This window comes from Cryptomeria japonica, chromosome 8, assembly GCF_030272615.1.
Source record: "Cryptomeria japonica chromosome 8, Sugi_1.0, whole genome shotgun sequence".
In the NCBI taxonomy this organism is placed as follows: Eukaryota; Viridiplantae; Streptophyta; class Pinopsida; order Cupressales; family Cupressaceae; genus Cryptomeria; species Cryptomeria japonica.
This window is the reverse complement of record NC_081412.1, coordinates 139,731,884-140,020,241: the sequence shown is the minus strand read 5'-3', so window position 1 is coordinate 140,020,241 and position 288,358 is coordinate 139,731,884. Positions and strand designations below refer to the sequence as shown.

At 37.9% G+C, this 288,358-nt stretch overlaps 1 protein-coding gene across 2 annotated transcripts; it reads right to left on the bottom strand.

The window, feature by feature from the left end:
- Positions 1 to 59,079: 59,079 nt before the first annotated feature.
- LOC131032298 (F-box/WD-40 repeat-containing protein At3g52030) lies at positions 59,080 to 268,762 on the bottom strand. Of its 2 annotated transcripts, XM_057963231.2 has the most exons (9): positions 268,453 to 268,762; positions 246,871 to 247,071; positions 245,327 to 245,381; positions 230,871 to 230,969; positions 206,123 to 206,217; positions 164,009 to 164,098; positions 138,724 to 138,866; positions 117,689 to 117,773; positions 59,080 to 59,825 (listed from the first exon to the last, which is right to left on the bottom strand). In XM_057963231.2, the coding sequence occupies exons 1-9, from the start codon at positions 268,593 to 268,595 to the stop codon at positions 59,468 to 59,470; spliced, it is 1,269 nt and encodes a 422-aa protein (XP_057819214.1). In that variant the 5' UTR covers positions 268,596 to 268,762; the 3' UTR covers positions 59,080 to 59,467. The 2 variants fall into 2 exon arrangements, with proteins under 2 accessions (XP_057819214.1, XP_057819215.1); XM_057963232.2 differs by lacking the exon at positions 230,871 to 230,969.
- Positions 268,763 to 288,358: the final 19,596 nt, after the last annotated feature.

Genomic DNA, 288,358 nt, shown 5'->3' with positions numbered 1-288,358 from the left:
TTGGTGCACAAGAATGATGTCCTTTGGAAGGGTCATCACTCTTTGAAGAGATGCCTCTCTTCATAGAGGCTTGAGGTTATAAAAAAGAGATCAAGAGGAGAAGGTAAAGGAAGAAAAACATAGAGGGGAAGATGAGAAAGAGGAGTAGAAAGAAATCACCAATCATCCTTAGAGAATCATCCTAGAGTGATTATTGATTATCTAGTTGGAGGTGCGATAAACATAAGTCAAAATGTGTGATTTTAATCATTTGTCAAAAGACTATTGATGCAGCTATAACCGGTAAAACCTTCAAGGAGAATCAATCGGCTTATGCAGCAAGAGCAACACAACAAAAACAACAAGAAAACACAAGAAGATTGTATAAATGAATCATATTAATGCCTTAGAACTTCCGACAATCATCCTAAAATCATCATATAATCATCAGAGAACATCTGAAAATTAACCGGTTACATGCAGGCTATCAGCCAGATACAATCCAATCCGGGACTCTAAGAGTCAGCCAGATCACAAAATGCGAATCTTAATCCTTATTCTCAAATCTACTTCCTCTGCCCCTACAAATGATTACATAATAACATATTTATACCCATTGAAACATATCAGGTCCAGCCTCATAAGATTACATTTACCAATGCAGGAAATGAAATGTGTAATTAGGTCGGCCCTAAGAATTAAATAAATCTTTCTGAAAAATAACAACCAAGTGATGCGGTTCAGCAGGAAGGTCAGCCACATGCCAAAGAACATTGGACAAGACCCAAGATAGATCCACACACCAAGAATCATGTCGATAATGAAGGAAAACCAATCGGTAAGCGCAAGAACTGTCTAGGAACCCAGAAATAGTCAACTGGAAGCGATAACTTACCAGAAAAGAATCCAAATGAACTAAAAATATAGAATTAAGCACACAAACCAGCCTAGAAACCAAAAATAAGATTTTCCACTAAGAACAAGAAACTACCAGTACCAACCAGTAAGAATACACAAAACTGCACAAAGAACTAAACAAGAAAAAAACTGAAAGGAAATATTTTTGGATGGTGCAAGATTGCTCATCGATCGAGGATGCTCGTGCATCAACTATTCATGATGGGATACAACTCTTCTTGTCATGAGCTATGTCTCATTCAAAAGAAGATATATTAAGGCATCAAGTAAGGAGAAAATAGGAAAGTAAACAAACCTTCTCTCAAACTGCCCATCAAACTATTAAAGGAGACAAAAAAATCGTAGAGGGGAAATAGGATGTTTGCAAGATACCTATTCCCTAGTATGTTGCAACATACATTTCTCTATACTGTTTGCAAGAAATATTATATTAAAACTCCATACTAAATCATACAGAGAAATTGCCATATTATTTACTAGATATGTATACATGTTATCCTAGTTTTTATGACTATGAACAAAATATACTAGGGATGTTTTGCCATTAGAGATACATTATTTAGTTGTATCACTCTATTCTATCCTTATCATGGCTACTAAATTGTTATGATATACTTAGAAGAAATTATATTTGTAAGTCATGATTAATTCATTAACTTATGCCACATGCATTATAATAAGAAATATGTTTCTCTAGATAATGTGTATATGTTTATAACTTAAGTGCAACCTTGTGGAGGTAGGATTTGGATGCAATGAAGGGGTAATGAGGGGTAAGTAAGCCATCCTTGGATGACTAAAGTGGCATTGAATCTTGGATGTCCCTTGCACAGAGGAATCAAGGAACTTGGTTGCATTCCCTACCCATTCCCTCACAAGAGTTAATAAATAAGAGAAGCAAAGCTGATAGGTGAGCCGATGAGCCACCAGGTGAAGCAAGAAGGTTTTAGAAGGCAACATTTCTTAGGCTTGGTGTAGAAATGGATCCAAGAAATCCTTCATCTCTCCCTCTCTCTAAAATTCTATATATTTTAATCTTATTATTTGATCTAACCCTAACTATGAGATGAGTATGTATTGTATTTGATTTTTATGTTTTATATGCAGGATCCACATGCAAGAGTTCATTTTTTAGCAACTTATTATTTGGTAAGTTCAAATCCTAACCTTAATTTTGTTGACATTTTGATTTTGTTGGAATTTTGCATAAGAGATTGCATTAATGATATGTTGTCATTGATGTCAATTGAATTGGAATAAGGTATTCATGTTATTGCTGATATTGTTGTTTTTGATATTGGCTTGTAACCGGTAAGAAGAGAGTTGTACAAGATGTTGTAACTATTGTATGTAAAGTTTGTGAGTTAAACCGGTGAACCATTGTGAAGGGTTAAACCTTTCCATGTAATGCAACCAGTAAACCCTATCAGTTGTTAAACCCTAACCGATCAAGTTTGTTGGTTTGTTATCTAATGAGCGGTAATGATGGAGACACGTGTGATCACTGTATGAGGAGAAATTCAAATTGGTTTGGCGTGTTTTCTTATTGTCTAGGGAAGGAGAAAAGTGGATTGCATTTAATGCACAACGTATGATGGGTTACAAATCCAATGGAGCGGTGATCATGAAGCAGTTGGAATTTTCTTGTAGAATGTGAAGAGATTGTTATGATTTCTAACGGTCAAGATTGAACCAACTTGTTTGTAATCTTAATGATGAGAATTAGGTTTTTGTTGTGTTACCGACCTAATTGATTTGTATTTAAGGTCGATGAAGTTGTTTGTAAAGGTTGTTGGCAAGGTTGATAGAAAACCCGTTGAGTGTGTGGTTGCCCAACCAGTGAATGGATCTGCACTTTGAGTGAAGGCAGATTTAAGCTTAGAAGGATCTGATCAAGCAAAGATAGTGCTACTCAGACAGATCAAGAAAACCTGTTGTTTTCTAACAATTACAACAGAAGTAAAATCCCTTAATCGGGTAAGCTCTAACAAGCTTGGTTACTCATTAAATCCTCTAACAAGGTGGTCCATTAGCTTGGATTCTTAAATCCTCCAGTGAGGTTACTCCTAACAGGGTATTGTGCTTCTAACAAGGCATATTTGTAAATCCCTTAACCAGGTGATTCCTAACCGGAATTAGTTCTTAACAGGACTTATTGTAAAGCTCTAATAGGCTTTGGCTCCTAACAGGGCAAACTTAGAAAGAGTTGAGATAGCTATCCTTGTGAGTCCCATCTCACCGTGGTTTTTACCTATTTGGGTTTTCCACATATAAACATTTGTGTCAAGTGGTGAATGCTTTTGTGGTTGTGATATTATTTGTTGATTTGATTAACTTCTGATAAGGCATGCTAAGTATAAGCATTGAGAGATGAATATGTTGAGTTATGATTAAGCATTGTTGATGTTTACAAGATTGAAGGTGTTTACTATTAAAGTTGTCACCCCCCTCTCAGTATTCTACCGGATACTTATTCTTTCATCATACCATCAATTGGTATCAGAGAATCTCAGGTCCTCTTAATCTAAAAGCCTAACAGCTTGAGGAAAAGATCGTGTAGATCATGATGAAGAAAGAAGGTCCAAAGTTTAACACAGATAACTATAGAATATGGAGTGATGGAATTAAGATTTACATCAAGAGTCTTGGTAGTCAGTATTGGGATCATATAAAACATAAGTATACTACACCTACTGGACCCCTGGTTGATGATTAGAAGAAAGAACAACAAGAAAATCACCAGGCATTAGAATCTATTATCAGTTCCCTATCTGATGCTGAATATGTAGATGTTCATGGTCTTGAAACTGCATATGAAGTATGAAAGAAACTTGAAGATATCTATAGCAATGATGAGCATGTCAAGATTGCTAAAGAAGAGAGTTTAAGATGCAAGTTTGACGACATGAGAATGTCTGAAGGTGAGAACATCTAGTAGTATGGTCAAATGATCAAAGAGATAGTTGGAGAGATAAAGAGTGCAAGAGGGAAAGTGGAAGATGCCACAGTAATTAGTAAGGTACTAAGAACCCTACTACCAGTCTATGCTATCCGAGTTGCAGCTATTCAGGAGCTGAAATCCATTAACAAGACAAAGGTAACTCTTGACTCTATTATTGGAAAACTTATTGCTTTTGAACTAAATGGCTATGATGGTAGTGTATAGAAATCAAAATCTGCATTTAGAGCTTTTGTCTCTAACCCATCTGTGAGAAGAAGTAGAGATACCGGCCATAGTTATGAATCTAGATCCAGTAGAGATGTTGATGATGAAGACAACTTAGTGGAACTTGAAGCATTGTTGGCAAAACATGAGGCACTAGTAAATATAGAGGTAAGCTACCTTTAAATTATTTTGCATGCAACAAGATTGGTCATATAGCAACAAACTGCCATAATGGTGAAAATGATTACAAGAGAGACAAATTTAAGTACAAGGGTAAAGGCAAGAGGGATTCTCTTGTAGCTATTGATAGTGGTATTACTGATGATGAATCTAATGATGATGCTAGTGAAGATATTGTGTTTGTAGCAATTAAGGAAGAAGTATCAAATTCGAAGGCACTAGTATCCAAAATGGATAACTCTAATGATTGGATCATTGATAGTGGTTGTTCACATCACATGACCAGTGATCGGAGCAAATTTATTTTCCTGAAGGAATTTGATGGTGGTGTTGTCAAATTTGGCAATGACTCACCTTGTATGGTAAAAGGTACTTGGGAGTTATTTCTCTTTACATGGGAAGAGCAGTGCTGATGATGTCTATTGGGTTGAAGGTCTAAAGCACAATCTGTTAAGTGTGGCACAACTTAATGACATAGGTTACCCACTGGAGTTTAGAAATGGTATATGAAAAATCTTTGACAACAAAGGTGAATTGATTGCAATTGGCAAATAGACCAGAGGTAATCTATTTCATCTCAATCCTAAAGTAAGCAATTGTCTGATTGCAAAAATAGATGATAACTGGCTTTGGCATGGGAGATTTTGTCATATAAATTTTGACAATATTATTAAAGCAAGCAAGTCTAAGACAGTAAGAGGTCTGCCTCAGCTAGACAAACCGATTAATGCTCTTTGTAAAGAATGTCAACTAGGAAAGATGACTTCTTCAACTTTCAAGAGAAAGACCTTCTCAGCAGAACACTTGTTAGATTTGGTTCATACAAACCTATGTGGACCAATAAGAACAAGAAGCATTCAAGGTGACAAATACTTTATGATCTTCACTAATGATTGTTCAAGGATGATGTGGGTCACATTCCTGAAGGATAAGAATGAAGCTTTTGGAAATTCAAGGCATTCAGAGCCTTAGCTGAGAAAGAGAGTGGCAAAAAGATAAAATGTCTAAGAACAGATCAAGGCGGTGAATTCACTTATGCAAAGTTCATTAAATATTGTGATGATAATGGTATCAAGCGGCAACTTTTTGCACCAAGGACACCACAACAGAATGGTATAGCAGAGAGAAACAACAGGTTAGTGGTTGAAGCTGATAGAACTATGTTGATACAAGGAGATGTATCAAAAACCTTTTGGAAAGAAGTTGTAAGTACAACTATCTACACAATGAACTGAGTTCTGGTAAAAAGAGGTAAGGACAAAACCCCATATGAGTACTTGTATGGGAGATCACCTGATGTAAGCTATTTAAAAATATTTGGTAGCAAATGTTTTATTAAAAGAGGTGACTACATAAGAAATTTTGAAGGTAAGAGCGATGAAGGCATATTTCTTGGCTATTCCACCAAGAGTAAGGCCTATAAATGCTTCAACAATCGGACATAGAAAATTGTTGAGAATGTTGATGTTTGTGTAGATGAATGTCCTGAAATATCAGAAGGAACCAATTCTGAGAAGAAGGATGAAAATCCTTGCATTTTGCTTTTAGAACCTGAAACTGTTAAATCAGAAACCGGTAAAGCAAATCCTGATGTACTTGTTCAACCAGAACAAATAAATTCAGAGGAAGATGACAATGAAGAAAATGAACTCGAAGAGAATGATCATGTTATTTCTAAGTATGTGAGACCGAATCATAGTCCTGAATAGATAATTAGGGATAAGGATGTTGGAGTACTAACTAGAAGGAGAATAAGAGAGAACTATTGAATGATATCCACCTTTGAACCCAGAAATGCTAAAGAGGCATTTGGTGATGATCATTGGGTGAAAGCTATGGAGGAGGAGTTGGAACAAATTGAGAAGAACAACACTTGGACCCTGGTACCCCGACCGGTAAACAAGAATGATATAGGTACTAAATGGGTATTCAGAAATAAGTTAAATGAAGATGGTGTTGTAGTTTGCAATAAGGCAAGATTAGTATGCAAAGGTTATGCAAAAGAAGAAGGAGAAGACTATGGAGAAACTTTTACACCAGTAGCAAGACTGGAAGGTGTCAGAAAACTACTTGCATTTGCAGCTCATAAGAAGTTCAAGGTATACCAAATGGATGTCAAGTCTGCATTCTTGAATGAGATATTGGAAGAAGAGGTTTATATAGAGAAGCCTGATGGTTATGCATTGACAGATAAGGAAGACATGGTATGCAAACTGCATAAAGCATTGTATGGACTAAAGCAGGCACCCAGAGCATGGTATGAATGAATTCATACTCATCTAATGAAGATAGGCTTTGCTAGAACCAATGATGACAACAACATTTATCTCAAGTCTGAAGGAGATGATATACTGGTCAGTGAAGTATTTGTAGATGACATTATGTTTGGAGGAAATGATGACATGAGTAATTGTTCTATAGATGAAATGAATAATGAATTTAAGATGTCATTAGTAGGGGAAATAAAAAATTTCATAGGCTTATAGATACAGCAAATGAAGAATGGTATTTTCATTACTCAATCCAAGTATGTGAAGGAGGTTTTGAAGACTTTTGGTATGAGTGACTGTAAACCAGTTGGAACCCCAATGGTTATAGGTTGTAAATTGTCCAAGGAAGATGCATCTAAGTCTGTAGATGAAAAGGAATTCAGGTCAATGATTGGCAAACTACACTATGTTGTTCACAGTCGACCAAATATTGCCCATGCAGTTGGTATTGTGGCTAGATTTCAGAAGAATCCAAAGGAGGCACATCTTATGGAAACTAAGAGAATATTTAGATATTTGAAAGGTACTATTGATTATGGATTATGGTATCCATATGGTGGAGATTTTGACTTGGAGGCATACACAGATGTTGATTGGGCAAGAAATATTGATGATCGGAAGAGTACTACCAGTGGAGCATTCTTTCTAGGAGGAAGGCTAGTCTCTTGGAGTAGTAAAAAGAAGAGTTGCACTTCACAATCTACTGTTGAAGCTAGATATGTAGCATCTTATATGAATTGCACACAAGCTACGTGGATGAGACACATTTTGGAAGGTTTGAAGATGAAAATATCAGAACGTATAAAGATGTTGTGTGATAATACAAGTGCAATAAACATTTCTAAAAATCTTGTTTTGCATGCAAGGACTAAGCACATTGAATTGAAATATCACTTCTTGAGGGAAAAAGTTCAAAGTAAAGATGTTATCTTGGAGCATGTCTCTACCAAGGAGCAGCTTGCAGATATCTTTACCGAATCTCTACCTAAGATGAATTTTGAGTATCTTAGAAGTCAATTGGGGGTTGTCCCTCTTCATGAAGTCAGTTGAACATGATGTTGATTTCATCAGTCCCTGAATCACTTGTAGAATCTTATATGGATTGATGAAGGAGTGGATTTATTCCATAGGGGGAGCATCTAGTTGTAGAATGATGCTGATACACAGTGAGAGCATAATTACATGTTTTAATTTCACTTTGGCATTGCTGTCAAAGGGGGAGAAGAATTATGTGATTGAGGAGAAGAATTATGTGTTTGACAAGGTGAATACTTGGTAATGTAAACCAGGATTCCTATTCACTAGTGACAGGCTAAAGACACATAGAGCAAGGTGAATACTTGGTAATGTAAACCAAGATTCCTATTCACCAATCTTAGCAACAATCAAAGGCATTGATATTTGTATTGCCATCAATGCCAAAGGGGGAGATTGTTTGCATTTTGAGTTTTTTGGCATTTTGCATAAGAGATTTCATTAATGATATGTTGTCATTGATGTCAATTGAATTGGTATAAGGTATTCATGTTATTGTTGATATTGTTGTTTTTGATATTGGCTTGTAACTGGTAAGAAGAGAGTTGTACAAGATGTTGTAACCGATGTATGTAAAGTTTGCGAGTTGAACTGGTGAACTGGTGTGAAGGGTTAAACCTTTCCATGTAATGCAACCGGTAAACCCTATCAACTGTTAAACCCTAACCGGTCAAGTTTGTTGGTTTATTATCTGATGAGCAGTAATGATGGAGACACGTGTGATCACTATATGAGGAGAAATTAAAATTAGTTTGGTGCATTTGCTTATTGTCTAGGGAAGGAGCAAAGTGGATTGCATTTAATGCACATCGTGTGATGGGTTACAAAATCCAATGGAGCAGTGATCATGTAGCGGTTGGAATTATCTTGAAGAATGTGAAGAGATTGTTATGATTTCTAACGGTCAAGATTGAACCGACTTGTTTGTAATCTCAATGATGAGAATTAGGTTTTTGTTGTGTTATCGACCTAATTGATTTGTATTTAAGGTCGATGAAGTTGTTTGTAAAGGTTGTTGGCAAGGTTGATAGAAAACCCGTTGAGTGTGTGGTTGCCCAACCAGTGAATGGATCTGCACTTTGAGTGAAGGCAAATTGAAGTTTAGAAGGATTTGATCAAGCAAAGATAGTGCTACTCAGAGAGATCAAGAAAACCTATTATTTTCTAACAATTACAACAGAAGTAAAATCCCTTAACCGGGTAAGCTCTAACAATCTTGGTTAATCATTAAATCCTCTAACAAGGTGGTCCATTAGCTTGGATTCTTAAATCCTTCGGTGAGGTTACTCCTAACAGGGTATTGTGCTTCTAACAAGGCATATTTGTAAATCCCTTAACCGGGTGATTCCTAACCGGAATTAGTTCTTAATAGGACTTATTGTAAAGCTCTAACATGATTTGGCTCCTAACAGGGCAAACTTTGAAAGAGTTTAGATAGCTATCCTTGTGAGTCCCATCTCACCATGGTTTTTACCTATTTGGGTTTTCCACGTATAAAAATTTGTGTCAAGTGGTGAATTATTTTGTGGCTGTGATCATATTTGTTGATTTGATTAACTTCTGATAAGGCATGTTAAGTATTTAAGCATTGAGAGATGAATATGTTGAGTTATGATTAAGCATTGTTGACATTTACAAGATTGAAGGTGTTTACTATTAAAGTTGTCATAACAGTTAAACTGGTTAATGTCGAGTATTCCTATGAATATTGATCTTGACTGAGATATGCTTACTTTGTTTGACTGAGTTTGAGTTTGGGAACTTTATATCAATTTTTCAATATACTGATTTAGCCCCCCTCTTAGTATTCTATTGGATACTTATTCTTTCATCATACCATCAAATTTGTAATTCATGTTTTCTTTAGGTAAAAATAATTCAATATGGGAAGGGGAATGCATAAACTATAATTATGTTTGGTGGCTAGCTTAATAGTGTAAGGAAGTTAAGTAGCGAAACAACTTCCTACAATATTGAAAGGCCAATTACTCCAAGGTCTCTATAGTTGAGTCACGACGATGTTGGGTAACTCGATGTTATACCCACCCTAGCGACTTTTCTTGGCATGGACATTATTTGTTATATTTGGTGATGTTGGACTTTATATTTCCTTGTTAGAGTAGATGATGAGACATATTTAGTTATATTTGCACCTTTATGGTTCAGTATGTTATCTGATGCATTAGTGAGTTAGGGGTTTCGTTGGTTTATATACATGATTTCATTATGATAATCTTTTCATATGGCTGCTATATTTTATATTTATTATCTCGAGCTAACAATGCTAACCCAACCATGCTTGGAATAGATTACTATATGAGATATCTGTAGGATGAGGGGAGGTAGTCGTAGTTACTCTACGGAGACCCACATGATGTCGCACTCCCCCTCCTTGTTTATCATTTGTATATGGATATGTATTTCGGCGATGCAGGATTGTAGGTACTGGGCATCAACTCCACTTGGCTACACAGGTCTAAGCGTGCCTCTAAATCCTTGAATTTTGTTGTTGCGGAGATAACACCAAGGTTCCCACAAGTAAACCTATTGGACGTAGGTCTCCTGTTTACAAAGATCACCCTATCTTGAGGGTTGGGCAATGTCATGTTTATGATGGGTATTGGGTTGAGTATTTTGATTGGTTCAAATTTATATTGTTCGTATTTTTTTTTTATTTCTTTGATAGGATACCTACACATTAAATGATTTAAGTGGTTTATGTTATGTTGCATTAAAAAGATGAAACAAAAGTAATATATATATATATATATATATATATATATATATATATATATATATATATATATATATATATATATATATATATATATATATGGGTGCACACATATATGCCTATATATATATATTGTATGTATGTGTAAAATAAGATTTGTTTTTATTAATTCTATATATATATATATATATAAAAGGATAAAATAGAAAGATTGAGGTTTAAAATAATGTTATATTAGTCAATGAGTTTTGAACCTATGACTTCTCTTGTATGAGTCTTGATAGTTACCGTTGAGCTATATGTGTTATTTGAGATTTTTGTTAGCTATCTAAGTGTTATTCTTGAAATACTTTCTTCTGCTTCTTTCTTTGTTTGTGTAAGGGATATGCTTGGCTAGGAAATTCAACCTAGAGAAAATGAGTGTCATGTTGGGAGTAATAACTCTTGTATTTGTTTTAGTTTTATTTTTATAATTTTTAATTGTCCCAGTTTTGCTAGTTTTGATTCTGTTATTCATAACTTTCACTATAGATATTATTTGTCAAATCACTTTAGTGAAAAACATAGAAATCTAGGCTTACTAAAACATATTCAAAATTTAGGAAAATCCAACGGTTAGTTTGAAAGTTATGTTCCCTGTCCCGAGACTAATTTTCTGTCAATCAAAACTAAAAATCATTCATTGTTTGTGTCACTAGGGCATCAAATATCTTCCTCAAACTAAAACCAAAGGATTATAAAATAAATGGATATGAAATAAAACTCCAAATGTTATAATAATCCATTATATTTTAATGATTTAAAATTAATTTATGAACATACTCTTTTACTCAACTCTATCAAAGAGGGTTTTAAATAGTTTTAATAAAATTTATTTAAACTTTTATTATAATCTTTGGTTGAGGCTAAAATTAAATATAAATCATTATACTATTTTCTCAAATATATTTCAGTCTTCACTCAAACCATTTATCAAGATAAATATCTATTAAACAACAAGAAACATGGTTCAATTTTAATAGGTTTTTGACTTGTTCTTTGGGTTGATTTTCCTTCTTAGGGGTTTGGGTGCTTTTTATAGTAGGTGCCTCTATTTTAACGACTCTAATTCATGTATGTGAGGTGTTCATGATAAAAATAAAATAAAATGTTTTATATATGTTATGTATTGGCCACCTCATTCTCATGCTTGACTGTGGCTTAGGGATATGGGTCAAACTCATCCTTATGGTTGGAGTACATGGGAGAGTACTTGAACTTATATGCTTATTGTGTGAGATGAATTATTATTATTTTTATTTGATAAATGTTTTGAGTAGGGTAACTAGATACCCTAGGTGGGTGGCTCACTATAGGTTGCCAGGACCCAAAGTGGTTTCTAGGAGATCCTATGAGTGGGTTTAATTCAAGTGATGACCTTTTTAAAAATGAACTTGGGTTGGGTTGGGATATAACACACTAATACAAGATAAATGATTATTTTAGTCCATATAGGCCTGTTGGAGTACCGCGAACATTGTTACAGGCTGGGTGGATCCTTTTGAGAGGGGACCACGATACATGGTAGGCAGGGTGGATCCCAACATTAAGGTTGTATGATGACACCCACCTGGTAGGTGTTTTGGTTCTCTCTTTCTCTCTTGTGATGTTATTTGATGTTGTTATGTGATATGTGGTTCTTGTTTATTTTTTTGGGGAAACATGTCTCATGGCCTTAGTATTGCCCTAGTACTTGCGTGGACCTTGGTTTTATCTCCTAGCACGGGGGAGTGGACCTTTGTGGTTCCACGTGGTTGGGTGGTAAATATTTTTTTTGAGGTGTGTTCGTGATCTCTTTTGATGATGCTTCTTGATCCTTGATTGAAGATGTTGAAGACCTTTCTTTTGAGCTAGTACATTCAAATATTGTAAATATCATTTGTAAGCCATGAATGGCCTTATAATAAACATGTAATTTTATGAAAAGCATTGTAAAAGGGAGGGTAGTTTATAGGAACTATGATAAGGGATGATTACTTTGTATTTGAAACAATGTTTTTAAAAGTTATGTTACCCTTCCTAATCTATCCCTTTATGATCTTATTGTGTTATTATGAAAATTGAGTAGAAGGCATTAATATAAATTGCAATTGCATTATTATATATGTTGTTATCAAATGAAAAGTATTAATTGTATGGATGTTGTAAATAATAATCAAGGGGAAAATGATGCAAAGGATAGTATTCAATCTATAGTGGGAATGGGATTATGGGAAATGGGATTGTTATGTACTTTTACTTTGATCTCAAGTGAAATGATAAAAGCTTTGTAGCATATTCAATAGGTAGTAAAGTTAATGTGTTGTGAATTATTATATCATGCTCATAATTAAGAAGATCATTGTATGTTTATTTTATGCACATTATGTTATGTGTTAAGCGGTTATATCTTTCAATTATGTTGATGAACATTAAAGGGAACCTGTAAGGGCATTAAGTATGTTTACTTTCTAGACGTGGTAGATGTATGTTATATTAAAAAAAAAAATATTGTAGCATATTTTGGAACTTTTGTTCTTGTCCTACCAGGTTCCTTGGCGGGGCATAACAAACTCGGTGGTTGAGGTAGTTGTACCTGTTAAGGGGCCTATTGATCGTAACTACAAGAAAAGTTATTTATCTCTTTTGGGGTTAGGTATTTCAGAATTCTTGAATCTAATTCAAAGAAATGTCAAAAGATAGGCTAAGGTAACAAGAGAAGATAAAGAGATCAATACACAACAACTGGGTGAACTACGAAATTAGTTTATCACAAGAAGGTATTGCCAATAACACTTGATCAACATTCAACGTAATGTTCCAACAAATATGGAAAGCTAGATAACTCACATATGAATAGAAATGAGTATCACAGGATCATATAAATCTTATACCGCTTCACTCCTCATATACCATTAAAATGCCTAATATGATTCACAAAACGATAAAATTGGAAGGACAAAGTGCCGATACAAATGGAAGAAGATACCAAACTATGAAGAACTGTAACCAAGAGAACGCATACTATAGATCGAGCAATCGACAAATTGCTTTGCATTAAACTTTGTAAAATGAATAACAACATTTCAAGAGTTTGTGAGAGAAAACTTCTTAAAATCTACTAACTAACTGGCTTTGAATCATCAATTCGCGAACCCTCAAAATGGCCCAAATTCTACAATTTATAGAGTTTAACCCTACACTCTAGGAAGGCACCATGCTTACTATAATGTCGTAAATTGTACACCCTTGCTAGGGTGGTACAATTCTATGCTTAGTTTAGCACTCGCCTTAGTGTATTTGCATCTTGCATTGTAATTTCCCTTTAAGCATTTAATTAATTAATTTAATTAAATCTAAAGTTATATTTCATCCCTCTCCACATCATAAAATTGGGCCCTTTACCTTAAGTGTGCCCCTTTTTAATTTATTCCTCCAATAAGTCATTAAATCATAAATCCTAATTATGTCTTATTTCGAGCTTTAATGCCTGATTTCGCATATCAAAACATCTCGAAATCAGTTGTAACTTTGGGATTCCCTCTAAAATCATCATATCTAACGACATTGAAAATTTGGTGGAAATTTGGTCAAACCGTGTGTAAGTTACACACGATCATTGACATTTTTCCCGAAATTTTGGGAACATAATTTGATGATATTATAATTATTAACCCCAATAAACTGGCAGGAAATTCAAATCCTAGGTCGGCCTAAAGATGAAATTAGGATCTAGGGTTTCATACATAAGATCTCTCTTTCTTCATTTGAAGGCTAAGAAGTTTTTTGGCTAAGGAGCCTTCTATGCAGTGAAAGAAAAGGTCTTTTGGAGTCTTCAACAACATTCAACAGCATCTATCAAGCATTCACTAAGCATTCTTTCATCAATTGGGGGATTTTGAAGATGTAGGAAAGCAATAGGAGATCACCGGCTGAAGATTGGCTTGTAACCCTCCCTTGGGGTTGGGTATGATTTCATGTTGTTTTGATGTCTTTGTATGAGCTTCATTACATCAATTTGTAGATTTAAATTTATGCTTTAGATCACTTAGCATCATTGATTTAGAGTATTTACTTTGTCAATTAAAAGCATTTAGGGTTTACTCTTTAAAGCATAAGGTTACTCTAGATTGTTTACATACATCATTTTAGGGTCTTCCACACACAAGATTCCTGCACACACTATTTTACTATAAAAATGGACTATTTGTTGAGGTGGAAATCACCAAAACAGGGGTTTCGCCTTCATATAGCCACCCAAAACCCTATTTTAAGTTGCAAGTGCAGGTAGAGGTACCCTGAAGACTTTCAAGACTACTAAAAGGCACAGGGAATGTCTTAAGGATTTGGATCTATCCCAGAATCATTAGGGACAAGGGCGTGGCACCCCAGTCCCCCCAATTTCAGGTGAAATTTAGCAGGGTGGAAGCTCAGAACATCAAGTTAGCAGACCTTTAGTTGTAACTTCCTGTTTGCAGAATCAAGACAGGGGCATGGCACCCTTGTCCCAGTCAGTTTAGCTCATTTTTCAACACCAGGTACACATTCAAATTTCTCCCCCTTCCCTGATTTTAGTATCTCGATTTCAATCCTACAAGTTTCTGTAATTTCAGTTCATATATGCCTCACTGTTCATTTCCTAGTCTAGTTGATAAATCAAGCCTATTTTCCACACCTTCTCTTCATATACAACAAGAGGACTAGAAACCCTAAGAGATAATACTTGGATCTCTCTTTCTTACAAGTAGCCAAAGTGAGTTATCTCCCTAGGCTCTTTCATATTCACAATGTGTTGGCAAAAGTGGGATTAGGTCCTAGTCACCTGGTCTTGCTTTTCCCCTCCACACCTACAAACTAGGATTATAGAAGGGGGAGTTCTAGTCGACATGCAAGTCACTGCCTATGAACTCCAGTTAAGTACTACTAAACTAGTACTCAATGTTCAGTTCCAAAATGGTGCCCCAACAACAAGAACTTTGAATAATGCAAAAGGAATACTCAAAAAGTAAGTATTAAATGTAGCTCCAGTTGAAGGCTCAGTTGTAGCAGCGGTGATTGTGCTGACAGTACTCCAGTGCTTTTTACAACTACAAGTTCATTATTTACTTCTTCTTGTAGTTTTAGTAGTTGTTGATGAAGCAGTCCAGGGAAGCAGTAGGTGGGTCAACAATGTAACTTATCCTCAATTTAGATACTCTAAGTATCTCCTTTATACTGCCAGACTTGCTAACCATTTGGTCCATTATTGTCTCAGCTCCTTGACACATGAAAATTACATACATATATCAATTCATTTTGTCAATAGCAACCTTCACAGTATCTACAAAATAATCATCAACTTAAGAGTCCCACTTGCTGAGTATAACCTCTTGATGTAACACTCCATTCTATTTGAGGCTATGGCCATACTTTCCTAACAATTTGATCAAGAATTGCTCATATTTCTCAAGTGCATCAAGGAGTGGACAATGTTATTTCAACACCTTGATGTGGCTCTACTCCATTATTTCTATCTTCAAGTATAGAATGTCCATACATGATTGTAATTTATCAATAGTCCCTCCTCCCAATTAATCCTCTTTTGCAATCACATCTTCTTCTTCTAATCCTATGATTTTCTTCATGATCTTGTGTTGTTTTGAGAATTGAAGAAGCTATTGTTCCCATTGTGCAGAACAGTAAATAAGGGCATTTTCATTAAAATAGGCTTCTTCAACTATCTCCATTGTATTTTATAGGAACATTTTAACTTTGTTCAATTGATCTTTTGCCCAAGGCTTAACCATTGTGGGCACTTTCCTCATTTCATACAATGCCTTGATATCACCCTGCGGGAGCCATGAAGTAGATAGAAAAGTATCGTCATTTCTAGAATCAAGAGGCTTGGATATCTCCATGATTAGTTGTCTATATTGCCTCAATTGTGCCTTGACCTCTGCTTTTGTTTTATATTCCTTCTCCATTCTTGTTCGGACAGTGGAAGTCGTAGCAAGTAGAGTATCAATCTCCCCCCACTCGGTATGTCTACCCAAATTGACTTCTGATACTTGATACCTAGGGGTGGCTTGAGAGGTTTCCTCAGAATCTCAAACAGGTGTTGCTATGCTATTAATTACATCTCCCAAGTATGTCCTTGATAGATGATGAATTGTTCTTTCTCTCTTTTCTCTCCTTGGAGACTCGGTAATTGCATCCTGCAAAGTTATATTTGGGAGGGCGGCCTTTTCCTTCTTCTTGAAGGTAAAATTAACCGTTGAGGCACATTGTCATCTTGTTCCCCTCCTTGCATCGTTACATTTGCATTAATCCTACAAGCTTCTATATTCTGTTCCTGCTCCTCTTCTCAGTGCTCTTGTTGTTCTTCTTGCTGATCTGGAGGGGTTGGTGGCCTTTTTTCGAATTGAGAAACTTGTTGAGCAAGATTAGCTTGCAGTACCTCTATGGGTTGTTGTTTCTTTGCTATCTCCTCTAACTTTTTTGAAATTTCTTCTTCAAATACCTTTTCTGTTTCTTCTACCTGCCTTTGCCTATCTCCTCCTAACTATTCAAGTAATATTTTTGTTCATCAGGAGTAAGGACCATCCTTTCATGTTGCTCATCATGTTCAACATGTTCACTGCGTTCTTGTCCTTCATCATATCCCTCTTCTCCCATAACTTGTACATGAATTTTCATCGGTTGCACTTGTATTGATGGCTCTTCTGTAACCCCCAATTATTTTTTTGGTTGAGTTGTTGCAAGCTACTCTTGTGGTTCCTTTTGTTTCTTTTCAACTCTCCTCTTCTTTGCTACAACTGCAATTGGTTCATCATCTTCATTAGAATTTGTCTCAATATTATGGATGATGACTTGTTCTTGGGTTGGTACTGGAGGGGGTGTGGTATTTCGTGTTGAAGGAGCAAGAGGAGGCTGTGTTTCAGTACTCTCTATTTGAAAAGTGCCCTCTCCTGGAACCATCCCAATAGTAGGAACAATGGGAGTAATGGAAGCTTGTGGAATGACTTGTAACCCTGTAGTAATCTTGTGTTCAACGGTGGTTTTCAAGAATTGAGATTCTCTCATTTTGGTGTCCAACTACCTCTTCAACTCTTGATTATCAATTGGTACTGTTGTCTCCTCAGGATTGGTGGAAGTATTCTTCCTTGAATCAGACCTCATTCTTCTTACATATTCTTTGTGGACTTTGGTCTAAGGGTTATCAGTAGCTTTGCCCTTTTTCTTCCCCCTGGAAACACTTGGTCGGATCCTTACGTTTAACCATTGCATTGTTCTCTCTAGAACCTTTGCGGTAACAATATCAATATCTAGCTCTTCTTGGTTGGACCAACTAATAGGAGTAAGGGGTGTTTTATCAATTCCCTTTTCTTTGAATACAAGATCAAGCAACCCACCATCATCCCTTAACTCCTTTGGAATATTTATTTCAATTTCAAAATCTCTAATTCGTGGGACAATCAACATGTAAATCCTTTTTCTCTGGCCTCAAATCTATCTTGTAAATTAGCCCGATAATCTTCTAAGGATGGCTTGTGACCCTTGTAAGAAATAGGCATCATTTGTTTCAATTTTCCATATGGGTCATATCTTTCTCTTGAATAATTGAACTCTTATAGGCTCAAATCTTGAAGTTCTTGTTCTATTGCCTTAGCTGCCTATATATTAGGACATGTATAATGTTCTAGAGAAATAGGAAAAGTACTTCCATTCTTGTGCTTAAATGTCAACAATGCTTGTAGACCAATCAATTGTCTGACATATTCCAAAATGATTATTCTATTGCTACAATACCTTGGTAGAAGGAATGGGTTCACTGTAAAGCCACTGACATGAAGGTAGGTAGATTGTTGGTTTTGCAAGAACCAACACCCCCATTCTTTAACCATTTGCATTGCCTCTGGGGTCAGTCTGTACCCAAGATCACCTATTAGTTTTATTATTACACATTAAATGAAAGAATCATTTAGTCTTTTAAAATGGAGTTTGGCCTGAGAGATAGGCAATTGAGTGTAATATTCCCACACTCTTTTCTATCCAGGCTCTTCCCCTATTTTCCCTTCAGTTTTTAGCTCTGGAAAATTACTAGCACGAGCTACCACCCATATGACATAAACAGTCATGAAGAACTTCTTTGTTTGGAGGACCTTGGTTAGCTGATTATGAATGTTATCTGAAATAACCCGTGGCCAATCAAAATTGTATGCATGTAATGAAACATCCATGTCTAAAAATGCTTGTATTCTGGCTTTCCAAATACTCTTCTTAACATGATGATGAGGTCTCTTTAAGGTTCCTAAAAATATTCTCTCAAAATCTTTGTAGCCTTTAGCCTTGCCTTCCTTGGCTCTTTTAGCCAGGCTTCATTGATATATTTTTTGTAGTTAGAAGCATTCTTCACAAACATAGAGATGGATTACTCCTCAGTTGTTACTAGAACCTCTTTCTCACTGGTATTCCAAAAGTCATTCCTATCATATATGGCAAAAGATCTACGATCACTTTTCCATCTGCATTAACACATTGTCTTGTACTTAGCTGGTAGTATTGGGAAATTTTCATTATCAACTACAGTGATTGCATAGCTTGGGGGAATATAGTTGCCTCCACTAGCCATGATCTCTTAATTCTCCTGTAGCGTGCTTCAAGGGTATGAGGTGTAGATGTTAGTTGGGTTTTTATATCTTCAATTTCTATGTGTTTGATCTCAATGTCGGTTACCCATTGAACTTTATCTTCAAGCTTTGAGGTGAGTGTCTGCCCTTGATACTAATACTTCATTAGTATTGGCTTCTTAGCAATATTTTCTTCTTCCTTTGTCCTTTTCTTTCTTGGGGATGGGTCCATCAATCTACTTTATCCTGCAAGAAAATATCAATAATTATCTATTACTTCTTATTATACAATCTCCACATATTTCGGAACTCTGAGGTTTCAGGGTATAAAACCCTTCAAATGAGATAATTTCAGGGTTTTGGGATCTTGAGTTATAAAATGCAAAATAGGAAGGAACTTCAGGTGTCCAGGTTCTGGGATCCCGAGTTAAAGAAAGGGCAATAACAACCAAATTCAAAACTTTGGGATTCCGAGTTTGGAAAAGACCTCAAAAGGTAGATTTCAGAACTTCGAGGTCCCGAGGTTTTGAGGTGAGAAAAACAGTTTCAAAAATAGACTCCGAGATTCCAGAATTCCGAAATCCTCATGTGAGTAAAATTTCTCAAGTAAGGGACTACTCCAGGGTTCCGAGGTTCTGAGGTGAGTAAAACATGAAACTTTATAAGGTGTAAGGATTTTGGGATTCCAGAATCCCGAGATGGATAAAACTCTTGTCAAATGATGACTTCGAAACTCTGGGGTTCCGAGTTGTTGAATTGGGTAAAACTTAGGCACTTCGGAATTTCGGGATTCTGAGATCCCGAGGTGCCAAAACTAGGGTTCCGTGAGGTAGGAAAAATGAATTGGAAAATTTATTGAAAGCATAAAAATCTAATCTAACCCTAGCTAAACAACATGAAAAATGCGAAAACAAAAACAAACAAACCAACCAACTTGACGAGGTGGCGAGGAAAACATGAACGAGTGAAGAAGAAAATCGTGTGGAGGGAGAGCTCAAGTTTTGGAGATGAAGAATGCACAAATGAATGAAAATCATCCATTTTTCCCTATTTATACCCTCCTCTTCGGTGATCGTACTATCTCACTAAACACGACCTTGGGATTCCAGGGTTTCAGGGTCCGGAGACAAAACAAAGGGAAGCTTGGAACTCCATGGTTTTGGGGTTCCAAGGCCCTGACACGCACAAAAAAATACCTCAGGGCTTTGGGGTTCCAGAGTTCTAGGGTGAAATACAAAGCGAGTCCAGGATTTTGGAGTTCCGAAATTCTGAAACTCAAACCAAAACACAGCAAAACATGAAGAACTCAGGATTCCGAGATTTTTAAATTCCAAGGCTTCCACAAGACAAAGAAGACAAGACTTCATAACTTTAGGGCTCCGAGGTTCTGAGGTCTTGAACCAAAACAAAACAAACAAGACTTTGGGACTTCGGGGTTCTGAGGTCTTGAGGTCTCGACAAAAGCACAAAGGTATAGAGAGCACTTCAGAACTTCGGGGTTCCAAGGTTCCAAAGAAGACCAAAAACAAACCAAAAGGGCACCTCGAAACTTTGGGGCTCTAGGGTTCTGAAGTGTCCAAAGAAAAAACACAAAGGCAAAAGAAAGCAAAAGACATAAAAAGGGGACCCGCATTTTCATGCCAAATAAAATGATGGGGGTATATGTGCAAGGCATAACAAATGGTGACTTTCTAGGAAAAAAAACTCTAGGCATTTTAGAAGTTCAGAATCTCTGGTTTCGTAGACCTCCAAGACTACTATCATTCAGGGTAGTATATAAAAGAAAAAGTATGAATGAACTAATGATCATACAATCAAATTAGGAACAAAACAAGATTAGCCTTAAGTGTGTGCTTTTGATTAATTACCCCATCTTTCTAATCATGAAGATAAACAATAGAACATGGGCCCAAACTACGTGACTGAACTCAACCATGTGTTATGTGCAAGGTTATCATGGGCATAGCTCTGCTCCCAGCCGGGCGTCTATAGCCCCGATAAAGATACCTTTGGACCTCGTCAACCTATGCTCCACTACTAGTCAGGTGTCTATAGCCTTGGTGGAGATTACTTGAAACACCCTAATAAGTTGCATCAGATTAATATTTTCATTCTTTTTATTTTTTTGAGAATATACCTTCACTTCATCGAATATAAAGCCTTGACTGCTTGAAACTTAAAGTAACTTTCAAAGCAATGAAGCTCTAAACCTGGGTAGGGGACCATAACGGACAATGATAAACAACCCGACTTTAGATTTTTCACTTGGAAATAAGCTCTATTGACATCTTTGGGTATTTTATGATGTATCTTAATGCGATGATGGTGCTGGATGATCAAGTTAGTCTTCACCAATTGAATATCAAAAAATTAAATCATCATTAACCTTTTATATTCCACCTTTGATGAATGTAGGCAAGGATTTCAAAACTATCCCAGGGATAATGAAGTTATAAAGAGCTAAGAGTCGAAGTCTCTCTAAATGCAACCATATCAAAACTTTGAGAATAAATACTTTCCCCAAATAAAACAAAGAAATGAACAAAGACAACAAAACAAAACGAAACAAAACACAAACAAACAAAGCAAACATACAAAACAAAAGAAAACAAAGTGAACAAAACAACTAAACTACTATAGTACAAAGGATCAAGCTCAATTGTGGATTAATCAAAATAATGCTTCAGGAACTGACCATTGACAAACAATGGTACAGGTTTTCCAGTTAACGAGCTCAATCAAAAGGTGTTCTCCCCTAGGATTTCTTCAATTTGGTAACGACCTAACCACAATCTTTCAAATTTGTGGTGATTGCCCTTCTTTTCTTTAGCCTTGTCCAAACAAGAACAAGGTCAGAGATTCAAAAAGATTTCACTTTGGCTCTTTTACCAAACCATCGTTTAACAACGGTTTGGTGTTTGGAAAAAATGTTGCAAAGCGTTAATGGTTCGTTCATCAAGTTTTAACAAATTTCAAAGGCAAACTTCAACCTGATCCCCAATTTCTAAGTCCTTCATGAGTTGGAGTATGAGAATTTGGATATTGATTGGAAAAAATGGCTCTTGACCATACACCAGATAGTACGGGTAGGTACCAACGACATCTTTAACATGGGTTTGATCATCCCAGAGGGCGTATTTTAACTGATTATGCTAGTCCCTAGGATTCCTTTCTAATAATTTCTTGATTACATCAAGAAGGTTCTTATTTGTTGATTATTCCACCCCATTCCCTTGTGGATAATAATTAGAAGAAAACTTAAGATTCACATTGCATTCATATGGCCATTGCATTAGTTGTTCTGAAGTAAAAGCATGGACATTATCACATACCAGAGAAAATGGCATTCCAAACTTGGTGACGATTTTATCTTCAAGGAACTTAATGACAACCTCCACAGTACAATTCTTGCAAGAGTGTGCCTCAATCCACCTAGTGCAATAGTCGGTAGCAGTGAGGATAAACTTGTGTCCAACAAAGGAATTAGGATTTATCACTCCAATGAAATCCAAAGCCCGCTGCACGAATGGTCACACTTCATATACTGGTTGTAGAGGCATAGCTATATTATGTTCCCTGAGGGTGGTGGTTTGACAAGTGTGAAAATGTCAAACATGATGGTGAACATCGTTCAATATGGTGGGCCAATAATAACCAGCCTTCGTGATATGATGAGTTGTTGCATCGAACAATCCATGGCCAGTGCCATTTTTGCCATGGAACTCATCTACCATTTTCTAAGCTTGCTGTCAGTCGACACATCTGAGATAGATTCCCTCATAATTTTTGCGATATAGAATGAAATATTTAATAATGTAATTAGCACATTTGAGTCTCAGTGCTCTTCGTTGAGGAGCAGTCAATCCTTCAGAGCACTTGTTGTTCAGAAGAAGATAAATTAAATCAGAATACCAGGGATCTTGAGTGAAATAATTAATAATGTATTGTTGACACTGGATGTGGGGATAATTTGATGCCAGCACTGGGGATAATCCCTGTCCTCAAACCAGCTTCATGGATAGCATACACTTTTCTCCTGAGGATGCAATGTCTAAACTTCTTGATAGCTCGCACCAAAGCGAAGGCTTGCTTAGATCTAATGTAGTATATCCTTCTTCTGCATTCTTAAAGAGCTCATGAATGCAATGGGTTTTTCATCCCCGTCCTTCTTTTGGGTAAGCACTGCAACACATGAATGCAAGGAAGCAAATGAATATATATGAGGTGGTAGAGAGTAATCAGGGCTAGTTAAAATAGGTGCTTCAAAAATTGATTTCTTGGTTTGATTGAAAGAATCCTTGGGTTGTTGGTTCCACTCAATTTTGACATCCTTCTTCATCATCTCATTCAATGGTTTAACAATCTTTGCAAAGCCGGTGATGAACTTTCAAACAAAATTTATCTTTCCAAAGAAGGACCACATCTCTTTTTTGCTGCCAGGCATCTGGAGTTTCAATAGTGCTTCTACCTGATCAGGGTAAATAGATATACCTCTCTCAGAAATCACATGACCAAGTAATTTCCCTTCAGACACTCCGAATATACATTTTTTGGGATTTAGAGATATTTGGTGCTTTCGGCATCTTTCAAATATCTTATGAAGATGATTAGGGTGGTCTTCACACCTCTTTGAAATAATTGTTAGATCATCCATATATATGATGATATACTTCCCTATCAGCTCTTTGAAGTTCACATCCATAACACGCTGAAAGATTGCTCCTGCATTTATTAACCCAAATGGCATATGCCAGTATGTAAAAGCTCCCCATTTAGTAGTAAATGTCATCTTCAAATGGTCTTCATAACTGACCATCACTTGATTATACTCCAAGTATCCATCGAGGAAAGAAATCATCTGCGACCCGTTGACAATCTGCAAGACTTCGTCAAGGGAAGGTAATGGGTAGTTGTCCTTTTCGAATGCCTTGTTTAAGTTACGAAAATCCACACACAACTGGATTTCACCATTCTTCTTCCTAACAAAGACAAAATTAGCAACCCAAGTAGAATGCCTGACAGGAAAAATAATATTTGCGGTGAGAAGTTTCTGCACTTCTTTAAAAATGAGAGGCTCAATAAGAGGATTCACAAGACGTTGTTTCTGCCTAAAAAGTTTTGCATTAGGCTTCACAAGAATTGTATGTGCGATTATAGAAGTATCAAATGTCTTCAGATACTCATACCCCCAGGCTATGACATCAATGTATTCTTTCAAAATCTTAATAATCTCCTCTTTTTCAGCTTGAGTGCAAGTCTTACCAATAGACACTAACTTTTCCTATCCTTCAAGGCCAATATTGTGGGGTTCATATTTGTCAGCTTCAAACTCGGTAGTCAATTTTTCTTTTACCCTTGAGTCTGAATCAAAAAGGCATTCCAAAGTCACCATTCCTTTGGGGATGACGTTGGAGGGAAGGATCATAATGGGGTCATTGTCTAACTCATTAAATCCTTCCTCTCTGTCATCTTCATCAACAATTTGGTCCTCAAATGCTCCCGAATTTGCAAGAAAAGCCAAGATATGTCTATCATCTTCAAACACTTGAAAGTGCTTGATATTGTCGGGAACTGCTAGGGTGGGAACCAACTCAACGAAAAACTTCTTAAGAGGTGACTTATTGACTAGTTCAAGAGTGTTGGATGCCACTGCTAATGCATCAGGTATAGATTTTTGAACACGTGGTACCAGTTGAATATTGAAGGCATCAAAATATTCAATAAGATTCCATACTCGGTTTCTATAAGCAACCAATCTTTTGTCATGACAAGCATACTGGCTACACACTTGTTTTATTATGAGCTCAGAATCACCTTGAACCCTAATAACCTTAGCTCATTTCTTAAGATCTAGGAGTAGTCCTTTGATCAAGGCTTTGTATTCAACAACATTGTTGGTGCAAGTGAATTGCAGATGATACGAATCAAGGAATACCCTACCTTTAGGACTCCTTAATTAGACACCTGCGCTACTACCTTGTTTGGATTTGGAACCATCAAACTTCAAGAGCCAAATATCACTTTTCAAACTATTTCTCTTTACTTTAATATTTGTTGCAGGAGGAGAAGTTACGGCTTCTGGTTGTGGCTTGGTTGGAGGGGGAATTCTGATGATGAGAATATTACAGCTATCTCCATAGGCTGTATCTAGGCCTCATTATCCAAATTATCATCTTCACTTGAAGGTTGATGAAGCTTTATAGGATGGGCTGCTAAATCTGAGACAGACACCGTCTCCCACTCCTCTAGAGCCATGTCATAATCAGTTTCATTGGGAGGCTCTAAACCCATCAACTTAGTGATTTCATTCCTGCAAGGAATCTAGGATACTGTTGAATGTTCTTCGAGATGGATCCTACACCATTTAGGTAACAATAGGTATTCAAGGTGTATATCATTCCCCAAGTGTCTCACTCCTCATTACATTGCTGCAATGAACTTCTTAATTCTCTTCTACTATTCTGGATTCTCCTCGAGAGTCAAGTTAGCAATAGGTGCTATGGTCAATGTCATGATTTTGTTAACCTTATAAACCACTGGAATCACTTGAAGGTAAGATAACTCATTAGTATCCCCATAGTCTGTAATCATCTTTTTGAACCTGGGTTTGCTATCAATACGAATTTGATTGTTGACCCCCTTTCGTGGCGACCACAAGAAGGTAAAACATGTGGAGAAGTAATTACCTAGTGTTTTAGACCAGTCTCTACTTAACAACATACTGTAAACCTTAGAGATATCTACTACTTGAATGCCAATATGTTGCAAAATGCGGGGATCAACAACCAACTAAATGTACACATCTTTGAGCTCTCCAATCACATTGACCTTTGTCTTATCCAACTGGATGATCTTGTTGTTAGCACAAGCAGGATTAAGTCCTAACTTCTGGCATATAGAATAAGGAATGACATTTCCTGAAGCACCAGAGTCCACTAAATATTTTTGTAAGTTCTTACCATATATCTTGACACTAAGGAGAAATTGAGTGTTCTTAACAGTGTCGGGGTGATAAGCTGTGTTAACATCCTTGATTTAAGCCATGTTCACTTCATTGGTATGGTGGTCTATTTCTTCCAGCTTATTTAGGAGTGCCTTTTTTTTCTTGGGACAATATAACAACACGTCCATAAGGGAGATAATACTTGTATTTCTTTCCATCTCCTTGGTTACGTCATAGAAGCGTCTAATTGTAGGTTCCCTATTCACTTCAACTCTAGATGTCATCTGAGGGCCCTTAAGGGGTGATGGGTTATTGCTTGCACTCAAATCAGGGGGAGGATGCCCATCCTTGGGCGGAGAAGGTTCATTCAGAGGTCCCTTTTCTTGGCTTGTCAAATTATAAGGACCCCTTGTGTTCTAGAATGCTTGTGCATCATAGATTGGTGCCTTAGGGTACTCTGATGCCTCTTCCCTGAAAAGAAAGGTGTCTACGAGCATCACAGTGTTGATCTTGTCAGGTTCTGACATCTCTCCTTGTCCCCTTGGTTGTGCATCAACCTAAGCTATGTGAATGACCTTCTCCATTTGTGGCACAATTTACATCGGAGTACAATGTTGTATCATGTAGCCTACACCAAGGTTGACACTTTGTACAAAATTTGTACCATCCCTTGTTTCTGGGTGGTCATGAGGAACTCCACCATTGTTAGGGCCAGTATTCCACAGTCGATTATAGGTATTTTGATTGTACCTTTAGTTTTGACTTTGATTCTGGTAGTTACACTAATTGTTGTATGGCCTGGATTGATTTTGTGTTGTTGGAGGACTAACTTTGAGGTGCCTCAACTTTGCAGTGACCTGGGATATCATATTTTTAAGAGCTTGAACCTCAGTGGAGATGTGATTGGTTTGACCAATAGTGGTGCCTCTTGTTGCAAGGTTGGCAATTGCAACATTTTTTATCACTGGCTGGTAAGATGTTCCGTAAGTTTGTTTAGGGATATGTGTGGGCGTATTGTTTAGCCATGGCAGAGAGGGTGCAACTTGTGGTTGTGCTGCAGGTTGTTGGGGTGCATATAATGGAACTGGGTTCATAGTTGGAGCTCCTACAACTATAGCTGGATTCGGTGGAGGCAACTGAGCATACCCACCCTATGCGAAGCCTAGAGGTAGGATATGACCAATCCCACCAGGATTTTGATTCAATTTCAAGATGAGGGTGTATGCTTTGGCCAAGGCATCCCTGGCTTGCTCCTGAATAGTCTATTTGATTAACATTGCAATCCATGGGTCAATGGCATGTAAGTATGCTTCATTGGCAACATTCTGAGCAACATTGTAAGGATCATGCAACCTTTTCTATGCTCTTTAGAACTTAGTATTGAAGATGGTCAAAGGTTCATTGGATAGTTTCCTTAATGAGGCAAATTGATGGTATAGGGTTGCGGGGTCTACATACACCCTGAATTGCAAAAGAAACACATCTTCAAGCATGTTCGAACTAGATATGGAGTTTGCAGGCATGGAGAGGTACCAATGAAACTCATTATCTCCCTAGGAGTAAGAGAAAAGACAACAAGAAACATCTTCATGCTGGATATTATTTCATACTAAGGCATCTTTGAAAGCTTCGATATGCTCTTCAGCAGTCTTGATTCACCCAAACTCAAATTTAGAACAAAACTTATTAGGGTTTTTGGGAAGTTCATGCAACTGAATAGGGATATTTCCGAAAGGAGATTGAGCCTGATTAAAAAATGCCATTGGTGGTGGAGCTTGGTTAAAAAAAGGAGTTGCAACAGGTTGAGGACTAGGGATAAGTTTGGAAGAGTGAACTATATGGTGTTGCTGAGTACATGGGTCCTCAAGCTTCTCCTTCCCTTTTTCTTTCTTCTGCCTAATTGAGGGTCCAAGTTCAACAAAATTCTTTGGACTTGCAATAGTACAAAGGACTCTTTCGAACCTCTCAAATGAGAAGCAAGAGATTTTCTCCAACTTGATGCTTCTTAATTCTGATGTGGCTGAGGGTTGGGTGCCTGAGGTGCTTGAGGTAGTTGGGGTTGTAAAGGTTGTTTGGGTTGAGCTCTTTATTCCGTAAACTGTCTTTGAGGTTGAGCCTCCAAACATCTCTCCCTTTGCCGCTCCTTGTTGAGTACCCTACACATGCACAAACAATCTACATAGTTTTTCTTATTGTCCCAAGAAAGAAGATACAATTCTGATATGTTCTCTTCTTGTTCAAACCCAAGGTTAGGTTGTGTAAATGGAAAGAGACGATTGCCTACAAGTACCATGTTATATCACGTTGTTGTAGTTATTGGTAATTTAATGTAATCTACTGATGACCCACCCTCTAGCGCCAGTTTTTGTTGACAGGTCTTTTGACACACTCACCAATAGTTATGTAGAATATGAATTGTATACCACCTCTCCTAAAAATTAATCAATCTTGAAATACTAATTACTCCAAGGTCTCTAAAGTTGGGTCACAATGAATTTGGGTAACTCAGTGGTTGACATAGTTGTACCTATTAAGGGGCTTGCTGATCGTAACTACAAGTAGAGTTCTTTATCTCTTTTGGGGTTAGGTATTTCAAAATTCTTGACTCCAATTCAAAGAAATATCAAAAGATAGGCTAAGGTAACAATAGAAGATAAAGAGATCAATACATAACAACTGGGTGAACTACGAAGTTAGTTTATCACATGAAGGTACTATCAATAACACTTGATCAACATTCAACGTAAAGTTCCAACAAATATGCAAAGTCAAACAACTCACATATAAACGGAAATGAATATCACAAGATCATATAACTCTTATACCGCTTCACTCCTCATATACCATTAACATGCATAATATGATTCACAAAACAATATAATTGGAAGGACAAAGTGCTGATACAAATGGAAGACGATACCAAACTATGAAGAATTGTAACCAAGAGAACACGTACTGTAGATCAAGCAATCCAAAAGTTGCTTTGCATTAAACTTTGTAAAATGAATAACAATATTTCAAGAGTTTGTGAGAGAAAACTTCTTTGAATTTACTAACTAACTAGCCTTGAATCATCAATTCGCAGACCCTCAAAATGGCCCAAATTCTACAATTTATAGAGTTTAACCCTACATTCTAGGAAGGCACCATGCCTACAAAATAGGATTACAAAAGGAGGAGTTGTAGTCGACATGCAAGTCGTTGTCTGTGAACTCTAGTTAAGTGCTACTAAACTAGTACACAATGTTCACTTCCAAAACGATGCCCCAATAACAAGAACTTCGAATCATGCAAAAGGAATACTCAAAAAGTAAGTATTAAATGCAGCTCCAGTTGAAGGCTCATTTGTAGTGGCTTTTATTGTGGTGACAGTGCTCCAGTGCTTTTTACAACTACAAGTTCATCATTTACTTCTTCTTCTAGTACCGGTAGTTGTTGATGAAGCAGTCCAGGGAAGCGGTAGGTGGGTCAACAATGTAACTTATCCTAAATTTAGATACTCTAAGTATCTCCTTTATACTCTCAGAATTTTTGACCATTTGGTCCATTATTGTCTCAACTCCTTGACACTAGAAGATTACATACATATATCTATTCATCGTGTCAACGGTAACCTCCACAGTACCTATAAAATGATAAGCAACATAAGAGTCCCACTTACTGAGTACAACCTCTTGATGTAACACTTCATTCTATTTGAGGTTGTGGCCATGCTTTCCTAACAATTTGATTAAGAATTGCTCATATTTCTCAAGTGCATCAAGGAATGGAGGATGTTCTTTCAGGACCTTGAAGCGGCTCTGCTCCATTATTTCTATCTTCAAATCTAGAATGTCCATACATGATTGTAATTTATCAATAGTCTCTCCTCCCAATAAATCCTCTTTTGAAATCACATCTTCTTCTAATCTTATGATTTTCTTCAAGATATTGTCTTGTTTTGAGAATTGAAGAAGTTGTTGTTCCCATTGTACAGAATAGTAAATAAGGGCATTTTCACTAAAATAGGCTTCTTCAACTATCTTGATTGTATTTTGTAGGAACATTTTAACTTTGTTCAACTGAATTTTTCCCAAGTCTCAACTGTTGTGGCCACTTTCCTTATTTCATACAATGCCTTGATATCACCCCGCGGGAGCAATGAAGTAGATGGAAAACCATCTTCAATTCTAGAATAAAGAGGCTTGGCTATCTCCATGATTAATTGCTTATATTGCTTAAATTGTTTCTTGACCTCTGCTTTTGTTATATATACCTTCTTCATTCTTGTTCGAACAATGGAAGTCGCAACAATTAGAGTATCAATCTCCCCCCACTTATTTTGTCTACCCAAATTGATGTTTGATACTTGGTACCTAGGGGTGGCTTGAGAGGTTTCCTCATAATCATGAACTAGTGCTTCTATGATAGCAATTACATCTCCTGAGTCTGTACTTGATAGATGATGAATTGTTCTTTCTCTCTTTGCTCTCCTTGGAGACTCGGTAATTGCATCCTGCAAAGTTATATTCGGGAGGACAACCTTTTCCTTCTTCTAGAAGGTAAAATTTAACCATTGAGGCACAATGTCATCTTGTTCCCCTCCATGCACCATTACATCTGTAGTAATCATGTGAGCTTCTATATTTTGTTCCTGCTCCTCTTCTCAGTGCTCTTGTTGTTCTTCTTGCTGATCTAGAGGGGTTGGTGGCCTTTGTTGGAATTGAGCAACTTGTTGAGCAAAATTAGCTTGCAGTACCTTTGTGGGTTGTTGTTTCTTTGCTATATCCTCTAACTTTTTTGAAATTTCTTCTTCAAATACCTTTTCTGTTTCTTCTGCCTGCCTTTTCCCATCTCCTCCTAACTATTCAAGTAATATTTTTGTTCATCAGGAGTAAGGACAATCCTTTCATGTTGCTCATCATGTTCAACATGTTCACCGTGTTCTTGTCCTTCATCATATCCTTCTTCTCCCACAACTTGTACATTAATTTCCATTGGTTGCACTTGTACTACTGACTCTTCTATAACCCCCATTTGTTTTTCTAGTTGAGCTATTGCAAGCTCCTCCTGTGGTTCCTTTTGTTTATTTTCAACTCTCCTCTTCTTTGCTACAACAAAAATCGGTTCATCATCTTCATCAGAATTTGTCTCAGTATTATGGATGATGACTTGTTCTTGGGTTGGGATTGGAGGGGGTGTAGTATTTCATTTTGAAGGAGGACGAGGAGGTTGTGTTTCAGTACTCTTAATTTGAGAAGTTCCCTCTCCTGGAACCATCCCAATAGTAGGAACAATGAGAGTAATGGAAGCTTGTGGAATGATTTGTAACCCTGTGGTAATCCCGTGTTCAATAGTAGTTTTCAAGAATTGAGACTCTCTCATTTTGGCATCCAATTGCCTCTTCAACTCCTGATTATCAATTGGTACGGTTGTCTCCTCAGGATCGATGGAATTATTCTTCCTCGAATCAGACCTCATTATTCTTACATATTCTTTGTGGACTTTGGTCTGAGGGTTATCAACAGCTTTGCCCTTTTTCTTCTCCCTAGAAACACTTGGTCAGATCCTTGATTTTAGCCATTGCATTGTTCTCTCTAGAACCTTTGTAGTAACAGTATCAATATCTATCTCTTCTTAGTTGGACCATCTAATAGGAGTAAGGGGTCTTTTATCAATTCCTTTTTCTTTGAATATAGGATCAAGCAACCCACCATCATCCCTTAACTCCTTTGGAATATTTGTTTCAATTTCAAAATCTCTAATGCGTGGGACAATCAAATTGTAATATCCTTTTTCTTTGGCCTCAAAGCTATCTTGTAAATTAGCCCAATAATCTTCTAAGGCTGGCTTGTGACCCTTGTAAGAAATAGGCATCATTTGTTTTAGTTTTCCATATGGGTCATATCTTTCTCTTGAATAATTGAACTCTTCTAGGCTCAAATCTTGAAGTTCTTGTTCTATCACCTTAGCTACCTGTATATTAGGACATGTATAATGTTCTAGAGAAACAGGAAAAGTACTTCCATTCTTTTTCTTCAATGTCAGCAATGCCTGTAGACTAGCCAATTGCCTCGCATATTCTAAAATAATTATTCTGTTGCTACAATACCTTGGTAGAAGGAATGGGTTGCCTGTAAAGCCACTGACCTGAAGGTAGGTAGATTGTTGGTTTTGAAACAACCAACACCCCCATTCTTTAACCATTTGCATTTCCTCAGGGTTCAATCAGTACCCAAGATCACCTACTAGTTTTATTATTACAACATAAATGAAAGATCCGTTCAATCTTTTAAAATGGAGTTTGGTTTGAGAGATAGGCAATTGAGTGTAATATTCCCACACTCTTTTCTGTTTGGGATCTTCCCCTAGTTTCCCTTTAGTTTTTAGCTCTGGAAAATTACCAGCATGAGCTACCACCCATATGACATAAGAAGTCATGAAGAACTTCTTTGTTTGGAGGACCATGGTTAGTTGATTATGAATGTTATCTGAAATAACTTGCGACCAATCAAAATATTATTTGCCAATCAAAATTGTTTGCATGTAATGAAACATCCATGTATGAAAATGCTTGTAGTCTGGCTTTCCAAATGCTCTACTCAACATGATGATGAGGTCTCTTTGAGGTTCCTAAAAAAATTCTCTCAAAATCTTTGTAGTCTTTAGTCATGTCTTCCTTGGCTCTTCTAGCCAAGATTCATTGATATGTCTTTTGTAGTTAGAAGAATTCTTCACAAATATAGAGATGGACTTCTCCTCAGTCGTTACTAGGACCTCTTCCCTCACTGGTGTTCCAAAATTCATTCCTATCATATCTGGCAAAAGATCTACAATCACATTTCCAACTACATCAACACATTGTCTTGTACCCGGCTGGTAGTATTGGGCAATTATCATTATCAACTCCAGTGATTGCATAGCTTGGAGGAATTTAGTCACTTCCACCAGCCTTGATCTCTTAATTCTCCTGTAGGGTGCTTCAAGGGTATGAGGTGCATATGTCAATTGGTTTTTGATATCTTCAATATATGTCCCTGATCTCAGTATTGATTACCCACTGAACTTCATCTTCCAGCTTTGAGGTGAGTGTCTGCCCCTGATATTGATACTTCATTATTATTGGCTTCTTATCAAGGTTTGCTTCTTCCTTTTTCCCTTTGTTTCTTGGGGATGGGTCCATCACTCTAGTTTATCTTGCAAGAAAAGATCAATAATTAGCTATTACTTCATATTATCAAATCATCACATGTTTTGGAACTTCGGGGTATAAAACCCTTCAAAGCAGCTAATTTTGGGATTTCGAGGTTCCGAGATCCTGAGTTATAAAATGAAAAGTAGGAAGGAACTTCGGGACTCTTGGGTTTTGGGATCCCGAGTTAAGGAAAGGGCAACAACAACCAACTTTGGAACTTCGGGGTTTCGGTTTTGGCAAAGACATCAAAAGGCATATTTCAAAACTTCGAGGTCCCAAGGTGAGAAAAACAATTTCAAAAATAGACTTCAGGATTCTGGAATTCTAGAATCCCGAGGTGAGTAAAATGTCTCAAGAAAGGGACTTCAAAACTCCAGGTTTCTGGGGTTCCGAGGTGAGTAAAACGTCAAACTTTATAAGGTGCAAGGATTTCGGGATTCTAGGATTCCAAAATCCCGAGATGGATAAAACTCTTGTCAAATGAGGACTTTAGGATTTCGGGGTTTCGAGTCGCTGAATTGGGTAAAACTTAGGCACTTTGGGATTTCGGGGTTTCGAGATCCCGAGGTGCTGAAACTAGGGTTCTGCGAGGCAAGAAAAATGAATTGGCCAATTTTATTGAAAGCATAAAAATCTAATCTAACCCTAACTAAATGACACGAAAAAAAGAAAACAAAAACAAACAAACAAACAAACCAACCTAACGAGGTGGCGAGGAAAACACGAACAAGCGAGGAAGCAAATCATGTGAAGGGAGAGCTCAAGTTTCAAAGATGAAGAATACACAAATGAATGACCGTACTATCTCACTAAACACGACCTCAGGATTTCAGGGTTTCAGGGTTTCAGGGTCCTGAGACAAAACAAAGGGAAGGTCAGAACTCCAGGGTTTCAGGGTTCTGTGGTCCTGACACGCACAAAAAAAGACACCTCAGGACTTTAGGGTTCCAGAGTTTCGGGGTGAAACACAAAGTGAGTCCGTGATTTTGGAGTTCCGAAATTCCAAAACTCAAACCAAAGCATAACAAAACACAAAGAACTCGGGATTCCAAGATTCCAAAATTATAAGGCTTCCATAAGACAAAGAAGACAAGACTTCGGAACTTCAGGGCTCCAGGGTTTCGAGGTCTTGAACCAAAACAAAACAAACAAGACTTCTGAACTTCAAGGTTTCAAGGTCTTCACAAAAACACAAAGGCATAGAGAGTACTTCGGAACTTTGGGGTTCTGGGGTTTCGAAGCAGACCAAAAACAAACCAAAAGGGTATCTCAAAACTCCGGGGTTCTGAAGTGTCCAAATTTAAAACACAAAGGCAAAAGAAAACAAAAGACAACAAAAGGGGACCTGCATTTTCATGCCAAAGAAAATGATGGGGGTAGATGTGCAAGGCATAAAAGGTATTGAGTTTTGAAGCATGTTCTTGTTAATGAGTGATGCAACACTTATCTATCCCTCTATTCATGGAATATCAACATTCACAATATTCCTAGAATTCTCAACATCAGCAATAGGCCTCATAGCATTCTTAACTTTAACTAGTTTGTCCTAGTAGCGTGTTCTCAAAATTGTCATCATCCATAGTTTCAATAGTAGCCCTCCTAGTACACTCTAAAATGGCTTTGCTAGCCTTTTCCATTCTCTTGAGGTATTCATATCTTTCTTGGACTTATCTCACTCTCTTTTCCTCATGTTTATTTTCATAGCCAACTCAATCACTTCCATAATATATCTCTCAACTTTTTATTCCCTCATTTTGCCATAAGTTTTTTTGTTTGGTAATTTCCTTAAGCCTTTTATTCATTCACAATAGTTCAATTATACCATTTATTCATCCATAACAAAACAATCAAACCATTTCCTTAGTGGTTGCATCTCTTCCCTTTCATTTATCATCCCCTAGGTGCCTAACCCCTCTCATGGGATAGGACCTAACTAAGTATAACTAAGTATATTACCACAAAACAACAAGTGAGTGTCCTTTCTATTTGCAATATTTATATATTCTTATTACAAAAGTTTTCTCTATATTTTTGTCCTTCCTTTATTACTCACTAGGGTCATAACAACAAAAATAAATGTTAGTGAAAGAGGGAGTACAAATAAATATTGGGTTGTATTCTCTCTAATATTGTATTTATACCCAAGTGTTAAGGGATAAGAAGAAGGTTAGAAATTTTTCAATTGATTATATATTAGTGCAATGGAAGATAGACCATGTAAATAAAATTATGTAGACATTCATCACAATCACAATAATTTATGATAAATTATCAAATATGTATTATATCACTTTATAATGTGCAATCATTAATACTTCAAGATCTTTCTCTCTTATATAATATCCTCTAAAATACACATCTCTCATATTCACTTATATTTCCTTCTATATTTATTGTACATTCACAATTCAGTTGTAAATATCACATTTGGCTTGTCATGACCTTATCTACATCAAACCTACTTGGTGTGTCTTTCTTATGCTCCCAACCTCTAGATCCCTTGCAAGTTTTCACCATTGGCCTCCATTAGTTAAATAATGTGGTAAGACAAGTTAGGATTATACTATTGCAAATATTATTTCATGTCTATCTCTAAAGGTCATGAAATGGGATGCGCATCTAAGAGATGGAGGCACACGTGGAATGGAATATTCTTCTAAACACTTGGTAATATTGGTTGTAAGAGGCATAGTGTGGGAGACAATATCGTAAGGCACCATTACACTTGACACGAAGTGGAAGGGAATCTATGACACATTGACATTGTAAGAGGTGTAAGAAAGAATCTATGATGATGCAGAAGAAGTTTGTTATCTTTTAGTACTCGGGTAGTTTCTATGCCATGCTCTACTAGGCTATTTTATCCTTCAACAAAGCTATATGACCAATTTCATGAGTAGTATCTTGAAACTTTTTGAAAGATGCTTGTAACTACTAGCCATAATTTGTTGGGTCTCTTTTCATGTCAAATACTTAGCTCATGGTTTTAAATAATGGTTTTGAGAAACCTTTATTCTTTTCTAGTTGCTTTTGCCTATGGATTGGAGCTTTGGGACAATTGTTTAAGAGAGTAGGTGTGGGTTTGTGCAAGGTTACTCTAATATAATGTGATTGAGATTCTGACATGCATGAGAAATGATATACTCTTTATTATTTGTTCTTCACTGTAATATGTAATATGGTTGTATGTGTGAGATGTGACAAGTTTCCAAGTTGGATGATATCATTTGTTGAGTTATAGGTTGAATAATGCATGTTAGAGTTGGGTGCTAATCTTCATATTGAAATAGATGTTTTGTATTGTAAATGTTTATTTGTTGAATAACACAAGGTTTTTATGGTGTTTTAAGGGTTGGGTTTTTTTAATTCAAATGAGTTTCCCCATGTTCATCATGTGCTATTTCTCTCTATGGTGGATGATGTATCTTCTTCTAATCTTTTTATCTCTTTTTATTATTCTTTGTAAGTGGATTTTACAAGTTGTTATGCTATTAATTTTTAATATATTTACAAATTACACAACTTTCCTCTCATGGTTGATGATGGAAATGAACTATTTTCCCCAACATAAAGATTTTTTTTATAATTAAATTATCATGTATGATAAGGTTTTTATTCAAAACAATGAGCTTGTGTAACTTGTAAGACAATTCACATTAAAACTGATATGATTGAGATTGTGTTTTATAGGTGAAGTGGGAGAAAGAAACCTGATTGATGCCTTGATCATGATCAAGTGAAGGACATTGATCTTCAAACAATATGATAAATAAATGCAAAATCTTAATGTTTACCAACAGTGTAAAGTCAAGAACAAGGAAATAGGTTATCATCCATACATAAGATTCACTATACATATGCCAAACACACTATCAATTTACTACAACATCAAAGCTATAACACACTTGAATGACCCATAAACAAACACCAACTTTGCTTGTAGTATGATAAACAAAATCCTAAAGAAAAGATTCATAGAGGTTTTATAATATTTGAGTTGATTAGTTGATCATGTTGTCTTGATGATGATTGCAATATATTCATCACTTGTTGTCATTGATGAAACACTCTCACACACACATATGATTACATTGACTATCGATGTAACTTCAATTGGTTTATCTCTAACTGATACTCTGTGTCAACTAGTATGTGCTTAAGAGATATCATGTGGCTACACAAAGTCGACATCAAAATGAAGATGAAGATGAAGATGGAGATCAAGCGGAAGATTCCAGGATAACGGTTCACATGTTTTGTTCCAACCGATATTGACTATTCTAACCGGTATCTAATTTTGTGATGAGTTACCAGCACCGTTTTCTTGGCGGTCATTTTTGTAATGAGTTATGATTACTTGTCTAGATACACTACACCTAGGAAATTGTGTTTTGATTTCCTTAGGCTGACATAAGATTTGAATGTCTATATTAAGACATCTTAGTGAATCATTTGAAACTGATAGAGATAGAGATGATGTTATGCAAATACTGATATGCATCAAGAGTGAAAGTTTTTGTTGAAGAGTGATAAGTGTTAAGAAGAAGAGCAGTGTTGAATGTACTTAGAATGATCTGATCAAGCAAATATTGTGCTACTCAAAATAGATCAAACCATTCTTGTTTTTTTCTAATCATTACAACAAATTCAAATCCCCTAATTGGGTAATCTCTAACAAGCTTCATTGTACAAATCCTCTAACAAGGTGATCCATTAGTTTGGATTCTCAAATCCTCCAACGAGGTTACTCCTAATAGGGTAGTACTCTTAACATGGTATAAGCTTCTAATCAAGCTTTGGGATCTCTAACAAGATTCGCTCCTAGCATAGCACTTTGTAAGACCTTAACCAGTCAGTTATCTATTACTGTAGATAGTTAACTTGTGAGTTTCATCTCACTGTGGTTTTTACCTATTTGGGTTTTCCACGTATAAACACTTGTGTTATGGTGGATGTTGTTATATCATTTTGGATAGCATGTATTTTTTTAAAATTCTTAATTAAGTTCATCTACCGGTTAGTGTTTGAAGTAGTGTTTTATTTGGTGTCACTGATTCACACCCCCCCCTCTTAGTGTTTTTCAAGTCCATCAATTGGTATCAGAGCCTAACTTCTTTGAAGCCTAACCACTTAGAAGGGAGTCTTGAAACTACCATGGGGGACAGGAGCTACTTCGAGATGGCTAGAGAGCTAGAAGCTAGCAGAAATGAAGTTGAATCCCTTAGGGGCAAACTGAAAGCTTCTCAAGTCAAAAGGAGAGAGCTATCTAAAAAGTTGTTAGAAATATCTGATAATAGTTCTTCAGATGAAGACAATATTAAAGCTTTAGCAGATGAAGTTGAAAAGGTGAACAATGAGAAACTGAATCTAAGAAGAGAGCTAGAAGGTCTCACTATCCGCATGAGTTAGGAACTGGAAGCCAAAAGAGTTGTTGAAGATCTTATCAAGGTAAGAGATCAAGAGATTATAAAGATCAAATGGGAAAAAGACATGAGAACTTGATTGTTGAAACATAAGAAAAGGAGAACCTAAAGCTAGATCTTGAGCTAGCATCATCTCTGAGAGAGAACTTGTCTAAGCATAATGAAGATCTTGTCAAAAAGCTTGCTGAAACCAATGAGAAATTGGAGAAGTTCGTCAAAAGTTCTACCATGCTGGAAGAACAAATTCAATCACAGAGAATGAAGGGTGATATCTCCGGACTTGGTTTTCATACAATTGAAAAAAGGTGAATCCTCTGGTACAAAGAACAAAACTGCTCCTAAAGTCAATAAGACTACCGGTAAGAAGGTTTTTAAACCTGTCTGCTTTGTTATAAGCCTGGTCATACTGCAAATGTTTGTAGAGACAAAACTAACATAAATGCAAATTACAGTACTAATGCTAGGTATGTGTCTAGAAAGTTTGAAGGTCATTGCTTCACACGTGGAATGTATGGGCATATACATATTGAGTGCAGATATGGAGCAAACAATCATGTACCACACATGCATCCTAGACCAAATGGTGATCAGATAAGGAACTTTGACAACTGGGTAAACCTGAACTGGCAAAGAATGTATGGCAACCGGTTTAGTCCATTCGAGTTAGAAAAGGTAACAAATGTTACTTGTACCTTCTATAATAACTTTGGTCATGTGGCTATGAACCGCAGAAGAAGAACTGGAAGAGGAAATGAAGGACCTTGGATATCATCTGGTATGGTCTATTACCACTGCAACAAACCGGGGCACTTAGCAAAATTTTGTAGATCAAAAATAGCAAACCGGTCAACTCTTTCAAGGATCAGAAAGGCAAGCAGAAAGTTGATGTTGAGGAAACCAGAGAATATATGAATTAGATTTGGAAAAAGAAAGGTGATGACTCGCCTGGAGAAGAAAATGTTCCTTCACCCAGTGAAGAGAACCCAACACCGATGACTTAAGCCTATTTTAACATGGCTAAGGGGAGCTGAACAGTAAAACATCTTTGGACCCCTTGTAAAATGAGCGGGAAAGAATTTTTGAATCTTAAATTTTGGTGACTTTTTGTTGACGTGTTATCAACCGGTATTTCACTTAAGCAGTTAAATTAGGGTTTGTAACTTAAAGTGCAAGCATTTATTGCAGTTGGTAAAAAGGGATAAAAACAAGTTTTACTTTATCATTTTTACCCTAACTCTTTTCAAGAAAGAAATTTGAAGCGATTGCAGAACCGAACAAGATTGTCTTGTTGTCAATTGGCAAATTGATTTGTTTTTAGAGAAATCAAGTTGAATCAAAAGTCGCAGAGAGGTGAACGGATGTGCATTTGGGCATTTCAATCGAGAAACGGAGCGACATGCAAGAAACAAGGTATTTGTTTGTATACCGATTTGAAACTTGCTTATCTAGAATGGCATCTACTTCTAAGTCTATACAGAGGTTCATGATCACTGCTGAGCCTAAGGAAGCTCTAAAGCAAACCAAATTATGTCTTATAATGCATTGTTGCAAGTCCCGAGCAGTGTTGTGGTCAAAGGTGACTTGTCCATCTATATAGATTGCAAGATAGAAGATTTAGGAACTCTACACATTTATACACAGTTGAAATCACTCTGTGATAAGAACGGAAATATTGAAACACAATATGCTAGGGTTTTTAAAAAAGGTTTTCATAATGCCACCCACTTTCTTGAATATTTTGAGAAAGAACACATAAGAATCATTTTGAGTCGAGTCCACAGAGAGAACATGTATTTAGAAAGGACTCATACAATAACCAAGGAAGCTATTCAGGTTGTAACGGTCTATTTCTCAATCGGTGAAATTCATGTGCTAAGAAGAATTTCAAAGGATATTGTCTTCAAGTTAACCGGTTCTACATCTGATAAGCGTTCTTTTTCTATCAACAATATCATAGTGCATTGAAACTAGCAACAATGGTGATAGGCTACCGAGTATTTTACTCCAGTAGACTTAACAGTGTTCCATCTGTAGAAATTCATTGTATTAGAAATTCATACAACACATAGAATGATTGTTGATAATGCAGATTATGATCTTTGTGAAGCCATCAGAGTGCAATTATTTCAAATTTTGCAATCCATTAAGAAGGACAACACACAAAAGTTCAAATATGGTCAACTATTAGCTGGGTTATTTTTCTATTTTCAGAACTTCCTACCGGATATTGGACACATTTAATGGTGAAAAGACCTACCGGTCAATGCACAGATCAAGAAAAACATTAAGGTTGTGAAGAATACTTTTTCAGCTATCGTGAATAAGTATTTTAATGAATTTCAGAAAAAGATGAGCATGAGAATGAGATTACCTGAAGATGTGGTAGAACACTTTGCAAAAGACATAGTCTTCACTGTTACCGCTGACTTTTGCTTGATGCAAGCAATTGAACCTAGAGAGGAAGAGATGGAAGATATGAGCTACGAGGTTAATCATGATTTATTGGTCGGCTATGCTAATACCTTGTTAGCATCGCCTAAAGATAAACAATAGGAAAAATTGGACATTGTGGCAGTCCAAGTTGCACCAATAGAAACCGGTACTGTACCTGTAGCTGATGTGAAAGGAAAGAAAAATAAGTCTGATGAAAAGTCTCCTGTGAAAAAGACCACAAGGGTGACTTGGAGTGTCCTAACCAAAAAGGAACCGATACCTAAAGTATATGTAAAGAAGGAGAGTGCACCAAAGAAGAGAAATCAGAAATTGATTTTGCAACTAGAGTCTGAGGGTACAGATTTTGAAGAACCAAAGAAGGAAAAAGCAACCGACAGAACACCCAAGAAGGTAAAGGTAGTGTCGAAGGCAACTACACTTATAGATATTCCTACCTACAAACTTGACACGTTTTTTGAGAGAACAATGAAGACATTAGGAAGAAATAGGTTTGACAATGTCAAAGAATATTTTGATTCTTTCACTGAAGATGAGCAAAAGAAAGTCATTCAACAGGTAATAACTTATTTGAGTCATTACAATAGATTTTTGCATGACTTGGAAAAATATATTTTTATCTCTTTATATGATACTCTTTTAGATAAATGGGAGGAAGCAATTCAATTGGAAAAGAAGATTATTGATGAAATATTTGTACAATATTTTCCCAATTTATCATCGGATGGAATAGTGCTTTAGTTGAGAAATACAATGTATATTTTGATTTCAAAATGAGAAGATTGAAGCTTCTTAATGCAAAAAGGGCAGTCATTGAGTCTGAGACACATCAGCTAGCTTGTGTAATAAAAAAGAGGGAAGAAGTCGTCCACTCTAGCAATAAGGATAATACTACAGATGATGTTCCTTGACCGGAAATGGATGAAGAGGAGATTGTTCAACCTGACATAGTCTATCTAATCAAGAAGAAGGATGATTTCATTATTCTTGTTGATGAAGATGTTCAGAACATAGTAGACCTATTTGGAGACATCACTGCACCAGATATGGAGCCTCCTACAATCATTGAAGTACAGGTTACATTAATTGATCAACCGGTTGTTCAACTAAAAGTGGACAATGAACCGGCAACAGAACAACTGGAGAAACCCCAATCTCCACCGGTCATTGAAAATACTCAAAAGGAGTTTACTGAGAAAGTTGTCACTCAGTTACCTGAAGAGACAATAGAGCAGAACACAGACAGAGCTATCATTAAGAGTGTACCCCCTAAACCGGCGAAGCAGAAACTACTTGAGGATGATGATGATGATTCTTTAAGTATTTCAGGACCCATTGATATGAACACTTTGAGCGCCTCAGAAATGATGAAGATTGCTAATGTTATGCAATCTAGAGCACACAAGAAGAGACTGAAAGAGCAAAGGATTGAAGCAGAGACAATCTAGAATGCAGTAGAAATTTTGTCTGGTTTACTACCGGAAACAACTGTTGCACATCTTCCTACACCCATTAGAAAACTTGGTCAATTAGTTGCAGATGTATTTGATCAAATCAAGTCGCTTGAAGATGCTACTCAAATGTTTGCTGAGAAGAGTCACAAGAAGAAATATGGAGATAAAATGGGAAAGAACATTGAAAAAGGCAAAATGGCTCTATCTCATAATGGAAGTCTGTTGAGAAAAGCTATTGAATCTAGAGGAAAGTATCTTGCCTTTACATCCAATGTTTCTTTCTTTCATTCTGACATTTCTAAGAGAGTCAAGTTGAAACGGAGCAAGAAATGGAAAGGATATGCAAGGCATATGTCCCACTCTAGGACTCCATTCATGCCTTTAACCGGTCTGTAGATGATTTGCATGACAGATTGAACAGGAATGATAATGAGAAGGCTAAGAGACTCTGATCTCTAAAAGAGCTCAAGAGTCTGCTCACCTCACAAGTCGTGTAGGGTCCACCCTTGACTTGACTTGTTTGACTAGAGTTGACCTTTAATTCATGCGTGATAAACATTATTGGGCATAGGCTATTTCAGATGATTTATAGGATGTTGATACTATCATTAATGATCGTGTGATTTATTAGACACTATATGCTTATTATGTGATTGACTATCGAAAGATTATATTGATCATGTGATTTGATGAGCATAATTGTTGATGGATTTTACATGCCTTACTATAATTGTGAATTATACTAATCATGCACTTGATGATGTTTTTATGTACTAACCATATTTAATGATTATCTATGATGAGTTGATTTGATGGTGTGTTTGATTGTTGTATGATTGTCTTTGGGATAGAGACAATTCCACATCACTCATTGTGAGCGGGATGTGTTGTCGCAATTCTCTAACCCTTGTCTGTTATAATATATATATGCATATGTTGTATCGTTGCTTTATGGATGCAGGATATGCAGGTACCAGACATCGACTCCACCTGGCTCCACAGGTCTGAGTGTGTCTTTAAATCCCAATGTTATGTGGTTCGGAGTTGGCACAATTTCCCCTCACATACTCTAGGTCTAAGTTGTTCACTGTGAGTCATCAGTGTCTTGGCGCAAGTCGTCATGATAGTTAGTAAGATGGGTTTCTTTTGTGTTGTGAGTATGTTAGTATTGGTTGATTATTCATTTTATGTTGAAATTGACTATTTGATTATTGATGCGAGATTAAATAATTAATGATATTTATTTTAATTATTTTGATTAACAACAATTTGATTATTTGGTTATCTAATGTTTAATTTAATTTATTGGATTCTTGCCTTTTTGGTTATTTGATTATTTGATATTTAAATGTTTATTTATTTTAATGATGATTTAATATTTATTTAATATTTATTTGTTTAGCTTATGATGTGTTTTATATTTATTTATGATTTGACCTTTATTGGAATTTATTTATTTATTTAATTGCCTATGGTTTAATATTTATTTGGCTTTTAATGTTTATCTGGTTCATTAATTCATTTATGAGCCTTTGGTTTATTTAATTTAATTTCCCCAATTGATTTATTTAATTGTGGCTCATGTTTTATTTATTAGTTTGACTTTTATATTAAGTGGGTTGCATAAATAATAAAATGATAAAACATTCCCACCAAATTGTAAAAGCATGATTTATATTTACCTTACCTACCCTCTTCTCTTATTGGTTGAATTTAAAAAGGGAGGTAAAATTATATTATATGGTGAGGTTGGTAAAATATATTATAGATTGGAATATTTTGATTGGCTGAGATTGAGGCTAGGGTTTTTGGTTAATGTTTGTCTTTTTATTTTCTTTTCCGTGAAGTTTTCGGGGGTTGGTTCCTCTCTAGAAAATTTTCTTCTTGGTTTTGGTTTTTCTTCTCTCTTAGATTTTGGCTGGAGCTTGAGTTGGATTTGGTTTGGCTGGTAGAATCTCTTCTTTAGCTTCTTCCATAACACGGGTTGCAGGTTGGAGATGTATTCTACCTTTTTATATTTTATTTTACAGTTTTTCTGTATGCTCCGTGTTTGCAGATTCAATGTGTGAGCTTGGAGAAATGAATCTAAAATTTGTATAGTGAGAAAGGAAATATATGAAGGCATAAATTTGTTGTAAGGTTTTATTCTATAGTTTGTGGAAAATATTTGTATTTTTGGGTTTGCTGAAAGCCTTCTGTGTCTTTCTGAGTCTGTGTCGTGCGTGGAGTTTTGATTTAATATTAGCCTTCAAGTGTTTATTATTTATTTAATGTTGAAGTGAATTTTATTTATTGGGTAATATTATTTTACCCATTAAGTAATTTAAAAGGGGGGGTAATTTGTTTCTTTTATTCAGAAGTCATTTTCACCCTAGGTCAATGGTTTAATTTATTTTACCTACCCTTGGAATTGATTGGCTGGCAGTTTATGGTATGTTTAAAATATATTTTATTTTCTTGAACTTTGGGAAGGTAGGTATGGAATATAATATTTTTGAAATATTTTGATTGGAGCATGGTTTTGTTTGGTTTTGTTTTGTTTTGTTTTGTTTTGATAAATAGGCCTTCCTGTGCATTCACGGGGGTTGGCATCTTTGGTGAATGAATTTCTGAGATTAATTTGGAGATTTCTGGTGGTTGGATTTAAATTGGTTTAAAGGCTTGGACTGGTGTTTTTTTTGGATTTTCAGAAATCAGATTTGGAAAGGATTATTCTATTCTTCTTATTTTTGAGAAATCAAGTTAGAATGTGAGAAATGGTTTCCTGTGGTTTTTCCCTGTAATTTTTCCTGTAGTTTTTCCTGTAGGTTAATTTGCTATTTGTTTTCTTGTGTGGTACTTTCCGGATTAATTTTTGTACCAGAGGCTTTATTTGAGGGCTGTTATATTTTCTAGATTTGGCTTTTATCAGTTTCGATGTATTTGGATGGTCTCATGTATATTTTCTCCTCTGCACCATTGTGGACATTATAGACTCTCTTCCATGTGAATAGGTCATGGATGATTGAGGTGAATATATATGCTATTTTGGACCGGCAAGTGAGTAGGCCTTGTTGTGATGTTATCTTCTATTTGATGGCAACATATGATGTCTTGATATGCCTTTGTTTATTGCTAGCCAAGAGGCTCATTTTGTTATATTGATGTTGTTGTAGCCTTGCATATGTTGTGAGAGTATGTGTGGAAGTTATTGGGAGCATTGAGTATTATTTCCATGTATTTATTTTGGTAGAGCCTCTTGTGATGTGTTGTTGGGTCATGTTAAGAGGAGTGGGCTTCCTTGTGATGATCGGGGTCACGAGAGATAGGCTTGCATGAGGTTCCTTGTAAGGATGCATGAAGTCTAGACCACTAGGGCACATTGGAGTTTTCCATGATTTGTAAGCAAGTGATAACATTGATAATGAATTAATTGGGATGGAAAAATTATAACTCATTTAAACAAGATAATGAATAGTTTTGAGCCTCATGGCTTAGTCCTAGGGAGGATGTTTTAGGATAAGCATGAGAAGGCCGTGAAGACGGTAGGCTAATCTCCCTTGGTCTCTCATAGGTTGAGATGGCTCCACATGTCCATCAGGCTAGTGCCTTATGTTATTATGTTATGAGGATGGCATGTGATGACACTCCACTCCTACATGTGTTCCCCCTTTATGATTTATGATTATGCTTATTGGATGCATTTATGTCCTGATGAGTTTTACGCCTCTGGGAGTTTATTCTTGTGGCTCTATGTGAGTTCTTGCTTGAGAGTCCTTGTTGGTTAGTCTCTTTGGTTTTGAGTGTCAGCCTAGATGTAGAGTGTGTGTTGGGACCTTGTGTCATCTCCTAGCACGGGGGGTGGTTCCTTTGGTTCCACATGGTCGGGTGGTTGGTGCTTTTAAACCATTGGGATGTTCTTGTCTTTGGATTCTTCTTGCATGGATAAGGATGCTTCTTCATATTGTTCATGGATAATAATTGTAGCAAGAATGTAAATGGTTATATGATTTATGTAATGAAATTCTTATGTAACGGTTGTAAAAGAAGTCATGTATATGAGAAATGACTATGTTTGTTCTAGTTATAGCGATGTCTTTTGATTATTGTAGATGATTGTAATGATGAACCTTGAGTTGTATTGTAACACATTTATATTAAATGAAATGGATGCATGAGATGTGGATAAGTATGGTGGTTTAGAATTTAATGATGCATTTCGTGTTCTTGATAAGCCATGTTAAAAGAAAATGGTGTAAATGTTATGACAATGGTATTAGGTCTGAAATGATGTCTTTAACTAATGATTTAAGTAGAAGAAATGTTATGTCTTGATAGGATGTATGAGTTTGAGTAATGTTGGAAGATATCTTAGCACATGTTTATGAGTTATGATTAAAGAATTTGAAATTATAGTATCATACTTCGTAGACAGTGATCTAATGATTGAATCGAAATCCTATAATGCTTGGGATGTAATTGAAGGTTCCTTATGAAATATTGTATGGATGTTCTTAGTGAATGAATTGCTAATCTTTTTAATGGAAATTACTAGTAAGTGTATGGGAAGACGATTAAATGAATGCTTGTCTTTTAGAAAAGGATTATAATATATCGTGTGTTATGGTTTAATATTATATCTCCATTTGGTGGATGCTATTAGTGGTTATGGAATTAGGATATTGTATCATAGTTTGTGTTGAGATGAATTCGTGTAGTTACCTGATTTGTAATAAGATGATTGTTGGTTAATTGATATAGTGTAAGAGATTTTATGAGTATTAAACGAGCTATGGATTAAATGTTTAAGGAGACCTTGTGAGTATTGCATTATGTGCTTTTGGAATCATGATGCAGTAATAAGTATGCTAGGAGAATAGAATTATAAGTGACTATGTAGAAGTTAATTGTAAATGGAAATCATGTTAATGAAATGTAAGGGATTAATCTTGGTATGTGTATGGTGATGTTTATAGTCAGAGGTTGGTTAATGGTAATAGGAACATTTGGACTTGGTGTATAAAATGAATCTAAGTGAAAAAGGAAATAGTGGTGCATTGAAAGATAGAATCTCATATTAAATAAAAGATTAAGTAGATTGCATATCATGAGTGTTAGGTATTGCTATGATGCACCTATGTGTGTATAATGATTAATATTATGAGGTATTGATCTAGAAGAAAGTAAATGTTTATTTCTTATGTAGGTAGATTAAGTAATGTTGTTGAGATACCCTAGGGAGGTAGTAGTAATGATTTATTGTTTTCTGCTTGTGTAATTGTTTGAATAGTTTGAGTGAATTATTCTATGTTCATAAAACTTAAATGTTGTTGTGTTCTCCCTGCATTGCTTAAGTGATGTTATGTGTTGTATTGTTAAAAAAAAAAAATTAGCATGTTTTTAGCTATATTTCTCTGGGGTATTTTGGCGGGCATTATAGGTTGACATTCTTCAGAGAGCCTACTCCAATGTAGAAGCTATTCTTGCTACTCCTAAAACTTGCACACTAGACTCAATGGAAGAATTCCATTCCCAGCTGATGTCTACATTTGAGTATACTGCTAACATACTGAAATCATGGGAAAATGCTTTATCACAGATGAAGCAGAACTTCAATGATATTTTTATGAGATTAACCAATGCATGAACTTTTTTAAGTTGTAATATATGTTGAACACTTTGATACAGATTTTCTATATATATGTATATATTTTACTTTATCATTTTGGCATTGTTGTCAAAGGGGGAGTAATAATATGTATGCGTGTTTTTGAAAATTTTGTATTTATGCATGCATTAAGGGGGAGTATTGCATTAAAGGGGAGTATGAGCACATGTGTAAATATGTTGTGTATGCACACTTAGTGGTATTGTATTACTCTAAAATTTTCTAAGTGTTGCCATCAATGCCAAAGGGGGAGATTGTTGACTTGATGATGATTGTAATATATTCATCACTTGTTGTCATTGATGAAAGACTCTCACACACACATATGATTACATTGACTACCGGTGTAACTTCAATTGGTTTACACTGTCAACCGGTATGTTTAAGGTTTATCTCTAACCGGTACTCTGTGTCAATTGGTATGTGCTTAAGAGATAACCTGTGACTACACTAAGTCGACATCAAAATGAATATGAAGATGAAGATGGAGATCAAGCGGAAGATTCCAGGACAACGGTTCACATGTTTTGTTCCAACTGGTATTGACTGTTCTAACCAGTATCTGATTTTGTGATGAGTTACCAACACCATTTTCTTGGTGGTCATTTTTGTGATGAGTTATGATTACTTGTCTAGATACACTACACCTAGGAAATTGTGTTTTGATTTCCTTAGGCTGACATAAGATTTGAATGTCTATATTAAGACATCTTAGTGAATCATTTGAAACTAATAGAGATAGAGATGATGTTATGCGAATACTGATATGCATCAAGAGTGAAAGTTTTTGTTGAAGAGCGATAAGTGTTAAGATGAAGAGTAGTGTTGAATGTACTTAGAATGATCCGATCAAGCAAATATTGTGCTACTCAGAACAGATCAAACCATTCTTGTTGTTTTCTAATCATTACAACAGAATCAAATCCCCTAACCGGGTAATCCCTAACAAGCTTCATTGTACAAATCCTCTAACAAGGTGATCCATTAGTTTGGATTCTCAAATCCTCCAACAAGGTTACTCCTAACAGGGTAGTACTCTTAACATGGTATAGGCTTCTAATCAAGCTTTGAGATCTCTAACAAGATTCACTTCTAGCAGAGCACTTTGTAAGACCTTAACCGGTCAGTTATCTATTACTGTAGATAGTTAACTTGTGAGTTCCATCTCACCGTGGTTTTTACCTATTTGGGTTTTCCACGTATAAACACTTGTGTTATGGTGGATGCTTTACTTTTTGTGGATGTTGTTATATCATTTTGGATAGCATGTATTTTTTTTAAATGCTTGGTCAAGTTCATCTACCGATTAGTGTTTGAAGTAGTGTTTTATTTGGTGTCACTGAGAAGCAAGATCTTATAAGTCATGGACCAGAAACTAGCAAAACTCTTAGATTTAATTTGTTTGGTCAACTAAGATTGATAAGTAGTCTTGGATTTAAAACTTAAAACACATCAACCACAATCAAGCTTAGGAAACAACATTTTGAAAAAACAGATATTGGTTTAGGAAAAATATACAGAAACCATAATGAATACTTCTTAGGAGCATAAACAACTATTAGGAAGACAAAAATGTACAGAAAGTCAAATATACAATTGTAGAGCACATAATTTTTAATGGGGCCCATTGAAAATAAATCTTGAATCGATTATCAATCATGAGCTATATCGAGAACTAGATAAAACAAGAAATAATAGATTTTGTAATTTTGGATGAAAGTCACATTTGGCTTTAGTTGGGAATGCATGTTTCCTATAGGCAAAACAAGAAGCCAAGGTATCTCCAAGTTGCAAACTTAATAACACTACAGGAACAAAACAAGATAAAACAAGGGACAACAATAAATAGGATAGAGACAAAATTGAATGGAAACACGATACTCTTCATTATAACCTAATAACATCAATAATTGCACAAGAAAATACAAATAGAGACTATTGGCAACTTTGAGCCCATATCACATTAAGCAAAATAACGCTTCAAGCATAGCCCATAAAAATGCCGTTTCAAGAGATTCTCATCCATACTCCCATATTACTTTTCAATGACATATGGGATCAACTATAGAGCCTCAAACTTGCCGTGTTTTTCTTTTCCCTCTAACCTAACATTCCATAAGAGAACGATATCGCCCGATGAAAAACACCTTTGAGCAACCTTTTTATCAAACAAGTCTTTCTTCTTTCAATAGGTTCATGTCATGTGTAGCCTTTATTGTCTCATCAAATTTTGTAACTTCACTTATCCTTTATGAAAGACCATTCTTTTCATGTCATATATCTCTTGTAGTAGTTTGTACACTAGTAAATCAAGTTTATTAGCAAGCTAGCACTTGCTCTATTAACTAGCTCAAAGGGATTCCTTCTTATGGACTTCTTGCAAGCCACTATATCTACTCACACAACAAACCTTTGTTTGTATCCCACATATTTTTTTATATCACATGTCCTTTTTATAATCTTCATAAGGTTCTTATTCTTGGACTTAGCTTGTTTATTACCTTATGGGTGATAAGGACAAGAATAGGTAATGTTTGTGTAATGCTTGTGCAATCAATGAATTCACATGCTCTAAAGCACATGTCATTATTAGCAATCAATTTTTTTGTCACTCCAAATCTTGCAATGACATTGTATGATATGATATCAACAAGAACCTTAGAGGTAGCATTCTTAGCTTCACCATATTTAGTGTAGTAGTTAGTGGCAACAACACTTGTAACCATTGCTTGACTTCTCAATTATTTCTCCAATGAAATCTATGTCCCATTAATTGAAAAAGGCTTTAGTAAGTTCCAATTAAACCAGTCCTTACCTATTGGAGAGCAGTTATGGGAAATGGGTTGACCTTGCACAATAAAATGAAATAACATGAAAATCCCCTTCAATTAAATTGTTGTTTCTCTTCAAGCCACTAGCAATTGCAATCCCATGATAACAAAGCAGAATTTTGGCCATACTATACATGGCTTTCAATCCCTTAATTATAAGCAAATAACATATAACTCCTTAATTACAAGCAATTCATCCTATTTTGGCTTGTCCAAGATTGTTGTGTTTCGAGGCTCCATCAAAATTGAGTTTAACTCAGTTGTCAATAGTCTAGTTTACAAGAGATTTGATGAACTACAAAGTTTCATAATAAAAAAAGATTTGCCAAAATTTTGCTATCTAACAATCTAGATTAGCTTAACATATCAGTTGATACTAAGGAGAGTGCACTATTATATAGATATTCAACCATCCTATTTATTTTACAAATGACCCAATGCCTACGACCAATTGAACCTGATCATTTAACTATCTCATTTACTTTTGCAAACAATAAATTGTTGAAACTTGAGGGGACAAATAGTCTTTTGAGAGTTAGATTAGTCCCCGAATTACTAAGCTAAATTCATCTGCCCATTTCGATCTCCATTCATTGTATTATGTAACCACCCATAGTTTAATACATTCACATTAAGCATAAGAAAATGCAATACAATATCAATTATAATGAGTAAGTAACAGAACTGAGATGTAGCGAGTTCGTAAGAGTATATTATATGGAATTTCTCGTTTACAACCTTTCACAATCTCCTGCAATAATGATGCAACTTTCTTTAATATAAAATTAAAAATATACCACATGCAAAAGGTCCATCCTCAATTGAACTCAAGTAAAGAAACTACTAAAGATCTAACTTTCTTACAGGTAATTAAAATAGACAAAACAACAAGTGCATAAGGTCTTCACTCAATTAAACTCCAAACAGAATTCTTCCATCATATTGTAGTAATTCTTCCATCATATTGTAGTAATAGGAGTGTGGTGTAGACTCCCCCAAAGACAGCTGGTTAAAAATGAAATGAATTTTGATGGAGCTTCAAAAAGAAATCCAGACGTTTCTGGTTTAGGATGTGTGATCAGGGACCATAGAAGATCTTTCAAAGGAAAGATGGCTTCTTCCGAATACTAATAACATAGCAGAGTTTAAGGCGCCATTGTTAGGTCTCAAAGACTGTTCTAACGTGGAATTAAGAATCTATTTATCGAGGGAGATTCAGCCATAGCAATTAATGCTATCCAAACAAGGAACGCTCCAAATTGGACGTTGCAAGCACTTTTGGACAAAATTTTGGAGACTTTGTCCCTGTTTGACAATTTCTGCTCAAGGCATATTTATAGAGAAGCAAATTTTGAAGCAGACGTCCTCTCCAAAACGGCAGCACAAGGAACCATTATCAATTGGTGGGTGGTTGAGTTTGAGACCTTATTACCATTACCAGGGACGGAGATTGATTTCCAAGCTCACTCCATTATCAATTGGTGGGTGGTTGAGTTTGAGACCTTATTACCATTACCAGGGACGGAGATTGATTTCCAAGCTCACTCTAACTGAGTGAAAAAGCAAGCTCCGAACTTTGCCTCCCGCCAAATCGAGACATGATGGAATAGGATGAGTGGGCTTTCTCTGTCCTTTCTTCTTATGAAGAAAGGATCTTTTAAGGGCAATCTGCCCTGCATCTAAGAACATTGGGGAAATTTTATCTCTGAAATGTATATTTTGATAAAATTTTCATATAAATTTCCTGGCTTAGCCGTTTACTGACCAAAAACATAGTTGGTGTTATGCTTGAAATTGCTTATAATCCACGGAGGTGCAAGAATTCATGAGCAAGATTCCAAATAGACCAATCAATAAATCAATACCTGTTGGAGGTCAGTTACGTAAAATGGAGTAGCCTTAATGTATAAGACAAATCGCCAACTTGTAAACCTCCTCCAATTGAAATGTTGTTGCTTTTCAACCTGTTTGCAATGGCAATCCCATGATTAATTAGGCAAAAAATTGGCCATATCATTTGTGCGATTTTCAATCCCCTGGAAATCTCTTTCATTTTAAATGTTGATGCTTTTCAACCTGCTGCGAATGGCATTCCCATGATTAATTAAGCAAAAATTTTGCCATCTTATTTGTCTGATCTGCTGGCTAGAAGCAAAGAGCATAAAACCCTTTTGATTACACGCAATTCTTCGTATTTTGACAAGACTTGTATTTCAAGGCTGCATCAAAAGCAAGCTTAACTCGGTTACTAAAAAGTGTCCAGGTTAAAAGAGGTTTCATGGATAACCAGGAACTTCTATAATGAAAAATGATTTGCCCAAATTCTGCTATCTAACAATTACAACATTAACCAAAGTAAATATATCAGTGTTGGTACTAAAGAAATTACTATTCTAGGCATTCCACAATCCTATTTCCTTAAATGATCTAATAGTTCAAAACTGAAAGGATAAATGTAGTCTTCTGAGAGTTATATTGATCCCCAAACTACTGAGTGAAATTTGTATGCCCTTTCTGAATTCCAGTCATTTTACTATGTAAATATCTCCATAGTTCAATACATTTACCTAAACCATAAAAAGAAAATTTTATCCACAAAGTAGATTTGTTGAAAAGGCTCTAGAAAATTTCAAGAAAATGTGATTTGTAGGCATAAATTTACACTCCTCAACCTTTGCCAACATCCTCAAGCACTGGAATAGGCTACGCGCACCCATCGCAGGATAAACCATAGAGCAATTTTGTCAGATGCTATAGTTGCAACTGCACAGGTAGGCATGTATGCAAAATATGGAAGCATACAGAATACACGTAAACTGTTTGACAATATGCCTCAATGAAATGTGTTCTCAAGGAACGCGCTGATTCACAAAATGGACTCGTTGAAAAGGCTTCAAAAACTTTCATCCAAATGCAATTGGCGGGTGTTCCACGACTCTAGAAAGAATTGAGATGGTTGGATCAGCTCCGAGACCATTTGGTCGTCCCAGCTCGTGTCAGGCTCCCACTAGAACATATCTGACCATGTCATAATCTCTGGGTATGCCTTGGCCCACAAAAATGTATGACCTCAAATGATTATAATATTACAACTACTTCACAACTTCCACTGAATCTATGCAAAAATGATAAACGTAACGATTTCCTTTAAGAAAACTTAAAATTTAAACTCGATTATACAAGATTGTAGTGAGAGATTATCTATGGTTTGCAGATGCCCATCAGTTTAGATGATTGATAGTTCATTAATGTTTTTGTTGTGCAAGTCTTAGGTTTAAAATTAAGATGAGTAAAAACTGCATGTTGAGAAAAAGGTATAAAGATTATCCAAATCTAGGATGATTCAAAATTGATAAGCAAATGGAGATCATAATGTGTGGCAAAGAACTCTTAATGAAAGCATATAAGCATCATGTGCCAAATCTGTTATATTTGTTTTATGCAACAAAAATAGAATATAAAAGTAGACAGGAATGTCTTAATTGGCTCACAAATTTACCCACTGAAAAATATGTTTAAAAAATAAGGACACCATCAACCTAATCATTGGACAAATAGAGACAAACAATGAATCTCACTAGATGGTATTTTAATAATGCAAAAATTATTTAATTCATCCAGCTATCTAATGATAATATGTAATTATTGGCCTTAAAATTAAGAAACATATGGAGATCAAATTTTACAATTAAAGGAAAATAATTTTTCAATAGAAATTATAATTCTAGAAGACATATTAAACTTATATGATTCTTGTAAAGAGAGAAGAAAGATAGCAACATGCAAAAATGATTAAAGAAATTTATAGAACTCCCAAGAAAAATTATAAAATCAACCAAGTTATGTACTGAAAAGGAAATGTAACATGTATAATTAACATTTGTGTCATGATAAATGACCAAGTCGTGGCCTATGATTATGAGGAATTGAAAGGATAAAATAGGGATATAACACAATTAACTCTTATCTTAAGAAAAAATAGTGAACTAGTAATATAAAGCATTCAATCCAAATGTGGAACCAATAATGAATTTTGGAAGAGTATCCTAGGGTGTATGAGCAATCTTGCATCACCCTAAAATGTCTTCCTCCACTTGTTTTCTTTGTTTGTATATTTTCATCTACTTTCCAATCATTAGCTAGTTAAATGTTGCAAATCTCACTAAATTTCAATACACTTGTTCATCTCATGTTTTGGTTGGGCAACACATGTCCTACGTTGATCCAATATCATGTTCTATTTTTGAAACTTTAATCACTAGAAAGGTATATATAAATTTCTAACCTATTTCTAGGCAATACATTGGTCATCAAGTGAACTTGTGGCATCAACGTGCAACTGCCTCTTTTCATTGTCTACTGATATAGTATCGCCTAGCCTTATAAACCTAGAAGAACTTATGGTATGAAATAAATTGAGATTCATTGATCCATCTTCACCATAGTCGTTCTCAAAGATTCTTTCATGCACTTGGCTAACTACACAATATTTGATAACCCATCAATTTGTGCATCACCTTGTGATTGATCAATATCATTCATAAGGCTAGGCGATACTATATAAACATTACTCTCAACTATTTGAAAGAAGTGAAAATAAATATTTGAGCCAAGATTCAAGTTTGAGCATTGTACTATAATATCATTTGAATCATGCAATTTTCATATTTATAATTAAATAGCTAAATGCGAGAATGTTATAAGCCCATGATAGAAAATTGTAACTCATTCATGATTGAGAATTAATAAAGTTTATAATATTATTTATAGTTTCATTGTGTAATTATGTGTTGTTTCATTTCACTACATGGTCAAATAATTTTATACTTCCAATATTATGTACTGTATATTTATTTATATTTATTGTTTAATTATATATTTATTTTATATATACTTAATATTATGATTATATTTATTATTTCATATTATGTAATATATTATTTAACTTAATCTTATATAGCTAGAGAGAGATTAATTATTATATTATTTTAAATTAATCTATATAAAGTTAGAAGAATCAATTAGAGAGGGAGTTAAGACACTCTCTCTATGTGTGTGTGTGTGAGACAAAGAGAGATAAGGAAAATAGAGAATGAAATATAGATTGAGAGACAGAGAAATAGAGAAAAACAAAGAGGTATAGATAAGAGGGATATACATATAGATCTAGAGAGGGAGAGACATCAAGTGACATAGAGAGGTGGGTATAGACATATCCTGATGGAGATGTATTTGTATCAAATTTTGAACTTTAATTTGGATTTCCCTCTCTCTATGTCTTTCTATATATCACTTCTTATATATTACTATCTCCCCCTCTATCACTCTTTCTATCTCTATTTTTCCCTCCCACTTTTCCTCTCTCCTTGCATCTCTCTCATCCCATCTATCCTTCCCAAGCGCTCTCTCTCTCTCTCTCTCTCTCTCTCTCTCTCTCTCTCAGACACACACACACACAAACGCATATACACTCCTTATTTCTCCTTGTTCCAAATCTCATTCTCTATCTCCTACTCCCTCCTTTCTCTTTCTCTTTCTCTTTCTATCCACATCTCTCTACCTCTATCTCATCATCCCTCTCTACCTCTCTATATCTCCTTCTATCTTGATCACACCCTCTCCCTCCTCTTTCTCTCCATCTCTCCCTCTTAATCTCTCTCTATTTCTATCTCATTATCTCTCTTTCTACCAATTGATCTCATACACAACAAAATTGTATGCAAAAAATGACCAATTTTTTTTCCTATTTGACCTTCCACATCTCCTCGGTGTACCCATTGCACACCAAGGTGCGATTGCTAGTTAAGTTAATGAATTGTCAAAATGCATGAAATCATGAGTTGTGACTCTCCCAAATATAAGGTATAAAAGGGAGAAGAGAACTCATTTGAAGGGGTGGGTGGGGATAATTTGGGAATCAGAAATGCAGATCTGATTTAAATAAGAAATGCAAATCTGATTTAAATAAGAAATGTAGATCTGATTGTGAAAGGTTGTGTCCCTTCCAAAGGGCACATTAAAGAAGAGTTGCACTCTTTAAAAGGGTGCTAATGGTGAAAGGGTGTGTCTCCTGCCAAAAAGGCATACATGATGAGGAGATGAGGAGATATGACCTCTCCCTCACATTAAGAGATATAAAGGAAAGGAATCAAAGTATCTAGGTGACATCACCATCGATCAAATTATAACAAATCAGAACTGTTATTAAGTTGCAGGCAGTAACATCCTTGTTCTTGGTGGTATGCATGGGGACTGTCATAGCCCTATCAAGATAGACTGTAGCTTGTTTATCAATTAGATCCCAACCTTTATCTCAGAAAGACTGTCATGCCCCGTTCCTAACCTTCATATTTCCTCTAATCAAATATAATATATGTTTGACACTATAGTATTAATAATATGACTTTATTAATAATCATGACCGAACCGAACCATCCAATCAATAGTGAAATGAATGTATTTTAAGAGGATAGAAAATACGGGAAACGAATCGCGGTTATCAGAGGAAAAAGGCAGACATCGTGGACGTGGTTGGCATGCACAGTCAGGTAAGTAGTGAATACATCTTCCTACAAATGTTTATACATACAACTCAGTTATATTTGAATCGATGTTCTACAACATAGAAACACAAAATGTGCAGGAGTCTGGATCAATCATCCAATAATAGTAACAAGGGAAATCTATAACATTGTTTTGCATTAAAATGTTAACAATTGCATCATACAACGAATATGGTCATTGATGAATAAAGGATAAAGCTGCTAGCATACTTCTATATATTGGTCTATGTACACAATAATTTGGATATGTAACTTAATTCATAAAGTTTGAGCACTATAAACCAATTTATGTTGATTACAATCTAATACTGTAAGATGGGGGAATGGTTTACTAAGACAACCTATCGTATATAGAAAGATAGGGGGAACGGTTCAATAAGACACCCTATCACGCATGGTATGATAGGGGGAACGGTTTGATAAGACACCCTATCTGGTTTGGTTTGATAGGGGGAACGGTTGATTAAGACACCCAATCCGATTGGATTTGATAAGGGGGAACGGTTGATCAAGACCCCTGTCAAGCATCCTTAATAGCTTACTGTGCTTGAGGCTTCATTAGCAGCCAAATAGCCAAGTGAATTATGATTCATGTTTCTAACTTCTGTTTTTAAAATTTTATGTGTGCTTACTTGTTCTCTCTTTATTTTGTACGTCAATCATTCTTTGCTTGGTTATAGTTGTTATGATTACTTCTTTATGTAGCATAATTTGGTAGAATGTTTGCAGGTCTTTACTCCTAAAGAGATAAAGGTACCCCCTTCTTCCCTCTAACCCTCTTTCTATTGGCTGTAAATCATATCTAGGTCAAAATTAGGGTTTCTTACCAAAAGGGGACATTACATGAATTGACTCCAAAGTTCAGAACCAATGCCATGTCTAAAGGATCATATCTAGGTCAAAATTAGGGTTTCTTACAAAAAGGGGACATTACATGAATTGACTCCAAAGTTCAGAACCAATGCCATGTCAAAAGGAATCTCCCGAAGTCCTTAATATAGAACTAAATTTTGATGGTGTCTTTAGGGAAAGCCCAAGGGTCATAGGATGTGTCCTGATCATTAGTAATGCTAATAAGTGCAAGTGACAGCTGATATTAAGGAAACCATAAGAGTATACTTTACTATATGGAATTTGTAGTTTACAACCTCATGCAATCTCTCATAATAACGATTCAAATTTCTTATAGCCAATATATTTTTTTAAGTTCCGCATGCAGAAGGTCCAACTTCAATTTAACTCCAAAGTCTTTCATCATATTCTTACAGATAACTAGAGTACAAGATTCTATAATCAGAACTTTATCATTAAATTCAGCGCCAGTGCAAACCTCCTTATTTAGGACAATAATTTTTGGTCAGAAATTGTCTAAAGCAAAGTATTTTATTTTTAAATTTTTAAACTCAATTGTAAGCTGATTTCAGAAACATCCAAATTCTTTGTCAATTTTATGAGAAATCATGAAACCTTTATAGAACTTACTAAAAGAACCTTGTGCAGAATCCAATTAAATTTTCCTGGATTTGTTACAAGTTTTTAAGTGATAAAATCAATGAATCCAGTGCAAAAATACGTATAACATGGTGGTGCTACATTTTTAAAATGACAATAATCATGTTAAACTAACCCAAGAGAAAATTTATTAACAAAGTTACAATTAGCATCAATAAAATTGCAATCGTAATAGTGTATAAATGAGCATAAAGTAATGAATTACTTCAATAACCATTTACAACATTCACTGCTAGCAACATATATTTATGCTGAGCAGTGCAAAATTTACATATCAAACTGGGTAAATGAACAAACCCAACAAGATGATATTGGTCCAGTATGGATTTGTATATATATTGAATTACAAATCCAATAAAAGCTCCGATAGTGCATTAATTCAAATGCTCCCCTTAGCCATACATTTCATATGGTTTACAGATTCATTATTTGGTACCAGGATTTTCATACATAAAATTCTTGACATAAGTTGGAACTACTCTCTAGCCTTTGCCAAGTTTATAAAAATTAAGTGCTACATTAGTAGATCCCATTCTACCAAGACATTGGTATAAGAACTGCTATTTGACTTTTGTCCTTTGGAAGGTCCATAACATGATATTCTTATCATTATGTGTGGTCACTATCTTGTTCAATCCCACAGCAACACATGTAATAGGACGCCGTATACTCTTTGGTATCCTATCTATTGGGGAACTTACTTTACTGGCAGAACACTTGGCAACTAACCCACCAGAAATATTGGTCATTTTGGCAGCTGGCACGTAGCTGGAAAGGATCTCACCACTTTTAGCATCAATTATTCGTAAAATGCCATCAATGCCCCCCAATGCAAGAGTTTTTAAATCAATCGCTAGAGAATGAATAGAATATATCTCATTGGAACTAACTCTCATCTCCCAAAGTTGCTTGTGGGTCCTGAACCAAAACAAATCAACTTCAATAATCATAACTATATACAACAAACAAAAAACATCTTTTACATTACAAGCATCACAAGTAAAATACCTCCAGATGGAGATATAGACTGATTTTTTGGATTAGTTTACTTTAAACTCTATTTTATGGAGACTAAACTTACATAAAACAAAGTTGCATGGATACGGATACGGATACGGCCATTTTTTAGGACCCCCAATATGGATATGGCTGGATACAACATTCATAAAAAACAAATACACATATATTTAACACAATTTTCTAAGTTATTAGAGGAGATTTTAATTACTTCAAAAGCAATATAGACACATAATTGCTACATAAATAATTATAAGTTAATTTAACAATTTAAAAGATGCAAAAAAAGTAGAGTTGCGTTGAAAGATAGCCCAAAAAATAGGTCATTGAAATAGAAAAAATTTCATTTGTCTTTCTCATTTGGTGTAGGTTTTGTTTAACCAATTCTTGTTTTTTTAAATGCATTAAGGTTTTTAAGATTAAATTTAGGAAGATTTACACCAAATTTTAAAAAAATCAAATCACATAGATTGCAGCACGATTGGAAAATCAAGGTTTTTTAGGCAAACGTGGGTATAGCATCTGATGTGTATCTGGGCTGTTTCGGATACAGGGATACACGTATGCAGGGAGGTACAAAGGAGTTTCTGGCTAATCTGACATAAAATGAGATGTGAAGTCCAATTACAAATTTTTTGTTAACTGTGCAGTTGATGAATCTGAAAGTTGACTTGTTCAAGAACTAAGAGATTTTCAGTAAGTAATGTTACTCAAGCCATCTTCTAGTACGAGACATTTTCTAGGGTGATTCATATTTGCTATGCGATCAAGTCCATTTAATATAATTTTCACTAGGAAGGTTATAATTCCCCAAGATCATCCCTATCAGTTTTTTATTATTTTATTAACTAAAAAATTCTGTATATCCATCTGCAATTTCACTCTCTAAATGATTTTATTGAACACAGTGTATAAAAAATTATGCTGCAATTATTAAATACATACAAGCAAAATGGAAAATGTTCCTTGAACGGTGCTCTCATTCATTTAAACGTCACTGAATGGTAGAAAAACAGTGTGTGGACTTGTCTGCACTCTGCACTTTGGATACTCAAGGCTGGATTTTAACAAAGAGGCAAGGGGCAATCCAGACCCAGCAGGAGTAAGGGTGGTGGCACTTCTAATTCAACTAATTTTCTACAAGGAGGATCTTTCTCTGTAGGTATAAAAACAAAGAAAATGAAGCAAAGGTGGTGGCTGTTGTGACCCTTTCACACATCATCTCATCCCAAATGGGGACCCCCTCTTTTGCCAGTAGCTTTTAAGATCTCAGGTGGTTTAGCAGCGGTATAGTCTCTCTTTTGGTTAGAATGAAGTCATAGCAGCTCTCAAAAGTTTGAGTGATGAATAGAAATCAAAGTTAATCATCGGATGATGTCTCATAAGATAGCCTTAAATCAGTTCAAGATGTCAAGCAAGTGGATACCCTTAGGCCAGAACTTGGAAGTCAAGAATAATCAAGGAGAAGAGAATAATCATCTAAAGATGAAGCATTGAACATGCTCAAATTTTGACTTGGAATGATTGAATGAGGAGCAATATTTTATTGAGGGCAAAATGATACGCTACATTCAAATTTGTAAATCTGGCCAAAGTGGGAAATATGCCTGACTGCTCCAAATCTATGACATTCCTCATGCCTCCAAATCCACGATGTTCCTAGGCAAGACATTCCTCGTGCACCCAAATCCACGCCAAGGTAGGAAGATAATCATTTTGTCCTTATGATCCATGACTTGAAAGGGAAGGAACAATATCGATGTTTGCTCAAGCAGGTGAGGAAGTTGGTGAAAGAGTAAAGGTGATTGAAGAAAACATGATTTGGAGGAGTACAAGTGAAAGACATTCCTTACTACCTGTTGTGACCATTTCACACATCGCCCCATTAAAATGGGGACCCCCTCTTTTTGCTCGGTTTTGCCTGTTTCTCTCTCTGCTTTTAGGGTTTTGAGTAGGTGAGTCAGTCGTCTGGATTAGGGTTAAGCCTTAGGGTTTCCGTTTTGATGTTTTCAAGCCAGAATCCAGTCCAATTTTTTGAAGAGACTATTGAGCTTCCTCTTGTAAGATGCAATTTTGAAGTAAGGTGAATTGTCAAGGGGTCAAGTAAGTCTGTCTAGGTTCAGTCGGAATTTTGAATGCAAGTCCGAATTTTTGCCTAAGTGTTGATGATGGAATTGTGAATTTTGTTTGAGTGATTTTGACCAAATTTTGGAAATTTTGATAATTGATCCCAGGCATTGGAAATGGCCTAATCTTGCCTTGTGAAGTGACTGAAGTCCTAAAATCTTGGTATTTTAGCCTATAGAAGTAAAATCGCTCCTGTCCCTCAGCCAGGGACCAGGGCGAAAATGATATTTTAGGCATCTTGGTTATTAATTTATTTCATTTATCTTGTACAGGGTCGCTAGGAGATACAGTTGAACACGAATTGGAGGTTTTGAAAGAGTTTGAGATTCGAAAATGGCAAATTTTTGGAGTTTTAGGCCAAATCGCTCCTGTCCTTCAGTCAAGGACCAAGGCGAAATGACTCACTTAGACCATTTTGACCTCATTTTGATCAAATTGAAGCGTCAAGGACGTAATGGAAGGTGAAATCAACATGATAGAGCGCCAGGATTGAGTCGTTTGCAATAAAAAGTTGAACTTTTGCCCTCAAGGACAAAAATCGCTCCTGTCCCTCACTGAAGGACAGGAGCTTGTTTCTTAAAATTCAACTGTCCTTGCAGGACTAAGGCGATTTTTGGATTGGAAGAGGTAAAGGAGGACATCTTTTGTCCATTGAATATAATTTGAAGAAATTTGCAAACAAGGAAACATGCTATGAAGACAAATCGCTCCTGTCCCTCACTGAAGGACCGGAGCTTGAAATCCAAAATTGCCTTGTCCTTGAAAGATTTGAACGATTTCGTGATTTGAAAGGTACAAGGGGGCAATGATGTTTGGAACGCCTCGAAGAGAAAGTAAAGTGTCAAAGACCGCAAAAGTGATGGAAATGCCCAAGTTCGCTCCTGTCCCTCTCCCAGGGACCAGAGAGATTTCTTCCTTAGACAAGTTTCTCGCCAAGATGAAGCAAATTCCATGTCAAGGATGAGTGAAGGGGAGCATGGCGGATCCGTTGAAGATAGTTTTAAGTATTGGCAAAGAATGATTGAGCCTACAAATGCAAGTTCGCTCCTGTCCTTCAGTCAAGGACCAGGGCGAAATCTTAGTTATTTTGCCTTCCCTTCCGATTTTTTATGAATCCAGACCAAGGGACCAGGGCGATAATGATCTTAAGAGGCATTCATCTACAAAATTGAATAGATCAAGCTCGAGATTCCCAATGAAGATGCCAGTTTCAATGTAGGGGAAGTGGTTTTGAACGTAAAAGGCGACAAATTTAAGCTAAAATGCTAGATCGCTCCTGTCCCTCTCCCAGGGACCAAAGCGATGTGGTTTGTACCCCTTACATCTCCCATGTTTTGGCGCTAACATCATTTTCAAATTATTTCAAATGCTAAATTTCGATAAAATGGGCATTTAATAAGTGCGCACAAGAAATTTAATTAATTAATTTTGCCTTTAAAAATCGAAACTATTAAATACGAAGGCATTAAATTAATTAATTATTATTTTAAATAAATAAATTGGGGCGCTTGGGTTTTATTTTCCATATTTTAAAAAAGTCGGCCTTGATTTTTATTTAAAATTTGTTTTTATTTTGCCTTATTTCCAAAAGTCGGCCTTGAGGTAATTAAGGAGGTAAGTGCTTATATAAAGGGGGTATGATATCTCATTTCAAATCATCATTCAATAATTGTTGCATGCGATTTTGGAGAGCAATAGGAGAAAGTGCGAAATATCATCAAGAAAGGAGTGCGAATTTTGTTGCAAGTGGAGCGAATTTGCCATCAAGACGTTGAAGACCCCAAAAGTTGGCGAAGTTGACAAGGAAGGCGCCTTTGCTAGAGGAGGATCGCATTGAGACTTCAAATTTCCTTTTTGCCTAGGCGAATTTCATATTTTTTGCATCTTTTTAGAGTTAGCTCTCAAGTGAGGTATGGCGAAGTCTTTTTTTGTCTAATTTTGAATTTTGATCGTCATAGTCTTAATCTAAATTTTGAATTTTGAAATTTTGAATTTCCTGTAGCTCAATCGAATTTAGGAAATGATAACTCAAAGACTTATCATGAAGTTTCCTAAATTCAATCTCTAATCTAATCTATATTTATACATTGCAAAATCTATTTCTTATTATGAAATGTTGTGTAGGTGTTACAATGGCGACCCCAAAGGTGGGAGCATCCACCAGTCGTCCAGCTCTCATGAAGGAAGATCAGAAGAACGAAGAATTGGAGACCAAGATCGTGTCGAAGTGGAGCAACATTGGAGATACCAACTTGGGAAACTTCAGTGTGAAGAAGTTTCGAGAGGTCCCTTACATTGGCAAGCCATCACCTGTCGCAAGGAGGATAATTGAAAGTGGCATTATCAAGGCGGCCGGCTTCCCTCCAGCAATCCAGTGCCATGAGTTGATGATCGAGTGTGCTCGCCATTATGATCCACAGTCCAAATCGATAGTGTCCAAGGAAGGAGACACTTTTGCTTATCTTTCAGAGGAAGCCATCGGTGAAGCTCTTCACTTGCCAGAACATAAAGATATGATTTATAAAAGCTTAGAAGGAGCCAGGTCCATGTACGAAGATGATCCAAACACTTGCCTAAGCATCATCAACAAGAATTGGTTACTCAAGAGTCGTCCTCGCCTGAGCAAAATTCCGAACACACCACATAGGATCGACTTCCAGGAGGAGTACAGAGATTTGATAACATTACTCAACCGAGTTACAGGGGCTCCTCAAGCCTTCTATTTTGAGAAGTGGATGTTCTACTTCATCCAAGTGATAGTTCAGGGAAAAGGAACAATCCATTGGGCTAGAATGATTAGCCATTGTTTGGATGTACAGTTAAGGAGATTGAAGGCTACCAAGTCTTTCCACATGAGTTCATACATCATATATGCCTTGATCAGGAGCTTTGAGTATGCAGGGCTACCTCACCGAGGAGTGATTGGAAGAGGACCTGGCGAGGTCAGAGTTTGTGATTCCTATGTTCACTTGCATCATCCGCCAGGAAGCAACTACAAGTTAGTCAATGATACATTCACGATGAACATCACCAGGATATTGCAAGGCGGGATTCACAATCGGCTATCTCAGGATGCGCAAGAGCTTGTGAAGAGGTACGGTGCATGGTTTATCCAATTCCAGAAGTTTACATATATTAGAGTTCATGGATGTCCTTCACCTCCCTACATGTTGCCAAGATATCCGACAGACAGAATAGTGTTACTTGAGGTAACAAGACAGTTGGCAGCTTATGTGAAAGCATTCAGACACAGACATGGAAATGGAGTTCCTGTGCCTATCATATTGGGGAATTCAATTGAGGTATGTCCTAATGCTCTAGCCATGGATGATGCAGAGAAGGAGTTAGCTTTATATTCATTTTCATTCTTTGCCTTGAGAGAGAGCTTTGATCCATATGGGTATATAGAGGAGACAGTTGGAAGAAAGTATAAGCATGAGTTTCAGATAGAGGACTTTGTGATGAATCTCTTGGATGACCTTGAAGTGAAAAGAAAGATGCATTCTAGATTGCCTTTAGACTTCATCAGGAAATGCAAGATTTACAGAGTGGCCGACCAAGCTCAGGACAGTGGCAGACATCTCCAATCATCTTATGATCGAGAAAGCAAATCAGTGAGGCTAGATTGGAATGAACCCGAGGTTGTGGATCTAGATGCTTTGATGGCTCCAGTCTTGTCTTGTACTCGCAGATGGGTTGATGTGCAGCATCAGAAGTTGAGAGAGCAAGGCATATCTATGACTTTCACTTTGGAAGAGAAACCAGTTGAAGGAGGAGCAAGTGTAAGTGAGGGTAATCCTAATCCCAGAAATGCAAGCGAAGGCAACCTTCGAAGCGTAAGTGAGGGCAATCCCCATCCAAGAGGCTCGAAGAGGAAAGAGAGATCTGAGAAAAGAGAATCTTCCAAGAAGAAGCAAGAGGCCAACCGAGATTGTTCATCCGGCACATCTTCTCGACCTGAGAAGAGGACACTTGAGATAGAGGAGTCTATGGAATCAATGGTACAGAACGATAAAGAAGGACAGGCACCTCGAAGGTCACCAAGTGGGTCTCTCCAAGCTAATGAACTACATGAAGATAAGGAAGATAATGAAGTAACATCTCCTCTCAGAGAAGAAGAAACATTGCCTAATGAGATACAGGTTAGAGAAACAAGATCTGCCATTCCAGATTGGTTAAATGAAAGACTTACAAGGGTGATTGTGATCGAGGACGAAGACAGTGTGATTGATTTAGAGAGCCTTGTTGGAAATTCTCAAAAGATGACAGAGAAGAGGAAGGCTACTAAGATGTCCAAGATAATCAGAGATGAGACAGGATCTAGGAAATTGCAGATAGCTACACCGGCAGTAGACAAGTATGAAGGTGAGATCCTCCCAGAGGAATATGATGTAGAGACATTTGAGCTTGGTCCACCCACAGCCGAGCAGACGTTGGATGATGCCACTGATTCATTTGAGGCACTTAAGGACAAGCTTAGAGAAGAAATGGAGAAGAATAGAAAGCTTGAGCGGGAGGTCAGTGCTTGGAGAGGCTACTTTAGCCATCTCAATCAGCCTTTGAGACGTCAGGATCCAGCAGTATCCCCTACACAGGCACTTCCCCTTGAATCAGTTGGCGAGGCAGAGAGAGTAAGGAGTTTGGTTCAGCTTATGAGCTCGTGGATTGACAAATCCCATACAGTTGCTATTGAATTTGCAACAAGGATGATGCAGACCATTCACCGAGCTATTCAAGTTCTTGAGGTCATCCACAACTTGATGATAACTGTAGCTGCTTTTGCTCATACTAAGGATGTTATCATTCCTGTCTTGCAAGTAATCAGACAAACATCAAGGAAGGTCCTAGTGCAAGAAAAGATAATGGATGGAGGACCTCATAGTTTACTTCAGTGGTCGACTTTACTCCAGATGAAGGAAGTTCTCTTCGAGGACATCAGTACCAGATGCAATCATGTTGAGGAGGTTATCCACCCGATCCAGGACAAAGTGTTTGAGGTACTACATACTATTCTTGGCAGGAGGATCGAAGTTGAGACAGATGTGGATTTGCAAGAATTAGAGGATAGAGTCAAGGTCATCTTTTGCAAAGATGAGAATGTTATTACAAATGAGCAACGAGATCAGATGTTTGCCACCATGCTCCTGATTGAGAAGACCAAGGAACTTGAACCTGAATGGGATGCTGCTCTTCTCAAGGCATTTGATCAGGTCATCCACTTAGAAGAACGAATGAAGAATCTTCCCGAGATTCCAATTGCTGAGATCGAAGGAATCGTGTCTAGATTCATTGCATATGCCAAAAAGGAGCATTGGAAAGGGAATAAGATTCTAGATGAGAGGTTGTTATAGATGATGTGGCACCTTAATTGTCATTGGTCTATGTCTCCTAGATTTTTGTGCCAAATTTAATATTTGGCTATGCATTTAATGTTGTGCAATAAAAGGGGAACTTTTGTAATAAAACCCTAATTAGGGTTTAGGTGTCATAATCTTGGCCATTGATCTTCTTTTTGATCTGGACCGTTCATTGTAATTGAGGATGCTATATATACCCTCATTTCTTTTCATTTTGTAACTACAACGAGAAAAACTAGAGATTAAGGAGAAATTAGAGAATTAGAGAGATATTAGAGATTAGCAATTTGATTTGTAGCAAGATTGAGCTTTGAGGAAGGAATTTCAAACAATTGTTGTTCATGATGGCTTTGAGATCAATAGAATATTGAAGTTATGGTGTTTTATTGCAATTCTTATGGTTATCTTCATGGTTGTTCACTTTCTTGAATCATTCTCAATCAAAGTAGTATTTTAGTTTGAAGGATAAAGTGTTGGACTTGATCGTCGGTGAGATTCACTCTCCAAACCACTAGCTTCTTGCTGATTGTAGGAACGCCTTGCGTGGTCAACTGGATAAACTTGAATCACTTAAACCTTCAATCATTATTGTATCTTGGATATGTGCCTTTGTGGTAGTGTCTATGATCCTTGATGAATTGAAAAATCATTTGTTACCTTAGAAGATCGCATCAATTTCAATTGAGTTGTTATTTTATGGCAATTTTGAAGTTGGTAGAATCTTGCCAAGTCTCGTCCACATTGAGTCATTCTTAGGGTTAGATTAGACTAGATCCCTTGCAAGCCCTACTCTTTTGATCTTTTTTTGGAATTCATTTGTATTAGGAAATCTTGTTCCTACATTTCGGAAACGTAACGCCCCTTGATGACACAGCAATCACAACGACCACTGGTGCTTATCCACACGTAGAGACCCTACTTAAAAGAACATTGAAGTCACCCTAACTGATCCTTCTTGCGATATCTTCAGCAGTTAGAGATTTTATTCAAGAGAGGATAAGGTACCCTTGGGTATTTTATTCTGTGTATGATTGTGTACAAAATACACGTCAACACTACCTCAAAAGCCTGACAAGAAGTTCGGAACATTCCTCACTGCCTCAAAAGCTCGACATTGCAATATGAATTGAAATTTTTGAAGGCTTGATGTGATTACCTTGATGAATCATGATGAAATGTTTTGAGGAAAGCCGAATGAGGAACTCAGATAATTGAAAGAGAATAACAGCAAAATATGCACATGCTTTACACCTCAAAATCCCCGATCAAGTCTCAATAATGTTCCTAGCTCCTCTAAATCCGCGGCATTCCTTAACCACATCCCTTACCCATCCTTATCCATGGCACATTCATGGCAATGTTCCTCATGCCTTCAAAAGTCCGACACCTTCCTTACACCTCAAAAGCCCCAATCACCTTCCTTACACACTCAAAACCATGACATGTTCCTCATCACCTCAAAAACCCGACCATTCCTTGGGAACATGCCTCATCATCGAAGATCCCCAACCCATTCCTTGTCCTCCCAAATCCCTAATCACCTTCCTCACCATCCAAAAAACCACGGCACATGCCTGACCCATCGACATCCGTGACACATGCCTCACCCTTCCAAATCCACGGCAAGAGAAGAGGATAAGTTTGGTGCCGAATCAAGAAAGGAGACCGACTTTGGAGTTAGACGTTTCAATTTAATCATGATTGTTACAATTCCAATTCAAATCTAAAATAAAAACCAAGAGTCAAGTCGGCCTTTCACCTTATAATTCGAAATTTGTTAACCATTAAATAAAAAGACACAAGGGCAAGTCGGCCTTATTGAAATTCAAAATACCAAGGGACATGCCTCTCTAAGATCAACGCCTATTTAAGATGGTTGATCATTGCATTTGATCAACCATCTCATGCGAATAATTCTCCTAACAGCAGTGATCTTCTTTACCAAGAAGGGAATCCAATCCTTTGCAAGCGATCTTCCTCTAGGAAGGGTGCGAGCTTGATCTGCAATCAAGGCAAAGACCAATGATTCCCCATCTCATGTGAATTTCCTTCCCAAAGCAACAATCTTCAGTAGTGGAGCAGCAATCTGAAACTATCCTTAAGAAATACCAGCAAGGCTAAGGTCAAAGTTTAGTGAATTTTGTCCTATCTATCAACATTCCAACGAATTCAGTAACTTTAAGGCAGATTTTGAGCATTAGACATCGCTTTAGACAGTCATTGATGAACATCTCAGGTCTATATTCTATGAATTTAAAGGCTTTTTTCATTAAAATCAGGGCTGATTATGGGCTACACAGTCCTAAATCAGTATTGTAGAAAGGTTCTTTATTCTGAATTTCATTGAACAGTATTGTATTTCAGCCTTCTGATCACAGATTTTGTTATTGATTGAAATTCATTTCATTTTGGTGATCTACCTGCTTGGACTCAGGGGGAATTATTTTATTGTCACATCCTTTCAGCCTCATTTCAGTTATGCAGGATGGTTTTGTCATTGATGTCAAGGGGGAGAAGTGAGTTTGAAGGAGCAGTATCTCAGGGGGAGCAGTTTTTGTTTTCATGGTTTTAGGAGGTGGCAATTGAAGATGGGGTTTTGCCATCAATGACAAAGGGGGAGATTGTTAGACATTTTGTCATTGATGTCAATTGTTTTTGTCAAGCTTATTCTACTCAAGCTTTGTTGATGTTATAGCTACGTTCGGTCTCCTTCTAGGCCAACTTGGCAAGAGTAAATGAGTGAGTAGCCTTACCGCTCTACTCATTTATAGAGCCGACCTTGATGTGCACTTCATACATATTAAATATGAAATGTAGTTAATAATTGTTAAAACAATGTGAGTCGACCTTCTTGTAAAAGACATGTCTCCTCATTCAAGGCGTGTATATATGAAGGGTTATCACATTCACTTGGCAATTAACATGATTAGAAGAGCAGCTTACATACCCAGTTAAGCAAGTCTATACATAGGTAATGTGCTCGGGGGTGACGATAGGAGTTTATCGTCTATGGTTGGGAGGGCATCAATGATCTAAGTCATTGCCCGTGGTTAAACGAGCACATCAAACAACATGGTATCAGAGCAGGTGATGGAGACCTATGAAGGATTGGTTAAAGGCTGCGTCAGAGAAGTTGAAGAGCTGTGTGAATCTCTGTGAGCAGACTTATGTGGATAGAGAACAAGGCGGTTCCTTTTGATCGACATATGAGAACAAGACTGGGAAGTTTTTTTTGTGGCAGATCATAGTATCATGGGTTCGACCTTGTTTATGGTTTTGTGGTTCAATTAACGTCACATCATTGTTCACGTCTTTGACTCTTGTGACTGGCGGCTCGTGGTTTTTTTTTCAAAATTATCTTTTGTTCATATTGATCAAATTGATCATTCTTTGGCCGAGTTAGATCATTACACACAAGGTTGACCGAGCGGAGAATCTTCAAAGTTGATGCACCTTTATATCTGTCGACCTCTTCTGTATTCAGCCTTCCGACATTTCCTCACCATGGTGTCAACTATTCTATCACGAGCTTCACTTTACTACTTCGTGATATCTCTTGTTTGCGGCGTCATCTGCGGGCTCATCCACATATATTTGTTGGTGAGGCCATCTTCTATAGTTCGTGATTTGGATAGTGCATTGGGCACACATTGGCATATTTCTATCTAGATCAGGGCTCATCATTTGATAGGGTTATTTATTTTTGGCACATCAGTCTCATTGTCTTCAATTACAACGAAAGTTCAAGGGAGGTGGCAAGATCTCGATCTGACATAAAGCTGATGGAGCGCGAGTGTTCAAGGGTGTCATGGGAGGGAATAGTCAAGTGGCTCTGGCCCAACACAAAGTATCTGGATGTAATCATGATGGGTGCCATGGCCCAATACATTCCCACCCTTGATTTCTACAGCGGCAGACTCCCTCAGTTCTGCACAATGTACGCCTCCTTGGAGTGCTACTTCAGCCTCAATCTTCAACCGCTCAACAAACCATGGGAAGTGTCGTACACAATCATGCCCAATATGGGCTTCTTCGAATTCCTTCCCCTTCGCCGAGATAATCATAATGGAAAATTATACAATCAGCCAGGATTTGTGAAGCTCATTGACGTCAAAGTGGGCAAAGAATATGAACTTGTGGTAACCACATATGCAGGGTTGTATCGTTACAGAGTGGGAGACGTGCTCAGGGTGACCGACTTCCACAACTCCGCACCGTAGTTTCACTTCGTGTACCGGAAAAATGTAATGTTAAGCATTAACTTAGACAAACCCACATAGATCTGGAAGCGAGGTGTCGTTTTTGTGTTTTTGGCGTTTATGGAAGTCGTGTGTGCCCAAGCGTTAATGATATCATTTCTGGATGGTCGATATATATATTCCTTTTAGTTGCTAAGGTCATGGTGATGTGAAATAGATCAAAGTAAACGTCTGGAAGTTTTTTTGTAATTCATTTTATCTGCAATAGAGGAGGTCGTTGGCTGAGTGTGTATACATTCAGCATCATGGCGTGAAAATATGAAGTGTGCTTAGACGGGAGTGCGAGGTAAAAATTTGGGCTTGGAGATTCATATATGTATTGAGACATGGACCAGCTAGGACTCGAACCTAGGACCTTCCATACGTTGTTGGAGTGCTCTACCACTGAGCTACTGGTCCCTCTTGGACCAGTCCATCATCGGTCTGGGTGTGGCTTATTTCCAACACCAACACCCCCCCTTAAGCCACACCTCTCGTGTGCTTGGGGCTCCTAGCCTAGACCTGGGTCTGATACCATATTGAGACATGGACCAGCTAGGACTCGAACCTAGGACCTTCCATACGCTGTTGGAGTGCTCTACCACTGAGCTATTGGTCCCTCTTGGACCAATCCATCATCGGTCCAGGTGTGGCTTATTTCCAACACCAACAATATGTGGCTGGACCTAAGTCTAGCTATTTTCTTAAAAGGAAGGTGTGGATGGAAAACGTAGTTCGAGTAGATTTTGTGCTTATATAGCTATGTATTTTGATCAGTGAGAAAGGTGATTTAAGGTGAGAGTGTTGTGCGTTGATACACCGTCTGGGAAGAAATAGTTGCTTAATATATGTCTGTGGTGTTTTGCTTATTCTCAGAAAAGAGCAGAGTACTGAATGGAGATAAATGATATTCAATACATTAAGTTTTGTGTGTATTAAGCTGGGAGATATCGCTTTTACCTTTGTGGGTGATTGCAGCAACTGTGTTTGTTTGTGCGTTGTCCATGCATGCCAAGACATTATTGTCTCAAATTCTGAAGATAAAAGTATTTGAGTGTGGGATATGTCCAAACGTATAACTCTTTGAACCTTTCCTAGAAAGCATGATCAATTCTGGATTCCTTTTGCACATCCAGAAGTGAATCTTTTGGCAACTGGGCATGACAGTGGGTTGATCGTCTTCAAATTGGAAAGAGAGGGGACTGTCTATGTTGTCTTTAAGGACTGAGTTGAGACATCTCTCGAAGAGAAAGAGTCTATACAGATTATGTTCAGTTTCTATGAAGAGGAGGAATTAACATTCAGAGGGATTCTGACAATCCATCAGAGGCAACCTTGGACAAGGAGGTCAAAAGGTTGATATCAAATTCAGAGGGAGTTTGCCATTTCATCAGAAGCAACCTTGGACGAGGAGGTCAGAAGGTTGATATCTATTTCAAAGGGAGTCACACCATCATGAAGATTTACCTAATGCATTCTTCTCTGCAAGAGAAATTTGAGGTGCAAGCCCTTGTTAGTGCATTCTTCTCTACAAGAGAAGTTTGAGGTGAAAGCCCTTGTTCCACCCTCTGCGAGTAGATATGGTGGATCCACCCTCTGGGAGTAGCCATGTTGGATGTCATGGGAGAAATTCAATGATCTAGCACTTGTGTTTATTCACCCTCTGGGAGTAGCCATGGTGAATGATGAGATGACATCAAGTTGAGGATTCTGTGAAGGGCACTTGTGTTCATTTGCATTTCCATTTATGGGGGTAGCCATGATAGACCTGTTGTCATTTTATGAAACCCTTGGTCCATCAATAAGAACCGATCAGAGATACGATCCATGGACCAACGCTGCCCCCGTTGATCAAGGAGAAAAGCAAAAGAATCATGAAGTGTGAGGTGTTGCCTTGTCCGGAGGAAGTTCCTCCCTAGGCCTTTTCTTCCTTCCCTAGAACTCCGGAACCTCAAGGTTCCGAAGTTCTTTCTCTTTGCCTTCTCTTGTTTTCCTTCTCTGGAACCCCAAGGTTCCAAAGTTCCTTCCTTTTGCTGCCTCTCCTTTCTTTTCCCAGAACTCCGGAACCCCGAGGTTCCGAAGTTCCTCCCTTTCTTTCCCCTCCTCTTCTGTTCCCCGAAACTCCGGACTCGTGGTTCTCAAGTTCCTTTGCTAAGTTCCGCCTTTCCCTTGCCTCCTTCTCAGTTCCCTGGAACTCCGGAACCTCGAGGTTCCGAAGTTCTTTCCTTGTCTTCCCCACTTTGGGAACCCGAGTTTCCGAAGTCCCGAGACTTCTTTCCGACTGGCGACACTTTTGGATGGTGTGATCAACACTCCAAGCTTTAAATGCTTCGACAACTTTTGTGACTTATGCACCTTCTTTTATGGAGCCAAAGGGGTGTATTTAATGTTTTTGGCAGGATTTCCATCAAGGGAGGTACAGGGCCATGCTTGTTGTGGTGACTTATGTCGTGTCTGCATACTCTGACTTTGGAAGGTCAGTCAATCCACCCTTCTCAAGGTTGCCTTTTGTGGGTATGGCTAAGTTGCTTGCATGTAGAGAAGTCAAGTGCATGCACTTCCCTGCACTCCCAGATTGACATACAAAGGTCATGATCACTCTTGTAACCATTTTTCTATATAAAGGTTGTTAAGCCTCATTGTAAAGGGTTCTCTCCCTGCTGGCTTGAGCTATTCTATGCTCTCTCACTTCTCTTAAATTATTCTGTATTTTGCAACTGTAAGTTGGCCATTGGCCTTATAATTAATTGAAATCACCATTCTTGCCTTCTTTCAACTTATGTATGTTGTGTATGTTTTCTTACCTTCATCATATGTGTATGTTTTGTGGCTCTTCTCTCATTTATGCTGTGTTAACTTATTTCTGAGAGTGACTTGTGGGAAACCTTCTCCCCTCTTGGCATTCAGCGAATTCTAACCTCCATACATGCATTGGGGTCACTCATACAACTGAAGTTTGTGCATCTCCTGGGTTTTTTAGTTGATTCTTTGTGTCATTTCAGGTAGGGAGAGGAACAATCTCTTCTTGGTACATCACCTCCTTTTATTTGAAGCATTTCTCTCTTCCCTTTACCTCTGCAATTTGTTAGGATAGCCCTAGGAGTTGGTTTTGAAGTGTTGAGTTGGTTCAACACCTGCACCTGGATTGACAAGGAAGTCGGCCTTCTCCGGAGACTCAATCCCCTTGCGCAAGGTCCCACACTTCAGGGTTGTTTCCATGTTTCACAAGGTTGCTAATTGATAGCTCAGCAAGGGTGTGAGCTTTTGTGATAACAATTTTTGGCACGCCCGGTGGGACTAAGTCCGACATACATGCTAAGGATTCAGTGCTAATTCTTAGTGTTTCAGCCTTTAGAGGCAGTCACCTTTCAAGCACTTGGCGACTCTGCTCAAGGTTCAGTTCTTGTTCACACGAAGTTCATAACTCTGGGACCCCGGAACCCCCAGGTTTCCAAGTCATCGCAACTCTCACAACTCCGGAGGTCCGAAACCCCCAGGTTCCGAATTGCTGGAGTCCAGAACCCCGGAACCCCGAGGTTCCAAAGTCTCTGCTCAACAGGTCCACTGCTTGCCCATGAGTTGTTGCAGCTCCGGATTTCATGCCCAGAATTCATACAAGGGCGTCTTCTAGAGGTAGTTTCCAATTCGAAGAACTCTCATCTTCAGGCTCTAGAAGACGAAGAGGTAGACCTTCATTATCACCCATTAGGGAGGTCAAGGTTGTAAACACTCCATCTCCCAGGTTTCATTCCACCCCTCCATTTACAAGACCATTACTATCAAGGGCTCCCACCACTTATATCCATAGACCATTGTTTCACATGGCAAGAAATCAATTTTTTGTTACCTTCAATGGGGGGAGTCCCCTTATTTTGACTCAATGGAATGACATATTAGTGGCTGCGTTCAACAGTATACCATACTTCATTGGTGAAACAGCTACTACGCCCATTGAGCAGATTCAAGACATTGTAAACATCTACTTCGTCCATAATATCACTCAAGGTGATGTTGTTGTCAGAATCTTAGCCACATCTTTGAAAGGCAAAGCTTTGCAGTGGTATAGAGGGTTGCCATCTAGCTCCATTCACAATTGGGATGAATTGGGGGAGAGGTTGTGCAACCATTTCGAAGACAAACGTGATCACCTATTACTTGTGGAGCAGTTGACTACGATCAAGAGGGCACCCCACGAGTTCATGGGAGATTTCAATTTCAGATCCCATAAGACATGGAATAGAATTCCTACTCTAGTGAAGCCATCTCCAAATCATGCCTTCCTGTATTATCTTAGAGCTCTCAACAGCAATATAGCTGTCATGGTACAATTAATGGGTGGAGCCTCTTTGCCGGGTGCATATGACATAGCCATCAGGGCAGAAAATTGTTTGATTCAGGCTGTGAAGATAGCTCCAAGGCCTTTAATGCCTCTCTTCCCCGAATCTCCTACTCAACAACCCACCTTGGCTCCTATCCCCATGGCACCCGCAGGACAATCATCCATGCCCTCTACATCCTCAAATGAGCTCCATGAGGTCAAGTGGTGAAGGAGCACCTAGTTGAGCAAAACTCCCCTTTTTGAGTATTTAATGGTTTCATGTTTGTAATGTCTTGTGTCAAGTTTATAATGTTGTTTTAGGTTGTTGTGTGTCTCGTTTAATGGATTTGATCTCATTTTGGGCTCAAGAGGTCAAGTTTTGCCTTCTAGGCTTTAAGTAGACAATTTTTGGCAAAAATGTGCAAAATTGCCAAAAAGGTCTTCTAATGCTTTCCAAAGCATTGAAACATGTTTGATAAGTGTTTTTAAGCATGTCTAAGGTGTCTAGACAAGTTGATAAGGATAGATTGTCAAAAATGTCTTTTGGAGCAAGAAATGTTGTCATTTGGGCTTGTAAAAGTTGTCATTTTTTTACTTTTCTTGCAAAATGAAGTTGTGGAAGCCTCATGTCCGTATTGGGCTTGATAACTAACTTGTTGGAGTATAAAAAGACCTATCTTTGCTTTGAAGAAGGTTGGTGATTGTAAGAGCAAGAGATTCCTAACAAAAATTATGAAATTTTGGCTTTTATCACTGTTTTTTGCTTCTTTGGAGTAACAGTTCGTACTGTAGCTTTGCTAGTCCGTACTGTACCTTGGGAAAGTGTGAATAGAAGTTCTACAATGCTCTCCAAGTGACTGTTGTACTGGTTTCCTTTGGCAATTTGTTTGTGCAAAAATATTTAACTTCTGTGCGCTCACTGCCCTGTCAAGGGTTTGAGGTTCCAAAATTGCCACCACTTGACTAATCCAGGTCTGGGATCCCACAAAATGGATTTAGTCAAGTTGGCACTCATGTATATAGTGTACATATGTTTTACTTTATGCCAAAATTGTGTTTGGAAGGAGGACTTGAGTGAATACTAGGCAAGTATTGATTACTCGGCTAGTAGCATGATCAAAAACTCAAAATTTGCACCCAAAAGAAATTTGGAGTGAACAAATGTATGAGGCAGAGGTCTGGACATATGGCCAAGGGTGTTGAAGATCACCTTGGTTTGTTAAGAGTAGCTTGTTCTTATTAAACATTCTCACTTTGTAAACAAAACAGTGAGTTCACTGTTTTTCTAAATTGTGTTTGTCAAAATGCTCAAGGAATGCTTCAAAGCATAATCCAAGCCTTATAACCATGAAGGGTGTGTAAAAGGGAAGTTCATTAGTGTTTTGCCGACCTCATTGAGGTGTACTTCCAGTTCAATCCCCTTGTTATGCAGGTCCAAAGAGGTGGCAGCAGCTGACTGGTAAAAGGCAGTATTTTGACAGTGACAGTGGTATTCCACTTCCTTTCTCAGATGTGTGCCAAGTGTTTGGCATTATGTTTGCAGGGCAGTAATAGGGGAAGGCTTTATTTGGTGTGGCAGAAGTCCTAAGCCAGTTTGGAGGCTTGATTAGTGGAGTTGGGAAGATTTCTCTATGTTCTTGGGTCTAAACCCTACCAAACCCTACAATTATGCCACAAATAGTGGACAGTCCTCATTTTACACTAACAATGGCCTAAACCATGAAAATACACTAGCATATACCTTAAAACTACCATCCAAATCAAGGTTGTTAGAGGAGAGACCCATCGTAGAGCAAGACAAGTAAAAAAGTGTCAATTACCCCTCAAGAGCTAGTAGCCTTTTGATTGCATAACACACTTTACAAGAACCCGATTGCAAGGAGGACTCTGGGACTCATGGAACTTTGTGAGATCATCCTAGAACAGTGAAACAAATGACATATAGGACCTTGGACAGTGTGTAATCCCTTTTTGAGGTTTTGACCCTTGGTTGGTGAGTTGAGTAAGCCAAAGGCTATGGGCCTAAAACTAAGTTTGATTGTCAAACCTGTTTACCTCACTGGGTAAACAGGAAGAATACAGAAATCGAACAGCAATGCACAATGCAAATACAAAAGAAGTACCAGAATAAGCTTGCCATTAATGTCAAAAGATGTTCATATTATAATCTGTCGTCAACATTACATGTCCTCCAACACCCGGAGGTGGTACAATATATGTCAGCCGAAGGGGTGCGACACAACCGTCGCGACTCCAACTACCTACCCGTCGGCTAACTAACTATCAACAATTAACATTACTAAACTATACATATTTTCTGATAACATCATCCCCCCCAAAAAAGAAGTCGTCTCCGACGACTAACAACAAAATGGAGACAATGCATATATACACCCAAAACAAAGTCAAGGAGGGGGCTGAGGAAGCGTCCCTGAAGTCGAAGGCTGGGATGCTGGTGTCTGGGCCGCCAGGCGGGCACGGAGGTCATAAACCTGCTGAGTGCGTGCTGCCACATCCCGCTCCGCCACCAACACCTTCTCTAAAGCCGTCTTCACCATATGCGCAGCTTCCAGCAACTCCTTCTCCTTGGTATCCGCGGACTTTGTCATACCGACCAACTGAGTCTACAACAAACCCCGCTCTGTAGTAACAGCATCCAACTCCTGCTGCACAAGGCTCCGCGCACTCTGCTCCTCCGACAGGCGGATGCCAACCGCAACCTTCTCTGCACGGGCTATCTCAAGCTGTGCTAACAACTGCGTCCTCTCGGCTGCCCAGGAAGCCTGCTGTCCGGCGAGATCTCTCTCTATCTCTGGACGAGCAGCCTCGCGGACCGCGGACTCATGCTGCGTCTGCCGCAGTGCATAGTAGGCATCCCTGTAAACCTGCTCAATCTGTCGGACGAGAGTAGTCACCCTACCCTCCACGACGGGCTGAGGCACACTCCAAGCCGCAAGCATTGCATCTGTCTGAATAGATGGCCACCCCTATGACTCAAAGCATGTGGCAAAAGCTGTCGAACAGCCTACTCGCATAAACTGGAGGACTTGCTCTAATTCCTCCACAACCTGCTGCAAAGCTCGCGTCTGAGCCGTTGCCACCACTCGCCGACCCCTCGTCACCATATCTGCTAAGTAAGCCTCAATGTCCTCCCCATCCTGCCCCGAAGGCTGGGACCAGGGTGTCTCCTCTACCCCCGCCTGCTCCTGGATAGCAGGGATGACTTCTCCTATCTCATGCCCTACTGCTGGTACCGGTGTCTCACCCGATGAATCCTCCAAGTCTACCACCTCCGTCAGAGGCTCTCGCCGAGGTGAGAGTACAACAGCTCCTACTGGTTGCATCACCGTCATCTAAAATCGCCGGGTCAGCCAACTCCCCATAGCCACCACCGATGGATCCGTACTCAACACCTCCGGGCCTCTCTCCACCTCGAAAGTGTGTCTCTCCAGGGGCTCCTCCAACAAAGAGGCAGACACAGTCACTACTGCCTCGGATCCCACAACGTCCAACCGCACCTGCGGCTCTGCGTCGACCACCTCCCTGTGCTCCTCCTCTGCCACTACTTGCTGCGGTGATCCACACGACTCTGCCATGCCTTCTGTACGTGCCTCTATGGCCGGAGGCGGTCCCCCGGGTGGCGCACTAGCCTGCGGAGGTGGTACGATGGAAGGTGATGCCACCTGCTGCATTGGCCCAAGTGCAATGGGTGTGTGGCCCTCCCCAAAAGTTGGAATCGACGTGCCTCCCACTCCCGCGGATGACCTCACAAGTGTGCCAAGTGGTAGTGAGGGTGGCGCAAACAAGACTCGCTCCCCCGGGGGCTCCATCCTCCCCTCTTCTGTCGCCCTACTGCTACTATCCTCCGCCGAATCCTCTTCCTCCGAAGCCTCTTCGCTGCTGGAAGTCTCTCTTCCACTATCAGGTTCTGCCGAGGGGGTCTCTACTATCCTTTTCCGTTTCGCAGAAGAATGGCCAATGTCAAGGTGTCTCCAATGCATGATAGGAGGCTCACCTACAGTCAATGGTCTCTGTGGCTGTATCTCCAATTCTGCCTCCTGTACTACTTCTCGCATGGCCTCCAGAAACAATCCGATGGCATAGTGGGGCATGTAAAACGTGCGATGCTCCATCATCAAGAACTCGCACATCCGCTCTGATAACAATGTAGCCCAATCATACACAACGCCATTCAGAAGTCCATTCATCAATATGATTTGTGGGAGAGTGATGTCCGATGCCCTACTAGACCCCGTCAACCCGCTCTTGATGACGTCCATTATGCACCGCCAATGGCCCTCTGCAACAAAAGACCTACGCATCCCACAGTTCTTCGTGGCATCAACAATGCTCTCCAATTCTGCTGTGGTCAAGTCTCGGGATACTCGTTTAATCCAATATTCTTTTTCCTCCCACGTTATCTTCTTAGCTTTCAATTCCACTTTCTTGCCATGTACTCCTGGAATGCCAAACACTCTCGTAAAATCTGCCGGTTTGAAGGATACCGTGATATCCTTCCCAAGGTACTCAAAAGTACTCGTCCGTGAATGGCTATCAAAGGTATCAACCATGAATCGTAATGCTCCCTCATACTCACGGATAGCAAACACAGGCATTCGGATGGCCCACTCCACTCCTGCTTTCCGAAGGCTCTTCTTCACCAAATCATCATCTGGTGTATCCTGCCACCACTTCCTGCATTCGGACCCATTCAATCCCTCGAAGGTGATATGCTGTGGGGTCAATGCGTTCTTCCCTCATGCGGCATGCTGCTGTGGTGGCTTTCTCTTCTGCTTGGCGTGCATTGTGCTACCGGCTATGCGAACACCCGAAGGAAGAACTCGCGTATCCTTATTTCTATGGCTGCTATCCTGCAACTGTTTTTTCCAATTTCTTTTACCTGCCGACTCCATTAACTCTTCCTGTAACTGATTTGTAACGGCCTTCTATGTTTTTGGCTGCCGCCGTGCGGCTGGTCTACCTGTGGCTCTGTAGTCTCACGAACCCGACAAACAATCTGACGGCCGCAAACAATAAATTTTCAAAACAAATCCCCAACTAAAGCAAATGGAGATGCAGAAGCAGGAGGAGAAAATGGAGAAGCAGGAAGTATACAGAACACATCTTCCTTATGAAGCCATACATTCTCTTTCAACCCGCCCCGTGCCACGACTTCCTTGCCAGTTTAATATCCTACTTCTTAACTCGAACTCCCACACGGAGGATGGTGCTGCCCTGAAGCACTATTTGCAAGGATTTACAAGTTTAATATCACCACAACTGACAAACAGAACGAATGAATGAAGGACCATTTCAGAGATTACGTGGGGTTTTCCCTTCGTGCGGCGTGGTCTTCTTCGTACGGCGTTTTGTGCTTTACCGCGGCCTTCGGTGGTGTGCGATGTGGGCTTCTTCTATCCTCGGCGTTCCTTTTCCCTTTGCGCGGGGCGGCGTGATGTGCCTTCGGCGTCGCGTGGTGTTTCCTGCGTTCCCTCGGCGGTGTTTCCTTCGTTCGGTTTGCGCGGCGTTATAGTTTCTTTTTTTGGCCTTCGGTGTGGGTTATCGATGGTGCGGTGGACACCGCACGGTGGTTCCACCGCGTGGTGGTCCCCGCGTGGTGGTCACCGCACGGTGGTCCCAACGCGTGGTGGTCACCGCACGGTGGACCCCAATCTTTCTTCTTTTTTTTTTTTTTTTTTTTTGTTCTTTCTTATATATATATATATTTTTTTTCAATTTTCTTTTATATATATATATTTTTCCAATTTTCTAATTTTTAGCCGCAGCTGTCTGACTGGGGGTTCCCGGTTCCCTTCGTTCGTGATAGACCTTCAGTTTCGACCCGTTGACTGCGTCTGATATCTCCTTCCCGTCCAGCGTCCATAATTTTATCGCCCCGTTCGTGTTGACCTCACGTATCCGGAAGGGCCCTAACCATCGGACTTTGAATTTCCCCGGTTTAATTTCGTTTCGTCCATTATATTTCAAGACTAACTGCCCCGGGGTGAACCTCGCCCGCCGAATGTGTTGGTCGTGCCAATGTTTCCTTCGTTGCTGGGCCACGTCTGTCACCCATTGTGCCATCAGCCTTCGTTCATCGAGTTTGTTTAGAGCATACAGGCGCTCCCTCAGGCTCTCCATATCGCCAAGTTTATTCTCCATAGCAATTCGGAGACTTGGCACCATGAACTCCATCGGTACTACCGCTTCCTGTCCGTACATTAATTGAAATGGTGTCTGGCCCGTCGTTACTTTGTAGGTGGTGCGGTATGCCCATAACACCGACGGTAGTCGCTCCTCCCAATCTTCCTTTTCTACCCCGCACGACTTATAGATGACGGAAACCAGAATCTTGTTGGTCGCCTCCGCTTGACCATTGGCCCTCGGATAATACGGACTGGACAAGGAGTGAAAAATTTTGAATTCTGTCGTAAGGAGTCTCACCACATGGTTCACAAAATGGCCTCCTCTGTCACTGGTTATCTGAAGCGGAATTCCATATCTCGTGATAATTTGTTCATAAATAAATCTGGCTGTACTCACGGTGGTGTTATCAGGTAGGGCCCGTGCTTCGACCCATTTTGTCAAGTATTCCGTAGCTACCATGATATATGTACATCGCCGCGGTCTGCTGACTTTTAAAGGCCCCACAAAATCAAGCCCCCAACGTTCGAATAACTCGTGCCGCTGAAGGGTTTAATGGCATGAAGTCTCGTTTTAGTGGTTTTCCGGCCCTCTGGCATGTATCACAGCTTCCGACCCATTCTCTGGTGTCGCTGTGTAGCGTCGGCCACCATAGTCCGGCTAACAGTACTTTCCTGGCCGTCGTGTCCGGCCCCATATGACCTCCCGCGGGTCCTTCGTGTGCTTCCTTCAAAATCCCCGGTATCTCTTCCTCCATCACGCATCGGTGGAGTACTTAATCTGTCCCCATTTTGTAAAGGAGTCCATTGATCAGTTGGAACGTTCGGCTCCTTAGGACCAATTTGCGTCGTTCCCCTGGTGGCATATCCCGAGGGAACTGGGACGTCGATAGGTACTCGCCAATACGAGTGTACCAGGATGGTAAAACCGCAATCCGGAATAAGTGCGCATCCGAAAAATCATCATTCACCCCCTCCGCTCGTTCTCCCGACTTGATTCGTGACAGTTGGTCCGCGATCACATGGCTCTTCCCTGGCCGTACTATAATGTTGAATGTGAATTCTTGCAGTAATAACAGCCACTGACTCACCCGTCCTTGAATACTAGGTTTATTCACCAAGTACATCAAAGCTTGGTGGTCTACATAGAAGGTGAAGGGTGTCGCCAACAAATAATGTCGGAACTTCTGTACTGCGTAAACCATGCCGAGCGCTTCCCGTTCAGTTGTACTGTAATTCCTCTCAGCTTTCGAGAGTAGTCTACTGGCGAAGTAGACCGGGTGATCCAACCCATGATTCCCAACTTGTGCTAATGTTGCACCTATTGCATAGTTGGAGGCGTCAACGTGCACATGAAATTCTCTGTCCCAGTTTGGGTAGGCCAATATTGGTGCCGCCAACAGTCGTGATTTCAATTCCTCGAAGGATTCCGACTGTGCCGTTCCCCATACATACGGTTCCCCTTTTCTTGTGAGGTTATCCAGGGGGTAAGATATCTGGGAGAAATTTTTTATAAACCTTCGGTAATATCCGGTGTCCCAAAAAAGATTTTACCCCTGAGACATCCTGTGGGGGTTCCATCTCCACAATCACCCGAACTTTATCCGGGTCTGTTTTAAGTCCCGCTTTACACACTATGTGTCTGAGTAGTCTACCCTAAGGTACCATGAATCTGCATTTCTTAGGGTTCAGTGCGAGTCGTGCCCTTCGGCACCTGTCCATACATTCTCCGAGTGCCTTCAGATGCGTCTTCTCCCCACTGTAGATGGACCAATCATCCAGGAACGCCTTGAAGTTACCCACGGACATCTTATCAAAAATGTGGAGAATTATTCGTTGGAACGTTGCCGGAGCATTGCAGAGACCGAAGGGCATCCGGTTGTAAGCATATACTCCGTCCTCCACCACAAATGTCGTCTTCAGCGTATCTTCCTCCGCTATTGATATCTGATTATAGCCGGAAAATCCATCCATAAATGAATAGATTTCATGGCCGGCCACCTCTTCAAGAATAGAGTCCGTGAACGGTATGGGAAATGGATCTTTGATGGTAACTGCATTGAGTTGCCGGAAGTCGACACAAATTCGGATCTCGTTACCATCCTTTTTGAGAGATATTACGATGGGGGATACCCATTCGCTATTCTGCACCCTAAAGATAATCTTGGCCTCCAGCATTCGTTCAATCTCTTTTTGTACTTTTGCAGCATAGTTTTTATTCATCCTGTACGGTCGCTGCCGTACTGGTACTGCACCTGGTACCAACAGAATACGATGAACACATAACTCCAGTGGGACTCCCTTCAAATCCTTATAAGTCCATGCGAATACATCTTTGTACTCGGTGAAAATCTTGAATGCGGCCGTTTTCAGCACTGGGTTCCAGTCATCTCCTACCAGAATGATTTTCTTATCCGTCTCCGTACCTAGATTCAAAGGTTTCACCGTCGGTTCTTCATACTTCATGGCCTCCTTGTTTCTAAATTGATGTGCGGGTACGGTGTCCATTGTAGCTTCTCCTTCCTTATACTCCCCGTATTCTGGAGGATATTGATCTGGCTCCTCTCCTTCTCCTTCGACGCTTAATACGTTACAGGAGGGTGAGAACATCTCATAGTCCTCCTGCTGCCAATGGAACAATCCGTTTAGTGAATCTATGTCATCCTCTAAACAACAACCTCCGATTTTTAATATGCCTTTGGCATCTGGGTCCATCCCCTCTCTCCCTTCGTCTCGTGGGTCATTTTCCCTCTCGGATTCAAATCCCGAGGAAGAGGCAAGTTCCTCGCTCACCAACTGCGTCCGGAGATCAATAGTGAATTTCTTGCCTCCGCTCTCCATCGAGAGTGTATTTCGTTTCCAGTTGTGGTTTGCTTTCGCTGCCACCAACCATCCTCTTCCAAGTATGGCGTCATACCCTTTCTGTTTCAAAGGAATGACCACGAAGTCGAGTACAAAAGGTTGTGTACCCACAGTGACTTGCTGTGCCATCGACATGCCGAGGGGTTTAATCCCATGCTGGTCTGCACCTAGCAGATTAAACGTAGGTGGCCACAAAGTGGGCTTTCCTAGCTTTTTCCATGTGTCCTCCGGAAGGACATTTACTCTGGAACCGCCGTCTACTATAGTATCCGTCAGGATGGTGCCCAGGATGCCCATCTCCACCACGGCTGGGTGTCGGCCATTGTTGACGGTAAGTACAACTGGATTTGTTGCCGAGCTTCCTAGTATGGGAGCGTCCATGTCTCTCGGTTTGGGTATATCAACCTTTGTGCCCAACAACATTGTCCCCAATTGCGGTATGGTGTGTAGGAGGTCTTCCAGTTTCACAGGTACCTCCATTTGGAGCATCTGCCATACAATGTTCCTCTCCGCGTCTGTGCAGTAGGGTCCAGATGAGTCGTGTGTCTCTCCCCGTTGGGCTTTCATGGCCCTTTCTATTTCCTCCCTTGCCTCCGTCATTCTCTGCTTCTCCGTGCGGGGATGGGGGTATCGGGCTTCCTTTGCCTGCCCTTGGGTAAGAGCAAGGATGGCTTCTTTACCCCGTGTGTTGCCTTCGATATCAATCAGATTGGCCCCTACGCCAGACTTCGGACAATCGGCATCTTCATGGTCACCGGGGCCACACCACCGACATAGCTTTTGAGCGGTGTCATTGTTATTACACTCTCGTGCGTAATGACCCCATTGATTGCAAGCCCTACATTGAATCATCGGGCGTCCCTTCGCATCGTATTGGACCCTATTTCTGGTGGAATTATTATTATTCCCCCGTCCGCCTCGTCGGTTTCCTCGGTAGCCTCCGGAAGATGCATTATTGTTTGAATCCGATGTGGAGGGCTGCTCATGTGCAAAGAGCACTTGCTGGTTACGTGCCTTCAGATTGTATGGGCATTCCTTCGTAGAATGTCTCATGATCTGGCAGATGTCACAGAATGCCTTCTTGGGACAGGCACCCTTTGTGTGGCCGCTCTCCTTACAATCCGTGCACCACAGTTCATCATCCTTGCTTGTGGTCCCCTTCATTGTCTTAAACTCTTTTAACATCCGTTCCATATCCTTCTGAAGGGCCGTGACTTTCTTCTTCGGCTTCTCATCACTGCTACTCTCTTCTTCCAACGTATCATCTTCAGAGGATGACGAAGATCTATTCTTCTTCTTTTTGGCCGTCTTATTTTCACTTTCCAAGTCCATGGCCCGGTTGTATGCATCATCGTAGGATGTCGGAGGCACAATTTTCATCTTTCGTCGTAGCTTAGGGTTCAGACCCTCGACAAACCACCGCTTCTTTAAGCCATCAGCCGGTTGGCTTTCCATCTTTCCGACTAATTCCTTCAGCCAGCGGCCATATGCCCGTACGGTCTCCTCCTTTCCTTGCTTTGTTCCATAGATTTCGGAGACTATCTCATTATCATCTCGGAGAAGCCGAAATTCCTTCTCGAATGCTTTCTTCAATTCATCCCACGTAGTTACCCCGGTTTTATCCAAGTTTGAATACCAGTCAATAGCCACTCCTCTCAGTGTGGCGGGGAACTGTTTCATCCATTCATCCTGGTCAGTCACCCCGTTGGCTGTCCAGATGGTTTCGCAGGTACGGCAATGCCGTGCGGGATCATCTTTGCTATCCCCGTTGAATTTGGGCAACTTCTGTTTGGTCGCCATTGATGGGAGTCGTCCACTTGGAGGTGGTTGTGGTCGTGTCTGCCCTCCCGCGCTGCTCCCTCCGATGCCGCTGATGTCTCTTGTGGTGGTGACCAAAGGTACGGTGTTCTGCCTTGTACCTACCGTGCGGTTAGCTTCCCCTTCGCCGTCACCCGTGCCCGGCTCCCTTCGGTGATCCTCCCTTTGTAGCGTGAGAGCGACTACCATGCGGTTAGCTTCCCCTTTGTCGTCACCCGTGCCCGGCTCCCTTCGGTGATCCTCCCTTTGTGGTGTGAGAGCGACTACCGTGCGGTTAGCTTCCCCTTCGCCGTCACCCGTGCCCGGCTCCCTTCGGTGATCCTCCCTTTGTGGCGTGAGAGATAAGTTTTTGAACCGATCTCAAGTCTCTTCAACTAGTTCTCTCCGTAACCTAGTTTCCTCCAGAAACTCTTCGAGGCTTCTCGCTCTACAGTAGTCTGGCGACGCGTAGAAATTCCCCTCGGCTTCTGCACCTTCCGTGACACCTCCTTGGTTCCCTTCGGGCAACCCTTCGGCAGGTCGTCCTTCGGCAAGTTGCCTCAGCCTCCGTCTACGTTCTACACGTTGTTCCAGAATCAAAGCCTTTTGCGTAGCCTCCCACTCGTCGGTTTCTAATTTCTTATTTTTGTCTTTATTCAATAAATTGGGCATTAATTGTGGTACAATTTCATGTTTCACAACACATAAACCAAAACACAACACGTCTTTATTAATTCATTCTTTTGTATACAATCAACATAATTCTTCTGCTTCTAACAGTGTTCTTTATTTCTCTCCCTTCACAATTTAAGGATTATTTGTCCTTCGTCGGTCTTCCCTACGTCCGTCATCCTGGCGCTCCTGAAATTCTCGTAAGATTTGCTGTCGTCGGTTCTCACGGTAGGTGTCTTCTCTGCGGTTTTGAAGAGCCAAAAATGCTTGAGCCAGAAGGTTAGGCAAATTGCTCATTAACCGATTCACCGTCGGGCTTACACCAAGCCCGCTCCACACAGCATCCTCTGGAACAGCCTCAATGGTGGCTTCCCTCCATACGTGTGTTTCGATGGCCGCTTGAAGGATGCAAGAGAAATCTTTTGTGAGTGCTCGTTCTCCTTCGAACAGTTCTTGGTGATCCTCGTCAGGTTTACTGCTCGTCCCCTCGGGCAATGGTTGTCCCATTATCCCTGTGCCATGTAGTATATTCCCGTCCCTCCCGAAATAATTTCGGCAACGGCGCCAAATGTTTACCTCACTGGGTAAACAGGAAGAATACAGAAATCGAACAGCAATGCACAATGCAAATACAAAAGAAGTACCAAAATAAGCTTGCCATTAATGTCAAAAGATGTTCATATTATAATCTGTCGTCAACATTACATGTCCTCCAACACCCGGAGGTGGTACAATATATGTCAGCCGAAGGGGTGCGACACAACCGTCGCGACTCCAACTACCTACCCGTCGGCTAACTAACTATCAACAATTAACATTACTAAACTATACATATTTTCCGATAACAAAACCTTGAGTAAATCTTGCTGCCCCTACATGTCCATGTTGGAGTCTCCTAATGCACTCTGAAACAGAGAGCTGAATGCCAAAAGAAAAGGGATTGAGAAAGGTGTAGATGGGTGGAGTGAGAAATTGGAGTAAGTTTGAGCATGGGTGTGAGTTTTCACCAAAAAGGGAGGTTGTTGGTAAGACTTGTAGGGAGATCTGACTATTATGACTGAACTTGATATTTGCAAACATAGAGGAGCAAACACAAACAATACTTTGTTTCCTATTGAAGCTTTTTGAGCACTTTCCTAGCAACCTCCCTATCATAGTGGTATCAGAGCCAACAAAGATTCAGGAGGAAAGGAACATTAGGAAAACATGGTGACTAATGCAGAGTTAGCCAAGAAGGTTGAAGACCAAGAAGAGGAAAATAGGGCACTCAGAGAAAGATTAGATCAACTAGCAATGAAACTAGCTGAAGTAAAAGTCAAAACTGAAAGTCCATGATAAGGTTGGAGATCCGGGTAAAATGATGGCAATAGAGGATGAGGTCCCCATGCCTGACCCTGTCATTGAGCAAGAACCATTCTTGAAAGCCTTGAGAGCTATGAGTGGTAAAACCTTAGAGGGAGTGGCTCTTTTCAGTGGAAAGATGGATCCAGATGCTCTTATAGAGTGGATTGAAGGTCTAGAAAACCATTTTGAATGTGATGGAGTAACTGAAGCACAAAAGGTTAAGGTAGCAAAATCAAGGTTGAAAGGGGCAGCCTTAACTTGGTGAAAGTTTATCCAAGAGGAAAGGGTGAAAGAAGGTAAGCAACCAATAGCCACCTGGAAAGCAATGGTAGCCAAAATAAAAGAAACCTACCTTCCTGAAGACTATGAAGTCCAACTTCACAGGAAAAGACAAAATTTGAGACAAAAAGACCTAGATGTCCGTAGCTACACTGAGGAGTTTCAAAAACTGTGCACGAGAGGCAGAGTAGTAGAGGATGAGAGTATAAAAGTGGCAAGGTACTTGAATGGGTTAACATAGAACATCTAGGAAGATATGAGCTTGTTATGCCCACAAACTGTACACAAGTGTTATCAACTAGCACTTAAGGTGGAAGAGAAAGGTAGGAGAAAGCAATAACAAAACAATAGAGGAAGAGGTAGGGGAAGAGATGGTAGAGGCCATAGAGGCAGTTTTGGGGGAAGGAGCATAAATCAACGATCCCAGGGAGAGTCTAAAACTTATAGAGCAAAGTGGGGATTCTCAGAGCAAACCCAACTATAAGGGTAGGGGATCAAGCAATCTAAGTAGGGGTAGATCTAATGGACCAGGGAGAGGATCCTACTTCTCAACCACGAAATGCTATAACTACCAAAAGTTGGGCCACCCTGCCTATAGATGCCCAGAGAAGCCTAGTTCATCCTATTGTGGTGAAAAGAGGATAAACTATGTTCAGGAAGATGGAGGTAATACCTGAACTTCAGCATTGAACCACCTAGCTTCAGAAGATGGTGAGAGTTTAATGATCAAGAGAGTGTTAATGAAGAAGCCACAAAGTACAGAGGTCTTACAGAGAAGAGCATTGTTCAGGATTAAGTGTAAAATCATGGGAAAGGTGTGTAATGTTATCATAGACTCAGGGTCCACAAATAACATCATATTAGAGGAAGCAGTGAGTAAATAAGGGACAACATGTGTTAGTAAATGAGCAAGCCTGGGTAGATTTCCACATAGGTGGATATACGGATAGGATGCTATGTGACATCCTTCCTATGGATGCTTGCCACCTACTGTTGGGTAGACCATGGCAGTTTGACCGAAAAGCACACCATGATGGGGAAAGAAACTCCTACTCATTTCAGAAAGATGGAGTAACCTATCAGATTCAATCCCTCAATGAAGAAGGAGAGAGCAGCAATAAAGTGCCTAACATCTTGTTAGTGAATAAGAAAGAATTCATAAAAACACTAGAAGAAGGTGAAGGAGTGGGATTTGCACTCATAGTGAAACCCAAGGAAGAAAAGGTAGAAAAGAAAGTTGAGATACCATATGAGGTGCAGCAAATCCTTGATAACTTCAAAGCAATAATCAGTGATGGTATACCTGCAGCTTTACCACCTTCTAGAGCCATTAGCCATCAGATTGATTTCATACCTGGAGCCTCTTTACCAAATAAGGCAGCCTATAAGATGACCCCTAAACAAAATGAAGAGGTAGCAAGACAAATACAAGAACTCTTAGACCAAGGGCTGATTAGGAAAAGCATTAGTCCTTGTGCAGTACCTATAGTGTTGGCACCTAAGAAGAGTGGAACATGGAGACTTTGTATAGATTCTAGAGCCATAAACAAGATCACCATCAGATACAGATTTCCCATACCCAGGATAGAGGATTTGATGGATTGTTTGGGGGGTGCACAGTATTTCAGTAAGATTGACTTGAAGAGTGGTTACCATCAGATAAGAATCAAAGAGGGTGTTGAATGGAAGACAGCTTTCAAAACGAATGAAGGTCTTTATGAGTGGCTTGTCATGCCATTTGGACTCTCTAATGCTCCCAGCACATTCATGAGACTCATGAATGAAGTTTTACATGATTTCATTGGCAAGTTTGTTGTTGTGTATTTAGATGATATTCTTATTTTCAGTAAGACTAAGGAAGAGCATTTGAAGCATTTAGCTATTGTTTTGAGACAGTTATCTGATTAACAGCTAACCATTAATCTTGAAAAGTGTGATTTCTTGAAGCAAGAATTGGTCTATCTTGCTTTTGTTGTATCAGGAGGTAATCTGAAAATGGATCAATCTAAAGTTGCAGCAATAACCAGTTGGCCAACTCCTACGACAGCCAGTGATGTCAGAAGTTTCCATGGTTTGGCACAATTTTACAGAAAGTTCATCAAGGGATTCAGTGAGATTTGTGCTCCAATGTTAGACACCATCAAAGGGGGTGTAAAGGTAAAATTTCGGTGGACAGATGTAGCCAATAAGGGGTTTGAATTATTGAAAACTAAAGTAGCTACTCAACCAGTGCTCATTTTACCTAGTTTTGATAAGCTTTTTACTATTGAATGTGATGCTAGTAATATTGTTGTGGGAGCTGTTTTAAGTCAGGAAAATAGACTAGTTGCATTCTTTAGTGAGAAGTTGAATGATGCCATGAAAAAGTACTCTTCCTATGATTTAGAACTTTATGCATTAGTACAGGCACTTAGGAAATGGAGACACTATCTTCTTCCTAAAGAGTTTGTTGTATACACAGATAATCAGGCACTAAGTTTTTGAACTCATGGGATAAACTGAATCATAGGCATGTTAAATACCAAGCTCAACATCAGCCCAAGCTCCAACGCCCAATGTAGCTGTCCATGATACAAGCCAAAATACCATGGCGGGGAGCAAGAGGCAGGACGAGGCCCAAGTCTTCCAAAAAGCAAAAGTAGACCTTGTAGCCTCAAAGGGGCCCCTAAAATGAGCTGGTGTTCCTTTCAACATAGTTGATCAGATGAAGAAGGCCAACCTCAATGTCACTATGTGGGAAGCCCTTTCGATCCCGTCTCAAAGGGATTTGCTTAAAGAGGCACTGAAGGACGTCGATCAGTCAGGCGATGAGGCAGCAGTCAGCAAAAAGGCAGTCTCCACCAGTTTGGTGCAACCCAAGGAGGAAGAGGATTCAAGCAAGGTCAACAAGCCTCCCCCCTTCTATCTCTCCTTAATCATAGGAGATAACTTGGTTCACAACTGCATGATAGATTCGGAATCTAGTAGCTCAGTCATGCCTAAGAAGGTAGTTGATCTTCTTGGTATAGAATACGACCCTGTGACCAAAGGGGTGGTCCAATTATATGGCACTTCTATTAAGACAGTAGGGGTCGTAAAAAATTTGAAGTTAACATTGCATGCATGCCCTGGTCGCACTATCTTGCAAGACGTATCAATCATCGACCTCCCTGCCTTCTTTGCCATCTGCCTATCTAGAGACTTCACCGCCAAGATAGGTGGGAACCTGTCTTCTGATTGGTCCCACATGCTATTTCGAACAAGGTATGGTACCAAGGTCACCATAAGGGCAGAACCCATTGCCCAAAACCACATTGAGCCCTACACCCCCAGCCCTATAAACATGAATTGCATTTTGCATGAAGAGGGGGAGTGTACTGTCTGTGAGCCTGCCACTCTTTTCCAAGAGGTTCCTCATTGCTTGTTGGACGAATGGGCCAATGCTTTTCAGTTTGATCCATTAGCTGAGGCTGAAGAGACTGGGCTTGGCACCTATTGTATCCATGAAAAGGATACTCCTATCCCTAACCTCATAAAGACACAAGGATACTCAGAGGGGTTATGGAACATGTTTTTTGATGGTTCAAGAAACAAGAATGGTGCAGGTGTCGATGTGATGCTTGTTTCTCCTGAGCAGGAGAAATATTTCTTCTCTTTTAGGCTTCAATTTGGTTGCACCAACAATGTCGTTGAGTATGAAGCCTTGATCCAAGGTCTCCAACTTGCACAAAGCAGAAAGATCAAATCTTTGCAAGTATTTGGAGATAGTGAGTTGGTTGTTAACCACATCCGAGCCCAAAGTGTAGCAAAAAACAACCTACTCAAATCATACAAACACAGGGTTTGGGATTTGATTGAAGGATTTGAGGCCTTCAATATCCAAAGCATTCCTAGAAGTCAAAACAAGCATGCTGATAGCCTTGCAGGGTTGGTGCTCAATTCAACATACCAGCGCATGTTGCAAGTGAGAAGGAGCAACACATCAAGCTTGTTGTGAGGCCTACTATCCTAGACAATCAAGTAAGTTGGCAAGTGTTCGAAAGCGATCAATAGATTGTCAACTTTTTGCAAAATGAAGCAGAATTTTATGCTAAACATCAATCTAAGCTGCCAGACCAATATGGAGATCAAATCATGCAGCTCAACTCCAACAAGTTGCCTAAAGGTCTAGTTACCTTGGAAGGCATTTTCAACTCGGATGATCAGTTGAAGAAGAAGATGAACTTGGCTGCAAAGAGGGGTGATTACAAGCCAGTTGTTGTCGCCAAGGGTATGTCCTTAAACTTGGGCAAGGTGTGTTCCTCAACCGAGCAAGAGGACTTTGTTGAGCTTTGCCAAAAATATGATGACATAGTTGCTTGGACCTATGAAGATTTGAAGGGTTTTGACCCTAGCTTAGCCCAACATACTATAGAGCTAAACCCGGATGCAAAGCCAATTAGACAAAAACAAAGGCCAATAAACCCCAAGATTGAGCCACTAATGAGGAAGGAGTTGACCAAGCTCATAGAAGCCAATATCATCTTCCCTATCACGCACTACTCCTGGGTGGCCAACCTTGTCCCTGTAAGAGAGAAGAATGGGGAAATCAGACTATGTGTAAACTTTAGGGACCTCAATAGAGCCTCCCTCAAGGATCACTATCCCCTTCCCTCTATGGAGCAGATTCTCCAAAAGGTCAATGGCTTAGAAAGATTTTCATTCTTGGATGGGTATTCAGGCTACAATCAGATCTTGGTCCAAGAATCAGACCAATACAAGACTGCATTTACTAAGTGGGGTACCTATGCTTATTGTAAAATGCCCTTTGGGCTAACCAATGCAAGTGCCACATTTCAAAGAGCAATGGACATGGCTTTCAAGGGTGTATTAGCAAAGTTTGTGCTTGTATACCTTGATGACATAACTGTTTATTCGAAGCATGCAGCTGACCATCTTGGTCATCTTGAGCAGGTGTTCATGAAATGCAAGGAGGATGGTGTGTATTTGCTACTGATCAAGGAAGATTGCTAGGACACATCGTATCCAAGGAGGGTTTGACCATTGATCCAGAGCGAGTGCAAGCTATTCTTTCTCTTCCACTCCCCAGTCACAAGAAAGGATTGCAAAGTTTCCTTGGTAGGATCAACTTTGTGAGGAGGTTCATTCCCTACCTTGCCACCATGGTAAAACCCCTCACTTCCATGTTGATGAAAAACTTGGCTTTTAGTTGGACCAAGGAGGGAAGGGCCGGTTTCAAAGTAATCAAACAAGCAATTGCTCACGCCCCCACCCTTGTCAATCCTAATTATGAAAAGGATTTTATCCTCTATACCTTCGGAGGAGAATCCAGCATATCAGTTGTCCTAACACAGCTGAATGATGACAATTTGGAGCAACCTATTGCTTTCTTTAGTGAGGGGCTAAAGGACTGAGCTTAAATATAGCTATGTAGAGAAGCAGGTCCTCACTGTTGTAAGGGCATTAAAAAAGTTCAGACACATGTTGTCCAATAACAAGATCCAGCTCTTAGTTCCACATGCAAGTGTCAAAGATTTCCTTCTAAACAAGGACATCGGTGAGAAGAGGGTTGGGTGGATAACCAAGGTAATGGAGTATGACATCAACATCAAGATCACCAAGCTTGTAAGAGGCAGGGGCCTATGTGAACAGCTTGTCTCATCTTTTGAGACTACTTCAGAGGTCGCCCTTGTGTTACAAGAGGATCAACCGACTAGCAACAACACTCAATTCAGTTGGGTAAGTGACATGACCACCTTCTTAATGGAAGGTAGATACCCCCAAGGTCTAGACAGGACCAAAAGAAGGCATTTCAGGTTGCAGTCCATTCCCTGTGTCTTAGTGAATGGCACTCTTTTTTGAAAAGACTAAAATGGAGTCTTACTAAGATGTATCGAGCAAAACCAAGTCAGCAGATTGTTAGAGGAATTTCATGATGACTCTTTAGGGAGCCACTTCTTTGCAAGGACTACGGCTATCAAAATAATAAGGGTTGGTTAATACTGGCCATCCTTATTCAGTGACTCACATAGATGGGTGAAGAATTGCAAGAAATGTGCTCTCTTCTCTGGGAAGCAAAGACTAGCTTCCCTACCTCTTCACCCCATCCAAAAAGATCAACCGTTCGGCCAATGGGGTTTAGACTTCATTGGCATGATAAAACCACCTTCTAGTGCTGGCCATAAGTGGATCTTGGCCGCAACAGATTACTTCACTAGCTAGACAGAGGCAATTGCATTGAGGGATGCCACTGAGGCCTCAGTGTTGGAATTCCTTGAGGGAATTGTGACAATATTCGATGTCCCCTCCACCATCATATCAAACAATGCTAGGGCATTTGTTGGAACCCAAATCAGTTCTTGGGCAATTAAGCATGGTGTATACTTGAAGACGTCATCCAACTACTACCCTCAAGGTAATGGCTTAGCTGAATCTTCCAACAAGAACCTCATCGGGATAATTAAAAGGACGATTGAAGACAATTAGAGGGCATGGCATACTAAGTTGAGGACAGCCTTATGGGCTAACAGGATCACACCAAAGAGGGCCATTGATAACTCCCCTTTCATGCTAGTATATGGGAAGGAAGCAAGACTCCCAACTTCCCTAGAGTTACCCTCTCTTGAACTAGCACATCAACTGGAATTAACCGAGAATGATGCCATGACAGTAAGGCTAGCTGAGCTGATGGAGCTGGAGGAGGTTAGAAGTTAGGCTATGCATACACTTGAGACTCATCAAGAGCAAGTCAAGAAGGTTTTTGACAAAAAGGCTACTAATAGGGTCTTCAAAGAGGAAGATCTAATTCTCAAGTGGGATGCAAACAGAGCCAAAGTTGGGTGACACTCCAAATTTGATGCTATCTAGAGTGGTCCATATGTCATCACTAGTTGCAAGGAGGCCAATGCATTTCATCTCTCCAAGCTTGATGGCGAAGTTCTTCCAATCCCAGTGAATGGGATTCATCTCAAGCCCTGCCTCTGAAGAGGGTGTTGATGACTATGTAAATATTAAACTAGAAGTTGTTTTGCGTTCATAAGTGCTTGTGCACTTGTCGCATTCTCCTTAAGAGGGTGCGCACTTTAGTTTTGGCACACACATGTTTTGGGTCTTTTCAATGACTCAGTGCCCAATGGATGCTCAAGGCTTCTCGACTTCATGCTGAGCAAGCAAGCATCCCACAGAAATCACCAAAAATGTTGTCATTTTATGACACCCTTGGTCCATCAGTAAGAACCGATCAGAGATACGATCCATGGACCAACGCTGCCCTAGTTGATCAAGGAGAAAAGTAAAATAATCATAAAGTGTGAGGTGTTGCCTTGTCCGGAGGAAGTTCCTCCTTTGTCCTTTTCTTCGTTCCCCAGAACTTTGGAACCCCGAGGTTCCAAAGTTCTTTCTCTTTGCCTTCTCTTGTTTTCCTTCTCCAGAACTCCGAAAAACGGAGGTTCCGAAGTTCCCTCTTCGATTTCTTCCTTTCCCCAAAACTCCGAAACCCCAAGGTTACGAAGTTCCATCCTTTTCCTACCTCTCCTTTCTTTTCCCGAAACTCCGAAACCCCAAGGTTCCAAAGTTCCTCCCTTTCTTTCCCCTCCTCTTCTATTCCCTGGAACTCCGGAACCCCGAAGTTCCTTTCTTTTCTTCTTCCCTTCCCTAGAACTCCGAAACCCCGAGGTTCCGAAGTTCTTTTGCTAAGTTCTGCCTTTTCCTTGCCTCCCTTTCAGTTCCCTGGAACTCTGAAACCCCAAGGTTCCAAAGTTCCTTCCTTAGCCCTTTTTTTTAGTTCCCCAAAACTTCGGAACCCCGAGGTTCCGAAGTTCCCTGTTGCTCTCCTTTCTCCTTCCCAGAACCCCGAGGTTTCAAATTTCTTTCCTTGTCTTCCCCACTTCGGGAACCCGAGTTTCCGAAGTCCCCGAACTTCTTTCCGACTGGCGACACTTCCGGATGGCGTGATCAACACTCAAAGCTTTAAATGCTTCGACAACTTTTGTGACTTATGCACCTTCTTTTATGGAGCCACAAGGGTGTATTTAATGTTTTTGGCAGGATTTCCATCAAGGGAGGTACAAGACCATGCTTGTTGTGGTGACTTATGTCATGTCTGCATACTCTGACTTTGGAAGGTCAGTCAATCCACCCTTATCAGGGTTGCCTTTTGTGGGTATGGCTAGGTTGCTTGCATGTAGAGAAGTCAAGTGCATGCACTTCCCTGCACTCCCAGACTAACATACAGGGGTCATGATCACTCTTGTAACCATTTTTCTGCATAAAGGTTGTTAAGCCTCATTGTAAAGGGTTCTCTCCCTACTGGCTTGAGCTATTCTATGCTCTCTCACTTCTCTTGTATCCTTCTGTATTTTGCAACTGTAAGTTGGCCATTGGCCTTATAATTAATTGAAATCACCATTCTTGCTTTCTTTCAACTTATGTATGCTGTGTATGTTTTCTTACCTTCATGATAGGTGTATGTTTTGTGGCTCTTCTCTCATTTATGTTGTGTTAACTTATTTTTTAGTGTGACTTGTGGGAAACCTTCTCCCCTCTTGGCATTCAACGAATTCTAACCTCCATACATGCATTGGGGTCACTCATACAACTGAAGTTTGTGCATCTCCTGGGTTTTTTAGTTGATTCTTTGTGTCATTTTGGGTAGGGAGAGGAACAATCTCTTCTTGGTGCATCACCTCCTTTCACTTCAAGCATTTCTCTCTTCCCTTTATCTCTGCAATTTGTTAGAATAGGCCTAGGAGTTAGTTTTGAAGTGTTGAGTTGGTTCCAAAGTTCCCAGACTCGGACTCGGCTCGGACTCGGCAAGGCTGACTCGACTCGTGACTCGGCTATGACTCGGCAACGACTCGGCAATGACTCGGCAAAATAAAAAAACCCTCGAAATCAAGAGATTTTTAACAATTTAAAACTTGTTTCATGCACCCATTATTGAATAAAGCCCAATTATAATGTGTGCTAGCTTGTTATGCCATGAAAGGCATGTTGGTAGAGTATCTACTTGTTTGGGGCTTCTGTTTAGTATTTTCTTTGGCCAAATTGAAATTTTGGGAGCACCAACATGAGACATCATGAACATCTTCACTTGGAAACTGTAAGGAGTGCTTGTGTATGCTAGCATTAAATAGTGTGCTTGTTGAACTTAGGTTTTACCTTGGGACTATAGTTGACCTTGGTCTGTCTTGGACCTCTTAGTTTTTAGGCTATATATATGTTGGATGGAAGGGAGAATTGTGAGGTCAAAAGGGTTTGAAAATATGCTCCTCAGAGACATGTCCCTTGCCAAAAATAACCTTGTGCCCCATGGGGGGGTTTTTGGGATGTGGGGACAAGTAGGAAATGTCCCCAACTCACCCCCTTTTTTCAAAATTTTAAGAAACATCCCTATTGTGAGGTACTCACACATTGCCCCATTGCAAATGAAGACCCCCACTTTTTCCTTTCTAGGGTTAGCTCTTTTAGTTTTGTTGTTGGTCGTTTTAGTGTATTAGCCTTTGCATTGAAGGGATTGAGTTTCTCAAAGGTCATCAAATCAGGTGGATCTCCTCAAGGTGGAGTGAAGGAGGTTAGGTCAGTTGAGTGATTAGGGGTTATTTAGATCATTCCTAGGGTTTTTGTGTACTATTTGGTCACGCTTCAAGTTGCTAAATCAACCTTGGTTGAATGCGTAGTGTCCTCCTAGGTCTTGTCCCTTACATCAAGGTCAGAGTGAACTTGCCTTAAAAGTCTGGAATGTCATCCTGATCTCGAAATGGCCTGAAATTTGACTAAGTCTGGAAATTTGAAGGATCCTCCAAAAACTAGATTTTGCATTATAACTCATGGAGGTCCGAAACCACTCTCAAACATCCTGACAATATATATGGAATATAACTTAAAGTATAAGAAAGAGAAAAGACATAAGGAAATGTCACTTATACTTAAATGTTATATTCCATATATGAATCCTGGCGGAGAAACTGACTTGTCAAACAAGTGAAAACACTGACCTGTCGTGGCCGAGTCTTGGAGCCTGGACTCGGCGAGTTTTGCCATAACTCGCCTAACTCGCGAGTCAGGCGAGTTTTGGTCAAAACTCGCCGAGTCCGAGTCCCGAGTCAACAAAACTCGCCGAGCTTGGCTCGACTCGCCAACTCGGCGAACTCGCCTGACTCGCGGCGAGTTTGGGAACTCTGGTTGGTTCAACACCTGCACCAGGATTGAGAAGGAAGTCGGTCTTCTACGAAGATTCAACCCCCTTACACAAGGTCCCACACTTCGGGGTTGTTTCCATGTTTCACAAGGTTGCTGAGTTGATAGCTCAACAAGGGTGCGAGCTTTTGTGATAACAGGACCCACCCTCTGGGTTGAGTTATGGTGGATGTCATGTGTGTGACACTATGACAGCATCACGTGAGAGAGTCCGTGATGATTTTCTTGTACTTGGGTGTTCACTCTATGTGATGAGCCATGGTGAATATCATTGTGAGGTTATGATCTCACAATGATTAACACTTGTACATTTTACCATCATTGTGAGGTGACGATCTCACAATAATGGTTGATATCACGGTGAGGTGATATATATTCTTACACCATCCATGGGAGAAGCCATGATGGTTGATATCAACATGAGGTGATATCTTTCCTTTCCACATATGAGAGTAGCCATTGTGGTCCAACATTACGATGAGGTGATATGCTATCATGATGAGATGATAAGCTTCTTTTATACACGAGTGTAGTCATTGTGTTAGTCATCACGATGAGGTGATGTGACTTGTAGACATCTAGAAGGATTCCTCCTTGGCTAAGAGGGAGTGTTGATGTTATAGCTACGTTCGGTCTCCTTCTGGGCCTACTTAGCAAGAGTAAATGAGTGAGTAGCCTTACGGCTCCACTCATTTATAGAGCCAACCTCGATGTGCACTTCATACATATTAAATATGAAATGTAGTTAATAATTGTTAAAACAATGTGAGCCGACATTCTTGTAAAAGACATATCTCCTCATTCAATGCATGTATATATGAAGGGTTATCACATTCACTTGGCAATTAACATGATTAGAAGAGCAGCTTACATACCCAGTCAAGCAGGTCTATAAATAGGTAATGTTCTCGGGGGTGACGATAGGAGTTTATCGTCTATGGTTGGGAGGGCATTGATGATCTGAGTCATTGCCCAGGGTTAAACGAGCACATCAAACAACAAGCTTGAGGATTACTCAAAGTAATATTAGACTGAGTTTGAAGTGCTTTTCGAGCTACCGTTTATTCATTAGATTTTCTCAATTTTGGTTAAGCTGCTTGATGTGCTTGAGTTGCTTGAGCTGCTTGAGCTATTCGAGGTGCTTGGGAGCTTGGTTGAGCTGGCTAGTTGCCTGCTTCAGCTACTTGGTTGATTGGTTGAGGTGCTTGGGTGCTTGGTTGAGCTAGCTGGTCATGTGCTTCAGTTATCTTGCCTCAACTGCTTTGTTGCTATGCTTAAGCTAGTTGCCTACCTGCTTGAGCTACCTAGCTGTTTACTTCAGCTGGTTGGGTGTGTGCTTCAGCTACCTACCTGTCTAATCCACCTAGCTGTGTGTCTACTTCAGCGGGCTCCTTGTCTACTTCTTTGTGCCAAGTGTCAAATCATTTGACATGTCATCTTTGTGTTGTCAAAGGAGCTATTGATATGCTTTCTATTAAGTTGAACTTTAATTTTTGTGGAGACCAATATATTTTGTTGACTCTTCAATTGGGTGGACTAAATTGAAGTTGTCGTTACAAAGCTTATATTATCATTGCCATTTTCTTCATGGGTTTTCACACGAATATTTATTGATTTACTTTTTTGGAGGCTATGCGATTAATTTTAGCTGGGCGTTTCAAATTCAATGAAGGGATTGTTTTAATGATTGGGAGGTTATGTGTTTTTTTTTGTGTTTTTTGTTTTAAACTTATTCTTAATTGTGCATTATTCCTTCTCCATGTGGTGTTCAATTTAGTACAGAACTATCATAAAATTGGAAGGGGCACACACAAAAAATAAAAAAAGGTGTGGCGAGTTGACATGAAGAGCAGCTCCTTTCTTTTTTCTCAAAGATACTCATAAATAAAAATGCGGCTTTTGAATATTCCTTCAGTTTGTTTTCTGAGTGGTGGTATGTGTTGTCACAAAAGTTTGCACCCTTGTTGAGGTATCAATGCAGCAACCTTGTGAAACATGGAAACAACCCCGAAGTGTGGGACCTTGCACAAGGGGGTTGAATCTCCACAGAAGGTCAGCTTCCTTCTCAATCCAAGCGCAGGTGTTGAACCAACTCAACACTCCAAATTCTACTTCTAAACTATCCTAATAGCTTGCAGAAAAAAAGGGAAGAAGGAAATGCTAAAATGAAAGGAGGTGATGCACCAAGATAAGAGATGTTTCTCTCTCCAGCCAAAAACGACACAAAGAATCAATTGAAATACTCTAGAGATGCACGAACTTCAATTGCATGAATGACCTCAATGCATATATGGAGGTTAGAACTTGTTGAATGTCAAGAGGGTAAAAGGCTTCCCACAAGTCACACCCAAAAACAGCAAATAGGTTAACACTACATATGCATGGGAGAAAGCCGCAAAAAATGCACTTACAATGAAGGTAAGAACACATGCACAACATGCATAAGTTGAAGTAAGGCAAGAAAAATGATTTCAATTCATTATAAAGCCAATGGCCAAACTTACAATTGTAGAGAAGTGAAAGAGCAAAGAATAGCTCAAGCCAACAGGGAGAGAACCCTTTACAATGAGGCTTAACAACCTATACATAGAAAATCGGTCGTAGAGGAGAGACCATTGGTCAAGGAAGAGAAGCCTTGACCCTTGTGTGTGCAGAGGAACATCAATCAGGGGATGTAGGGAAGTGCATGCACCTGACATGGTGTACATGCAAGCAACTCGACCATACTTTGACAAGGCAATCCCAAGAAGAAAAGTACTTCTAGAAGGTGGATTGCCTGACATTCCAAAGTCACAGCATGAGGCCATGATATGAAGGTCAACAAATAACCATAAATAAGCATGGCCACGTACTCCACTTGATGGAAATCCTGCAAAAATCATTAAATGTGCCCATGTAACTCCATTAAAGAAAGTGTACAAGTCGCAAGCGTTGGTGGAGCATTAAGAGCTTTGAGTGTTGATCACGCCATATGGAAGTGTTGCAAGTCTTCGAAAGTCGGAAGACTTGGGAAACTTGGGTTTCTGGAGTTTGAAGGAAAAGGGACTTAGAACTTGTAATTTCAGGATTCCGAGATTCCGAGGTTCGAAGAAGGCAAAGGCTTAGGAACTTGCGAATTTTGGGATTCCGGGGTTCCAGGGTTCCGAGAAGGAAAAGGCTTGGAACTTGGGAATTTTGGGATTCTGGGATTCCGGGGTTCCGAGAAGGAAAAGACTTGGAACTTAGGAATTTCGAGATTCTGGGGTTTCGAGGAGGAAAGGGCTTGGAACTTGGCAATTTCAGGATTTCGAGGTTTCGGGTTTCCGGAGATGGAAGACTTAGGAAACTTGGGTTTCCGGAGATGGAAGACTTAGGAAACTTGGGTTTCCGGAGTTGGAAGACTTAGGAAACTTGGGTTTCCGGAGTTGGAAGACTTTCGCCTCCCTACAAGACAACACTTCACATTTCATGATTCCCTTGTTTCTTTCCTTGGTCAATTGGGGCAGCACTGGTCCATAGAACATATCTCTAATCGATTCTCAGTGATGGGCCGAGGGTGTCATAAACATGACAACAATATGGAGACTTGTGTTTCGTAACGGCTTTAGAATTATTGAAGTGCATCAACAATCGATGGTGGTGTTGTCATTTTTGTTTTAAATGATTTTTGCTTATGATGGAAAGGTCGTGGATCTACACCATATTGTTTGGAGAAACGAATATATTTTTTGAAACGATGTTGCATGGCGTTGGCGTGGAAGTATAAGTCTATCTAGGAATCCATATAAAATTTTGGAGACAACATTTTATCTGTGGTAGAGTTATTGGGGACTCATGCTGGAAGTTTTTTTTTGAAACAGGCAATAATCTATTTTGCAGTGACAAATCTGTGAAAGTTTTTTTTTTGGTGTCTTGATTTTATACAACCTTCTGGAGAAGTTTGTAAGTTCTGGTTTTTGTAATTCTGTCTTGGTGCTGGATAAAGAAAAAGTCGTATTATTATTCTAAAAGATAGTGAAAGTTTTGAAGCTATTGGTGAATGAAGTAAGGAAGATTAGTGTGGGGAATAAGTATTTTGATGGTCTGAGACATGTTCAAGTGGTGCATCATTTCTGAGTGTTGGGTGTTATCTGAGTTGAGGCTTTCTTTGAGGTTTGTGCCTCATCATACGGAGTTGGTGCTCCTACAAAGGTTGGTGCCTCATCATACGGAGTTGGTGCTCCTACAAAGGTTGGTGCCTCATCATACGGAGTTGGTGCTCCTATAGAGGTTAGTGCCTCCAATGTGCTAAGTTGGTGCTCTTCGATGGTGATTATCTCAGTGAGTTGGAGCTCACCTATGTATTCTGGGTTGTAGCCCTTTTGAAGTGAATAGGTTTTATTGTTGTGGTTTTTTCCCAAAAGGGTTTTCCACGAGAAATACTTGTGTTGTCTTCTTGCTGATTGCTTTCAGATTCTGCTTTATTTTTTCAAAAGGGTATTAACTTATGCAATACTGATTCACCACCACCCCCCCTCAGTATTGCTTGTGTGCTTCTCAGTTTTTGCCGAGTTTTTGTTTTTGATGAGTAGTTCAACTATGGTTGTGGGAAACGACCTTAACAAATAATCCTTATCAATCTAACCACTTGCCAACCATATAGTCTCACATGTCTTACAATGCCTTACAGGATCCTTCGACCGTTCTCGATGAACTCGGGAAATTTCTGCCTGTCCACACTTTGGACTCATCGAGGGGGTCACCACTGTTCTCAATCGGTGTGTACCGTGTGCCCAAGACCAAATTGGACAATTTTGTTCTTGACGTTCCAATGCTCCACTTGCACTCTCGGCCACATGTGAGCCCTCTACACGTCTACTGTATGCGTCCTTTGCACCTTGGTTACCTTCCTCAATTCTCGACTCCCTCCCCCTCGAGGTCTTCTACTTAGGCCCCCCTATTCTCAATTCCTTTGCTATAAATATTTCTCAATACAATGCAAATTATTTTCAAATATTTTGGCAACCTCGTCCCCAAGGTTCCATCCTTCACCTTCCTCGTCACATATTGACTGTATCAACGAGCTACTCTCTGAAGACTCGCTCCCAAAGTCTTCATCTAACACTAATTGTACGGATTGGTTGTTTACTTGGTCAAAAAGGTCTTCATCTACTTCATTTGGGAGTGGTAGGTTCTTGGGAACTTCCTCCCAATCGCTCAATGATTCCTCGACAATTTTGTGTAACCGTTGTCGTCGTTCAATTCGCTCTTTAAGCCAAAGAGATCTCCACACCAATCCCTCTCCCTCCTCTCGACTATTTGCAATGCGTCTTCTTTCCTTATTTGGCTATAGGGGCATTAATTGTCGAAGGTACAATGCCCGCTTGTGTCACACTCTTCTTCCTCTCTCCAGTCCCTCCCCTCATACCATAGTAGTATTTGTTGCCAACATTCCTGTATGTCCCTTTCCTCCCAAAGATCTCACCAGTCAATCAAGTTTTGTGCCAACAACCTTGGGAGTCTTCAAAGAAGGTGGTCGACTGAGTCATTCACAGTCAAGTCATCATGGATGATGTTGTAAAGGACCTCTAGCTAGAGAGCCTCCCTTTGAACTTGCTTATTGACGAATACTACCCACAAGTATACCAGATCCTACGTCAATCTATCCTCAATTGTGTCTTCCTCTTCTTTAGTTTTCGATGCTTCTTGTTCAAACGGTCGACTCATTACATCACCAAACTGCGTGTCACCGTACTACCTTTCTATGGCTTAGATCTCCAAGCTTCGTATCGGCAACAACACCAAAATGTTTACTCTTGTAGGGAGCTATTCAATTACTATGCAGAGTAAACAAAAATCATTTGCAGAACATCACACAATACAATGTATCAACGCAGAACAGAATATAGGCTTCAGAAAGATATTTCATTGATCACCATATGCAATGTGTGCACCAAAATCATAACTAGTTCCCGAGACACATTTGAGTACATAAATAGTGTTTGTTCGTTGGTTAAGATTGCCAACCGCCAGGAACTACCAACAACTACCATTTGAGAACAAATGACTTAATTAACAACATATTATTTATGGACTACGACAAAATTGCTGAGTACGCCTCTCACAAGGTAGATGTCAATAAGATAGCATGGTAGATTTTCATTTCCTTCTTATCATTTCCTTATCTCCTCCATCTTGTATATGTTTTGAATTTGGAAAATTTTCCATGTTGTCCTCAACAAGGCCTAACCATGGTCTCAGCAACAGAACCAATGTTAGCATGAAATTTGGGCACAAAGACCAGAGTTTTGTAATAGACTGCCCCTGATAGCTATATTTCCCTTGTCAACTTGCTGTGGTAATTTCGTCAAACAATTGGATGTCTATCATTTAAGGTCTGAATTTTTCGTTTAGCTGATACCTGGTGTGTTGTTTTATGTTTTTTTTGTATTTGCATTTATATATATCATGCAACCTAATTAAACTGAAAGTAAACTTCAAATTTAACACAATTTCTTTCCCATGGACATATGACTATTGTCTATGAATGACAGTAAGTTCTTGCAATAACCGAATATGGACTGTCCAAAATATTTTTAATCACTATTACATATTTTTTCAGAGATATTCAATCTAGCTTTAATTCCTTTGCTGGCTCCATTACAATCAGCAACTACAACTTTTTTGTCACATAAAGAGTTTAGCAGATGGAACCTGGAATCTGTTTTCACAATGTATGCTTCAGACTTCAGTGGTACCATTCCAACAGCAGCAACAGCAACTCAACTTCTTCCTCATGCCCTGTAGAAAAATTCTTCGCCCAGCTGTAACCGAGTCTTTAGTTATTGGCAAGAGTGACACCCAGCTGTGACATCAAACCACGGCCAGTAAGGAAGACAACTTGCCCCAGCATACCCCCCTTCAGTTTAGTCGCAGAAATTATAAGTCACTCCCAGCAGTGACAGATAAGGTGATTTTGGATAGTTTGCTAAACGTCCAACCTGTGATTACACTGAATTCGTACAACCAGTGTTTGCCCCACTTGTGATAACCACTAGTGGCTAACCACGTTCTTCTCCTAGTTGCCTGTAACCTGCTAAGGATCCCTGCTGCCTTCAAAATATGTAATGCTGTTCAAAAAACAAATTGCAGTTACCTCTTCCTTGGATTCAACCAGAATAGTGAACTCCCTGTAACAATAAAGCTGAAGAGATGTCGATTTATTCCAGCACACCCTCCATATCAAAGCCCATCGATTCCTTTCAAAACCATATTTGTTTCCAAGATTTTCCCAAACTTGATCTTTCACAAGCAAGAGAAGTGTCACATTCGAGGGGTTTCGTCCCCAAATGCCAGGAAGCTTTCCAGATTTCTCCAGAAACTCAGTTTCATAATTTCCAAAACTCTATTCCCAAGATGTCCATTTCCAGCATTAAATGCCTTCATTTATTACTCCATCTGGGCTCTATTTCCAATGCATCACCAATGTGTGATAATAGAGAATTATAATAAGACAAAAGAACTTATGTCTCCCCTTTTAGAATGGGTTCTTTTGATTTTCCCACTTAAACTATAGTCTCCCACATTAATAAATATTAAAGTTAAATATTTAAATTTAACTTTAGAACTTTTTCAACAATTGCCCAAATAAATTAATGGCGCATTAAAATTGCAAACCAGAGGAGGAATAATATGCACCAAAATATCGCCTACCAAAATTGCATCAAAATTTAACAGACGATACGCCAAAAAGGACTTACTATAAATAGTAAGTTCCAGAAAACCTTGTCAAATCAACTCTGTTTGGCCCAAAACTGAATTTGCCTAGGCCAAAACCATCACAAATCCCTGCAAAGTCCTGGTTAGCCCTTGGGACCATGACAAAAAGGGCTAACGAAAAATCACCGGACAGCTGCTAAAAAGGGGACATTACAACTTTTGAACCCCAATGTATTTATATTGTTGTAGTCTTATACCCCGAACTCAGTCCTATTAAGGAGAACAGAGAACTAGATCTAGACAAAGGATTACCTGATTAACCCACATTACGTTGAGAACCAAAAGTAATTGTATTCATTCAATATATCTCATACACTCTTATATCTCCTTATACCTCTTTATACATTCATATCATATGTCTCCCTTCTGTATATTCTATCTTTTCCTTGTGCCTCTATCATATTGCCTTATTATCCACCTTACTACTGGTGATCATATCTTATAATATATTTATATCTACAAGATGGGACGTAACCCATAGTTAGTGCCCCTAGTCTACATGCTATGTTTCAATCCATTGGCTCCGCAGATCTAGTGCAGTAAGATGCGACATGTTCTCTGGATGTCTATCTGATTGTTCTTCCTTTCAACAGTATGCATGTATAAGTGTGTTTCCATAGCTAATTTGAAAGCACACTTTCATCTTTCTTGCAAGTTACAAATCACTTGCCTGCCAAACTAGACACCAATTTGATTATTAAGAGGCGAAACTGTTGGTGTAAATTATGCCTCATAATTACACTTTACTTAAGTTGGCTTAGGATAATGCATTTCATAGTAGTTTGCATATGAGACACTTAGGGAAGTGTGCACATAGAAAAGTTGCTTGTAGGAGAAATTCCACCTTTTGTGGTCTTATCTTGTTGTTATATTCCACCTTTGGTGGGTGATCCACCTCTTGTGGAATACTTTATTATTTCTCCTACCTACCCTCACCTACCCTTGTTTCTCATTGAGCCACATGTCATGATCATGTGCTCACATATCCATATGGCCTTGCCTTTATAAGCAAGCTCATCTACATTGTATGTAATGATCTAGTTGATAGTATTTTGCATCTTGATCAGAATATAGTTTATTCTTATCAATATTTTCTCTCTTTTATTGTGCTATTCATTGAGCTCTTGATCTCTTACACAAACATTTTTTAATTAAATCATCATTCTCTCTTATTGCTTAGGATTAGAGTATGTCTTGCATTATTTCATGGTTAAGGAATATAACTTACGCCACATACATTACAAGATAAAACCAATCAATTGTTAGAGAACTATGATGGTTTTGCCTCCTCGCATATATGTATGATAACAAATATACATAATATTTTGGGGATTGTCTTTGTCAATATGCTTTCCAGGAGGAGGCAGCAAATAGTTCAAATCCTATCGTTTAAGGAACAAAAAGTACCTATGTTATATTTAAGTTCCCATATCACTGAAATCTTTCGCAGGAGTTAGGAATTTGGTCATTTGTAAAATTCAAACAAAATCAGACTAACTAGAGGTTATCCTTGGTAAGGCACATATAGCATTGAAACTTGTTCTGCAAATTGTTCCGATGTACCTCTCTCTCTCACCCATCCCAACCCAAGTGGGAAAGCAGATTTCTAGTATTTGGCCAAACGTTTATCCCAGCTAAGCAATAAAGATCAAATAAATGCAACCCTCTCAGGAACTGCCAAACTATAAGGGATTGAGAATCTCAGCAAACAACTCATCCAGAAAATAACAAAAGAAGATAATCATAATATACAGTGTGTGTTTATCTTCTAGACACAGTTATGAAGCTGAATGGAAATATGATATTGATTCCGAAGAAATATATCATGCTGAACATACTCTTTCTAAGATATTATGAAAGTTTCTGTGAAGATCTTGAACACACCTTTTTTCATCCTTTTCTACAAATTCTGTCGATTCTCAAGATAAGTATTATAATAGTGGTCCTGTAAAAGGATCCAGCTTTAATAAGCAAACTTCTGAAACTCTTCCTACTAACTCTTCTAGTAATTCTACAAAATATTTTCAGTCCAGTTTAGATCCTTTCTTGTGTTATGATGTTATCAATCTTTCTTTTGTTCTTAAGTCTTAAATAAACCTATTATGTCTGTCAAAGTAGAAGACTTTAGTTAAAAAAAAATCCATTCTTCTAGACACAAGTTCTACGATTAGTTTAGCAAAGAGCCATGTCTTTCTGTACATTGAAGTCATTAAAACATTTAGTAAATGGCCTCAGAATTATAAAAACTATGAAATATAAGGACAATAATATTATTGTAAATCTAGGGAATTTCAGTTCTCTTTGCTGTTTCTGGTAAGATGACAGTATAGAAACTAATATCATTTTGGGTTGGGATTTTGTTAGATAGTTTTCTTTCTGTCAAACTGGTATTATCTTGGTAAACCATAACGAGATGAAATTCCTTCATCTTCCTCAAAAATTAGATTCTGTTCATGTTATTGGCAGTTTTGACGCAGATGGCAATCTTCTTCTTAAAGATTCCCAGTCTTCAACCATACACAGAATCAAGAAACTTCCTGAAGAATGCCAATGAAAGATTTTGAAAGATTATTTCATTCATAATCCTTTTTCTATATTTCAAAAATGTTGGATGGGGATATATCCAAAAGTGCCATGAGCTAGGCAGATTTATGTTTTATCTCCAGAATTAACGAAAGGATAAATTGTTCTTCAAACACCTGGTTTAACAGTATAAAGAAACCAATATCATATTTCATTGTAGAGATATTACCAGAAGCTTTCCCTATGGGTTCCATAGTTTAAGTAAGCTCATTACTATTTTTAGTCCAAAATGTAAAGTTTTGTCATGTCAGTTAAGTCCTTTAAAGATGACATTGAATGTAATAACTTACTCCACGTATTGAACCTAACAATCCATTTTCTTAACAGCCAACGTGAATGGATCATCAAGCACAATAATACACAGCTTCTTGGAGAATGGTAAGTTCCTAGTACATGTCAGCTAGCTGTCAAAAGAATAAAATATTATTACACCTATTACCTGCTCAATTTTGATAATGTCTACAACATACCTAGCATCCGTTTAGTACCTATTATTGGAAGATGGTGCATCATTGAATGGTTGGCATGTCCAGCAACGTGGTGGATAGAATCTTGTACAAAGTGTGAATTATTGAAAGATGTGGTGGACCTACATGTTTCACCGTAATAAAATTGATTCATAATAGAAAAAAAATTATTTACCTAATCCTAAATATATAGCTTAAGCGAGCACATGCACTTGTTTGTGTCATGATATCAGTCACGCTAAGTTCTATCTACAAGAATCAAACTTGTTAAAAGAGTAAGATCTCTCCAGCCACTTACAAATGTTAAGGGTATCATCTCACATTTCGAGTTCCATAGAAGTGACTTGCAGAGTTTCAGGACTCAGCAAGTCTCAAACTGGGTGACCTTGGGCACGGGCCCGAACTCGGGCTCGTCCAAGTCCTAGGCGAAACTTGGTGAGTCCAGGGACTCGGCCCAGACCCGGTGAATCCCAATGCCCAGACTCGACTGGCAATCAGCACCAAAAAACATTAAAAAAAAGCTTTAAAAAAGTTCATTTAACTTGTTTTTTTTTTTACTTACAAGGCCAAGGAGACCATTAAATCTGCCTATGGAAGAGATGAGAGTAAGTATTCTCCCATTTGGGATATCATTGATAGGAAATGGCACCTCCAGCTTCACAAGCCCCTCCAGGCAGCCGCTTATTACCTCAATCCAGCATTCCATTTCTGCCCTGATTTCAAGAGGGGTGAGGAGGTTCTTAATGGGCTCTACTCAGTGATAGAGCAGATGTCACCTGGTGATAATAACACTATAATCCATATGATAGAGGCCTTTTCTAATGCAAAGGGGGAGGTCTTCTCTCGGCATATTTGCAAAGACAACCAGACAAAAATATATTTTAAGGGCATAATTTTAATTTTATATTATTCAATTTATTATTAAATGAGACTGATTTTTTTTCTTTTTCTCATCTCAAATAGATGGTGGCAGATGTTTGGTCCTAAAACACCAAATCTTCAGCAAATAGCCAGTCACATTTTGCGCCAACCATGCAGTGCTTCCGATTGTGAGAGCAATTGGAGTATGTTTGAGCACATACACTCCAAGAGGCGCAATAGATTGTCTGTGGAGAGGTTGAATGATCTAGTCTTTGTTCATTACAACCTCCTTCTTAGACAGAGATAGGTTTTCGACCATGACTCCACCCCGTCTATGCTAGAGGAGGTCAATCCAAAATCTGAGTGGATCATTGAGGCTACAAATCCTGTCTTTAGTGACAAGGACTTGTTGTGACGTTTTCACACATCGCCCCATTGCAAATGGGGACCCCCTTCTTTTTAGGCCCTCCCGGTCTTTTGGCCTGCGTTTTTGTGGTCTTTTTGCAGCAGTCTCATCAGTCTCTCTGCTTTGCAGGTGTTCGAGGGTTATTTGGGTTTAATCTGCTTTTCGTTTGAGCAAGTTTCATGAAGTTTAGGGCCTGTTTTGTCCTTTTTTAGGGTTTTTGCCTTTTGTCCTAGATTTTAGGGGTTTCTGTTAGGGCTTTGAAGAAACTAAACATACGAATGGAATTAGGACCCTTCAAGGAACCTCCTAGTAAAATTTGAGCCAAAACGGAGCAACTTTCTATTTTTAGAAAGTTCCTATTTTTTAGAGATTTTACTGAGTCTCGGATTGGTCTAATTTTGCCAAAAATCACGTACTATTTTTAGTAAGTTCTATTTTTAGTAAGTTTCTATTTTTAGTAAGTGTTTTTCTGACCTATTTTTAGTAAGTGTTTTTAAAAATTACGTACTATTTTTAGTAAGTTCTATTTTTAGTAAGTTTCTATTTTTAGTAAGTGTTTTTCTGACCTATTTTTAGTAAGTGTTTTTCTTTTTGAAACACTTACTATTTGGGAAAATCTATTTTTGGCAGGATCTTCATAGGAAAACACTGAAAGCTGAATATCTCTGAAGACGCTGAAGACCATTTCTAACTCCGGAAGAGTCATAAGGCAAACAAGTTGGATCAAAAAAATGGTTTGAGTATGGAACTCCTATTCCAAAAGAAGAAAGCATGCAAAATCATATAAGTCTAGAAATTCGCATCAATCCACCAATGTCATCATGATTCGGAAATGCCCTGAAATTTGACAAGTCTGGAATTTTGGAAGATCTTCCAAAATCCAAAATTTGCATTATGATTCCTATGGACCTGAAACCACTCTCAAACATCCTAACAATATATATGAAATATAACTTAAAGTATAAACTTATACTTAAATGTTATATTTCATATCTATATCCTGACGAAGAGCCTGGAACTTGTGAAAAAATTCCATGAATCCTTCACATAGTGAAAATTCCGCCCCAAGATGCAGTTGGGCGCCAAACTGAGGGAGGCAAGGACAAACGGAAAATTCCATGAATCCATGGCATAGTGAAAATTGCGCCCAAAGATGCAGTTGGGCACCAAACTGAGGGAGGCAAGGACAAATGGAAAATTCCATGAATCCATGGCATAAGCAAAATTCCGCCCAAGTATGCAGTTGGGCGCCAAAATGGGTCAGACAAGGACAGACGGAAAAATCCATGAATCCTTGCCTAAGTGTGATTTGCGCCAGGACATGAGGAAGGGCGCCAAAATGGGATTCCCATGGATAGAAGGAAAATTCCATGAATCCTTGGCCAGATGAAAAATCAGCCCAAATGTGGACTAAGGCGCCAAAATGGACATTCCATGGAAGGCGTGGACAATGAAAAAAAATTCCAAGGCACAGTGAATTCGACACCCAAGTTAATAAGTTGAAATTTTTGCCTAAGGCATAGAATCCAAGGGGCCAAGGAGGAATAGAAAATAAAATTCCCCTAGGGCAAATTTTTGAATTTGCTATTTTTAGACACCGAATCTCGTCGGAATGAGGAAATTGTTATAGATTCGAAATAGTGGCAGAATTCTCCATCCAATGAAATTGGCTCCTAAATTTTAGGAGGATCCCTGAAAAATAGGGATGTTGAAAAGAAGACATGGACAATTCACAAAACAATGAATTCCTTCCTCAGGAGGAATTCCCGCCCCAACCTTGTGGAGGGCGCCAGAATGAAGAGTGCATGGAGAAACAGGCAAATTGCAAGAATCCTTGACCAAGGCATTTTAGCACCCAAGTGAGAGAAGGAGCGCCAGATAGAGGGATGCAAGGAATCCATGGAATTGAAAGAATTCCCCACCAAGTGTAAAACGCCGCCTAGGAACACAGGAGTGCACTAAAATGATCTTCTCATGCACAGTGCACAAAGAGATGAATTCCTTCATCGAGGAAGAATTGCACCCAAGAAGAAGAAATTCCAGGAAAGGTGACAAATTGACCAAGTGTTTGAAATTTCTTCCTTTGGGACATAATTCTTGGAAATCATGAAAATTGGCTAAGGTATGAAGAATTTCCTTCCTCAGAGTAAGGAACAAATTTCTTTCCAAAGGAGAATTCCTCCACAACAAGAAATCACATCCAAGGAGGAATTGAAGATAAAATTTCTAAGGCAAGGAAGGAATCAGGGATGAACTAAACAAGAAATTTCCCCCAGGAAAAGTTTTTAAAAATCCATTCTCGGGCATCAAATCACATCCAAATTTCAAAACGTTTTACAGATTTGGATTCGTAGGAGAATTCTCTCCTGGACTGTGGAACCCTAATTTGGAAATTTTCCTAAAAAATAGGAAATGTGCAAAACTGATGAAAAAACCTTCTCTGAGCAAGGAAAGTTGAAGAGACTTCAAGAAAACTCTTCCTGAATCGAATTTTCCCCTCTCCAACAATTCCAAATGTGCAGGAGCGGATATACGACGGCGGGGTCCACTTGCATGGCAAGGATCTATTGAACACGTGGCAGTAGAGTGGCGCATTCATTACCAGAATATTTGACCAAATGGCGACCCAGTCATTGCATGTTGAATTTATGGCAGATTCCTTTTGCATGCAGCCGCCGCATGTGGAAATGATCGATCATTTATGACATAGTGGGGTGATTTTTGCATGGATGAATATTCAACGCATGTTGGACGAATTTGAAGGAGGTGGTGCATTGAATGCGCAATGGATGCTATTTTGGGTATTTTGAATTAATTGTATATGGGCATGATGGGTTATTAATTGGAGATTCCCGCCTTGTTGCATCATGTGTGGAGAATCTTTTGGGCAAACCCTAATTAGGGTTTTGCATGTAATCATGGCCTGAGGCCTATATAAAGGGGTGACCCCCCTCATTTGTAAAAGGGGAGGGAGCTTTGTATGAAATTGTTGCAATAAGTTTTTTGAGAAAATAATAGTGAAACATTGGTCTCTGATGGTGTCCACTTGAATTATTTTTTCAAAGCTTGCATGGTTTCACCTTCCTCGCTTAGAGTAGAAGTAGTATAATGCTTTGATTTCAATGGAAAATGTAATGGTGTTTGATGAATTTCCCTGGTTCATACTTTTTGCATCTTGCTGATTGTAAGTTGCAGTGTAAAGTTAGTCTGAGCCCCCTAAATTCGTGCTAAGTTCGATTGTGGATAGTCGTTTGGATTCCGCCATTTTGGGTATTCAAATGTACTTTCTCGATTTGAAAATCCTCTAGCATCCCCAGAAGATTGCACCGGTTCTTGCGGAGTTGTAGTTGATCTTGGCGAAGCAGAGCTTGGTTTATTTGGAATTTGTCCACCAAAGCACTGTTCATTGTTATCACTACTCTTAGGAGTAGATTTAGATCCTTCTGAACCCTTTCCCTTTTACTTTCAGTTCATTTTAGTCCGTTCGAAGCAACAGCATCGCAAATTGCCATATCCGATGATGGAGTTCCAGCCACAACAAAGAAGTGAAAGAATGATGCAAATGTAAGGCCCCTTGGATTACCAACAATCACATCAGCCAACTGAGTCATGTCCGTAGCATAAAGGAACCCTGGAGTCGATTGTCTGATCTTCCTACAATCTTAGCAGGCAATCGCACTTTGATCAAGAGAGACTGAAGTGACAGTTAGGCAACTTTATTCTGTGTTCGACGCTGTCATAAAAAACACGTCAACAGGACCTTGATTGGGTTGACCAAGCAAATAGAGAGGCTGAGGATGTAGCCATGGCAGAGAAGGAGCTAGAGCACAAGCGGACACAAGCACAGCTGATGTTGATGAGGGTGGCATGGAGTCACAGGTAGAGACTATGATTGTTGAATCATCCAGGATCTACCTTAGACGCCTTCATAGGAGGGATGCAGGCTCCTTTGAGTCATAGACTTGTAGTTGTTGTTTTGATATTTGTGTGGAACATTTGATGTCATGGATTTCATATTCCATGATTTCTGTATACATTTGACAATATTTATATATCTGACTTTCCTATTTCCTTCAGCTACAAGTTGTGTTTACAATTATGTGATAGATGTATACTTGTATATGTGATCATATTAGCTTCTATTTGATGATGTTATTGTGTCTTTAAGATTTATTTAATAAAGAGTGCATGAAACAAGTTTTAAATCCTTCAAAATCTCTAAATTTCTTGGGGTTTTCACTTTGTTGAGTCCTGCCGAGTCTGCGCCAAGTTTTTTTTGCTGAGTCCCAAGTCCTGAGTCGAGTCACCCTTGCCGATTCCACGTTGAGTCTGAGTCCTGTTTCTATGGTGACTTTAGATAGTGAAATATTAATAGCATAATTATTAATATTAATATTGATGGATAAAATATACAAATATGTCCATGATGATTGATATTTAGAAAGAATATTCATTATTATAATAAATTAAAATATGTACCATCCACCTACTAAAATCTCCACCTGCCATTCACTGGTAGCTCCATGTACCACCATCTACTACCGCACCTACCAAAATTTCTATCTACCACTTGACTCTCAATCCTAAAATAAGGCCTTGTAAGCTCATTTTGGACAGTGGTAGCTTGAGTGAGAAATCATCTCATAGGATCTTAGAAGTCAGAAAAATGCCTAAAGTCTTGCTGAGTCAAGAAGACAATAGCTCTTATCCTATGCTTTAAGTGATCTAGATAATCAGAAAACTGTTTTAAAATTTGTTGAAGACCATATCAGCTTGAATAAATAATTCTGATTCATATTTGTAATTTCTGTAATACTTTGTGAAAACAATAAGATTATCAGAATATTATCTTTATCTCATTGTTCCACGGCCATTGGGGACAGGGACACGGGGATGGGGGGACTCGGGCCTGTGGGGAGGGGGGGGGAAGGGAACACATTTCTGTAGAACACCGTTTATCTGTTGTCCTGTTATTCTAGTATCAGAGCTTCTCTGTTGAAGCATTCGGTTGATATTTTGTCAAAATAGTATCAGATATAATAAACTGCTAGACAGGGCTCTCTCCTCTCATCTTCAAAATTTATAGTATTAGCATTTGAAAATATAGCCTCAATCCTTCTGAAAAAAATGTGAATGACTTGCCCAATGCACAGTGACAATTTCAACTAACAGTGTGGATAAAACACCCATAACAGCATGACTTCCCGCTGTGTAATTTTTGGAGTGAATCCCTTATCTAAAAACAAATAAAATTATGTACAATATTTAGTATTTACAGAAGAATTCGGGGTTCTTAAAATATTACATAAAAATAAATGTCATGTAATAAATTGGGCTTTTGCATTGGGCTAATCTGGTAAAGCCAAAGCAGCATTTAAGTTCCTCGTGTACAAAAAATTTAAGCTTTTCTAAAAGTACAACTAATGACTGATTAAGTAAAACACAGTTTCAAGCACTAAATTCTTGCTCACGAACAATGACTGATGAAGTAAAATACAGTTTTATGAACTTTTCCAGATTAATGGGGGAGAACATACAGATTAAGAAGCAAATACATCTCATAAGTTATAACCAATAAAAATGGTACAAAGCTTGAATTGTTTGTTTTTTGCCCACAATTTGCAAACCCTTTAACTTGAGGCTGCACCAAATGGCTAAAACTTCAGCAACAAATTTTATATTTAGCATAATAAGATTTTCCATTCACAAAGGTTCATAGACACAATTGCATAATGAAAGTGTTTATTTCATAATAAATTCATCATTCATGCACATGAGATTTCACAAATAAAGGAGCTTTTAATCAAATTTGGCTATTGCAGGAATTTACAATGAATAATCCCTCTTTATTACAATGTGTGTACCACTTATGAATTATGTTTTACCAAAAAAAACTTCTATAACCTTTCATGACTTTTCAAAATCAATAATAGATTTGTTTTCCTAGTTTTAGCCTATTTATTCTCACTTATGCTTTTACTATTTTTGATGGAGATCATTGCATGACATTTTTCCAAATTTTTCATTAAAATACAAATTATTGCACGACGTCAGTCCATAAATAGAACATCTTTCCACATTTTTACAATTTATTAATTCTAGAAAGAATTTCAATCAAATAAATGTAATTCTGTGCAAAGAAAAACATAACCTGAAGTGCACCACTTTTATGATACCAAATACATAATTAGACCTCCCTAGGAAACCTGACCAACTTGATGTGACAATTTGACACCTAGGACACTTGATAGTGTATAAAGATACAGTGAAGAATCTTAATAGTCAAATGTCAGAGATAAATTGCTAAAAATGCTACAACACAAAAAGATAAAACAATAAATGTCTAGACAATTTGAGACAAGAAGGCCTAGATCATTAAATTTCTGAAGTTCGTTACCTAAGGTCCCAACAATAAGCATGGCCAGATGTTGTTCCTGAAAAAACTTCAAATGATCCTTGTTTTACCCAAAGGCAGCTAATACCTGATCAGATTCAATAGGGAGGTTAATCACTTTGCTTTAAAATAAATCCACATAAGGCATGATCTATTTTTCCCTCTTTAAGACAACATAAAAGAAGCTATAACATATAAAGGCACATGCCACAAAACCCCAGTAAAGAACTGATAAGATAACATACATCTACGCATGATAATGGCCATGTAGGCTGCTAAGCACATTTCATAAAGAGAAGATGTGATGTTTTATTTTCTTAATATTCATACATGCTAAGTTCAAACTTCAATGATTAATTGTGTTCTTGGCTAACATAGTTAATATCTTTGCTTTTCCTAATACCGTAAATTAAAAATTTAAACTTGCATAACTTCTATCATTTAAACAAAAGACATGACATTACACTTCTATCATGAACAGGCTTGCCTTATATAGACAGACATTTTCTTCTGATTTTGATTTCAATCAGTTTGAAGAGTGATTCAGAAGAGAAGGCGTTTATAAATAATATACTTCAATATGTAAGAGGGAGTAAGTGCATCCAACGAACAGTCAATAAAGTCTATAATGAATTCCAAATTATTGGGTGAATCCTATTTGTATTCAATGCGTTGCAGAATATGACAATGTCAATCAGAGCTAAGAATTGTAAATCCCTGCTCCATTGTCTCTGATGATAAAGCCCAAAGAATTGCTAAATAAATCAAATATGAGCATAATTCTTAGGCACTAAGACTAAAAGTGATTGCCAAACGACCAGCTGACCATCATGTTCACGACTGCACATCACAAGTCTACAACCTTAAGCAAACGTAGAAGCAGAACAATCCAATAGAATGCAAGTGTCAGCAACATGCAAGTTGACAATAAAGGCAAGGCAAAGGAAGTTCATAGCATCCTTAAGAGTTTTGAACATGATCTTTTTTTACCTGTCTCTCTATGTTGTCTATCTGTTTGATTCCTGCCTATCTGTTTATTTGTTTCAGTCTTCTGATTGTCTATCTATGAGGTAACAAAGTATTATGTATTCATGCAACAAATGAATGGGCAAAGACATTATTATCAGGATAATGCATTGCATTCTAAAATCAGCCATTTCCAACAGCATGGAATTGAAAAGAGTCTTCAGTGAATCCTTTAATAGTTTGTCAAGCTAAGTGTGTCCAGTTTGAACATATATAATATATGACATATATATATATATATATATACGGATGTACCCGTACCCGTACCCAAGAAAAAGAAAATTTGCCGAATCCAGGAATTCATACCCGAATCTGTATCCGTACCCAAATCGGTAACTTAGCTATCATTGGGTTTTTCCTCTTATTGACACCTTGTGCAGCTTATCATTGCTGCCCCTCAAATCCATTAGGGTCTTGTTGTGACCATTTCACACATCGCCCCATCGCAAATGGGGACCCCCTCTTTTTGGTTGTTTTTCGCTCGCTTTTGCTTTCGTTTTTAGGGTTTTGTTAGTTAGTTGGTTGTCTGGATTTAGGGCCAAGCCTTAGGGTTTTAAATTCTGCCTTTTCAAGCCAAAATCCAGTCGTTTTTGAGAGCTTTTGAGCTTCCTTTTCTAGGATGCAAATTTTGAATGCAATGATTTCGCCAAAATGGTCTAATTTTCAATTGGAATGTTCATGCATAGCTTAAATTTGTCTAAGTGTTGACCGTCAATGTGAATTTTTGTCCGATTGAATATTTTGACCAAATTTTGACTTTTTTGAATTTTGATCCTGGGCATTGGGATTGGTTTGTTTTCGCCTCGTGAAGTGTTAAAATGTGAAAAATCATGTTACTTTGGCCTGTAGGAGCAAAATCGCTCCTGTCCCTCGGTGAAGGACGGGAGCTCATTTTCAAATATCTCATCGTCCCTGCAGTGTCCAGACAAATTTCGAGTTGGAAGTGATGGAGAACGGCGAGATCTTTCCATTGAATATAAATTGAAGATTTTCATGAGCACAGAAATGCCTCCAGGAGGAAAAGCGCTCCTGTCCCTCAGTGAAGGACCGGAGCTACAATTCAAATTTCGCCTTGTCCTTGCAAGATTTTGAAAACTTAATGATTTAAGGACATCCAAAAGAAGATGCTTTGCCAAATGAATATAATTTGAGATGCAAAAACGAAGGAAAATGACCTATATTGACTAAATCGCTCCTGTCCCTCTCCAAGGGACCAGGGCGAGGTACCTTGTAGCTCTCGTCCCTCTCCTAGGGACCAGAGCGATTTCCTTCATTATGCAAAATCCAGACAAAGGTCAAGGCAAGTTTACGTTCAAAAACAAGGGAAAACATGAGATAAGCGCATTGAATATAAATTGAAGATTTTTGGGACGTCCATAACAGTGTTAAATGCCTAGTTCGCTCCTGTCCCCCAGGAAGGGACCAGAGCGATTTTTGATATAATTGCTTTTCTTGCAAGGTTACAGACAATGTCAAGGCATGAAGGAATAGAGTGAAGAAGGACGAGTCCGTTGAATATAAACTTGGAACCTAGCAAAGTGAGATAGTGGCCACAAAGGGAGGATCGCTCCTGTCCCTCTCTAAGGGACCAGGGCGATACAATGATGATGATACTTCCTACGCAAGTTCAAGGTCGTTCCTCCAAAGTTCAAGGTCGACACAAGTCAAGGCAAGGTGGCGAGGGACGTTTCAAGACATTTTTAATCAAACACAAGCATCGAGGTCGTCACGTTGGAAGGGTTTGCGCTCTAAGACCCCAGATCGCTCCTGTCCCTCAGGAAGGGACCAGAGCGATATTTCCATTAAGGCATCGATTTTAAAAGACAAGCAAGTGTTAAGCTACCAAGAGGATCGAAAGAACGTCATTACACGCATTGAAGATAATTGCAAGTTGATAAAAACAAGAACAAGCTCGCAATGATGAATTTCGCTCCTGTCCCTCAGGAAGGGACCAGAGCGATATTGAGTGTATTGATCAATTCATGCAGAATCACGTTGAGTCAAAGTTTTTTTAGGGTCACACGAGGTTCAAGACATCTTTTTAAGGTGATATTCAAGGGTTTTTAACGTCCAAATGTTATTAATCAAGCTAAGGAGTCTACATCGCTCCTGTCCTTTGGACAAGGACCAAGGCGATGCTATTAAAAACACTCACGTTCCTTCAAGATCAAAGCGAAGCGAGGTTAAACGAGGTAAAGGACGTTATTTCGAAGGCAATAAACAATGAACCAAGGTTAAACGTTACCAACTTGAGCTCAAAATGGAGAAAAAAACATGGATCGCTCCTGTCCCTCTCCAAGGGACAAGGGCGATGATCCTTATAGCATCAAAGGTACCTTGCAAAAGCAAGTGGGACGTGCGCGGAATGGACTAGCAATGATGTTATTCGCCTAGCAATGGAAGTTCGAAGATCAAAGATGCAAGATGAACGTGGAAACATGGAGATCGCTCCTGTCCCTCTCCAAGGGACAAGGGCGATGATACATCTAAAGACACTCATGCGCACATGCAAGGCAATCTAATTCGAAGAACCCAACCAGATGATCGATTTGGAACGTGGAAATGAAGGAGTTGAACGTTGAAAACGCAAGAATCATGACAAGAATGGGGAATCGCTCCTGTCCCTCTCCAAGGGACCAGGGCGATGAGGTACGTCCACTTCATTTTCAAATTTTTGGCGCCAAATTAAACAATTCAAAATTTCCTTAAATGCTAAATCGATTTAAAATTTGAAAATCTTATTTATTTAGCATTTAATATGACGTTATATTTTATTAATTATTTTTTGCCTTTATTAAAAAAATCGAAATTTTCATTTAAAAAGCGCAAGGCATTAATAATTAATTATTTAATTAATATAAAAATCGATTTGAGCGCTCAATTAGGCAAGTCGGCCTTGTTATTTTATTGCAAATCATTTAAAAAATGGTTTTATTTTTATCAAGTCGGCCTAAGGGGTGAAGGATGAGCGCGCTATATATAAGGGGTGAGAGATTTCATTTTTCACATAATCATTTTTTGCCTTCATGCGAATTGAGGAAAGCAAAGGTGGTGCGAAGTGTGCTTGAAGGGTGGAGTGCGAATTGCGTCGAAGACCAAAGGTGGTGCGAATTTGAAGACCACACCAAAGGCAAACTTGGGGATCCATCTAAGACCACGTCGAAGGTGCGAAACTTGGAGATTTGTTTAGGCGAACTTGGGGATCCATCTAAGACCACGTCGAAGGTGCGAAACTTGGAGATTTGTTTAGGCGAACTTGGGGATCCATCTAAGACCACGTCGAAGGTGCGAAACTTGGAGATTTGTTTATGCGAACTTGAAGGTCCATTTGAGACCACGTCAAAGGCGATAATTGAAGATCACGTTCTCTTCAGAGGTGGCGAAGTCAATTTTGAGGAGACCATATTGAAGATTACTTTATACCTCAATTTTGCCTAGGCGAATTTTGTTTTTGCATTCTAGAGTTAGCTCTCTATCGAGGTATGGCGATTTAATTATTATTGCTTTATTCATTCATCATCATATTTCAAATTTTGTTGAATTTTGAATTTTGAATCTCTTGGCTCAATCGTTGTATTTTAGGAAATGATAACTCTAGAGACTTATCATGAGGTTTCCTAAAAAATTTGTCTCTCTTATTTACGCTTTTTATTGCAAAATCTATTTCTTATAATGAAATGTTGTGTAGGTATGGCGACCCCGAAGGCGGGAGCATACACCAGCCGCTCGGCTCTCATGAAAGAAGATCAGAAGACCGAAGAAGTGGAGACCAAGATCGTGTCTAAGTGGAGCAACATTGGAGATACAAACCTGGGGAACTTTAGCACGAAGAAGTTCCGAGAGGTCCCTTACATCGGCAAGCCATCACCTGTCGCCCGGAGAATAATAGAGAGTGGCATCATTAAGGCGGCCGGTTTTCCTCCAGCTATTCAGTGCCACGAGTTGATGATCGAGTGTGCCCGTCACTACAATCCACAGTCCAGGACAATTGTGTCCAACGAGGGAAACACTTTGGCGTACCTTTCAGAGGAAGCCATAAGTGAAGCCTTCCATCTTCCAGAGCACAGGGACATGATATACAAGAGCATTGAAGGAGCCAGATCAGTGTACGATGATGATCCAGATGCTTGCCTAAGCATAATCAACAAGAACTGGCTACTCAAGAGTCGTCCCCGTCTGAGCAAAGTACCTAACACACCACACAGGATTGATTTCCAAGAGGAGTACAGAGATTTGATTACCATGCTCAACAGAGTTACAGGAGCACCTCATGCCTTCTATTTTGAGAAGTGGATGTTTTACTTCATCCAGGTGATTGTTCAAGGAAAGGGTACAATACATTGGGCTAGGATAATTAGCCATTGCTTAGACGTACAGTTGAGAAGACTCAGGGCTACTAAGTCCTTCCACATGAGTTCATACGTCATCTATGCCTTAATCAGGAGCGTTGAGTACGCAGGACTACCCCACAGAGGAGTGATTGGAAGAGGACCCGGCGAGGTCAGAGCTTGTGAATCCTATACCTACTTGCATCATCCACCAGGGAAGAACTACAAGTTAGTCAATGATACTTTCACGATGAACATCACAAGGACGTTGCAAGGAGGGATTCACAATAGATTATCTCAGGATGCCCAGGAGTTCATCAAGAGGTACGGTGCTTGGTTCATTCAGTTTCCCAAGTTCACTTACATTAGAGTGCATGGATGTCCTTTACCTCCATACATGTTGCCGAGGTACCCGACAGACAGAATTGTGTTACTTGAAGTAACAAGGCAGTTGGCAGCATATGTGAAGGCATTCAGACACAGACATCAGAATGGAGTTCAGGTACCTATTATTTTGGGTAATTCAGTTGAGGTATGTCCCAATGTCTCAGCCATGGATGACGTAGAGAAGGAGTTAGCCTTGTATCCTTTTTCATTTTTTGCTTGGAGGAATAGTTTTGATCCACATGGACATTTAGAGGAGACGGTCGGTAGAAGATTTAGACATGAGTACCAAATTGAAGATTTTATGATGAATCTCCTAGATGATCTCGAAGTGAAACGAAAGATACATTCTAGATTGCCTTTGGATTTCATCAGGAAATGTAAGATTTACAGAGTGGCCGACCAAGCTCAGGACAACGGCAGGCACATCCAATCTTCATATGATAGAGAAAGCAAAACAATAAGTTTGAATTGGAATGAGCCCGAGGCCGTGGATTTAGATGATTTGATGGCACCAGTCTTGTCTTGTACTCGCAGATGGGTAGACGTTCAGCATCAGAAGTTAAGAGAACAGGGCATAGCTATGTCTTTTACTTTGGAAGAGAAACCAGCCGAAGGTAGAGCCAGTGTTAGTGAAGGCAATCCTAATCCTAGGAATTCAGGTGAAGGTAACCTTCGATGTGCCAGTGAGGGCAATCTCCATTCGAGAGGTTCGAAGAGAAAGGAAAGATCAGAAAAGAAAGAGTCTTCCAAGAAAAAGCAAGGTGCCAACAAAGATCAAACACCAGGTACTTCTTCCAGACCAGAGGATAGAACAGTTCGAGTGGAAGAGTCCATGGAGTCGATGGTACAGAATGACAGACAGGAGGAAGGACAGGCACAGCATGTTTCATCCGATGGATCTCTCCAAGACTATGATTTAGAAGAGGATAACGAAGTAACATCTCCTCCCAGACAAGAAGAAATAGTACATAAAGAAATTCAAGTTCAAGAGACAAGATCGAATATCCCAGATTGGTTGAAGGAAAGATTAACCAAGGTGATCGTAATTGAGGACGAGGACAGTGCAATTGATTTAGAGAGCCTTGTTGGACGTTCACATATGACAACAGAGAAGAAGAAGGCTACAAAGATGTCCAAGATGATTCGAGATGAGACTGGATCTAGAAAACTGCAGATAGCTACACCAGCAGCAGACAAATATGAGGGTGAAATCCTAGCAGAAGACTATCGTATACAGACTATTGAGTTAGGACCATCCACAGCAGAGCAGACTTTAGATGATGCCACCGACACATTTGAGGCATTGAAGGACAAGCTTAGAGAAGAAGTGGAAAAGAATAGAAAGCTTGAGAAAGAGGTCGATGCATGGAGGACATATTTCAGTCATATCAATGAACCTTTGGGACGTCAGGATCCAGTTAGATCACCAGTGCAGGCATTGCCCCTTCAATCGATCAATGAGGCAGAAAGATTCAAGAACCTGGTCCAACGTACATGTAGTTGGATGGATAGATCTCATACAATGGCCATAGAGTTTGTTACAAGGATGTCGAAGATCACCCATCAGGCTATCCAAGTTCTTGAGATAATCCACAGATTGATGGCAACAGTAGCTGCATTTGCCCATACCAAGGACGTTGTCATCCCTGTCTTGAAAGTTATAAGACACACATCCAGAAGAATTTTAGCGCAGGAGAGGATCTTAGAAGGTGATTCTCACAGTTTGTTTCAGTGGTCAACCTTACTCCATATAAAGAGTGTTCTCTTCGAGGACATCAGTGTTAGATGTGGTCAAGTCGAGGAGGTGATCAATCCGATCCAGGACAGAGTATTTGAGGTACTTCGTACCATTCTTGGCAGAAGGATCGAGGTCGAGACAGATGTGGATTTACAAGAATTTGAGGATAGAATCAAGATCATCTTTCGCAAGGACGCAGATGTTACAGATGAGCAGTATGATCAGATGTATGCCACCATGCTCCTGATTGATAGAACAAAGGAACTTGAACCTACTTGGGACACGGCTCTTCTAGATGCATTCGATCAGGTTATCCACTTAGAAGAGAGTATCAAGAATCTTCCCGAGATTCCAAACACAGAAATCGAAGGAATCGTGACAAAATTCATTGCATATGCTAAGAAAGAGAATTGGAAAGGGAATAAGGTTCTAGATGAAAGGTTGTTACAGATGACATGACATCCTATTTCTCATTGGTTGATACCTCCTAGATTTTTGTGCCAAATTTAATATTTGGCTATGTATTTAATGTTGTTCAGTAAAAAGGAGGTCATTTGTAACAAACCCTAATTAGGGTTTAGGTGTCATGATCTTGTCCATTGATTTATTTTCAATCTGGACCTTTCATTGTAACTGGGGATGCTATTTATACCCCCATTTTTCATTTCATTTGGTAATAGTGAATAGTGTAAGAGATAATAGTTGATAGAAGAGAGATTAGAGTTAGAAGCAATTCTTATTTTGTAGCAAGATTGAGTCTTGAAGAGAGAAATTCAAGCAATTGTTGTATATGATGACTTGGAAATCAATAAAATATTGAAGTTATGGTGTTTTGTTGCAAATTTCTTAAGTTATCTTCATGGTTGTTGGATGTACTTGAATCACGCTCAATCAAAGTAGTTTGTTAATTTGAAAGACTAAGTGTGAGATTTGATATTTGGTAGGATTCGCAATCCAAACCACTAGCTTCTTGCTGATTGTAGGAACGCCTTGCGTGGTCGACTGGAAAACACTTTGAGTCCTTAACCTTCAAGCATTTTCGTATCTAGGATATGTACCTTCATAGTAGTGTCCTTGGTCTTTGATGCATTGAACACCATTATTACCTTAGAAGATCGCACTAATTTCAATTGAGTTGTTATCTTATGGCAAAATTGAAGTTGGTTGAGTCTTGCCAAATCTCATTCATGCTAAGTCGTTCATAGGGTTAGGCTAGATTAGACTTCCTTAAACCCTATCCTTTTGCTATTTTTGAAAGTTCCTTTTTAGATTAGTAAAATCTTCGAGCCTTTGGAATCCGTAAGACGCCTTGGAGGAAACAGCAAATCACATCATACCACTAAAAAAGCTTGTCCAAACGTGGAGACCCCACTAAAAGAACCTTGGAGTCCATCTAACTGATCCTTTTTGCAGATCTTCAGCAGTTAGAGACTATTTTCTCAAGAGAGGATAAGATGCCTGTCGGTATTTTATTCTGTGTATGATTGTGTATGAAATACACGTCAACAGGTCTCCACTCCCAAAACCCCACTAGTTATTGAGTATGAATTATGAAATTTCAAATATTAAGTGTTTAAAAATCATATTGTAGAACACAGATTTACAATTGAGAGGGGAGGGGTGAATCAGTAGTAAATAAAACTTGAATCTTTATTCAATTTAATCTTTTGAAAAACTTATTAAAAGCTTTTAAACTGAATTATGAAATAAAAGCACCAAACTGAAATCTGAAAAAATACACCACACAATGAGACCAATGCACAAGAGGATATGTGGAAACCCAGTATGGGAAAACCACGGTGAATAATGCTGCTAGGATCTACCATCCTAATCCAGCCTCACAAATAAACTGTTTACAACACTTTAACGGCACCAACCACAAAGCTTACAAAAGATTAACTTATTTCTTACTTCAAAATTAAAGTATCACAAGTTACAAATTTTGATCTATAACAAATTATCCTTCAGTTTTATAATTTATGATTCCAACTTTTCACAACTGATATCCTGCAAACATACTGTCAACAAAGTCTGAAAACCAAAACTGTTGATATGAAATCCTGGTCACATTCTGAACTAATTCATTAGTCTGTAAAATAAACTGACAATCCGATTGCTATTATTCAATTCATTAATCTATAAAACAAACTGAAAAAATGAATGCTATTATTCAGAAATCTGTTCACAACTTAGAAAAGTTCAATAAACTGTGATTGCAGACTTTGAAACACAATAGAAGTAACCTCATCACAACAGTTTGTCTACGGATCTGCATCAACATTCTCTTCAATATACTCATCACAGGCTTAATTACCTCAACTCTGTAATAGCTCTTATTCAACTCTCTTTTATTAGAATGCTTATGATACTCAATCAATATATCCCTCTCAACATGCGAAGGACAAAAATATCATCCAATAATATCTTAATGTCTTACGTGTTTGAGTTCTCTTCAACATTCTTCAAATGTCCTTCATTCTTTTTAAAAGGAAACTTCTATCGGTTGTTCAGTTGCAAGTTAGTTTGAACTACCCATAACCGATAACCACTCCTTACTAATAGTTATCGACTAACAAGAAAAATACATTTATTGGCTAATGTAACCTTCGCTTCAACTGACCAAAACTGAACCTTCAGATTTATGTCTTCATATAAGTCAATCATACAATAAGGGATTTCGAATCTGGAAACGCCAAGAGAATGCAAACAAATGATTCTGAACAGGTCATCAATACTTAGTCTTGTCATTTATCTTAACGTGTATTCTGATTAGACATAGGTAATCCGAAACAGAAAAGAATAGACATCTACATATATTTTGAGAGAAGCGATATATGCTTTCATCACTGTGACTGAAACAACATAAACAGAAACTTGCTTGATATAATTCGCTCGGTGTAGTTGCCAGACCATTTGTCACCACACATACATATATCGGCTATGTTGATATTCATTATGCATTAATCTGATGCATTCATTTGTTACATGTTATAACTGTTACTGAATTCATAAAATCTTTTTAACATCTACATATTTTGTTGTGACATCAATGACAAATAAGTCCAACACATATGACGCGTAATGTTTGAATTATGACAAATTGATAGTCAGTTTAGTTTTTTATGTTCTCTAAATGCATTAATTTCTTTTGTTTTTTGTAAAACTATGGGTTTTTTTTTGCTGAGTACTAGCTGAACTTTTTGCCAAGTCTGTGCCAAGTCCTGAGTCTGAGTCCTTAAACTATGATCCAAATTATGCTACATAAATCTACATGCAAGGGAAAAATTATCATTACAAGGCTTGCAATGTTGTTACATTTATTAGATTTGCATTACATTCCTATCAACGAATGTCATAAGAGGAGACCTTAACAAGATGTTGTAGATCCCCCTTAAAGTACACAAATAATCATATAGACACTGAATATCAGACACCCATTACAATATTCTGACCTACAACTGCTTCAAAAACCACTAACCTCCTAAAACTAGACATTCAATGCTTGAAACTCTAAAATCCACTTGACATTCACAAATGTGCACTAGAAACAATAATGACCAACCATTAGAAATGAAGGGTAAACAAGTATATAAAGCTAATGCAAAACTTGCTTAGATATCCGTTTGAAAACTAAAGGGAACCAAAGCAGTCAGGGCAATAAATGCATTCCTGTTCAAAATTTTGAATCTCGTGGATGACAATGAATCCTACCCAAAACAAGCAATCTAGATCACACAACGACGCTTAGTAGATGAAGGTTTACCAATTACATTCACGGCACCAACAGGTAAGTGAAGTGTACAAAAAGGTTAACAACGTGTTCAAATCATTTGGCATTCTTTTTTGATGGGTCACGACCCAATGAACATGGTAGAAAACCATCCATCTGGCCATTTCTTTACCTTCATAATTCTAAGCCTGGAAAAAACCTCACCAGACATCCGCAAGATTTGTGAACCCATGAACCTTGTGATAAATGGAACATGGCCTTTCTTTGTCTTTTCTCTTCTTCTTTCCTATTTGTCACAAGTTCGCACTTTTTGCAAGTATACAACCATTTGGCACTTTTCACAAGTTCACGAATCTATAAAAAATGTGACATGAACACTTCAAAAAATATTGAGGAGGCAAAGTGTCAAGAGTTGGGGTTTCAAAGGTCGAGGGAATGAAGGGAATGAGGAAAGGGATGGCCAAATGGGAAGTCGAAAGTCCAGTAGGGACCAACGAAAAGACAATGGGAGGGAAGGCATGACCAAACTAGGGACTCTAAAAAGATGCATTCAATGGATCATTGGTTTCAGGGTTCAAGGATGACAAGGGAGGGTAATCGAGTAGAGACAAGGATGCAACTCTGACAAGGAAACTTAGTACAAAGGTTTGAGAAGCAAGGGTCAAGAAGTCGAAGGGATCAAGGATCAAGGGAAAGGCATATTGGGTACCCAAGTGAGGAAAACTCCAACAAACCTACACAAGAAAGAACTAAAGACAAAAGGTTGGGTTTTCAAGGATCGAGGGTAACAAGGAAATGGTACACAAGGAAGGGAAACTCTGACTGTTCGAAACACTTCAGAAAAACACTAAACATGTAGAATTTGCATCGACCAAAGTAATCACCAACATATGGAGGAGCTAAAAAGCATATCACAAGTCACAATTGAGCAAAATAGACAAGGACTTTTAGTTTTACATTTTTCTAATGAGGTCCCAACATGATCATTAAATTGAATTTGGTGACTACATAAATTCACTCTTCTGGGCACTTCCACTATTTGTCACTACAAATTGATGAAAATGCAATATCTTCCCATAGATCTTAAATTAAGACATCACAATTCCTTGCAAGTTGCTTAAAATTCAACAACTCAATCAAGGTTCATTTATAGATGAGGATTTAACTTTGCCGAATATGGCATCATACCAAAGCCAAGACATAAAACCTTCCACCTCTCTTATCCAACAATAGTATTGTTGCCATGTGCACTTAAATTTAAATTACATATTTTTATTGTGTACTTTTTACTAAGTGAATGGTACTTGCAATCTAGATTCACGACATTTCAAATTGTAAATTATCCAATTCAACTCATAAAATTACGCAATTGAAAGTTGAAAAAATTCTCATGTGTGCACTTTGGTGCTACATGGTACATTGTTATGCAATTTGCAAACATATTGATATTATCAATAGAAATTATCATTGCATTTACTAACAAATGTACTATTTTTATTTTGATTTCTATGAGCTATATCTATTATGAGATGCGGAATAAAAAACAAAACAAAAAAAAAACTTTGTATATTTCCATAGTTTTCTTTCCTCAGTAAGTATTACCCTTATTCTTCAGCCATGTAACATTTATAAATCTAGCTATTATGGCACAAATGCTCCAAGAGGGAACAATTATTCCAAGTTATCCAGCAATATGATAGTTCAGCCTATATGATTAAGTATAGGTTCTTTTGATATATGTCACCCCATAGGGAACTTTATGCTCCACGTATGCAAGTTGAGAAAACCAATAATAACAAAATAGGGAGTTATAAAAATAACCATATTTGACTATTATTGTTAGAGAGGAAGGCTCTAAGAATCAAAGCGAAATCCAGTTATTTTAATGTTAAGATGAAGTAATAGACTATTCTTCTATAGGAGGTTTGATAATGATAAAAACACTATGCCTATGAATAGGGTCGTGGGAGGACTATCACGATAGATTGCATAGTAACAGTGACTTACAATGCATCAATACAGATAATTGTATCGCCTACCAAGCTACCCTCGTGTTTTTGTCCCTTCCCATTTAAAAGGAAAGAAGTTTCAAAGTCATATCATACATATTGTTTTCAAGTAGCCTACCCTCCAACCCTTTCTCCCAAAAAAGAAATTATATTAATCTCTGTAATGTCCCTACTAGTTAGAGATCACTGTCCTGCAAAACAGATTGTTAGAATACAACAGATATATATATATATATACTTGCCATCTAACTTTAAACTACTTAATCAATATAATCACAGTTCTCATCTAATAAAAAGGATACAAATGCCATACGACGATGTCCTTAGGCGGCCACGAAGCTCGCCTTCTTGGAACCCATCGTGGTTCCAAGCCCTCCAGGAAGTCGAAGGTGAATTCGACTTCTGTCTTGAATGCAATTTCTTACATCCAAGCCCTCCAAAAAATCGAAGGTTAATTCAATTCCTATCTTGAATGTAATTTCTTACATCCAAGCCCTCCAGGAAATTGAAGGTTAGTTCGATTCCTGTCTTGGGTGTAACCTCTTACACCCAAGCCATCCAAGGAAGACCCTATGTCCATTCCTTGCCTTGGGTGATGCATCTCATCATCCAAGTCCTCAGAAGAGATCGACCAGATCCGTCTCTTCTTAGTTGAACTTAGTCAACCAACCCATATATATGCATATAGATATTCAGTATATATACTGCCCTAGGGATTATCATAATCCCTCCCTTAGACTAAGTGAGTTTCCTCCCTATAGCCTCCAACATATAATCACATTTATAATACATTTTTGCATTTGATTACTATTTTCAATTCCATAATCCACATTTACATATTCCTGATTTAACATGTATTCCCTAACATATATTCATAAAAATGTTCATTAACCAATATTCACATTTCTTTATTACGTATATTCCTAACTGTTCATTAATATGTATTCATTAACATATATTTTCACATATCCATTAACATATGTTTACACATATTCCTAAAAACCATTCATTAATATATGTATAAAAATATTCATTAACATATATTAAGTATACATTAATTATATTTATTAACATATATATTAAATTATTCATTCATTAATATATATATTAAAATATTAATTACTTATATTTATTAACATATACATTAAATAAACATTAATTATTTATTAAAATATATAATAAAATGTTCATGCAACTTACCTGTAGTTTGCTGTTGTAGCTTCTGACCTTCTTCCTTAAACGCAGCAGCCTTTCTATCCTCCATGCCTTCCCTTTTTTCCCTGTTTGATCTGTGGTAGTATGGGCTTTATACCCGTGGAGAGGGATAGGTGTGACCCTAAACGGGGCCCCTTCCGTGGGAAGGGGTGTGACGGGTTGCAGCCTAGGCTGCGGCTTCCGTCCCACCACTTCCCACGGGGGGGGGGGGGGGGGTCCACGTGACCTTCCCTTAATTACATATATCTACGTGCTTTAATATATTTAAATATTTCATTGCCCATTTAATATATTAAATGTATCTACGTAATTTTCCCAATTTAAAATATAATAATTTTTTCTATGTAAATAATAATATTATTTAATGTTTTAATTCCCTCATTTTGCTAATTGTTTTTACATTATTTTATTTCCATAATATATCATTGCCTATTTAATATATCTACATAATTTTCCCAATTAAAATGTAATAATTTATTCTATGTAAATAATATATTAATATTATTTAATGTTTTAATTCCATAATATATTGATGTATTACAATTGTCTTATATCGTTTTAATTTCCTAATATATTAATATATTACATTATTTTAATAATGGTCTTTTAATTTATTACATCATTATAAGGCTTACATCGGGCAGTGAGGTGGGGTTATCACAATCTCCACAAATGACCAAGAATAGGTCAAAGATGTTGGAATGTACAGCTGTTACAATAGCAGAGAACTAGGGTAAATACAATTAAAGCAAGAAAAACAAAGAAATAGACATGTGGGAATTAACCTAAAAAACATCTCTCAAAACAAGACGTATAAATAGATGTGTGAGGGGAGGAGTTGCAAAAGTAGTGGAAGCAAATGAGGACCGCACCAACACAGAACCAAAATCATCAAGTGTCTATATTCTGGAAAACATCGAAGAAGCAAGCAACATTGCAGATTCTAAGAATTCTCATCGGGAAAAGAGTAGAGCTAAGGGAGTTCAGCTAGACAATCCTAAACGAGCAGTAGAGTCCACATTGATCCTCCCCTAACACCCAAGGCGAAAGAACTGCTGGTGGTAGTAAAGAAACTAGTAATGTGAGCTTGCCCCTAAGAATTGTGTTGTGGACGAGGGGTGTTAATGGGTCCCCAAAATCAAGAAGAAATAGAGCCATGACCATTAGACTGAGCTGGATACTTGAGGAGCCTTGGCCATGGTAGACTACAAGAAAGAGCAATGCCTCAATGATATGTCTCCATCTGTAATGGATCAGCAGTATCCAAAAAGCATTTGATGTGTCAAACATTTGCGACAAGCTGAAAGAAGAAAGTAATCAGTCTCTTAGATCTTGGGCCTCCACAAAGAGATCATGCCTAAAAGTAATGACCTCACAAAAAAAAAGCACCAAGCATCTCTCATCAACGTAAGGAAAGAGAATGGATAAAGAATCATGAAAATCTTTATATAAACTATGATACCACTAACAAGTTTCATTGTACATGGAACACCAAAAAAACAAAACCTCTTAGTGAGAACAAAAGAAGTAAAATCATTAAATTTTCAAAATGTGATTATCAGTCTCAACCTGGCACTAATGAGAGTACATTTGCAACTGGCCAAGGGGGTCCTCAAACCATGAGAACAATGATGCTAAAGATAGTTGGGTTGAACAATTGATCTATCCTCAACCTATGTGAAGTGCTTAGTGTAGAAAGTTACTTTGGGGTTGAGAGAATTTAGAGGGGAGGTCCAACTAGCCTATATGTATTGAAAGGTAAATGTCCTCTTTGATGGCTTGAACATGAGCAAGAATATCAAGAAGAAAATACAATTGCAGGAAGCATTTCTCAAGAAATAAATTATATCAGTGGAAGGACTTATAGATAGAGACAAAAACCTTGACGCAGTTGATGCAATTTGAATCACAAAAGAAGATTGATTGTACTCGACAAACCCATCTGCCTAGAGTCCTAGACATCTCCAATGTTACACTCCAGAATGCATTTTTAAAATGCAAGAGGCGGTATCAAGGCATGTTGGTATGCAAACAAAGAATAGGAAGTACATTTATGATTTTAAACACACTAATGATCAAAGCAAATCAAAGGGATCAAAAGTACGAGAAATTATAATAGCACGTAGAAGAGTTAAAAAGAACTTCAAACCTTGAAAAAGGAACAAACACAAAATCAATTGCCCTACCTAAAGTGGGTTAACTTGAAACAGGTACACTAAACACAAGCCAGGAGATACGAGATAAACAGAAATAACCATGTGATTAGAAATGGAGTAATGAGAAGTACTTCTTGTTATAAAACGCAATTATATGACAAAGTCAGATTTTATATTTCCTCACAACAAGATTAAAAGGAACAGATCCAAGACCCTAAGAAACGATCACTAAATAGGTCAAAATATATAGAAAACTGTTTGGAGCCTTCTCAATGAAGATCCCAAAAAAGTATGGAATCATTTTTGTGGGTCCTTTGCATTGGAAAGGAGCTCTTGTACAAAATACCTAGAGACGTTTCTTTTAATGTAGACTTAGCAAAATATATAATGTCCAAATTAAGAAGGTTTTAGTAAAAAATGCATTGCTGCAAATCAGCTCAAAAGCATAGATGCTAATATATATATATATATATATATATAGAGAGAGAGAGAGAGAGAGAGAGTTATCCATTGAAGGAGAATAATCTGCCAAAAAGGACAGGTATGTCAGATGCATTGATTTTTAGAAATAGTTTTGTCCTAGATATAGACAGCATTAACTTACCTCGGTTCTTGTGGTGTAGAGAAACAAGAAAGAACTTGTGACGATTCTCTTTATGTAGCCATAGGCCTTACTATGGTTCTCTTAGAACGATATGAGATCTACTAGAGCAAGTCCTCATTGCCAATATGATGGATTTATTTTGAGAAAGCAGATCTGAATGTAGGCCTCCCTAAAGATGCTAACCTGAGTTCGTGATGAACACTTCATCAAATAAACCCTCATAATTAGGTGGTTGAAACATCAATAATATTATGAGGGGATTTTTGAATGGAGTCAGATGAAAAAGATGAGGAAAAAGTGGAAGAAAATATTCCAGTAATTGATAAGTAGGAGGTATTTTCCACAGCAAGTCCAATTACGATACTGTTATCAGGATTCAACCGTGTAATTTTTGAGTCAAACTCATTAACCCATGTTTCATGAGTAGTGGTTCACGAGAACCCATCTCTAATGCGAATGAATGGTCCACTTAGCAATCATTGCATCTAGGTGATGCTCACAGAGGTTAAGCATTGAGCCTTCTTGGAAAGTCACCCATCCCAGTACTACTCCAACTGTTAACCACAGAGTTTCCTCCAAGGTTAATCCCACATAGCTTGCAACCCCATTTGCAAACCTTCAACAAGTGTTGTTCCTTATGAACCATTGATTATAAAGCCCCTTTAGCTCATCAATTGATAAGTAGGAGGTATTTTCCACAGCAAGTCAAATTATGATATTGTTATCAGGATTAAATTGTGTAGTTTTTGAGTCAAACTCATTGACCGATGTTTCATGAGTAGTGGTTCACAAGAACCCATCTCTCATAAGAATGAATGGTCCATTTAGCACTCATTGCATTGGGCCTTCCCAAGAGGTCACCCATCCCAGTACTACTCCAACTCAAGCATCCTAAACCATGGAGTTTCCTCTTAGATTAAACCCACTTAGATTGCAACCCTATTTGCAAAACCTTCAGCAAGTGTTGTCCTTATCAACCACTACTCATGAAACAGGGGTCAATGGGTTTGACTCAAAAACTACAAAATTGAATCCTGATAACAATATCATAATACAGGTAATTGTTTCAGCTGTAGTAGAATTCATTCAATAGTTTTGACCACAGTCAAACTCCTTCAATGGTTTTAACTTTTGACCACGTGTGAACTTTCCATGATCGTGTCAAATAACAGTAAAGGATTTTGGCAGTAATTGAATACATCCCTTACAAGACAAAACAGAATAACTTAAAATTCGTCAGAGGAGTTATATTGCTTCTTTTTCAGGCTCTTTGCATGGGAGACATTCAGTTGCCTCTAAGTCAACTCACGTACCAACCCTTTGGCATGAACACACCCATAGTTGTATCATGTATGTGCTAGCCATTCATAGGATCTTCTTGCAAGAATGGAGATTAGGAAAGCTCAAAAGTAAATCAATTTGAGAATCGTTGATTGTGTTCCAATTCTATTCCTAGATGATGTGGCAACCAAAGGTTGCAATCCATTGCCATGAATTATAAAGATAATTTGGCTATGTTAAACAGATTTCATTTGGTGCAAGTGTTAGGATCCTAGATTTGTGTTCTTAAAGGCCCTCATGAAAGAAGCAAGCTTGTACAAAATTGATTGATAGCGGATTCTTGATGAAGCTTTCTTCCAACTTGATAGTGGGTTTCTCTAGGGTTAAAAACTTGTGATGATCCTCTTTTCCAGGAATGTCCTTTCTATTACTTGTTTATTTTATTTCTTTGCTGGGGATTCTTGCTGCATGTAAGAGTGATTAGCTATATGAAGCAATCTCTGAGCATAGTTCTTGTTCCTTGCAACATATGCTTGTTGGAATTAACCTCAAATAATCATACTCTTGGTGGTACTATGGTTTGATGGATATATTAAACATCCACATGTACATAGCATCATGTTTGGGAGCGTAAATTAATAGATGCAATGGATGTAGGCATGAGTGTGAGCATCCTAACTCTTGTATAAGGATTCTTTGGTGTTAGAAATCAGCCACAGTCATTGTGTTTATATCATAGTTTGAAGTCTTAAAATTTATTCAAATAAGCACAGAATTTGTAAACAAGAAAGTTCTAAAAACAAATCGATGTTGATGAATCTTACAATTGAATATCCATGAAATTTGCCAATCAGTTCATCAACCTCTGGATGGCTGGGGCAAGAAATTGCTGGTTTGGGAGGAAGATAAGGTTTGGTGTGAGAGTGGAAAAGGCATGGGCAAAAAGGTGCTAGAGTGAATGACTATGTTAACAGATATTGTAAATTAGTTTCAGCTCTATGAATATCCAAGATACTTGACAAAAAAATACCATTTATAAATTTGCAAATGCATCCAATTATTAGGGTTTTGGTTTTCCTATTAGATTGACATCCCAAAAGCATTCAGCAATTTATTACATACAAAACCAGCAAGTTAGAGAGCACAAATACAAGATATAAACAATTACAGCCAGAAGAGCCCCTACATCAAAATACAGAGAAGTAGTTTTATCTGTTGATAGCCTTAAATCATATTTTAGGTCTGTGGTCTCTATTATATACCCAAAAATCATGCAAATACCAATTTTGTAGTATAAAGGGTAGAAAAGCCCTAGAGAAAGCCCCAGTTGAAATTTACCCAATTCTAAAGCAATGATCCCCAAAATCTAGGTCCTAACAGCTATCATGGATCAATGAATAGCTGAGAACCTCGGTACAATCAGGGACCAGAAATTAGTGTGAAAATAGGTCACAGTCACAGAATGAGAGTAGAGTATCCATGGTAATCAGTACGAATATGATCACAATATTATAAATACCCAAAAGCTAAGAATAACATTCAACAACAAATTCTACCCAATTGACTTGTTCTTTATTAGAGAAAAAAGGAAAAGATACCCACATATTGGTTGACAGAGGATACACATGAGTCATACTTTCTTATTAAAAATGTACAAAAAATTATTAAATAAGAAGTGGACGCGCACAACTCATGCAGAGACATATAATGAATGAGATTTAATGTGATCAAAACAGAAAAGTAAAATGTTCTTCTAAGATTTAAGGTGATATGCTAAAACAATGTCATTCACTCGCAGAAATGACTGGGGAATAAATTCTATGAGACAAAGGTTAATACAAACTACTCTCCTGTTAACTATGAAATTAACACAAGAACGCCAGCAGTAAAATATAAACAGAAAGAGGGAAAACATAAACTGTAAGAACGCCAGTAGTAAAATTAAAGCATCTATTTAATCCAATACAAGTCTTAGTTACAACCACGTGAATAATTAGAGCATTATTGACTCCTACAATTACAAGTTACAGCTACACAAACCTTCTTGTACCAAGCAATTAGCATTTCAAGAGATTTCCAAAATACTGGACGTACCCAAGTTCAATAAGAGATACCTTGTAACCTTGATTAATCTTTAGCCCCATAATGAAACCTAGACCTCAAGTTAAACATAGGGTAAAAATGAAATCAGGTTAAGAATTGCAATGGGAGAATTCACCATAGGAAAGTATGATTTCAAAGCTCTGCAGGAGTATATGATGAATTTGAATACTCCTACTATTGATAAACATCAAAGGGTATTGAAAGCACTATCAATTTCGAACTTGAAATAAAAGTGAAGACACAGCAAGTGATATATAAACCATGTGATGTTTGTCAACTTAAGTTACATCAGTGCATAAATGCTAAGTAGAAATAAATAACAAAATAGCATTTCCAAGAAGATGATTGGCTAATCGATCTAGTTATTATTGTCCATCAGTGATATTAAATAAGAGGAAAAAAGGTCATAGTTAAACCAAGAAATAGTCTGGTCAACTCCCAGCTAATAGCATAATATATACCTGTTGGTGCAGTGGGCTGTCTAAGAGAAGCCACTTTTTGCCCAGAGACCACATCAGCAACAGATAGACTTCCAAGAGAAGAACCACTGATCAGAAACCGTTCATCAGCAATGGATAGGCAAGTCACTGCACCGCTATGCTCCCTGGATCAGACACACACTAGTTAAGTGACAAATATTACACCACGCTGCATTTAACAAGGGCCCATGACCTCACTTAGATTTAGAAAGCAAAGAAAAAATTGTTGCCCGTATTGTTTCTTTCAATTATTGCAATTTGATCTCAGTATCGGGCAGGTTGCTGTTTACAGAGATGACCATCCAAAGAAGACAATAATTTATGAACTGGAAATCTCTCTGATATCAATTTACGTTAAGTTCAAGATAGATGACAAGTGGCATTGCGAGCTGTATTTCCAAAATTATGTTGGAAGCACATACTATCATGAAATTAAAAATTAAGAGAAAAATTTAGAGAACAGTTGTCACATGTGTGATCATAATTGAGTAGACAGAGAGAAGTGACAGAATAATTTTAAAAAAATAAACTTTTTTTAGAGAAACTAAGAACAATATCTTAACTGGCTAAAAAACCATCAAATCCCAGAAGACAAATATAAAACAAGGGATAAATATTTAAAGAAAACCAGAAAGACGTGGATGGGCAAAAATATGTGACAGAGAGAAGAACAAGTAAATAAAACCCATGTGAAACAAATGCCAAGATGTCAATTTAATATTGACAACAACTTGAGCAATCTGCATCTGTCTAACATGGCAAACATAAGTTGTTAGAGCTTGCTCCATGTCAAAATGCAAAGAACAATGCACATCAAAACACCCACTTAGCTGAGTTCCACTTTGCCATTCTAAGATAAACTCTCCATTACTCTTTCCAGCATTCAGGTTATTGGGAAAGGTGTGTTGTACACTCTGATAATGCTTGTAATGTAAAAGTAATATTTATTTGTGGTGCACCTTGTAATGCCCCCATCTTTAACCAAGAGAGCTAGCCAACAATAAACAATTTGTGGTCAAGGAGTGGAAGTCCTTGAACACCTATATCTAGTTAATAGGAAGTTAGAAGTAGATGTACATGGCCAATTGTTAGTCGAAGAATAAAAGCAACCGGAAAATTGTGAAGTCTTATGAATAGGACAATTTTCCTACTTACATTGGAAGGAATAAGGACTAGTCCAAGATGATGATCACCCTTCCAAGAAGGATAGTAAGCAAACATGAAGGCATACCATAGGTAAAGAACAGAAAGCGTATATTATCAGAAATAAGATAGATCGATCAACTAAGGAAAGCATATAAGAAGATAGTCAATCAAAGTTATTATGATAAGAATGATCGGTATTGACAGCGAATGATGTTAGATGTCAATTATGATTAAGAGACCATTGATCTCTATCAAGGAATGAGGGTTGAAAGCAATTACCACAATTACCAGAATATTGACTAAGTATGGGAAGAAGATAACATCCATAAAATCTATATCAAACTGCATGATAGTCGATTAACTAATTACATGATAATCATCAAGCATTGATGGGTTAAGTAATATCAAAGAAGATGATAGATAAGCATCATTAATCGATTAAGATAAATATCTTAACTATTGATTACAATTCCCATGGATATTGTTAGTCAATTCAAGGAGAAGATTAATCATCAATAATAACAGAGATCAATAAGCCAGGGATTCATATAAAGTAACAGTGATTGTTATAATGATCAACATCCCCTAACTACATTGTCAAGAATATCTAATTGATGATTAGAGAAGATACAATAATCGATGTAATGGTCAGCAATTGCGATTAAGTTATGAGAAGGCACAATAATAATTAGTTGTCAGCGATTACATTAATCAGACACCGATTATATATGAAGGCAACATGAAGGGATGTGATTAGTATTAAAAAGGGAGGCGATGATGGATAGGCGTGAGTCATGTCTTTTGCAAAGTGACTTATCATTTCAATTACAAGATATAAGAAGGCATTCATTATCACTTCAACCAGCATCATCTATTTGGAATCTTATTTATATCTTATCCTTAACTGAATCTGCTCATTTGAGCAATTGCCTATTTGGCTAAATCAGTTGCAAGTACATAACTATATATCTAAGATGGCACCATTAATTGAAAGGGAGAATAACACATATCAGACACACCATCAACATTATTATTGCAAGTTAATACATAAGATCAGACACAGCAACTATATCACTATAAGCAATAATATGGATCAGATATTGCATGGTTTAAGTGTTTATATCAGAGACAGCAAATCCATATTGCTATAAGCAATATCATATTCTATCTCATTGCATATTTATATTGCCATATTGGACATAGCAGAGATCCTAGGTGATCGTTACACTTACTGAAATTACATCAATTCACTTAAGCATGCTCAAAATTGTACAAATCTGTGGTAGCAAGTAACATTGATTATTATATAATTATATTCATATTATCAATTACACAAGTTTATTGCAAAACAAGATATTGTAATTATAAGGAATTCAAGTAATTGTCCCATAATTCCTAGTTATCTTAAAAGGGGACATTACAAGTGGTATCAGAGCATTATATTTTGGGATTATATTGCGTTGTTCCAAAAATGGGACATTACACACCAAGGGAACCTTGGGATGTGTATATCACATGGGTTAGACCATAGTTTTAGGATTCACCAAGTACTTAGCAAACTTGAAAGTCTATCCAGCAAGTCAACCAGGCTCGCACATTGAGTCTAGCCAAGTACTTGGCCAAGTCCAGCATCAAGACTTGCCAAGTCTCAAGCTCAGACTCCTGAGTCCTAAGCTCAAATTCTTGTAGCACCTTAACATACATAGCCACGCTTTTTAAAGTGGAAATTCATTATTTTTTGCTCTTATTCACCCATTTCACCTGGCCAAGCATCAACATGGCAAGATGACAATTTGAGAAGAGAATTTTTAAGAATTCAAAGTTGATGAAATCATCAAAGAAGCAACACTATTATTTTCTTCTTCTTATTTAAAATTTTAAAAAATATAAATGAAGATTTTGGGGACATGCTGTCAAAAGAATTTCATTTCCCTTCATCCCTTATTTCCTAACACTTTTAGCTTCTATTTGCATTCTATTTATTTTCAATAAATGATTATCATTTTGATTGCTGCTTGCAAAACCCTACTAATTTTTTCTTCATGTTAAAACAGCAATGTCAAGCAGAGATATTAAATTTCCATAGTGTTGTGCTTCTGGATTCAACTGCTTCTGTAATTATGATGCAAATAAATTAGACGCAGTTGAATCCAGAAACACAGCACAATAAGCAACGTCAAGTTCAACACAAATGAGTGGTAAAAAATATCCTGAATGGAAGTATGGGACACGGGGAGCTATCAAGGGCCAAGTCACTTGTAATGAATGCAAGCAACCTATGACAGGAGGGACAAAATAGATTAAAATACCACCTTACTAAAATACCTAAACAAAATGTTAACGCATGCCCTCAGGTGCCTGAAGAGGTTGCAAGAGAGATGAATGCCCTACTTGCTGAGTTTGAATGGGAAAAAGTGGAAAAGTAGAACAAAGGAAGCAATAGCGACAGAGATGAATTAAAATGCATCTGTGCATTCCTCTGTAACCCCAACACCAAACATTTGTCATCCACATTCCTCTATTGGCAAGAGTTTTGATGGTTCTATTTCTACTTCTAACCATGTTCCTTCATCATCGCCAAATTTCTTTATTCTATGCAATGATTCAGGAGCACAACCCTCACTTGAAGGAACCGCTTGGAATAAGGAAAAACACCATGAGGCTAAATGGTAGCAGTAAACTTATGGTACTATAATAATTTACCCTTCAATTTGGCGAAGAACCCATATTGGGAAGGGTTGGTAGATGAATTACCAAACAATGCAGGAGCATATGTAGCTACACAGAGACTTATTGTGGCAAAGCATCATACTAATTCTTGCACTCCTTGTATTACACGTTTCCTAGATTTGTTGTTAGAGGAAACTTATTTCTTTTGTATTTTTCAAACTTCTGAAACCTGTTCTTACTAGCATGTTTTTTGCACAACAGTCAACACCCAACGCCCCACCCTGTGGTTTGAGTTTTGTGGTACTCCCAACCCCTACACTTTGATTCCCCAACACGTGTCATAATGTCATTTAGTAGTATGTTTTGGTGCCATAACTTTCAAAGGTGGGATTTTTCCAACGCATAATCATTGTTTAAATTGGAAGATGTCGATTCATATTGTGCAGACCTACTATTGTTGTAATGGAAATAAAAAGGTGAACATATCCATTCAGGGATCATCTATCACTTTACACAAACCCCTGTCCACTAAGTAATTGAGCATTTGTGTTCAAGCATGGAGATTAGAGGATGAAACCCCTTTGGCTAGAAAGGGATCTCAATCCAAAGTTTACATTGGAGCTGTATTGATCACAGATTTCAGTTGCATTGTATTGGTTTGATATGCTATTGTTGTGGGTATGAACATGAAAGCTTAATAATGTTGTAATTTCCAATATTGCAAACCATTTGAATATAATTCAATCTTTATTTGTAATAATACATAGATCAGGAGACTATCATCTGTAATTTTCTGATTAGAATGTGATAATAATAATGTATGAATAGTGAATTAAATCTGAGTTGTTTAAGATCTGATTTAAATATTAGAACCAAATATTATTGTCCCAAATAAGAAGTGATTCTAGAAGGTTAAAATTAGGATTTGCATAAGTGATTTGGCACAGGACATTACAATGAGTACATAATTAAACTAGAATTTGTGTTAAAGAAATGTGCAAAATATCCAAGACTCCAAGTTAATTATGGATCAAGCCAAGTGTGCATAGATGTTCATTTCATTTGATTATTCTTCACATCCATCTGTTGGATCCTCCATTTAAATTGTATAGGGAGCAAGAACACAAGTTAACTGTTCAATTTTTACAACTGTTTTGTATATTTTCAATATCAGAGATACCCTTCAAAGAACACCATTTCAATCTGGTGGATTCTCCACCCAAATTGTGTGGCAAGAGAGAACGCAAGTCCAACTGTTTAATTTTCACCTTGGTTTTGTAATCTGATACTATGGATTTCCTTACTATTGGCAAATATACTACTTCAACCTCATTGCTTTGCAAGAGAGTTATTTCTACTTAATAAACCACTGCACTTGTCAGTGCTAGGTTCATCTCCTTTTAAGCAACACTTCTGATCCTAAGCTTATTGAATGATGTATTATGTAGTTTCTCAATCTACAAATCCTCCAAAGCAATGATATGCCACTTAGGAAAGCTCTAGGTTAATATCTTGTGTGGCTTTGATAGTTCACCTCATTGTTGTATGCCACTCAGCAAATCAGTTATAGAAAGTATGTAATTTATTGAGAGTAAATTGTATTCCCTCAATTTGGTACTACAAAATGTTTCAGGTCCAATCTAATTCTCTTAAATTCTTAATTACTTAGCCATGTACTGACATATCCAAAATGATATCTACATTTTCATCACTTGGACTTTAGCACACACATCATACATAGTTTCTTACAATTTAACATTCAGATTTAATTTCCTATCTAATAATTAGTGGGAACCTATTCACATGTTTACTTAGGTCCTAGCTTGCATCTTAAGTTAGTTATTCTTATTACTTGGGTGTCATTTCTAGAACTTAGTTATAACGGGGCCATGTCTCATTATTTACTTTTAGTTATCTAGGCATTTAATTATTTGCATCATACATTTAATATTTGTATCAAGGGTAGTTGTCTCATTGCATAAGATTAAGACACATGTCAGCATCTTGTGTAGTCCAACCTCATACATTGCCTATATAAGCAAGGCCTATCGTACATTTGTATTCATATTCAATCAATTTTTTTGCCAATTTTGGGGACGGCTGGGAGATGGCAAAGGGAATGACTGTATAAAATATAGGGAAAATTAATGTTGGTTATGATTCCCTGCATTTCTTGGCCCCTTTGTTGCTGTTTGGTGGTTCTGGTAGCGTATGTTGCTGTTGGGTAATGTAGGGAGGTGTTCTTCAATGTTTTTGGAAGATGTTTGATGAATTTTGTAGTTGTTTTGACCTGCAAACATCAGACCTGTCCAATGTTGCAGACCTGCAACCACATTTTTACACACTATGAAGTTCTAAAGGTTTGTGAAAATTACTAACAGGCTGCTGTTCATTATTTCTAAGTGGTTTTGGCAGTGATTTAGACATGTTTGCGCCTCATATCAGTTTAAAATCCAGTGTCGCAGACCTATAATCACTTTCATATGCATTACCAAGTTTCGGGTGTTTGTGATATTGAGTTGTGCTTCCTGCACAGAACTGTTGCAGCACCTATCTCCAGTGTTATTTAAACTTCTTGTTGTAGTTAGAACTGACATATGTAGTTAAATGTGTATGAAATTTATCAAAATGTATGCACTATTGTTGAGGTGTGGGGGCCCACAAAAACAAATGAAAAATGTTTTTTTCTTAAAGCATTTGAGTCTTTTTTTGTTTAGATGTGTTTGGAGAAGGGGGGACGGCTAGCTGTCCCTGGGACAGTTTAGGGGACATCACAAGTGTCCCCAACTGTTCGGGGAAAGGGGGGACATCCCCCTTGAGAATCGATGTCGTCCCCAAGTTTCCAGGACATTTCCTAGGAAATTGCAATTATTTTTGGCCAAAGGGGGGGCATCCCCGATACGGAGACAATGGATTTTGGCCTAGGGACGCGTCCCCGAGTGACACAAATATTCAACCATTATCAATCTATGCATTATTAATGCAAGTTATCTTGCCAGTCTCTCTTGTGGAAGCTATTTCATCTAGAAGGGATCCTTGGGGGTGTTGAAGACTCACCTATCTACTCCTACATGGTATCAAAGCTTCATGGGCAGCATACATCTTCCCATATTGGAGTGTGATCATATGGTTTGAAGATCTTGTTGGGTGCACTCTGGGGTTTGATTAACCTCGCGGTTGAATCTAGGGTGTCGATGAAACTCAAGATTGGCTTTTGTTTCATCAAATTTCAACATATTTTGTCAAAATTACAAGGGCTTGAAGATAGGGCAAGTTGTCGATACAGAAGGGAGCTGAATTTTTGGGGCACATTGGGGCAAATCTGACCTCACAATTCCATCTAAAAGGCCTGAAAACTCTAAGACAGATTTTTCAATTGTCGAACTCTAAGACCTTTCCTCGAGAGACTTTAGAAAAATTTCATCATTATTGCATTGTATGGATCCGTACCGTAGGGGTCATACTTCCCTATGTCAACATTTGCCACATCTGGTCGACTTGAAAATTCAGCTGGAATTGACATATACGGGCAAATATTCTGCCTTCTTGCGTAGGCACTACATCATCCCTATACATCTAAGAGCATCACTCAATTCTGGCATCACGAGTACGATTTGATTTTGACTAGTCAACCTTTTGAAAAAAATTATTATATTTTATTTGTGGATGAAAAGGTTTTAAGTGCTTTATTTTTAGTGCGGAGTTCTACTAGAACCATGGGCTGGTGCTCTAGTAGAAGTCTCTAGCGGCTTCGCGCACCACCAACCCTTGCCACCACTGCCTCACTTCTAGTTTGCTTTCTCCACTCTACCGGTGGCACTCCGACGAAGCACCCTTTTTTTTTCTAACTACTTAAGTTGTGGCCATATGACCAATCAGGAGCTAGCACCTAGGGACTAAGGGATTTAGCACTCATTGACCCCCAAAGGCTCCAAATAGGCTATTTTTCTCAAACTAGTGTTACTTGGGCATACGGAGTCAATTTTTCGGATATGAGATATCATTGGAAAGCTGGCTCAATGTACTCTCCGGTGGAACAGGTCATTTTGCTAAATCTACTATTTTGTGCCATTTTTTATCAATTGAAATCAGATCTTCATTTTTGGCTCCCAAGGTCATAACATTTTCCCAAATAGTCTGATTTTGGTGATTCCAAGGGCGTTGGAAAGGTATCAAAGAGCTCTATACAACCAGCCATGCACTTTTTTTCTTTGAAGCCCCAAGTACAATCTATTTTAGATATCATCTGATGGGTAGCTTGAAACGTTATTTGGAGATACTGTCGCTTGGGAAGGTGCTATTTTGATTTTTGCACTTGATTTCAGTTCCAAATCATTAGTAAATCAATTGTTGCTTCATAAATTCCAGGTTCGTACTAGATTGACAGATTTCCAATTGTTCTTTCACAGCAGGACTTATTCTATTTGCTTATTATGATTCCTATGAGACTCCCTGATCGATTGTATCTTTGTGATGGATGTAGTTCTTGGGGTGTATTGATGTTGAGACCTCTAGACATCACTCATTCTATCACTTGATCTTCATTTGCATTTCTCTTTTGGAGAGAAGTTTTCTCCAATAGGTTTTTCTCTATTCCTCGATTTGTGGAAGACCATTTGCTTTGTACATGGGTACCTAACATGGCTTAGTTGTTGGAACCCATATTGCATCTTGCATATTACATAGTGCATCATCATTTAGGTTATTGCATCATTTGCATAATAATTTCACTCCATAAGTTGCATTTAAGGTGGGGTGTTAGTGTTAATGAGGTTATTTCCTATCTAGCCATTAGTGGGAACCTATTCACATGTTAAGTTTACTTAGGTCATGTTGACGTGTTTCTTATGACAATGGCTAACACAAATTAAAGTTACCAACGGTCACCTTACTCTCTCTTTATCAAAGTGCAATTGTATGCAAAGATTGCAGGAAGATTAGACAATCGACTCCAAGGTTCCTTCATGCAACGGACGTGACTCTGTTGGCTAATGTGATACACTGGTAATCCAAGGGCCCTTATGTACACTCAAAGAAGATTTGACAGTTTTGCAACTTCAAGGAATTTACTTGCGAATGATTTAGCTTCGAATGGCTCGTTTTTAGGATTTTTGGGTTTAAAATTTGCAAAAAGTAAATAAGGGTGGGTTCAAAAAGCTAGGCTATCTTAATCTAGAGATAAGAACAAGGAGACAGGGATTGCTCAAGTGAGACCAAACCACACTCTGCTTCACCACTAGGAGACAACTACACAAAGGCAATGCAATCTTCAAAGGTTGTGCAAAATATTTTCTGACCACCAATGAAAACCATCAACAAACAATGTCCACCAATGATCGAAGTTAAGTTTCCATGTAGAAAAAGCTCAGACTAGCCTTGCACAGTTAATAACAATCAGCTATCCTATAAACAATCCCATCAAATCCCGTTCGTCTAACAACTTTAAAGCAAATCTAATCTAAGTGAAGAGAGTGAGACCATGCAAGTCATAAAACAGCACAAGAATACACCAACAAATTGAACAATGTATTAAGTTAACTTCTTCAATACTTATAGCAACAATCTCAGAATCAATCTCTCCTCCTTACAAATGAGGGGGATCACCCCTTTAAATAGGCATCAAGCCTTGGCTACATGCAAAACCCTAATTAGGGTTTTCCCCAAAAGATTCCCCACACATGATGCATCAAGGTGGGAATCAACAATTAATGCCCATTAAACCCATATACAATTAATTCCAACATGCCCAAAATGGCATCCATTTGTGCATGAAATGCACCACTTACATCAAGTTCGCCCATCATACAATGAATATTCCCCATGCAAAAAAATGTTCATGCAAACATAAATGCCCATCATTCTCCCATGCGATGGCAACATGCAAAAGGAATCTGTCATAAAATCATAAATGTGGCGGCTGCATGCAAAAGATGCTTCATAAATTCAACATGCATTGACCGGGTCACCACTTGGTCAAAATATTCCTAAAATAAGTGTGCCACCACTACTAAACCAAAAGATTCTCGTCCAAGAACGGACGACCATTGTCTCACTCATTAATGGCATACGTGATGAATTTGGCGACGACGGCCTCCATTTCTCCTACGGAGACACTTGGCACACTTTCAATTTTGAATTCCACCAAAGTAATATCCTCTTCGCTTTTGGAAAGAACGTTCTCCCATTCTACCACCATTTCTTGCGTCTTCTTCATTGAGCTGGAAAATGAAGAAACATTCTCAAAATGTTCCTTGGAAAATGACCCTACAAAGAAGAATTCATGCAACTAGGCTCTTAGGAAGTTCACTGTTACTCCGACCTCATTCAATTTCTTCATGAATAATGCCTCAATCACGCTGATAATATCCTCCTATACCCTTCTGATTGAGTCTTTTAAAGTTAAAGACTCCATGTTGAACCTTTCAAAGATATCCTTCCCAGAGCAAACGACGCAGAACCATCCTGGAAAATCATAAACCTCATTCTTCTGAATCACTTTTCCATCAATTAGCGCCTGCTTTGGAACTTTCATTAGGGCTCTGAGTCACGGAATGGTCAGGTCCTGATAAAAGTGAACATCCTCCAATAGACCATCTGCCACTTCTAGCCTGTTTAGAAGGGCAACAAATCTAGAGTGAAGACGAGCCAAGTCTTCAATAAATTTTCTTGTTGCAACGAAGACGTCTTCCACCTATTCCTTGGAATACTAAGCTATTTCCCTAATCGTTTCAGTGTCATCAATGACCTCCTTAGGAAGAAAGGGAGGAGGACCACGAGATGGATCTGCCTCCCTAAGCAGATGTTTGAAACTTTTAATATACTCACACAAGGCCCTATTTTCACTTGTCAGCCTTTTGCATTTTTCTTTCATCTTCTGCATCTTTTCTCTCATAGCCAAGGAAGATCCTTCAAAATCTTCCACAACCTGTGTCGTGGAGGCACGCCCCAAATCAATTTCTCTAATCACATAATCACCTAGCATGATCTCATTTTTGTTATTATCTATCGCGGGCTCAGCTAAATTTAGAGTCCTGGATCCAGACTCATCTTTTGTGATATTGGAAAACTTTTCGGCAGCCTTCTTCTCTGCTGGTTGATCCATTCTCTTCAAAAGTTCTTCCAATTCCCGTGCTGGATCAATTTCCTTTTCTGGTTCCTTCCTCAGTCTATCTCTCAACCAATCAAGAGCAAAAACTGATTGATCCTGAATCTCCTTTTGCACATGTTCCTATGAAGTATCCTCCATTTCTTCAAGGATCATCTCTACAAAACTATCCTGGCGTGGCTCCTCTAGATGAGAGGAAAGTTCTTGCCTTTGCACCCTTGGCTCTATTGGTTGATCCATTCTCTTCAAAAGTTCTTCCAATTCCTATACTAGATCAATTTCTTTTTCCGGTTCCTTCCTTGATCTATCTCTCAGCCAATCAAGAGCGAAAACTGGTTGATCCTAAATCTCCTTCTGCACATGTTTCTGTGAAGTATCCTCCATTTCTTCAAGGATCATCTCTACGAAACTATCCTGACGTGGCTCTTCTGGATGAGAGGAAAGTTCTTGCCTTTGCACCCTTGGCTGATCTGGCCTGTGTGAAGCGCTGACACTAAGAACATCTTGTGTTGGAGCACTATCAGGAAAATTGCCTTGATTTGGATTTGCTGGATTTTCTTGGGCAAACATTTCCACCTCCCGCACACTAGAAGAGATAGCCGGCAATTGAATCCCTTCCACTCTTGCCCTTTTCTGCGGTAGTTCTTCTTGTTGGGCTTCTTGCTGAATTTTCGGGTGGATTTTTAGCTGGATTTATTTCTTCCTTGTTGTTCTTGGCCTTTTCGGAGCACTCTTTCCTTTACTAGGCTCGACTTCTTTGTGTTGAACTTCTCCTTCCTCAACCTAAGCTTGTGAAGATACTTCACTATGGGAATCTAGACTTCCCATCAACCGGTAGCATAGGCGGACATTTCCTTCTTTCAACCTCCTGATATGCCAATCAACCCAATGTCTAGTGAATTTTAAAACGGGTTTGGCCAAAATGTCCAGATCATCAATTTCAGGTTCTAACCAATCTGGAAGCTGAGTGGGTTGATCCTTCGCCTTTTCAAACTCTGGTTGCATTAAGTCTGAATCTTCTCATACTTGATTCGGCACTTGAATTATTTCACCTATCCTAATTGTGTCAAGGGGTAGCCTGGAAAACATTTTCTTCTTGACCTCAAGGTCATCCTAGGCACTTGCCCAATAATCTTCTAGATGAAACTTGTGCACAAATTTTAATCCAACAACCTTCCTAATTTTATGATATGGATCATAATGAGATCTGGAGGTGTAGTATGCCAAGCGGTAGAATGCCAACTCCTCTGCTACTTTCTCAGCTATTGCCAGGCTCGGGCACACTTCTACATAATCAACGAGAATTGGAAATTCAATAGACAGCTTTCTTTTCTTCTTTTGAATTTGGTCATAGGTTGTCAATTGCATCATAACCTCTATCAGCACCAATTTATCCGATGGATACCTCGGTAATTTATATGGCTGGTAAGCGAATCCCTATGTCCTGATATAAGTGAACTTTGGAAACTGCAAGAATGTAGCCCCAAATTTTTGTACCAAAGCCTTGGCTTCTAGAGACACTCTCTTGTGAAGTTAGTTCTGCATAAATCTAGTTAGGTACATAGTAAAAGTGTCATTTACTAGTTTGAAAAAACTAGTGTTGTAGAGGTGCAATTGAGGATAGCATTCATGAACTTTCAGCTATGATGGACCGCAGCCCATGACTCCTTTTCCCAACAAACCATCAAAGCCACCCATCCTTGCAAGTGAATAAATCACATAAGAAATCATATAGAAGGATTGGGTCTTCTTCTCTTTCAAATCTTTCAGTTGTTCATGTACATAATGGTTGATTAACCGGGCCCAGTCCACTATTCCATTGGCATTCATGAGTTCGTGTTGTGACCAGTTCACACATCGCCCCATTAGAATGGGGACCCCCTCTTTTCGCTTTTGTTTTTTTCTTTCTCTCTGCTTGTTCTTCTCTCTGCTTTTAGGGTTTTGAGTGAGTGAGTGGTCTGCCTGGGCTAGGGCTAAACCTTAAGGGTTCCTTTTGACGTCATTCAAGCTAAGTCCAGTCAAATTTTGGAAAATTGTTAAGTGTCTTCCTGAAGAATTGAGTTTGTTGAAATCAGGTAAAACTTTCAAGGGAGTCAAATAGGTCTCAGGTTAGGTCTAGATTGAAGGTTTTTAGGGTAAGGTTCAATTGGTTTCCAAGTCTGAGTCAGTTGAGCATGGTCAGTGAAAGAAGTGAATCTAGTGGGCTAGGTTAAATTGGTGAAGAAATGGATCAAGAGCCTGATAATGTCAAATTCGCTCCTGACCCTTGCTGAGGGCCCAGGCGAAATTCCTTGTAAACTGGATTTCCTTCACAATTTTGGCTAAGTGTTAATATATTTGAAGGGGAAATTGTGTGTTCTTGGCTAGGGAATTTTTGATCAATCTTTTGGAAAGCAAGATGATGCCTGAAACAGAGAATTCGCTCCTGACCCTTGTTGAGGGTCCAGGGCGAACTTCATACTAATCACAATTTCTTGTTTTTGATGGACTTGTTAACTGGTTCCTGGCCTTGAAAATGACCTGACTTTGCCTAGTGAAGTGGTTTGAGACTTCAATTTTGAACAGTTTAGCCAGAAAGGGTAATTTCGCTCCTGACCCTTGCTGAGGGTCCAGGGCGAAAATATTGTTTAAGCATATTTGTCACTGACTTTTCTAAATTGTTTTGTGCAGGGTCTCCCGAAAGGATGATTGGACGTCACTTAAGGCAATTGAAGTTTTGAAGACAAGAAAAGTGATGATTTTTGGAGACTAAGGGGAAAATCGCTCCTAACCCTTGCTGAGGGCCCAGGGCGAAATTTTGATTTCCCTCATTTTGCAGTAGAAAGAGACCAAGTTTTGAGCATGAATGGAAAACGAATGACTTTCTCCACCCGCTTGAAAGAGTTTTAAATTGAAATGATGAAGGATCTTGTTGAAATCATCAAAATCGCTCCTGACCCTTGCTGAGGGTCCAGGGTGAAAAATCTTATGGGGGTCATTTCTAGCCTTATTTGGTTGATTTGAGATGTCAAAGGCATGGTGGAGGATGAAATGAGCATGATAAAGTATCCAGACTTGATTGAAGATAATGAGATGAAGGAGTTTTGCCCAGGAAAGGTAAAATCACTCCTGACCCTTGCTGAGGGTCCAGAGCGAAATTCTTTGCAAGCATATTTTTTTGACTTTTCTTGGACATGAAAACCTATTTATAGCATGAAACAAGATGACATCTTCCTTAGCAAAAAGTTTCAAGGTGAAAAGTGAAGCATTTTGGTCACAACTGCAAAATTCGCTCCTGACCCTCTCTGAAGGCCCAGAGCGAAATTTTGAAAAGGCACATTTTTCTTGCAAAGTCAAAATGATTTTTATGATTTAATGGATGAAAGGAAGCATGTCTTACCCATTGAATATAACTTGGACAATCAACAAAGAAGCAATCAAGCCAAAATTGGAAAATCGCTCCTGACCCTTGCTGAGGGCTCAAGGCGAAAAAACCTAATATTCGACCTTTTCCTCCAAGTTTGAACAAATCTAGGCCTAGGCACGAGCTTGAAATGATGTTTTAATAGCCTTGAAGTGAAAAGGGATTATTGAGAGTCAAAATTTTGAAGGCAATCATGGAAATCGCTCCTGACCCTTGCTGAGGGCCCAGGGCAAATTTTCAAGATTCTCTCCTTTTGTGTGAAATTAAGACAAAATCTTGCTTGGACAGGAGGAGGACGTGATGTGTTATGCCTTAGAGGCGATTTGAAGTCTAAAAGATGAAGGAATATGCCTAATTTGCAAAAGTCGCTCCTGACCCTTGCTGAGGGTCCAGGGCGAAAATCATAAAACCAACATATTTCCTTCAATATTGTGCTAAGGCAAGGTTATGCTAAGGTAAAAGGGACCTCCAAAAAAATGATGAATAATGATTTGCCTAGAAAGTTGATGATCCTGGGCTAGGAAGCAAAAATCCCTCCTGACCCTTGCTGAGGGTCCAGGGCGAAAATTTTGAAAGAGGATTTTTTTTGCTTAGTTTGGAGGCATTAACATGATCTAGCTTGGTGAAGAAGTCGTTGGATGAGGAAATGTGGATTTTTAGTCAAAATTTAAAAAATCGCTCCTGACCCTTGCTGAGGGTCCAGGGCGAAAAACACCAAAAGTGCACTTTTTCCCCAAAGTTTGATGGAGCAAGGTCTGGAATTCAGTGAGAAGACCTATTTGAGATGCCTTGAAGAGATTTTGAACTTTGAAAAATGCCAGTTTTGAGCCAAATTTGGAAAATCGCTCCTGACCCTTGCTGAGGGTCCAGGGCGAAATTCCTCTAAAAGGCATTATGTCCTTCAAGATTTTTGATGAAGTAACTCAATTGTGCAAGGAAACGGATCTTTGAAATTGCGTTGAGGGTTCAACAATCAAGCTAAGGGTGGATTACAACCTAAAATGAAAAAATCGCTCCTGACCCTTGGAGAGGGTCCAGGGCGAAATCTTCATTTCCACCTAAATTCCTCATGCAAAGTGTCAAAATTTGAAGTGCAACACCTTGACTGGATATGAATTTACCCTCCAGGGGATTTTGGAGTCAAGATGAGAAACATTCAAGGCTAAAATTGGAAAATCGCTCCTGACCCTCAGAGAGGGTCCAAGGCGAAATCATCATGAAGTTTCATTAAGCCTTGTTCTGAAAATTGATATTCTCCAATTTGCATTAGATCACCAAAATTGCTAAAATTGAGGCATTTGGAAAATTAAAATTAAATTCGCATTAAATTAAAGGCATTTTGGCATTTAATAAATTAATTTTAAGCCTCAAGAAAATCGAAATTTTACTTTGGAGGCATTTAAAATTAATTTTTTTATTAAATATAAATTCATTGGTGAGCGCTCAAGGCATTATTTTGCTTTTATTTTTCAAGTCGGCCACCCCTTTTGGAGATTTTATTTATTTTTTAGCCTCCTTTTTGCCAAGTCGGCCTAGGGGAAGCAAGGGGTGAGCACTCTATATATTGGAGGAGTTTTGCTTCACATTTCAAATCATTCAATCATTCCTTTAAGTGCGAATTTGGAGAGCAAATTGGAGGAGCGAAATCTAGCTTGTTTGGAGTGAATTTCTTCTAAGTGTTGAAGGCTAAAGAGGGTGGAGTTTATTCTTTTGAAGCTAGAGGAGGCGCAATTCATCCAGGAGAGGGCTTTGATCTAAACTTTGCCTAGCAAAATCCATTTTTTGCATCATTTCTTAGAGTTTAGTACTCAAGAGGAGGTAAGGCGAAATTATCTTAACATTCTTGTTCAAGACTAGATTTTGACGCTTTTTTTTTAGAAAAGTCTAAGTGTTGCATGGTTAATTAGGAAATGATAACTCTAGATTTATCATGAAGTTTCCTAATTAAAATCTTAAAACTTCCTTTTGGGTCTTGATTTCTACACTTCAAGATATAATGCTTAAGAACTAATTTTGAAATGTCATGTAGGTGTCAAGATGGCGACTCCAAAGGCAAGAGTATCTACTAGTCACCCGGCTCTCATCAAGGAAGATCAGAAGAATGACGAATTGGAGACCAGGATCATGTCCAAATGGAGTAATATCGGAGACACCAACTTAGGAAACTTCAATGTGAAGAAGTTTCGAGAGGTCCCCTACATTGGCAAGCCATCACCTGTTGCAAAGAAAATAATTGAAAGTGGCATCATCAAGGCGGCAAGTTTCCCTCCAGCAGTCAAGTGTCATGAGCTGATGATCGAGTGTGCTCGCCATTATGACTCACAATCAAGGTCGATCGTATCCAAGGAAGGGAACACCTTAGCTTACCTTTCAGAGGAGGCTATAAGTGAAGCTCTTCATCTTCCAGAGCATAAAGATATGATTTACAAAAGTTTAGAAGGAGCTAAGTCAATGTATGAAGATGATCCCGACACCTATCTGAATCTCATCAACAAGAATTGGTTGCTCAAAAGTCGGCCTCACCTGAACAAGATTCCCAACACACCTCATAGGATCGACATCCAAGAGGAGTACAGAGATTTGATAACTTTGCTCAATCGAGTTACAGGGGCTCCTCAAGCCTTCTACTTCAAAAAGTGGATGTTCTTCTTCATTCAAGTGATAGTCCAAGGAAAAGGAATGCTTCATTGGGCCAAAATTATTAGCAATAGTCTGGATGTGTAGTTGAGAAGACTAAGGCCTACCAAATCTTTTCATATGAGCTCATATGTCATATACGCCTTGATCAGGAGTTTCGAGTATGCAGGGCTACCTCACAAAGGAGTGATCGGAAGAGGACCCGGAGAGGTGAGAGTTTGTGACTCTTATGTTCATTTGCATCATCCGCCTAGAAGTGACTATAAGTTAGTCAATGATACCTTCACGATGAACATCACTAGGATATTGCAAGGTGGGATTCATAATCGACTATCTCTAGATGCACAAGAACTTGTGAAGAAGTATGGTGCATGGTTCATCCAATTTCAAAAGTTTACATACATCAGAGTTCAAGGGTGTCGCTCACCTCCCTACATGTTGCCGAGGTATCCGACAGACAGGATAGTGCTACTTGAGGTGACTAGACAGCTGGCAGCTTACGCGAAGGCATCCAGACACAAGCATGGAAATGGAGTTCCTGTGCCCATCATATTGGGGAATTCAATTGAGGTATGTTCTAACACTCAAGCCTCGAAGGATGCAAAGAAGGAATTAGCCTTATATTCATTCACATCTTTTGCCTTGCAGGAGAATTTTGATCCTCATGGTTATATGGAGGAGACAGTCAGCAGGAAGTACAAACATGAGTTTTAGGTGGAGGACTTTTGGATGAATCTCCCAAGTGATTTAGAGGTTAGAAGAAAGATGCATTCCAAGCTACCCTTAGATTTCATCAGGAAATGCAAGGTTTATAGAGTAGTTGATCAAGCCCAAGATAATGGCAAATACCTCCAGTCGTCTTATGACAAAGAAGACAAAGCAGTGAAGATAGATTGGAATGAGCCCGAGGTTTTAGATTTGAGAGTTTTTATGGCTCCTGTTTTATCATGTACTCGCAGATGGGTGGATTTACAGCATCAGAAATTGAGAGAGTAGAATGTGTCAATGACTTTTACTTTGGAGGCAAGACCAGAAGAAGGAGAAGCAAGCGTGAGTGAGAACACTTCCCATCCTAGAGGTGCAAAGAGGAAAGAAAGACCTGAGAAAAGGGAATCTTCCAAGAGGAAGCCAGAGGCCAATCGTGATCACCCATCAAGCACATCTTCTCGACATGAAAAGAAGGCAAGCCAAGGGGAAGGTCAAGGGAAGATAGTGCCTGAAGTTGATGAATCTATGGAATCCATGGTGCAAAATGACAAGCCTGAAAAGGGACAAACACCTCAGCATTCATCAAGTCAATCTCCCCAAGTTGATGAGCTACATGAAGAGAAAAATGATGATGAAGCAACATCTCCTCTCCGGGAAGATGAACCACTGCCTAAGGAAATACAAGTAAGAGAGACAAGATCTGCCATTCCTGATTGGTTAAAGGAAAGACTGACAAGGGTGATCGTGATTGAAGAGGAAGAAGATGTATTTGATTTAGAAACCCTCATAGGCAATTCTCAAGAGGTAATGGAAAAGAAGAAGGCCACAAAGATGTCCAAGGTAATAAGGGATGAAACGGGATCCAGGAAATTGCAAGTTGGCTTTTTAGCTGTGGGCCTAGTAATACAAACATTTGGATAGGTTTTTCTAATCTGTTCCCCCCCCTCAGAATCGGACATGAAAGTTTCCTCTCATCCGGCTCAAGTAACTATACCAAAATGGAAAGTGATTATGTATCATTATGCAAAAAAAATGTTTTTTGCTCTCTATTCAAACTAAATAGTTACTCTTTGCTCAAGTTCCAAGTGAATTCGATTATTGGTTTACGATTCGTATTATGACATAAATATGGAATTAGTGAGCAGTCTCCTCCCTTTTGAACGATACATTTCTTTGTGAAAGACCTTCAATTCATTTGAAATTCATAAGGGATTTACTTGTCTGTATCTGGTTATAATCGATCCTGTAGGTTTCTGTTTTACTTCGATGGTTACAATACTATTTGAAGCATATGTGCGATGAATAGACTCCTATAACCATATCTTCTTTTTGGTCTAGATATAAATAAAGGATAATAAAAATGAAACAGATTTTTTCATTCCATTTTTTATTTATAATAAAAGAAGTATTTTTACGAAGTCCAATTAGCAATTTAATAATATACAAGATATTAACCCTAGATTGATTCCTCTTTATCAACATCTTTTTAAGATGGTTTTAATTCTGAGCTTCATACTACTCTTCCCGAGGGGCGTGTCAGAGCTAAGGACATCCCAATTAGATTGAATAGGATGACAGTTCCTACGGATCTGTATAATCGGAGCTTGTGATCAAGTCACACATCGTAGTATACTGGGTCTTCTAATTCTTTACGAGTTTTATCTAATAGATCCGCGATATAACTGGGGCGTCGTTTGAAATACCAAATATGAACAACTGGACATGCCAGTTTAATGTATCCCATTCGATATCTTCGAATTCGAGGATCAATAGCAAGTTCAACTCCACATTGAGTACAAAAATTGTAGTTGTAGTTTTCCTTGTCATTTTCCATCATTCGAGGTTTTACACAAGCACAAACTCCCCTTTTCTTAGGTCCAAATATTCTTTCACAAAATAATCCATCTCTTACTGGTTCATAAGTTCTATAATCTAAAGTGCGTTCTGTAGTAACTTGTCCGACTCTTTCTCCATTAGGTAATATTCTTTCAGACCAAGCGAGAATCTGCTCGGGAGAAACTAATCCAATTCGAAGTTGTTCGTGTTTATCCTGGTCACTCATAAAAAATAAATTTTGATTCATTTTGATCAAACTTCCTTCTTATCTATCTGAAAGTCTATCTCAGATAGAATAGTATGATTCAATTCTAGAGCTAAAGATCGTAGTTCTCTACTGAGCAATCGGAAAGATTCTGTAGGAGTGCTAGGTTTAGGCATTGGTTCTCCGTTGAAAATGGCACCAAATATTTTTTCACGAGTATCCATATGGTCAGATTTTAAAGTAAGCATCTCGTGTAAGATATAAGCAACACCCAAACCTTGTAAAGCCCAAACTTCCATTTCTCCTACTCGTTGCCCTCCTCGGTGGGATTTTCCTTTGAGAGGTTGTTGTGTAACCAGTGTATAAGGTCCACTGGAAAGAATAGGAAGCTTGAGAGAGAGGTCGGTGCTTGGAGAGGCTATTTTAGTCATCTCAATCAGCCCTTGAGATGTCAGGATCCAACAGTATCTCCTTTACAAGCACTTCCTCTTGAATCAGTTGGCAAGGCAGAGAGGGTCAAAAGCTTGGTTCAGCTTATGAGCTCTTCGATTGATAAATCCCACACGGTAGCAGTTGAATTTGCAACTAGAATGATGAAGACAATCCATCGAGCTATCCAAGTTCTTGAGATTATCCATAATCTATTGATAACCGTGGCCGCTTTCGCTCACACTAGAGATGTTATCATTCCTGTGCTACAAGTAATCAGGCAAACACCAAGGCGGATCTTGGCGCAAGAAAAGATAATGGATGGAGGAACTCATAACCTCCTACAGTGGTCAGCTCTACTCCAGATGAAAGAGGTTCTTTTCGAGGACACCAACACCAAATGCAGTCAAGTTGAAGGTGTCATCCATCCAATTCAAGATAAGGTGTTTGAAGTGTTGTGTACCATTCTTGGCAGGCGAATCAAGATTGAGATAGATGTGGACATCCATGAGTTGGAGGATAGAGTCAAAGTCATCTTTTGCAAAGAGGAAAATGTCATCACAGATGAGCAACGAGACCTGATGTTCACTACCATGCTCCTGATTGAGAAGATCAAAGAACTCGAACCTGGATCGGAAACAGCTCTTCTCACTGCTTTTGATCAGGTCATTCACTTGGAGGAACGAATGAAGAATCTTCCTGAGATTCCTATTGCTGAGATTGAAGGAATTGTGTCCAGATTCGTTGGATATGCTAAGAAAGAACATAGGAAAGGGAACAAGGTTCTAGAAGAAAGGTTGTTATAGGATGATGTGGCATCTTAATTCTCATTGGTCTGCATTTCCTCGATATTTGTGCCAATTAAATATTTGGCTATGCATTTAATAATGTTCATCTAAATGGAGATTTTTTTTGTAACAAACCCTAATTAGGGTTTAGGTGTCAGAATCTTAGCCATTGATCTTCTTTCGATCTAGGCCATTCATTGTAATTGAGGATGCTATATATACCCTCACTCATTTTCATTTTGTCATTAGAAGATAGAGAGATTAGATGATAGATAATAGTTAGAGCTTGGAGAGAAGAAAGTTATTGTGTAGCAAGATTGAAGTGAAGAGAAAATTTTGAACAATTGTTGTCCATTTGGCTTTGAGATCAATAAAATATTGAAGTTATGGTGTTTTATTGCAATACTTGTGGCTATCTTCATGGTTGTTTATCTTCTTGAATCATTCTCAGTCGAAGTAGTATTTAAGTTTGAAGGACTAAGTGTTGTGCTTGATCTTTGGTGAGATTCATATCCAAACCACTAGCTTCTTACTGATTGTAAGGACGCCTTGTGTGGTCAACTAGAGATATTGAGATTGCTTGAACATTCAATCGTTATTGAAAAATTGATATGTATCTTTATGATAGTATCCATAATCCTTGATGATTTGAAAATCACTAATCACCTTAGAAGATCGCATCAATTCCAGTAGAGTTGTAATTCCTTGGCAATACTGAAATTGGTAGAATCTTACCAAGTCCAGCCTACATTGAGTCATTCTTAGGATTAGATTAGCATTCATTTCTTGAAACCCTTATCTTTCAATCTTTTTTGATAATCTGTTAGTATTAGGAAAAACCTGTTCCTGAAAATCTAAAGAGCGTGACATGGACAAGCTTTCTCAGAAAGTGCGTAAGACCCCTTGAAGAAACAGCATTTACAACGACCACTGGTGCTTATCCACACGTAGAGATCCTACAACGAAGAACCTTGAAGTCATCCTGATTGATCCTTTTCGCGATATCTTCAGCATTCAGAGGCTTTAATCAAGAGAGGATAAGGTACCTTTAGGTATTTTATTCTGTGTATTGGTTGTGTACAAAATACACGTCAACAGTTCGCCAATGTAGAAAAACATCCATGATTCAAAATTTATGGCATGTGAACACCCCATTATCCTGCTTAACATCATTATCAAATCCACATACTCCTGCTTGAGTTCAAAACTGGTGAGCGTCTTAGGCATTTTAGAGATGTGAGGTTTGGGCTTCTGCAACCAACTCTTGTTGATGATCTTCGCACATCTGTCAGGACCTGCATCGTATACTGCCTAGCTCCATTCATAGTCCTGTAGGTCATGGAATGATGTAAAGGAATTCCAAAGGTTTCACCAATAGCCTCCGGAGTCAAGTTGGCCAATAACTTGCCACTTGTTAAAATAGCCCTTCTCTCCGGATTGTAGTGTTTTGCGCATTCCAAGATCAACTCCGAACATTGAATAGATGGAGGAAAACCTGCTGCCACAACAATTCCGCTTTTGACAATCCTGGCAGCTGTAGGTGATGGATTATGTCTGGCTGTCCCAAACATCCTGATCTTGAAAGAAGCCAAGTTGAATGTCCCTAGATTTGTGTAGCTGATTTCTTTCCACCTGGACACCATCTTGGATTCTGGAAGGAATCCCTTCATTTATGCTTTTATCTGTGCCTGTCTAGTGATAGTTGTTGCTTTGCTTGATTCCGCAATTTCTCCGCGAACTAAGCTTCTTGAAAATATTCTCCAAGTCTGACTTTTGCACTTCCCCTCCAACTTTGCTTTCTCCAACTTCGCACGTGAGAAATGAATTATACTTGCACATTTATATAGAATTTCTCCAACATGTTGCTAAGTTGGCAAAGGTCATTTTGGGCAGTTGTTTTATTGATGCATCATAGTTTCCTTTCCAACACGCCATGCAAATGGGCTCCACTATCGAGTTCCAAAATGGAAATTTCTTTTAATGCCTTGAGTTATGCGTCATGATTTGGAATATTCTTTCTTCTTAAGTTGCCAACTTGCCAACTTTACATTTTTTGAATTTTGGAGGGATTTTTGAAAGATTAAGATTCTTTTTATCCATCCACTTGGCGGAAAAAACCTTGGGAGAGAGAAAACTTCAGGAGAGAATCTTTGACTTAGGAAGAATTTTCTTGAAGTTTTTCGAACTTTCCTTGCTCTGAGGATATTTTCAATGATTTTCCACCATCTCCTGTTTTTTAGGAACTTTCCAAAAATAGGGTTCCAAGTTCTAGGAGAAAGAAAATTCTCACAAATCCAAATCTGAAAGAATTTTGAAATTTGGATGTGATTTCATGCAATAAAAATGAATTTTTCAAAATTTTTACTGAGGGGAATTTTCTGTTCCCAGTTCATCCTTGACCTGGATTTTCCTTGCCTTGGAAATTTTCTCCAATCCTTGACTTGGGCGTGGAATACTCACCATGGAGGAATTTTCAACATTTCAAGTTTTTTCCTTGATGCCTTGATTTTGGCGCCATTCTCAACACTTGGGCACCATTTTGCTCTTATGAAGGAATTCCTTCATTGCTTGACTTTCCTTGACCTACTCATCCTAGCGCCCTTGATCAAACTTGAGCGCTAAATTGTGCTAAAGGAGTTTTACCATTTCTTGATTTTTCATGGAAAACCAATTTTGGTGCCCCTCTCCACACTTGGGTGCCAAAATCACCTAAGAAAGGAAGTTGTGATTTTTGAATTTTTCCATGCTCCTCCCATTTTAGCGCTCTTGACCTGACCAGGGCGTTAACTTTCCTTGACCACCTCATTTTGGCACCCTTCTTGGCTCTTGGGCGCCAATTTAACCTTGTCAAGGAATTTTCATTTTTTTGAATTTTCCATGACACGCTAATTTCAACGCCCTTCACTAAACTGGGGCGCCATTTGGCACTGAGGAAGGAATTTCATCATTTTCACATTTTCCATGGCTACCTCATTCTAGTGCCCATTCTTCCATTTGGGGGCTAAAATCATTGCATAGTGAAATTTTCAAATTTTTCATCTTTCCTTGGCATCATCTTTCCAAAATCACTGCATGGAGGAGATTGCTTTCTTTCTCTCCAAACTTGATCAATTTTGAATGTTTCCAAATTAAAGTGCCATTTTGAGATTTTGAGGTGGATTTTTTGCCGGACTTAAAAGATTTTCACACTTTCCACTTCTGGAATGGATGCCCACACTTAGCCATTTTTTATCAAATTAGCCTGCTTTTTTTACTTTTCCGGATTTAGGAATGTTCAGGAATACTTGGTCTTTAGTGTCTGCCTACGAAGAACCTGCCAAAAATAGACTTTCCAAAAATAAAAAGTTTTCAAAATGTCAGAGTCCGGGCAAAACAGGACGCAAAGACACTAAAAATAGAAAATTACTAAAAATAGTAAGTTTGATTTTCAGCAAAATTAGACCAATCCGAGAGGCACTGAAATCCCTAAAAAATAGGGACTTTCTAAAAATAGAAAGTTGCTCAAATTTCACGTGCAGGTTCCTTAAAGGGTCTTGATTCCAATGCAGCGCTCAATTTTTTCACAAACCCTAAAATTTAGGTCTAAATGACAAAACGAGCTTCAAACTTGGCAAAAATTGCTCAAACGAGCTGCAGACTTGATCAAATTTAACCCCACTCACTTGCAAACTCAGAGGATCGACGAGACTGTCGCAAAAAGACCCAAAAAATCAAAACCAAAAGACTGAGAGGGCCTTAAAAGTAGGGGGGGCCATTTGGAATGGGGTGATGTGTGATTAGGTCACAACAGGTCCTAGCTTGTATCTTAAGTTAGTTATCCTTATATCCTGGGTGTCATTTCTAGAAGTTAGTTATAATGGAGCCATGTCTCATTGTTTACTTTTAGTTATCTAAGCATTAATATTTGCATCATGCAATTAATATTTGTATCAAAGGTAGTTGTCTCATTGCATAAGATTAAGACACATGTCAGCGTCTTGTGTAATCCTACCTCATACCTTGCCTACATAAGCAAGGCCTACTGTACATTTGTATTCAACGATATTCAACCATTATCAATCTATGCATTATTGGTGCAAGTTATCTTGGCATTCTCTCTTGTGGAAGCTATTTCGTCTAGTAGGGATCCTTGGGGGTGTTGAGGAGCCACATGCCTACTCCTACAAGCTGAATGTCGGTATTGATTTATGTTTGAACTCAACTCCTTCACCAGAGATCAAAGCAAACCTAAACTGAGAATTTCTTAATAAGTCAAATATTTTGCTATAATAATATTTTAGATACATTGCAGTTAAGCACAGGAAAAAATAGTCCACAGTGCAAAACCATGAAAAGTATACCTGAATATACGAGAGCATTGACTGCTGTACATGTCAAAAATGCGAATTGTTCCATCCCCACATCCAACAGCTGCTTCTGGATCGACATAGCTGCACATATTTTAACAGTCAGAAAACATTGATAGAAACCAATTGCAAATAAAGAAGCATAAAAAGTCAACAGCATTTTCTTCATTATGAGGGCAAACCATACAACTACAAACACCAAATTCAAAAGCAGAATCATATTAATAATGCACAATTATATTAATGTTAAATCTCAATAATAGATAGTCAGTTCCCGAGATTAGTTTAAAATAATAATACTTCTAATAATAGCTTGACAATTGCTAACACAGCCAAGTCTTCGCAATAGTTAAGAATATATAGAACAGAAGAACTTATTAAGGCAATCAATTCTGCCAGATGCCATGGACAACTTAACAAAGCTACAGTCACCTATTGGACTGAGACTGAAGTCAGCCATTTGCATTTGTCTCAGTTCAAAACTTCAAAGGTTAGAATTTGTCATATCCCCATCCTATATCGATCAGTAGTGCAATCCAAACTGTAACTAGTCCAGTAAAATGTAACGATATTCATGCCCTATATTGTAAAATAATAACAATAATGTACATACATACATACATACATACATACATACATACATACATATATATATATATATATATATATATATATATATATATATATATATATCAGTGTTCCACGAGCATTGGGGACGGGGGACGCGTTTCCGGGACGGGGGGACCAAGGGCCTAAGTTTGGGCACGGCGGGGGCACGGCGGCGGGGGGGTGGCGGGGTGGTGGTGCTGATATAGTTATACATATATATATAGTACTTGAAAAACTAGTTTTGAAAAGATGTATGACAGTATTACAGTATAAGAATTACATTTTCAAATGAGACTATAGGAAATTTGAAATACTAAATCTAAATACCAATTACCAAGATTTCTAAGTTGTGTTGTTATATGGAGCCTAATCAGACTCAGAGGTTAGATTTTCCCTACTACTATCGGTGTGGTTTCCCCCTATATTTTTCAACGGGGGTTTGGGGGCAATGCCCCCAAGTTGGGGTCAGTCGAGGGGCAGCACCCCGCGAGGCCAAAAATACTTTTATTATTTTCTAAAGGCGTCAGGTGTTATTTTTCTATTGGCCCATGTCCAATTAAAGTTACCCCTTAACCCCCAAAAAACTTAAAAAGTCACTTTTTTTTTATATTTTAATTTTAAATAATGCATATACGTGGGGGCGACAGGAGATGTCTAGGCGTCTCCCCGTCCCTTGAGAGACGTCTGCACGTCTCTCGAAGGACAGGGACACGCCCAAATGTCTCCCAAGGAGATGTGGAGGCATCTCCATGTCTCTCTGGGAGACGCGGAGACTCCCTGTCTCTAGCGGCGCTTGGGTGGCAGTGGCGGGACGGCGGGGGGTGTCGTGTCCCCATCCCCCCATCCCGGAGACGTCCCCTTCTCGGAGACATGGCCAAAAAGGGGGGGGACGCATCCCCATGGAACACTAATATATATATATGTATATATATATATATAGTATTTAATAATCAGACTCATAAAATAATAAAATGGATTATTAATATGCCCTCACATATTATTATTATTATTCACACAACTATATGATGATTCATTAATGCAGATAATAAGTTATGTATACAACATTAATATATATCCAATAATAATTAATTAAGATCACATATGCAAATTCAAGAATACCGATTAAGGAAAGACTTATATAATACTAAGTAATATTGATTTGAGGGATTAGATGTTGTTTGATTCTAAGTTACCAGTTTGGATTCTGATTTAGGTACGGATTCGCGGATTCGGCAAAAAAAAAAAATCTTGGGTATGGGTATGGGTTCGTCCATACATATATATATATATATATATATATATATATATGTTCAAACATCAAAATTATAAAATATAATTATATAATTTATAAACTATCACTACCATTATTGATTATTACAATGATACAATCCATACAAAAATGAAATATACAATGTGACTGCTGCAATGATATATTACAGCAGTTATAAACATATCAGATATTACAGAGAATAATATAATACAACATCATTCAACAACGGAAAAAGGATCCTAAGTTAGAGCATGACAGAGATGAATAAGAATAGCATTAGGACAGAAGGATGAACAGAATAAGGACATAAATAAAAGCAGATCTACAGTAGTCTAGAACAGCTTGGTGCGATAGAACAAGAGAATATATGAGCAGCCTTATGTAGAGGATAAGAACAGAATTAAGAGCAGGCCAGTGAAACATATTGGAAAAGATCAGAGAGACATGGATTTACATGTTTAAAAAATATTAAAAAAAAGTATTTTTTTATTGGTTTTTGTGTTTTTATGACCCGTGGGCCCCGTTTTTGGGAACCCAGGGGCCTAGGTTCTCTTGGGTCCGCTCGGGTTCTACCTAGGTTCCACCCGGGTCCTGCCCAAGTGGATGGGTTCTCTGTGGGTTCTATGTGGTAGGACCCACAGAGAACCCATGCACCTGGGCAGGACCCAGGTGGAACCTAGGGAGAACCTGGGTAGGACCAAGACCAGGCAAGAACTAGGACCCGGACCCAACCTAAAATGCCAACAACCGGTATCTTAGGTTTGATTCGATAAGAATCATTAACGGTAATAACAGCCATAAAACCAATAATTAATATCCCTTAATCATATTGTAAATAATATTCTAATCGATGACTAAAGTGAACATAAGAATAATCGATATTATGGGCAGTGATTATAATATTATCGATTGGATTATAAAAAAGAGTACGGTTTAGAGAAGGCAATGGTAAACGATTTACCAAGAGACAAGAGACATGTCTCCTGGAACATCCTTTCCCATCATATAAGAAGTACGAAGAACATATTCAAGAACCACAAAAAAAAATTCTTATTAGTATTTTCATAGAATCAGGCCATAAAACTCAGCCTTTTGGCACGATACAGACACATACTTATAAAAAATAAAGAAAGTGAATTGCTGAAACAAAAAGAAGGAACCCGTGGTAATTAGAAGAGACACTGGCACATCAGAATGTAACAATCTGAGGAGGAAAGATTATTAATGCAGAAAACACCCCATTGGAAGGTGATATTCAGTAACAGTATAACATCTAACCACTATGCTATTATTGCATAAAACTAAGGTATGTTCAGATGCTAGGAATAGATATTTACTGAATAATATGTTGTTACTTCACTATGCATATCTGAATGAAGACATAGTAATTTATATGTAGATTCTATTGAATGGTATCTCTGTTAATCTGCTGGAATATGCATTGGCCATAAGGAAACAAATCTGTAATATGAATTATATCAGACTGTAGTTGTTGATAATATAGTGGCTGGTTATTTAATGCACTCTAATTCCATATGTATCGAATAAGTTTGTTTATGCATCTTGTGAGGGATGGATAGAGGTGTAATCCAGTAGCAACGAGGGTCTCACAAGTGGTCACAAAGACCCTTGGAGTCAAGGAGCCAAATTGCACCCTCTATGACAAACCCATAAGGTAAGACTTGTATGGGTAATGGACTTGAAGGGTGAGCCACATGGGCCACCAAGTCTAGCAAGGAAGTTAGAAGAAACCATTCCTTGGGCATGGTAGACAACAGACCAGCGCAACCCCTCTCATGTTCCAACTACCCAGCTCTTTCTGCTTGAATAGATTAAATCTAATTATGATAATGGAATATGCTTGTAGGTGGTTTTGTTTTTATGATTAGATGCGAAATAAACAGAAATACAGAATTGATAAACACTTTAACACAGCAAGTACCCTGGGAAAACCCTCCTTCTTGAGGGAGAAAAACCCAGCGAATGATATCTCTTATATTATTGAATAATGCAGAAATCTGTTTTTACAACTTGGCCAAATTTAAGGCCGATTCAATGATGAATATAGGCGCCTCTCCTAGGTGCGAACTACAACAGATATAAATCTCCTTGCTGAATGTCAATCTGAAGCAATATGATAATATGTTGAAGATGATTATCAACTATCTCCTTGAGTGCAAACTGCTCTTCTATCAAACTCGATCTGCTGTAGAAGTGCAAACTTCTCTTGTATTCGTTGGATCTGACTTGAAGAGAATTGGATAATCAAATGAGTGAGAATTGCCTTGCTTATATACAATTCGTGGTGTCTCTTCAAGGGAAGTCAGCAGCCTCAAGAGAGATGACTTTTCAAATAGAAATAGTGTGACCTTTTGTTAAGTCGGCCTTAGACAAATGATTAAATACAAATTATTACATGGCGCCTTCTCCACTTGAGTCGGCTTAAATAAATAATTAATTATTATTTACATGGAGGCATTGAGTTTGATAGAATTTAATGGCACACACTTCAATGAGTGTGGCTTCTATTTATTATAAAATGGGTAAGTTATAAGGTGGCTGTAAGTTAATTGTCAATTACTTTTAGACGTAGCTAATGTGGTGTTATTACGTCATTAACATAAGCAATAAATGCCTTTATGTACAGAGTAGCATTATAACTAAGACAATCTAACATATATCAAATAGTTACAGGATTCACTCAAAATCTACTCCATACTTAGACAGATTTGTATTGGATATAGATACTAGTGAATCCTATACCTGAACATACCCACAAAGAACCCACAACAAATCATTTTTTTAACAGACAAAAAAGGAAAAAAGGAGAAAAAAAAAAATAACCTAATCTAACCCTTCAAAGTGAGTTTTTATTGAGTTTGTTTCAAATCTCAATAGGTTGTGTATTCCTCTTTAAATGAGTAAAACTTGAATATAATATTTTATCTGCCAAGTATCATCAATCAGCAACGAAAAATGCAGAGAAGTCAGTGTGCGTGCATTCTTGCCTATGCCTCCTCTCTCACAAGTAGATTGAATACAAGGAGAGGATGATGAGACATTAGTATGCAACATTGGAGCATCTCAATTAGGATAATTTTGTTGCATAGATTTCCTTAGTCTTGATCAAAGATGAGGGGCACATGGCTACTATACAATGTTAGTGTAGCGTTTCTTTTTCTTATGTTAGGGGGTTTTTATTTTCCTGCACATTGTTTAAGTTTTGCTTAAGTTATTAGGAGTGGTTAATATTAGGACATGTGGCAAAATACTTCAGCTACATGTGTTACTCCCACCTACTCATGAGTAGTTGAGTTACCCACCCTCTTTTGGCTTGTTGTGCCACCTCACATAACCAATATTTTGTCATTTTCTAAGAGGGTTATGGGGTAGTTGGGTTTCTCACCCTCTTTCAACTTTATGTGCCACCTTTTTAACTCTTTTTGTTTTCATGTAAGGAGGTTTTGCCACATGTTTTGGCATTTACTAGGAAAGTAAAACCTCCCACTTTTTATGAAGAGTGCGATTTAATGCACCTCTTGGATGTATATGCTATTATTTTTCTATATAATAAGCACTATACTCTCACCTTCACTAGTTCAGTGATAGCTCAATGAGAGTCTTCTCAAAATTCTCTTCTTTATCTCTATTTTCTCTCATTTAGATTTCTCTTCATTCAGCTATTTTGATCTTCGATCATCTATTGCTTGGAGTTGCAAGTGATCTACAACCGACATCAAATTTTGACTTGGTTATCACTTCTCGCAGACATGTTTGGAGGGTTAATCAGGTTTTGACATCTATTGCTAAGTTATTTTAATCAGCTTTGGATGCTAGGAGAGTTGTTTAGAGACCCTCCAATTGCAACCTAGAATTACTCAATCAAACTCTTCTAGTCCCATCCTTTTTGCCATGGATATTATCAGGTTATGTATTAGATCTTTTACAATAATCAACTATGTTGCTGGTTTATTTAACTTAATTGGGTTTTTTTGGGGTAATAAACATAGGATAAGCACCTAGGGGTGACAAAAAAATGAGTGGTGAAACTAAAATTTTGGTAAAACTGAGTTCAACAGATTCGTCTACATTGAAATTATCAATCTTAATTTTGTCATTTATCTTGGAAAATAGTTCCTTTAGATGGGATTAACCTCATCATGCTACAAGAGTAAGGATCATCTTGAACCCACCTTCAAAAATTCAAAAATTGAGATAAAGATGTAAACTTTAGAATACCATTAGAGACAAGCAACCAATCGTGCCTCAATCATAATAGAAGATATGTGAAAATTGTTAAGGAATTTAGATCAGAGATAGAGAATACAATAGTCTAGTAATATGTAGTGAGGATAGACTTTAATAAGATCATTGCAATGAATATGTTTTAACTCCGATGTGTATATACATATATAACTCTAACTACTAATCTTCTATGATAATATTGACAGCTTGCTGGTTCGTGAAACTGCCACAGTTATTGGTTTCGGTTCACAGCAAGTGTCGATGCCTATAAATAAAAGGATGAAGAGTCATGTCCACGTAGGGGCATGACTTCTACGTGGCTTATGCCACGTAGAGTCATGACACTACGGCGACATGACCCTTCATTCAATGTCGTTATATATTACCTGCTTCAATCCGAATGAAGCTATATCCTTAACACTCCCTCTTAGCAAAAGAGGATTGAATTTCATAATTAAGTTTTAAGGAACAACGTTCTAGATATACACATTCATTTGACATGATCATTCACGTAGTAACACTTACTAGTGAAATACTTCATATCTCAGAGAGATATGGATTATCTGTTATCCAGCACTCTGGGACAACAACTACTTGAAGTCTTATCAGATTACAACCTTGATTCTAGTGACAATTGTAACATTGTCATTATCACAGGTGAAATAATTTTAGTATCATGATATTCGGCACATTCCGGGACAGCAAATTAATGTAGTCAATCATAATGTGATTGTTATCATTATTTCCCCAACATATTTCGGAACAATCATTTAATGATAACAATTCAATAACTCATCATAGCAAATTTAGTATCAAGATTTCCGGCACATTCCAGGACAGCAACTTAATGTAGTCAATCTTGATAACAGATCAGGCTATTGTGAAAGTCATCACCTTACAATAGAGATCTTACACTTACATCACATGAAAGATCGTCACCTTCCATGACATAACACATACATGCAATATTGCATTCAAGATATTCATGAATATATCAATTACATATGATTAAGATTAATATCAAAAATTTCCATTATAATTTAGTCATACTAAGTTTACCTCTAAAGTACTCCACTTTCAACTTTGCAAGAGGTTTGGTGAATATGTCGGCACTTTGCTCTTCAGTGCTGATGTAGGTCAATTTGATGACATCTCTGTCTACCATATCTCTTATGTAATGGTATGGGATTTCTATATGCTTGGATCGATTATGAAAAACTAGATTTACAGAAAGTTTGATGCAGCTTTGATTATCACAGTGAATCACATTGGGGTTTAGGGGCTTCCCAAATAGTCCAACTAGCAATTTCCTTAACCATACTGCCTCATGTGCTCCCATGGAGGCAGCCATATATTCGGCTTCAGTGGAACTCTGAGCAATTGCTGATTGTTTTCTGCTAAACTAGGATATAATAGTTGATACAAGACTAAAGCAACACCCCGTTGTACTTTTACGATCAATGGAACTTCCTGCCCAGTCGGAATCAGAATACCCTTGGAGTTGTATCTCAACATTTTTATACTTCAGGCCAAGTCCAATAGTGCCACGCAAGTATCTCAGAATATGCTTAGCAGCCATTAGGTGAATCTTCTTAGGTTCGCACATGAAATGACTTAACACATTCGTAGCGTAACAAATATCAGGGCGAGTGTCTACCAGGAAAATAAGAGATCCAATAATGTGTCTATAGTATGTAGGATTTGTAGGTTCTGAATCTACTGCTTCACTTTTGAGCTTATGAAAATTTGTTTCCATTGGAATGGATAGAGGCTTACAATCTATCATACCAAATCTGGTCAGGATATCAATGGTGTATTTTCCTTGATTTTGGAAAATATAATTCTCTTTTTGCCATACTTCTAGGCCCAGAAAATAGTGCAGTAGACCTAGATCCTTCATATCGAATTCAGCCACAAGATCTTGTTTGCATTTTGCAATGAGGTGATCTTATCCTGCTATCAACAAGTCATCAACATAGAGAACAAGTATTAAGATGTCACCATCCGATATTTTGAAGTATATGTTAAAGTCTGCTTCATTTTTGGAATATCCTAGTTTGGAGAGAGACCTATCTATCCTTGCGTACCATACCCTGGGAGCTTGCTTAAGACCGTAGAGAGCTTTTTTTAGTCTACACACATAGAGATTTCTATCATGTGTAGCAAAGCCTTCAGGTTGTTCTATATATACTTCTTCCCCAATAACACCATTCAAAAATGCGGTCTTCACATCCATTTGGTGTATCTTCCACCCTTTGGAAGCTGCAATGGCAATGATGGTTCTTACAGAAGTATATCGGGCAACTGGAGCAAATGTCTCTTCATAATCAATTCCAGCCTTTTAAGAGAACCCCCTGGCAACGAATATGGCTTTGTGTTTTTCAATACTACCATCTGGTGCATATTTGATTTTGAATAACCACTTTGATGAGACAACTGATTTATCTTTTGGTCTAGGTACAATGTCCCAGACATCATTTTTTAAGATAGATTGGTATTCCTCAATCATTGCATCTTTCCAAGCTTGACATGTTAAAGCCTCTTCAACATTTGATGGTTCAAATTTTGTAAGTTCGGTCATGAGGGCAACATAGCATGATTGACTTCTTGTTTTCTTATTCTCTTTGAAGATTTCATCGGGTTCCACATTATTTTATTCAATCATCTTTCTTGCCCATAGTGGTCTTTTCTTCTTGTTAGGATTTTCAGCATTCTCGAAATTAGGTGATTGAAGTTCATGATTTTCTATGCTATTCTCCCTCTGATTTTCAATTGTAGGATTTTCATCTGATTCTGTGGTTAGATCATCTTCTGCACTTAGAGATAGTTTATAAGCAGCATCTTCTTCAAATTTGACATCTCTACTGATTTCAATGGATCTTCGTCCTGGAATATAGACTATGTATCCTTTAGTGGTTTCACTGTACCCAACAAATATGCCTTTCTTCCCAGAGGGTTCTAGTTTGGTTCTCTTTTCTTTAGGAACGTGAATATACACGTGGCAACCAAAGATTCTTAGATGGCTTAAATCTGGTTTATTTCCTGTAAAGGCTTCTTCAAGTGTTATATTCTCTAGGATTGAATGAGGGCATCTATTTTGAATGTACACAGCTGTATTTGAGGCTTCAGCCCAAAATGAGATATGTAGATTTTGATCATGCATCATGGCTTTAGCAGCTTCGATGATGGTTCTGTTTTTTCTTTCTGCAACTCCATTTTGTTGAGGATTATAAGGTACAGTACACTCCCTCTTAATCCCAACAGAAATGTAGAATTCTTTAAAATTTTCAGAGATATATTCACCCCCATTATCTGATCTTAGAATCTTTATTTTCTTCCCAGTTTGATTTTCCACTAGGGCCTTAAATTCTTTAAATTTCAATAACACTTCATTTGATTCTTTGAGTTTTATGAAATAGATCCAAGTTTTCCTAGAGTAATCATCAACAAATATCACGTAATACAGGAATCCCCTTAGTGATGGTAATGACATTGGACCACACAAATCAATGTGGACAAGTTCTAGTACAACTTTTGATTTGTGTTCACTTGAGGGAAAGGACCCTTTTGAGTTCTTCCCTAGAGCACATCCTTTACAAGTTCCAACATGATCAGATTTTAGATTGGGTAATCCTGTGGAAATTTTTCCTATAGAAGGTAGGGTACTAAATGGAAGATGTCCTAATCTTCTATGCCAAATTTCATTAGAGTTTGATACTTCATGATTTAGTGCTTCTTTTTTAGTATAACATAATTTGTATTAACTACCATCTCTAGATCCTATAGGAATAGCATTCTTTATGTTAGAGTATTTAGGCCAGAGTAGAACTTTATCTTCATGGAAGGTGACATGATATCCTTGATCAGCTAGTCCTAAAATAGAGACCAAATTCCTTTTGATACCTGGTACAAAGAGAACATCTTTCAATTGTAATGTAACTCTTGTTCTTAATTGAATTGAGCAGGTCCCAATTCCTTTCACTGGATAGGTAGAATTGTCTCCTATTGTAACTTCTTCAATTGAGTGGCCTTCAAAGGTTTCGAATTGATCTCTAAAACCGGTTATGTGTCGAGATGTTCCACTATCGATTATCCACATATGTTTGTTTGAGTTTAGTTCGCTTGACAAGGCTAAGAAAAATAGAGGATTCTCTACTTCCTTGACTTCAGCTATGGTTCCTTGAGCTTTCTTTCTTTCTGGGCAGAACCTGTGAGTGTGTCCAAATTTATCACACTTGTAGCATTGAATCTTGGAGAAGTCTTTGCTTTTGTGATTATTTCCTCTCTTTTGTTTGAACTTCCTTTTCTTCCCTTTGTTGTTTGTGTTAGCATGTAGTGCTTGAATTTCTCCCCCTTTGTTTGGACACAATCCTCTTGTGATTAGTCGAGATTCTTCTTGAGTACAATCATTCTTGAGTTGATCGAATTTTGGTAGTGTCAGACAAGCACTAATGCCTTGAATAAAGGATTTCCCACTGGATGGTAATCCCTTAAGTGCTATTAGAGATAGCTCCATATCATCTATATTATTCCCAATAGTTGACAATTGGTCTTTTAATTCTGAAATCCTCATGAAATAGGATGTGATTGTTTCTCCTTTGTTCATGTAGATATGCATTAATTGTTGTTTTAAAGTGAGCAATCTGCTTGCTTTATTTATTTCATATGAGTTTTGAATGGTCTTGAACATATCATAAGCTGAAGTTAGTTTTGAGATGGTTGGAAGAATGTGATCTTTAACAACATCAATTATGATTTTCTTAGGCTTGTTGTTGTGTCTTTTCCAGGTTGTTTTCTCTTGCTCGTCTTTGGGCATCTTAGTATCTTCTTCTATGTATGCATCTAGTTCGAGTTCTTGAAGAATTGCTATTATTCGAATTCTCCATGAGAAGAAGTTGGATGCGCCTTCGAGTCTATCCTCCACTCTAACACTGTTCACCATGATTGATTTTCCTTTGATTCTAAGTGCAAGTCTGAATTTTTTTTAGAAAAGAGGTGTCACTATTTTATTATTTCTCTACCAATGTGGCTCTGATACCATGTTAAGGAATTTAGATCAGAGATAGAGAATACAATAGTCTAGTAATATGTAGTGAGGATAGACTTTAATAAGATCACTACAATGAATATGTTTTAACTCCGATGTGTATATACATATATAACTCTAACTACTAATCTGCTATGATAATATCAACAGCTTGCTGGTTCGTAAAACTGCCACAATTATTGGTTTCGGTTCACAGCAAGTGTCGATGCCTATAAATAAAAGGATGAAGAGTCATGTCCACGTAGGGGCATGACTTCTACGTGGCTTATGCCACGTAGAGTCATGACACTACGGCGACATGACCCTTCATTCAATGTCGTTATATATTACCTGCTTCAATCCGAATGAAGCTATATCCTTAACAAAAATAGCTTTCAAGGAAAAACCAAAATGGAGAAATTAAGCCATGAAAGAAATTGATCATAGTCCTTAGGAAGCTCATATAAGAAAAACATACTATTCTAACACTTCCTTCTATTGATACCAAAATATTATATTACCACAAAGACTATCCTTATCAACTACCTCCATTGTGAAGGCTTTCTTACAATAAACGCTAAACCAAAAAACTACCAACAATTATCTAGAATAACACTAATCCATATTTCTAGTTGAGTACTTTTGTAATAGGAAGAGAGAGCAAATTACCATACCATCCCTCCAATAATAGCATGAGTATCATATATAGTCTACAGTTAAATGTTATACAGCTATAGGGAAAGCAGGCAGGGCAAATTACATAGGATGATTTGTCCATTGTGACATTTGAGCTTCCTTATACTTTGTACAATAATTTGCAATTTTCTGATTGTTTTTTGAAATGGTTTAGTTAGACCATATATATATAACAATAATTTGCACATAATATATAATTTTAAATATAGAATGGTTTATATTAGTGCACTTGTTCATGGAAAAGCAATACAATCATCCAGTTTGTTTTAATTGAGAGTGTTAACTTCATAAACAAGTTCATTATAATCGCAAGCAAGGTTACCGGTTCGGGTTCGGATTCGGGTACGGATTCGTGGATTCGGCAAAAAAAAAAAATGTTGGGTACAGATACGGGTTCGTCCGTATATATATGGTCAATATATACAATCCATACAAAAATAAAATATACAATGTGACTTTCCATACATAAATCATAAATTATTAATTGCCAATGCCAATAAATATTCATATATCGCAAATGTAATCAATAAACTAATAACTAAAGTCTAATATCATATTCAAAATTTGCAAAAAAGATAATATTCAAGTTTCAAGTCTTTTTTTAAAAGGTCATAAAGGGGCGAATTAGAGGTTTATTATTAAAAAACTATTTTAAAAAGTCTTTTTTTATTATTTTTTATTGTTTTTTTGACCCGTGGGCTCCGTTTTTGGGAAACCACGGGCCTGGGTTCACGCGGGTCCTCCTAGGTTCACCCGGATCCTCCTGGGTTCCACCCGAGTCCTTCCCAGGTGGTCAGGTTCCCTGTGGGTCCTGCGTCGGAAACCCGGCCACTTGGGAAGGACCCGAGAGGAACCCAAGGAGAACCCGGGGAGAACCAGGACCGGGCAAGAACTAGAACCAGAACCCAGGCCAAAAGGTGAAGAACCAGTAACTTAGATCACAAGCATTGCTAGTGCCATCATGGCTAACTGCACTTTGCAAGTTACGTATGTTAGATTATGCGAGTTTCAAGAACTGAGCCAAGATCTGATGTCAATCATTGATCACATGCAACTTCAAGCAACAAATGGTAGAAGATCAAAATAGCTGAATGAAGAGAAATCTGAAATGAGAGAAAATAAACACAAAGAAAAGAATTTTGAGAAGATGCTCACCGAGCGATCACTAAACTAGTGAAGGTGAGTATAGTTCTTATTACATACAAAAATAATAGCATATACATCCAAGAGATGCATTAACTCCCACTCCCCATAAAAAGTGGGAGGTTTTACCTACTTGTTAAATGCCAAAACATGTGGCAAAACCTCCTTACATGAAAACAAAAAAAGGAGTTAAAAAAGTGGCACATAAAGCCAAAAGAGGGTGAGAAACTCAACTACCCCATAACCCACTTAGGAAATGACAAAATAGTGGTTATGTGAGGAGGCACAACAAGTCGAAAGAGAGTGTGTAACTCAACTACCCATGAGTAGGTGGGAGTTACACATGTAGTTGAAGTATTCGCCGCGTGTACTCATATTAACCACTCCTAATGACCTAAGCAAGCTTAAATAATGTGTAGGAAAATAGATACCCCATAACATAAGGAAAAATAAAACCCTACACTAACACCCCCCCTTAAGCATGCCTTAGCTGGGTGAAAAGATGGGTCGCGACAAATGAAGCCATGTTAGGTACCCATGTACATAGAAATTCCCCACAAGAGAAGAACCCCCCCCCCCCCCAGAGGAATAGCCCCACCCCCCTAAATAGAGAGAGAAAAATGAAGAACTAAGAAGCCACTCCTAAAGTAGACATGCGTCACATTCCAAGCAAAGCTCGCAAATGAAGAAACATGTTTTTGGTGAAGGGTTTGGTGAAGATGTCTGCAATCTGCTCCGATGTAGAGCAACACTTCGGATCAATGATGCCTTCTTGAATTAGCTATCGAATGTAGTGCATATGTATCTCAATGTGTTTCGTCCTTTGGTGACGAATTGGATTTCTTGCGATTTGTATAGCACTCTAATTATCACAAAAGATGATGGTAGGCTTTCTAATTGGAATACCAAACTCAATGAGAATATTCTAAAGACAAATAGCCTCAATGTTGGCATAGACTACCCCTCAATACTCAGCCTCTGTTCATAAAAGAGCAATTGCAAACTACTTCATGCTCAACCAACAAATTGGACCGGAACCAAGTGAGAAGCAATATCCTGAAGTAGACTTGTGATCTTGAGAATCACCTGCCCAATCTGAATCTATATATCCCACCAAGTCAATATCCACACCTACAGCATACTAAATTCCATAATTGTGAGTACCCTAAATGTAGTGGAGGATCCGCTTAGCTGCTTTCCAATGCAGCTCATGTGGCTCTTGCATAAATCAAGAGACCATGCCCACAACATATGAAATGTTAGGACTCATATGAGTCAAGTAGATGAGACTCCCAACAATTTGTCGATATAAAGTGCCATCAACCAAGGGTGAAGAGCACTTAGCCTCAAGTTTTACCCTTGACAAAAATGGAGTCGGTGCAAGCTTATAGTCAGCCATGCGAAATTTGGAGAGCATATCAAGTGCATAAATGGGTTGTCCAAGGAAGATACCTGAAGATCACTAAGTGATCTCAATCCTCAAGTTGTAATGCAAAAGACCCAAGTCTGAAATCAGAAATCTATCATGTAGAACAGTTTTCACTGCCTTGATAGTGGATGCATGACTCCCTGTGATCAAGTCATCAACATAGACAACCATAAATGTGAGAGTTTCATCCTATTGTAGAATGTATACATTCGGATCAGAATGTCATCGAGTGAAACCAATTGTCAAAAGGAATGAGTCCATCTTGGTGTACCAAGATCGAGGTGCTTGTTTGAGGCCATAAACAGTCTTGTGAAATCGACACAAGTGAGGGATCCTGAACAAACCCCTATGGCTGCTCCATGTAGATTTCTTCTTGAAGTTCCCAATGAAGAAAGGCACTCTTCACATACATTGATGAACTTCCCAATGATGGTCTGCAGCTATAGAAAGGACAAGTCGAATGGAATTCATCTTAGCAATTGGTGCAAAAGTCTCAGAGTAGTCAATCTCGGGAACCTGGGAGAATCCTTTTGCTACTAAGTGAGCCTTATACTTATCAATGACCCATCTGCTACAAATTTTGTTCAACAGTTCCACTTCCATCGAACAAGTTTCCTTCCCTTAGGAAGAGGGACTAAATCCCATGTGTGATTCCTTTCTAAGGAATTGAACTCTTCCTGCATTGTAGCATCCCACTTGGGAAACTTGAAGCTTCTTGAAAAGACTATGGACTAGAAATTGAAGCAATGAAGAGATGTGGAGCCTACTGAAATTGTGACCTTGTTCTTCTTGTATCTGATGGATCACCAAACCAATCACTTGCTGACTCAAATGTTTGTCAAGCCCAAAGAGGCATTGAGGTTGCGAGTCGGGGGAGAATCATCAACCTTTGAATGATGACTATGAGAGGAATGTGAATCCTCAATATCACGGTCGCCATCTAAAGTGGAGGAAGAAGACTCCTCATCAAGATAAGGAGGATTGAGATCCTCTAAAGAACTATCATCATGATGCAATGTCTCCAATGTGATGGTGGATGGAGAAGTGGTATGAGAACTGAAAGAACTCTCCTCAAAACGAACACTGCTCTCAATGAACAACTCATGAGTGGTTGGATGGAGAAGTCTGTACCCTTTGACATCAACTAGATACCCAATAAATATGCAAGGGTTGCTCTGCGGATCCATAGCCTTATGTTTCCACACTGGAATCTAGGTACATGCGAGAGAACCAAACACTTTGAAGTGCTTAACTATGGGTTTCCAACCAGTCCAAGCTTGAAAAGGAGTTACCTCCTTCATAGCTTTGTGAGGAACTCGATTCTAGATGTAACATGCACAGTTGATGGCCTCTGCCCAATACTGAGGTGCCAAAGACTTGGAGTGAATCATACAATTGAGCATCTCCTTCAACAATGTGTTCTTGCATTCTGTGAGACCATTTTGTTGAGGATTGTATGGAATCGTGTGTTGCATGTTGATACCTTAAGAAGCACAGAACTGTTCAAACTAATTGTTGACATATTAACCCCCATTATTTGTATGCGGAAACTTAATGAACTTCCCAGATTGTTTCTTTGCAAAAGCTTTGAAATCTATAAAACTCTCAAAGACCTCAAGCTTTTGTTTGAGAAAGTAAACCCATGTATATATACAAAAGTCATCAATAAATGTCAAGACATATCTAACCCTAATGAAAAATGGTTGTGGAAATGGTCCTACCAAGTCATTGTGCACCAACTCCAATAGCTATGTAGCTCTCCATGCTTTGCCTTTATCATACTTCCATTGAGGATGCTTACCAAGAATGCATCCTTAGCAAACTCCATCAGAAAATCAAATAGAAGGCAACTATAAAACCATATCTTGTTTACTGAGTTATTGCAAGTATCAGTAATTCAAGTGGCCAAACCGTTGATACCACAAATAAGTCACCTCATTTGCATGATTGAGTAAGATTGTCGAAGGAGAGTCGGGAACAAAGTGAGAAAACTAATATAGTCTAGATTGATGATCTACTTTTCCCACAGCAACAATAGACCCATTATGCATTTCACTGATTACCAATGTATCTAATGTGAACTCAACTCGTTTGCCAAAACCAATGTGAGTGATCTGATAATGGATAAGAGATTAGTTGATAAAGATGGAACACAAAGGACATCCTCAACTGTTCCTTCACCCAAATCAACAAACCCTCTCCCATGCACTTCAATAGGAGTGTCATCAACCCTTAGTATGTTACGCATAGAACATGGCTCTAAAGAGGTGAAATCATCTTCTAAAGAAGCCATGTGGTGCGAAGCACCCGAGTCAATGATCTAAGAAGTTGGTTGTGAAGAAACAGCAACTAGGGCCTTACCCTTTCCTTTCCCTTAATTTTGTATGTGTCCTTAGAAGATCCTTCTGGTGAACTCTATCTGACTAAATCAGGGACCTTGATATTGTTCTTTTCTAGTAGATATGAAAGGTGATCAATTTGTTTCTTTAAACACTTATGTTCGTCATGGCTAGGCCTCTTACAATAAGAACACTTGACGTTCTCCTTCTTAGGTTGTTCACCTTTTGATGAAGATGTCTAATTATCTACTTTTGAAGTAGTAGATTTTTTATATTTCTTCTCTCCTTGGTACTTTTGTTTCTTATCTACTTACTAGACCCTTTATGGTCTTGTGTGCCTTGATTTACAACTAAGGCATGTGACTTAGAGGGTTTGATTGTACCCATTTGAGCCAATTTGTCATGTTCCCTAGTGAGTTCTACTACAAATTCATCTAGAGAAGGCATAGTGAATGGGATACCTAGGGCACATTTTGTAGCATAAAATGTAGATACAAACACTAAATAGTTAGGACCAAGCTTAGAAAGAATACTCCAGATCAATTGCTTATCATCCTTCTTGAATCCACACTGTTGCAACTGCAATCTTATAGATTTGAGTTTTGTGAAGAAGTCTTGTATAGTGTCAAAATTAGTTGGACTCAACCTTATGAATTCATTTTCCTACTAATGACCTCTTAACTCATCCTGCCTACCAAAGAAGTTTTCCAAAGTGGTCCACACTCCATTTGGTGTAGTGGCAGATTCAATGTTAAAAAGGAGGTCGGGAGACTAACATGCACAAAGTACCAAAGGCTTCATCACATTTGCTAAGCCATTTTATTTTATCTGCAGCATCTTGAGGTTCAGTTTCAAGTCCCAGAGTAACACGATGATATCCATGGTTTTTCAGATATATTAAACTTCAAGATTTTTGAGGCTATATTTCACAAAGCAAGGTTTTAAACTTCACTTTCAACAATTTTTAGTACATTTTACTTTTCCCTCTAACAGAGAAAGAACCCACAAACACAAAGAGAGCCATAAAATCCTTCATCGCGTAATAAAACACAAACATGTCGTGCTGAACAAACCCTGGCATGATGAGAACCCACATGAAAAAAACATGACTCAACACAGAAAAACAAAAGATTTGACGCCAAAAACTCAAAACCCACAATGAAAAAACTAGGGAAAAAAAGGTCGTCGCAAGCTAAAAACCATAAAGATTTGCAATTGCATCACGGCTTGCTGCAAAAGAAAACAAAAATGTCACAGAACACAGGAAAAAACCCTTGCACAAACTAGATAGAAATGTCTTGGCACAAGCTCCACAATTCTACAACCGAAAGAATACCAGTTGCGACCCTTGCAAATAAAAACTCCTGCATTTTTACTCACAAAAACCCTTCAGGAAACACCTTTGGAAATCTTCAATAAAACCCTTGATTATTTTAGAAAAAAAATCAATCAAAAACCCTTCTAAAATTTCTCACGAAAAAATTCAGGAAAATCATCAAAACTTCTGAAAAAGCTTTTCAAGTATCAGCACCACCATGATTTCCATAAAAAATCGTTAAAAACTTCTGGAAATAAATTCCAAGTAAACACCTACGATTTTATTTTTTTAATTTGTCAAAAAGACTTAACCCATCATGAATTGATAATTCAATGTTGTAATTAACCAAGGAGAGGAATACACCTTATATACAAAATTACAACATGATCTTTCCATAATGGAAACGATAAAGAATAGAAACACAAAAGATGCAAAGGAAACTTCCTAAAACTAACTAAAGACGAAAGACATAAACAGAAGTTTCTAAATACTAACTAAATGACTAAGATGACCATTATATCAATATTACAATATTATTTTAATACTTCAAGTTCACTTTTTTTGAATTGAATTGCTCCTTTATATTTATAAAATAAATTATATGATATGCTCAATTATTTTGACAAAAAAGGGCGTAATCCCTAACCCTAAATGCTGCCTATTTTGTATTTAGCATAGGGCTTATTTGTAATGATAATTTGATGTTGTAATTAATGAAGGAGTGGAATACTCCTTATATAGAAAATTACAAGAGGATCTTTCCATAATGGAAACAATCAAGAATAGAAACATGAAAGGAGACATTGTAAAGATAAATAAACACGAAAAGGGAAAGATTCTAAACTAACTAAATGACCATTATAGAAATATAACATAATTACTTTAATATTATTAACCAAAAAAGCCCTACCTCTATCCCTAAATGGTACAAAATTTCAGCATTTTCAATTAGCATTTGGGCTTTTACTTTTCTACAAAAAATCCTAATCCTCACTTACAACGTTGAGTTTTTTCAACATTTAAAGTTAGGGTCAATATTTTTCTATTAAAACTGAACTAACCCTAAAACACAAAAAAAAAATCAAAATTTTGTTTTTGCTAAGATTAGGCTTTTTTTTGGTTAATGAGAAAGGCAAAACCCTAACCCTAACGCTAAACACTGAATTTTTACCAAAAAAAAATCAGCATTTATGATTAAGGCAAGGGCTTTTAAAAAAGCTAAGCTAATTCTAGTCATTGAACTTTTTTCTGCATTTATGATTAGGGCTAAGGCTTTTTAAAACCCTACCCCAACTCTAGTTAATAAACTTTTTTCAGCATTTAGGGTTAGGTTTAAGATTCAATTTAAGCAATTGTCTAGCATTGTACATGTTAACTTTCTTTTGTCACAAAGTACTGACATCAATAAGGAATCGAATATGCTAAACTACAAAAATGTAAAACTTAAAAAACACTTTATTATTAAAAGTTAAAACAATATTGCTATATTTTATTATTTAGTTTATAATGGTCAATTATGTCATTAGGATAGTATTTAGAAACTTTCTTTGATTCTTTCAGTTTAGTTTGTTTTCTTAGTTGTCAATTGTTTCCGTTATGAAAAGAACTTTTGTAATCTCTTATTTAAGGAGACTTTCGCTCCTCTGTTCAATATTGAATATTTCAGTCATTTTATGGTTTTCGTTTTGGAGCAGAGGTATTTTTTCGGTGAATTTTTTAATAAAATTTGTGCTCTTAAACTAAAATTTTCCATATGACTTTTTGATAAAAACCATGGGATCTTTTAGTGGCGAATTGACGGAGGTATTTTATTGCTAAAAATTGTTGATTTCTTAAGCCTGGAAATAGAGGGTTTTCTTTTGAAAAATCCAGTCGATTTTTTCTATGGAAATCGTGTCGGTGTTTATCTGCAGAGTTGTGCAGATTGTTTCTTCTCAAAATTGTGAGGTTTTTCCCTCTCAAAACTGGGTGTTTCCCTCTGATAGAAATCGCAGCCCTTTTCTAAAGAAACCATGTCACCTTCTACATTAAAAAAACACACGGATTTCTTCTTTGGCAAAGTCGCATGACCTCTATGCAATTTTTTAGATGATTATTTTTTAAAATCGTAGATTTTTTCCTGTTTCGGCCTCTGTATTTTTTAACAATTTTTTATCAATAAAAATCGAAGGTATTATTTGCTGTTTGGGTGGGCACATTTTCCTAAAATTTCAATGTTATTCTTTCAAAGCTGTAGTTTACGTCATTTTTTGTGACCTCGGACAACAGGAGGGATGGCTTCATTGCCCAAAATCATGTTGGAAGGCAGCCAGAGGTACAATGGCAAAATTTATAACATCTGAAAATAGTGGATTCTCACAATCTTCAAGTACAGGTGCCTTGACAGATTGTCCTTGGTACATACACTCATCCAACAACTGCAAATAAAGACTAGGAAAAGTTCCATGAGCATAATTGTGAAGTTGTTATGCTCCTTTGTCATGCCCTGCCTAAAAAATCTAAATTGCAATCCAAAATAATAAAATAATACACTGAATCTATACCGACCCTATTTAGAAATTGTTAAATTCAGGTTATGATTTAGAAATGGCCAACTAGAATCAAATGGAAATATGTTTGAGGGGCCGACGGGGTTAAGAACAACTAAAAGCAGCATTTAAAATGATCTCTTTAAGAAGATAACCCCTGGAGTTTTAGCACCCCTCCTTGAGTTTTAAAGCCAACCTATCTTGAATGGATCGCCCATCTTGGGTAGAGTCACATTCCTTGATGAAGAGGTATGTTAGATTGGGTATAAAACAAGGTTAAGAGATGTGAATAACAAGCTTCTGAAGGCAATATCTCTCCATTCATTAGCAGACATATAAGCATATCTGAAATAATTGAAATTAGATATCATGAGTTAATTTTAAGAAAGTGTATAAGCAGATCTTATGAAGATATATGAGCAGATCTTGGGAAGGAGATGAGCAGTCTTCAATATGGCAATCAGACCAGAATCCTTAACATTGCAGGCAGTGGCATTGTTATTCTTTTGTGATATGCATTGATTAATGTGTATGCTTAATATATGAAGCCTGATAATGTTTCTATGCAGAATCTTCACATAATAATGTAGGCTGCAATATTTATGACTATGCATAAACATATATTTCATTTCTAATATATTGATATAGGGAGTAATGTGAAATATCTAATCTGTTTGTCAACTTGCTGCAAACAACCATGATAGAGATAGTGAGCAAATACAAGGAGGGGAAACAGTTATGAGGTCCTCTTCTAAACACACCACCTCATGGAGGAAAACTGATAGTCCCATGAGGCCAAGGGGAGGCAAGGAGTGCCTTGCCCTTTGTGTTAGAAGGAAAAGATGTTCCGGACACCCTATTGTAGTCTTGCCTCAAACATCTACCATGATTCACTATTGGATTAAGGAACCCCAATCATAGGGAGGAGAATAAGGGTGGTAAGACGGGCAAGAACAGCTATAGGATTCCTCACTACGTACACCACCTCATATGAGATGGCAAAAGGCCACATGAGGCCAAGAGGGATGGGATATCCACTCTTTGGCCTAGGGTACAGGATCGCTTCAAGCACCCTATCATGCCTCCTTATCCTAACTCTTTATGGTTGAACTCCATTAATGAAACATAGAAATTAGATATATCATATGAACAAGTTAATGTTCCCAACCCTAGTATTTAAGATCTATACTTTAACTGACATAATGTTTCTAGTAGAAAGATCTATTTACGGATTATGCTTCAATGAATACCTAACATGATTGCAGGGTCTCAACCAGGATCTATCTTGTTCCACAATTGGTAAATGATATTGCTAACACTATTCCATTTCTTGTTTTACTTGGAATTGTGATTTTAGGGCAAAAACTAGGGCATTTAAAAAAGGGGACATTACAATTGGTATTAGACCCTTGATCCTGCTAGCCTATTGGGTAAAGATAAATCAATGGATGCATTCTAGTCAATAACAAGAGATCTAACAATACTTGTATTTCCATGTATACTTTGTGTCTGCATATATTCACGTGTATGCTTCGTGTTTTTATGTGTATGCTCCGTGTTTGGTTCATACCTAATGTGATTTCAGCATGTCTAGTCCACGAATATCTAAGATTACTGTAAAAATATTCCTATAATCGTTATTTTTTTTTGATCTACAATATGAGAATAACAGGAGCGGACCAAAAAAGATATAAATTTGTTTAGGAAAGAACATTGCATTTAACGTCATAGATGTGTGTCATGCTTCTAATCCTCTACTCAATATATAGAAAGTTCACCCTTGCTTTGTCTTGAAGAGATATCCATGCGACCAACCAAAACTTGTCTTATAATGACAAACATTGCAAATTTCCAATCATTGGTTGAAATAACTCACATTGAATAAAAGACAGATATATGCCTTGAGATAAAATCCAAGTTCCACAGCAGAACCTAATTATATCACAAGGAGGATCTAAGGGTTAGTTTAGGGATCCTCACATTGAAAGGATTTGGTTAAAACTATGATTGTTGAGGACAAGCAATTTTGGGAAGGGCAGACTGTCATGCCCCACCTAAAAAATCTAAATCAATTGAATTTATACTTACCCAAGTTAGAAATTAGTAAATTCGGGTTATGATTTAGAAAAGGCCAACTAGAATCAAATAGAAATATCGTTGAGGGGCTGACAGGGTTAAGAACACTTAAAAGCAACATTTAAAATAATCCTTGGAGTTTTAGCGCCCCTCCTTGAGATTTAAATTTCAAAATAAATATATATTTGTTTTTGCAAGGGCCAATCCCTCTTGAATGAATCGACCATCTTGGGAGGAGTCACATTCCTTGGTGAAGGGGTATGTTAAATCAGGTATAAAACAAGGTTAAGAGCAGATGTGAATAAAAAGCTTTTGAAGGCAATGTCTCTCCATTCATTAGCAGACTTATAAGCAGATCTGAAATTCAAATTAGATTTAATGAGCTGATTTAAGAAAGTGTATAAGCAGATCTTAAGAAGATAAAAGAGCAGATCTTGGGAAGGAGAAGAGCAGTCTTCAATACAGAAATCAGACCAGAATCCTTAATATTGCAGGCAGTGGCATTGTTACTCTTTTGTGATATACATGGACTGATATGTATGCTTAAGATATGAAGCCTGATAATGTTTTCATGCAGAATCTTCACATATTAATATACACTGCAATATGTATGACTATGTATAAGGATGTATTTGATCTCTAGTATATTGATATAGGCAGTAATGTGAAATGTCTAATCTGTTTGTCAATTTGCTGCAAACAACCATGTTATAGTGAGGGAATACAAGAAGGGGAAATAGTTAGGAGCTTCTCTTCTAAGCACAAAACCTCATCATGGAATACTGATAGTCCCATGAGGCCAAGGGGGTGCTAGGAGTGTCCTGCCCTTGGGCTTAGAAGGAAAGGATGTTCCGGACACCCTATTGTAGTTTTGCCTCAAACCTCTACCATGGTTGACTATTGGATTAAAGAACCCCAACCATAAGGAGGAGAATAAGGGTGGTAAGATGAGAGAGAACAGCTATTGGATTCCTCACTAGGTACACCACATCATATGAGATGGTGAAAGGCCACATGAGGCCAAGAGGGATGGGATATTTGCTCTTGGGGGATAGCTTCAGGCACCCTATCATGCTTCCTTATCCTAACTCTTTATGGTTGAACTCCATTAATGAAATTAGATATATAATATGATTGAGTTAATGTTTCTAGTAGGAAAGATCTAGTTTATGGATTATGCTTCAATGAATACCCAAACTGATTGCAAGGTCTCAACTAGGATCTATCTTGTTCCACAATTGATAAATGATATTGTTAACTCTATTCCATTTCTTGTTTTACTTGGAATTGTCATTTTAAGGCAAAAACTAGGGCATTTAAAAAAGGGGAAATTGCATTCTCAAGCTATTTCTCATAGATGAAATGATTCCAGAGGTTCCCTTAGGCAAGACCTTTGCTGAAATATGGACTCACCTGAAATCTTTGCACAAACCTTAGGTAAAGGCAAGGCCTTCTTCCTTGTAAACATGTTGTTCTCAATAATGGTGGACGAGAAAATGTCTTTGCAAGATCATTTGATGAAAATTAAAAACATTTGAGATCAATTGGAGGCCATCAGCCGCAAGATAGAAGAAGATATGGTCGTCATGACGCTAAAAAGCTTACCACAGTAATATGAGCATTTCATAGAAACATTGAACATCACCTCTACAAAGGTTCACCTGAAGTTCGATGAGTTGTGCAACAAACTTTAATAGCAAGACAAATGGAAGAAGTAGTTTGGTTGCAGCAGTAGTTTAGTAAATGTGGACAAAGCCTTTTCAACCAAGGACAAAGGCAAAGGCAAGTCCACTCAGACGAAAGGGCAAAGAAAACGTGATGATACTTCCAAGAATTTGAAGACTATCACATGTCATTATTGTGGTAAACTTAGTTATATGAAGCAGCACTCTAGAAAGCGGTTGCCAGATAAAAAATCCAACCAGGGAGGGTCTCAACAGAAGGCTCAAGTTGCAGAGCATTCAGGGCAAAAGGAGTCAGCCTTCTCTGCCTTCATGGCCAAACGACCTACAGATCATGCACACTCTTCTGCATGGTATATTGATTGGGGAGCATCTCGTCACCTCACAAATAGGAAAGATTGGTTCACTGAGCATACGGTTTGCTCAGATTCAATAATCTTCAGTGGTGAACAGTATACAGCTGTCACCAAAGGCAATGTTCAGATAACTCCTAGAGGGAGAAATCTCAAATTTCTCAATGTATACTATGTTTCAAGCATGGATCTCAATTTTCTCTCAGTGAGTCAAATTATGCACCACTGTCCCAAGTTGGACGTCCTCTTCAATGCACAAGTATCATATTGTTAACAAGGAGTCCAAGAAAGTCATTGAAGTCGGCACTAAAGATCAAGGGTTGTATCAGCTTGATGATATTGGAGAGGTTCAAGAACATGCATTTGCTGCAAAGAGTTTGTCTTTAATAAGTACTCTTTGGCATCACCGTCATAGGCATCTCAATCTATCTTATCTCTATCAGTTGGCTCGAGAGAAAATGATAGAAGGATTACCTGAAATACAACAGCAAATACAAGGTGTTTGCGGAGCTTGCCAAGTAGGGAAGCAACTCAGAACTCCATTTTCAAAAGTTCAAGCTCAGCGAGAGTCAAAGGTCCTTCAGCTAAATTACAAACAACGTGAAATGTAAATTTTGTGGGCTTGTTTGCAATGAAGGAATATACAATTTCAAATAGCATTTGGCAAAGTCCATGCATGATGTTCCTTATAAAGAATCCTTGACAAATGTCACATATCAAGCACAAATGGCTCTTATAGTATTTTCAGATGATAAGACCAAAACAAAAAGAACAAGGGAAATGTTGTTTCTCATTCTTCAAATGCAAGGTCAATCTTTTGGATGATGCACAACAATCAAAATAATTGTTGAGGGAGTCTCAATTGACACCTAGTTCTAGAGCACACAACCCAGACATAGGTGGAGGAACCATTAATGCCTTATTTGCACCCAATACTTCACTAGGAATGCAAATCTTTTTGCAGAGTAAGGGATGGAATAAGAATGTCCATGAATAGGTCAAGGCAACTAGGAATTTATGGTACTATAACTTCTTGTTCAATGTTGCTAAGTCTCCATACTAGCAAGGTATGGTGGATGCTATTTTAGGTAAAGGTCCTCGATTCAAAGCCCATAGTACAAAAAATAGAGGGTTGATATACTTAATGATCCAATAGAAGACATTACAAATACTACCAATCCTTAATTAAAGTGGACAAAGACTAACACACCATAATATAAAATGGGTGGATAAATATAAGAAATTCAACTCTAATTAGTGTGATCTCGGCACAATCTTTCAAAAAAAAATTCGAAGCATCAAATAAGGTCAAATCCAAAAGTGCATTTTTCAAATTGTTTCATGAAGTAGTCATAGATGTAAGTCCATAAAACTTTGTTCAATTTATCATAAACAATGGTGTTTCTTGTGTTTTGTAGGGAGACACTTGATGCACAAGTATTCCCCTATATGTTTTAGCCCATGAGTATCACACTTCCTTGATCTAACCCTAGAGGACATTGAAAAACTTGAATAGGTTATAAAGGTATTGCAAAAGGACTAAAATATTACCAAGTTTATTTACAATTACATAAAGGTGTTGTGTATGATACCCACTTTCATAAAGGGCAAGGAATAACTTCAGCCAAGGCAAACAAGACTTGCTATGCACTTCCTTGCATTGCAAACTCTTTGCCAATAGAAAATGAATGTGAAGCGAATGTTCATTTCAAATGAGTGGATGAAGTGTGCCTTTGCCAATCAAACGGATTGCAAAAAAGTGGTAACATTTTTCCTTTGAGTTTTAGGGATGAGGCACAACAAGTTGTCAAATTTTCAAAGTTTCTTGTAAAGTTTTTAGACTATTGGATGGGGAGAAATGCCCCATGGGCTACTTGCATAAGGCCATTGATAGGACCAAGTGGGTGATGAGGGGTAGGATAGAAAATAACAAGAATAGGTACATACCATTGTGAAACATAATCAATAACAAATGGATTGGCATGTGCGTTCCTCTCTCCACGTCATTGGATGCCACGTAAATCCATTGTTGTTCTATAGCCTCTCATTTTGAGACAATGTTGAGGTCACACAAGGCCTACTAAAATACATGAAAAAAATGTTCCCATCTTAGCAATACTGAATGCAGTTATGCTAGAGTTTACAATATATAAGCAGGCAATGTTCTTGAATATGATTCTCATGCAAAGTAAGAAGACCTTCAATCTAAGTAGACTAGATAAAAAATTTACAACTATATTATAGACATGCAAATTAAAGGCGTAAGGTTTTGAGTAGATCTTATATTATATAATCCCGAATTAATTTTTGTTTTCAACACAATGGTGGGTATTTTGTGGTCAAGAAGATAACAAACCTTTGTTGGATGGCAATGTTGTTTATGACTAGGGAAAGATGGGTTCGGATTGCCTTAAGGCAACATCCGAACCCATTTAGGACTGGATCCTATCTTTAACGGATAGCGTGGCCCCAAGACAAGTCCAGCCCCATCCTCCACGCTACACCAAAAAGGCACATGCCACAAAATATAAATTGGCGCCAAAAAGGATTGAGGCCGACCTTGGTCAAAAAGATCCATATAAATAAAGTTAAAGTGCAAACACAATTCAATAATCCATGAAATCAGCGAATTAGCTCTGCAAACAAGAAGTGCGAAATCACTAAAGAGGACCGTGCGAACTTATCCAAGGACTGTGCGAACTCGTCCAAGAATTGGGCGAACTTATTCAAGAGGATATAGGGCGTTTTGGTGCAGTCTTGAAACATGCAAAAGGGTAGATCTGATATATAAAGATCGGATTCAGAAAAGAAAGCTAAGTATTGTATTTGTGCAATAAGAGTGAATACATAATCTGACCTGTGAGTCTTTGATGCTGGGTTTTTCCTCCTTGGAGGTTTTCCCAGGGTATTTGTGTTTGTCTCTTGGTTCCTTGTTTCATTCTTGAGTTTACTTGATTATAGTTTACTAAGTTACAAATCTGATTAATAAACTAGGGCATAATCAAATGTTACAAATCTGATTGATAAACTAGGGCATAATTAAATGTTACAAATCTGATTACTGATCTAGGGCACAAATTCAACATGGTATCAGAGCTAAGGTGTCACTAATTTCAGATTTTAGTAAATCATTTATTGCATATAGTTGTTGTTTGTTTTCAGATTAAAATGTCAGGTTTGAGGGCTGAAGATAGACTTGATGGAGCCCTTGATTTTGCTGCTTGGAAAGTCTGTATTCTATTGATCCTTGAAAAGAATGATCTGCTAAAGTTTGTAGAAGAAGAAAGGCTGTCCCCTCCAAAAGATGCTAAAGAGCTGAAACAGTTCAAGAAAGACTCCCTCAAGGCTAGGAAGATCATAATTGAATCCGTCAAGAATCATCTTGTCACTGTCATATCAAAATTTGCGTCTGCCAGGGAAATGATCAAACACTTGGAAGGGATGTATGAAGTCAACAACCTTAGCAGGGCTCTTGCTCTAAGGCAGCAGCTTCTTCACATGAAAATGAAAGAAGAAGACTCAATCATTGCCTACTTCATGAAGATCAATGAACTAAAGGACAAGCTAAGTACTCTTGATTGCCAAATTTCGGATAAAGATCTTGTTATGATTGCATTAAATGGTCTACCTGATGAATGGGAACCATTCATTCGTAGCATTCGTGGAAGAGACGATCGTCCCAACTTTGAGCGTCTCCAATCTGATTACATTGAAGAAGAATCTCGAATTGAGGTAAGAGGAAAACTCAAGAACTCCCACAAAGATAATCATGTTCTTTTAGCTAAATCTAGGAAAGGTGGTCATTGGAAGAAAGAAAAGAGAAGCAAAGATTTTAGATCCTCCTCCTATGATCCAAGGATGAAGTCAAGAGATTCCTCTCACATTCGTTGCTTCAGATGCGATAAGTATGGTCACTATGCTAGAGATTGTCAAAACGATCCCAAGGAAAGGGAAGTCAATTTAAATGAAGTTGCTGAACAAAGTGAGGATTATCTTCTTATCTTTGCTCTATCCAGCAATATTCCTACAAACAGTAATACTTGGATACTTGACAATGGTGCCTCCAGACACATTTCAGGATTTCGTGAGCATCTTTCAGATCTGATTGAAAAAGACAATAACCTTCATGTGGTAATCGGTGATGATGCTTGCTACTCGGTAAAAGGTTCTGGTAATACCTCTTTAAAACTAGATTCTGGTATTTCCTTACAACTTTGTGATATTCTTTTTGTACCTGGTATTAAAAGAAATCTTATTTCCATTTCTGCCTTAGAAGATAAGGGTTTGCAAATAGCATTTTCTGAAGGGAAAGTACTTGCTTGGTCTAAGAAATCTAATTTCAAAACTGCTCGTGTTATTGGAAATAGATGTGATAGTTTATATAAGCTTGCAGCTAATCCAATTCAAGCTCTCATCCATGAGGCCCCTGAATCATGTGAGCTATGGCATAGAAGACTTGGACATCTACACTTTCAAGCTCTTCCCACTCTCGGTAAAATGGTTAAAGGTATGCCTAAACTTAGTTTATCTCATGATGATGCTTGTAAAGGTTGTGCAATGGGTAAGAATGTAAAAAATCCTTTTCATAAAAGCGATAGTAGGGCTAAAGAAAAGTTAGAACTTATTCATTCAAATTTATGTGGGCCTATGTTTGTAGCATCTCCTAGTGGTTTCCTGTATTATGTTATCTTCATAGATGATTTCTCTAGGAAAACATGGATTTACTTTCTTAAATCTAAAGAGTTTGAAGAAGTCCTAAACAGATTTAAAGAATTTAAAGCCTTAGTTGAAAACGCTACGGGAAATCGAATTAAATGTTTAAGGTATGACAATGGAGGTGAGTACACCTCGGGTAGTTTCTATGACTTCTATGTTAAGACAAGAATTAAGAGAGAGTTTTGTGTTCCCTACAATCCTCAGCAAAATGGAGTTGCTCAAAGAAAGAACAAGACCATTGTTGAAGCTGCAAGAGCCATGATTCATGATCAAGACCTACAACCTTTTCTATGGGCAGAAGCATCCAAAACAGCAGTATACATTCAGAATAGATGTCCTCATCGTGCTCTAAAGAATGTAACTCCTAAAGAAGCCTTTACAGGAATCAAACCTGACATCAGCCACCTAAGGATATTCGGGAGCCCGGTGTATGCTCATGTGCCTATTGAAAAACGAACCAAGTTGGATCCCTCTGGAAAGAAAGGCATCCTAGTGGGATACAGTGAATCTTCCAAAGCCTTCAGGATCTACATTTCAGGTCAAAGGTATGTTGAGGTAAGTAGAGATGTAACTTTTGAAGAAGATATTCTTTCAAAAGATCTAAAGGTTCATTAGCTGACAATAACAATATGGTGATTGAAAATCAAGAATCAATTGTTGATGCTAACCCTAAGATACAGGAGGAGTCCACTGACCTTCCGAATCAGGAAGTTCAGAACCCATGGTCTCTGCCGATATACCTCAGGATATTGTGGTTTGCAAGAAGAGACCACTTTGGGTTAGAAACACGATTCAAGATGCTGAAGGATTTGCTGCCCCCAGAGGAACCTTTAGAGATAGCAGGAGATTCCAAAACCACGCCAACTACATTTCTGTGATGTGTAATATCATTGAGTCTGAACCTCACAATGTCGAAGAAGCTATGTCCCATCATGCTTGGAAATCAGCCATGGATGAAGAGTATGGGTCTATCATCAAGAATGATGTGTGGGACATTGTACCCAGACCCAAAGGTAAGTCTGTTGTTTCTTCTAAGTGGTTGTTCAAAATTAAGCATAATGCTGATGGTAGTATTGAAAAATACAAAGCTAGGTTTGTAGCCCGTGGTTTCTCTCAAAAGGAAGGAATTGATTATGAAGAAACTTTTGCTCCTGTTGCTAGATATACTTCTATTAGATCTATAATAGCTATTGCTGCAACCAAAGGTTGGGAACTGCATCAAATGGACGTTAAGACGGCCTTCCTCAATGGTGTCATTGATGAGGAAGTCTATATTGAGCAACCAGAAGGTTATGTAATCCATAAAAGAGATTCTCATGTTTGCAGGTTGAAGAAAGCCTTATATGGGCTCAAACAGGCTCCTCGTGCTTGGTATGAAAGAATTGATAAGTATTTACTAAGCTTAGGATTTCGTAAGAATGATGTTGATGATAACATTTACTTAAAGGTTTATGATGATGATATGCTTATTTTGGTTTTGTATGTGGATGGTTTATTTCTCATTGGTGAAAATAAACTAATCATAAGATGTAAGAAAGAATTAGCCTCAGAATTTGAAATGAAGGATTTAAGTCCAATGCATTACTTCCTAGGGTTAGAAGTATGGCAAAATTCCAATGAATTTTTTCTAAGTCAAGGAAAATATACTATTGATATTCTGAAAAGATTTAGAATGATGGATTGTAAACCCATGCATACTCCTATGGAATCTAACTTAAAGAAATTAAGTGTTTCTACAGCTAACTCTGATTTTGCAGATCCATCTGAGTACAGGCAGTTGATTGGATCCTTGATGTATCTAGTCAATACAAGGCCAGATATCTGTTATGCTGTGAATGCCATCAGTCAATTCATGAGCTTGCCTAAACTTGTTCACCTAGTGGCTGCCAAGCACATTCTAAGATACCTACGTGGCACTATTGGTTATGGGCTGAAGTATTCACTTAATACCTCAATCTTCTTGGAAGGCTATTCAGATTCAGATTGGGCAAGAAGTGTCAAGGATAGGAAAAGTACTTCGGGTATTTGCTTCAATTTGGGCTCTGCAGTGATCTCTTGGGCATGTAGAAAGCAATCTTCCGTAGCATTAAGCACTGTAGAAGTTGAGTACATTGCAGCATCCGTTGTATCCAAAGAAGCAGTGTGGCTTCGCAAACTACTAGTTGAGTTATTTGGTCAAGCTAGTGGTCCTACCACCATTCATTGTGATAATCAAAGCTATATAAAGATGTCAGTAAATCCTGTGTTCCATGACCGGTCCAAACATGTGGAAACGCACTATCACTTTATTCGGGATATGGTGCAAAGAGGCGCCATTTAGCTAAAGTATATTAGCACAGATGAACAGGTTGCAGATATACTTCAAAGACAGACTTGGTATTGTGGAAAATGAAACCCTTGTTGAGAGGGAGCTCCAATCTCAGTGACTCTATCTACTGTGCTTTGATCATTCTTTGCTTGTGTGCAAGAATGAAAAGTATTCAATCTATGCTTGTGTGCTAGATGGAAAATTGTAAATCATGTAAAGACCCACTTGTGTATTACACTTTCTATGCTTGTGTGCTAGAACCATCCTATGCTTGTGTGCTAGGTGGAAGATGTAATTCTATGCTTGTGTGCTAGATGGAACTCTAAAGGTTCAGATTATGTATTCTCTTCTTCCCTAGTTAAGAGGGAGTGTTGTTTATAACTAGGGAAAGATGGGTTCGGATTGCCTTAAGGCAACATCCAAACCCATTTAGGACTGGGTCCTATCTTTAAGGGGTAGCGTGGCCCCAAGACAAGTCCAACCCCATCCTCCACGCTACACCAAAAAGGCCTCACGCCACAAAATATAAATTGGCGCCAAAAAGGATTGAGGCTGACCTTGGTCAAAAAGATCCATATAAATAAAGTTAAAGTGCAAACACAATTCAATAATCCATGAAATCAGCGAATTAGCTCTGCAAACAAGAAGTGTGAAATCACTAAAGAAGGCTGTGCGAACTTATCCAAGGATTGTGCGAACTTATCCAAGGATTGTGCGAAGTTATTCAAGAGGATATAGGGCATTTTGGTGCAGTCTTGAAACATGCAAAAGGGCAGATCTGATATATAAAGATCAGATTCAGAAAAGAAAGCTAAGTATTGTATTTGTGCAATAAGAGTGAATACATAATCTGACCTGTGGGTCTTTAATGCTGGGTTTTTCCTCCTTGGAGGTTTTCCCAGGGTATTTGTGTTTGTCTCTTGGTTCCTTGTTTCATTCTTGAGTTTACTTGATTATAGTTTACTAAGTTACAAATCTGATTAATAAACTAGGGGATAATCAAATGTTATAAATCTGATTGATAAACTAGGGCATAATTAAATGTTACAAATCTGATTACTGATCTAGGGTGCAAATTTAACAGGCAACACACATTTTGACCCCACCATATAGTTCATCCGCTTGTGAGCATACTTGGAATATTTTGAAACACACAAATTCCAAGATATACAAATATATTATGCAACAACGAATGAATAACTTGTCGTTTGTAATCACAACCTCTACAATAAGTTGAAAGAACCTATAAAACAAAGTTTCGAAATACCTACTACAATTCCCATAGGCATTTGTGTATTTCTCTTCGTCATGTTTTGGAGTACCAAAGTTGTATGATACTATGATATATTATCTTGTATTATGAATTGGTGATCACTTGTGGATACCAATGTACTATTTATGTTATATATTCGATATATGTATAATTGAATTATAAGACTCTTATATAAGTGCATATGTTTATATTGATGGGTGTTTTTGCTTCATTGTTTTCATTTAATGATATGTCGGGTGTATAGACGTAGCTCCTTCAAATTATTCTTTCAATGATTAATTGCATTGAATCATTCAACCTTAAAAGAGTGAGTGAGTTGAATTATGTGTAATGTACCCTACTAGGGTTTGGTCTATTTTAACCATAATTAATCTATTTCAAAGTACTCGTGACTTAAACTAACTTGATTAAGAGTCAAGTCTATCTTAACGTGAATCAAATCTGTGATATTCTAACTTTCTTTAGTCTATCAAGTACTTGCTAATTTACCATACTAGATAATTAATCTTATTCTGATTCATTTATAAATCATTTATTTATTTATTAATTACTAGTTGTATGAGTTAGTATGCATTACTAGAGAGCAGTTTCTAAAAGATATTATATTAATTATAATTATTATATTAATATCTATTATTATATCAATACTTATATTTATAACCCTTATATTATTCCTTACTCTGATTTGAACGTATAAACAATTAAATACATTATATTATATTATAAATCATATATATATTTATTAGTTACCTATTTATTAATTTACCAGTTATTAATACATTTGCTAATTACCTTTTGTATAAATCACTAATACCACTACTGCCTAAAAACATAAATTGTTAGTATAATGGTGGCTGAAAAGGCAGACAGATCTGACATGCATCAGATCTGGTCTGCCACTATATATTAAATATGACTGTCATACTTATTGCAGACTATATTAATATTACCATTAAATTCTGCATAAACATATTATCGGGCTTCATATATTAAACATACTTATTAAATACATCCCACGCATACCACCAATAACAAGGATGTTGCTGTCTGTAATCTTTAAGACAGTTCTGAATTAGTCTTCTTGTCTCCTTTTTCTTTCTTCCCCCTCTCCATCTCTCACATACTGATTCTTCCTTATATAATTTCCTCCGTTAGGAGTTGTGACTCTTCAATTAATGAAGAGTTGTGTCTTCATCAAATCGCAGCCCTTAATAAAGCATCACACCTCTTTGACTTAAGATTATTTTGACAGTGCAAATGATTATTTTTCTTTCCCTTAATCGCTTCCTCAGAATAGTAATCGCTGATTTAATATTTTCGATGTCTTTTTCATAGCTATCAGTTTGCCATTAGCTATTTCAAATCGTTGTCTTATTTGTGATTATGACTAATCATTGGATTAGTCAACTTCTTCCTAAGAAGATTCATTTCGGTCAGCTGTTGTTTGGTTTATACCTTAATCATGATATGAGTCGATATTTGTTAGATTAATTGAACTTCCTCTTTGGCGAGGTATTAGTAGCCTGTAATAATGTGGGTATTGCATTATTCGCTCCATCTCTATTTTGTATGCGGATATATACATGTGCTCATATCCATATATGTGTGTGTGTATATATATATATATATCAAATAAAAATTAATGAACATTAATTAAATATTAGTAATATTAATTAATAAATATTGAGAATATTATTAGTAATAAATATTAAATAATAATATTTAATATTTAATAATTTCAAATAATTATTCGTTGATAAATATTATATTTATTATTAAAAATAATTGTTTCATTTATGCTATATATATAACGATCAAGGAGGGGACATGACATTATGCCTATTATATATGTTTATTATTTAATTGCATAATTCTACCATTCATTTCGGCTATTGTTACGTATTGGGCAAATGTGCCCAAATGTGTGTAACATTCAACTGAGTGTGCAAAAGATTTACAAGTTTGACCAATGGTTGGCATGTGGAGAACATTCACATGGATATTACCAGCCATCTCACCCTACTAGTCTTTGAGTTGTCAAAAAACCATGAAAATATTATCTGAATCAACTACAATTCTGGATCCCCAATGTGTTAGACCTGTGAATGTGTCTTCTTGGGTGATTTTAGTATAGTTTTTGCATTTTCTTGGTGTGTACAAAGAATTAATAATCCATTGGAAATATTAATATTGTGTGATATGCATTTCTAATTTAATTGTAAGTAAATTGTAGAAATTAGAATTATTTCCTAAAGAATATCCATTTGGAAACATTAGCTTAGATTAAAAAGTGAACAGTAAAAAAAGCTCTTATATAGAAAAAGGCATTTCTATTTTCATTATGCATTAGGCAGAAAAAGGCAAACTGGAGAGAAAGCATGGTTTAAAAACCCTCTATAAAGAAAACTGGATTTTGCCCTGTTGGAGTGGCTTGGATTGGATTGTTGAAAAAGGGAGAAGCATTTTAGAATTAACATTGGATTCCTTGAGGTAACATTTGTATTCTTGATATTTGAAAATTGACAAAAAAAAAAGAAAAAAATTGAAGAAAATGTGTGAATTCACTCTCTAAACCCTCCTATCCAATCTTTACAAAATTATTGTGTTTGGAAAAGCGTGATGTTGGATAGATTTAGGGCAACACACTATTTTAGGAATTTTTAATTTGCAAATTTGAAGTTTTGAGAAAATTTTGGGAAGGATGCTTCAAGATCCAACAATGGCTGTCCCTGGATATTTTGGGAAAAATAATTATTTTTGCTTTAGTGTTTCTTGAAAATTTTGAGAATTGTTTATTATTGGTGTTATGAATTATCCCATAAAATCTAATTTATGTGCCTTGGGATATGTGTTTTGTGGAAAACCATCATACATATTCTTGGGGTTGACCTTTGAATTGTATAGGATAGGGGATGACTGTAGGATGCTTGGAGTGGCCAATTCTCAAACTCGTGGGATGAGATTTGGAGGCAAAGTGCTGAAGAAGCCTTGCTTAAAACATGTAAACAATAATTGCTGCTCTGTATTTTGTCCGCTAATGTACTATTGTAAAAGTCAGGGCATCACACCTACAATTGTTTTTCTATTGTAATCATTGTTTCATTTCAATTTCCAAATCTAGTTTCTATATAATAAAAATCAGGTACTGTCAAGGAAGAGCAATCAATCGATCTTGACAAGATTGATCCAAATTCTAAGTTGATCACAAATGATTAAGAAGGCCCTAGTTTTGATGTTGAGGATTTAGTAATTACATATCCTTCGGGGTGCAAACATTAATATTAATGTGTAATATCCCTACATTAATGATTTCATAATATCATTATTACCCTTATGTTCCTTGCACTTAACATATGTATTAATGATGAAACTATAATTTGCAGTGTTCCACGGGCGTTGGGGACGGGGGGACGCGTTTCCGGGACAGGGGGACCAAGGGCCTAAGTTTGGGGACAGCGGGGGGACGGCGGCGTGGGGTGGCGGGGTGGTGGTGCTGATATAGTTATACATATACATATAGTACTTGAAAAACTAGTTTTGAAAAGATGTATGACAGTATTACAGTATAAGAATTACATTTCAAATGAGACTATAGGAAATTTGAAATACTAAATCTAAATACCAAGATTTCTTCAATGCTAATTGTGTTGTTACATGGAGCCTAATCAGACTCGGAGGTTAAATTTTCCCTACTTCTATCGGCGTGGTTTCCCTCTATATTTTTCAACGAGGGTTTGGGGGCAATGCACCCAAGTTCCAAAAAAGTCACTTTTTTTTTAATTTTAATTTTAATTTTTAAACATTGCATATATGTGGGGGCGATGGGAGACGTTTAGGCATCTCCTCGTCCTTCGAGAGACACCTGCACGTCTCTCGAAGGACGGGGAGACACCCAGATGTCTCCCCAGGAAACGTGGAGGCGTTTCCACATCTCCTTGGGAGACACGGAGACGTATCTCGGTCTCTGGCGGCACTTGGGTGGCGGTGGCAGGACGGCGAGGGACATCGCATCCCCGTCTCCGAGACGCAGCCAAAAAGGGGGGGACACGTCCCCGTGGAACACTGATAATTTGTAGATAAATTACTATTATTAAAAGTATTGTATTATAAAATGATATTAAATATTTATCAATTAACGTATATATTACTTTAAATAAAATGACTTTAAATATTTATCAACTAACATATATATTACTTTAAACAAAATGATATTGAATATTTATCAAGACATATATTACTTTTAACGAGTGTTACCATTTAAAAGGATTCCTAAGTTCATTGGTCAACGAGGAAAGAGACACCCTTTGGCCAAGTAAGACGTCTCCATATAAAGAGACGTATTTATCTACCAATACGGGAAGGTATTTAAGACTAGGAAAAGCCTTCATCAAGGGGCATCGGAAAATAAAGAAAAGAAGGAAACAATAAAAGAGATTATCGCAATTGTTCAAGAATCCCATAGTAGCAAGCAAATGCTTAGGGCTTTGAATTCTACCTTCCTGGTTCTTATCCCCAAGAAGGAGGGAGCTACTCAACTGGAACTTTTTAGACCCATTGCTTTGTGCAATGTTGTATATAAGATTATCACTAAATTGATTGCAGAAAGACTCAAAATCTGGCTTCCTTCAATGATTTCCGATGAACAGGGAGGTTTTGTGGCTGGCAGACAAATTTTAGATGGGGTTGTAATTGCTTTTGAGCCCGTTCATTCCATAGTTGTTTCTAGGGAGAGATGTATGTTTATCAAATTGGACATGGCTAAAGCTTATGACAGGGTTAAGTGGAGTTTTTTGCGTAAGGTTCTCCTTGCACTTGGCTTCAATTTGGAGTGGGTTAGTTGGGTTTTGAATTGTGTGACCTCTACTTCTTTCTCTGTTCTTGTCAATGGGGAACCTTCTCAATTATTCGGTGCTTCTAGAGGTCTGCGACAAGCAGATCCTCTTTCTCCGTATAGCTGAGGGCCTGTGGCGCTTCATTATGTCTCAGGTCTCCCAAGGCTTGATCCGGGGGTGGACTTGGGGTGCTAGATTACCTAAGCTCTCACATCTTCAATTTGTGGATGATACGGCTCTTATTGGGGTAACCCGTATTCAAGAGGCTCGGTCTTTTAGGAAGTTGTTGGATGTCTATTTAGCTGTATTGGGACAACGGGTGAATGACCATAAGTCTTCAATCTATTTTTTCAATACACCAGATACTATCCAGAGGAGAATTGCCAATAGTCTACAGTTCCAAATTGGCGCTCTCCCATTCATCTATCTAGGTATTCCCGTTTCTGTTGGTCTGAAACTAAGGCCTTTTTGGCAGGCCCTGTTGGATAAGCTGCGACGAAAAGTTAATCATTGGACTCATAGGTGGCTTTCTACTGTTGCTCGTGTTACTCTCCTTCAGTCTATGATTCAGGCTATTCCTTTTTATAGAGGCTTTGTTCAGGCTGCCCCAATGTATTTCCTTAAGGAATTTGATGCCATGTCTCGTCAATTCCTTTGGAGTGGTCGTTTGCAACCTTCTAAGTGGAGTTTGGTTAACTGGGAGTCCGTCTGCCGACCTAAATCTGAGGGTGGCCTTGGCCTTCATTCAGCAATTTTGCATAGTCAAGTTCTTGCGGCAAAGTTATACTGGAGATGGTGCATCAATCCACATCAGTTATGGGCTCGTATCCTTACTCATAAGTATTTGGGTAACATTCATGGTTGGAGTGTTCCCTACTACCAGCTAGAGGGTAGAGGCTCTGTGATATGGCATACTTTGAAAACTAGTGCACAACTTGTTAAAGACGAGCTCTTTTGGATTTGTAACAAGGGTTCAGAGGCTCTCTTCAAGTTAGATTCGTGGGATGGTAATCCCCCCATTCTTTCTGTGCATCCTCACTTACATCCACTATCTGATAGCCTAGTTGTTGCTGGGTGGACTTCGGTGGGTCGTTATAAGACAATTCAGTATTTTGGGCATGTTGTTGGGTACAGATGGAAGGGTCCAAGTGAATGGCCGCCTGGGGGCTCAGAGGATTCTCGACAGGAGCTCGCGCATATTCTTGCATCCCGAAATTGTAGTTCCTTGGAGGGTTCGAATATTCTAGCCTGGGGATGTGAGTCATCAGGGAAGTATTTTGTTGTTGCAGGCTATATGAAGCTTGTCCATCAAATTTATGGGGGGGAAGAGGTGCCCTGGTGGAAATAGGTTTGGAATAGATTTGCTTGGCCTAAATGTAATTTTTTCCTTTGGCTGGTGGTTCAGAACCGTTGTCTTACTTGGGACAACTTGTGTAAGAGCGGCTTTTGTGGGCCTTCTATGTGTTTTCTTTGCTGTAATAGTGAGGAGACAGTCTCCTACCTTTTCTTTCAATGCTCTTTTGCTAGGAGGATTTGGCACTCCTAGTAGGATTATTGGCATTGTCCTTGCTGGCATGTTTCTTCTATGGCTGAGTTTTGGGACCGTTGGGGTAATGCTCATGCTTGCACTCCTTTTCTTCAAGTTACCTAGTCCTTGGGACCCACTTTTATTATTTGGCATATTTGGCTGTAGAGAAATCGGCGGATCTTTTAGGATGCCAAAGTAGATGTTCAGCATGTGTGGTGGAAAATTCTGCATTCTATTCGGGAGAATGTTTCGGCAAAGTGTGACCTTGTTGGGGGTGTGGCTCCTGGGGAGATTGATATTTGCAATTGCTTTAATCTTTTTGCTCCTGATCCGGGTGTGCAGCCCGTTCATCAGCTTTTGAGGAATAGGTGTCATCATCCTTTGTGGAGGATTTCTAGGGAGGGTCATTGGAGCCCTCCTCCACTTGGTGTTTTGAAAATTAACACTGATGGGTCTTCTAGGAGTAATCCCGGGCATGCTAATATCGGTGGAGTGGGGCGAAATAGATTTGGGCAAGTCCATATCTGTTCTCTATCTACAAAGGTTTTCATACTAATAATTATATGGAAGCTCTAGCTATTCTGGTTGTGCTGATCTGTAAATGTTCTTTTTGTTGGCAACAGATTGTTGTCGAATTTGACTCCCAAGTTGTGGTGAATTTGCTAAATGATAAGAACTTGAATGGTGTCGGTTGGCAGTTGCAGTTGAATATTCAACAGATTCTCTTCTTTTGTAACAATTTTGAGTCCGTTACTTTCTGTCACATTCCCAGAGAATGGAATGGGATGGCTGATTGCCTTGCTAAATGTGCTAAATGGATGGTTGGTCTATTGATGATAGAAGACAACTTTCTCCTGAGTTGTCTCGTGTCTTAGACCAACTCGTGGATCAAGATAAGTCTTTGTAGTTTTCTCTTTGCTGGGCGGTTTACCTTCTTTTGTTGTACTTCTCTTTCTGTGTTGAATAAAAACTTTACCCCTCTTTATTGTCAAAAGAGAAGATCGCAGAGCAGGTCACGTATATAGTGACAGTCTGGTCGGCTTTCTAGTATGTTCAATCCACTCTGCTGACTGTACATTAAAACAGCAAAGTTATTTTTGTATTTGTTATTCATTGATATTCAATATATGAGCACATAATAAGGTGTGTGTGCACGCGTGTGTGCGTGTGCGTGTGCGTGTGCGCGTGCGTGAGCATGTGTGCGCGTGCATGAGCATGCGTGTTTGTGCGTGCGTGCGTGCATGTGGGTGTGCGTGCATGCAGTTGTGTGTGCATGCATGTGTGCGTGTACCTGTGTGTGGGTGTGCGTGTGTGTGTGTGTGGGTGTATGTGTGTGTGTGTGCATGTGCATGGGTGTGCGTGTGTGCGTGCACGTGTGTGTGTGTGTGTGCATGTGCACGTGTGTGGGTGTGTGCGTGTGCATGTGTGTGTGTGATATACATACACACGAGGATAAATTAGTATTCTATTCTGAAGATTAAAGATAATACTTAATCAGATTTATAACAATGCAAATACATCAACAATAATAAATAATTTTATCAAGAACATAAAATAAGAGTTAATTGATTGAACAAATAAGAGGGTAACAAATAAATAGATTACAAGATAAATAAAAAATTCATAAACATGAATGTCTTAAACTGACCTAAAACCATAAACAGTTTGTATTTCCTATTCCCCAAGGGAGATGGGTGCTGCTAGGAAGGGGCAGAATGAAACCAACTCAATAGGAAACCCCAAGGGTGAAAGGACTCCTCCTGAAATCTGGGCTGCAGACCCCAACGGTGAATGGACTGAGTCCCGGTAATCTGGGTTACATTGAAGAGGTGTGTCAAGCACCCTAGGCAGCCAGGCCCTCTTCTGGGAATAGGCTCAAACTGGTTTGGGTTTAGGAATGGTTTAATAAGTCATGTTACAAAGAATTAGTTAGATTAATAACAATAGAAGGTAGTAATATAGATGTTGCTCTTGTTAATTGACAGTGTATAAATAGGGGACATTACATAATGTGATTGAACGAATTGGGACAGACTCTTTGACCTTTAAGCATCATTATCAGGATTTGCAACCCTCTGGTATAGCTCTCTTTGTAACAGTAACAGACATTGGCTGCATTAAACTTTTTGAATCTTGTACTTAGTTTGTAGGTTGATTTTGTACAAAGCAGCTTTTAACTGATTTTTTTGAAATATTAAAAATTAAAATTGTAGTTATCATTTTATCATTTAGGTATTATGCAGTATGCATTCTGCAATGAAATGTAAATGGAAAGATGAACATAAATGACAAAATCTATATTTCAAAATTATGAGGTAAACTCCCAAATTTTATTTGCTCTCTATATCTCTATGCAATTAAAATGCCTTTAAATGTAAAAAACAATAGGTATTTCACTTTTTTCTGCAGTTTTCTATGTTTTTCACTTTTTTGAAAATCCAACTTTTAAGTTTTACTCAATTAAATCCTGATTCTTCGAAAAAAATATATTTATCTTTTGGTTTTGCCAATTTATTCCAAAGAATGATTTTGTTGTGATGGTTTATACTTAGAGAAGAAATCAACAATCATTCAAGAACTTTTCTACGCCACCAAGTAAAGTCAAATTCATTCATATCAATAATGGTTTTTTAATTATGTTAGTTTCTAGTAGATCTTACAAACAACATTCATAAATCATGTAAAGGATTATTACAAATGTACGAAAATCTAAAAAATGAAATTCAGAAACACACACCACATACAATATGCACGTTGAATGTGCCCACGAAGAAGATGTCTATTACCATGTCGTTTCCAAATGCAAATGTCCCCTCCAACAAGGCCTACAATCTGTGTATCAGATAGCATTACACAACGACAAAAAAAGGCATATCGAACACCTTAACAAAATATTTACAGAATGTTGCAAACAGACGACATTACTTTGAAAGAATGTGTAGAAAGAAAAGAAAAGAAATATATTTTATCAACATATATTTGGCTGTACACCTTGAAAACTAAAACTTCATTCTTTATGAAACCCTTTGTCATCCAATTTTAAAATATCAACTTTGATAAATCCTATGAAGTGGATGAAAGGGAGTTTATTTCCAAAAAGAAGGATTGATTGGGATTTGGTACTTTCTTCCACAGAGCAATAACAGTGCTCTTTTCACAGGTTACTACAAGATTCAATTTCAATGCGATAATTTTAGAATCATATTCATTTATAAAGGTCCATTTGTCACAGTTGCCCTCTAGCTCCTTTAAATGTGACTGCTGCTAACTCACTGGGTTGTCTTTGAAGATAGCCAGAGTAATCAAAGGTATTTAATTACAGGACATACCCAACCTCTTAGTGTTCAGTCTGCTAATGATTCAAAATTCACACTTGAACTTACAAAGCAATTAGTTGGAGCCACAAAGTTGTGTTCATATATCTTTGTTGAAGCATCTGGACCTGTCTGCCATTACCCCAGCTACAACACAATAATCAAGATTATCTTAATTAAATAATCCAGAAGATTGTCTTACTCCATAAGAACACAATTTTCTAAATAACAGCCTGCTAGGCATTTGATCCATTGATCAGCACACTGGTAAATAAACGTCTTCCTGGGAGGAGAAGAACGAGCAAAGAAGTGCAAGAGAACTTCAAATTGCTATCCTTGCACTTGGTCAATCAAATAACCCTCATATGGTCGCGATTTGTTAAGGAAAGTAGACAGAGATCCTTAAAAGAGGTACAGGACAGCTGTGAAAGAACACAACCTTGGGAACGGTTGTGTACTTGGAAATTAACATGACTCTTCATTCCAATTCAAGAGGTATACAAGGCAAGTTAGTATTGACATCAAAGGCACTGAACAAGTAATAGAATTCTATCTGCAACTATTCAGAAATCAAGCAATCTGCAAATCTGATATATTAAGCAGATCAGAAATATCATTAAACTGCAACAGCATATTCAATTGTGGTATGCAAGATAATAAGAAGATTTGATATGCAAGATAATAAGAAGATTTGAGTGCGAATATATATAGTCTATCTAGATTCTATAGTTTTATAATTGAATATATAGTCTATAAATTCTTGTAGTTCATCTCTGTAATCATTTATTTATTTAAATCTCCTATAAGTTATGATGAAAGGATTAGGGAAGAACCTCGATAAGGTCAGCAGGTGCGTCTTCCCCTTCTAAGTAGCCCACCTCATGATGGATGGACAAGAGTTCCTGCAAATTGCGGCCAAGGGGTTGAGTATGGTTACTTTGCGCTCTCGAGCTTAGATGTGGTGAAGTTAGGGTACCCTAACATGCTTCCTCTCCAACCCTATTATGGTAGACTATGGGAATAGAACTGTTGACTCTTGATTTCTTAAATGATTTATTCTGTCATACCCCTGCTAGAAATTGCAAAAAAAAAACCTAGGTGATAAAATAAAATTAATTATATGAACCCAACCAATATCAAATAAATTGAAATGGCAGCATCTTATTTTAAGGGATGACTAGAATTAGAAAATATAAAATGGGAACTTATTTTGATAATGGGGTGGACTGAATTTCATTACAAGTAGCATAATAAAAGGAAGCACTTAACTTAAAAGTATGTAACATTTGCAACAGATACTATGGCAGGTTTTAATATTCAAAAACTGCCTTGCAAATAACAAATGCCACTTCTCCTTGGGTGACCATGGGGAAGCTATGTAATGGGGCTCCTATATGTGACAATATGAAGCAGTCACCAGTGAGGAGGGACCTCAAAGAGATCAATCCGGACCGGTCAGCAAGAGTAAACACAACAGAAACACAAAGATATGATGGAGGCAATGCAGAACAAATTGTTTTATTGCATGAAAATCGATTACATCCAACCGGTAGCAACCGGATTACAGCATACCGGCTCACAGGCCGGGTAGAACATACAGAATAGATCACAACTGAGACCTTGAATCTTAAGATCTATCTTCTACGCACAATCTAGCTACTTGATTCTCTGATTGATTACATTCTAATGTGCAATTACAACTATATATATCGATCCAAAGGATCCAGTCGGCCCAAAAAGGATCAAAACCTGAAGAACAAGACCTAACGTGTAAAATAATCAAGGTCGGCCTCCACCAAGAGATTCCTTCGGAAAATCCAAAGGATGAAATGTAGATCGTGGGAAAAGGTCGACCACAAGCCAAGGAACATCGGAATCAACGCCCAAGGCTTTGCAAGCTTCGGAAGGGGTTCCGATAGATCACCAAAATAGGTCCAGGCAATCGGTAACAAGAACTGTCAATCGGTAACAGGAAACTGTCAAGGAAATCGATAGCGATATCTTGTCGGAAAATGATCCAAATGCGATGTGGTCTGGAAACAGGAAAGATGATCAAGTCTTCCAGTAGAATCCAACTCCACAGGATCCGGTGAGCCAAAACCGGGACACACAAAAAGAAAGACTGAAACTACAAACAGAAAGCAAAGTAGAAAGAAATTGTTTTTTGGGTTGATTTTTTGGGTTGATGCAAGATTGCTATCAACAAGCGATGCTCCTGCATCAAACATCCAGGGTTATTGAAAAAGTGAGCCTCTCACTTTGTCGGGGTCAGAGGAAAACCAAAGTAGTCTACCTCTGCTTGAGAAATGAAAGATGAATCTTCAATTGGTCTGTCCTTCCACTTCACAAGATACTCCTTATACAGACTGCTCCAGGTACTATGCCCAATCCTATTGTCCAAAATTTCTTCAATCTAATCCGGTTCCTTCTGGGGCAACTGTTTCTCCAAGTCTGCAATATTGTCCTCACTGAATTCTGGTTCATGATATTCATGAAGATCTGAAATGTTAAACACAGGTGAAATACTCAGACCATAGATGAAAAACTCGGCGAGCAATTCAAAAACTCGCGAGTAATCGCGATCCATAATCCCGCGCGAGTTAATCGCGGAAATACTCGGGGCGATTTTTTTATATACTCGCCGCGATTTTTTTGGCAAATAATCGCCGTTAATGGCCAAAACCCGCCCGAAACACGGCACAAAATGCGAGAAAAACGCGACTTAAGTCGCAGGCAAAAAAAAAACCGAAGTCTTTATTCCATTTCGCGGCTCGCGCGACTCCGGAAGGCAAAAAACGCCACGCGATTTGCATAGGGTTTGCATTTGCACGCACGACCAGGTATCTTTTTGTATTGTTTCATTTCGAATACACAGTCATTTTGACTGTGTAATACACAGTCATTTGAAATGACTGTGTATTACACAGTCAAAATGACTGTATTGTTTGCATTTGCACGCACGACCAGGTATCTTTTTGTATTGTTTTATTTCGAATACACAGTCATTTTGACTGTGTAATACACAGTCATTTGAAATGACTGTGTATTACACAGTCAAAATGACTGCATTGTTTGCATTTGCACGCACGACCAGGTATCTTTTTGTATTGTTTTATTTCAAATACACAGTCATTTTGACTGTGTAATACACAGTCATTTGAAATGACTGTGTATTACACAGTCAAAATGACTGTATTGTTTGCATTTGCACGCACAACCAGGTATCTTTTTGTATTGTTTTATTTCGAATGACTAAGACTGTGTAATACACAGTCATTTGAAAATGACTGTGTATTACACAGTCTTAGTCATTTCAAATGACTGTGTATTACACAGTCACAGTCATTTCAAATGACTGTGTAATACACAATCATTAGTAATTAGTAATTACAATTTACAGTCATTTCAAATGACTGTGTATTACACAGTCATCAGTCATTTGAAATGACTGTGTAATACACAGTCATTTGAAAATGACTGTGTATTACACAGTCACAGTCATTTCAAATGACTGTGTAATACACAGTCATTTCAAATTTTCAAATGACTGTGTATTACACAGTCATCATTACACAATCACAGTCATTTCAATTTTCAAATGACTGTGTAATACACAGTCATTTCAAATTTTCAAATGACTGTGTATTACACAGTCATCATTACACAGTCACAGTCATTTCAAATGACTGTGTATTACACAGTCACAATCATTTCAATTTTCAAATGACTGTGTAATACACAGTCATTTCAAATTTTCAAATGACTGTGTATTACACAGTCATCATTACACAGTCACAGTCATTTCAAATGACTGTGTAATACACATTCATTTTCAAATGACTGTGTATTACACAGTCATCAGTCATTTGAAATGACTGTGTAATACACAGTCATTTCCAAATGACTGTGTATTACACAGTCATTTTCAAATGACTGTGTAATACACAGTCATTACAGTCATTTCAAAATTTCAAATGACTGATGACTGTGTAATACACAGTCATTTTCAAATGACTGATGACTGTGTAATACACGGTCATTTGAAATTTTGAAATGACTGTGTAATACATAGTCATTTTCAAATGACTGATGACTGTGTAATACATTAATCATTAATGTACATTGTAATTAATGACTGTGTATTACACAGTCAATTGTGAAATACTCATAGTCATTTGAAATGACTGTCAACTGTGTAATGTCAATGTGTATTAAAGTATTTCATTTAAATTTAAATTTGAAGTTAAAAACTTAAAAAAATACACAACCAATTAAAAATTTTAATTTTAGAGAGTCATCTATTTTGACTGTAAATAAAATACAGTTATACAGTCATTGTAATTTTTGGATGTTTGTGATTTTTTTTGGTAACAATGTTATTTATCTCTAAATGTTGCCTCTCTTTTGCTAGGTTCTTTTCCACATCTTTTTGAAAGAAAATGGATTCAGCTTCTACAGTTAAAGTTGGTGGCAAAAAGAGAGACCCTTGTTGGAAACATGGGAGACCAGGTCCAAAACGAGGAGATGTTTTTTGCAACCATTGCAAAAAAATTGTAAAAGGTGGCATTAATAGGTTCAAATATCACCTTGCAAAAATTCAATGCCGAGATACCACAAGCTGTACGGAATGTACTGAAGAGGCTACGAGAGATGCAATAGCAACGCTTGAAGCATATGATCAAAGGAAGGCAACAAAAAAGAGAACAGCAGAGGCAATGGCAGCCCCAAGGGCAGATTTGAGTTCCATGGGGTCACATACAGATGTGGGGACATCTGGTTCTTCCCTTGGGCCACGGATACGAGCAAAGGGAACTTTGGACAGCAACATGGAAAACTTCTTTATTCCACGTAACACTCCTGGTGCACAACCTGGATTGCTTGGCACTGCATGGAATAAAGAGGCTCACCAACAAGCCAAGGTGGCGTGTGCTAGATTTTTTATCTACAACGATGTTCCATTCAATGCTATTTCTAGTCCATCTTGGGACCAATTGGTCACCGCGTTGACTGTGGCAGGTAAGGGGTTCAAATCCCCAAGCCGTTACGAGGTAAGTGGACCGTTATTGCAGGATGAGGTCCAAAACACTCATGCATTAGTGGAAGAGCAAAGGACTATTTGGGAAAAGAATGGCTGCACCATTCTTTCTGATGGATGGACAGATGGTAGGAACAGGACACTCATCAACTTTCTAGTTGCTTCAGGAGGACAGTTAGTATTTTTAAAATCAATTGATGCCTCCAATGAAGTGAAGAATGCGGAGACCTTGTGCAACATGTTGGATGAAGTGGTGATGGATGTGGGAGTGCAGAATGTCATCCAAGTTGTGACTGATAATGCAGCTGCATATGTGGCAGCCGGCAAACTTCTAATGGCTAGACATCCGACATTATTTTGGAGCCCTTGTGCTGCCCATTGTCTTGACTTGCTCCTTGAGGACATAGGGAAACTAAGTTGGGTAAAGAAAGTGGTTGAAGATGGAAGGAATATCACCAAATACATCTACAATCACACATGGGTCCTGAATCTTATGAGAGAACACACTGAAGGTAAGGATCTTGTGCGGTCGGGGGTCACACGCTTTGCTACCAATTTCCTCACCTTGCAGAGCATACTTGCTACATTGCCCAACCTGAAGCGGATGTTCGTGAGTGAAAGATGGTTGGGGAGTCCTTATGCTACAAAGCCTGAAGCAGAGAAGGTTGTGATTGCCATTTTTGATACTAATTTTGCCAAGATGGTGGAGGAGATCATCAATGTAAGTTTTGAAACTTTAATTGATGATTTATTATTTAATTTTCTAATATTTCAATCTGCTGATTTTGTTAGATTTTTTATATCTAGGTGTCGGAACCGTTGGTGAGGGTGCTACGAATGGTGGATGGGGATCATAACTCCATGGGGTATCTATATGAGGCCATGGATAAGGCCAAAGAGGCGATTCAACACTTGTATGGGTCAAACAAGACCAAGTATGAACCCATATGGCGCATAATTGATCGGAGGTGGAACCATCAACTCCACCAACATATTCATGCTGCTGCCTACTTCTTGAATCCCAAGTTTTTTTACTCTCCGAGTTTCAAAGCAGATGCAGAGGTTAGAATTGGCCTTGACACATGCATTCGGAGATTAGTTGATGATGAGATCCTTCGAGACCTGATACTTGATGAGTTGCAGAGTTATAAGAAGGCCTTAGGGGAATTGTTTTCTTCACCTGATTGCAAACGTAGGAGAGCCACCTTATGACCAGGTAAAAAAAAACATATGTTTAATTTTTACCATTTATTTCTCTCTTTAAGATTATTGAAATCTTTACAAGTTATAAATCACATTTTGTATCCTTGCAGATTTGTGGTGGGAAGATTATGGTGCCACAACGCCTAATCTTCAAAAGCTTGCCATCCGCATATTATCACAGCCTTGTAGTGCTTCTGGTTGTGAGCGCAACTGGAGTGTTTTTGAGAACATCCACACAAAAAAGCGCAATAGGTTGACTCAACAACGCTTGAATGATCTTGTCTATGTGCGGTACAACATTCGATTACATGAGAAGAAGGTGCTAGGGCAAGATTCACATGAAGCACTTGACTTGGATGACATTGATCCATATGCAGCAGAATGGGTTGCTTCTCCTGATGATGTTGATAATGATTTGGATCCATTCCTTACTAATGAGCAGCTGAGTGAGTTGGAGAGGGCAGGAGAGGAATGGGATGCGGAAGTGGCAGCACGTGAGGAGGAGCAGGAGGTTGATCATGCAGAAGAGGCACCTGTTAGTGTTGAGGATGTTGCCACTACTTCAGCACCACCCACCCAGCGGCCACAATCTATTTTGAGCTTTAGTCGTAGACGCAATTTATGATTTCTTATTTTCATAATTTCATTGATACCAAACTTTGAACTTGATATGTAATCAGAATTTCAGAGGTTCTTGTTTTGTGGTCTATGACTCTATAACTCTATGAGACTGTCACTATGATACGTTGATATGTATTGAACTCTTATACATATGTTGCACTTGGTTTTTGGTTTATGCTATGATACTTGCATTTGTTGCTATGTATTACCAAAAAAAATTGATTTATATATCATGGAAATCATATATGTTATACAAATTTGGTGTAAATGTGTGTTTTTGAATTATATATAAAAAAAAAATGTATTTTCAAATGTTCGATAAAGTTGCCGAGTTTTGCCGAGTTTTTTGCCGAGTTTTGGCGAATCCCGAGTTTTTAAAATTTTTTGGCCTTGCCGAGTTATTGCAAAATCCGAGTTTTTCATCTATGACTCAGACTATCCGGTAACTCCACTTCATATGCATTTCCAAAACTGAACTTCCTCAAAATCCTGCAAGGTCCAAACTTCTTCATCTGCAACTTGTTATAAGTTCCAACCAGGAATCTCTCTTTTCTCAGATATACCATCACTTCATCGCCAACTTCAAATTCCTTATGTCTCCTCTTCTCATCTGCCTTCTCCTTATACTTGTTGTTCATGTCTTCCAAATGCTTCTTAACCTAACTATGCAAGGCTGCCATGTGATCCGCAAAATCTTCTGATCCTGAACTCCTCCGGTCTTCACTGCTAATGTCTCTCAATTCTGATATACCTCTAGGATGCACTCCAGTAACAATCTCAAAAGGTGTTCTTCTGGTACTTCTATTCACTGAATTGTTGTAGGCAAACTTTGCTTGTGCAAGGATCAAATCCCAACTTCCGCTTTTATCTCCAAATAAACATCTCAACAAGTTTCCCAAACTCCGGTTAACTACTTTTGTCTGTCCATCAGTCTGTGGATGAAAAGTAGAACTGAACTTCAAATCTATCCTCATCTTCTTCCAAAGTGTTCTCCAAAAATAGCCAACGAAATTAGTATCTCTATCTGAAACTATTCTCTTAGGCAATCCATGCAATCTCACCACTTCCTTGAAAAATAGGTTTGCTACATGCAATGCATCTGATATCTTCTTACAAGGTATGAAATGAGCCATCTTCGAGAATCTATCCACTACCACAAATATAGAATCGTTCCCTCTTGGTGTTTTAGGCAATCCAAGTACAAAATCCATGCTTATATCCTCCCAAGGTCTTACCGGTACTGTCAAAGGTTTATACAATCCCACATTCTGACTAATACCCTTTGCAACTTGACAAATTCTACAACTCTATGCATATCTCTTAACATCCTTATGAATCTGGGGCCAAAAGTACTGCTCACTCACCAATGCTACTGTTTTGTCAATGCCAAAATGTCCAACTAGTCCTCCACTGTATTTTCTCCTTTATCAGATTCTTTCTCATGGAACTCTTAGGTATGCACAACTAAACTCCTCTGAATAACATCCCATCCTGAAAGAAATAATCCAACCACTTGCTTCTATCTACCATAACCGGTTCTCTACATGCTTTCCAAGGTTCTGCAAAATCCAGGTCATCATCATACAAGGTCTTCAAATCTTCAAATCCTAATACTGTCACTCTCAACTCTATCAGCAAATTCCTTCTCCTACTCAATGCATCAGCAACTTTGTTAGATTTCCCACTTCTATGCTTCAACACAAAAGTGTAACTCTGCAAGAATTCTACCCATCTCTTATGTCTCTGATTCAACTTACTCTGACTGTTCAAATACTACAAAGCTTGATGATCTGTATACAACACAAACTCCTTAGGCAACAAGTAATGTCTCCACTTCTTCAAGGCTTGAACTATGGCATAAAACTCCTGATCATACACTGAATATCTCCGTCGGGCATCATTCAATTTCTCACTGAAATAAGCTACTGCTCTCCCTTCCTGACTCAAGAGTGCTCCTATTGCTGTTCCACTTGCATCACAATCCACTTGAAATACTTTGTTGAAATCCGGTCAAGCCAACATAAGCTGCTCAGTCACTTTGTGACTCAACAATTCAAAACTTTTGTTTGCTCCGATGGTCCACTTGAATTCCTTCCAATCTCCTCTCATGGTCTTAGTCATAGGGTTACAAAATGAACTGAAATTTTTGATAAACTTTAAGTAAAAAGTAGCCAATCCATGAAATGATCTTACCTCTCCAATGCTTTCCGGTGTAGGCCACTCAACAATTGCTTTCACTTTCTCAGGGTCCATCTTCAAACCATCCTCAGATATCACAAATCCCAAATAGACAAACTCATCCTTCGTGAAAGTACACTTCTTAATGTTGATCAGCAATTTCTTTTCCCTCAACCTCTGCAAAACTTGTCTTAAGTGCAACAAAAGCTCCTCTTTTGCCTCACTGAAAATCAGAATGTCATCCAAATACACAATAACAAACTTACCCAAGAATTTCTTCAATGCCTCATTCATCAGCCTCATGAAAGTACTCGGTGCATTAGTCAATCCAAAAGGCATCACCAACCATTCATATAGTCCTTCATTTATCTTAAATGTTGTCTTCTATTCATCACCTTCTCTGATCTTGATCTGATGATATCCACTCTTCAAATCTATCTTTGTAAAGTATTTTGCTCCACTCAAATAGTCCATTATGTCATCCATCCTAGGCAAAGGAAACCAGTATTTCATTGTGATCTTGTTTATTGCTCTGGAATCAATACACATTCTCCACTCTCCATTCTTCTTAGGTGCTAATACTGTTGAAACTGCACAAGGGCTCAAACTCTCCCTGATCAAACATTTCTTCAATAGCTCCTGCACTTGTCTATTCAGTTCTTCATTCTCTGTTGATGTCAACCAGTGTGCAGCTTTCTTAGGCAAACTGGCTCCGAGAACCAAGTCCATGCAATGACTAATACTTCTCACAGGTGGCAATAAATCAGGTACATTATCTGAAATGATGTCTTCATATTCTATCAGCAAATCTTTTATCTCTTCCGGGTGTTCTCCTTTCAGTTTCGGTTTCTCGATCTTCTTAGGAATCAAGGCAAAACACACATTCTCATGTCTCAGTCCATCCATGAAATTTCTTCCATCTACCAAACAGATTCTAGCATTCGTACAGACTGCATTCTTCAAAGGTTCCTCCAAGGGTAACAAGGTTTGCTTCGTCCCATTGGCCACAATAGTGTATGTATTCTTCCTCCCATCATGTACTGCCTGTCTATCAAACTGCAAAGGTCTACCCAACAAAAGATGACAAATATCCATAGGCATAATATCACACAAGACTTCATCATGATAATTCCCAATTTTCAATTTCACCAAACATTGTTCACTTACTAACAACTTATGTTCATCCTGAATCCATGCTATTTGGTAAGGCTTAGGGCGTTTCAATCTCTCCAATTTCAACTTATTCACCATTTCTTCTGAAACAAGATTATCTGAACTACCACTATCAATAACAACTTTAGAACACTTACCGGATACCTTACATTTGGCCTTGAACAGATTCTTCCTCTGCAAGGGCTCTTCATCTCCTCTGCTATGACACAAAGCTCTCCTCATCACCAACAGTTCTCCACCTTTCAGTTTATTGTCTGATCCAGTGGGGTTTTCTTCCACCACTGTTGCTCTTCCGATATTTTTTGTCTTCTTACACTCAAATGCACGATGTCCTTCTCCTCCACACTTAAAGCAGGTTCCTCTAAATGTTCTCTTGTCTTGTCTTCCAAAATTCTCATTCCGGTTATTATCCAGTTCTCTCCTCCAGTAGAAATTGCTATCATCCTTCTGGTGTGAATTACCTTCTTTGTTCACTTTCTTGTCCTTGTTCTGATCTGTATCGGTTCCTCTTCCTCCGGTATATCCTCTTCCACCTTGAAATCTTCCTCCGGTAAACCTTCCACCTCTGCCTCTCTGCCTCTGCTCATGTCTTTTGTTTAACTTCTCTTCTGCCTTTAGGGCATATTGGTAAGCCTCTTCAACACTCTCCAATATGATCAAACTGAGTTCATCTTGTATAGATATCCGCAATCCATTCAAATATATTGCAACTTGTTCAACTTCATCATCAACATGTCCGGATCTGATATTCAACTTGTAAAATGCTTCAGTGTACTCCACACTAGATTCCTTCTGTCTCAAATTCTGCAACTTCAGGAACAAATTCACTTGATAATCAACTGGCATAAACTTCGACTTCAACTTAGCAATCATCTGATCCCATGTCTTAATCTTCCCTTTACCTCTTCTTTGTCTATCAACTTACAAATGCTCCCACCAAAGAGATGCATGACCTTTCAACCGGGTACAAGCATATTTCACCTTCCTTTCTTCTGCAGTGTTTTCAAAATCAAAATACTTCTCCATCTCCAAGATCCAATCCATCAATTCATCCGAATCTAACTTCCCATCATATTTCGGTGGGGTAAAATGAGGTTTAGTATTGAGTGCCCTACTCAAAACCCTGAAAAACCTTTCCTCATCCGGATCAACCGCCGATAGGTTTGCTTGTTCCACTGGGGCTTCTTCTCCTTCATATTCACTCACATCTTCGATATGTTGGCCTCTTCTCTGGGCTGTCTCCATGGCTTCCAACCGGGCTGCTATACCTCGCAACATCTCCATCATTCACGCCGGTCCTCTGCTGCTGCAGGTCGGATTCGCAATCCACCACCCTACAACAAAAATTTCAAGACACGCAACCTTGGGAACGAAACTTCGCTCTGATACCACTTGAAGCAAACACCAGTGAGGAGGGACCTCAAAGAGATCAATCCAGACCGGTCAGCAAAAGTAAACACAACGGAAACACAAAGATATGATGGAGGCAATGCAAAACAAAATGTTTTATTGCATGAAAATCAATTACATCCAACAGGTAGCAACCGGATTACAGCATACCGACTCACAGGCCTGGTAGAACATACAGAATAGGTCACAACTGGGACATTGAATCTTAAGATCTATCTTCTACCCACAATCTACTACTTGATTCTCTGATTGATTACATTTTAATGCGCAATTACAATTAAATATATCGATCCAAAGGATCCAATCGACCCAAAAAGGATCAAAACCCAAAGAAAAAGACCGAACGTGTAAAATAAACAAGGTCGGCCTCCACCAAGAGATTCCTCCGAAAAATCCAAAGGATGAAACGTAAATCGTGGGAAAAGGTTGGCCACATGCCAAGGAACATCGGAATCAACGCCCAAGGCTTCGCAAGCTTCGGAAGGGGTTCCGGTAGATCACCAAAATAAGTCCAGACAACCGGTAACAAGAAACTGTCAAGGAAACCGATAGCGATATCTAGCCGGAAAATTATCCAAATGCGATGCGGTCTGGAAACAAGAAAGATGATCAAGTCTTCAAGTAGAATCCAACTCCACAGGATCCGGTGAGCCAAAACCAGGACACACAGAAAGAAAGACTGAAACTGCAAACAGAAAGAAAATGTTTTTTTTGGTTGAAGCAAGATTGCTATGAACCGGGGATGCTCCTGCATCACAATATCACCATTATTCTAAGCTGCAATCTGCCCCTAATCATATAAGGCTATCTTAGATCTGTTACGATTAGTATTAAAAGCCACAAACAGTATTCTCTAAACAGCAATGAAATTACTCTATTAAGGATTTGGCTGGACTTGGCAACAAATGCATTTAATTAAATTAATGAAAACTTACCATGAAAGGGCAGCGATTATGATGAAGGTTTGTAACCCTTTTAAAAGTGGATTAGTGGTGAAAGGGTGTGACTCCCCCCACAAAGAGATAAAAAAGAGAAATCTCAATTGAGGAGGGAGAGAAGGAATTGGAGTACATAAGTGGAAATCAGATATAGAGAATAAAAAGACAACATATATACACATACAGATGTATGAAGTAGAAACAAAGACATGTCAATAAAGTAAATGGAAAGGGAATAAGCAATCGAAGGAGATCAAGCAATCATTTTGGGAGAACATCCGCAGATTCAAACATCTACAGCAGTGATCGCAATCACGCAAAGATCATTGTAACCAGCAAATACAAACAAAGATCAGATCAGTAATAGATCAAATCCAGATTTCTCATACCGAACATCTAATAGCAGTAATAATTATACCAAAAATCTAATAGCATTAATAACAATAGTTGTAGTATATGTTCAGCCTATGCACTATAAGTTAGAATTTATGATATTCTTGGGTGAACATTTTGTAAACTCAAGGAGGTTTACAAAATGTGGGTTTTCACCACAGTATGCAAGACAATATCTCTCAAAAGGCAAGATACATTCTCTCCTATTTATAAGGGAAGGCTCCCCCTTTCTACTGCAATCTATATCAAATATTATCCTACCTGCTAACTTTACACTAATCCAAGATGATACAATTACTTCACTCTCTTTTTTCAAAGTAAGTATTTTCCCAATTATCTATCTAGAATGGATTTCCCTTCTTGGTACTAAAAATAGTTCACTCACTGTAATTCAAAAATCTATACTAATTAGAAGCAAAGTGTCCATAAGAGTACAAAGCCTCCAGTTGCTTCCTTTTCTAAAAATGACTTTATGTGACGTGAAAATAGCAATGAAGCTGAAAGTCTTCACCTTACCACCATCCTATCAACCTCTTTACAAATAACTCTTTTAACCAATATTTTTTCCAAATAACAAATGAAGCACAAAGTCTTTATGTTGCTACTTGAATACAATTAACAAACTTTTTCAAAAGATAACAAAGTAAAGCTCAAAGTCCTTAACTTATTATCCACACACAATTCTTACTTCCAAATTTTCAAGCAACACAAACTTTACCTAGAAAATAAGAACAATTCTTCTATATCACACAATTCACTCAACTCAACTCAATCTCATCAAGAATACATAACATAAATGACATAAGAACACCTATATCATAAACAAAGATAATTTCAACACGAAGTTTGAAAGCCAAAATTTGTCTTCTTCTTATTTTGATTGAACTTGCAAAATCACATTTTGAACGCAAAGTCTCACTTTGCTTTTCACTTTGGCAGAGTTTTTTGGCATAAAATAAAAGATCCTAATTACAAAGAGCACCCTCATATATATATATAGGTGAGGTGCAATGAGCAAAAATAGGAAAGTTGCAACTAATCTAAGACTAAGTTAAAGAAAAAGTTCGATTTGACTTAGGACATATGCACTCCTAAATGCAAAACTATATATACAAAATGACACCTGAAGTGTCAATTGAAATTACAAAATGCCACTACACTAGAGATGCATAAAAATAACTAAGTGTCCAGAGACACATCTTTATTATGATCATCCTTCTTCAAACAATCTTCATATTGTTGTCAGGTAGCCTATATTTCAGAATCATCTGGTGTTCGCAATGTTTGACGCTACTAAGGATGACTGGACACATTTTTATTATGATCATCCTTCTTCAAACAATCTTCATATTGTTGTCAGGTAGCCTATATTTCAGAATCATCTGGTGTTCGCAATGTTTGACGCTACTAAGGATGGTGGGAAGACCGGATAGGAGTCTTGCTATTTCAACTTCATCTTTTTCTAACTCGGAGAGGGTGAAGTCATTTGGTAAAAGTTGTGACTGCAACACATTTGAGACAAATCTCTTGAGTTAGCTGAAAACATCTTCATGAGAAAAATATCTTCGCTGGAACAAGAAAACTAAAAATACTTTGTCTTCAAAGGTCCTCCAAGAGTAGGATTCTTCTTCTTACTTAGAAAAATTCTAAGTAAACAGTTGTATCTCTTATATTTAACACTAAGAAAAATTTCCAAGTGCAAGTGTCAATCGGGTCCGTAGGCCTGATTTACACCTAAGGAAAGCTTATAGAAAGTTTGGTGCAAATCAGGTCTATAGACCCAATTGACACCTTACAAAGGTAAATCAACACTAAGTGTAAGTCGGACTTTTAGGCTCAATATACACATCAAAAGATAGGGGAAAAGCTTGTGTAAGTCGGGTTCATAGGCCCAACTTACACCACAAAAGATATGTGACAATGGTGTAGGTCGTGTCTGTAAACCTGACGTACACAAAGGTAAAACTCAAAGCAGTATTGTTCGGGTCCGTAGGCCTGAACGACACCATTCTTTTGGTGTAGTTTAGGTTTGCGCATCCGAACAACAACAAAGGCTTCATTTCATACCATTCAATATTGCAATGCAAGGGTTTAGGTGTTGTTCAAATTTTTAAGAGCCAAAGACTACAAACACGATGTTGCTCAGATTCTAGGATCCGAAAGACACCGTTGTTGTGGTGTCTCATGCAGGTTTAACAAAAGAAAGGCACAAAATGAAAACCCTAAACACAAAAATAAGGGACAAAAAGAAAGACATACCTGGCACGATAATGGCAAGGGCAATGTTTCTCACAGGAGCTCCCGAATATGAACTAGGGCACAAAAGATGATAATAACAACCAAAGAAAAGATGTGATTGAGTGGGTCTTGAAGGAATGTGTGGAGTTTGATTGGCTCTATGGGTTGCAGTCGATTCTGGAGTGGGCAATTCCTGGTGTTGGGTTTGATGTTGGTGAAGGTTTGGAAAATGAGGAAGAATTTGAGGTTCGTGAGCTGGTTCCTTTTATGCGATGGCCCTTCGGTGTGAATAGGGAGGAGTGAAGAGCGGAAGTAGCAATAGGGTGGGATGCGTTGAAGATTTTCCTACGCAAAAAAGAAGAGGAAAGGAAGGTTGACGAGAAGAATTTGAAAGCGGAGTAGGAGGCAAAATAGGTGATGAAGAGAAAGAGGAAGGTGACGGATGGAGCGGAGTCTTCTTCAGCTGATGTTGTATGGTGTGATGCGACAGTGTGGGCAATGGTAATAAATTTTGTAGGGTTTTGTCTATTCCTCTTTTTGTCTTGTTGGGTGAGCCATGTATGGTTGGCTCGGATCCTTTTTTTATGTTTGTGCATATGTATATTTGTCTAGTTGTTTCTAGGAGAAAGTGGTCCCTGTTTGTCTGTACTTTTGTAAAAGTGCAATACTGTAAATGAAATTATCGGCTTGGTTCTTGAGTGGCTAGCGTTTGATGTTTATGCAATTATACTTATTACATCTTATATGTACATCTTTTTGAATATCAATAAAAATCTCTATTATCGACCAAAAAAAAAGAAAAGTATGTATGTGTATATCATTGGTTATGGTTGCAAGGATTAAATCAAGGTTCATCTTTGTTAAAAAGGATATTTTACTTGGTAAAGATATAACCCTAACCCTATTTCATCTCTTGCTATATTGTATTTGTAATTCTAGGGCAAATTCTAGGGTAAATCTAGAAGGGGGCATTACATATTCAAATGAATTGAAATAATTGATAATATATATGCATTATATGTTACCCTAACTCTTATTGAAATATGGGTAGAATTATATGTTGTCTAACATGATTGCAGGACCTATTCCACGGTTTTAGCTGGCTACAGACATGTTTATTGGTAGAGTTTTAATTCTAACTATATTGCATCTCTGGTTTCAATTGAACTTGTGATTCTAGGGCAGAATCTAGGGTGGTCCTAAAAGGGGACATTACACTGTGGTGAGTGATGTTATTTGTTTTTATTAATAAGATAAGAAATCATATTCATATAAAAGAAGTCTTAGAGATCCCTCAAATTCTTATGGCAAAGGGCAGGATTGTAGCCAATGATGACAAAAATTTGTGGAAATTTGCAGCTATGCATTTTGTTCTGTCATGTCAGCAAAACAAGCTGCACTTGGACACAGTTCAAGAAAGATAAAGAGGTTTAGTTCAGCCACAATTTAAAAACAGATTGACACTGTTATTATCTCATTGTTTAAAAGAAAAAAAAAAGGCACATTAAAAATCTCAATAGATGTACCATTTTCACAATGTAATTAAATATCCCCATAGGTATCTCCAGAACTATTTTCTAAGGGAACTCTCAGTTTATGAGTTTACATTTTACCTCTAGATTCATTTTTACCCTAGGTTTTTAAGAGTGCTTTATAATTCCAATGTTATGTCAGAATGTCCACAAAACATTTTTCATTAAACATGAACATGATATAAATTCTAGAGCTAGATAATAAACCAATTTTCTATAGTTCATCTAATAATTCCTAAGCTTTAGGGCAACGACAACTTTCTCCCTTGGGAAAATTCTTCATCCTTGATGAGTCAGTTTCCATGTTATACCCAGTTTCCAAGTGTTTTCTTGAATTGGAAATAAAGAGGTACTTACATGTCTGTATTCCTTGAATTTCTTACTCTAATTTTTTGATGTCTGCAGAGCTTTTAATGATATTTCCAGTTCTTGAGGTATTCTTACTATGAGACTGACACAGTGAACAAGATGCATTTACAAGGCAGTTGATTTTGTCTTTATAACTTTGTAAGCTATTCCAATGCTTTCAAGAGCAATTTTAATAATTTGCAAGACAGAATATTATACTCTATTTAATGATATTATTATTATTCAATCTTGGTTCTTTACTATCTAGTCATATCGTTAATAAATCATTCATAGACAAGCCATATCATTAAAATAGTATTAGAACTTCATAAGTTACATACATCCTGCAGTTAAACTTTCAAACATGTATTAAGTCAGCCTCAAACATCAAAGCAGCAAGCCAGGCCAATCCAAGGGAATTTCAACCCAATAGAAAAATTACCATTTAGTAAGGTTTGCAGATTGTGAACAACAGTTGAGATTGCTTTCTCAGATCAAACCAAGTAATTCATTTCATTACATACAAATTAAAGGCATACATCTGTCCAGCAAGCACATGAGATTCAGATAATAGTTTGAAGAAGTTTTCTGATACCCACAAATAGTCAAATAATATTGAATTGCATCCAATCATTAAATAAAATTGCCAGAGCAGTGAGCGTCGCTGAATCAAGCCACTTCCAACCCAATAGGAACCTTCCCTTTAAATACAACTTGTGAAGAGAGAACAAGGTGTTAAACATTTGGGAGTGTTTCCTCAGATCAAGACTAATGAGTTTGAAAGTATGTGTGAGCATAGGAGACAAGATTTGAAAAGAATACAACAAAAACTAGCCAAGAGAATAAGAATTGATTGTAAATCAAACTTGTGAAACAAATTAGAGACAAACTGATGACCAGATCTGCCCAGCTATTTCAGGCAAGATGATGATAACAGTTTAAAGAACTAATACAGTATTTAGCTACATGATATTATGTCTAACTGCTAAAATCTAAAGTATTTAGTTTAAATTAAATCTCTAATATCCACAAATGCTCATATTGACAAGAAATGCCCATAGCTGTTTGATAAAGAAGAAAGTTTAAACTACTTTCTTAGTCTACGTAAGACAAAAAGTCAATTTTCCTTCACAAAAGTAGGTGCTGACCACAAAAACAATATCCTCCTCCCTACAAAAGGGAAAGTGTTCACACACTCACTGTTAGGTCAGCAGTGTATGAAGAATATACTGCCCACACGAGCAATAAATATTTTAACAGAAAACCTATTTGCTCCTACTATTTACTATTTATCACTAAAAGTAGTAAAATAGAGATGAGCATTGTGAAAATGTAGAAATAGCGTTATAACAATAAAATAAAAATCATTGCTGACATTTTGAAACTCTCTTCTCAAGGTACATTTTAATAACAAGTAAGCTAGTCAAAAATACTCATAATAGATGAAACAGAGATCATGAGGCAGGCTATCAGAAGTTGGTCAAAACCAATTTCAAACCAGAGTAGGTAACGCACGATTACATTTAAGTTTAGTCCGACACAATTCGCCAATGGACCACATGCTAAGGATCATCGAACAAAAACACTATCAAATGACCTAAAGAAAAAGAATTGAAGTCTGGTATCTTTTATTTATAAATTAAATCCCAGCAATTCAAAAGGAGCTTAAGATAAATAAATAAAGGTAAAATAGGTATTTTGAGGATTTTTTTCAATATTTGTCAAATCTTCTCACAGATGATATGGGCCAAAAACATATACGATATAAATGATGCCACTTGGAACCAATTTATAGTCCCCTTGAATAACATTTTGATTTGAAGAAACACTACCTGAATGACAGAGACTTGGAGCATTTCCAGCACCCTAAAATTTGGGGTGTCTCTGTCTACGTTTACACACCTTGGAATACCACTAACTGTTAAACATTATTTAAGCTAATACCAGTAGTTGCTCCATGTCTTCTAACAGTCATCCAGCAGCACTATGAGTATTCTCACTAATGCCTTTGAACTGTTTAATAATGCCATCCAAATGCAAATATAAGCATTCTCCAATCAAACTGAATTCAACATTGCAATCAGAACAAGGCTCTTCAGCTATACATATCATAAACATTAAACCTTTGATAGTGATTGCTGTGGTCCGAGACTGTGAATGGGCTAAATTGTAACCTGTACTGAATTGGACAAGAGTCATAAGCAGTATTACTAATGGTTCTTGAATTGGCTATCAAACAATCCATCCAATATTTGTGTTGTTGCTTAGGAATAACAGTGTGGAATCTAATCACTGCATGTTGCCTTACATTATTTTGTCAAAGTGTAACAAGTGCAAAGTAAATGTGGGACGGGTGTATACGAAATGCTGAACAGAGCAGCAGCTATTCATAAGCCAAGAAACATTCCTCATGGATACCGTTATTTGTCTGGACTTGTGTAAACTCTCTGCAGTTTCCCGGGATGAAAGGTAGAGATGAAAAGTGCATGGTTCACACATTTTACACATGTTTTGTGCCCATTTTAGTAACCACTTAAAATAAGAGTGATTCTGAGTTGAGCATGAATTATCCTAAAAACACCTTATTCCACATGAAAATGACTCATCACAAAACACAACCCTTGTTTCGGTGTTGGGTCAAAATTGTAGTGGGGGAAAGACTAAATATAAGAAAAAACAATTGCATGAAACAAAGTATCAAGTGGTTGAATAGATGGGAAATTAATATGCAAGAATGCCCCAAATGTAAATGCAGAAATCAAAAAGCATGTGAGAGAGAGTCAAAGTAGCGTTGTCGATAAAGCATCTTGGGCCAAAAAAGGAATACTATGTCAAACATTTCAATCCCACATGTAACCATCAACAAGAACACTGTATAGAGGCAGATATAAAATGGAAAGCTAAAATGCTAATAGCCCAATTAAGAACTAGCATGCACCATCTTAGGTGCGAAACAGGAGGTGAAAAACACCCAAAGAGGAATTGGCTGACAGGGTTTGTCGAATCTGAACTTCAAGGTGTTGAAGTTTTTAGTAATTGATGTCAAAGTTTTTAAGTTGATTTACAAGCTGCTTGAGGTGTCTGCCAGGTTGCTTGCCTGGTTGCTTGACCTGCCTGTTTGCCTGGTTGAACTGTTTTTGGGTCAACATTGAGTCAGATGTTTTGCCACATCATTTTTTTTGCCAAATCAGCCTCGAAAAGTCAACAGAGAGAATTGTATTGATTGTTTCTTTTTCTCTTCAGATTTTATGGATAATGAATCGATGAATTGTAATAGATACGGTTTTTTTTGCCATGTGTTTTCCACGTGTGGAGGATGTGTCATTATTATTCGATTTGAAGGGGAGTAAAGGTGCGCCTGTTTTTTTTCTTTAAAAAAACGGGTGTGCGTTTAATTTTTGTCATGGAGTACAAAGGTCATGATTTCTGAAATATTTCAGACTTCATGTTTCTCATAAAAGCCACGAACTTGGATGGAGTTCGAAATTTATACAAAAAAGCGGTCTCAGCCTTCTGCACGACTTTAATATTGTGAGCTGTCTGTGTGTAATTGATTCCAATTAATTTCTGGCAGTATGCAAGGATTAACACGATTTTGTTTTACTTCAAAGTCAGCGCTGTGTTCAGGCATTTTTTTTTTTAAATAATTTCTTATGCTTTATTGAAATTGAGATTCTCTCTGAATTTTGCGGAGTCATGGTGGGAGTGGTGACGGCTGTTGAAATGAAAAATGATGAGTTCCTTTCACCGCAGGTGTGCTAAGTAATTTTTTTGATGTCGGAAAGTTTGAGTTTTGTGCTGTGAAGACAAGTCACAGAGGGAAGTCATTTTTCATAAATATTATTAAAATTATTTGTGAAAAAAATCGTATTTTTGGAAGAGAGATGTTAAAATCCTGGATGAATTATGCGCTGTTGTACGTTTCAGAATTTGTGCGCATGATGGTAATACATTTATGTTCTGGCAGTTCGTGTGGTAGTGATATATAATTTTTCAGGCATCGTGAGAAGGACTTCTGTTTTTTAAAGATTTTTGGCAGGTGATGATTTTAAGTCCTGTGTGTAGTGCCTTGGCAACCTTTATTTTTCGCAGAGTTTCATCTTGTTGCAAAGAACTGCAATGTGTAGAAAAATAATTTTCATATTCTCCATAGAGCTGGTGGCACGAATATATACATGTATTTGAGTTGAATTGCTACAGCTTGAAGAAAAGTGGTGTGATGAAGGTCTTGGGGTGTTACGTTGAACAGCTCTGTCATGCTGAAAAGTAGACAAAGGAGCAAGGAGCTATAAGGAGTCAATCTGTTGTGTTGACTGAATGTTATTCAGAGATCATTGGTATTGAGTTTTGTTTCAAATTTCTGTTGGTTTAAGTTGGTGTTCTCTTTTGTTGTTCGGTTGGTGCCTCTGTTGTTCTCAGTTGGTGCTGAGAGGAGAGTTGGTGCTCTCTATAAGTGTATTTTCTCTGTAATCTGGGTTGGTGCCCATCTTTTCTAATTGATAAGAAATCTTTATGCCGTGGTTTTTTACCCAAAAGGGTTTTCCACGAGAAATCTTGTGTCTATATCATTCTGATCTTTTGTGCATCATTTGGCTTTGTATTAAAAATTAATTACTATCTCCAATACTGATTCACACCCCCCCCCTCTCAGTAGTGGCTGAGTGTCTTTCACAAGGTCGGTGCAAATTACGTCATGGAGAGTTCGGCATATGAGAACATCCGGACCAAATATGCCAATATTATAAAGTTGAGTCTCTAACTACTCTGTTTGAGGAGGAACAAATAGCAAAGATGGCAGGTTACTTCGTCAAAATTCATAGAAGAAGAACCATGATCAGCAAAGAAATCAAAGAATAGTGGTCACTCAGAAGTTGAAGCTGGGGTTTGTCGATTGGATCTTTTGGTGTCATTGTGCTGTTTTAATATCTTGGGTTCCATAGACTGCCTGGTTTCATGGATGTCATTAAAAAAATTCATTCATTCATTCATCCCTGTTCGGTACCTTTTTGTCACATGGAACACAAGTATGCCATGCTAGTGTGTGCCTAGAGAGTACAGGGGGAGTTAGTGTCCTGCCGCATTCAAGTTTGAATTTCTTGCCCAAATGCTACATTTTTCACACAATTCTAACCTTAGTTCATTTTTAACAGTCAAACGGGCCCTAAGAATGCTTATTTAAATGGATTTACCTAAAAGGGAAAGCATTTAGCACATTTAACTTCCCCCAACACAACATTTTTGGACATCTAGGGCATCCTCCATTGCTGCACACACCTATCTCCATAGCCATGGCTTCCCACTCAAAAACTCTTTCAACTACTTTTTATGAAGCATGCTGCAGGCACCAATTTTTCCAATTTCAGCACTGACAGGTACTGTGCAGGAGCAAAAGAGCCTGACACATGAAGGACTTCATGTTTGTGATTGCAGAGGACACGATCACAGCAGTACAGGACACCAATGCACCACCAGAGACATCAGTGAGTCGTACAGGTAACAGGACATTATCACATGCATTTCCGTCGTTGGTAGGCATGTGACGGAATACAGAATCTCAACTGCAGTCCAACAGCGCACATACATCATCTTCTTCTACCCAAGAGACTGTCAAAAAGAAAAAAATCCAGACATGCATTTGTGATACTCTCCTTTTCCTTTCATCTAGTGCTAGTGCAACCTCAACTATCATGTTTATTTGTCTAAATAAATTCTGAAATTATTTAATAATTTATTTTATGCTTTGAATCAGATTTTAGGCAAAAATAAGTATATTCTAGCAATTAAAAGCAAACTATTTCGTATAGTTGTTCAGTTCTTACAAAGAAGTATATAAGTGATTATTTTTAATGTTAATATAGTACTACAACTACTCAATACCACTATCATTTTTAAGTATTTGGTATCATTTTATTGCAGCTATAAATAGTTTTCATGATCCAAGATTTCAACATGTTTAATTTCAAAAAGTGCCAATTTTGGTAATTAACTTTTACAATTTCTCACTCTTATGTATATTGGTTGTCATGAAACCCAATTCAAGATGCAAACTGCTAAGGATTTGTAATGTCCCTTTTCTGAAATAGGATTTACTAGTAAATAATTATTATTAAATTAAATATAAATAAAATATAGTAAAATAAAATATAATATACTATAATTACAAGTTAATTAAGTTTAATGAAAAGTCAAGAGGCATCCTATGAAGAGTTGGGACTCCCTCGAACACGAGATATAAAAGGGAGAAACGTTCATTTGAAAGAGGACGAGGAAGAAGGAAAAAAGAAGAATGGAGCATAGGAATTAAGGAAAGGTAAATGGAAGAAGGAATGGGAAGGAAATAAGGAAGTGATTCTCTCAGAAGGGCAGAAATAATGAAGGGTTGTGACTCTTTCAAAAGGTGAAGATTATTAAGGTTGTGACCATTGCAAGGGGCAGACATGATGAAGAGGTGTGACTCTTCCTCACATGAAAATATAAGCAGGAGGACAAATTCATTAAGAGAGGGGGAGAAAAGAGGAAGAAAACAAGAGAAAGCAGCATTTAATCTATAATCAGAAGAGCCGATCTGATTTGAATTATAAGGCAAGCATTGAGGAAATATGACCCTTAAAATGGGTCTCTCTTTTCAAAGAGATGTGTCTCTTCAATTTAGTATGATAGTGTAAAAGGAATTAGGCAATTGGAGAAGAGCAGAAGTACTCATACATCAAACACGATCAAGGAAGAAACAATCAGTTTCAGAATTAATAAGAAAAGTCAGCAGGCTTATATATTTTCAAGTGATGGAATCTAAATCAAGATTTAAACATTGGCAATTTGCATTTCTTAAATATACTCCATACCTTTTTGGAAATTTGAGGGCAAAATATAGGAAATCCCAAGGAAAAAAAACATTCTTGAAAGGTTTACTCTTCATCATAGCATGAATCCATTCATTTTGAATAAGCACATCCACAAATCAGGAGACTATTTCTGTTAGGATTATTTTGGAATTTGAGTGTATGTTATTGAAATCAACATGAATGAGTTAAATGGATATTAGTTCTCTGAGAATGTCGAATATTAAAAAAATACCAGAATTCAATCTATCATTTAGAGATACCTTGTTCTCGTCGAAATCAACATCAACCAAAGGAGACCTGTTTGGAGATGAGTATTCCTCCAGACATTTAAAATTCTTTGAAGACCATATCCGTACAGTCTAAAATTCAAGAAAAATACAAATAAATAGGTTGGGATAATCAAAAAAGGAATAAATAATCATATTTTCTACAATAATCAAGATAATCAATGCAAATGGAAATTTTCAAAACTATACTAGTTTGTAATGTGCAGTTGTAAAACTCCTATCTACACCAATTCCAAGTAAAAAAACACAGTAGAAATTAAAAAGAAAAAGAAAAAATGCAATATACAATATTATACAAAGACCAACCCTTTTGGCAGGACAGCTAAACAAGCATATAATTACAAAAACAATTTTCACAATAGATACTAATGTGTTACTTATAGTCCACCATATTTCATCCTCTTTCAGGGAAGTACTTGGACAATTTAATCTGTAGAAAAATTTCTTATATCTCCGGGACTGACAAGCCATTATTGATTTGCCAACATCAATATATCTAAAACCAAATCTGCAACTGAATGATCACCCAGTCCATTGGAAACACTAATAACAGGTGATGATAACTCGTTTGGAAAGGAGCCAACAAGAGTTTAATATGAAATATAAGTTGCATACAACTATTGGTATAGAACCCCTCCAAGGAAAAGATATATGTGATTTATGTAGCACAAATTGCATATAGTATCATGTGGTAATGTGTGCATCATATGCTAACAATGCTTAGGGAATTTGTTTGTTAAATTATTTATATGAAAAAATTCACACAGTTGATTCCTGAAGCTATACATGTTAACAATATGAACTGTGAAAATCATATATCTACTACTTATATGAACCTAAAATAAGTGTTATCACGACAAGTTTCATTAAGGATAGTTGGAGAACAACTTGAATTAACGTAAAGGAAATCTCAAATCTCGAGCTTGTGCGCATGACTCAATATTTATCATAGGAAAAAGAAGAATCGTAAAGAGAACAAAATCTCAAACACAGAAATAGTTTGTTGAGGGAAGCCTAACCTGGTATGTACATCTGAATAAATCGAAGCATTGATCAAACAGTGTCCTGAGAAAATAATTCTATTATATATTGCTTAACATTGCAAATAATTGCATGCCACTAGTCATTGTGTATTGAGGAAAAATATTGTACATGCTAAGGAAGGAACGAGCTGACAAGGCATAATAATTAGCAGCCTAATTACCGATTTTTTAATATTAGTGACAGATTTAAGTAATAATGCTTAAGATACAATAAGATCAACCTAGAAATGAAACATCTTGAGAAATAAGTCGAAAGTGCTACATGTCAAATGCACATAAAATAAGCATCCAAAGAAAGAATACCATGGATATAGCAGAACACTGGTAAAGTCCAAGGACCTCACAACACCTTAGATCTGAATAATGGACCTTGTATTTTACACCCTTTAAACAAGAGGTCCTTAGCAAAATACAACAGATTAGTTCTCAATAATGCTGTGAGATTCATTAACAAGATAATATTCAATTAATTTTTGAAATGTTCTAAATTCAGAACCTTGTTTTTGTTAAACAAGAGATCCATTATTTGGACAGGGACATAAATCTTAATTCCGATAGGTTAAAATAGCCTTCCACAATATTAGTAGAATCCACTCCTTTCATGATATATTTACTTTTTATGGATGCTCAACAATCAATGAAAACAAGAAGATTTCTAAGCCTGTCAATCCATGCATGGGTTTTGAAAAAATAATTTTGATCCTAATGTCTACAAATATAGATACATAAAGGCATTTAGTTGAAAAAATGCAATCTTGACAAAAAGTTATTTGGAAGCAATCATTACAAGGAAGTAACAACACCCTCTAAGAAGTGCAAGAAAAAAGTTTAGTGATCAGGCACCCTGTTCATAATGGTCCGTACACTATTCAACAAATTTCAACATGTTAATAGATTTGAAAAAACACCAGCCATTAGCTAAGTTACCGACTTTTCCTATTCTCAGTCCCCAAACCGAACAGGAGCAGGAGCAGAAGCACAGACAGGACAGCCAGGACATGGCCCTGCCACCCAGGTGAGTCAAATCCTATAAAAGTTTTTTCAAAAAAAATGCCAAAACAACGAATTTTAATGTTAAAACCAGGCAGGATAGGTTTTTCTTTTGACAAAATGCAATGTGTGGGTGGTGAGAAATAGCGAAGCAGTTGGCAGGGTGAACAGAAACTGACATAAAGAACCACTGGAACACCCATCTGAAGAATCATAATATATAATATCCATCTGAAAAAGCAGAAGTAAATGTGGAAGAGTTATAGGGGTGATGTAAAACCGTCAAAGATCATGGGCACAAAAGACATTTTGTGAGATGGTTTTTCTTATGTCACAAGGATTCCAGTCATTAGCAGAGCACCAAACAATTGTGGGATGAACATCCAATAAATCATGGAAGGTTTTCTGTATTCTCAGACACACTTAAGGCAAAAAATCAATAGACGCAGACCAAAAAATTGCAGCTAGAGCACATTTTTTTGCACATATACAATAAATTAATAATACATAAATAAAATTGATATATATATATATATATAATATAGTATCAATGTGTATAATTAGATGTATTATTTATATATATGATAAATTAATAATATATAAATTATATATTAATTTTATATATATTAATTATAAATATTTAAATAATAAATATAATATATATTCATTTTATACTTTCTGCTAGAGCCATTGTGTCATTGGATAGTTTTCTTAAAAAATTCTTATGGGAAGGATTGAAAGATGAAAGGAGGATACCACTCATCAATTGGGATACTGCGTGTATGATCAAGGAAGAAGGTGGCGCTGGTTTGAGAAAGATGAATCTCCAGAACTTAGCGTTGGGGGTATGTTGGTTTGGAAGATATAAAAAAGCCCAAACAAAACATGGTGTAAGATTATGAGGAAGAAATATTTGGATTCGGAGGAACCTAGAAGAATCCTTATAATGGCTAACTCCAAGAATGGATTGGAGATATGGAGATTCTTGTGGGAGAGCAGAAGGATCATTACAGAACACATAACTTGGAAAATAGGGAAGGGTAAAAAGGCAAAGTTTTAGAGAGATTCCAGGAACGGTGGAGAGGTAATTGAAGAAGTGTTTGAAAACAGAGATTGGATTGATGCTATAGAACTCAAAATGGGAGTATATGTTTCAGACTATATATTGAATCTGGAAGAGAGAGGTACACCCAAATAAGATGGCAACAATTCAAAGAAGGGATTAGAGAGGATGATTATAGGAAATTGATGAAGTTGCTTGGTAAATGGAGAGTTATCTTGACCGGGGAGGAGGTTGAAGTCGTATGGTGTGCGGCTAAAAGTGGAAAATATAAGGTTAGCCTTGGGTATGCGGTTCAAACAATGAGGAATATGGAGGTCAAAAGGCCATCTAGGCTTTGCTGGGATAAGTGTGTGCTTCCCAGGGTGGGTGTTTTTCTGTGGGTAGCATTACATGGAAGAATTCTTACTAGGGATAGGCTCAAATTGATCGTCATAGAAGGCCCAAATATATGTCCGATGTGCAGACAAAATGAAAAAACTGCTAGCCATCTTCTTCTTTGGTGTCCCTTTGCTATGGGGTGCTGGGATTGGTTTATGGAGATGATTGAGTGGCAGACTGCAAGGAATTCCCAGTTATATGAGTTTTTGTGTTCATGGCCATCGGAGAGGCTTAATTCTAAATGGGGGGATATTTGGATTGTTAGGTCATTGGTGATTGTATGGCAGATTTGGAAGGAAAGGAATAGAAGGATGTTCCAAGAAGAAATGCTTCCTTCCGAGATGATAATAAGTAGAATCAAAGAATCAGTAGCAGAGGTGGTAAACGGGAAACTATTCAATAAGAAAGTAGCCAAATACACAAGTTGGGACAGACATATAGAGGATAACTGGCAATTGTTAAAGTCTGGGGAAGTTAACATCAGTTGCAGGGGTAAAAACAAGGAGGTTCGTTGGAAGAAACCAAGGAGGGGATGGCATAAGATGAATTTTGACAGGGCTGCCAAAGGCAACCCTGGAGACACTAATACAGAATAATCATTCGTAACTGGATTGGACAATTGGTTGCTGCTACCAAAGGATATATTGGTTTGGCCACTAATAATGAGGCGGAAATGATGGCACTTGAAAGAGGGTTGAGGCTATGGCTGGAAAAAGGTTTAAGCAAAGTAGACATTGAGGGGGGTTCCCAGCTAGGAGTCAATTCAATATCGAAATCACACATCATAAACTGGAAACTCAAACAGTGGTTACGTAGCATTCGGGATGAGTTGAGGCAACTTATAGAATTCACAATTTCCCATACATATCAAGAAGGCAACAAGGCCACTGATGTGGCATTCAATGAGATTAAAATACCAGATGAATTAAAAGGTATTGTTGATGCCGATGTGGAAAATGGAGTGGGCTTCCCTCAGGTTGGTATTGGCTGAAATGCCAAAAACCATTAGTACTCTTTGGGGAGTGTTCCCTTTGGCAAGCACCACGGTAAGCCAGAATAGGATAGATATGTTGGAGACTGCCCCTGAGGTTGATAGACTGCTGTTGGGATTAGACACTAGGATAAACACAGAGATTTGGCAGGTATGATGGAAATAAGAGATGATTTTGATGACTTATATCTGGGAATAAAATGATAAGGCATATCTTGAGAATCTGCAGCAAGATTTGAGGGACAATTTGGGCATGCATGAGTCTGAATATAGTAAGATTACTATCCAGGGACTTGTCATGTCATAGTCGTCGATGATTCTGGTGTTTCTACAATTATCAACTACATATCTGTGGGAGGTTGGCATAACTATTGCTCATTAATCGATGGCCTTTGATGCATTTGGTTGCCTCTATGAGCCAGAGACAAGGAAGGAGCAACGCAAAAGACTTTTCATGATAGGAGAAGACCAAACATTGAAAGTGCTGGAGATGATTCTGGAAGCCAGTCCGGGGGGCGATCACCGTCATGATGGGGAAATCTTTAGTGCCTTTTTCTATCCAATAGTGCAAACTATGGGCTCGGTGAACGTGGGGTTTCAAGTTGGCAATGATTTTTTTTTTGAAGCCTTCTGGCCTAAAGAGGTTGATCAGATCTTTGGAATCGAGATAGGCAACCTGGACGGCCTCATTGTTATTTCTTTGGCAGTGAGTTGGAAGAGGTTGGGGATTCTGTGGAACCACCAGCGGGGGAACAGAATGATGTTGAGAACATACCGGTTAAACTCATTTGGAGGGTGTTCCAGGAGAGTGCCAGAAGGAACGAATTCGGGAGATTGTGCAAGTTGTTGCATTCAGATAAGGCTCCTTATTCAGCCAATGTGGCACGAAGAGTGTTGTTTATATGCAAGGGGATTGGTTATTTTTGCAAGAACTTTGTTTGAGGGATTTGCGGTGGTATTGGGAAGTTAGTGTAGATATCTATCTCATGATGTATCTACGTTTTTGAGGTTATAGGGGTGGTATTGGGTAGCTAGTGTTGGGTGCTGATCTCTTGATGTACCTATGTTTTTCAGATTAATACAGGGCTCTACCCCCATAATAGGTAGAACTTACCAAAAAATATATTCATTTTATACTTAATATATCGTTATACATATTATTTATATATACAAATGTATATCATATATGTATATGTATGTATGTATGTATGTATATATACATACATACATACATATTGTTAGGATACAGATTTGTCTTTTCTTAATGTGGAAATTATTGATCTCTGTAGAACCCTCAAATAAAAGACAAAACGTATCAACAGTTGGATAATCACGTAAGTAATTAACCTCTGTATACGGGTACAGCTTCCCTTGAATAATTTTCAATGGATGGAAATATTTAAATAACTTGAATATACTTTTAACCAGAAAGTAATAAAGTTGGCTAACATTCACACATATGCATGATATGAACGCGATCTCTATATGAATAATTCTTGTAACTAGAACCTACAGATTCTATCATTAACTTCAATATCTTGACTTATGGAATTTATAAACCAACCACATCCATTAAAATATACAAGAGATTTTCATAGAAATCAATGATCACTACACTGAAAGCTAAATTCACACAGAAATTCACTTTCATGAACTTAAACACACAGATTCAAGTCTGTAAAAAAAAAACATTCATTACCTTTATTCACAGATAAAGTTTTTATGAAAATCCCACCTATTATGAAGTATAAAACAGTAAGTCTATATTCTTCCACAAATTTTCGGACCTTTTTCCAGGTTTCCGTCAGAGTATATATAGTCTCCAGGCTAAAATTGTTTGTTACAAAAATAACCAGAGTAAAACTTTAACTCTCTCCAAGAGTTAAAAGAAATTTCAGTTATAGAAAACAGCTGCCTAAGACTTGAAAAAGAAAACGGCATAAGCCACATGCAATAACTATGAGATCACGCTTCAGCAGTCGAGGTGGCATCCTCCTGTACATCTTGAGGTGGAGGATTGCTACGAACATTACGCCACTCCAGATGGGCTGTGGAAAAATTGAGGATGAGCTGATAATGCGGCAAGCCAATATGTAATATTCGTTGTTTCCAGACCTCTTTCTTCTTGCTTACTTGCATGACTTTGCCTTTATGAGTCTCAAGATGATCAAAACAAACAGTTAGCATAGACTCAATCCGCGCAATCTTAGAGAAATCTTCAATGATTAGGGATTTTGCTTCTTGAACTTGTTGAATCCGATTCTCAAAAGCTTGAATCATCTTGGCGGAATCCTCAAGTGTTTGCTCACCTTCTTTCAGGAGTTGAATATCTATGCATTTCATGTCCTTTTGCATGATATTGATCAATTCTTTTAACTCCTGTGACAGTTTTACTGATTCTTCATGCCCCTGCTCAATGATTGAGTTTCTCCATTCGATATTTTCCTTACATACAAAAAGTATATTATAATCTAAACCCTGTACTGGTTTCTCTGCCAAGAAATTCATGACACCATATCTCTGAGTATCTCTCATCTGTTTTGACACAACCACCCATTTATTTCTTTCTTTTTCCCAAGCAAGTATTTCCGTTTCCAATTCTTTACTTACAGATTCTGCACTCTCAAACACTTTAATCAAGTCAGAAATATAGCTCACTCCTTGCTGAGCAATTGATTTCAGCCAATCACTAAAGACATCTGTTACCATTCGACTTCTTTGAACCTGATCCAGTAATTTCTGGTTCATGGGTGATTTGGGATCAAAAGACACAGGTATCTGAGAAAGTGGCTGAGGATTAGGATCTTGCAGATCTTGCAAAGCATTAATATACTGAGCCACCTGCACTATACTCTATTTCATCTCGCTTTTATCTTTCTCGTCTTTCCAAGTCCTCGTGAGCATTCTTTTGGTAGAGGTCTCCAAGTGCTTGGCATCTGCAGCTCGAGAAGCCACTCCTAGGTCAATCTTATCAATAATGAAATCTTTCTCAGTAATTGTTTGAGCATCTTTATCTGCTGGAGGTCGGGCTACTTCTGCCACCCAATGTCCTGTTTGCTCATCTACATCAATCATGGCTTCAGTTTTGACTTTCTTGCTTTTTGATGCTCTTCCCAAACAATTACTGACCATATCCTCCATTGGAATAGAAATTGGTACCACATTTCACTTCTTGCTAAGAGAAGCACTTAACCATTTCGGAGTTGCAAGTGTTTCCTTGGCTGAAGGAATTGATTGACCCATACCGTAGACTGTAATGGCATGAAGAGGGTCCTCTGTTTCTTGAACCTCTGTTTCCTTATCTGTGGTAGCAATAGTTGGATTTTCTGATACCTGAGTATCCATCACTCCTTGATCTTCTTCCCCTGAATTTAAATCTATCACAGGAGTATCGGGAAGGGATATCTGGATGTGCTTTTTGCTGCGGGAGCGTGTAATGCGAACAAGGGATGGACTTTGTGAAGGTTCTTGCAGACTAGCAGTTTTCAATGTTTTAGCCCTTTGCTTCTTATTACCTGCAATATCAATAACAGAGTTAGAAGGAGGAGAAGAGATTTGTGAGGTTACAGGAATATGGTCAACATGTTTACTCCTTGGTGCTAAGATGGACTGTTGTTTAAAACATCGGTCCCTTAACCATCTTTCAGTTCGTCTAATAACATTGAAAGTCTTTGCCTGAATAGTGTCATCTCCCTTTCTGTTCCAGTCCACTTCAGGAATAGGTTGCCCTTGTATCTTTTCATAAAACTCGAAGTCAACAACATCCTCATCATTGTCCTCCTGTACACCGGAAACATTAATGGGTAACTTTAGTGTAACAACCTGTGAAACTGTGAGCCTTGACCATAATCTTTTTCTAACTTCAAATTCATCAGAGCAGTTTTCCCAATAGTCTTCTAACTGAGGTTCATGACAAAAATCACTGCCCACATCTAAGCTTTTTATGGCATAGTTCTGACTATCAAATCTGTGCCTAGCAACATATGACTATAGGTTGAACTTTCTGAATTCTAACTCAAGGTTCAAGGCATCTGATACAGATTTGCAACTATAATAACCTAGTTCAACAGGAAAAACAACTCCAGACTTCCCTCCCCTCTCTTTGTCAATATGAGCAAGCTGTCGACTAACTTCAATTAGAATGTAACTATCCAGGGCATATCTAGGTAACCTGAAAGGTTCTCCTCGATAACCACCAGCTCTAACATAAGTAAACTGGGCAAACTGAATAAAGAAACTACCATAGTTACTTACGAACTCCATTGCTTCTGAAGACAGTCTTTTATTTGTATTTCCCTGCAATTCATAAACCAATCTTCCTGCAAAAACATCATTCCATCTCATAAAATTCTAGGCATACCTCTGCTGTTGCAGGTGAGGATAATATTCATAAACCCTTATCCCGTCAACCCATGGTTCATGATATAAACCGTCCCAATCTTGAGTACAGGCCAGCATGTAGAACAGGTACGAGGACATATGAAAATCATACATTCCTACAAATTTGTTTAAACTTTCATGTAGCCTTTCTGCTATAACCTGCCCCCAATCTAGATAAGCACTCCCATTCAACATAACATGAATGTAAAAAGACATCCAATCTTCCCAGTAGAATGCATGAGCATTTCCTTTTAATCTATTCAACAAAATCACAATATCCCATACCTCTGTTATTAAATGTTCCCGGGTGAGTGGCCGTGGTAGCCTGGAACCTCCCTTTTGAACCTTTAGTAACCAGTTTCTTGCAATTATGCTCTTGTATATACTCCGTTTCTCAGAAAAGAAAGAATATGAAGTACCAATCGTCCAATCTTCATATGGCTCTTTGTGTGGAATTCCCATAGCTGCAATCACCGTCTCTCTATCTATCTTCAACAAGACCTCACCGGAAATTGTCCTAATACATCTATGCTCTGCATCATACCGATTCATGCACTCTATCACCAATTCAGGACATGGCGCCGCAATGGGAAAAGCAACAGCTTCAATTAAACCACTTCCCACAATTTTCTCCATCATAGAATTCTGAGCAGGATCCTTCGCCCTTTCTAAGAAATCAGAAAGGTTCGCCTATGCTAATGAAGTATCACCAATTTCAGGCAGACAACTAACCAAACTGGAAGTACGACCCAACTTTGGCAGAGTCGGTCTCATAGGAGTCCCTCTCATATTTATCAAGCAATTCAGGAACCCAAACAAATTTCCGCAACGGAAATGAACAGCAACTAGTTTCTGAACAAGAAAAGACAGAGGAGTAGAGATGATTGAAACTAACCTAATTTGGAAAGCAAATTCTTGGAACCCTTTAATGCAGATACAATACCTCCGACTTCTTTCGCTCTTACGGCTACCATGAAAATACTTCAAGAGATTTGCACAAGAAAAAGAAACAAAATCTCGTTTAAATCTGTCGGCCGCACTTACTTGAGTAAATTCGTGTGAACTAACACCCATTTAATGATCTTTCGGCATGCATTTAATTCCAAGCCATTCCATTACATGTCACACGAGTTGCTGTACTCATTTGCCATAATTAGAAATGACATTCCTGAACGTGCTATAATACTCCTTACTCGGCCATCATTTTTCTCTCCAGGGCGCGCCACTTGCGGATGTGACTTTTACTGTCAAAGTGAACTTTGAACTTTGAACCTTAAACTTTGAGTTTGAAAAGGTTCAATGGTTCAAGTTCGACGAGAAAGAAAACAATTGCAATACACAACAGCCTCAATGGTCTTAAAGCAGGGAACGAACAAGACAGGATTGACGCACAACGAACCTTGAACCTTGAACCAAAATGGTTCAAAGGTTCAAGTTCAACGAGAACTTTCTAGCATGAGCGCTCAGCTCTATCATAAAACAAAGCCGCAGGGACAAGCAAAACTAAAGACAAGTAATGAACTTGAACTTTGAACTTTTCAAGGTTCAATTACTTAAGTTCAAAGGGGAAAACAAACATTAAAAGAACACCTTTGAATTTAAATTTAAAGGGGAACTAACACATATGTATATATGTATTAATATATATACATACATATATACATGTACATACATACATGTATGTATGTATGTATGTATGTATGTTCAAAGTACCCATCCCTATACCCAAACCAGCAATGAAGGTCATTAGCCAACAATTTATAACTTTGCACAATAACGATAGCATAATATCAACATATTTGGTCAACAACTGATCAGCAATTTTATACTCCAGATCAGGTATCTCAAAAAAAACAGTCAATCAATTTAAAGCTTGTCAAATGATACAAAGTTTACAAATTGGTTGATAGGCCAAGAGAAGAATTGGCATAAAAAACAGAGCTTTGTGCAAATCCAAGTCATTGTATTTATCTATGCATCTCACATTCAATTAGTAAATTTATGATCATAATGAACATGCAAGCTTCAATAAATTGAAAAGGAATAAATTATAATGGTCACTACCTCCTAGCTTCTGTAAGCCAAATTTTGATGAGGTCTTTGTAGGTCACCAGGAGACAACCAGAGATGAGTCTTCTTAGGGCCTTTCCCTATTAACCTTCGTCACAACACTACTGACATGACTGAGGCTTGTTCAAAGGCTTAAACTTATTAAACCACTTAGCATCCCAAATCTTCAGGTAGAAGATGACTCTCAAGTTCTTACAAGGCCATACAGAATGGTCAGAGCCTGAATTGAAAAACCAGCTAGCTATATATATACGCAAGCTTCTTGACAATCAATTTGAAAACCTTCTCGACAAAATATTGCTATTAAAAGAAAACCCAGCCAATTTTGGACTGGACAATACTGGTCTTTGCTCAAGCAATAAACCTAATGCTTAGCCCCATCATTATCTAGGATATTTAACATTTAAAGTTCGCAAACAGGGAACAATAGTATTGTGTATTTAGTAGAAGTAAACGCGGTGCCTGTTTGACAAGCACTATTTAAAAAAGGCTCTCCCGCACTGGGGTGATATTTGGTTTTTTACTTCACTTTTATTCTCAATCCTCTCCTCTTCATTGTTTTGTGCAACTTCTTGTGTTAAAAACACACGCACCCCATTGCAAATGGGGACCCCTCTTTTTGCTTATTAGCTTAGTTTTGCTTAGCTTGGTGATAATTATAGTCTCTGGCCTTAGAATGAAGGGTTTCGTTTTGTCAAGTCTAGGAGTGAGTCTTGCGAAATCAAGTGTTGTGTAGAAGTGAACACCAAGGATGAAAATAATGAAATTGCAATTTGGAAACGTTACAACTTAAGACTTGAAATTGTGATAGTGTAGAAATGTGGGTGTGAATGGATGAAGTTTGCAAGAAAGGGTGAAATGCCGATACAAATTGTAAGCACACCTTGCATTTCCATCTCGAATTTTAAGGCTACATCCAACTTCCAATTGAAAATATTGTAAGGCAACTTTGCAATTCCGTTCAAAATGTAAAACCTGAGTGAATTTTCGCTTGAAATTGCAAGTATGATGTCAAATTTTGCTTGAATTGTTGAACAAGCTTGAAATTCTGCCTGAAAATATTGCACAACCTAGAATCCCTGCTCAACAATTGTGCGAAACAATCTTGCATTTCCGCCCTACAATGCAAAGCAACCTTGTATTTTTTCCCAACATTGTATGACCCCTTTGAAATTCCACTCAACATTGCAACTAAGTTATCGGGTTCTGCAGGGGGACCCCCTAGGTCCTGGTCTAGTTCCCTCTGGGTTCGGATAGGGTCCTGCCCATAGCCTGTGGGATCAGCCATGTGAACCCAAGAAGAGCGCAAGCAAAATTTTGGAGAATTTCAAGGAACCAGGGAGGAATTTAGCATTGAAGTCAAATTTTTTTACTTTGTTTAAGTGTTTTTTTTGCCAAAAAGTTCTGATATGTTAAATTCAGTTGATGCTATGAATTTCAAGGTGTACCTCCCAAAGTCTCCAATATGCAGCAAATAGTGAGTTACAAGTCTGCAATAAGTTTTTGAACACACCCAGCATTGAATAGACCCCTGCAAATGCAGGAATGGACAGCTATAGACCAATAAAGGATAGGGAACACTCTATATCAGGTAGGAAAGGAAGTAAGCTCACCCAGCTAATTTCCAAATTTATCAACAACACTCTAGACAACCTCAACCTGTACCAGCACCTCGAATATTAGCTCCAACTCATACCAAAACTAATTGAAGGATTGAAAACATTCAGTTTGCTGCACTAAACAACCACCTACAGGTCTGCTTGTGATGTGTTGCTGAAACAACATGCCTGGAACTGTATGGCCCATCGAAACATGGTTTTTTCTTGAGTTTCCCCATGCAAAACCCATCAATGCTCCACCTCCAGGTCAAGGCTCCACAAGATGAAGTGAATAACATCCCCAAGAGACAGCAACTAGGCTATAATGTTTACACATCAGCACCCATCAGTTTGGTATATACATTCCTCCATGTTTCAGAGCAGTTTTAATGGTACTCGATTTTACAATAGAGTCCTCATGTGCCTTTCTCACCATCCCTGACTAAGTTCTAAACTAAACTTTTTCAGAGGTGAAGGCTAGAAGATCATGAATTTGGTTAAATTCTTGATAGGGGAAAATGGAATGCATGGTTGATAATGCTGTCTCTCTGCATAAATCTTTTAGTGCTGGCTTCAGGAAGAAAATCAAGTGCAAGGAACTCCAAGCCTTGGAGTCTAATCTTACTATCAAGAACAAACAATGCTTAAGATTTGTGCAGGTCTCCAATATTAGGGATGTTTAAGGACAGGATTGCTGAGATTAAGAATTAATTACAGATGGGGCAGAAAACAGTGGTAGTGATGTATGAGTATATCAATAAACTTTGACTAGCATCGATAACTTGTATCTGTCTTGTGGGACATGACACACTGTCAGCTTCTCTGCCTCATCACTTTCTTCAAGCAAGGATACAAGACAGTGGACAACCAACATATTGAGACACCTTTCCATGCAAAGAGTGTTGAACAAAAGTTGTCATTGATGTCAAAGGAGTGTCAAAGGAGTGTCAAAGAATTTGTCTAAGAAGGAGATTGTTGGAAAAATGTCTTCATACTGCTGATTCTTGCTGTATCCGAAAGATTGAAGAAGTTATGTTACTTGTCATGTCAGATCATTTTAAGTAGCGGCAATCTTATGCAGTCCCATTGAATGATATGACTTCAAAATTGATTGAAACATGTTTGATGCACCTATGCACATTGATGGAAGTGTTTTGGAAGTTCGTTGCAGTTACCCAGCAAGCTGCATTTTCTAATGATTAAGAGTTGTGACTTGCAGCTTTGAGGGAGAGTATGCCTACACATGTTCTATTTGTATTTATCAAGGAGAAAAATCTAAAACATTTATTATGTTTACAGCTTAGTTAGTTAATGAAGGCTTTTGCTATGAAAATGACTCTTTGAAATGTAAATAGAAGTATAAGAAAATAGAATAACGTAAATAAGAAAAGAAGTGTGGTAAACAAGAGTGACAAGAAAAAGTTTAGTAAAGGATGAGATAATACATTCTAACTTGCTCAATCAGAAGTTAGAGTATGCCTAAATTTAAGTTATATACAGTATACAATATGCACATGTAAAATTAATATATTTTTCAATCCCTTGTGAGTGAAAGCATAATTTATTGACACTAGGTCCTAAGCAAGCTTAATCTAGACAGTATCTATAGCTGTCAGTGACAAACAATATCATTTGCAAGTCAAGGATAAGTGTATAGAACCACCTTGTGTCCATTGAAACTGAATGATCCCAACTTGAAGAGCATCATGTCATTGCGTACATCAAGATTAAAATTTATATTCTTCATTTTATTAAAGATTTTAAAGTAAAGTTAAAATCTAAAAAGATTGACCACCACCATCCATGAGGGATAGCTTTCCAATATCAAGTATCGATCTAAAGAGCATTCCAAGAACTAAAATAATAAGGAACTGAAGATAAAAGGAAAAGAATAAGTGTCTAGGTGAACACAATACCTGATCACCAACACCCGTTAAAATTGATTCCATTCTCATTCTGCACTTGTTCACCCTGCAGTTTTATGTTTTCAATAACAGTATTTGAAAAAGACAGATATCATTGATTAAGAAAATATAATAACAAAGCTGAGTAAGATGTCAAACTCTGGATCAATACAACGCAAAGAAATTTCACATATGGCATGAAAATATAGAGAAAACAAATAAGGAAAACATTTGTCTTGATTAATTTGGACCATTTCAGAATTACAATCTGTAGAGATGCAAGCTATAACATAATGCTAAAAAATAGTAATACAGAATTGTTTTAATGAGTTTACATAAATGACCTGTGTAGAAGATCCATATAAATCAACATTAGTATTAAATTATTGACAAATTCTAGAGAGTCAAATGAAAGAGACATCATCCATTCATTGTATTCAATGTCATTAAAACAAATGATTCGTTTTCTTTTTTTCTCGAGGAACATTCAACCTAACTTGCAGTCCCAAAAGAGAGGCTTTCCATCTTCTGGTGTCAAACATCTAAAGCATTTCCTATATCTGTGCATCCAAGTGTTCTCTAAGATGTTCTGTAAATTTTCCAAGAGCTTTTGCAATGACAGGGTATTTCATTTGAGGGCTATCTTGTTAAAAGAAACTACAGGGGAGTCACTTAATTAAACATGTTCAAGCAAATGACTCAAAGGCTTCAACAAAAGTCATATTATTGGAACTTTCCACCTGTTTTATTATTGCAAAACCTATTACATTGCAATCCTGGTACAGCAGCAGAATGATAAAATAAAAAGAGCACGTAAAATAAGCCATGAGGTTTCCATATAAACATGTGCCTATGGTGACCCCTCCATGGCAGAAACTTGCATATATTCTAGCAGTTTATGTTGTTAATTTGTTTGCAAGGTAGTAGGGGCATCTGAACCTAGGTCTATGAAATAATTTGAAACAATGAGAAGATTTATCATAGATTCAGAAATTTAAACAAGAGAATTTCAAAAACCTTTGAGGTGAAAAAAGAGTTCATATTTTACAGGAAATTTGATGAGGCTATTTTTGCCTAGAGGATTTTGTTCTACACATCTCTGGTACTTTTTTGTTTCCTATGATCTGCTTGCAGGGACCTGGGCTGTAGATTTTTTACCCAGAAGATAGAAAGTATCCTCCTTCTCAAAAACCCCAGCTAAGGTGGTTTATACACCTGCTACATCTATCCTTTTCCTGAGGTCACCTGGAGATAATGGAATGTGTGGCACCAGAAAACCTGGATTCAAAATATAGGGAGGGTCAGCACTCAGCCACACATATGATAGCTGTCAACAGAGATCTAATACTGAGGCTATGACTTAAGTATGGGATCCTGAGGCATGACTGAATTCAGCTGTGTAATATGTCTGATTTTGAATAAGGACAAGAAGAATTAATTATCTTGACAACATACTTCCATCAGCAATACAGCCTTTCTTAGAGGGGTTGTCCACAAAAACATTAAAAATAGGGTAGATGAGACCATGACAGAATGGAGATCTGCAAAAAGCATACCCAGTAGAATGACCTTTCCAACAGCAAACTTGACCTGAACCATGAACAAGTGCAGATTTGTGCTGCTCACTCATAAGTTGTCTCACCCAGTCCTTCGGGGATGTTTCTGATAGAGTGTCATCCTTCGAATGATTAAGGAATTCATGTCTTTGCATATAATATGCATCCCTCCATAAAGAAGATCTCTCGATAATGCTGTGCCTGCAAAGAAATTTGAAATTAGAAAATATTACAAATGTAAAATATCATAACAAGTGGAAAGTAGCATGGCTAAACAGAATCAAAAAAAGGTTCATGAACACTGTAGATTTACTCTGCACTTAATATCATTCAGAAGATTCCTGCATCATTGCAGATAAAGAATTGATAACATATCCAATACAACAAGGTAATTAGGATCTTGCAAGAATGTAAGCTGTACATCTGGCTAAAAAATCTAAAATAGTAACAAAAAAAGATAACAAATGTCTTTAAAAGTGTATTAGTTGGAATGGGTAGGCAAATCACCAATAAGCCAGCCAGAAATTTCTTGATGTTATTTGAAACCATTGTTATTTCTGATAATCTGTAGTGTAAGTAGGAGGAAAAATTCTTAAATCTTATTGTGGTACCAATGACAGACAAAATAAAATAAGTGCAGATCCAAAATTTTAGTATTTATAGAAAATGGATATAGCTAAATGGTTATGCATATCAATCATGCTTATCAAGTCCTAATGGATACTGGGTCTCTGCTGGTCCTTGGAAGACTAGGACCACCTATTAAAGCAGATTGCATTAATATTTTGTTTGATTAACATTCTTCAAGTTTGGAAATACTTGCCTTGTTTGAATTGCAACTGGGAAGCTACAGTGACTGAGTGATTATTGTAAGAGGTTGAGTTCCTTCTTTTATGTGTTATGATGTTATCACTGCAATAAATATGTCATTTCATAAGTAGCTACGAAATTTCCTTAAATTTCATTCAATTGGATTCTTTACATGCCTTTCCATATTTCCATTTTTCCCTGACCATTTTGCATTTTCCCTTGGGACCATCATTTTACTTCAGAACATTTCTCGATCATTTCCTTTTCCTAGTTTTACCTTAAATATTGTGATTCAAAAATTATTGTCCATGATAGTGCAGGCTAAATTCACTTCTTACATACATCAATCCGCTTCCATCCATCCATATTCTCCAAATTTGCTTGAATTTCCAGTAGACCGTCATAGTTCTTTTCAACCAGTGATACTTTGCTCTTGATTGTCAATCTCCACCCTAATCTAGGTAAAAGAAAATTCAATAATGATTCGTAGACGTAAAATGGGGCAGTACTATTTTTGAAGTCACGCATTGTCAGGAGTTTGCTGAAAATTATGATACTGTATTTTCAAAATTTGTTTATCACAGGTATCACAACCAATTAAGAAACAACTCAGACATTATACTTTTACAATTATTTCCAGCTCAACTATTTGTCTCCAAGAATTCTCAACACTGGTTGCATTTAATAAATTCATTATGCTCTCATGGAGTGAAAGATTGGAAAGAAGAAACACGTAGCTTCAAGCATACAATCATGCAAAGAACCATAGTTGGACTACTCGCCGAGTTTTCGGCGAGTAGTTAAAAACTCGCCGAGTTTTTGGCGAGTTTTTCACAAAAACTTGACGAGTTTCTATAAAAAACTCGGCAACACTAAAAAAAGAGGCCCAAACATGTCAAAAAATTATCTAACTTTTGTTTTTTCAGGTCAGTTTCTTTCTCTATCCCTCTCTTTCTCACCCTCAAACCTCGATGAGGGGTGCTATCCTCAACCTAATTTTAATTTGCAGATGCTTGGTGGAAAAGTTTGGGTGGACATACCCCAAATCTCAAAAAAATTGCCCTCAAAATCTTATGTCAACCTTGTAGTTCATCTAGTTGTGAGCACAATTGGAGCTTGTTTGAGGCCATCAACATGAAGAAGAGGAGCAAGTTAGCTCAAAAACGCCTCAATGACCTTGTCTTTGTGCAATATAATCTTCAGTTGCGCATAAGGAAGGTAGAGGAAGCACTACCTGGTCCAATTGATTTGGATGATATAGATCCTTACATTGACTAGATATCACAAGGGCAGCCTCCATTGTTTATAGAGGATGACATCAATGATTTGGAGAGGTAGGCTACGAAGGAGGGGGGTGGATTTGGTTTCACACTGGATGACATTAAGGAGGATGAGGATTCATTGCCAGTGCCAGAAGCAGGTGGAGACAAAGCTTCATCCAGGATGGAGGATGAGCCAACCATACCGAGCGAGGAGGCACAGTCACGCCCACTGCAGACTTCTAGGACCAGACCCTCTAGTTCTACCTCTTCCCGACTTTTTGCTAGAGCTGGGAAGAGAAAGTTGTAATTGTAATTTGTAATGATGTACTGGAGGATGAGCCAACCATACCGAGCGAGGAGGCACAGTCACGCCCACTGCAGACTTCTAGGACTAGACCCTCTAGTTCTACCTCTTCCCGACTTTTTGCTAGAGCTGGGAAGAGAAAGTTGTAATTGTAATTTGCAATGATGTATTTACTTTTGGTTTTACAAAAACTATTTACTATATTGCTTTCAAGCTTCTAGCCATCAGCATTCCTCATGAGGATGCGATTTTGTAGACATTTTGCATTTAAATATATCATGAATCAGCTTGTTTCTTTTGTGTTATCATTTATTGACTCATTGGATGCATCTTCTCATTAAATTTTGCAAAAAAAATGCATTTTTTATTAAATTTAAGCGTGTTTTTAAGTTGCCGAGTTTTTCGCAGAGTTTTTCCCGAGTTTTTTTCCCAAGGGCTTGGCGAGTCGAGCCGAGTCGCAAGTAGTCCAACTATGCAAAGAACCATAAATAATAATCATTGATACTGTTGGTTCCCAAATCAACAAAATGTTAAAACCTAAAAACTAGCCAGGCTTTATGATTAGCTTTAACAATAGACTTGGCCAATTAACAGGAAACCTATGCTTCCCCTACACTTCAGATTGTTGATGTTCTAGCGACAAGAGATATCTTTCTCCTGACCGTTGTTGCAACCTCTATTAACATTTTAATTATTTCTTATGATTGCTGTCAGCGATTTCATATATTTTCTAACTATTATGTTTTATCACTTTGTTTACCTAATCGCTGTCTTACTAAATACGTTTTCTTCATATCATAACCGATTGTTAAGTATTATTAATTCTATGCTATTAACTTAATTTTCTTATCGGGTTGCTAAGTGAATCACAACCTTCTGTCTATGGTCATGTTCCTTCCTAACTGAAAGTCATGCCATTTCATTGACAGTGACTTATATTTATATATCCCTTGATCGGGATTACTGAAAGAGAGAGAGTGGTGCATAGATAATAGCGATACACACAAAATATATCTGTCCAAATTCTAGACAGCTGTGCATGAAGATCTCTACACTTACAAGCTGTGCTATACGTGATCCATCTGCTAGGTGTGTTTGAAGAAAAAGGCTGCAATATATATTGCTGTGTGAATATTAACTACTGTGTGCGATATATATCTTGCAATATATATATACTGAATGCGATATATACATACTGCGATATTTATACTGTGAGCAAACATAAATAATCAATTTATTTGTTGAAGGTCATACTGCTTATACCCGTATAATACTTGTCAAGATTCTGGTGTATATATATACATTGACTGTGTAGATATTGTTGTGCACACTTGCTTCATCAGTGAGGAGTTAACATACTCAGGTATATCGATTATCATAATCGATATCTTCAGCAACAGGAGATATACTCTGATATAATTTTTGAATTAGAACAGTAATATCACAAATATTGCTCTGTATCTCTGCAATTTCAATTCTGATCCAAAATTCAACATGGTATCAAAGCGGGTTTAACCAAGATCGTGATCAGATTTGTTTAAACAACAGAGAATTCATCTCCTCTTCTCATCTAAGGGAGTTTTATCCAAGTCTCGAAAATGGTGAATGGACTCAAGGTTGAAGATAGACTTGATGGTGCCTCTAATTCACCTCTTGGAAGTTTAGAGTTCTAATTGCATTAGAAGAAAATGATATTCTCGAGTTCGTGGAAAAAGAAGTGCCTGAGCCTTCCGATGAGACTGAGAAAACACAATGGAAGAAAAATGGCACGAAAGCGAGGAAGATCTTGATAGACTTTTTGATGAATCACCTAGTACCGATCATCTCCAAATCGAAGTCAGCTAAAGAAATGTTTGATACTCTAAAAGGCATGTATGAGATCAACAACACCAGCAGAGCCCTTGCTTTGAGACAACAACTTCACCATGTAAAAATGGATATAGAGGATTCAGTCATCTCATTCTTTATGAAGATTGCTGATTTGAGAGATCAGTTGAGAGTTATTGGGGACATAATTGCAGACAGAGATCTTGTTATGTTGGCACTAAATGGTCTTCCCCAATCTTGGGAGCCCTTCATCCAAAGCATCAGTGGGAGATCTAAGTTGCCCAAGTTTGATCGTTTTCGAGCTGATTGTATTCAAGAAGAGTCCAGGTTGGCAGCAAAAGGAATTGGGCGAAACCATCATGATGTAGAAAATCAAGTTCTTGCTACACATACTTCTAGAGAAAGAGGCAAAAGAAGAAAAAGGAATAGAGACGGAGAATCAAATTCTGCCCCAGACCCGAAGAAGAAGAAGGATTTCTCTCACATTCAGTGTTTCAGGTGTGACAAGTATGGTCACTTTGCTCGAGATTGCAAATTAGGAGCTACACAACTTGTTTCTACTGCGGAAATTGCGATGGGGACATCTTAGAAGGAGCCAAGCTCTAAAGTTGATTCAGAAGGTTTCTTATTCTAAAGTCGATCAGTTTCTTCAAAGAGGAAGAATTAACATTCAGAGGGAGTCTGACAAACCAACAGAGGCAACCTTGGATGAGAAGGTCAGGAGGTTGATACTAGTACTTGAAGTCCTTGCTGAGAGGGAGGCTTAGAATCAATAATTTGTGTTATCTGTTATTATAGCATTTTTTTTCTCTAAGACGGAAAAATTTAAGGTGAAAGCCCTTGTTAATGCATTTTTCTCTGAGAGAGAAATTTGAGGTGAAAGCCCTTGTTAATGCACTTTTCTCTAAGACGGAGAAATTTGAGGTGAAAGCCCTTGTTAATGCACTTTTCTCTGAGACGGAGAAATTTGAGGTGAAAGCCCTTGTTAATGCACTTTTCTCTGAGACGGAGAAATTTGAGGTGAAAGCCCTTGTTAATGCAATTTTTTTCTGAGATGGAGATGGAGAAGTTTGAGGTGAAAGACCTTGTCCATCTCTGAGACGGAGATGTGGTTCTTTCCACGCTCTGGGAGTAGCCGTAGTGGATGTCATGTTGAGTGACTCCATGACAACATCACGTTGAGAGACTCCATGATGATTCTCTTTCTTGTGTTTATCCACCCTCTAGGAGTAGCCATGGTGGACGTCATGTTGAGTGACTCCATGACGACATCACATTAAGTGACTCCGTGATGGGCACTTGTGCACATGGGAGTAGCCATGGTGGACATCACGTTGAGTGACTCCGTGATGAACTCTTCTCCACAAATGGGAGTAGCCATTGTGGATGCCATGATTGAGAGACTCCATGACATGTATATATGAGAAATACCTCCCTAGCTAAGAGGGAGTGTTCATGTTATAGCGACAAGAGATATCTTTCTCCTGACCGCTGTCGCAACCTCTATTAACATTTTAATTATTTCTTATGCTTGCTTTCAGCGATTTCATATCTTTTCTAACTATTATGTTTTATCACTTTGTTTACCTAATCGCTGTCTTACTAAATACGTTTTCTTCATATCTTAACCGATTGTTAAGTATTATTAATTCTACGCGATTAAGTTAATTTTCTTATCGGGTTGCTAAGTGAATCGCAACCTTCTGTCTATGGTCGTGTTCCTTCCTAACTGAAAGTAATGTCATTTCATTGACAGTGACTTGCATTTATATATCCCTTGATCGGGATTACTGAAAGTGAGAGAGAGTGGTGCATAGATAATAGCAATACACAAAAAATATATCTGTGCAAATTCTAGACAGCTGTGCGTGAAGATCTCTGCACTTACATGCTATGATATACGTGATCCGTCTGCTAGGTGTGTTTGAAGAAAAAGGCTGCAATATATATTGTTGTGTGAATATTAACTACTGTGTGCAATATATATCTTGCAATATATATATACCAGAGTTCCCAAACTCGCCGCGAGTCAGGCAAGTTCGCCGAGTTGGCGAGTCGAGCCAAGCTCGGCGAGTTTTGCTGACTCGGGACTCGGACTCGGCGAGTTTTGACCATAACTCGCCTGACTCGTATCTTGCAATATATATATACCAGAGTTCCCAAACTCGCCGCGAGTCAGGCAAGTTCGCCGAGTTGGCGAGTCGAGCCAAGCTCGGCGAGTTTTGCTGACTCGGGACTTGGACTCGGCGAGTTTTGACCATAACTCGCCTGACTCGCGTCTTGCAATATATATATACCAGAGTTCCCAAACTCACCGCGAGTCAGGCAAGTTCGCCGAGTTGGCGAGTCGAGCCAAGCTCGGCGAGTTTTGCTGACTCGGGACTTGGACTCGGCGAGTTATGGTAAAACTCGCCGAGTCCAAGTCCCGAGTCAGCAAAACTCGCCGAGTTGGCGAGTCGCGCCAACTCGGCGAGTTTTGCTGACTCGGGACTTGGACTCGGCGAGTTTTGCCATAACTCGCTTGACTCGCGAGTCAGGCGAGTTATGGCAAAACTCGCCGAGTCCAAGCTCCAAGACTCGGCCACGACAGGTCAATATTTTGACTTGTTTGACAAGTTAGTCTCTCCGTCAGGATTCATATATGGAATATAACATTTAAGTATAAGTGACATTTCCTTATGTCTTTTCTCTTTCTTATACTTTAAATTATATTCCATATATATTGTCAAGATGTTTGAGAGTGGTTTCGGACCTCCATGAGTTATAATGCAAAATCCAATTTTTGGAGGATCCTTCAAATTTCCAGACTTAGTCAAATTTCAGGCCATCTCAGGATCAGGATGACATTTCAAACTTTTAAGGCGAGTTCACTCTGACCTTGATGTAAGGGACAGGACCTAGGAGGACACTATGCATTCAACCAAGGTTTGATTTAGCAACTTGAAGCGTGACCAGATAGTACACAAAAACCCTAGGAATGATCTAATTAACCCCTAATCACTCAACTGACCTAACCTCCTTCACTCCACCTTGAGGAGATCCACCTGATTTGATGACCTTTGAGAAACTCAATCCCTTCAATGGAAAGACTAAGACACTAAAACGACCAACAACAAAACTAAAAGAGCTAACCCTAGAAAGCAAAAAGTGGGGGTCTTCAATTGCAATGGGGCGATGTGTGAGTACCTCACAACAGGGATGTTTCTTAAAATTTTGAAAAAAGGGGGTGAGTTGGGGACATTTCCTACCTATCCCCACATCCCAAAAAATCCCCCCATGGGGCACAAGGTTACTTTTGGCAAGGGACATGTCTCTGAGGAGCATATTTTCAAACCCTTCTAGCCTCACAATTCCCCTTTCCATCCAACATATATATAGCCTAAAAACTAAGAGATCCAAGAAAGACCAAGGTCAACTATAGTCCCAAGGTAAAACCTAAGTTCAAAAAGCACACTATTTAATGCTACCATACACAAGCATTCCTTACAGTTTCCAAGTGAAGATGTTCATGATGTCTCATGTTGGTGCTCCCAAAATTTCAATTTGGCCAAACAAAATACTAAACAAAAGCCCCAAACAAGTAGATACTCTACCGGCATGCCTTTCATCGCATAACAAGCTAGCACACATTATAATTGGGCTTTATTCAATAATGGGTGCATGAAACAAGTTTTAAATTGTTAAAAATCTCTTAATTTCAAGGGTTTTTTAATTTTGCCGAGTCATTGCCGAGTCGTTGCCGAGTCATAGCCGAGTCACGAGTCGAGTCGGCCTTGCCGAGTCCGAGCCGAGTCCGAGTCTGGGAACTTTGATATATACTGAATGCGATATATACATACTGTGATATTTATACTGTGAGCAAACATAAATAATCAATTTATTTGTTGAAGGTCATACTGCTTATACCCGTATAATACTTGTCAAGATTCTGGTGTGCATATATACATTGACTGTGTAGAAATTGTTGTGCACACTTGCTTCATCAGTGAGGAGTTAGCATACTCAGGTACATCGATTATCATAATCGATATCTTCAGCAACAGGAGATATACTCTGATATAATTTTTGAATTAGAACAGTAATATCACAAATATTGCTCTGTATATAATCGATATCTTCAGCAACAGGAGATATACTCTGATATAATTTTTGAATTAGAACAGTAATATCACAAATATTGCTCTGTATCTCTGCAATTTCAATTCTGATCCAAAATTCAACACAGGCAACAGATACCTCTGATAGTTATTGTTATGAAAGGAAACTTCTTCACCATGCTCTACAGTCTAGATCAAATGACATCTAATGCACAGTAGAAAATAGAAATGTCTGAAGGCAGTAAAACTACATAGGGTTATCAAGAAAATTCCCAAAGCAAAAATAATTCTGATATTGCAGCAGTCATTAACAAAAGAAATTTTCTGCTGCTAAAGCATGGCGTTGTTTCTTTTTAAAGTAGTGAACACTTTCAGAAACAGACATAGACATAATATGATAATTGTAGTTGAAATTTGGCTTGTCTAAATATTCACAAACTTACAGTGATAAACCAGTTATAGGATTGGATAACACAAAATCAGGTCTTTGACCATGTAAAACCCAATTGTATTTCAGCATATGTCAAACTCCATCAGCTTGTGAACATTGCTGTATGTTGCACAACGTTGACCTAATTACTAGATAGTAATAATGATTGTGTCCCTAAATTCATAAGTATGACAATATTAACAATGTGTAATGTGATCATATCTAAATTAGTTGATTCTCGATTCATCATGAGAAACACAGATTTTAGTTATGTAAAATTATTGCACTTAATCTTATTAGTTATATTGAATTGATTGTTTACAATAGTGAATCTGTGCTAAAGCGTGAATTGTGAATTAACAGGGATCTAAATTTATAATTTAAATCAATAGATTTTATCATGTTTAAAATAAGTTTAATAATGCATTTAAATTGTATAAAATATAGTTACTTATCCATACTGATGAATGGTGAAATCCCATGTAAATGAATTGATTAAAGATGCAATTGAATGTATAAAGTAATTGTCTATTTAAATGCTTCGACTGCAATCTTTCATGCTGTGCATGTTGAGTGTGCAGGATTTTATCAACGAGGATTTTCAGGATAATTCCATCCCATCTCACTCTGCATGATATGCAATAAGATTGTCTTTGTAAGTAAGTTTAACAAAACTACCTTGGCCAAGTGCAATCAAAACCGCCTTTGCCAACCCTGTGGTGTCACTGTTACAGCCCTTTGTGGTCATCCATAATTATTTTATTTTTATATTTTTTGGATGTGTGAATCGAGTATTTTAAAAGGAGTTTCATTTGATTTATATTGTTTTCCGAAATGGTCTTTTAGGGTGTTGGATATTTTGTCATTGATGGCAAAGGATGATGATCAAGGTTGTCTAGCAATTATTTGTTTGACTTACTTGGTTGCTAAGTTGAGCTACTTGGTTGCTTGGTTGAGCTACTTGGTTGTCTACTTGAGCTGGTTGCTTACTTGCTTGAGCTGCATGGTTGTTTGTTTGAGTTGGCTGTGTGTCCACTTCACCTGCTTCTTGTCAGCTTCTCTGGCCAAGTCTGATTGCCATGTCACCAACTGCTTTTTCAATGGTAAACTCAATAAGATTTCAGCTATGGCAATGGTTTTGTTCAAGATGACTGACAAATGTCAGATCAAAAATAGAAAAGGTTTTTTGTGTTGAGTTTATCGTGGCCACCCTACAATGCATCATCACCCTCTATAAGTGGGAATAGCGTTTACTTTGTAACAGTTTTCTAAGTTAGGTATTTCTGACGAAAATCAGATCATTGTATCTATTCAATGCTGGATGTTGTTTCATAAAGGAGTCATGACCGACCTTTATTTGCTAAAAAAGGTGAACGTGGCTATGAGACTTCATATGTTGCAAACTTCATGGATTCTAATTGAGGATGCTAACCATTTGTGGCACGAGATATTCCTCTGTCTTACCTTTTTTTGACTGATTCTTAGTTTGTGTTTTTATTCGCTGATTAAAAAAAAAATTCTGTTAATAAATTTCCGAGTGTTTCATATGAGGACAGGCTGAAAAGTTTATGGGTGGTTCTAGTTCGTGATATATTTTTTTGAATGAGAACAAAAAGTGTAAGTAATGTTTCCGTTCATGGTCATATATGTATGTGGAAAGTTTTGAAAAAGATGTGTGTGCTCTGTGAAGGATGCCTGAGCTTGTGAACTGGTGAAAATAAGGAGGATATGATTGTGCTGAGTGCAATTCAGAGAAGGAGTCTAGCTTTACTTTCAGAGTGAGGAGCTTATATTTGAGAGATACTTAATGGAGCTGCTTATGTGAATATGACAAGATTTTTAAATGTAAAATGCAAAGACCTTTCTAAAAGTTTCAATAATTTTTGAGTATATAAAAGACTGGAGTAGGTGCTTCAGCTTATTGAAGTTGGTGCTTCAAGGAGAGTTGGTGCTCTCAGTGAGTTGGTGCTCACTTTTGTAATCTGGGTTGGTGCCCATTTGTTAATGAAAGCTATTGTGTGTCAAAGTTTTTTACCTGAAAGGGTTTTCCATGAGAAAATTGGTGTTTGCGTCTTGATGTTTACTCTCTCTATGTTTTATGAGGTTTCATGTCTTTAAAAATTTAAAATACTGATCAACCCCCCCACGCCCCTCTCAATATTTTCTGTGTGCATTTCATTGGGGTCTTCTTTTTTTGAGTTAAAATTATTATTATTTTCATTTTTACTATTAATTTTATTTTTTTACTATTATAAGACTTCATATATTAAGCACATCCCCATGCATACCACCAAGAACAAGGATGTTACCGCCTGTAACTTAATAACAGTTCTGATCTTATCTGATCAATGGTGTTCTCTCTAAATGCTTTTGATTCCTTTCCTTTATATCTCTCAATGTGAGGGAGAGGTCACACCTCTTCATCATGTATGCCCTTTCAGCAAGTGACACACCCTTTCACCATAAGCACCCTTTGAAAGAGTGCAACTCTTTATCATTTCTGCCCTTTGAAGGGGACACAACCTTTCACAATCAGATCTGCACTTCTTATTTAAATCAGAACTGCACATTTCATTCCCATATTATCCCCTTCTCAAATGACGTTCTCTTCTCCCTTTTATATCTCATGTTTGAGGGAGTCACAACTTTTCCTTCCATGTCTTTTGACCATTCATTAACTTAATTAAAATTTAATTAGATTTAATTACATTCTTTTATAATTTTATTTAAATTTTATTTTTATTCTTTTGTATTTTAATTTTATTATTATTATTATTTATTATTAAATTCTATTGGGTACATTACAATGATGGCGATTTTTAGGTATTGCTTGAACTATGGTATTCTCAACCTTGTGCGGAGTTGTTCAACAAACTGTTCTAAAGTTCTCAAACCTGTGAATGATTTTTGCTGTCTTAGCAAATGCATAAATGTTTGGAATTTACCTTATCAATTAAAGTATAAATTGTTTCTTAGATTATTGTCATTGATGTCAAATGGCAAATCAGTGGCATAATGGATGGAGGATTAAGTTGTGCCAAATTTAAGGCACTATGATCGAGATTTTATTGATCAAAGAAAGGCAATTTAATCATTAAATTTCACAAGTAATTAATTTTTGACACCCCATGCTTTAAGGAGTTTTATAAATTGCAAAAACAATTATTCGAAATGGAATGCCCCCTTATAGGTGCTGCCCCTTATTAAGGAGAATAAATTGATTTTTAATTAATTTATTCTTTGCTTTCCCCAATGGGAAGACCTCCTTGAAGCTAACAATAAAAACAATAAAAAATATATACATGCCTGCCTTGGCCAGCCAGCTTGTGTTGATTGTAATTAGGGAATGACGGATTCCAATTGCCTTGCGCAACATTGGAATCCGCCCAAGGGGGCCAGCCCCTTCCCCAACACGTAGGGCTGGGCCCTATACCTCACGGCATCTAATAAAAGACCCCATGCTACATACAAGCCTAACACGCCATCATGATAGGGCCAACCCTATCCCAATATATTTCGCATTAAATAAATTAAAAGGGTTTTAATTTATAAGGCAAGCCAACATGTTTATGAGTATTGCTCCACATATAAATAAGCATAAACCTCACATCACAATTCACTCATTCAGTTTTATCATTCCATGAGAATTATACCTCTACCTAAAATGTGAAGTTTGAAGAAGTAATATTGGCGATTTGTATCTGTCATAAAAGGCGCTAATATCAAGAGCAAATACAATTGCAAGGAGAGCGAACTATTCTGCAAATATCATTACAAGGAGGGCGAACTATTCCAGATTCAAACAGCTAGGGTTGCAGTCCAGTTTCAGGCAAAGGGACAGACTTAAGATACAAGAACTGCTGACCTAGAGTGTGGATCTGATTGCTGATTACTGTGTTAAATGGGGCAGCCTTGAGACTTACAAAAGTGCAGACTTGTTGAAGACCTTATCAGCCCTATGTGCAATCATCTTCAAGTACTAAAGATAAGTGTTGTAATCTTCATATGAATATAATCCATAATCAGATCTGAGGAGTGGCTGGGTTTTTTTCCTCCTAGGAGGTTTTCCCAGGGTAACCAAGTCTTGTTCTTATTTTGTTCATTTCTATGTGATGCCTAAACCTAGAAAACTCTAAATCTTGCATCTAATCAATTTAGTTAGAAACTAAAATCTGTTTTCTGAGTTTATATTAATCTGAAAGTGCTAAAAGTTAACATGTTATCAAAGCCAAGTTGTACTAACCGTAATCAGATCTAGCATCCTGTAGCCTAGATCTTGCACTTTCTTGCTGTTGTAAAATTGATGACAGGTTACAAGATCGAGGAGAGATTGAAAAGGTTTGTGATCAAAGGTTTAGCATGGTCACATCTTGGTCCTGTATGCTTGAAGATCTGACTCTTCAGCGTCATTCAAGCTAAGTATTTTTGAGTCATTGCATTCTTGATTGCAAGATATATTATACTCAGCTTATCCAAGAAATTGATGTATTATAGTTTGGCTGACCTAATTCTAGGTCATATTGATTTTATGATTCTAATTGCCTTAGTTGGTAGACTTATCTAATATAGAACATTATTTAGATATCATCATAATCTTTGATTTGCATACTCTTTTAGAACTTAGAAGGTATTCTAAATTTCTGCTTGAGTGTTGCAAGGTATTATAGATCGATCCTTCGTTAATGTTTTGATTGGAATCAAGAATGTCTTGTACTCATCATTCACAGTTGTCATCTATATGACTATGATCTAAATACTTGTTATGTTCTCTACATATGTAATTTAGATATTGTTATTATATTAAATAATATGGACCGGTTCTACTATTGACTTTTTTTATTTAAAAGTTCTAAGTATTCTTGTGATGAATACTTATTCTAAGTGAGAAGCTATGCTTGGTTGAGTTATGTTTTTTTTAATGACCTTCATTCATGACATTTTTGTTGACTTGAATTCAACTTGACATGAACGACTTATGGAAATGTGTACAATCATGAGGAGCTAATGATTGTTTGCCTTGGCATCATTGATATAAGTATACCGACTGAGGTGTAGGAATTTTATGTTCAATTAATTATGGAGATGAACTCTTAATGAACAGATCGAGATCACTTTGACTTAATATGTTGGCCTATGGGTAATTTTACTAATAGGTGTTCCTGATAGAAAAGTTTAGTTGAAAGATGATCTACAATCTTGTTCGTAGTATGCAAGAGTTAATGCTAGCCTTGTAGTTCGTATAATATAGATCTTCTTCATGTGCTTTTTGACGTATGGGATTATTCTACTATCATAAACTACCTTGAGATCTGTTTTTGTTTTGATCAAATATAAATTGTGCTTGGTGGTTAACAAAGAGTATAACTAATAAGTACTTTATCATTTTGCAGAATGATGTTGTTGTTAGATCAATTTTATCAATGCTCATTTGTTTTGATTCACTTATGATTACTTTCCTCTGGACTGAACTGCAAATAGATGAACTAATATTGTGGCTGCATTCAGTCTTTGGTCTTTTCTATGTTCTTTCTTCTGATTTGAGTGAACTACTACTTTCGTTTATTGTTACACCAATGTTATAAGTTATTCTAGTAATCATGTGTTTCAGAACACAGCTTTGAGTTGTTCTCAACCTTCAAAAATGACCGTTGATGTAAAGAATGAGATCTACTAAATGTGTTATGAAGAAGTTATGTGTGGCTCCTTGTTGTTTTAGAAGTGTATTAAAGATCCCTTTTGCTCTTAATGTTTTAGTGCAAACCTTTTTTTGGTTTTGTAATACCAAAGATAATGATCAACTATGGACCTTAATGGAATCTTGAGTTCTGATAATTGTAGATTCATCACTTCTCCTGTAAGAGGTTGATGGGGCACGGTTGGATGATTTGTGAGGTTTGAGTATTCCTTGTTGTGCTTACTCCGTCGTTTGTTCCAAGAGATTGAATTTATATCTTGTCTTACTAACATTGCATAATGTTACTATTCATTGGCTGAAACTATTTTCTACAAATCTGTGATTCTAATTATGGTTCCTCTTTGAAAGATTTCGCAATTGATCTCTTAGGATTTTCGTTTTCTATTGATGACATTGGATTGGCAATCTTGTTGTGTAATCTCTTGATGGAAGTTATCCTCATCTTATCTCAATAATTGTGCTATGGGTCCACCCTATTGATTGAAAGATAGATGGACAGGATCCTTGAGATTAACATAAAAGATTGATTGTGCACAAGTTAAGAGGGAGTGCCTCCTTCTAAGTTTGGTATACTCTAACTTATGTTGGTTGATTACCTTTTGATTATGAGTATTAGCATGGAATTTTTGGGTCAAGCATTTTTTAATTTTTGAACTAACTTGATACTTGGCTATCAATCTAATATTGAGGATTAAGAGGGAGCCCTATGATCTTCATTAAAACTCTTGGTATGAAAGAGTACTTGATAAGCCTAGGGTTTTGTAAAGATTCTAACCTGTTCCTTAAAGTATTTGAAATGCTAATTCCGATTCCTTATGTGGATGATCTAACTCTGACTGATAAAGATAGCCTCATGATTTAATAGGAAAGAATTAGCTCAGAATTGAGATGGAAAATCTAAACCTAAAATGCATTACTTCTAGGTTAGAAGTGTGGCAAGGATCTAATGAAATTATTCGAAGTCAAGTTTTCTACTGTTATGTTAAAATTACGGATTGTAAACTTATATGGAAACTAACTTAAAGAAGTTGAGTATGTCTGCAGCCAACTATGATTTTGCAGATTCATCTGAATAGAGGCAGGTTGATTGGTGAGTGTTTTAGCTAATCAAAGCTAAGCATATTGTTGTAGCCAAGCATATTTTGATATTTGCAAGACACAATTGATTATGGGCTGAAGCTGCTTAGGTTCAGATTGGTCAAGAAGTGTTACGGACAAGGAAAACACTTCAAGCATTCACCTGTTGGGATCTCTTGGACCTACAGGGACAGTCCTCAGTTGCATTGAGTATTGCTGAAGCTAAATACATTATTGCAAGTGTTGCATCAAGAGAAGCAGTGTGGTTTCTCAAAATTCTTGTTATGTTGTTTTGATTTATTATCAGGGGTGTATAGAGATACCTGACAATTCAGTGTTTCATGGCTGGACAATCCTGTGTTGCAGATATTCTCACCAAGTCTCTTGAAGCTTGAGTACTTCAAAAGAAAGACTTGGAGTTGTAGAGAACACCGCCTTGGTTGAGAGGGAGTCTCAACCTCAGTGATACATTGTGTTGTATCAACCACCCTCTGCAGGTAATGTAAGGTGGTATTGTAATCTTCTCAGGGAGAAAAAGTAATTGTTAACCATCCTCTGTGGGCAATGTAAGATGGTATTGTAATCTTCTCAGGAGAAGAGTAATTGTTAACCATCCTCTGCGGGCAATGTAAGATGGTATTGAAATCATCTCAGGGAGAAGAGTAATTGTTAACCATCCTCTGTGGGCAATGTAAGATGGTATTGTAATCTTCTCAGGGAGAAGAGTAATTGTTAACCATCCTCTACGGGCAATGTAAGATGGTAGAAAAGATCTTCTCCACCCTCTGCGGGCAATGTAAGGTGGATCCAGTCTATGCTTGTGTGCGAGCTGGAAGATTATATTATGTAGTTCCATTGTATGCATGTGTGCAAGATGGAAGACTACAATATTTTGATTATGTCTATTCGATTTCTTGCTTGTGTGCAAGATGGAGGAATGTGTTTATTAGATTCTATGCTTGTGCAAGATGGAGGACTATGTCTTCATTTTATGCTTATGGAGAGCAATGATTATGTATCTCCACTCTATGCTTGGGTGCAAGATGGGAGATTATGATGTTACATTCTTCTTTGGGAGAAGACTAAGGTTAAGGCAATGAATGATGGATATGCGTGATCAATGGCATGGAAAGACTCCATGATGTGCATGAATAATTGTGTATCTATTCATGACTTGCAAGTGTGCATGTTAAAGTTTGAAGTCACCCTCCACAGGCAGTACAAGATGGATACTATGGGATACTTGTTGTGATCCTCTCTCAGGAATATTTGAAGTTGATAGCTAAGTTCGGATTACAATTTAGAAATTGTATGTATTACTTAGGGTTGGGCCCTAATCTTGTAACATGGTTGTAAGATTATCTTTCTCCCTAATTAAGAGGGAGTGTTGATTATAATTAGGGAATGACGGATTCCAATTGCCTTGGGCAACATTGGAATCCGCCCAAGGGGGCCAGCCCCTTCCCCAACATGTAGGGTTGGGCCCTATACCTCACGGCATCTAATAAAAGACCCCATGCTACATACAAGCCTAACACGCCATCATGATAGGGCCAACCCTATCCCAATATATTTTGCATTAAATAAATTAAAAGGGTTTTAATTTATAAGGCAAGCCGACATGTTTAGGAGTATTGCTCCATATATAAATAAGCATAAACCTCACATCACAATTCATTCATTCAGTTTTATCATTCCATGTGAATTATACCTCTGCCTAAAATGCGAAGTTTGAAGAAGTAATATTGGCGATTTGTATCTGTCATAAAAGGCGCTACTATCAAGAGCAAATACAATTGCAAGGAGAGCGAACTATTCTGCAAATACCATTACAAGGAGGGCGAACTATTCCAGATTCAAACAGCTAGGGTTGCAGTCCAATTTCAGGCAAAGGGACAGACTTAAGATACAAGAAACTGCTGACCTAGAGTGTGGATCTGATTGCTGATTACTGTGTTAAATGGGGCAGCCTTGAGACTTACAAAAGTGCAGACTTGTTGAAGACCTTATCAGCCCTATGTGCAATCATCTTCAAGTACTAAAGATAAGTGTTGTAATCTTCATATGAATATAATCCATAATCAGATCTAAGGATCTTTTCTCGCTGGATTTTTCCTCCTATGAGGTTTTCCCAGGGTAACCATGTCTTGTTCTTATTTTGTTCATTTCTATGTGATGCCTAAACCTAGAAAACTCTAAATCTTGCATCTAATCAATTTAGTTAGAAACTAAAATCTGTTTTCTGAGTTTATATTAATCTGAAAGTGCTAAAAGTTAACAACTTGGAGAGGTATATCCTTTGGTGAAGGAGTGCATATTGGAGGGTATAAATAGAAGACCTTGGACGGTTATTTTGACAAGCAAATCAAGAATATTTTTGTGTATGAAGAGTGGAAATAATAATTTATTTAAGCAGATGTATAAGAAGTATTTGAACAGATTTATGAGTTCTATTTGACCTAAATTTGTGGAAGACATTGGCGTGAACTTGTGCAAGATTTGTGAAAGAGATTTTGTGAAGACTTGGACAAGGTTATGAGCAGATTCATGCAGATATTTTAAATCAAGAAGTTCGCATATATTCATTTTGTAATTTGAAGGTTGGTGCCTTCCATTCTAAGAGATCGTGAGGTTAGTGCCTCTCATTGAAAGAGATTGGTGTCCGATCGTAGGGAATTGATGTCTCCTATGGGTTGGTGCCTACAAATTATTGCAAAGAAGATTTGCTGAAGCTGGATTTGGGTGGTAGATCCAAGCACCTATTCGTCGTGGTTTTCTCCCGAAAAGGTTTCCATGTAAAATCTTGTGTCTCTTGTTTGTGTTGATGCTTTTAATTATTTCATTGTGGTTGCTAAAATGTTAAATAAGCAAAAAGTTGGTCTTATACCGATTCACACCCCCTCTCAATATAAGTGTGTGTGTTTCTTCATTGTTGTGTTTGTGTTCTTCAACATCCTATTATGCTTTGAAGAACAAATTGATGTTCAAAGTGATAAAGGAGCTCAATGCTGAAGTTGATAAGAATATCTTTGGAACAAGGTAGGCACAATCATTGACTTTTGTTGCCAAGACGGAATATTGCTTTTGCCATTGCATTTGACACAATTAAAAGAGATAATGAGGCAGAAGATATATTTGCGAATGTAGGGTAGGCTAAGAAATTTTACTTTGGCTCTGCATTTCAGTCCAAGTTTGAGGCTCTAGCAATATGAGCTATTGATTGTAAGAAGAGTAGGAGATAGCTCAACTCTTGAGGTAGCATCCCCTGCTATTAACAAAATCATGTTTAGTGAGGCCTCCACTATAAAATTGCAATCAAATTATGATAAATTGCAAGAGGAGCATGCTAACTCATAGATGAGATCAACAAGAAAGCTACCTCCAAGCCCTAACCTCCATTATATCTCTGACTCCTAAATTTTTCCTTATTGGCATGCCCAAAACATATTCTGCCCATTGGAATCCCAAATCCTGATCCCCATTTCCCTTCAAAGATAACTCGCAAACTTCTATAGTTTTCCTTCCCCCTACACTTTAATTCCAAAGGATTTGATATCCTCAAATCCCAACCTTCACCATATCACAACTTCCAGACTCTCCTCTAAAAACATACCTAAAGGGCATGAGGTATCCTAGAACCTCAATCCCCACTCCAACACTCTCAAATATGTAGACTTTTTTGGGTTTCCCCTCCATTACATTGATAGTGGGTATGCCATATCTTCAATCTTCACCAATATTGAATATGCTACAACTTCAATCTCTACTCCCTCCTCTATCGACTATCTTCTAATCCCAATCCCTAATCCCTCAAGTATCCCTGAAACTATCCCTACTACCTCCCATATTGAGTATCCCTAAAGCTCAATCCCCACTCCTCCCTGCATTGGGTACTCCAAAGCCTAAACCCTAATGTCACTTGAATTGCATATCTCCAAAGCCTAACCCTCACTCCCTCCTATATCGAGTATCTCCTAATCTCAAACCCTGCTCCCCACTATATTGAGTCTCCCCAAAGCCTAATTCTTACTACCTCCTATATTAGGTATCTTTGAGGCCCAACCCTTGCTCCTTCCTAAATCTATTATCTCAAAAGCCTAATCCTCATTGCCTCCTAGATTAGGTATCTTTGAGGCTCAATCCAAAACATTCTACCGCTATACTTTTTAGAACTCAAAGACCTTTGCATCACCTTGCAACCTAGCATCCCATTCCTCAAACCCTTGATTTCAAACCTCTAAAGATCTCGAAGCCAACATACAAAGCGAAAATCAACTCAAGAACATCCGAAGTCCTAATTCCACAATCTCTCTTGCCCTTCCACCTTATGGCATGCAAATTCCTAAACATCCAACCTTGGACCTCTGGAGTATCCTTTGCTTGTCCATTAGGCACACAACTCTCTAAACCACCATTTTCAAGCAAACAATTCTCCAAACACCTACATCTCAGCATGCCTTTTCATAAAGTCTCATCATACAAACAAGGGACTTTAACTACCATGCCACACATCCAAGTGCACCATTAATGGCCTTGGTTGAACACAAAAATAGGAGGGAAACTATCAAAAGCCTACCAACATACATGGGCCCCATGGTAGGCCCTCAAATAGAGGTAGGCAGCTTCATCATATTGCATCTTTTGGCCATTTCAAACAAACCTAATTTGAAAATCTGAGCACTTGCAACACGTGTTGGACATGAGAATGCAAACCCTTGGGTTCTAGAGATCTTTGGACAAAACCTCATCGGTCTCCTAGAGATTGGAGGATGAAAACCCTCTAGTTACTTGCGGGCAGCTTTGCACAAAGGTTGCATTTGCACTTCAAGCTTGGAGGATTTCAGCATTCTAGACATTTTTTAGGAAATACTTGTAATCGTTGTAATATCTATTCTCAGCAATATTTCAGAAAAATCTTTGTAAATTTTTGGAATAGCCATATAATGGAATACCTGAATGAAATGTCTAGTTTCAGCATGTGTATGAAAATGCTTCTTTTTTATTAATGAAATTTACTGTTAAAATGTTTTGTGGATATTTAAAATTGAGCATTTCATACAAATATTTGATGTGGGTATTTTATATCAGACCATTTTATACAAGCATTTTGGCTAAGGGTCATCACAGGCTAAGGCTAGGTGCAAGTCCTGTCAATTTTTCCTCAATAATAATATCTAAACCAAATGCTACACCACAAGAAAAATTTACCTACCAAATATTATACTTATATTCTATAAGTTTTAAGGGATCTATCCAGATTCCATACATCCCCAAAGCACATCCTACATTTCACTCCACACATCTGGTCTTGGATGAGACTATCCACACTAAATTTATTATGCCAGTGAACTATTATCTGCATGACCCAAATCAAGCCATCCTTAGGAAGATGCTAAGAAAGTTTGAAGTTTACACCCAACCACATTGTAACTGCCTATTGATTCAGTGTGAATCCCTAATCAGCAAAGCCCTGTGTATCGTAATATAATGATTTGCAATGAATTCACTGTGCATATCTAGCATTAAGTGCAACCAGAGTAACAATAACAGTGTAAGATTATCTGAATATTGATATTTACTCAATAAGACATAATATGGAATCAACTGCAGCCCTTATGCCATAATTTAGATTCTAATTAAAATTCTTTAAAAGAGAATATGTTCTAAAACAAAATCCCAGTGTAGACATACGCAACTGTGACAAACAGCTTGCAAATTGTGGTCACTATATAGACTTAAAAAGAAGATAGTCACTCTGCAGATGTTAGTACCAAAGGGAGGGGGATTACTAGCCGGATTCACTGAATTTTCAAAATTCACTAAAAAGACCAACATCGAGCCCTAAGCTACAGAATGTAAAAAAAAATTGAAAAAAAATGGTTGTAACAATTTAGTTATTACTGCCTGATTAATGAAAGTATAGATACTTCACCTAACAAGAGCGATTCATGGGAATGTTATTTTACTCGGGATGAATAACATAAAATGTGAAATGATGCAATGGGAGTTCCAAAAATGTCAATTCTTCGGAGACGGCGATATATCGGGTAACGTAGAGCATAAAATTGTGTAAATCTTACCAAGATCTGTTGACTGTGGAAGCCCGCGCGAGGTCCAAAAGATCCAAATAACTGAAAATCTTGAGCAAAACATCGGCCCCAACATCATTTATTGGATTTTTTCTTCTCTTGAGAGATCGATCGTTCTCCTTGTAGCTCGTCATAATCTCCAAATAATTAGGAAGGCCTCTGAAATGTCATTGCCTTCATTTGCGAGGGGACAATGTCTCACTGTAAAGTTTACAAATTCAATGATGTGAGAGACACTTTTAAGGCCTCTGAAATGTTATTGCCTTCATTTGCGAGAGGACAACGTCTCACTGTAAAGTTTACAAATTCAATGATGTGAGAGACATTTGTAATTAAACGAAACTGGTAGAGTGGGACCCATTATTAATTATTTAGAAAATTAAAATATGTTTAAAACATAATCATCTTTAGTAATTATTCAGTTATAAATTGAATAGTAGGTTTAAATATTGATCACAATGGATTTTTTTTTTTCAAAATGTTAATAGATAGAATATGTTGTATTTTGAAAAAAAGAAGAACAAAGGCTAAACATTAATAGTCTATGGGACAAACAGCCTGGCCATCATTCACTTTTGCATTTCGATTTTTTTTCTATACAAGATGATCATGACCTCCCCCGATTTTTGACACAATCTCTTCACAAAATTAACAAGTGAAATCAGAACAAGGAAAATGCAAAGCTTGTAAAAATGAAAAAAGAGGATTATATGCAAAAAAGAAGAAAAGAGTTTATTTCGCTTGGGAGACACAATCCAAGATGCTTTTGGAAAGAATTGCAACAAAAAGACACAATCAAATAGAATGATATCATAGATCTTCAATGGCTATAATATGCAAAGCAGCTATATAAGAGAGTACATGATAAAGATATTCCTTTGATAATCAATTCAAGAATTAAACTCTTCTCCTCGAACACTATTAAAGAAGGAATTAAAAAGCTTGTGGTGGGTAAAGCTTGAGACATAGATGCCCTACAAGTAGAATACTTAACATGGGGCTTGGAAATTCTCACATCTCATGTCAAAAGAATATTCAATGGGATCATTCAAAATGGGTTTCTGACAAAATGGACTACTAGTGTTGTCATCCCTTTGCTCAAAAGTGGAGACATCAACAACCCCTCAAATTACCTCACTATAATGATCAATCATCTTTTTGGTAAAAAAATTTGGAGCGTGATAGAAAGACGAATCAATACTTGGGCTATAAAGGAGGGAAAGAGGGTGAAAGGGCATGTGGGTTTTAGGCCAAAGCATTATACCATCAACCATTGCATTACACTCAGACATTTGATTAAAAAGATTTGGGACAACCAAGGAGGGGAGGTTTTTTGCTACTTCATTGATTTCAAGACATCTTTTGACATAGTACCTAGAAGCAAATTGTGGAGTAGAGTGGAAGAATTGGAAATTCCAGAACATTATAGATTGTTGCTCATAGATTGTATGACCAAGTCTAGGCCAAAATCCGAACCAAACAAGGATTATCCATATGCTTCGGAAGTGACATTGGGATCAAGCAGGGCTGCCCATTATCTCCTACTTTATTTGGGATATACATTGACAAATTAGAGGAATTAATAGACAAATTTGGTGGTGGAGGAATTCACTTGACCAATTATATAATAAAATTGCTTTTATATGTTGATGATCTTATTGAAATGGCAAAAACAGCACAAGATTTGAAGGAACACTTGAAGGCTTTAGAACTTTTTTGTCGTGAGGTCGAAATGCAAGTGAACACTAGCAAAACCAAGGTTATGATATTTACCTTGAAAATAAAGAAGGTTCATAGAGAATTTGCTTTTGGATGCAACTACTTCCAAATGGTAAATGAATATAAATACCTTGGCCTTGACTTCCACAATAAACTCAACTGGGAAACATGTAGAGCAAAAACGAGTCAAGGGGGATGGAAAGCTCTATACTCATTACAAAATGGGTGTAGAATTGCTGAATTGTGGGACTAGAAAACTAAGAAAACACTTTTTGGGCTTCTTGTGGTTCCAGTGGTACTTTGCGGATGTGATGTATGGGGTAGCAACACTTTAACAAGCAAATAGAGATAGAAAGAGAGATTACAAAAATATTCAATCACAAATAGCCTCGAGATTAAATCATATTTTTCCATACGAGATTGTCCTAGCGAAGGCAAGGGCTTATCCTATCAAGGCATTAGTTATATTATGTTGCTAAGTTATCTAAGAAGATTAAAAGACATGGAGATACATCACTGGCCAAAAATAGCAGTGGAAGAGAAACTAGACAAAAGGTAGAGCACATGGATGAAGCAAAATATTAAATGGATGGCAAGGGCTTTTCGTATTGAGGCATCATCTATGTTTTGATTGCTAAGTTATCTAAGAAGATTATAAAACATGGAGATACATCATTGGCCAAAAATAGCAACAAAAGAGTTCTCTAAGCTAGACATGAGGAAGAGCACATGGATGAAGAAAAACATTAAATGGATGAAAGTGGGATATTGGCATAAGAGATTGACCAAATAACAAAAGAGAAATAAAAAAATATGTACAAGAAAATTTCAAAGAAAGCATGTGGACAGGACAACTTGGGAGAAAAAAGGAATACAATATCAAACATTTCAATCCCACACATGACCATATGCAAAAGAACTACATAGGTATGGAAATAAAATGGAAAGAAAAAATGTTAATTGCTCAAATAAGAACCAGTTCATATCAACTTAGATGCCAAACTGGAAGGTGGATGATACCTAAATAGGAGTGGGCAGATAGAAGATGTAGATATTGCACTTAAGGAGTGGTGGAGACAAAATGGCACTACATCATGGAATGTACAACTTACAAGGATATTCAAATCAACTATATTGAGATGCTAAATTTAAACACCTTGAGTAATCTCTTTAAAGAAGAAAGGATAACAAGAGTTGCAGATTTACTGATCAATATACACGGTAGAATATCTAAGATGCAAAACGAAAAGGAGGTTTAGTAGGCATAGTGTTTTGGACTTTGCATGCTTTTTATATTATTTAGAAATAAAAATAGTCAATGTGATGGGAGAATCCAAGTTGAATCTAATGGAAGATGTGGGACAGGAGATAGGGTGGACAGAGGTTGAGAGGAAGAAAGATAAGAGAGGTAAGGAAGACAATTTGAGTATAATTCTTCGCTTTCATGAAAAGGGAAGGGTTAAGTTTGTAATGTAAACTCTGACCTATTCACAAGTCAAGCACCATGGTGCATTGTTATTTTGGGAAGGTGGGTCCCTAGATGTAGCCCCATCTAGTTTAGGTCAGCTCAAAAACCTGATCTTTTAACAAAATCATTGGCTATTACCGACCAAAATATATATATTTACGTGGAAGCTATAATCTAGGCATGAGGATGCTTCCACTCAAATATTCATTTTGTACCTCCTGTCTCCCCTACCAAGTCAAACTCTTTACCACTTTCCAGGGATATGCCTATAGAATGGAGTATTGGTCTTCACATGAATTGTAGGGACCCTCGTACACCTACACTATCAGAAATAGTTATAATTTCCTCTAGCAATGAATCAGTGGGATGTGTTGCTCATGGCTATGTATCTGAAGATGAGTCTATAAGATGTATACTCGTCGATCATGAATATGAACAAAAATCAAAGGAATATGTTCCATATGATTATGTCTCTGAAAATGAATCTAAAGAGTACTATCCTCTTGACTATCTAAATAGTCATTCTATATAAATGATAGCATATTTGAAATCCTTAAAAAATATAAATAAAACTTTTAGATTTGAAAATATGTACATAAGTTTCTTTAAAAATTATATGCTTGGGTGATTGATGTTTTTACCTTATGGAATATATACCACCTTCCTAGGAGCTAATATGAATGAAACCTCCAAGTGAATCAAATTTGTGAAAAATGTTTACGACAAGAACCATCTAGGAGGATAGCCAAGAAGAAGGCCAAGGTGTGAAAAACACTAAGGCTAAATTGGATTGTATCCTAGCTATGATGAATGAAAGTGGAGAGAGTATTGATAATCTAGAACAAAGGGTTATGGGAACAGAAAGACAAGAGGAAAAAATTGTCAATGAAGAGGAAGGAGAAAATTCTCATGACCAATCATAATCAAACCAATCACAATCTAGTGATCACGATCATGATGAATCACAGAGTAGGTTAGAAAAGAGTCCAAGGAAAAGACTTGCAAGTGAGTTATCTCGTGACATGAAGAAAGACATTCCTCTGAAATTTGAACAAACCACCAGTAGGGATGCACCTGAAACATTTCTCACTAAAATGGAAAAATATTTTGATATCAAAAATCTCTGAGATTACTAAAGTTGTTTGGGGACCTTATCAACTTGTTGGTGAAGCATCCAATTGGTAGATGGACAAGAAAATGGAGCTTTGGTTGAGTTATTTAAGGCTTGCTTGGAGTGCATTTAAGGAATTGTTTTGGAAGTGGTGGTTACCCCAACTTTTCTATGATCAAAAGCTGATTGATTTCCAAAACCTAAAGCAAGGTGACTCTTCAGTGAATGAATGTTGCTAAGAGAAATTCACCCATCTTCTGAAGTATGTACTCATGTACCAAAAGGATGAGTGGTTTTTCATAATGAAGTTTATCGTGGGTCTCAATGCTCAGATCGGAGGAGAGGTAGACGTACATGGTCCTGCTACCATGGACTTAGTGTATGAGAAATATATTAAGCAAGAGCAAAGGCTTAAGTTTATCTCAAACTACCAAGAAAGGAGTTGGAAAAAGTTTAAGTGGTCACAAGACAATCAATTTTCCAAGAACCTAAGTGACGAACAAGTTTTTCAAAGGAAAGGAGACAAGGGATATCACAATAATAAGAATGAATCAACAAAGGACCGCAAGGGAAACAACAATATGGGGAGGAATGAAGACCACAATTGAAATTTTGTACCAAGGAATGGGCCATTAAGAGGATGTTTCACATGTGGTGGAGATCACTATGTAAATCAATGTCCCAACAAACCAATTGGGATGCAACTACATGGAAATCCTTAACCTTCTCAATGAGAAGCATTCCAGCAGAATATCCATGCTACTCTAGACAATCGATAGGCGAAGTACCAGATCACTCCCATAGAAGTCCTAGGTACTTTGTTTGGTACACCCTTTTCAATTTTAGTTGATATTGAAGCTAAAAAATATTGTTCCACCTAGAAAAGCTAATTAAATATTGGATTGTTGAGTATGCAAATTGGACAAGAGCTAAGGTGGAGAAATGTTTATTTGAAGCTAGGGTAGAACTTCCAAGTTTTCCTGCGTAAGTGAACTTGTATGTAGCCCCCCTAGGTTCATATGATATCATTTTAGGAATTAATTGGTCATGGAAACATGGAGCCAAAGTAGATTGTCATGCCAAATCTGTAGAATGTCTAGATGATCTAGGAAATTGGGTATCTATTCAAGGAACTCCTGGAGAAGTTAAGTTGTGACAGATCTCTATCATACAAATGCATAGAGAAAATAAGAAAGCTTGTCAAATTTTTGTTGTCAAGATGGAAAAATTTGAGGAAAGCAAACAATTCATAGCTCAAGATGATGTAGTGTATTATGGATCCCAAGACTGTCAAGAAGTTGAGGAAGGTGAGATGAGGGAATTAAGGAAGCCAAACATGGAGAAGTATCCTATACTTAAGAATTTTGTGTATGTATTTCCAAAAAAATTACTTGGATTGCCTCCCAAAAGAGTTTTTGATTTCTCCATTGAAATCATTCCAGGCTCAGAACCTATATCAAAAATCCCTTATAGGATGACTAGAACTGAGTTAATGGAGTTGGAACCTCAATTGGAAGGATTATTTCCCAAGGGATTGATTAGACCCAATGTTTCACCCTGGGGAGTGTCAGTGATCTTTGTGAAGAAGAAGGATGGTACACTGCACTTGTGCATTGATTATCAATTGCTCAATAAAGAGACGATAAAGAACAAGTACCTATTACCACTTATTGATGATCTATTTGATCAAATGTGAGGAGCGATGGTGTTCTCAAAAAATGATTTACAATCAAGATATCATCAATTAAGGATCAAGGATGAAAACATTTTTTAAATCGCTTTCAGAACTAGGTATGGTCATTATGAGTTCACGGTCCTACCCTTTGGACTAACAAATGCACCTGCAACATTCATGAACTTGATGAAGAATGTATTTAGGGATCGCTTAGATAATTGTGTGTTGGTCTTCTTGGATGATATTCTTATATATTCCAAGAATGAGGAGGAGCATCTTCAACATTTGGAAATTGTTCTACAATGGTTAAGAGAGCATAAGTTGTATAGGAAACTCTCTAAGTTTACATTCTTTCAAAAGAAAGTACAATATTTGGGTAATGTGATTTCAACTGAGGGGATTGCAGTTGATCCTACAAAGATAAAAGTAGTACTTTAATGGGCAGTGCCAAGAAATGTATCAGAGGTTTGAAGTTTTATGGGTCTGGTTGGGTATTATTGAAAGTTTGCGGAAAACTTTTTCAGGATATCTTTTCCCATTACTTCTGTAGACGTCTAAAAATGGTCAACGCTTGCGGAGTCATACTTTAACATTGGCGCATTGCCTTATTTTAGGTATTTTTGCATCGCATTAACATTTCTTCTATGTCGCGCACTTGGTCTTTATCATTTGCGAGCATTGAGTCCTTCTTCTGCATTCCTCATTTTTATCGCTTTCGAATTTGGTCTTGTCGATAACAATCTTCAGTCATGATTTTGGTCAATCTTATCTTGTCGCATCAATGTGTGTGCTCATTTGTCATCATTTTGGACATCGTCAATCCTAATTAGGGTTTTGTCCTCTTATCAATCTTGTCATTTTGCGATCGATTTGTCATCGATCGTTGTCCTCTTTTCAATCTTGTCGACTTTCGATCGATTTGTCATCGATCATTGTTATTTTCAATCTTATCGACTTGCGATCGATTTGTCATTGATCGTTGTCATTTTCAATCTCGTCATTTTGCGATTGATTTGTCATCGATCGTGGTCATTTTCAATCTTGTCATTTTGCAATCTATTTTGTCATCGATCGTTGTCATTTTTGTCATTTTGCGATCGATTTGACATCGATCGTCGTCCTTCTTAATCGTGTCAATTTGGATCAATTAGTCATTGTTCCTCGTCAATTGGCGCATTTATCAATTCAAAATCATGATCGAATCGACATCAAACCAATTTTACATCAAGACCTAATTGTTGTCCTTGCATTTCTAATTTATCTTCTAGGGTTTTATGATTTATTCATTTAACCTTGTTTGTCATTTTCTCTCCATTTTCTCTTTAGGATAAATGATTTATTTATCTATCCTAGGTCTTCTTGTCACAATTAAATATTTATTTAATTGGCTAATTAATTCCTCCTATTTTTGTAAATTAATTAATGAAGGAGAAATTATTAATTAATTTACCTAATTTTCATCAATTTCCTAATTTCCAAGTCATTATTTCCAACTTAATTTTCTAATTTCTCCTAAATTCCTAAATGCCTATTTCTATTTCAAAATCTTGTCATAAATCCTTGCATAGCAATTTGTCATAAATTGTCATAAATCGTCATAAATCCTTGCATAGCAATTTGTCATACACATGTCATAATTTTGCTATTCTTGATTTGAATTTCCATTCAAATCAATTCATGCTAATCTTATCTTTTCTCCAATTTGTCTATAAATTGGATGAATTTCTTTAATCAAGACTACTACCTGGTCGAATCAATCACGCTTCGAGTATTCTTGCGCTACAATCTTGTCTACTTGCTTTCACATCATGCTTATGCACTAGTAGGTGAGAGCCACAAACAAATCTATTTGAAGGAGAAAGAAGGACAATGGAGCCACACGAAGGAGACATCCAAGTCTGCATTTGGTTTGCTTAGTTTTCAATCTTGAATTGATGTCTTGTTTTCATGTCTTTATTGAGTGTTTTTAGGATTGATCATTGCATTTGAGCTTTCGTGATTGAGCTAGATTAATATTGATTTGCTTTGATGATCCTCAATTTCCTAGCTACATTAATTGGTGAACCCGACGTGAACTAACCCCCTAACCATGCTCTTGAGTGCTTTTGAGATGATTTGCAGGTGAAAAACCCAAGAAACAGGGTAATGCAGGCCTTTCTGGGCACTTCTGCGTCTGTGTAGGAGCAATCTGCGCCTGTGTCAAGCATTTTGCGCCTGTGTCAAAGACTTCTACGCCTGTGTCAAAGGGATCTACACCTATGTTGCATTATTTTGCGCCTGTGTCAAGCATTCTGTGCCTGTGTAAGTCCAGAAACAAAGGTAAAAAAACCAGTGTTTTTACTTGCAAATTGGTTTGTTTTGCATTTTGTTTCTTCTTTTTGGTTTTATGGTACTGAATCTTTGTGCAGCACCTTGGCATTACGCATGGCAAAGACAACAAATGAAACTACTAACACATTGTATGCAGGTTCGCTAGTCAAAGACTAATAAAATCAAACTTCTGACTTGGTGGTTTTGCAGGTTGCCTTGGACTCCAACTAAACTTTGTGTTTGTAATTCATATTTAGGCACTTAGTATTATTGCTAAATAGGATGGAATGAATGTGTGTTTGCTTTGATTGTTGAGTTTGACATCGGAGTAGGAGAGTATGCTCTCATCCTTCTTAGGGTGATCAGAAATCCAGATCTTCGATACCATTCTCTTGGTTCAGATTGTTTGTCACCTTTAGAGGACCTACCTTCCCGACCATTTTCTTTCTTTTGCAAGAAAGTGATAATCGTGAGAAGGGAACGACCCAAAGTGAGTACGGCTAGAATACCTTGGCATTCTAACTCACTATAAATAAATACCGGATGAGCGAAAGCTTTGAAGGAAGGGTTACGTGGGAATTGTAGTTACTTGGGAAGTGATGACCCTTGAACTCTTTCTCATATCAACATCTAAGTAGGGCCTCATGGTCTAAATCATGCTTGCATGACTACATTTGTTTGGTATCTTGGTGGGCTTAATGTCTCAATCACGCTTGCGTGACATCAAGGAGTAACACTTAATAGAAATCCTTACTAAACACCTTGTATTTAGAGGCCAAAAATCCTTCTAGTTGCTTGAGAAGGACAAGTTCGGATACTTGGAAGAGATACTAAGTTCGCCATGGGGAGATTTCCATGGGGACTAATGCTTGGCTGCCCTAAGAAGTGAGTGTCATGGAGGGGAGCCTGTGGGGTCAAGCATCTATGTATTCTCCTTGAATCTCATAACGAGTCTACCTCTCAAGTACCTAATGTCCTTGCCTACCATAAGAAATGTGTGAATGAGCATGATTGTCTTGAGTCTAAGTTGAAATATCTTGTCTTCTTTGCTTGTCAAAAGTTGAGTTGTGTCTCATTTCAAAAACAAGGCAAATTGATTCAAAACAGGGTTAAACCCAAGAACATTTCATCCAACAAAGTTCAAAACACCTTCAAACATGGTTGTCAAACATTGTTCAAAATCTTGTCTCAACATTCATGTCACTTAGATTTAGGTTCATCCTAGGTTTGCGTTTTGCAAATTCATTGTCAATTACCAAGGTTAGGTTTCACCTAGGTCATACTCCTTTGCATATCAATAAGGGTCATTCATTTGCATGTGTCCTCTTGCATTAGAGTAATACCATTTCATAATTCAACCTAAGCTTAGGTCATTATCATATCATATTAGGATCATTTGCATAGTAATTGTCCCTTTGCATATAGTGTCAAAACTAGGTTTTGTTATACTCGAGTAATCAAAATCTTTGATAAACCCTAAGTCATTGTTAGGAAGTCTAGACCTTATCAAACCTTTTCTCTTTTTGTCATTATTGTCATTTGGTCAAACCTAGCTTAGTATCCAAGCATATAAGGGAGACATTGTCATTTTGTCCTTTTGTCACTTGGTCCTTTTGTCCTTTGAGGTCTAGTCATCATTTCAATTTCCTAAGGGTCTCTTTTTAGATTTGCATTTCAAAAGTTTGTCAAAATCTTGAAAAACAACCAAAAACATAGATTGCATGCTTGCCATAGATTGCATTTTCATCTATTTAGTTTGCATTTAGTTGCATATCATACATTATCTTTGAAAAATTCCAAAAATATTGCATTTGCATAAGTGACATGCCTGTTGAGACAAGATCAAAATCTAAAAAGATGGGTGAACCAACGTATCAACCCATTGACAACATATCAAATTCACAGTTTCAAACTAGTCAAACAGTACAAATTGAAGGTTCATCAAACACATCATTACCACCATATGGAATGGTTCAACTTGGACCACCTCCATTATATGAACCAGTATTTGTACCCATGAAACCAGGACATGGAAGTGTTCCACCAACACCAAGAGGAAATACACCTTTCGATTGGAATCAACCAAACCTGCAACATGACATTCAAACTCAAACATTATATGAGGAACAAACTCTTTCGCAAGGATTTGGTTCAGATCAAGGCATTCAACAGGAGACAAATCCAAATGTTTTACCAGATTCTTCATCAGATTCCGATGCTTCCGATGATGTTGATATGTTCCTTCAAGATCCAAAATTGACAAAAAAGATGGATAAATTCTTAAACAAGGTCTTTAAGATGTTCCCACATAAATATCTTAACATGATGAGTAATGTAACCTCCTCAAGTGAGCAAATCAATGTGCAAAAACAACAAGGCGGTGAGCTGTTAAGTTTCTCTCCGCATCCAAATGAAGAACATGTGCAACAAGAGACTCAACCTACCTTGATGAGTAAACATGCTTCAAAGGCATTGACAGTGACTATTCCTCAAAAGTCACCATTTGAGACAATAAATAATCCATTATTTAACACAACACCTGTAACACAAGATCAAACGAGGACCAGACAAATATTGACATCTGTCCTCCAACAAGAAGTGGTTCCTCACATGCATAAAATTGGATCAAAATCTAAGATGCAAGAAAGCTTCACGACTGGAATGCCTGATCTCACCAATGTCCAAAACAATTCCATAATGCAACAAAGTTCCTATGTCCCACTAAGTTCAATATATTTGCCAAACACTCAAGTACCTGTTATGCAGACTATTGTGACAGATCCTTCGATAATGGTGACACAAAGAGCTACAGATAGTGGTTTGCACCAACAACAAATGTTGCAACAATTGAGTAATACACAAAAGGTACAATCGAATGTGCAAACAAACAATGTACAACAACAACAATACCGCATTCGACAACAAGTTGCAGCGCCTTCTGCCTCATTACAAGTTAATGCAAACTTGCAACCACCACAATAGATTGGACAAACAACATAGCAAATTAATGCAAGTGCCATACCCCATCTTAAGGAGAAACAACAAAAACCACCCAATCAAAGTTTTTTGCAAATGATGGGATTTACATCGCGACAACAATTGGCACAAAGTCAGCAAATTCCGATTCGGCAGCATCAACAAAAACATGTGCCCCAATATGTGCCAAGACAAACAAGCTATCATACTTCACAACCGCAATTGACGTCTGTGCAATATCAACAACACCCTCAATTGCAATATCAACCTAGACTACAAACGATAATTCAACCGCAAGAAGCACAGTAACAAGGTCAATATCAAGGCATGGCACAACCACAACAACAAGAGGTCTACCAAGAACATTATGTGCTGGAGACACCAAAGACGGCAATTTCAGAGCATCAACAACCGATCAGAAACACGATGTATCGACAAAGAGTACCCACCATGATTAATGATGGACCTCCAAAATCTGATACAATTGCGCAACAACTTAAGAAGTTGCAACGACAAGTTGACGCATTAGAAACCAAAGGAACAAAGAAGCTGTACACAGATCAAGATTTATGTCCTAATCCATTTGACAAGAGCTTATATATGCCTCCATTCCCTAAGCATTTTGAGGCACCTAATTTTGAGAAATATAAAGGGAATGGCAATCCAAAAGATCACATTCGAGCATTTTTCGCGGCATGTACTGAAGTGAGTTATGAGGAAACATATTTAATGCGCTTATTTGCACGAAGTCTCACAGGACAAGCCATGGATTGGTATTCGCATCTGCCAGGAAACATAAAGACTTGGTCGGAATTGGCTCAAAAGTTTATAACTCACTTCGCGTTCAACATCGACAGTGAAGTGACTATGTCAAATTTATGCAACACCAAGCAAAAGCAAGGTGAACCATTAATGACTTTCTTGCAACGATGGCGAAGCTTGTATAGTGGTTCTTCCCTAGATATACTTGAAGAACAACAAGTGAACTTGTTTATCCAAAATTTGGTCCCAGAAATGATGTATGAACTCAAATTGAAAAGTCCTAGTACTATTGAGAAACTCATTAAGAAGGGGATGAACATTGAAACTACTCTTGTAGCTAAAGGAATCATTAAGCTCAACAAAGACAGTGACAACACAAACAATTCCGGGGACCGAAATAGATTTTGGTACAAAAACAAGAATGTTACTAATGATGGAGTTGTCGACGCAAGAGCGGTGAATGCAAATCAACCCCCGTTCACAATAAAAAAATTGAGTGTTCCTAATATGTCAACTATGGAACAAAATCAAACACCAGCGAGCAATGTTACTCAACAACCGCCATATCAACAATACACTCAACAACAAGGTCAGCAACAAAACCAGCAACGAAGACCTTTCCGATCAAGGGATGGGCCTCCTCGACAATTTACGCCATTGGGAGAGCCTATTGAATCAGTAATGAAACAATTAATACAAGCAAAATTTATCAAGTTACCAGATATCAAGGCAGAACCAGTGGTAAAGCCACATTGGTGGAATGATAATGCCTATTGTGAATACCATCGGTCTAAAGGACATAAAACTGCATCATGTTTTCAATTGAAACATATGATTCAAGACTTGTTAGAGAAAGGAGTAATTGAGGTAGATCCACCCAATGCGACCTCTAACACTGATCATACAATTTTCAAAACTCCTTTGCTTGATCATGACAAGGGTAAAGCATCTTCTTCAAACTCTACCCAAACAACAAATTATGCAAATACTGGTTATAACAATGTCATCAATTGTTTTCGAGCGTCAAATGAGTATGTTTCCACCATAAGAATAAAGGAACAAGATCCTTCTTGCGTGGTCACCACTCGTCGATCCAAAATAGTCCTAAAAGGAGCTCCTGCAGTTCCTCCCAAACCAACTCCTGCAAGTCAATATAATCTCCCGTATCATCTGGGAAAGACACCTGCACAAATATCGATCCTTGAGTTGTTGAAAATGTCCCCCATGCATCGCGCAGTCTTAGATAAAGCTTTAATTGAGTCCACTGTCCCGACAGACATTGATGTTGACCAGTTTCAAGCCCGAATAGGACATCTAGTTGTTTCCCCACACGTTGCATTTTCTGATAATGATATTTCACCTTATAAGCTCCCTTGTAATGATCCTTTACATCTTGAAGTCTTTGTCCATAATTGCAAAATCCAACGAGTCTTGATAGATGGCGGAGCTGGTCTTAACATCTGTACCTTGAGAGTGGTCATTGGTCTTGGTTATACAGAAAAGGATATTGATTCTTCCAGAAGAATAACAATCAAAGCATATGATGATGATGAGCACCCATCTAAAGGGATAATTACATTGCCTATCAGAGTCGGTCCAGTGATAGAAAACACTTTCCTACAGGTCCTAGACCTTGATCTCCCTTACAATATGATTCTTGGTCGTCCGTGGATCCACGCAATGAAAGCAGTTCCATCCACTTATCATCAATGTTTAAAATATCCTTATAATGGAACTGAGATAACAATTCTAGGAGATCCTAATCCATTTCAATTTTGTGCTTCCCTAAAGGATTCTTCGCAGCAGCAAGTCCCAGTCAATAGAGAGGCCAAATCACATAGTTATGTGGATCCTAATGAATTGTTAGATGTTGTCAAAGGAAAATTGAAGATACAGGACCAAGGATGTGGAGAGTATTCAATGGCTCAAACATTCCTTATTGGGAATTTACCGATATCTCCAAAATCACATGGCAAGCCACATTTGTTGCAAAAGGAACCTAAAATGGTCATTCAGTATCAGCCCCCCACTACATTTACAAGATGGGGTGAACTTGACAAAGAAACTTTAGATGATGATGTCATAGATTGGCTTTATAAGGATCCAACTAAGACCCCACCTATCAGGTTGCCGGTGGAGCGATACGGCAAAGGATTTACTATGTTGTAGAAGAAAGGATATGACGGCTGCAGTGGCTAAGGTCCTGACAAGAAAGGAAGGCTAGAACCTATTATACCCAAGATGCGACCTCCAACTTTAGGGTTAGGTTTTGTACCATTGCGAATTGGACCCTCGTCTGCCAAAATGACCACGTGTAGAAAGGGGCGTGACTCTGATGATGAAACAACACCTGAGGATACCTGATCCGAAACTAATTCCAATGAATGGGAGTGGAGTTCTTTTTCCTCTAGTTCCTATGCCCTTGACAATGTTTTCCTTGACCCTGATGATTTGCCCATGGAAGACAAACATGAAATAACTCCCCCTCCAAAGACATGTCCTAATGCTTGGATAGAGTCATTCTGGGACCCAAGCTCTGAATCGAATTCAAGCAGTTCAAACAGTGATACCACAGATGTTTACATCTTTACCATATCAGCCCTCTCTCCTTAAAACCGATGATGACATGCCCCTCGTCTATCCCCAGCTTATCCAACATGACCAACAAGAACCACTCACATTAGATTGTTTTCAAAATGACGAAGCAATTGCAGAATTCCTTGGACTGCGGGAAGGCATACCACAAGGTGATCATAAGGCAGGATTTGCTATTGATCTAGATTCCACATCATATTTTGGGGAGTCAACTCCATCTTCCAGTCATCAAAATGAAAAAAGAAAAGAAAAAATACAAAATCAAAAGAATAGGTCTTTGAGTGAAAACTGTAAGGCACTCTCTGATCATACAAAAGTAAAAATAAAAGACGTACCTGCGGGTGAAAACCTCTCTGAGGTGCCCAAAGGTGGAAGAGTGGACATACCCATATCAAGTCAGGATAAATCAACATTGCTTGTGGAAATGACCGAAGAGATAAATTTGGGTACACCTGACAACCCTAAGGTCATTCATTTTGTTGCTTCTCTATCAAAATAGGAAAAGATAGATTTTGTCAATTTCTTTCTTGAGAAGAAGATTAGCTTTGCATGGTCCTACGCAGATATGCCTGGCCTTGATCCATAATTAGTCCTTCATCACTTGCCATTAAAAGCAAATGCCAAGCCTGTCAAACAGAAACTTAGAAAGATGCATCCCCAGGTGGCTCTTTTGGTCAAGGTAGAACTGAAAAAATTACTAGATGTGGGCTTTATTAGACCCATTGATTATGTAGACTGGATTTCAAATTTAGTACCGGTTAGCAAGGTAACTGGGGGCATCAGAATCTATACGGATTTTAGGGATCTTAATAAAGCATGCCCTAAAGATGATTTTCCACTGCCAAATATCGACATCATAGTTGACATGACTGTTGGATATGAGATGCTCTCATTGATGGATGGTTTCTCCGGCTATAACCAAATTCGCATTGCTCCTAAAGATCAACATAAGACTGCATTCACCTGTGCTTGGGGTACCTATTGTTGGAATGTGATGCCCTTTGGTCTTAAAAATGTTGGCGCAACATATCAAAGAGCAATGACGACAATTTTCCATGATTTCATGCATACTTTGATGAAGGACTATGTTGATGACTTATTATGCAAATTTGTCACTAGAGATAGTCATCTAGCCATCTTGGGCTCAATCTTTGACCGAATGGAGACCTACAAGCTTAGACTCAATCCAAAGAAGTGTGTCTTTGGTGTCACAGCCGGCAAATTACTAGGGTACATTATTTCTCACAGAGGCATTGAAGTCGATCCTTCCAAGGTTAAAGCAATAATAAATATGCCTCCTCCTTCCAATCTCCGGCAATTAAGAAGTCTGCAAGGAAAGCTACAGTCAATCCGCTGCTTTATAGCTCAATTGGCAGACAAATGTCATCCATTCTAGCATTTATTGCATAAAGGAGTCGCTTTTAAATGGATTGAGCAATGTCAATCAACATTTCAAGCTCTCAAGAATTATCTATTGTCGCCGCCTATTCTAATGCCTCCTATAGAAGGGAAGCCATTTATATTGTATATTTATGCAACTGAAACAGCACTAGGAGTTCTCTTGGCCCAACAGGATGAGAATGGCAAAGAGCGAGCTATTTATTATATCAGCCGGACACTAGTAGGCTATGAGTTGAATTATTCAACTATTGAACAGGCATGCTTAGCAGTGGTCTTTGCAACACAGAAACTCCGACACTATATGTTAAATCATCAAACATTGCTGGTTGCAAAAATTGATCCCTTGAAATACTTGCTTAGCAGAGCAGCTTTGACGGGTTGCCTAGCAAAGTGGGTTATGATCCTTAGTGAATTTGATATTGAGTATATGGAGTGAAAGGCAATAAAAGGACAAGTCATAGCGGATCAACTTGCAGAGGCTCTTATTTATGATGATCATCCCATGTTGAAAAATTTTCCGGATGAATCAGTCTTTGCTCTTACATCTTCTAATGAATGGAAGTTATACTTTGATGGGTCCCATACCAAGTTCGGATCCGGAGCAGGCATATTGTTTGTCACCCCTCAAGGTGATGCTATTCCCAAGTCCTATACAATAACTTTTCATTGTACCAATAACATTGCAGAGTATGAAGCACTGGTCACAGGACTCTGAGTAGCGGTCCACTGGAACATCACACATTTACAATTCTATGGAGATTCTCAGTTAGTCATCCGACAAGTGAATTATGACTACAAAACAAAAGATGAAAAGCTTATTCCCTACAAGCACATGGTAGATTTCTTCAAGACAAAATTCACGGCTATCCCTTTCAGTCAAGTTCCAAGAATGCAAAACAAGTCGACAGATGTGATGGCTACGATCGCTTCCATGTTAAATATGCCCCACAATATGGACAAATGTGAATTTTTGGTTGAACAGTTGCTTGTTCCTTCTTTTGACATTCCGACAGCAGATGTGATGTGTGTTCTTGTTGGTCCCAACTCCCCGTGGTACAATGACGTATATCAATATTTGAAATCCCAAACCTTACCACCTAACCTTTCCGCTAACCAACGCCGAGCCTTCATCCGACAGACAGCCAAATATGTCATCATTGCCGACACCCTTTATCGTCGTTCCTTTGACCATACCCTCCTCAGGTGTTTGGATTCTTACGAAGCACAAACGACTTTACACGAGGTTCACGATGGTATATGTGGGGGCCATTTCAATGGTCTGAGCTTAGCCAAAAAGTTGATTCGTGTTGGGTATTATTGGCCCACTCTGGAAAAATATGTTCACGATTTTGTTAAAAAGTGCTACAAATGCCAGATCCATGGAAACTACATTCATGCACCAGCCCAAGAGCTTCATTCTGTCATATCTTTGTGGCCCTTTTCTCAATGGGGATTGGATCTTGTTGACAAGATTCACCCGACATCTGCAAATGGACACAAGTTCATCATTACAGCCACAAAGTATTTTACAAAATGGATCAAGGCTATCCCCATGACCTATATCACTGGTCTCCAAATTTCAAAATTCCTATTGAACTATATCATATGCAGATATGGGGTTCCCCTTGCCATAGTCACAGATAATGGTCGTCCCTTCAAGAATAAAGATGTCAAGGAACTCTATGAAAAGTTTCATATCCAACACCATTTCTCCAGTCCTGTAGCGTCCTAAAATTGCGACACTTGCAATTTCGACCGCATTTGGGTCTTCACGATGGCGACGCAACACGCAACCTGAATGGAGACCCCGAAACCTGATTATGACACTGAAAACTGCATTTTCTTGCACCCTGGCCTGAACCTCCTTTGCACCCTGCTGTCCCGGGAGGTGGGACCAGAGTGCCCAGCGCCCTGGTCCCCCAGGACCATGGCGCCCAGCGCCCTGGTTCCTGGGTCCTATTTTGGGCCCGGTCTCTTTTGGACTTCGGGTCTTTATGTTTGCAAATTGGAAAATTATCTTTCTTGGTCGGCCTAAGGTCGGGAAAATCAGTCTATCAGCCCTAATTGACAAGTATATAAACTACATTTTCCTCTTTCATTCGATATGATGGAAAAGGCGTGGAAACTATACTCAAGCATTCAAGCATTCAAGCATTCCTTCAAGCAATTGATCATTTCAAGTCTCCATTCAAGGCTAAGTGTTGCATTCAAGACAAGGATTCAACCATTGAAGAGGAGATCACTTACAACATACTACTACAACATACAACATACAACATCTATACCTTCGCATATAAGGATACAAACATCCTTACAACAAGGTATTAGTACTTGTTTTACATTACAGACATTTACATTTATAGCATTGCTCATTTCTTGGTTAATTCCAAAACCGGGGTTTGACCTAAAGGCAAACCCCTAATCCCTAACCCCCCAATCGTCTTCGCTTTTCTGTGTGTAGGTTGCAGGTACGACGCTGAAATTGAAGATCTGGAATCCTTGTGCAGAGACGAACAGATCCCCCTTCGTTTCGCAGATTTTTCGGAGGACCGTGACGTCGGGCGCCATCGTCCCGACAACTTTTGCTCAAATTTACAGGACAGCGCCGTATCGACATTTTACTGCTAATTCCAGGTCCGCAGCTTCATACTGTATTCCTATCTCAGTTTATAAGTGAATCTTTCTCACTTTCTATGCATTCCTAGCTTAATTCTTCTATCAACATTCTTTACAAAAGAGGGTAGCCTTGCTTTCTTAACCCTTGAAACTCATTTAGCATCCAATCTTGCATTGCATGGGATTGGATCTTGTGGGTTTCAACCCCTCTTTTGAATGTAAAGTCTCTCCCCTAAGTGAAAACCATCAACCCTAGTGAATCTCCCTTCTCTCTCCTCGGAGTTGGAAGAGGGGAGAGCAACTAGGGTTTGATCGCGATTTTCTGCTTTACAAGTCCATACTATCCGCAGGGTAATGGTCAAGCCGAAGCATCAAATAAAACCATTATCAAGATCCTGAAAAAGGTCGTCAATGACGCTGGTCGAGATTGGCATGTACAGTTGAATCCAGCAATATGGGCTTATCGCACTTCTATCCGCACATCTACTGGCGCAACACCTTATTCCTTGGTGTATGGTGTGAAAGCCATTTTACCCTTGGAAGTGGAGATTCCTTCTTTGCGTGTTTCCTTGCAACATCTGATTGATGATGAGATGCACAGAGTCTCTCGGTTGCATCAGCTTGAGATGTTAGATGAGAAACGTCAGACAACTCTGACACATTTGCAAGCATATCAAAACCGTCTCCGTTGCTCTTATAATAAGAAAGTCAAAGGGCGACACTTCGAAGTGGGAGATCTGGTTTTAAAGGCGAACCCCAAGAATGCACAATCTACTGACATCATCAAAGGCGAGTTTGAACCTAATTGGGTTGGGCCTTTTATAGTGACTGCAGCCTATGGCTCGGGGGCATATCAGCTTGCCACTCTAGAAGGTGAACCTTTATCCGATCCTGTAAATAGCATGCACCTTCGCAAGTACTGGGCATAATTTTCTATCACCAGTTTTTCAAGTATGATCTTGAAAAAATACAAAAAAATCAAAAAGCAAAAAAATACAAAAACAGTGAAAAACAAAGAAAAAGAACAAAAAATAGTAAAGAAAAATGATTCGCCCTCTAGTGAAAACCTGGCAAACAGGCACTTTGGGCAAGTACCTTGGTGAAAACCTGGCAAACAGGCGCCATGTGTAAGAATGATCATTGCTCTGTCATATATCATGCCTTCTAGTTATGCTTTGTCGTGTCCATCCTTGTCCTGACCCAATGTTTTGTTTCAGGCCTGTAATTGGTCAACATCATTGTCTTGCATACTCTGTTTCTTGTG

Bases quoted from the DNA above. Each gene is read 5' to 3' on its own strand.
- LOC131032298 (XM_057963231.2), bottom strand. From the start codon at position 268,595: ATGACGAGCTACAAGGAGAACGATCGATCTCTCAAGAGAAGAAAAAAT. The intron at 247,072-268,452 runs GTAAGATTTACA...ATTTCTTTGCAG, and splicing joins TCCACAGTCAACAGATCTTG to GCACAGCATTATCGAGAGAT. The intron at 138,867-164,008 runs GTATACTTTTCA...TGTCTGATCCAG, and splicing joins CAATGCTCTCGTATATTCAG to GGAGCATAGCGGTGCAGTGA.